The sequence below is a fragment of the Sphaerodactylus townsendi genome, linkage group LG16 (genome assembly GCF_021028975.2).
Source record: "Sphaerodactylus townsendi isolate TG3544 linkage group LG16, MPM_Stown_v2.3, whole genome shotgun sequence".
In the NCBI taxonomy this organism is placed as follows: domain Eukaryota; kingdom Metazoa; phylum Chordata; class Lepidosauria; order Squamata; family Sphaerodactylidae; genus Sphaerodactylus; species Sphaerodactylus townsendi.
Window position 1 is genome coordinate 14029964 of NC_059440.1, and position 285454 is coordinate 14315417.

The following is a 285454-nucleotide window of genomic DNA, read 5'->3' on the forward strand; positions in this document are numbered from 1 at the left end:
AATATGCTGCCACAGGAAGTGGTGATGGCCACTAACCTGGATAGCTTTAAAAGGAGCTTGGACAGATTTATGGAGGAGAAGTTGATGTATGGCTCCCAATCTTGATCCTCCTTGATCTGAGATTGCAAATGCCTTAGCAGACCAGGTGCTCGGGAGCAACAGCCGCAGAAGGCCATTGCTTTCACCTCCTGCATGTGAGCTCCCAAAGGCATCTGGTGGGCCACTGCGAGTAGCAGAGTGCTGCACTAAATGGACTCTGGTCTGATCCAGCAGGCTCTTATGTTCTTATGTTCTGTGATGGAGGAGTGGCCTCCTGGACCTGAAAGGCTTTAACCAGTTACATCCTCCACTGGTACCATAGTGTACACGGGGGTCCAATCAGGATTCCCTGGGCTGCATACGGGTGTTGAAGAATGACTGCATGCTTCTGGAAATGCTTTGGAACCTACAGCCCAAGACAGTGCTATTGCTCATGTATGCAGATTACAATGGAAAAATAAATCAGTTGAACAAAACGAGGATCTCTGTAAAACTGGGCACGAGCGTCTGCTGCAAAGGTCAGCACTCGATGCGATCCCGCACCCCCCTACTCTATATTTTATATTCATCTGAACTTCTCGTTTCCCTATGCTTCCTGTTGAAAACAACTCTCGTCTGCTTCTCTGTTGAGCATCATGGAAAACAGAAGAGGTGACAGAAGGGGAAAATGAAACTTTCCTCTATTAACAGCGTGAAGCCAGACTCTTTCCAGCTTCAACCAACCAACCAACCAACACATCCCAGACAAAGAAAATCTCTTTCCAATAATCTCACCAACTGTCACACCTTTTCTGGCATATAGGTTATTTTTCTGGAGCAGTTCTGTGTGGCTGTCTAATATTAGTAGTCTGTCCCACTGCATGAACCATAAGGTCTTATTGCTTGTACAGTGGGACAGATAATTGCTGTTGTGGGGCAGCTAGAGCGTAGCAGACAAGGACCATAAAGCTCTTACTCAGTTCGCAGCATGACTGTTGTGCCAGAGGCCATTTTCTTGCCCGAGGCAAAGGTTCCTTCTAATTGATTTGGGTGGTTAAAGAAAGCTCAGCCAGGCAAAGTACTGGGGTAACACAAATATATTTTGGTGATCTGTGCATATGCTAATTACCTAGCAATTAGTTCTCTGGCCCCTTCTGCACATGCAGAATAATGCACTTTCAATCCTCTTTCAAAATTGTTTGCAATTTTGCTATTCCGCACAGCTGCAAAGTGCATTGAAAGTGGATTATAAGTGCATTATTCTGCATGGGTGAAGCATTTGCTTCGCAGTAGAGTTTCCCCATGGTTTTTTTTTGTTTACACAGGTTACTCTCCTGTGAAGTGTCCTTAGCTGATCCGATCCTTCATTTTGCCTACCCACTCAGCTTCTTTTGTTTGTTTCCACACAACCTCCATTTGGGGAGGCTGCCTGCTGCCTTTTGTGGTGGCGGTCGTTGCCATCTTTGATCTAGCGTTACTTTGCTAGACCAGCTTGTCGACTTCACTTGGTCACTGGAGTACCATCATTCACGGTTCCAGTGATAGATCTTCAGTGTTAAAAAAAGAAGAAGAAAAGTCCTCCTGATCCGCCTGAAATGGTCGCCCAAAGAGTGGGAGAGTGGGTAGGGGAAGGTTGGGAAGAGTGAGAAAACTAAATTAATGGTGTTCTCCTTCACTTTCCATGTGAAGGGAGAGGGGAAAATGCACTTGGAAACCACGGGGATTCTCTGATCTGACAGCGGGTCAAATGCCAAAAGGGGAAAATGTGTCCCAGACTTGAAGGCAATGCTTGCTCAAAGCAAAGGAGATCACAGTTGCATTAGGTACTGGATTTGTTTTGAACAAACTATGACTAGCCCAAGGTCATACAGCAGGAATGTAGGAGTGGGGAAACAAATCTGCTTCAGCAGTGGCGTAGGAGGTTAAGAGCTCGTGTATCTAATCTGGAGGAACTGGGTTTGATTCCCAGCTCTGCCGCCTGAGCTGTGGAGGCTTATCTGGGGAATTCAGATTAGCCTGTACACTCCCACACACGCCAGCTGGGTGACCTTGGGCTAGTCACAGTTCTTTGGAACTCTCTCAGCCCCACCTACCTCACAGGGTGTTTGTTGTGAGGGGGGAAAGGCAAGGAGATTGTAAGCCCCTTTGAGTCTCCTGCAGGAGAGAAAGGGGGGATATAAATCCAAACTCTTCTTCTTCCTCACCGTATAAGAGTCCACCACTCAAGTGGAGGAGTGGGGAATCAAACCAGGTTCTCCAGATTAGAGTTCACCTGTTCTTAACCACTATACCATGCTGGCTCTCAAGAAATACTTCAAGGGGTGGGAGAGGGAGTGGCCAAGGGACCTTGAGTTGGAGGTGGGGGGAACATAACTGCCTCTCCCCACATGTGCGCATCTACTAACCATGGTCTTCCGGTTTCCAGCTTCTAGTTGTTCCCCTGTTTAAGGTAACCTGTTTGGCATTAACACATTCATTTTCTATGCTCTCGCTCTTTGCCCTTCCTCCACTCTTTTATTTAGCAATGCCTTGGAACAGGATTCTGGTACCGCTATCCTGGCAAAACCAGCTCTCTGCTACCACAGAGTTGCCATCTAGGTCAGCGATGCTCCCGTTTCATCTGAGGGGTCTGTTTGAGCTCCTTGGGAACAAAAGGAACTGTAAAATAATTGAAAACTTTGCCTGTTCCGGCTCATCTACGAGCCGATCCCTCCGGGAGCGTACTTAATTGGCTTCTCCGCAGGGCCTAATTCAGTGGAGACCCCCTCCAAGAGCTTCTTAATCAGGTCTCAATAAATGAGTGTTTCATAAAGCAGCGGATTGCCACATGACTTGCCCTGTTACAGATACAGAACGCCACGGACCACAAAGACACGGGTGTGTTCATTATTCTGTTTCCCGTTCACCCTTTTCATGACCCTCCTGGGTTTCTCCTTGGCAGGAGAGAAAGCAGTGATATTTTGCAAATGACAAGGGGGCAAATACTCTTTTGACTCTACCTCTGTAGCCCAGAGGCACTGCCAAGTGTGCACGCCCAAATCTTTGTTTAGAAGAAGCAGGAAGAGTTTGGATGTATACCCCACCACAAGGCAGCTTACAAACTCCCTTCCTTTCCTCTCCCCACAGCAGAGATCTTGCGAGGTAGGTGGGGTCGGGAGAGCTCTGAAAGAAATGTGACTAGCCCAAGGTCACCCAGCAGAAATGTAGGAGTGGGGAAACAAATCCAGTTCATCAGATAAGAGTCTGCTGCTCGTGTGGAAGAGTGAGGAATCAAATCTGGTTCTCAAGGTTAGAGTCCACCAGCTCTTCGCCACTACCCCACACTGACTCTTGTGAGGGGGAAGCTCAAATCCCATGACATTAGATCTATTCATCTAGTACAGGGGTAGGGAACCTGCGGCTCTCCAGATGTTCAGGAACTACAATTCCCATCAGCCCCTACCAGCATGGCCAATTGGCCATGCTGGTAGAAACTGATAAAAAGCCAGATTCCTGAGCATCTGGAGAAGCATGGAGATTCTGATCTAGCTTAGCTGATGGGGTGGTGTCCTCTTCTAATCAACCAAAGCCAGGCTTTGCTAGTCTACAGTTCTGTGATAGCCCATCAGCTCAACAACATGTAAGGAAGGATTGCAGGAAACCGTTTGTGCATTTTGTCCCTTTTGAAACGGGTTTGTTACTTTTTGCTGTTAATCAAGCAATCGCTCCTCTGTTCTTTGCAGGTGTTCTGGTTTTCAGTTTGATGTCTCGTTTCTGTCTTGACAGCTGTCTGTCACCTTTTAATCCCATCCTTCTTCCAAATGGCTCCAGGTAGCATATGCAGTTCTCTCCCCCACCCACACTTCCATTTTTCCTCACAATAACCCTGTGAGGCAGGTCAGGCACGAGGAGGGGGCTCAAAGTCACCCAGTGAATTTCATGAAAGAGTAGAGATTCAAACCCAGGACCCAGTTTAATATGCTAGTCACTAAACCCCATTGTCCCATAGTTAATTCATATAAGATCCTTAAAATGGCTTGTTCCCAACATAGAAAGTCATAAGCAATAGAATTTAGATCGGCAGTGGATATGGCAACACATTACAAAAATATTAACCTGAAAGAAATGTTTTTCTGTCATTGGAATCTAACTCCTTTCTGGTCTGAAGCTCATATGTTAGCGAATGCTGAATGTCGGCTTTGTTAAATATCAAACGTTGTTCTGATTCATGGATTTTGGCGATGCTGAATGAGAATACCTTGATAGAGATGGATTCTGAGCATTGTGTAAGCAAATTTCCTTGGATCCCACAATTGTGTTACGGGGCTACCTAAGAATTGTTAGTTTACCAGATGATGGTCAGGGCGATAACTTGTCTAGCAACAACAGTAAAAATGAGAATATGTGCTACATGGGGCTAGAGTTCTCCTGCACCCCCTCTGATGGACCAAAATGGGGAAGGTGTTCCAAAGAGGTGTTACTACTACTGAAAAAGAGGTGTTACTTCTACTGCCTACTCACTGCCCAACTCAGTTCTAGTGGGAAGGGTACAGAGAGCAGGTCTTGAAAAACAGATTTTTAACGGGTGTATTAATTGTAGGCTCTGCAAGGGGGTCTTTATATGCAACATATCTCATCTTTTAAAAAACGTGATACAGTCATGCATTGCTCCTGTGCTTTTTAATATCTCGCTGAGATGTTTCTAAAAGAACAGACGGGCAAACCTGGTTCATTTGCAGGTGATGAAAACATTTTGCCCTTCTGCCTTTTGGCACCTCCTACTGTTTGGAAGACAGGCAAATATGGCAGGGTTTCCTTTTGACCGACTGATCTCTTGTCAGCTTACCAAAGGGAGGAATTTACCTGGCTGGAATAAAATTGGCCAGGGTTCTCTGGGATAAGGGGAAGCTGTCAAGGACACTGCCAAGAGAACAGCTTAGCACAAAAATGGGAACAGGACAATTCAGACGCAGTTTGTCTTTAATTAAAAAGAGCTCATTTTTTTAAAAAAGTGTCCAGCTACAGAGATGACTGCGGACTGCAGATAGCCTCGCAAAACTCTCTGCAAGCAACAGCAGCAAAACAAAATTGCAATCAGTAAATTAGCAAAAAGAAGAGGAGGAGAAGGATTTATACCCCACCTTTATGTATACCAATAAAGGCTCATTCATTCATTCATTCATTCATTCATTCATTCATTCATTCATTCATTCATTCATTCATTCATTCATTCATTCATTCATTCATTCATTCATTCATTTCCCACCTTTGCCTCCCGTAAGGAGACTCAAAGTGGCTTACAAGTTTCTTTCCCTTCTTCTCCCCACAACAGACACCTTGTGAGGTAGGTGGGGCTGAGAGAGCTTCGAGAGAACTGCGACTAGCCCAAGGTCACCCAGCAGGAATGTAGGAGTGCAGAAACACATCTGGTTCACCAGATAAGCCTCTGCCACTCAGGTGGAGGAGTGGGGGATCAAACCCAGTTCTCCAGGTTGGAATCCACCTGCTCTTAACCACTACGCCATGCTGGATTAGAAAGATTCATGGAGGACAGAGGTCCTTCAGTAGCTACAAGTTGTTATAAGAAAAGACAGCAGAAGAGGCTGACCCCTGAATGCCAGTGCTAGGAGGCAACATCAGAGGAAGGCCTTGGCCTCTCTGCCCTGTTGTTGGCCTTCCAGGGCAACTAGCTGACCACTACATGAAACAGAATGCTGGGCTGTATGACCAACTGGTCTGATCCTGGGGAGCACTTCTTATGTTCTTATGGTTATGTTCTTAAAGCAATAAGAGAAAATGCTTAGAGAAAACAAGGAAGGATGCGATAGAGGTTTATGAAATTAATAACAGTACGAATGAATGGCACTAGCAGTTCCTTTGGTCCACTTTCTGTTTCCTGGATTGGCGTTCCAAGGTTTCCAGTCGTGATCTTTTCCTGCTGGGCTTCCTGAGATTTGTTTTTAAAACCACAGAAGCGAAGGACTGAATGCAGAACCGTTTCTCGCAAACTCCACCACGGACTTGCTGTCCCCTCAGAAGACACTGCCTGCGTCAAAGGGACTTAGCTGAAAAAAATGTCTCTTTCAGTGGCTTGGTAACTACTTGTATGTGCAAATATCTTTCCTTGCTTTGACAGTCTTCCAGCCTGGGTTTCTGTAGTCACCAGATTCAGTGGCAACTTCCTCTGCCAGTTTTACAGACACAGATGGCAGCTCGCTGTATGATTCAGAGCACGTCTTAAATGCCACGTGGACGAGGCTGGGTTGATCTCCAGACATTTTCTTCCAGTTGGCAGGGGGAGCAGGGGTTCACTTACTTCTCAGGAGGTTTGTCCAGGTGTAGTTCATATGAGTGATAATTTTTGTTTTCTATACCTGCAAATGAAGTCCACCAGGTTAGAAAAAGACTACGCAAAAAGGGGGCTAATTGAGGCTGTTTTTAAAAGTAACTATTTGCCTGGGATGCTTTAGAATTTTAGAACATATCAGGGGTTTGCTACACAATTTACTGTCCAGAGTCCTTCCCTGGCTCTGTCCTTGGTCCTATCAAGCAGGTTGACATGGAGGAGTTTGGATTTACACCCCACCTTTCTCTCCTGTAAGGAGACTCAAGGAGGCCTACAAGCTCCTTTCCCTTCCTCTCCCAACAACAGACACCTTGTGAGGTAGGTGGGGCTGAGAGAATTCCAAAGAACTGTGACTATCTGAAGGTCACCCAGCAGGAATGTAGGAGTGTGGAAACACATCTGATTCCCCAGATAAGCCTCTGCCACTCAGGTGGAGGAGTGGGGAATCAAACCCGGTTCTCCAGATTAGAATCCACCTGCTCTTAACACTATCTCTTTTAAGGGTATGTCATGTGTCATCTCATTCAGCTTTGCCCACCTGCACCTTTGTTGCCAACAAACTGGTCTGCTTCACAAGACTTGCAGAAGCTCTTATGTCCTTTCCCATACTGACCAATAAAATCTTTCCTGTACTCTGTATCTTGTTTTGTCAATGCCCAAATGCCTGAATGAGCAGCCCTCGTCGTCTCATAGGCTAGCTGTTGCATCTGCATTCTGGGAATTACTAGCTGCTTTCTTTTCTCCCAGAGCGCAGTACACTGACACCTTGTGAGGTAGGTGGGGCTGAGAGAGTTCCAAGAGAACTGTGACTAACCCAAGGTCAACCAGCAGGAACGTAGGAGTGTGGAAACACATCTGATGCACCAGATAAGCCTCTGTCACATAGGTGGAGGAGTGGGGAATCAAACCCGGTTCTCCAGATTAGAATCCACCTGCTCTTAACCACTACACCAGTTTGTGGGACAGAGCTGCTTTTTCCGCGAGGAGAACAGAAGCAGAAATGGGAGTAACCTTGAATCGGCGCTGCAGCTTCCCTCCGATCGTCTTCGATGTGTAGGGCTGTCAGGAGGAAGAAACCTCCGCCCAAGATACTGACAAAGGCACACAAGATAAAGCTGTACTGAAGGCTTCGGAAGGACCATAGGACAGACGGATGAGCCCGGCTCTTCTGGAATGCCTCAGAGATCTGGAGATTAAAACAATTCATAGCTCTGACAAGGCTATCAGCCTTGGGTTGAACCAAAGCAAAGACAGGAGCTCAGCTGGCATCTTTGAGATACTGATACGTTGTTGGAAAGCCGAAACCTCCAAAGTAACTTTACCAGACATGTAGGTTAATCACCATTAATACGTTTACTAATAACTGGGCTACATTTCCCAGACCACGGAACTCCAACCACATGGCTGTCCTAGTCACGTGACAGGAAGAGGAGGAGTCATTGACATCAAGGTCAATTCTGTAGGCAGCAAACCAAGACAGGAAGTACAAAGTGGGCACCAGGAGGAATGCCTGTAGTATGAGGCAAGCCAAATCCTTTCCATGGCAGAGTGACCTTATCTCACCGACCTGCTACTCCTAATCTCTAGAGGGTCTCACAGCCCACCAGGTGAGGCTCTGGGATCTAGCTGAGAGGGCCATTGGGCTGAAGACGACTGATGTAAATGGACCTTGATTTGATTCAGCAAAGCCATCCGTGTATTAAACTGTATTGTTTACAAAACAGCCGTTGGAACAGCTGATAAAACCCAAACCGTTATTTAGCCATTCACTGTGCAAGTCCTTATATTCTGGTTACATTGAAACTGCGTTGCACAGCTGCCACCTGATCTTGCCAAGACAAGATCCCTCAGAGTCACAATAACAACTCACAATTACAACTCACAATTCCAATGAGATACGGGCTTCCAGCGTCACCCAGCAAATGGCTGACACAAAGTTGCAGAGACACCGCTGTTGACTGGCGTTCGGGTTTCACCACATACTGTAAAAGTATAAGAAAAAACAATTTGAGGCTTGTTAGGGTAAACATGCCCCACCACCATTGGAGCAGAACAAACATGGAAGTTGAGGGATTGATAGCACCTGTTGTGGTTTAAGAAGAAGACTTTGTTTTTATACCCCGCTTTTCTTTACCTTTAAGGAGTCTCAAAGCAGCTTACAATTGCCTTGCCTTTCTCACCTCACAACAGAAGCCTTGTGAGATAGATGGGGCTGAGAGAGTTTTGAGAGAATTGTGACTAGTCCAAGGTCACCCAGTATGTGGAGCAGTGCGAATCATATCAGTTTCTCCAGATTAGAGTCCACTGCTCTTTGGCTACACAGGGGCCCAGGGGGACATACGGGACCAACTGTCCCCAGGCTGTGGCCATTTAGTCATGTGGGGGGGCGGAAAATCACCCCCATACCCTTCTCCTCCCCCCAGGTCCGTACACAAAATGTTGTTTAGTCATGGGGGGGGGCACCCATACGGGGTGTGTGTGGGAAACTCAGCTTTTGCACTGGACTATATTTCCCTAAATATGCCTCTGCTGCTACACCATGCTAGATCTCACTAGACTTGAGCCCAGAGCAGACCCTTAGACAGACCTTTGAGATGAGGACCTCTGAACCAAGGGGAGCCTCTGAATGAGGACCTCTGAATCCAAGGACAGCCTTAATCCTAGGTCTCCTCCATGCTCCCAGAACTAAAGGCTAGGGAGAGGTTGAATCAGAGTTTCTAAAGCTGCCTGTGTTAAAAGGAGCCCTTTCTACCCCTGAGTACTCTCGCCTCACTGTACAGCGGTTCCTGTCCGTGTGCATGCAAAGGGAGACAGCCTTATGGCAGAGGAAGAATCTTAATTCAGGTTGCCCCAGTCCTACTCCAGTATGTCATTTTGGCCGATTCGTGATTGATCTAGTGTTTTTCTCTGGCAGAATTGGGATTCTAACTCAATTCTCCCAAATGAGTTTGACACTCTGATCACTACTCCATGCTAGGTTTCATGGTTAACAATCCGTGGATGATTGACAAACCTGAGCAATTTGAGGTCAGTTTTTAATTTTAATAACCCACCTCATCGAAACACGAACTGTCCAGTTCAGGGCCAAGCTTTGACTCTTCCATGTTAAACTAAAAATATTCACCCCTCCTTCCTTCTTCCTCGATATAACCTTAGTTCCTCTCGCCAAAGGGACAGAGCAGAGATACTTCCTCTCATCTCAGAAAAACACAAATCCAAGAATAGATGGCTTGTGTTAGCAGCAGCATGGCCGTAAAAACAACAGAACTTACCAAGAGTATGTCAGTCACAACGGCCCAGTTTAAAGATAAAAGGAATTCTCCAAGGCCAATAAAAATCTGAAATGTTAAAAGAGAGAGAGAGCCGGTTATTGTGTTGGGAGTCATCAGGTGGAGGCACCGGAGAAAGGAAATAAATAGAGGGCAGCTGGTGTTCTCCTTTGACATTTTTCTGAGGTGTTTCAGCCACTTTGGATGCTGCCTGCTGGCTTATTAATGCAATTGTCAACTTGTGTTATAAAATACAGATTTGACTACAGATTGGCGGAGTTCATGTAGGCACACATGAATGAGGACTCCAGGTGACTGTAGCAGCTGGTGGCTCCAACAGCCATTTCAAGCATCTGGCTTCTTTTTGATCTCCAAGCAACAGAAAGGACCAAAATGTCACAGTCTGATTCTTGTTCCTCTGTGTCAATTTATACATTATGAAATTTCAACGGGGAGAATTCAACAAGGATAAGTGCCGTGTTCTACATATGGGTAACAAAAAATGAAGAATATGCTTACTGGATGGGGGATACACGACAGAGTAGAAGTGTGTGAACAAGATCTTGGGGTACGTGTGGACAGTAATTTAAATATCAGCAGCCAGTGTGATGCTGCAACAAAAAAGGCTAATGCAATCTTAGGGTGTTTCAATAGAGGCATAACATCCAAATTGCAACCCATGAGTGGGTTAAATAGTGGCCTCCTCGGTCTATCTATTTCAAGTTGGGATAATGGCATGGCAGGGAGAGTTCAAATTCCTTCGCCTTGTGTGCTGCAGTTATGATCAGATGTGAGGAGAACAAACAGAAATTGAGAACCCCACTTTTACACAGGGCACGGGATGAGTACCCAGGACCCATGGGACCTATATATTCTATAAAGTGTAAATCTGCATGAGCAAGAAGTCATCAGAGGATCAGAAGGGAAAATAATAGAGGGAGAGTGATTGATTTACATAATTTAGAAGCCCACCTTCCTCACAGATAATGGCAACCCAAGGCAGGCAACACAAACAAAATCAGTTAAAAAAAACCCTACACAATTCTTTAAGGACAGAATTAAAACACACAGCAGAAAAAAATTAAAAAAGAAACCTTGGCTAAGATATCGCCTTTCAAAATACCTACAGAACAATCATCTGAAGGAGGCAAAGAGTTCTATTTTACGAGCCCTCCTAAATAGTAATAGAGATGTAAATCTAATTTCATCTGGGAAACTATTTCATAACATGCAAGCCACCTCAAAAAAAAAGCCTATGAAAGGGAAGAAGAAGAGGAGTAGGAGGAGTTTGGATTTATATCCCACCTTTCTCATCCATAAGGAGCCACAACCAGGAAGGGAATCACCTTCCCTTCCTCGCCCTACAGTAGACACCCTGTGAGGTAGGTGGGGCTGAGAGAGTTCTGTGTCTGGCTTCATGTGTAAGAGTGGGAAAACAAACCTGGTTCACCAGATAAAAATCTGCCCCTCATGTGGAGGAGTGTGGACTTGAACCCGGTTCTGCAGACTCTTAACTGCTACATCACACTGGCCCCATGTAGTGGAATATCCCCCCACAGGTTCAGAACAACCAGAAGGCTACGACCGATCCCTGATCATAGATTTTCTATAGGCCAAGAGACCAAGAAAGCAGGGACTGTCTCCAGTAAATGGGGATTGTTGGAAGTATCAAGAAGGATAAAGTTTCAGATGTCTCTTCTGACCCGCCTTTTACTGTTTAAGCTTCACAAATATGCAGGTAGGCAAGTTCCAGTTGGTATTAGTATCACAGGTACATGGCACCAGCCGCTGGGATGAGACAGGGAAATTTGAGATGTGAAGGAGAAAAACCGCAAATATATTCCTCTTCCCCTCAGGCCTCAGTCAGAGCAAAACACTGCTTCTTTCCTGATACACATGTCTGTACTTGCAACTGAAACGGCTATTATCGAAGCCAAATAACATGCTCGGCAAATACTTCTGAAGTTGTTATATCCAGAGTGCACGGCTACATAAAATTCATTGCCTTTTTCTCTCCTTTAAATGAAATCCTCCACCACAACCACCCTGTTGGAGTTATATAGACTCCACAAGTCCCTTCCTCTGCAATACAAGCTTCCAGGGAGTCCACGGGACCAACAACTCAGGTGTGGGGTAGGCAGCAGCTGCCATCAATGGATTGCCAAACCTACTTACCCACCTATCTATCAATTTAAGGTATTTCTGGCATTACGTGTGGGTGCATCCAACCATGCAGAGTATAAGTGCGCACTCCCCCACGAGCTTCCCTATATGCTTGGTGGCCATTTTGTCTGAACAGGGCACTGTGTATAGTTTTTGCTTCGGTACATGATACTCGGAACCAGACTTTCAAGTAGCAGCATGGACCAAAACTGAAATTTCGTGCCGCTCAGACGAAATTGCGACCATTCATGTTGCAAGGATGTGGGTTGCATGAGGTCCCAGTATACACGGTTCGATACCCCCCAAGGGAATGTCTGAGGAAAATCTTCTATCTAGTGCATTTTTGTCCCATACTTTGGGCACCGTTCTCCCTGGCCTGTGGGAACTGCCCAAGAGGTGCCAACTGAAGGGATCCATCCCCCCGTCTCCGTCCCTGAGGCAACCGCCTCTGTTTTGAGAAGCCAGCATTTCGGAATGACTGTTTTGCCAGTAAGGCCTTAATTACTATAATTAACTCTGCCTGAAGACGGTCGCGGTTAATTCTGGTCACCAGAACATGCCAGCCTAATCGCAGCTGTGAAGGGAGGATAGCTGAGGGGCGGTGTGGCGTCTGATCACCACACCGCTTTCCTCCCAGCAAACCTGTGAGCTACGTTAGCTGGAGAGAGAGAAAGGTCGATCGTGAGTTTGGTCTCCAGAGGGAGCTTTTGAACCTCAGTGCTCTAACCATTACACCACACTCTTGTCCTCCGGCCACCACAGCAACACAAAAGGGGGGAAGCCGGAATGGACCATGAAGGAAAAAAACAAGGCTGATTCTAGCTGCTAAAGATTGGTGCGGCTGGATCAGAGTTGCGTGGAGCCACCTTGGTGATCCTTGTGAGGGAAGAAAGGCGGGCCGCAAATTTTGTAGATAATAAATAACTAATATCTCACAGAGGGACAGAAACTGGTGTGTGGAATGCCGCCATACTGTAAATCTCGCCATTCGTTATGAAGCCTCAGAGACGACTAAGCTGGCAGTATAGCAGACACCCCACCAAGGGTTAGTGGCGGCGGGGCGTGGGGGTGGGTGGGTGGACTTTGCTGAACACAAAATATCTCTGTGTCACTTACATACGTAGCCACAATGCTGTCCTGGGCCAGCATAATCGCCAGATACAGGCACGGGGCCGAGGCGAGCAGCCCCACAGCACAGATGATGGGGTCGGCTTGCTCATTAATCCTCTTGTATCTTCTAGCGGCTTCAGCACCGGTAACAACCCCCAAAATGCCTACCGCAACAGTCATGCCTCCAAAGATCATGCTGGAGGGGGGAGGAAATACAGTATTTTATTTTAAAAGAAAAAAAATAGGAACGGGGAGGGGGGGGAAGTAGGATTGGCAGCACTGTGACAGAATCTGTATCCTGTTTAAACCAGGAAGTGTCCAAGCAGAGGCGTAGCGAGGGGGGAAAGCGCCTAGTGCACTGGTGCGTCCTCTGCCCCTGCCACATTCCTGCCACGCCATGCTACGCCCACGCCACACCCACACAGGGGCATGTGCCTACTGCGTCACCCCCTGTCCCCTTGGAGCTACACCTCTGCGTACAAGCTGCTGGCTGGATACAGGTGGGCAGAAATTTGTCCAGAGCATCCCCCTCCCACCCTAATTTCTTCTTCTCCAAAGGTATGTTTCACCTGTTGTTGGCGTTGCATTTTTGCTCTGTTGACAAAGAGACATTGCTTTGGAGAGTCTCAGCTCTGCAGAGGAACGTGGGGATCCAGAAGCTCAGAGCTCCGGTGACAAAAGTCAGGACAGTCACACCCAGCGAGGACCATACAAAACTCCAGCTGCCAGAAAAATGAAGGTATTATCACTATTGAATAATATACTTACTTCTGGCTCCCAGTCAACGTGCATGGTATTATATAGAGTCACAATGCATTCAAAGCTTCCTTAGACACAGTCAGACCCTTGGTTCATCATGGTCAATATTGTCTCAGACTGGTATGCAGGTTTACTCAGATGTAAATTCCCCTGGGATAGCCACACATACCCTGTTTCCCCTAATATAAGACATCCCCCCAAAATAAGACATAGTAGAGGTTTTGCTGAAAAGTGCGAAATATAAGGCATCCCCCGAAAGTAAGACATAGCAAAGTTTTTGTTTGGAAGCATGCCCGACAAACAGAACACAGGAAAAATAAGACATCCCCTGAAAATAAGACATAGCACATCTTTGGGAGCAAAAATTAATATAAGACACTGTCTTATATTCAGGGAAACACTGTATATTGTGGCAAAACAAAACACAATTTTAGAGGCTCCTTAAAACCTGTAAGCTATCACTGGACTTCAGCTTCACTTTAATGTAATTTCAATGAAGTTTCAATGAAGTTTACTCCCAAGGAAGTCTGCATGGAATAGCAACCTTCTTTGGCACTTTGCAGTTCCTTTGCAAGATCTCCCCACCCCCTGCCCTAAAATTAGCAACTTCAGGTTTAAAGAAGGCCTACAGATATATAGATTGACTCAAACAAGGAAGCCACGACCTTCAGTTTGCAAGACCTGAGCCTGGTTGTTAACGATAGGATATTTTGGAGGTCATTAATTCACTGGGGCAGCATAAGTCAAAAGCAGCTTGACTGCCTTTAACGCAGAGAGAGACGAGTTTTGTAGGTCAACAATGCCCTCTAGTGAACTTTCCTGATCAGCGGAAATCTTAATAGTCATATTCTAGTCTAGGCCCCTTCTGCACAAACCTTTTAAAATATTTTAAGGCAGGAAATAAAACATTTCCTCCATGGAGTTCCACATCTCCCCCGCCCCCCTTTTGGTTCACAAAGCATTTTATTTCCAGCCTCAAAACGTTTTCAGTTGAAAACGATTCTTTGATGGCAAGGTTTTCAAAATGGTTTCACTTGCTGTACGATTTATTTACAGCGCTTCCTGTGCCTAAACGTTCTCATCGGTGCCATTTTATCATGTTGCTGAGTTCACCCTTTGCCTGTTTATTTTCATTATTTTTATTTTATTTGGGGGGCTTTTGCGAAGTTGCGAAGCTGTGAAGTATTGATTCACCAATCCCTACTCAGCTGTCAAGCTCATTCCCCTTCAACCTAACCTAACTTACAGGGCTGTTGTGAGAGTAAAACAAAGGAAGAAAGAAACATATATGCTGCTTGACACTCCTTGGAGGAAGGGAAATATAAAAACTGGATAGCAAGACCTTCTTGCTGATTGACACATTTGACTGAAGAGCTATGGCATGACATCAGTGGCAGGCGTTCCTTACTTTCTGCAAAGGGATGAGACATCTTTGCACCAAGTTGAATTCTCTCTCTGTTCGCTCGCCTTTTCCACATGCTTCTGAGCGGCCCGGCGGGCAGGTACGGGAACCAACAGGACCAGGAGAGCTAGGCCAACCGCTCCCATGCAAGGTGTAACCTACAAAGAGAGGAACAATGGCTGGAATAATAGCCAAGGGGGCAGTTTGGGGCTTTATCCAAGAAATGACTTCCATACTGTCCAGCCTACCTTTTAAGCCCTGCTCGTGGTGCCTCTGCATTTAGAAGGGAGGTGGTGGCAGGTAGAGACCGGGCATTTTCAGTGGGGGCATCTCACCTTGGAAATGCCCTCCCTACTGAGGCTCACCTGGCACCTGCCATGCTGACTGGTGTTGGGGCAGGTAGGTTTGGGAGGGGTCAGGCGGGGCATGGGCCAATGGGTGTGCAGGACGCATGGGACTTGGGTGGGTATGCGTCCTGCACAGTGACTGGCTAGGGGTTTCATTGACGGATGTTCAAACCCTTAGCCAATTATATAAGATAAGATGAGAAGAGAAGAGAAGAGGAGAGGAGAGGAGAGGAGAGAGGAGGAGAGAAGAGAGAGGAGAGAAGAGAAGAGAAGAGAAGAGAAGAGAAGAGAAGAGAAGAGAAGAGAAGAGAAGAGAAGAGAAGAGAAGAGAAGAGAAGAGAAGAGAAGAGAAGAGAAGAGAAGATAGATGATACATTCAAGAGGAATGGCCATGTTAGGTCTGTTGCAGCCGAAATGACAATAAGGCCAGTATCACCTTAAGAGACTGAGAACCTTCGCACATGCAGAATAATGCACTTTCAATCCACTTTCACAACTGTTTGAAAGTGGATTTTGCTGTTCTGCACAGTAAAAACCAGCTGCAAAGTGCATTGAAAGTGGATTGAAAATGCATTATTCTGCATGTGTAAAAATGCCCTAACAGATGTACTGTGGCAGAAATGTATGCCACAACAAATCTGTGAGTCTTTAGAGTGCCACCAGAGTCCCTGGTGTTTTCTACACTGGGACAAACTTTTACGGTCTCCAGGTTGCTTCTGCAGCTGCCAGTACACCACAGTGGCAACTAGGATTTCACAAGGTGGGTTTCCCTACAATTTCCCTTAGCCGTGCCTATCCTTTCGCCCCTTCTAGGGCTGTTTCACTTTAAAATTGGCAGTTAAATATTATATCATTATAACGCTTAAACAAATATGTGTATCAAGTTCTCTGAATTCCAAGCTTTCATTTTAAAAAAAGAGTATCCAGCCCTTTTTGTTGCAGAGATATAAGGGGAAATGTCTGTCTCCACAAGGAAAGGGATTGGAGGCTGACAAGAAAAGAAAGGTAGGAATTCAGAAAACCAGACAGAAAAAATGTTTTTAAGGCTATTCAACTGCTGAATAACACTTTTAAGGCTATTCAACTGCTGAATAACACCACCCCGGAACAAAACTGATAGTGAGGAGAAGGGATGAAATACTTGACAAGGGACAGAGGTAGGAAAAATGGCAGAAACTATTCTGCGCCCATGCCAGCCATCCAGGCTTTGCTGCTATCTTCCCCAACATTTCAAAGTGAAGAAGTTTTGGGAAAGCAAAGAAAAATCAGGGGAAACATGGGAAATGCACAAACGCATCACAACGCTGTGAGGAAACAGGAAGAAAACACCCTGTGAGGAAACAGGAAGAAAACACCTCGGTAGACATTGAATCTGGGGCAACTAATTCATGTGGAAAAAGTGTCCGTTAACAACAAGGGGAAAGGGGCCAGATCCATCGCAAAGAAGACTCACTCGGAAGCCCCATCTCCAGATGCCGGTGGCTTGCTCCATTGTAGAAGACAGGATGTAGCCAAGGCCGCTGCAACACAGAAAGATATCAGGGTTTTATCTCCATCTGCTGCAGTTCAATCTGCTAACTGGTAAGAGCCACGAAAAAGCCAGGTTGCAATCCATAATATTTAGACGATTAAGCAAATGGATGGGCTACATTTTTATCCTTGTCCAGAGAAGAAGGGGAAGAAGAAGAGTTTTGGATTTATATTCCCCCCTTTCTCTGTTGTAAGGAGACTCAAAGGGGCTCACAATTTCCTTTCCTTCTCCCCCCCCAACAAACACCCTGTGAGGTGGGTGGGGCTAAAAGAGCTCCGAAGAACTGTGAATAGCCCAAGGTCACCCAGCTGGCATGTGTTGGAGTGCACAAGCGAATCTGGATAACGTAAGCCGTAGCTCTGGGCTGCTACGCCCAGGTGGGAGCCAACTAACATGGCGTCCACCCCAGGATTGTCTCTGGAATACCTCCACTGTGCCAACAGGGCTGGCAGTGGCATGGGAGCGCTGGGGCAGTTTCCAGCGCCACATTCAGGCATTCCAGAGGGCCACTGTAACAGTATGGCAGCATCGTTGCCTCTCCACCAAGGTAAGCATCCCAGGTAGGCAAATCCACCAGTGCTGCCCTGTGTTGCTCCTCCAACCTGTTTCATCCGGATTGGCAGGGGCTCTCCACCTACTCCCTGAGCCTTTTCCCTGGAGATCCCAAGGACCGAACCGGGAACCCTCTACAGACAAAACAGATGCTCCGATAGGCAGATGTACCTTCCAACTGGTATGAAAATGTAGAAGATGGATAGCACGCATGTCCTGCGGTCTTTCTCAAACAAATCAGCAATGATGGAAGGAGCTATGGTGGAATAGGTGGCGGTGCCAACACCCACCAGTCCACGCGAAATGAAGAACAACCAGTCCATCTGGAAGAGCAAAAATGATGCACAAGAGCTCAGATAGTGCATATTGAACAATACCCTCCAAACTGGGCAAAGAGTTTGTTTGTTTTACAGCTCCGGCCTTTACTGAGTAATACTATGCAGAGTTACTCCAGTTCAGTGCACTGAATTCAGTGGACTTAGACTGGAGTAACTGCAGAGCATTGCACTTTTAGTCACTTAATAGTTCTGATCTAGCAGTTAAGAAAGCTTTTATCAACTCATCAGATTTGCTGTAAGTAGATGCTTGGTGGATTTTGGGGAGAGAGCTCAGCAGGAACATCATGCTATACCCGTGGTGGCGAACCTTTGGCACTCCAGATGTTGTGGACTACAATTCCCATCAGCCCCTGCCAGCATGGCCAGTTGGCCATGCTGGAAGGGGCTGATGGGAATTGTAGTCCACAACATCTGGAGTGCCAAAGGTTTGCCACTACAGTGCTATACAAACTACCCTCCAAAGCTGCCTTTCCCCTCAAAGAAACTGGTCTCTATGGTCTGGAGATCAGCTGTAATTCCAGGAGACATCTAGGCCATTCCTGGAGGTTGGCAACCTTAGATGTCCTGGATACACCAGCCACGCCCACCAAAAAACCAACCCTTACCGACGCAGTGATGAAGGAGCTACCAAGAGTCACGCCTGACCAAAGTGTTATTCCAGCGCTCAGGATGATTTTCCTGTTGTATCGGTCTCCGAGGTATCCAAACAGCGGCGCCGAGAACAAGAAACAGAGGATGAAAGCTGTAACGGGAACAAAGTTGGTAGGGAAAAAGATGTCATCTCGTGATGTCACTGGGGCAGCCATTTTGTGTGCAGAGAGAATCCCTCTGGAATATGTTGAATTTAAATGACAGAACAGGCTGAAACAGGTTTGCTACATGCAAGTGAAAAGCAGGAGAACAGAGTGGCCGAGATGCCTTCTCTCAGCGTGCTTTGATTCCAGGCTGAGGTCTAAGGGGGAAGGATTACACCAGGGGCGTATCTCGGGTGGGGCAGCCAGGGCAAGTGCCCCGGCTGCCACCTGAAGGGGGGCACTCTTGGCCACCTGCCCCCCTCCCCGCCAAGAATTCTGTTCTGGCCCACATGGGTTCAGCTTTAAACTGCAGGTTCTCCTTCCAACGTCCACTATCGGAGGCGGAGGCCTAATTTTAAAGCTGGATTTGGCAAGGCAAGGCCACAGTTCCATGCTGAACTTGGCATGGCCGGGTCCAGCATTGAACTGCACTTGCTGCCTCCAAAGTCATGTAAGGTTCAACACTGGAGCTGGCCAGGCCGCAGGTGGTGGGAAAAGGACTTTCAGTTCTTGCCCTAGGTGCTGGTTTCCATAGATGTGCCCCCTGGATTAAGCATACACAAACACACAACTTGCTAGCCCCCTAATCAGTATTGTGGTTCCTTGCCTTTAAAGACCAAACTGAGGCCCCTTCCGCACATGCAGAATAATCCACTTTCAATCCACTTTCACAACTGTTTGAAAGTGGATTTTGCTATTCCTCACAGTAAAATCCAGTTTCAAAGTGGATTGAAAGTGCATTATTCTGCATGTGTGGAAGGGGCCATGCAGCATCTGAAGAGATGGGCTCTAGTCCATGAAAGCTATACTGGATTCATAATTTATTAGACTTTAGGGCAGGGGTCTTCAAACTATGGCCCTCCAGATGTTCATGGACTACAATTCCCATCAGCCCTGCCACTTGGCCATGCTGGCAGGGGCTGATGGGAACTGTAGTCCATGAACTTCTGGAGGGCCATAGTTTGAAGACCCCTGCTTTAGGGTATCCCTTGACTCCTGTTTTTTATTGTTGTTGCTGCGTAACCTTTAAGTTCATAGGAGCAGCAGTGGCGTAGGAGGTTAAGAGCTCCTGTATCGAATCTGGAGGAACTGGGTTTGATTCCCAGCTCTGCCGCCTGAGCTGTGGAGGCTTATCTGGGGAATTCGGATTAGCCTGTACACTCCCACACACACCAGCTGGGTGACCTTGGGCTAGTCACAGCTTCTCGGAGCTCTCTCAGCCCCACCTACCTCACGGGGTGTTTGTTGGGAGGGGGGAAGGGAAGGAGATTGTAAGCCCCTTTGAGTCTCCTGCAGGAGAGAAAGGGGGGATATAAATCCAAACTCCTCTTCTTCTTTTTCTCCTTCTTTATTCTGACCCCCAACACAGTACAATAGATTCTTGCAGAACAGACACAGCCAAGTCTCTAGCAGCTAGAAAGTTAGGTGAGCATCGGAGAAGCAGTTGGCACAGTAAATAGTTCGCTGGTTGGTTGTGTTACTTAATGGGACTGTGTTATTTAATTAAGGACTGCCTTACTAATCTGGGAAGATGGGCTGCAAATATTTAAAGAGGAGATGAAACCAGGAATGTGCAATATGAACTTATTGGTTAAAACTGAGAGGATAGTGAAGGAAAAATGCAGGCTAAACACAAAGGAACATCCTTTTACCTGTATGCAACAGGCCAGCTTTACTGTCCCCAAAGCAAAAGTATTTCTGTATCTTCTCAAGCACTCCTGTAACGAAGAAAGAGTTACCATAGCCATGAAGTGCAGGAAGAGCAAGATTGTTCATTTCGTATTTTTTTTCGCCCACCCTTTTCCCCAGGGACTCAGGGCAGCATGTACAGTTTTGTGCATCAAATAAAAAATACAGTTCCCATTTCTCATCACGATTCGTTAATGTGGCCATTGTAGCATATTCTCTAGCTTTGTCTTCCCAGAGTTCTGTGTTAAGGTCTCTGTCAGTTTTCCAACAAGATGCAATTGTTACTCTTGCAGCTATTAATAAGTGAGGGGTTAAATGTATTTATCCCTCCCGAAGTCCTGGAGCCCAGTTCGAATGCACCATCTCTTTTGCTTTAACCCATACACGCGCCATTTCTCCCGATCTGGTTCATGGGACTTGTCCTGGTTACAATCTGGTCTCCATTTTACCACTTGGGGAGACTTCAGAGTCACTCTTTTGAAAAAAAAAATTGGCACAAAAAACTAACAGAAAAAAATACAGAACAATACAGATAGAAAAGACAGCAGCGTCATAGTATTTCTTCAAGAATACTTTCTACAACCTATATAATGTGAAAAGGCCTTGATAACTATTTGATCGTGATAAGAAGCAAAAAAGAAGGAAATGATTGGGGTTAGTGAGCCTAGCTAGGTCGTGTGTGGGAGAAAATATTTTTAGGCTTCAGTCAAAAGGAAGCTGTTGTGGTCAGTTGAATAACCCCTCTTCACAAACCAGCAGAGGACATATTATTGAAGCATACATTCATGCAGTAGGCCAAGTGTCCCCAACCCGTGTTGTGCCTACAAGTACCTTTGCAATTCTGACATGGTATGGTGGGTGGGGCCACAAAATGGCTGCCGAAAGAGGCGGAGTCAGCCGCAAAATGATTGCCACAGCTGGGTGACCTTAGGCTAGTCACAGCTTCTCGGAGCTCTCTCAGCCCCACCTACCTCACAGGGTGTTTGTTGTAAGAGGGGAAGGGCAAGGAGATTGTAAGCCCCTTTGAGTCTGCAGGAGAGAAAGGGGCGATATAAATCCAAACTCTTCTTCCTCTTCTTAACTTCAGTCACACAGGACAGATCCTTGTGTTGTGGTGAAAGCTGCTGCAAAAAATCTTTTTAAAAAAAAATCTGAACAGCCAGCCACATCTCCGACAGTCAGTCAGAAGTCCTGCTTTGCTCAAAGCATACCTGGTCTTGCCTACTTCCGGCGGGTGCCAGAAAAGATGTTGTTAGGTCTCAAACCTTGAAGCAATAGGCGGACTCTGGCATCCTACCCTGACAGGACAACGGAAACAATCCCATTTCCCATGAAACTAAAATGTCAGGGGAAAGCCTAGTTATCTACTCAGCATGTGAAGCCATAAAGCAAAGATCAAGGAAAGAATGTTTTAGGACAGCAGTGATAACATATAGCAGACTGGTTACATATATCTTATAGCAATCTGGTTATGTATATCTTGTAGCAATTGCACTGAGCTAGCAATGCAATCACCCTGACAGGTGTCAGTATGTGATATGGTGCCCCTGAGCGTCATGTTGGGAACACCTTCAGTATTTAGTCTTCACCAGTAATCGAGAAATGAGGCGTGAGGCCACACTAACAAGATTCTCTCTTTTTCCAGTTGCAAAATGTTGGCAAGCATAGGTGTGTAATGTGTCATAATTCCTCCCCTTGGCCCAGCTCGCTGCTAGCCAAGAAGCAGAGGTCTTGCTCAGTAACTTGCTTCATTTTGACAGCTCAGGTTGTGCAAAGCTACTTTGGCCACTCAGCTTGTAATGCAGCTGGGACGTTGCGGTCTTGTTTTGCTTTTACTCTTGCGTGCTCAGCTCTTGCAAAACGTTATCTTCTGTTGCCAAGAAACGTGTTGAGGAAACTTCTCTGATGATCTCAGTGTGGTGTAGTGGTTAAGAGCCGGTGGATTCTAATCTGGAGAACCAGGTTTGATCCTGCACTCCTCCACCTGCGTGGCAGAGGCTTATCTGGTGAACCAGGTGGGTTTCCACACTCCTATATTCCTGCTGGGTGACCTTGGCCCAGTCACAGTTCTCTCAGAACTCTCTCAGCCCCACCTACCTTACAAGTGCCTGTTGTGGGGAGAGGAAGGGAAAGGAGCTTGTAAACCACCTTGAGTCTCCTTCCTGGAGAGAAAGGGGGGGATATAAATCCAAACTCTTCTTCTTCTTCTATGTCATTTGGTTAAAACGGAACACAGTTAAAGGGGGGGGGGGGAGCAGCTAGGAAAAGATAAGGTGTCCCTCTTATCGATAGAATTGTCAAATTTGTTCTTTTTGGAAACACATGTAAGGATTGGAGGTTTGGATTTTTAAAAGACTCGTCCTGTAGATGTGGTTAAGGGGCCAAGCCATGGAGCTCCAGGGTAAAACCAGAAAGAAATTCTAGGTCTAGTATTATTTATTCTGAGGCAGAACAGCTCCAGGGTCTCGAGCAGTGAAAAAATCTAGACCTTCTGCCTAAGATTCTCATGGAACTGGAGATATGAGGAACTGATCTATCTCGAGTCTTTGTGGAAAAAAGCTGCTATAAACAAGCTTATGTATTTACTTATTTCAGTTGTACCCAGCAGTGACGTAGTTGGTTAAGAGCAGGTGCATTCTAATCTGGAGGAACCAGGTTTGATTCCCTGCTCTGCTGTCTGAGCTGTGGAGGCTTATCTAGGGATTTCAGATTAGCCTGTGCACTCTGACACACGTCAGCTGGGTGACCTTGGGCTAGTCACAGCTTTTCGGAGCTCTCTCAGCCCCACCTACCTCACAGGGTGTTTGTTGTGAGGGGGGAAGGGCAAGGAGATTGTAAACCCCTTTGAGTCTCCTGCAGGAGAGAAAGGGGGGATATAAATCCAAACTCTTCTTCTTTCTCTCTTGTGGGGACCCAAAGAGGCTAACATCCTTCTTATCCTCTCAACAACAGGGTAGTCTGAGGATATGTGATGAACTCAAAGTCAGCTAGTGAACTTTCACATCAGAGTGAGGATTTGAACCTGGGTCTCCTAGATCCTAAATCCAACACTCTGAACGCTACACAACAGGGGTGTAACGAGGCAGCCCTGGGCAAACTGTAGCCCTGGGCAGACCCTGAGTTTGATGCCCCCCCCACCCCCATGGGCGGCCACTCCACCACGACCAAATTTTTTTTGCACCAGGACATTGGTGTCTGCAGGGGGTGCAGTTTTAGACATATCAGCACCAAATCTTCAGCATATCATCAGGAGACTGTCCTTATGCTACCCCACAAGTTTGGTGAGGTTTGGTTCAAGGAGTCCAAAGTTATGGACTCCCAAAGGGGGTGCCCCTATCCCCCATTGTTTTCAATGGGAGCTAATAGGAGATGGGGGCTACAGTTTTGAGGGTCCATAACTTTGCCCCCCCCGAACCAAACTGCACCAAATCTGGGGGGTATCATCAGGGCAGTCTCCTGATGAGACCCTGAAAGTTTTGAGACTGTGCCTTCAGAAATGTGCCCCCCCCAGCCTGCAACCCCCATTGACAGCAATACAGAAAACTCAATGCAGAACAAAGATTCTTGGGCAAATTTCTAGGATGTTCCTGAAGGGGGCACATTTTTGGATGTATCAGCACCAAAATTTCAGGGTATCATCTGGAAACTATCCTAATGATACCCCCCAGGTTTGGTGCAGTTTGGTTCAGGGGGGCCAAAGTTATGGACCCTCAAAACTGTAGCCCCCATCTCCTATTAGCTCCCTTTGGAAACAATGGGGGCTAGGAGCACCCCCTTTGGGAGTCCATAACTTTGGACTCCCTGAACCAAACTTCACCAAACTTGGGGGGTAGCATAAGGACAGTCTCCTGATGATACGCTGAAAATATGGTGCCGCTAGCCTAAAAACTGCGCCCCCTGCAGGCAAACAATGGAAAACCACTAAAATACCCAAAAACGACCCCAGCATTTTGATGCCCCCCACAAGGTGATGCCCTGGGCAGCTGCCCACCTTGCCCAATGGGCATTACGCCAGTGCTACACAACACTAAGCCTAGAACTTCCTGATCATAAAGATCTTTTGAACACCTTCCGAATACAGCACCGTTCCAATGAATACAATGACTTTCCAAATACAACACTCTTCTAACGAATACAAAGACTTTCCAAATACAAAGCTCTTCTAATGAATACAAAAACTTTCCGAATACAAAGCTAATGAATACAAAGACTTTCCGAATACAAAGCTCTTCTAATGAATACAAAGACTTTCCGAATACAAAGCTCTTCTAATGAATACAAAGACTTTCCGAATACAAAGCTCTTCTAATGAATACAAAGACTTTCTGAATACAAAGCTCTTCTAACGAATACAAAGACTTTCCAAATACAAAGCTAATGAATACAAAGACTTTCTGAATACAAAGCTCTTCTAATGAATGCAAAGACCTCCCGAATACAATGCTCTTCTAATGAAGACAAGACTTTCCAAATGCAAAGCTTTTCTAATGAATACAAAGACATTCCAAAAACAAAGGTGCTATTCCACTCCACTATATGCTCAGCCCCCCTGCCGTAAAAAGCCTTTCCTGGCCCACAGACACCAAATGCTGAAGGACCCATATTGTCTCAAAAAGGCATCGTCAGTCACCTTACCTGGCACAACAAACCAGTCCATGTAGTTCACCAGGTTAATATAGCATAGGACAGCCACTGCTATGTAAGACCTTTTGTGGGAAATCCTCCCCTGCCCCGCTGACTCTTCCTCTGGTTCGATGGTGCCATAAATCTTCGAGGGCAGGCCCGCAGCAGACTCCTCATTCATGCCACCAGCCCTTTGCGCTCACAGAGACAGAGGCAGGGCACGGGAGGCTTAGGAACTTGCCTGCTTGCAGTGAGCAATGCCTTAACTGTGACACCCAGTGTTATGAGGAACCTCACTCTGCTCAGTCATTTCCTGCAAAGAGCCACTTGCACACCAGCTGATAAACCTTCAAACTGGGGGCTTATCACTCTAGTAAAATCGGATCTCTGATAGCAAGGGCAAATCTGCAAGGGCCAAGCACAGCCTTGAGGCAGAGGAAAAGATGTGCAGAGCCCTTTTTAGACAGGCCCTTGTCTGATAGCAGATGGGCTGCTGGGTTTATTTTCTCACCCCTAAAACACCCCCATTTGGAATTCCAATTGAGTACTGTCAGAGGCGTAGCTCCAAGGGGACAGTTGGGTGCGCAATACACCGGGTGCGCACCCTTGTGTGGTGAGGGCATTCCGGGGGTGTTCCGGGGGCATGGCAGGGGCGTTCCAGGGCAGGATGGGGGCATTCCGGGGCGGGGCAGAGGACGCACCAGTGCCCCGGGCGCTTTTCCCCCTTGCTACATCTCTGAATACTGTCAGTCATCGCCCTGACCTGGATGGCCCAGGCTGGCCCAGTCTTGACAGATTTCGGAAACTAAGCAGAGTCAGCCCTGGTTAGTGCTTGGATGGTGACCCCCCCCCCCCCCCCAAGGAAGTTGAAGGTTGCTATGCAAAGGCAGGCAATAGTAAACCACCTCTATACATCTGTTGCCTAGAAAACTCTACCGGGTCGCTGCAAATCAGCTATAGTTTGGTGGGCCTTTGCATGACCCTCTTCGGAGCAGCAGCAAGGAAGGTGGAAAGGTTTCATTCTGTACGGTCGCCTTTCCCACTACCAACTACTTGAGATCTTTTAACTGGAGATGGCACAGTTTGAACCAAAGACTATCTGCATACAACTCTCTGGCATGTGTTAGAGTGCACAAGCTAATCTAGTTCACCAGATAAGCCTCCACAGCTCATGTGGCCGAGTGGGGAATCAAACCCAGTTCTCCAGATTAGAGTGCACCTGCTCTTAACCACTACACCATGCTCGTGTTTGTTTTCAACCAGGAAACTCTCTGGATGATATTAGCTAAGCCGTTATCTTGAAGTCTGGCTGATGAGAGCGGAAGATACTGTAACGTCCCTGGTGTGAGAAAACTGATTCTTCATGCAGTCTGTTGCAACGTGACCCTGCCTACCGGTATTTTTCTTCCTTGGCTTTTGCAGACTGTCTTTGCACATGTGAGATCGTTGGTCCGAGGTCTCGTGTGAGGTTGCCTGGTCCACGCCAGACAAAAGTGATATCACATCTTTTTATCAGAAGCAACCAAAACATCACAAAACACTGCTCAAGATTTTGAGTTCTGCAGAACAATGTCACTCAGGGTGGATTGGTTGATAATTCTCTCTGGTAGTGTCAGTGTGATAGAGAAAGGTGACCAGTGTGTTGACTCTCTGATAAGTCCTCCTCTGCCACTGAGGCAGGAAACAGCATAAAGTCCTTCACTTCCAACAGGATTGTCTTTCTTTTTTTACAAAGGCAGGGAAGAGGGTTATAGAGGTTAACATAGTGGACTAATATCTTGGGGACCCAGTTTCAAATCCCAATTCAGCCCCATGCTCTCATCCTAATATGTATCAAAGGGGTGTTGTGATGATCATATAGCCAAAGGGAGAACAATGGAAACTGCTATGACTTCTTCTGAAGAATGGCAGGATTAAATAAGAGGTTTGGAGCCATGATGGAACTGAGCAGTGCTTTGCTTTACTCCTTACTCCTTGTTGGGGATCAGATTTTAGTAATTTCAGGTACCAGGTAGAAAACAAATATCTGGTTTATGCAGATTTTGATGTGCTTTATCTTTGGTTCTTTGGGTTGCTGGTGTCCTGGGTGCACTGTTGGCTATTTAATTGATGGAGTGTGGTGTAGTGGTTAAGAGCAGTGGAGTCTAATCTGGAGAACTGGATTTGATTCCCTACTCCTCCCCATGAGCGGTGGACTCTTACCTGGTGAACAGGATTTGTTTCCCCGCTCTTAGATTCCTGCTGGGGGACCTTGGACTAGCCACAATTTTCTCAGAACTCTCAGAGCCCCACCTCCCTCACAAGGGGAAGGAAAAGGATGGTGTTATAAGGAAGAGAAAAGAGTTTGTAAGCCCCTTTGAGTCTCCTTACAGGATAGAAAGCAGGAGTATAAACCATCTCTTCTTCTTCTGATGAATTCCTAGGGCTGACCACCATACAGACTAAAATATCTACATGACAGGACTAACCACAGCTATGATTCTGCCCTATTTGTGGAAAAAGATTACATTTGTAAAAATGTAGGGGATAGAACCTAAAATATAGATACACATCCTTTAAAAAACTCTCAGAATTCAGGCAGCATATTGGGTTGCTATAGCAACTCAAAATGGCACCTGGAGGTTGAGGAAGGGAAGGAAAGGGGGAGCTGAGATGGAACTAGAGCTTGGAAGGGTGAAGATTGAAGGCAGTGGGGAATGGGATTTCCTCTACCTTGCATGTTCTGCTGCCCCCCCCCCCCTTGTTACTGTTGTTATGAGGCACATTCCTAGAGCACCAGGGGACCAGACTGCTCAGAAGTCTCCAGCCAACCTAGGGTCCCTTCTGCACATGCAGAATAATGCCCTTTCAATCCACTTTCACAATTATTTGCAAGTGGATTTTGCTATTCCGCACGGTAAAATCCAGCTGCAAAATGCATTGAAAGCGGATTGAAAGGGCATTATTCTGCATGTGCGGAAGGGGCCTAGGTGAGGTCAAAAGCCCCAGACTGGCACACTGCCCGCTCAAAGTGGGAAAGGCGCACTTCAGGAAGCATGGCTATGTAGCAAGCTTCCTGAAACGAAACACCAGGCGCTAAAAGCACTTTTTACAGGTCTACTTCCTCAGTGCCAGTAACAGGAAGTGGCCAAGAAATACCTCAAGGGAACAGCATTATTTAACATGGGGGAGGTTGGTGGTGGTTAACACTGCTGTCCTTAGATCTGCTCATTGTTGACAAACAACTTTTGCTGTTCTAGTTGAGTCTAGGGAGCAGCAGTGGCTTAGTAGTTAAGAGCAGGTGCACTCTAATCTGGAGAACCGGGTTTGATTCCCCGCTCTGCCACTTAAGCTGTGGAAGCTTATCTGGGGAACTAGATTAGCCTGTGCACTCCAACACACACCAGCTGGGTGATCTTGGGCGAGTCACAGCTCTTTGGAGCTCTCTCAGCCCCACCTACCTCACAGGGTGTTTATTGTGAGGGGGGAGAAAAAGGTGATTGTAAGCCTCTTTGAGTCTCCTTACATGAGAGAAAGGAGGGGGGCATAAATCCAAACTCTTATTCTTCTAAACCAGGGGTCTGCAACCTGTGGCTCTCCAGATGTTCATGGACTACAAATCCCATCAGCCCCTGCCAGCCGCAGGTTGCAGACCCCTGTTCTAAACCCTGCCCTCACCAGGCTCCAGACCCAATATGATTAGGAATTCCCCAACCTGGAATCCACAGTCCTATTGTGGCATAAATAAATTGCCTTTGGCAAACTTCAGCCTGCTTTGTTGAAGTGTTGCTGTAAGTCTTGCCAGTTTCAAAATGGCTGGGGTTATTTTTTTTGTAGTTGTTGATTAGATTTGTATCCCATAAGGTCCTGAGACTGAGAGGCCTACGGTAATAGTATTGTGAGTTGACCATTTCATCAATGTGAATGGGTTTAGGGTAAGCAGACAAAAATAACCTTTCTGTAACGACTGTGGTTGTTTCCTTTATGGGAACTCCCCATCTTCCTTTCCAACACTGAGACTTGCCTCTCTTGTCTCTGGGGAACCACAAGGAAGACTGACTGTCTGGTGTACAAATGGAAGAACAGCCTCAGATATGGGCAAATATTAGGAATTAAAACTATCATACCACTGGCACAAAGCCCAAATAACCCAACACCACGGCCAGTTAATTCCAGCCCTGAAAAAGCCTTCAACAATACTGTGGGGCCAGGATCGCGTTTCTGGTCCTACTGGCCTGTTCCCACAATACATATTAAAATAGTCCATCTCCTTTGAGTCAATAATGCAACAGACCACCAGAGGTCACCCCGAAATTAAAAAACACAATAAGAACTCGCGCCAGGCTTGGAATGAACATGTGTGTTTTTCAAAAACATTTTGGATAGTATTATTGTGTTTTATTTTTGGGGGTTTCATGGTATTAAAACAGACTGCATTAGGAATAAAAATAATACAAAGCCATCTCTGATAAACTCAGCATGACCATCACACCTTACAAACTCGCTGGCTGATTACAGGATGAAATCACAACCGTCCCTCCTTTCTCGCAGGTGTTGACTGAAAAGGTGGCAGTTATGTATTCAGCAATCTAATCATCACTGTGAACATTCATAAAGTGGCTGAGATTAATTGATCTTCTAATCTCTCTTTTGTTTCTCTTACCCTTTTTTTTATTGCTGACTACCACTTTGGAAGGCAGACGCAATGATATTATACCCCACGGAAGTCCTTCTTCTCCCAAACCCTGCCCTCATGCTGCACACCGAAAATTGCCAAATATTTCCCAACTTGGCGCGGGCAACTCTTCAGCTGCCGCAGGACTCATACCTGTGGGGGAAGGGGCTGACTGCACACAGTCCTGCCTCCCAACACTGGGTGGAAAGAAGAAAAGGCCAGGAAGGTATCAATCCAAACTCCCCTCCTCTTCATCTTTTGAGAGCCAGTGTGGTGTAGTGGTTAAGAGCAGGTGGATTCTAATCTGGAGAACCGGGTTTGATTCCCCACTCCTCCACCTGAGTGGCAGAGGCTTATCTGGTGAACCAAATGTGTTTCCGCACTCCTACATTCCTGCTGGGTGACCTCGGGCTAGTCACAGTTCTTCGGAACTCTCTCAGCCCCACCTGCCTCACAAGGTGCCTGTTGTGGGGAGAGGAAGGGAAATGAGCTTGTAAGCCACCTTGAGTCTCATTACTGGAGAGAAAGGTGGGGTATAAATCAGTGGCGGGATTCAAATAATTTAACAACCAGTCCTGGTGGTGGGATTCAAATAATTTTAACAACTGGTGGTTTACAAGCACAATTTTAACAACCGGTTCTGCCAAAGTGGTGCAAACCTGCTGAATCCCACCACTGGTATAAATCCAAACTCCTCTTCCCCTTCTTCTTTTGTCTGCATGGCAGCCCTGATATTCCTTGTTGGTTTCCCATCCAAATATTAACAGAGTTGACCCTGCTTAGCTTCCATTATCTGGCTTCTCTGAGGCATCCAGGTCAGGAATCTTGCAAGTTATAGAAGTAAAAAATATGTGGGAAAATGTGATAAAATACATAGAAAAATATGTAAAGGTAAAAATAAAGATAAATATAGATTTACTATTTATAGGTATAGTGGATTATACTATAATAGAACAAAGAAAAAGAAAACTTTTCAAATTCATGATTAGAGCGGTCCATGCAGTAATAGCATTGGGGTGGAAGGACAAAAAAATCTGGACAATGCAGAAATGGTTGGAATATGTATGGGAGCAAATACAATTAGAAATTTTCGACACAATGTCAAGAAATCAAATATGGCAAGAAAAACAAAAGGATATGAAGGAGATTTGGATGGAATTCAAAGACTGGCTAAACGAAATTGGAATTACAGAAGAAAAATGGACAAGAAGATTGAAAAGAATGGACCTGCTGCTGCGCATCTAAAGAAGAGAAGAAGAAGGAGGGAGGGGGGAGAAAGGGGGAAAAATGATATGGAGGATGTATATAAAGTATACAATATAAATCTGTAATAATTCCGAAATATCAATAAAAATATTTAAAAAAAAAAAAGGAATCTTGCAAGTTACTTCCACAAAATCGTCAATAGCTGCATTCTATCTCCAAAACATTTCTCTCCAATGACTACCCATGCAAGCGGGGCATTCCTGAACCCTGGGCCAATACCTTGCCTTATCAATGGTCCATCAGTGCTCATTCAATAAACCTCTTTGGCTGATTAGCTGAACCCGATATATGGTTTATCTCTTGGCCTGAAGCTTCCACAGAGTCATTGCCTAATATGATAATGGATCCTTGTAACCTTGGAAAGGATTTCTAGGTAGCTGTTGCAATGTAAATAAGGAGCTTCTGGCCTGCCCTGTCATCACTTTACTCTTGTTTACTCTTTCCACCCGGGCAGTAAAATTTGTATCTGGGTCACGCAGAAGATATGCCCCAAGCCAAACACGGACTGAGCTAAGTTTCAGGGTTTTAAACCTCACAAGCTCTGGAGGAGGAGGAGTGAAAATTCAGGGTGACGAGCAAGCTGCCTTTTAATGAACCATTTAATGAACTTTTAATGAACCTGGCCTTCTCCACATTCTGAAGAATAAACCATCCATTTTCCATGGACGTCCCCCAATACCTTTTCTCACTCCATGCTTTGATGTCCATCCATTCTCTAGGCAGGGATGGATCTTTGTGACTTGAGATCTTTTCACGGGCAATGCCAGGGGCTGATTTCAGGATGATCTTCCGCATACAGCTGAGGTAAAGCTCTTCTGACCATTTAATTTGATAACTTTACCACGCTTGCCTCCCCCAGTGTGGACCCGAAGTGGCTGCGAATATGGTTCTCCCCCTTCCATTTTATCCTCTGTAAACCCCTGCCCTGTGTTTTAGGTTATGCTAGAAGTGACTGTCACAAGGTCATCCTATTAGCCTCTAGGTCAGTAGGGCGAGGGAGGGCTAGGGAGGATGAGGGTGGTGGGTCTTCCAGACCCTAGCCCTACTGCTACCCCATTCTGGCTCTTCTCCCTGGCCCCTTCAGCATATGCAGAATAATGCACTTTCAATCCATTTTCACAATTGTGTGAAATTGGATTTTGCGATTCCGCACGGTGAAATCCAGCTGCAAAGTGCATTGAAAGTGGACTGAAAGTGCATTGTTCTGCATGTGCGGAAGGGGCCCCCATAATGGTGGTGGAAGGGGTCACAGGCAACAATTTAGACATAATAAATCTATTATTAAATCATGAGAGAATCTGTGCTCAGTAGCTTTAAAAAGTGAACAAGTGATTCCAGGTTCCGTTCCCTGGATCAACAGGTGTTCCCAACTGTGTCTCTAGTTTGTTTTACAACTCTCCGAAGGTGCTGCCAAGAACACACACTTCCAAAGATAGCATCAAGGGCCAAGCTGCAGACGATGGCAGCTGTACTGAAACCCAGATCTGGGGAAGGTTTTCTGCTCCAGCCTCTGCTATCAGATGCCAGGGGCCAAAATACAGCCAGCCTCCTTCTCTGCCTGCACAAGAGGCCTCTACTACTTCCACACAGGGGCATCCTTTGGATCACTGACCGTGGGTCCCTGTCAGAGGCGTTCCTCCCATTGGGCAAAGTGGGCAGTTGCCCAGGACACCCCCTTGTGGGGGGCGCAAGAACTGCAGGTTCGTTGGTGGGATTTTTTTGTATTTTCAGTGTTTTTCCGTTTTTGGCCTGAAGAAGGTGCAGGTTTTAGGCTAGCAGCACCAAAATTTCAGGGATTTTTCGGGAGACTCTCCTGATAATATCACACAGGTTTGGTGAAGTTTGGTTTAGGGAGTCCAAAGTTATGGACTCCCAAAGGGAGTGCCCCCATTGTTTCCAATGGGAGCTAATAGGAGATGGGGGCTACAAACTCAGGTTTTGCCCAGGGCTCCAGTTTGCCTAGGTACGCCACTGGTCCCTGTAGTGATGTTGCTAGGGCTTCTTGATCCATCTCTGATTCCAGGTGGGAACAGATGGGCCTAGCATCTGTGTACAAATTCATTTTTTCCTCCTGCCCTTCCTCTCTGGAACACTGAGTCATACGTGTGGTTCTTCCTCCCCCTTTTCCACACGAACGTGTACGGGAGGTTGTACTAAGCGCAGGTGACTGGCAAAAGATAACCCAGCAAATGTTTTGGTTGAGAGGGTTTTGCTTATCCCAAATCCAAGTGGGTGAGCCCTCTACCAAACTATGAACCTTGGCATGTCCCACACCATACTAGAGCCAGTGTACTGTAGAAGTTAGAGCATCAGAATAAGAGCTGGAAGAATAGTTGCCTACACTTCCATGGAAGCTTTCTGGGTGACCTTAGACCAGAGGCGTAGCAGGGGGGGAAAGTGCCCGGTGCACTGGTGCGTCCTCTGCCCCCGCCACGCCCTGGAACATCCCACCACACCCCCACAGGTGCGCACGCCCGGTGTGTCACACACCTCTACCCTATCCCCTTGAAGCTATGCCTCTGCCTTAGGCTGGCTGGTTATTTTCTGTTATCCTATCCTTCCTCACAAGTGTTGGTATTGTAAGGATGAAGTGGAGGGGTGTGTGAGTGTGTGAATGATTTTGTAAGTGTTTCTGCCTCCCCGTTGGGAATAAGGAGAAGAAGAAGAGTTTGGATTTTCTCTCCTGTAAGGAGACTCAAGATGGCTTACAAGCTCCTTTCCCTTCCTCTCCCCACAACAGACACCTTGTGAGGTAGGTGGGGCTGACAGAGTTCTGAAGAACGGTGACTAGCTAGCCCAAGGTCACTCAGCAGAAATGTAAGAGTGCGAAAACATATCTGGTTCACCAGATAAGCCTCTGCCACTCAGGTGGAGGAGTGGGGAATCAAACCCGGTTCTCCAGATTAGAATCCACCTGCTCTTAACCACTACACCACGCTGGCTCTCCCTGAGAACCAGGGTCTAAATATATAAATAAATAAAGCCTGGTGCTTAACTTCTTGTTTGTTCACCAGCCTGGGATTCAGAGTCAGACTCCAAACTCCTGATTGAAAGACTCCCAGGGGGACTCTAAAGGAGGCCTCATGTGAATCTTCAGAGAGCTGTTTCTGACAAACTTGTGTGATCGCAGGTTTGAGACTTGCTTCCAGCTCCCTGCTGCCACCACCACCGCCACCCAAACAGGCCCCCACAGCTGCTCTTCAAGATGTAGGTGGCAGCATGACCAAACCACGGAGCTCATTTCAGAGTGGAAAGAGAAAGAACTGACTTGTCACTGGGAAGCTGGTGCCTTTGACTCCATCTGCCGAGAGACGATCCCAAATGTTTCACAAGATGGGAAGCATGCAAAAGAGCAATAATGTGACTGTTTATTTGACTCCCCCCCCCCCCACACCCCACCTTAAATCCTACTCCTTCTCCAAGCGGCTTGCTATATCATTCCCCTCCAACAACCCTGTGAGATCATTTCACCAGAAAGAGGGTTTGACTAGTCCTTGGTCATCCATAAGTTTTGTGGCTGAGCGAAGATTTGAACTCAGTTCTTCCAGACCAGGGGCCTGCAACCTGCGGCTCTCCAGATGTTCATGGACTACGATTCCCATCAGCCCCTGCCATCATGGCCAAATGGCTGGGCTGATGGGAACTGTAGTCCATGAACATCTGGAGAGCCGCAGGTTGACCCAGGAGGCGTCAGAACCTTAAAGAGATCTGGGCATGGATCAATGAACACCCAGTATAATAAAGGCCATTGGCATAACTGAAACTAGACAACATTACTGATAACTGGTATAACTGGCCCACAGCCCCTCCTCTGCCGTTCAGCAAGACCTTCTAAAAACCTGTGAGCGTTTCAGCTCTTCCTTCTTGCCATGAAGTGGGCTGGGAACAGGTGGTAATGTAGGAACCCCTGGGTTGATTTTTTCTTTTTCTATGCTTCAGGTACGCAGTAACTTTCTCACCTGACGGTCCGGCACCCGGCTTTGAAGAGTCTGTACAGCTTGAGAATGCTGTTAGTGATTTATTTCACCCTGCTGGGATCTCGAGGGTGGGGGTTAGAGGAATGTCTAGAGAAGGGATATTAACCCAAAACTGCGGTGAGACGGCCCCTTCCTCACATGCAAAATAATGTACTTTCAATCCACTTTAATCCACTTTGCAGCTGGATTTTATACCAATGTGCCCGAGAATAAGCAAAAGTCCACTTTCAAACAATTGTGAGCTGATGGATTGAAAGTGCGTGTCTACGTAATGTCTTGAGGGAAAAGGGGCTCAGTTTCAGCAAAAGCTGGCTTGTGTCTGTTTGCAGTGTTCCTGTTCAACAAACTGATTTCTGCTCCAAAAAGTCTGGTTATTGCAGGGAGGTCAACAGGTCCTGACTCAGTCACCCTTTCTGCTGGAGCAAAGGGGGTGGCTTTGCTTTGACTCAAAGGGAGAAACTCTGTGAGCCCCATATGTTGTGCTCTAAATGCGTATGATGTTGTGTGGAAGCTCCTTCCAAAGACCAGGGCATTTACCTGCCCCCACAGGGCAAAATCTCCACGTGAAAGTGGCCATATTTGAGAATATAGCAACGAAGGAGACATGGAGGAGCAGACCCAAGGGCCATCAAATCCACTCAACATGGCGGACTCTGAGCTGGAGAACTGAATTCGAATCCACTCCTCCACCTGAGGGGTGGACTCTAAACTGGTGATCTGGGCTTGTTTTCCTGCTGTTCCACATGACACTGCCGGTTGACAGTAGGGCTAGTCACAATTCCCTCAGAACATTCTCAGCTCCACCTACTTCGCAAGGTGTCTGTTGCGGGGAGAGGAAGGAAAAGGAGTTTGTAAGCTGTTTTGAGACTCTGTGTGGTTGAGAAAAGCGGGGTATAAATCCAAATGCTGCTTCTCATTTTGTTCATGTCGTGGTCAACCAGCTGCCTTCAGGGCAAGTAAGAACGACCGCAGCAGCATCTTTCTGCCTGTGTTCTCCAGCAACTCATATAAAGAGGCATGCTTCCTTTGCGAATGGAGGAAACAGACATCCATCATGACTAGCAGCTACTGATAGCTTGTCCTCCACAAATCTGCCCACTCCCCTTTCAACACCTTCCACGTTAGTGGTCGTTGCCAGATCCTGTTGCTGAGTGGCACAAGCCCAGCATGCTCCATTCATGCGGCACATTGGCCAGCCTGATTAGTCCCATTGTTGGGCCATGCAAAGCACCACTGAGCGCACTCTACGTGACCCTGCACTGGCATATTTTTCAGAGAAGAGAGGCGGGCGGCTTTCCTCATGGGATGCTTGCCCACTGGGACTGCTTTTCTCACTGAGAACCCCCCCGAAAAAAAAGTTTTGAGGGATCTCCGCTAAAAACTAAAGACCCAGAGGAACATTTTCCAGTAAGTACAGTAACAAACACGCGTCCAACCTGGCAGCCTCCAAAGACAACATGTTCCTTGAATTCCTTACAGGCCTCTGGGAATGTTTTGCATGAGATCTGGTGCTCTGTGACACAATTTATGGCACGTATCTGAATAAAGGGGAGGGGGGGAGATTTCAACTGAGCGGCAAACACCCAACCTCCCTGAATTGCCAATGCTTGAAGAAATAATTTGAAGGCAAACAAGACGGGATGTGCATTGGAAAGATCTGCTTGCGATTAGAAGCGTCTTTCTCCCGGTCTTCCTACAGAGAGATCTCTCCAGCAGAGATTACTGGAAACAAAACAGCTCTTTGGCTGCCGTTCAGAATAGCTGCAAATGAACTCATGCCTCTGCCTTCCAGATGATTCAGTGTTCTGCGTCTCCCCTTGGTAACACAGCAAGGTGCAGGAAAGGACAGCACCTTCCAGAGAAGGAAAGTCTGATGAGACTGGGTCTTTTTCCCATTTAGAAAAAGAATAACTCAAGTGGGAAGGGAGTCAAGATTTATAAAGTGATGCTTGGGGTACAGAATGTGCATTCATTTGCATTGCATTAGGCATTTATTTATATCCTACAACACACACACACACACCCATATTGGGACTCAAAGTGGCTTAGGACATCCTGCTCTCTTTGTCTGTTCCCTTACAACAGAGGTCTTCAAACTATGGCCCTCCAGATGTTCAGGAACTACAATTCCCATCAGCCTCTGCCAGCATGGCCAAGTAGCAGGGCTGATGGGGTGCTCAGTTCCCTGAGCATCTGGAGAACCCTGAACTGAACCACTACGAACTACAACTACAACAACAACCCTGTAACTTGCAACGAATTGACCAGGATAGAAATGGAGTTTCAAAATCACCCAGTGATCTTCTGTAGAAGTAGAGATTTGAACTGGAGTCTTTCAGAATCCTAGTCTGACATTCAGTCCACCATGCCATGCCTGCAAAGGTGGGGAAAGGGTTACCTGTTCTATCCTACTAGAACTCGGGAACACTTAAAGGAATTAATGAGCAGACTGAGAACCGAAACCAGAAATTAACTTCTGGAACTCACAGGTGGGCGCTTGCTTAAGTGGCTTGAAAAATGAACACTGACCGATTCGTGGATGATACGACGACTTGTCATGATGGTTAAATAGAACCTCCATTTTCAGAGGCAGTGTATATCGGTCGGTAGGGGGTTATAGGCCTTGATACTTCTGGGCTTCCTGAAAGCATTTGGCTGGCCGCTGCCACTGCCAGAAACAGATTTCTGGTCTAGGCAAGCCTTTGTGTTCCAATTCAGAAGAATTTGTATGTTTGTATATTTTAGCAAATGTTTTTTAGAACGATAACAATAAAGGATACTTTGCATATGTTTGCATAACTGGTTCTCTTCCCAGGTTCACACAAAGACAAGGAAATTGCAACTTTTAAAGCAGTGCTTAGCAAGCTCTGGAAATGGGGCTTCCCCCATCCAGGTTCGGGGCTACTGTGAACTCTAATCTTTTCTTCCACCCATCTGGCCTGTGTGGCAACAGCCGGGGCCTGTGACGACTTCTCTGCTGTGACTGCCACTCTCTGGAGGTGAGTAACGTAAACATGCTGCTGAGCTTTGCGTCGGATACTTGCTTGAGCTTCTAAACATTTCCACCTTTACGATATCGTTGCTTCATTGCATTTGGATTTCATGTCCTGGGCATTCAAACAATGTCATCTCCTTCATGGCTTTGCGTTTTCATCCTGCCTTTCTTCCAAAGGTGTGACAGCAGAGGTGGTATCCAGCAGGTTCTCACCAGTTCCCGAGAGTGGGTTACTAATTCTTTGTGTGTGCCGAGAGGGGGTTACTAATTGGGTCCGCTTTTCCGTCTCCACGCCCTCGCCTCCCTGAGAGGCATCCTGCCTTTGAACGTGAAGGTTCCATAAAGCAATTGCGACTAATAATGTAACTCCCTGAACTGGGTTAATCCCTTCCAGGTACTGCAATTCATTGATTCTCAGCCTTTCGTACCTTTTATCTCACCAGTCTCTATCAAAGAACCTGTGTGTTTCACTATTGCTGTGTTCAGATTTGTGAGTTGGGGCATTTTCTATAATGTGATGATGGTTTAGAAATGACCTGGTGCAAAAAAAATTGGGGGGGGGGGGTCGTGGTGGGGTGGCTGCCCATGGGGGGGCCATCCAACTCAGGTTTTGCCCAGGGCTCAGGTTTGCCTAGGTACGCCTCTGCCCCCTTTGCTGAGGGGGGGCTGGCGAGGGAACCTGGTACTAAAATTTTTGGATCCCACCACTGTGTGACAGTGTAACCTCAGCTTGTGGGTTCTGTGGGGCAGTACTTGGAAGGAGTTGCAAAGAGCCAAATTTAAACAAAACAGTTTTACTTCTCTTTACAAATAACATTAAACATCAACATTTAACATTACAGTTCAAGGTCCTGTTCAGGTTGCATTTTCAAGTCCTTGTATTTACAGTCTACTGATACTGCCAAGTCCAATTCTTCTTTGCAAGTGGGTTGGCTCCTGAAGACTCCAAGGGCTTGATGAACAGGATGCAACATGATGAAGGTTTCCAGGAGAACTCTCACCCATTACAACCACAAAAAAGAAACCCTGAAACAATAAACTCCAACATTTACAACATAGCAAAAATAAACTACCTTCCCAGTAGTTCCCAACAATATTGCAGTTTACCTTAACAAGGTGTTAAGGACTTATACAACCAAGGTCCGAGTCTGGTAGCCTTGTCTTCTCCAAAGAGCTCTGCAGCCTTTCTGCTGCTCTGAGTCTCCACCCCCTTACTGGTTCAACCCATTCTGGGCATGGGGGTTACAACAGCAAAGTGCATGGCTCCCACGCCTCCGTTTTATCCTCGCAACAGGCTGCACCGAAGGACAGTATGCACCTTATTTTTAATAATATTTTTATTAAATGTTTATCATTGTATTTTATTTTATTGATTTTCTCAAATACAGTTCTAAAACAGAAAAGAAAATATACAAAGAGAAAAAAAAGAGAGTACAGTTACCCATGAAGAAAGTATGGTTACCCACAAACACATTGGATCTTAGAATTACAGCACTAGTATCGTTCAGAAAGAACCTTACATGGCTTTAATATTCATTACCTTCTAACCTTTAGTGCCAAAACAATAAGTGTCTAGTAAGAAGAAGAAGAAGAAGAGAAGAAGAGTTTGGATTTATATCCCCCATTTCTCTCCTGTAGGAGACTCAAAGGGGCTCACAATCTCCTTGCCTTTCCCCCCTCACAACAAACACCCTGCGAGGTGGAATTCAATTGGGTGGGGCTGAGAGGAGCTCCAGTGAGGAAGCGATTGTTGACTTCTTAAAGGTCACCCAGCTGGCGTGTGTGGGAGTGCACAGGCTAATCTGAATTCCCCAGATAAGCCTCCACAGCTCAGGCGGCAGAGCGGGGAATCAAACCCGGTTCCTCCAGATTAGATACACGAGCTCTTAACCTCCTACGCCACTGCAGTTATTTATATCTTAATAAATAACAAATTAATATTCTTACTATTGTTGTTATTCTTACATGCTCTCCAGCCAACAGAGTGCATTTCCTGTGGAGAAAATGACTCTTTTACTGAGAGACAGCGTGGTGTAGTGGTTAAGAGCAGGTGGATTCTAATCTGGAGAACCGGGTTTGATTCCCCACTCCTCCACCTGAGTGGCGGAGGCTTATCTGGTGAACCAGATGTGTTTCCGCACTCCAACATTCCTGCCGGGTCACAGTTTGTTCAGAACTCTCTCAGCCCCACCTACCTCACAAAGTGTCTGTTGTGGGGAGAGGAAGGGAAAGGAGCTTGTAGGCCACCTTGAGTCTCCTTACAGGAAAGAAAGGTGGGGTATAAATCCAAACTCCTCTTCCTCCTCCTCCTTCTATTGGTAATGGCATCTTGAAAGGCTGCATATGAATTTTGAAAGGAATAAATAAGGGATTGGGTCTTTGGCAACTTCCTGGGGCATCTGTCTGTGGGATGTCTGGCTCCACTCCTCCTGGCCCCAACCTTTCATGCTCTCCCTGCCTGCTCGGTTCAGATCAGAGCCCGGCTTGCCCCGTAGGCATTTCCCGCTGTCTCTGAATCCTTAAATGAAGACAGCGACTAATTTAAATGAGACAGTCTTTAAATGCTAGACAGTCTGCTCGAGAATCACCTTTGAATGAGGTATATTAACATTTCTAAGAGAATGACATAATGTCTTTTTAAAAAGGCAGCACATAAATTCTTCAAGAAGCCAAGTCTTCTACCTTTGGGATAAGCTAACTGCTCCTGTAATGTTAATTGTTTGCCTTGGAAGTTTTCTTTCTCTTGAAAAGTTCACAGAGATGCTATGAAGGAGAATTATTGGCGAACCAGGAAGCAATGCGGCTTTCTCATGTTGTCATCCTAAACACGCTTATCAGGGAAAATCCCTAATACTCACAATTTGCACTCTATGGAGACTGTATGCCTTTATTTTAATTTTATTCATACCCTGAGGAGTAGTAGTAGTAGTAGTAGTAGTGGTAGTGGTGGTGGTGGTAGTAGTGGTGGTGGAGGAGGAGGAGGAGGATTAGGAGGAGGAGGAGGAGGAGGAGGAGGAGGAGGAGAAGGAGAAGGAGAAGGAGAAGAAGAAGAAGAAGAAGAGTTGGATTTATATCCCCCTTTCTCTCCTATAGGAGACTCAAAGGGGCTTACAAACTCCTTTCCCTTCTCCCCTCACAACAAACACCCTGTAAGGTAGGTGGCCCTGAGAGAGCTCAGAAGAACTGTGAAGGTCACACAGCAGGAATGTCAAAGTGTGGAAACACATCTGGTTCACCAGATAAGCCTCCACAGCTCAGGTGGCAGAGTGGGGAATCAAACCCAGTTCCTCCAGATTAGAGTACACCTGCTCTTAACCACTGCGCCACTACAGATTTGAAAGTAGATCTCCCCCATCCTTAGTCTCAGTATAGCATTCTAACCACTTCACCAAACTGGCTCGGCAATTTTCCTTCACACTTATTTTAAAAGCTGGAGTTTGATCTGTTTACTCAAGCTCCATATGTTTACAGTGCTGTCTCGGGCCAGGGTAGCCCAATATCACCAGACCTCAGAAACTAAGCAGTGCCAGCCCTGGCTAGTACTTGGAGCAGAGACCCCCAAGGAAGTCCAGGGTTGTTCCGCAAAGGCAAGCGGTGGTGAACCATCTCTGTCTCTCGCCTTGAAAACCCCATAAAGGGTTGCCATAAATCAGCAGCAACATTTAAGTTTGGGATTAGGACCATAGCCTGTGAGAAGAAAGTGTTTAAGCCTTCCCCCGCCCATAGTATTTTACCAACCTGAACACCAGGGATCTGGGAGTCTTAGTAGACCACAAACTGAACATGAGTCAGCAGTGTGATATGGCAGCCAAGAAAGCCGATGCAATTCTGGGATGCATCAATAAGAGCATAGTGTCTCTAGGTCAACGGAAGTAATTGTACCACTCTACTCTGCATTGGTCTGACCTCACCTAGAGTACTGTGTTCAGTTCTGGGCACCGCAATTTAAGAAGGATATTGACAAGCTGGAATGTGTCCGGAGGAGGGCAACCAAAAAGGTAAAAGGTTTGGAATCCATGCCCTACAAAGAGAGACTTAGGGAGCTGGGGACGTTTAGTCTGGAGAAGTGCAGATTAAGGGGGGACATGATAGCTATGTCGAAGATGATGCCATGTCGAAGAGGGAGCAAGCTTGTTTTCCGCCGCCTCAGAGACTAGGACACGGAGTAATGGATTCAAGGTGCAGGAAAAGAGATTCCACCTAAACATTAGGAAGAACTTTCTGACTGTCAGGGCTGATCGACAGTGGAATTCACTGCCTCAGAGAGTGGTGGAGTCTCCTTCTTGGGAGGTTTTTAAAGAGAGGCTGGATGGCCATCTGTCAGCACCGCTTTCATTGTATGTTCCTGCATGGCAGGGGGTTGGACTTGATGGCCCTTGGGGTCTCTTCCAACTCTATGATTCTGGGAGGCACTCAGGGGAAAAACAGTGCGTAAGTTGCTCCAGTGGGTAAATTGCAGGTCACCGAAACCTCCGAAGGACTCCAGGCCCCTTCTCACACACTGCAGTCCCCCTTGAAACCAAACCTTCTCTGCATTCCCCTCTCCCTCCACTCCCCCAGCATGTGTGCTCGGAAATTGAGTCCCCAGCACAGAGCTCTGGGCACGTGGCTGAGCCAAGGTCCTCAGAGTGGCCACAACGTGTCTGCCGAGTGGCTTTTGACTCATGCGAATCGTCCCTCAGCCTTGCCCAAGAAGGGAAGCTAGTCCGTCAGGGGGACTTGATCAAAGCCCACTGGGGGCTGAACATGACTTTCATGTACAAAAACTTGCGCTCCGCAGCCGTCAATCATTGGCAACCTTTGCAAGCTGACTTGTGAGCCAAAGGAGGGTACTCAGCTGAAATAAGCTCCCTCTGAAAAGGATGCTGCTCTAATCGTGATCGGAGGCTTCCACAAAGGGGCCTCTGAGGAGACGGGGAAGCCAAGTCACTGAACTTATTGCTTGGAGAAGTCCAGCCGGGCAAGCCACCAAATACTACCAAGTTTGGATTTACACCCCACCTTTCTCTCCTGTAAGGAGACTCAAGGTGGCTTACAAGCTCCTTTCCCTTCCTCTCCCCACAACAGTCACTTTGTGAGGTAGGTGGGGCTGAAAGAGTTCCGAAGAACTGTGACTAGCCCAAGGTCTGCCAGCAGGAATGTAGGAGTGTGGAAACACATCTGGTTCACCAGATAAGCCTCTGCCACTCAGGTGTGGGGAATCAAACCAGGTTCTCCAAATTAGAATCCACCTGCGCTTAACCACTACACCACACACTCTCTCTTTTTCTCTGCAATGGGCTTCTGAAAGCACATAAACTATGGAGGGTGGAGAGATGACAGGCTATGTAACCTTGTACTGCCAGAGAAAATAGCCCAGCCAAGTTAAGGTGTCATATCAGATGGATGTTCAGCATCACACGTGACAATTTTCCGCAATGGATGGATGCACTTCTGTTTCCCACTTGCTCTGATAGTCCAAGTGCTCTTTGCAGCCCTGCGGTTCTTCTAATCTGATTTCCCACCCACACTTGGTGGGAGGGGTTGTGACCCAGATACGTTTCTACAGGTTGTGAAATGGTCAGAACTGGGAAAGACAAGTAGGGTCAACATGTCCTAACTAGCTTGCAATTCTTGCCGCTAGATACTAATTCTTCAGCTAACTCTTAGCTGGTTGCAAGTGCTGTCAAGGCGCAGTCAACGTATGCAGCCCCCTAGGACAGGGGTCAGCAACCTTTAGCACCCAAAGAGCCATTTGACCCCGCCTCCCCAAGCCCCGCCCCCGCCCCGGCCTCCCCAAGCCCTGCCTTCAGCCAAGCGGGTGGGATAGACAGCGGTGGCAATGCCAACGGTGGCAAGTTGTACTTGAGACACGGCGAGCGCACCTCCTTCTTCATCCCCTCCTTCCTTCCTCCCTCTGGCATCCTTTCCTCTCCTTCCCAGGCGCCAGATGAGGGGAGGAGGGGAAGGGACGCCAGAGGGAGGGAGGGAGGGAGGAAGGGAGGGAGGGAGGGAGGAAGGAGGCGTGCTCGCCACGTCCCAAGTGCAACTTGCCGTCGTTGGTGTCGCCCACTCTTGAGAGCATGAGTCACCGAGGACAAAAAGAGCACATCTTGGCTCGAACCCATAGGAGTTGCTGGCCCCTGCCCTAGGATGTTCAAGGCAAGAGGCAAACAGAGGAGATTTGCCGTTGCCAACCACTGTGTAACAGCCCTGGACTCCCTTGGTGGTCTCCTACACAATTGCTAACCAGGGCCAACCCTGCTAAATCTCCAAGGTTTGGCAAGATCAGACTAGTCTGGGCCATCCGGGTAATGGGTCAGGACAGTTCTTAGCCATCAAGTAGCTAATTCTCACAGTATGTTTGGTTCACATTTCAGCCAAGCGCCAAAACCAGTTTCAACACCAGAGTTCAGTCCTTCCAGAACTGAATATGTGCTGAATGCTTTTTTGTCCCATTTGGGATGAAGGGGTAGTTCTTCTGGATGACAGGGCAAATCTTCGGCTGAGTAAACATGTTAACATCTGAGGGAGAGGTGGCTTATGAGTCACCCGCTTCCCAAAGAACTTGTTAACATATGATAGAACAATCGTGCACAATTGCTGGGCAGAGCAAGTGATTTTTGATGTACTGTCGCAGTCATATGGACAGGTTTGCAATGTCTGAACTGAAACACTGATCTCATGGTCAAATGAACGGCTCGCCGTGCATGGAACTGTTTCAAACAGCTGCCAAAGAGCAACGGTAACGTGTACAACATTCCTTGCGCTGTACTTAACAACAGACAAGATGAAGGTCAAGGAACCCAACTAATTGCAGTCTAGAACCTGGAAGCCTGAACTGGGTGATACAGTTTTCATTTCAAGACTGTTTTAGCAGTTAGCAAAGTTACACACAGAGGCGCATCTGGGAAAAATGTAGCCTGGGGAAAAATCTGTGTGTGCCCCCCCCCCCCCATATGGGCGGCCGCCATCCCCCACCACGACCAAACAACTTTTTTTGCACCAGGTCTTGAAGACAGTGTATTGGGGGGAGGGAGAGAAGGAGGGGGGAAGGTGATTTTCCACACACACACACACACACGTGCGAGTAAATGGCTGCATCCCAGGGACATTTGACCCCATATGTCCCCCTGGGTGGTACACCTCTGGGCAGTGATGGGATCCAAAAATTTTAGTAACAGGTTCCCATGGTGGTGGGATTCAAACTGTGGCATAGCGCCAATGGGGCTGGGTGGGGCACGACGGGGGCGTGGCCAACATTCCGGGGGTGGGGCATTCCTGGGCGGGGCTGTGGCAAGGACGCAGCCGCTGTGCCGGTTCTTGGGCGGGAAACGAATGCACGCAGGCGCAGGCTTCCACGCATGCCGGTGCACCTCCTGCTAGACTGCTTCAAGTTCTGCACGCTACTGCTGAGAGGAGGGGCGTAACTAAGGCAAAAATCAGTGGCAAAATCACCAACTAGTAACCCTCTCTCGGCACACACAAATAATTAGTAACCTACTCTCGGGAACCTGTGAGAACCTGCTGGATCCCACCTCTGCCCCTGGGGTCAAGGAACCCAACAAACTTCAGTCTAAAAATCTGGAAGCCTGAAGTGAGTGATACAGTTTTCATGTCAAGACTATTTTAGCAGTTGGTAAAGTTACACAGTCAATCCAGGATTGGTCAAGTGAGCATCTGATGGTGTGGCTCACTTTCTGTTCACCAGTTGCTAGCGGGCAATTGATTTTTTTTTTTCATCAGGTTGTCAGCAGCTCAGTCCTGTTTGGTGGATTGTTTTCTGTGTATTTAAACAGTAACGCAGTTGGCAGGGTTTCACACACATGCGCAACGCTCCCTGACGGGAGTCCTAGTTTCCTCCCCACAGATGCACACTGCTCTGAAGTCAATAAAGGGTGTTAATAAAGAGTGAGCAAACAAGGCTGTGGATTATTTATAAGTAAACCCTGTATTTGTAAAAAAAAAAAGAAGTCTTACCATTTGGTGTTCATCTAAGTTTGTGTTATCAGTATTATCATATGTATCACCGTTTTCCCTTTCCATGTCGTTCAGTTTCCTGACCCAATCATCCATGACTGTCGAGGACAATTGATTTCACCCACTGCCCAGTTGGTGGAAAATGCTGTCAAGTCACAGCTGACTTCCGCACATGCACTTTCAATCAGTGGTGGGATCCAAAAATTTTAGTAACAGGTTCCCATGGTGGTGGGATTCAAACAGTGGCGTAGTGCCAATGGGGCTGGGCGGGGGTGTGGCCGGGCATTCCGGGGGCGGGGCATTAATAATTTCTCTGTTACTGTAAAAAACTCTTACTGTAAAAAAAAGTTTCTAATTTCCAGCTGGAATCTTTCTGTCCATAATTTAAACTTATTATAGCAAGTCCTATCGTCTACTGCCAACAGAAACAACTACTTCTCCTCTGATTGCCTGTCAAATACTTAATACTTTCAAATACTTAATTTTGTTTCTAGAAATCAAAAGAAGGATACTTTCCTTAAACAAGGAACTTTACCATATTTCTAAAACATGTTTTTTAAACAGCCCAACAGGGAGAATTATCCCGTTTTCTACCTTTGCTAACCAGCCACATAGGAAACAACAGGACTTTATGATTTTTGGACCTAATGGAATTTCTAACGGAAAAGCAGACCCAATTGGTAACCCCCTCTCGGCACACACAAATAATTAGTAACCCACTCTCGGGAACTGGTGAGAACCTGCTGGATCCCACCTCTGCTTTCAATCCACTTTTCAATGCACTTGGCAGCTGGATTCTACTATGCGGAATGGCAAGATCCACTTGTGAAAGTGGATAGAAAGCGCATTATTCTGCATGTGCGGAAGGGGCCTCAGGGTGACCCCGTACAGTTTTTAAGGCAAGAGAAGTTTGGAGATGGTTTGCTATTGCCTGCCTCTGCATGCACTGAAAGAGTTCTTAGAGAACGGCAGTTGGATGGTCTGATGTCAGGGCCAGAGCGAGGGGGAACTGCGTCCGGGACACGTGTGCGCCCTGCCACACCCCCACTTTCCCCAGAACGCCCCCACCATGCACTCACCCGGTGCATTGCACATACCCCTGTCCCTTGGTGCTACTCCACTGTCTAATGTTATCCCTTTTCAGAAGCTAAGTGGGGTTGGTCCTGGTTAGTACTTGGAGGAGAGACCATTGCAGAGAAAGGAAATGGTAAACCACCTCTGATAGTGCATTATTCTGCACCCCTTGCCTTGAAAACGCTGCCGGGCTGCCATAAGTTGCCGGTGACTTGGCAACGCTTTACACACTGCTCCAATGTAAAAGGGGCCACTAGACAAAAGAAAACGAACCTCCACCATCTCAGCTCCTGCACAGCTGCAAACTTAGTTGGATGACGGCAAGATGAGGAGATCCAAGGTTTGATTCACAGATGATCCTTCTTCTCAGAAACTGTATGTTTCCTGGAGAAACAGCATCCTTACTGTGTTTTCCAGAAAGTGACGTAGGTATAAAAATTTTACGGGGTGGGTTCAGTGACTGAGCTGACTTTCCAGCTGTTCCATGCATTTTTCAAGCAGCCGGACATGTAATGGGAGGGGTTTGAACCCGTAACCCCCCCCCCATTACCTATGTCCCTGAGACCTACCCTGAAAATAAGCCCTAGCGTGATTTTTCAGTATTTTTGGAGGATGCTTGAAATATAAGCCCCACTCCAAAAATAAGCCCTAGGTACAGATTCCCCAGCACAGCCCCCACCCATCCCAGAACACCCCCACCCACCTGCGGAATGCCTCTGCCAAGCCCCGGAACACCGCCGGAATGCCCCCTCCCACCCCCGGAACCCCCCCACCCCTGGAACGCCTCCGCCATGCCCTGGAACACCCTCGGAACACCCCGGAACACCCCCGCCCCTGGGGTGCCAAAAGGCCTACCCCGAAAATAAGCCCTAATGCATCTTTTGCAGTAAAAGTTAATATAAGACCCTGTTTTATTTTCAGGGAAACACGGTACTTATACACAGCTTGGTATCCGGAGAGGCAGTGCTGTGAAGAGAAAGAAGCAGGAGGATGTGGAAGTCCATGAGCACCCGGAAGCAGGGAATTAGTGGCTTGCTAGCCACAGCTGATCAACAGATGTACAGGGCTGGAGCAAACATCAGTTTGAGGTTAGATATATATATATATCAGAGGGCCATGCAGAGAGCCAACGAGGTCCTCCAGGAACCTGCGATTCGGAGAAAGAGAAAAGAGGCCTGTCCCCCCCCCGGCCTTGTACGGTAGCTGAAAGGTTGAAGGTCCCGATTCTCATCTGACAGTACCTGACACTACCCTTGGATGTTCTCCAGGTCAGATAAGGATGATGATCTAATGATACTGCACAGTATGTGTTGGATACTGGAGTACTGCATGTAACCTTCAGCACCCAGGGCTGGACTCAGGCCTTCTATTAATAGAGCAGTTAGAAGTGTGTGTTCACAGTTGGACTGATAGTTCGTAAAACAAATGTATGCGCCCTAAGGGAATTAAGTGCTGATGCCGGACTGCCTGAAGAGTTCAGGCTGCTCTCTGCTTGCGCATGTCATCATTTTACAATTGCTCCTTGCTTTTTTTTTTTCAGTGCACGCAAAAAAGAGTACTGCTCTGCGTCCTAGGAATAAAACATTCGCTCTGCAGAAGTGGACTCAGATCCAAGGTCGAGCCGTAGACCCACGAGGTCGTTTTGTGCTTCTACGTGGTTCAGTAGTTAAGAGCAGGTGGATTCCAACCTGGAGAACTGGGTTTGATTCCCCACTCCCCCACCTGAGTGGTGGAGGCTTCTCTGGCGAACCAGATGGGTTTCCGCACTCCTACATTCCTGCTGGGTGACCTTGGGCTGGTCACAGTTCTTCGGAACTCTCTCAGCCCCACCTTCCTCATAAGCAGTGGTGGGATTCAGCAGGTTCGCACCACTTAGGCAGAACCGGTTGCTAAAATGGTGCTTGTAAACAAACAGTTGTTAAATTATTTGATTCCCACCACTGGAACCGGTTGTTAAATTATTTGAATCCCAGCACTGCTCATAAGGTGTCTGTTGTGGGGAGAGGAAGGGAAAGGAGCTTGTAGGCCACCCTGAGTCTCCTTACAGGACAGAAAGGCGGGGCATAAATCCAAACTCTTCTTCTGTCTGAAAAACTGGCATAGCCATGCAGCATATGCGCAGAGACAGAATGAGTCTATCGAGTACAACTGAAACTATGATAGTATGCCTTGGTGGGACTTGTAACAAACTTGTTAGAATGTAAATCTGGAAGATCTGGGTTCAGATGTGTACTCTGCCACGAAACTTGCTGGATGACCCCGGTTCAGTCGCTATGAGCCTAATCTACTTTGCAGAGTTGTTGCGAGGAGGAGAAGGGTGAACAGTATGTGTGGTGCTAAGCAACTTGCCTTGGCTGGGTAATGTCCAGGCCAGGTTACTGTCATGTTGTTCTGTATAGACCAGCTGTACAAAAACAAACAAACAAACAAAATACTTTTGGAAATTTCAGCTGGTTTAAAATAGTAGCAGCTATTCCACCACTTTAAGTATATCGTGCTGGCGATTAAAGATTTGCTCTGGTTTTCACTGGCATCTGGATGCAATTCAAAGTGGCTAGTTTGACCCCCCAAATAATTAACAAGTAGTTGAAAGACAGCTTTCTCATGTGTAAACCAGCTTTCTCGTGTATAAACCAGCCCATTTAATGAACTCAGCTGTAGGGGCTGTGCTCTAAGTGTCCCAGCCTTCTGAAGCTAGACAGATGTTGCCATAGGGACATAGGGACATTTATTTATTAATTTGTCAAAAGTATTTATACCCCACCTTCCTATTGTCCATATTCAAGGCAGCTCACAGAATACAATAAAATCCAGCTATAACCAATAACAAAACAATACAACAAAACAAATACAATAAAATAAAATACAACAAAATCCCACAAGGACAACAATCAAAACCACAAGAAAATTCACAGAAAAACCCTCTAAATCACCACTTGCTAAGATCTCACTTGTGAAATCTAGATGTTAAAGGCTCTCTGAAATAAAAATGTCTTCACCTAAGGACAGAAGGATAGCACGGTTAAGCGCCATCTATGAAACAGCCTTCCCAAAGATGGAATTTCCTTTTTATTGATGAGGTCGAAGATGACACATTCCTAGTACAGTTGATGAACACCTCTGCATCTGGATTGTGGTTCGCCTTAACTTACCACGATTCGCTGCTGTTTTTTGTGAGCTTGTGTTTTGTTGTGCTTGTGTTTTGATATATCAGTGACACTGTACAGTGGTAGGATTCAAATAATTTAACAACCGGTTCTGGTGGTGAGATTCAAATAATTTAACAACTGCTTGTTTACAAGCACCATTTTAGCAACCGGTTCTGAAGTGGTGTGAACCTGCTGAATCCCACCACTGAGTGACAGGTTTTTGTTGTTGTGCTTCTGTTCTGATCTTTCAGCGACAGGGATTTTTTTTGCTGTTGTTGTGTTTGTGTTATTTGTGCTTGTGTTTTACCAGTGACGGGTTTTAATGAAGCTATCAGTTTATCAACTTTACATTCCCCCCCAGTAAGCATCAGAGGCAACCATGCCCGCTTTGTGAAAGGAAAAGAAGGGAGGGGGCTTGACTGGCAAGGGAAAAGTACAAATAGCAGTCTAGTAGAGTCACCCTCCTTCAGGTCACAGAGAGCAGTCCCCATAGAGGAAATGGTAACTTACGAGGGCAAACCCTATGGAATGACATCCTTGACAAACTCCATCCTCCAGGCTCTGGCACCAAATCTCCCGGAATTTCCCAAGCTGGCTCTGACACCATTAATTTGGGACAATAGAAAACCAGAAGGGGAAAACTTTCTCAAACTATGCACAGGATAGTTGGGATTGCTATGAGCTCACTGGAACGTTGTCGGAGCTAATGTGCTCAAGATTGGGCTGCACAAGGGTCGAACTTGCCTTGCACCCGTTATTATTATGTGCAACTTCTGGCTGAGTTAGCCAAATTTGGCTTCCCTTCAAATCCTGAGCTGATGGATGTTCCATATTGTGTTACTCACTTGCCCCTCTCGCCCCCTCTTTTATTGAACACTCCACAGTTACATCTCTCAGCCAACCTCCTCTCCTCTGCCCCCACTTCATCTGCTCCCTACCATTGTTTAGCTCAAGGGGGGCGGGACGGGGAATGAAAAGCATGCTCACAGGCCTGTTAGCATGTATGCAAGCGGCAGGACTTCTGGGACCTCTGTTGGGCTCGACTTTGAAGGCGACCAGGCACATTCTTTGCAAGGGCTGCAAAAGAGCCTTTGCCCACTCATTTCTGTCCAGGTCAGCATCTTTGGGTAACTGCCAAGATCAGTAGGCGGTCCCCCTAAAGAAAATGGCTCACCTGGAGAGGGTCAATAGGAGGTCAGTAGGAGAACATGTGGTGGCAGATATCAGTCCTTGGTATTGGCTGGACAGTATACCTGCTGACTACTCTTTTCCTGTTGGCCACAGGGCTTGGAAGAGAGGTCCAACACCTGCTTCTGGAGAAGCCAATATCATGTCATTTCTCTCTCTGGGGGTCTGGGAACCTCACCATCTAGAGATTTCTGCTTTCTACTATGATTCACTAGGGTTGCCAACTCTGGATTGGGAAATTCCTGGAGATTTGGGGGTGAAATTGGGGATAGAAGGGTTGGGGAAGAAAAGGGGTCTTAGTGGCCATAGAACCCACTCTACATAGCAGCCATTTTTCTTTAGGAGGACCGATCTCTTTCATCTGGAGGTCAGTTGAAATTATTGGAGATTACCATGTCCCACCTGAAGGTTGGCAACCCTATATTGACCCATCTGGAGATGGTAGGAGAACATGTGGTGGCAGGTGGCAGATGTTGCTCCTTGGCATTGGCTAGACAGTATACCTGCTGACTACTCTTTTCCTGTTGGCATGGGGCTTCCGAGAGAGGTCCACTGGTAGGGTTGCCCATCTGCCAACACCTGCTTCTGAAGAAGCCAACACCACATCATTTGTCTCTCCGGGGGTCTGGGAGCCCCACCAGCTATACCTGCTGGCTACTCTTTTCCTGTGGGCCCCAGGGCTTGGGAGAGGGGTTCACTGATAGGATCACCCATCTCCATGTAGGACCTGGCGGTCTCCTGGAATTCCAACTGATCTCCAGACTAGAGATCAGATCCCTTGGAGAAAATGGCTGCTTTTGAGAACAGACTCTATGACATTATACCCCACTGAAATCCATGACCTCCCCAAATCTTGTCCTCCACAAGATCCACCCCCAAATCTCCAGGAAGTTCCAATCCTGGAGCAGGCAATCTTATCTGCTGGAAAATCTTGCCGACCACTCCCTCCTTCCCAAAACCCCTGCAGTTGTCTCTGCTGCTGTTAAAGGCACAGCAGCAAGTCAAGCTCATTTCCTTCTGGTGTGTTGCCAGCCCAGGTTCTCAGTGAAGAGGATCCCCAGCCCCAGGCAACCTCAGAGGACCAAGAGTTGCTAAGAGAAGACAAACAAACAATCCATTTTCTAATGAGTATATTCCATTAGTTTAACTATATGTATGGGTAGAAGAGCCATAACTCTGAAGGGGAGGAAAATAGCTTTTCAGTTTTTGGTATTTTGATGGTGTGCACATTTCACAGCAGACATCATCAACAGAAGCATTCCCTCCTGGGTGGGAGAGAAAGAGGCATGCTTCTTCTAGCTGGGATTGTGGGTAAAGTTCTCGAGTTAAAGATAGTAGAAATCAATCTCTCTCTCTCTCTCTCTCTCTCTCTTTGCCATAAAGTCATGTTGACTTATGGAGACCCTGTAGGGTTTTCAAGGCAGCAGACGTTCTGAGGTGGTTTGCCATTGCCTACCTCCACATCATAACCCTGGCACTCCTTGGAGACCTCCTTTCCAAATACTAGCCAGGGCTGACCCTGTTCAGTTTCTGAGATCAAACAAGATAGTCTGAGGCTATTCAGTCAACCTATCTTTTATCAGTGGAAAAGATCTTGAATTTGTCTTAATGAGCTGAATTTTCACTGTGTTGTAGGTTCTTTTCAACACTGGATCAAAATGCTATTTCCCCAGAATCATAGGTGCCATCTTACTTCCTATTTGGGCTCCTATGCCTGAAAAGATATGTGCTGTGTTCAAATTCAACAGGTGTAATTTTCTTGGCAAGGCAGGTGTAGTAGTGAGGAAGTTTGTGGAATTTCTACCAGAGGAGGCAGCATGTTAACGGAGTATTAGTTCAGTGCTTCATCCCAATTGAACAGCGGGTTGTTAATGGCCCTTTCCCCACTTACTTTAAGCCCCGCGCTACTCTCCGCAAGTAGCGCGGGGTCCCACTGCACTCCCCACGTCAGGGGCGGCAACAGCGTAGCCGCCCCGACGCTGCCGCTCTTGCGCCCCCTCAGCACGCGGCATCCTTGGCGCTGGCGAAAATGGCGCCTTTGGATGACCCCGCGTAGAGCACGGGGTCGTGGGGACGCCCGGATGCGCGCCAGGGATGCCGCACGCTCAGAGCAGCGCGCAGCGACGGCGGCAGCAGGGAAAGTGGGGAAAGGCCCAATGTCATTTAAAATGAGAGTGTTTTTGCTGTTGTTTTCATTTGTACTAAGTATTTTTAAGAAGTTTTGTTAAACTACTTTATAAACACAATAGAGAAACTAAGCAAATTATTGGTGTTTAATGCTATTTTTTATATATAGAAATATAATTTTTAAACCACAATTCACTAACACATGAATATGACACTGTTGAAAATACTTGTACATATAATACTGGGGTGCAAATGGAATCATGCAGGTCACTTTTACAGAAGGACAAGGTACATTGTTTATAGCACTGTTTACTTGTATGCATTATCTTGACCTTACAGCATTGTTTTCTTATTTCTGTAAGTCAGGTTTCACTGTTCTTGTATGTTATGTTGCTTCTGTTGTGTTATTTTTCAAACTGTATAGTCCAGCCTTATTTTTTCTACTGTTCTTTGTCATGTTAAAATTTTGGAATATCCCTTGAGTCTTAGCAAGAAATAGTTAATAAAGTTAATCGATACATTCAAGATTTTTAAAAAAAACTTTGCAGAACTATGACACCAAAATACAATTGTAAAAAGTGAGGCTGGAAAATATATTTTTTTGAAAAATTCAGACACGCTTTCTGTGTAATCGCCTCCAGTTCAGAGAGAGAAAGGCAGACTATAAAAGAAGTAAATGAGTAGTGCTTAACTAATACAGTTTTGGGTTGATGTCCTCTCTGTTTAGTTCTTATCTAGCTCATAGTATTTTTTTCTAATTCTATTCTGTTAAATATATTCTGAAAATCAATAAAAATATTTTTAAAAGGAAGTAAATGAATAGAATAAATAAAATGAATACAAAAGCATGCAAACACAATTAAAAAAGGGAATTGGAAAGAAAACACATATTATTTTTGCAGAAGGGACCAGAACTTTCCCTCCTCCTCCCCTTCCCCTGAACTTTGAGTGTTAAAAAGTCACTCAGAACTCGCATCTGCCCTTCCCAACATGGCGGCGGCTTTATTTATTTATTTGCCAAAGGCCTCTGAGCCTCGCAGCGCGCTTCCCTCCCTCCCTCCGTACCGCCCGACCTTCCCAACATGGCGGGCCACCGATCGCGCCGCCGATAGGCCAGGAAGACGGAAAAGGAGTGGGAGGGGGGGAAGGCGAGAAGCGGACCACGACGCGTGCGTCCTTAGTGCGCCTGCGCGCCGCGGCGCCTGAGTGCAGTGAAATTCCGTGAGGGGGGAGAAGCGAGAGAAGGGGGGGAAAAAGGGGGGAAAAGCGGAGGGAGAGGAAGAGCGAGGGGGGCGCGCGGCTCGAGCGGTCTCCCTTGCCCCCCCCCTCGTGAGGAGCGGCCGCTTTAAAAAATAAAATACAATAAACTCTTCCTCAGGAGCCCCCCTCCCCCCTCCCCTTGCCCCTCTGAGGGACTCTGAGGTGCTGCTGTGGCGGCGGCCCCCGGCGGGCGTGAGGTGGGAGAGGGACGACGACGACGGCGACGACCCTTCGCCGGCTGGCTGGCTTCTGCCTCGAGCCCGGTGGTTAGCAGGAGGAACGCCGCCGCCGCCCCAGACTCCCTCCCCGGGCCCCGGCGGGGAGAATGACGGAGCTCCAGTCCGCGCTGCTACTGCGGAGACAGCTGGCAGGTACCGAGGCCGGCCCCCCTCCCCCCCGCCTGTGTGGGCCTCGTTCGGGGGGGAGGGGGGCTCTGAAGGGGAGGGGGCGCTGGACGGTGGGGGAAGTAGAAGGTGTGGGGGAGGGGCACGGAAGGGGGTCTTCTTGAGATCACCAGGAAGGGACTGGGGGGGGGGGGAGCTGATGGCTAAAAAGGAGGGCAGAAACAGACGTTGAGGGGGGCTTAAAAGGTATGGGGGGCTTCTATTGGTGGGCAGGAAGGAAATGGTGGGGGGACGGCGTGGAGAGTGGGGGGAAGATGGGGAAAGGGACCCTCTCTCAATGGTGGGCTCTGGGGGTGGGGAAAGGACGAGTGAGTGGTGGTGTATAAAGTGGTTTCAAAAGGGGGCAGGTTGGAGGTGTGGAGGGGATCTGGGGGGGAGGAAGAAGAAGGGCTGAGGTGGCACCTGGCCTGGCGTCAGGTGAGTCCTTCTGGAAAGGGGTGCTGTAGGGAGGAAGTAGCACTGCAAGGAGGAGTATGGTGGGATCAAGGAAGATGTCCTCCACTTTGGTCCCCCATGGAGAGAATGTGGGGGGGGCGGGGCGGGAGAAGAACTTTTCTCAGCTGGCGTAATCTTGGATGAATGTGTCTGTGTGGCAGGGGGTTTACTAGTAGGTGGGGATTCCCTGAAGTGGAAGAGGTGTGCCATGTGTTTGGCTGAGGTTTGGAGCAGGGTGGGGGATGTGCCTGCCTGTGTGTGGGGTGCTGGGCAGTAGTGGGGAATGAAGTATGGTTGGGAGAAGGGAAATGATCGAGAGGTCCTGTTTGAGAAAAGTAAGAACTGAGAGAAATGGTGGAAATTAGTCAAAAGAGAGCTGTGTGAAGGCACAGAGTCAGAAGCTGGAGGTAAGGGGGAAAGGGTTGCTAAACCAGACCTCAGTTCACCTGGTTGAGGTGACATGTTACATGGCCTTAGGTAAGTCCTTCTCCAAAAGGGTGCCTTGGGAGGGAAATACTTCTGCAAAGAGGTATATGGTGGGATTAAGGAAGATTTCCTTCACTCCAGTACCTCATGGAGAGAATGAGGGTAGGGGTGGGAAGACAACTTTTTCAGCTGGAGCAATGCTGGGATGAACACGTGTGTGTGTGTGTGTGGGGGGGGTAATAGTAGTAGGTGGGGTTTTCCTGGGGGCTGAAGGGCTTGTATTGGGGAATGGTGTGCACTGTGTTTGCTGAGGTTTGGACTTAGAGCAGGGTGGGGTATGTGCCTGCCTGTGTGAGGGGTGCTGGGCAGTTGTTGAAAACGAAGTATGGTTGGGAGAAGGGAAATGATTGAGTGGGCCTGTTTGAGAAAAGTAGGAGCTGAGAAAAATGGTGCGAGTGGAGGAAGTGGTCAAAAGAGAACTGTGTGAATGCACAGAGTCAAAAGCAGGGGGAGAAAGCTGGAGGTAGAGGGGAAGGGGTTGCTAAACACAGGCCTCAGGATCACTTGACATGGAGGTGGCGAGAGGTTCTTTATAAACAGGCCGTAGTAGGTGCTAATTGAGAGAGCCTGCTAAGTGCTGTGCCGGCAGGTGAGGCAGTGGGTCTGAGTGTGCTGTGGGGTGTTGAGTTCGGCAGAGGCTTTCAGAGGAATTAGTTAGCTGGAGGATCAATAAGTGGGCAGGAGCGAAAAAGGGTTGGAATGGTGAAGGGGTCAGTGAGCATTGGCAGGACATATAGCGGAGCATGGGATTTGGGTGTCAACCAATTCATAGTGCAGCAAGTGAGCAGGAACAAAAATAAGCAAGGTGCTTGGGGAAGACTGTCACTGGTGCATCAAGGGGGAGGGTTGGAGCATAAGAACCGCCCTACTGGATGAGAAATTATTTCTGCTCATACCTGGGTGGAGTGAAGAGAGACTCCAAAGGGATAGACACACTGAATGTGAATACAGTAAGCAAGCTTCTGAGGACGGCGGAATCTGAAGCCAGAGGGGTTGCTTAAACATGAGGAGGAAGTGCAAGATGTAAAATGAGTATAGAAATAACTCTATTTGGTGTCAAAAGCTGAGAGAGAATTTTGAAGGTTCGTATGGTTGTGGGTGGAAAACCAAGGTGCCTGTGAGACAGAGGTTGTTGACTGATTGGGGAATGGTAGTTAAAGAGAAGTAAACTAAGTCTGAGGAAGCAATTGCTGTTGGAATGCTCAGAATGTTTTGAGTGAGACTTGGGAATAAGCGAAGTCTTCAGCTGGTTTGAACCAATTAAAGCTTGAATGTGCTGGAGGGGGGCGGGGGCTGCAAAAGTAGCTGAGGCTAGTTCAGGTCTCTTGCGCAAGTGATGAAGGAACTGAACACCTGGCAAATGGATGAATGGTTGTTTTTGCAGATGTGCAAAATGAGCGTTGGGCAAGAGGATACAGTAGAGAAGCTACATAGGGTGAAGGGGGAGGTTAATACGTTTAAGGTGGGGCAGAAAGATAAGCAGTCATGATTGGAGAGAGGAACTGGCCCATAGGGGAACTATGCACTGGTTGTAGAGGTCAAGGATAGGTGAGTCTGTGAAGAGGGGTTAACTGGATGTGATGGGGTTAAGAAGTGAATTGGGGTCATACCTGAAGAACAGAAAGATGAACTGATAGTGTCTGAGGTTTCAGTAGTGGGAAACTGACATTTCCTAAGCTAGCAGGAATCTTGCCTAGAGAGAAGGGGGCTGGTGGTTCTTTTTAACCATCTGTGTTTAGGGAAGGCTTTGAGCTGCCACCCTGATGTTCTCCACCCCTTTTACCCAGTCTGTAGAATGAGCTTGTACATTTGCTGCTTTGTTCAAAGAACAGTTGACATCTGTGGATGAGTATATTGGGGTGGGGATGCAGGGGGATTAATTAGTATTGTTTCAAATCCATAACAGGGAGCTACCATGAGGTTTTTCAAAAACAATTTCCTATTAGGACTTGTACTAGGACTGTTCCTTTCTAAACCCATTCACTGTTTGATGACAGGTGTTTCTTATGGCAGCCATTCTTTCCTTAAATTTCTTTTTTTTTCAAGGTAATAGGGACATAAGTAACAAGGGTTCTCTCCGAAGAAGGCCAACTAGAACTCACGGCTGGAGATGGAATTGATAGAGGATCTGGCTTAGGACATTGTTGGGAAGTCTAGCTGCTTCCTGTACTTCTCCCCTCCCCTTTTCTTTGTCTGTAGCCTGGCCAGTATTGCTTGGCTAACCCTCTTTAGCTTTTGATATAGGGAGACAGAACTGAGCTTGGCCTCTCCTAGGTATAGCTCTAGGCTCATGTAGAGTATTCCTGAATGGTCATATTTAAAGAGGAATGAGCCAAACAGTGACTGTTTGTAAAAACAGCATGTGTCATTACTTCACTTTCTCGTCCTCCTCCCAGCTGGACCCAGCTTCTATGATTCCCGCTGTCAGAATGAAATAGTCTCCAGATCAGCCAGCCATATGACTTACCTTGCATAAAAATGATTGCTTCATATTACCGTAAGCAAACATATGGGGCTGGGTGTAATGTGGCTTTGGGCTGCAGTGCTCTAACTGAAAAGAGCGTTAAAAATAGTGCATGAAGTAGAGTGGGAAAGACAAGACTGCTTCGATATTACAAAATGGGTTGGAAGAACTGGAGTTCCGAGTATAAATTCTAAAGTATTGCCCTACCACGGGCTGCTTTAAATGAATGGTGAGTAAGATGTGTTGTTTTTAGCTGTCTGTGTACCTTGGTGTCAGTAACATGGCCGTGCAGTAATTAAATGCTACTTCGTTCTCAGTAAAATGTACGGTGACAACTGCAAAATGCTTTGCGTAGTAGTGTGAAAGTTAGGGCTTGTTTCGCGGTATGCTGTGTAGGATACCTTGTCATTGCACATGACATCAGAGTGCCACACTCCACGCAGGAAAGTGAGAACAAGATGCTAGTGAGAAGCCCTCCTAATGCAAATGCTGAGTTCCATCACCACGTATTTCCCAAGTGTAACAGTCTTTGGTAACCCTGAAGAAGGACGAAACACAAGGTTCTTTATTTTGAGAGGGGAAGAAAGACTGGCTGAAAAATACAGAGAAATCAGTCTAGGTCAGTAAATCCGCTGTACAAGCCTAAAAGTTTTGGGCAGATGGAAACTAGCAGTTGGTAGGTCTGAAGGTCTGCAAAGCTCCTGCTGCCAGTTTTACCATCTTGTGATGTTTCATTTAAGAAGTGTTCAGTGTCTAAACTCTGAATGGTTGTTTGCCTGCTATAATGATCTTTAACATCTACACCATGGTGCAGCTCTGGTCTTGTCTTAAAATGAACATTTACATGTGGCTTGTGGTGTCCGAATGTAGATAGGCTTGTGACATTGATTGCAAAGAATACAGTGTGGGGGTGACACTGTTGTATGTGGTTGGGCATCCAGTTTGTCCCTGTAGTGCTTGATTCAACAAGCAACATGGGCACAAAAGCCTTTTTCTGCAGGCCAATCTCATGCTGTTCTCTCAACCATTAGTAAGGCTAAACTTCACAAGAATACTACAAATGCTGAATTTTTTTACATGCAGGTGTTGGTGATGGTGTGTGAGTCAGAGGTCCCTTGAGAGTCATGTGTGCGGTAACACTTTTACATTTGCTTGCGGGTGTCACTGTGGGGGCTGGTAGCATTTTAGTAGTTGCAGACCAGGTGAGTGGTAGGGGCATGTCTGTATCTGCTTGAAGCAGGGGTTATGTTAAGGTTGTGCTTCACAGACATCTTGGCAAACAAAGACTTCCTCTTGATAACAGAATTCCACCCCCTCCCCAAATAAAAGAGACTGCTCAGGAAACCCAGACTTCCCAAGCTCCGTTTCCTATGGCTGGCTGGCTGCTCCAAGAGGGAACTCCCTTGCACAGCTGATGTTCCCACCCCCCTCCTGTTAATTGGCATGGGTGTCCCAAGTTTCAGCTGTTCTAATCTTTAAACAGTCAGAATGCTAGCAAGTTGTATTACTAGTACTGCTGTCACACTTGCATGTCAGCGGTTTTTTTAGGCACCTACATCCACAGTAGCAGCCCTATTAGTTTGGTGTAGCAAAACTTACGTGTTTTGCAGGACCTTGAGCTAACATACTTGTTACAGTAGTTAATACCACAGTAAACCCCTCTCTCTTTTGTGATACACGGTATGCTCTCCCATTTCAGATGCCTTAGGAGGTGGATATCAAAAATGGAGGTAGGCTCAAATAGGCATTTGAAGGTGTTTATCACTGCAGTCTATTGGTTAGCAATACTTGAACATTGCTTGAGCACAGGTGACTTAATTACAACCTCCTGGTGCACAGCACCAGCTAAGGGGAACAGGAAGCCTGGAATTAAAATGTTCAGTACATTTATATTCTGCTTTTCCATAATTGATAGTGCCCTGTGGTGCAGAGTGTTAAGCTGCTGTACTACAGTCAAAAGCTCTGCTTGTGCCTTGAGCTCAAACCCAGTCAAAATCATTCAAATAGCTGGTTCAAGGTTGACTCAGCCTTTCATCTCTCTGAGGTTGGTAAAATAAGTATCCAGCTTGCTGGGGGTAAAGTGTAGATAACTAGGGGAAGGAAATGGCAAACAGTCTGTCTAGTAAATGTTGTGATGTGCTGTCAACCCATGGATCAGTAATGACCCAATGCTTTCACAGGTGACTACTTTTACCTTTCTATAAGACAGTAAAAACAGGATGCACAGGGACTGACCAAACCTGCTTAGCTTCAGCAAGGTTTCCATTTGCCTTCCAACCATACGTTGAACCTAGGCCACTCTGTAGGTTGGTTATCTTTTATGGCTGGTGAGCTTCGTGAGATGACAGAATGTGGTGTTAGAAACGCTTCCTTATTCTAGTTAATTTATAGCATTAGGTAAATGAGTGGTAGTTTCACAAACTGGAAACAAGTGACTGTATTTATGCCCCATTCATCAGTAGAAAAACAAATGGGGTTTCAGAGGGGAAGCATCTGGAATATTGTACTTGTTGGAAGCAGCTACGGAACGGGAAGAAACTATGCCCCGCCCCAGAATACCCCCTCCATGGCCTGGCCACGCCTCCGCTGTGGCTCCGCCCGGGGCATTGTGCTCCCCTGCCCTGTGGGCGCTATGCCACTGGTTGGAAGTATTTTTGAGGAAGAAGTGTCTCTTGGACGATCTAGTAATGTGCTCTTAAGACTACTGCGTAAAAAGAGCAGTTGAAGTCTTGTCTTGAGATCTTTTTGGTATAAAAGTTTCTAGAGCTGTTGGGCAAGAGCAAGACATTTACTCTCAGTGGGAAGACTTTAGTAACTTCTAAGTAATCAGTTAGGAGAAGTCACTTGGATTCTAAAAAAAATAACTGTTGTAACTTTTCCCTTGTGTAGGCATGCAAGGGCTTCTACGAATATGCCTGGAGCTAGTTGTAGAACTCCCTGTAGAGCGCTCTCTCACAGAGAATGCATGTATAGTTTTTTTCTTTTTTTTTAAAGGCAGGCCCATTTCCATGTATTTGGTGTTTTTCTCTCTCTTCCCCCTCCCCCTAAACTGCTTGGTGGCTATAGCAAATTGGAAAAGACAACTTGCAGATGCTGTTGAATAGAACATCAAATATGGGAAGATACACAAAGAATTAATGTAACAGCGTTCATGAAAAATCTGGGTGTACTTTCTGGAATTCGTTCTCATGTAATAAGCTGCTTCCTGTGCTGCTTAGTCAAACAGAACAATACCTTTTTCTGGCAAAGGATAGCCTACAATACCTTGTATAGCCAAGCACAGAGAAGTTGGTACTCCTGACTGTGCTGGTACTCTGGAGTTTCCATGACAGGCTGGCTTGCCTCCTGTTACCAATGTTCTTTTTCAGTAAGCTCGAAATGAAGTTTAAGTTTTTGAGTTTGCTTGTGAATCTGGTGCTAGCAGTGCACGTATGTTAATGGAGATAAAAGAATCTATGAGAAATTACTGTTGAATGTGACTTTAGAATTGTGTGGGTGAAGCAGACTTTTGTTTAAAATGACAGCATCTAAAAGCAAGTGGGACACAAAGGCAATACAGGGTTGATGGTTGTGTTCGACTTCATTTTCCAGGCACAAGTATTTAGCTTTTGTATCACAAGGAAGAAGAATTTTACTAACATTACATTGCTGGTGTTGTGCAAGTATCTCCTTCTTTAGAGCACTTTTAAAGTTGAGGATAAACGAATGGGCATCTATGTAGATGAGGAAGTACTGGAAACGGAACTTGTGCTAGGAATCCTGCTTATCACATTCATATTGCTCAGGACTGGGGATTAGAGCACTTGTATGGTTGATGCAGCCCTGAGAGGAAGGGAAGAACTGTAACTTTTTAGCACAAAGCTTAAATAAAGTTTTGATGTGAAGTGTGAATGCTCAGTGTAATGGACTTATTGGGACACCTTGAGAGCTGAGTCAAGTGATTGTCTGAGGTACTGCTTTATTGGAATCATCAAAGATCATGTGCATTAGTGTAGGGTGACATGTTTGATCCTGGGGTTAAATAATCTTTTGTTGGTTTTAAAACAGGCTTAGCAAGACAAGTAGCATTCTGAAACAGCCTGACTTTGAGCATCATGGATCCTATGAAATTATTAATGGCAATTGGGGTCATAGACTGGCTGACCTTTTTAACTCCATAAACGTGATCCCAGAAAAGTAATGAGAGTATGTACTTTCTGCCTGGGGATCAGAATATCATTTATAAGGGTGTACCCTATAACCTGAGGTTAATACCAGAAATTCTCAAATTATGCTAAAGGAAAGTTTCTATAGAATGTCTTATCTGTGTGTACTACCTAGCCACAATCTTGACTGAAATCTAGAACTGGCCATTTCACCTATCAAGTATATATTTAAGGTATGAAATTGCTCAGTGGGAACACAAGACCAAAATAGTTAGTTGCAGTGAATATATAAACAATTTACAGTGCATCCACAATATAAATATATTTGTTTTTATAACATTTCTATTTCTATACGGCCCATCCCCTTTCGGGCTCCCTCCTGTGCGTAATGTTTTCATTTTTATCCTGTAATCCCAGAAATAGTTAATATTTTAAAAGAAATCTTTTGAGTAGCAGCGTTTGGAAATTAATCAAGACAAGTTTAAATGCATTTATAAGGTAGGTAGTGCTTGGTAAGCACTGTAGGGAGAAGAAAGAGGGACCATGACTCTTGCAGAGTTCAAGAGTAAAGAGCTCTGACTGTTGGGTGCAGTCAAATGGTCAGTATGACTTAGGCAAGGGCATTCTTGGCTTTCTGAAATAGTTGATCATTTGTTGCCACCCCAACCCTGGTGAGTTACTTTTATAGAGACCTGGTTTTGTACACCCATTCATGGTAGCTGTCTCATCCATTCCATTTATAGTTATTTTTTTAAAAAACTTAATTTTTATCCACTTAAAAACCTACACATACACAAAAGTAGAAAATTGTCAAAAAAAATCAAACCATGGAGCAAATAAAATAACAATAAAATGGATCTTAATGTTCAATTAAATATAAACATGATACACCTCTAAGAGAACCTTGCATCTTATTTCACTTAACGTTCTACTATTCAAATATATCAAATAAACAATTATTACTGCAACTTCTAACATGTTAATAACATATGAACATATTCATTTATTTCCTCTCAATCTAATTTTGATCCCCACTGGTGGTATTATTTTTTTAAAGTAATTGATTCAATAACATATAAATACAATTTCCACTTCTCATCAAACTCATTTTTAACTGTTTGTTTACAAGATTTGTTTAGCTATTGTAGCATACTCTCTTACATTTTCCTCCCAGATTTCTGTGTTTGGACATGTTTTGGCTTTCCAACAGTTACTCTGGCTGCTGTTAGCAATTACAAACATAGTTCTTTAAATTCTTAGGAAGAATACCTAATAACATAGCAGCAAATGTAAAATTGATCTTCAATTTCTTTTTTGTATTTTTTCATGTACATGTAAGTTCTGCTTTCTAAAAACACGGGCAGTCATTTGAAGACCCTTGAACTCCTCTATGGCCCCTCCTGTTTTAATTATTCTGAATTTTGCCTGATTTGGGAGGCGGGGAGCCACCTAATTCTTTGCCAGTAGGACACAGATTTGTTCTATTATCTTAAACAATTTCTTGACCTTCCCTGAGGTGACTTCTGTTGGAAGTCCTAATATTTGTGTCCCTGAACCAGATTTGTGTCCTTGGACCAGATTTGACAATGTAGTGAGCATAGCAAAGTGAAATGTTTCCCTAAATGTTCAAGTTGCAGTAGTCCAAATGAAAAACTAATATTTCCTCCAAGACAACAATTAAAGCATTGGTAACTGAGTTTGCTACTGGAACAAGCGTCTTCATTTTTGTAGTAGAGTCAGGCAATATGATAAAAGTGCAGTGTACTTTGTACAAGGGAAGTAAAACTCTTAGGTAGCGCTATATAGTGTTAATCCTAGTTGCAGTTAAGACACACAGCAGAAGAATTTGCAGGAACTATCATATTTAGTGAACATTTCTGTAGGTGCCTCAGACCTCCCTAAAAGCTAAAGCTGTGAACAGATGCTTTAAGATCTTAAAGCATAGTAAATCACTTCAGTGATCAGAGCGGCTTACTGTTGAAGCTGTTTGGCTTTTATAAATCTCCATGTACGCCACTCTGTGTGGGATCCTGCCTCTGATATCAAACTTAATATGAGACTTTTGACATTTACTTTTCAAAGAACTGATGTGTAATGAGATATATGTATGCTTCAGATTACAAACGCACGGCTATCGTTTGTGATACCTTGCTGTCGTACCACTTTTCTTGCCTTCGACCTCACATTCTGAAAACACCCGAATATTAAATGTTCTATTAATGGTAGCTCGATGTGCAGAATTTGAGTGCACAATGTAAATCACCATGCAGTCATACTTCAGGGAATTTTGAAAACCTAGAGAAAGGTATGGGTAAAGTTCATTTTTGCAGAAAAGCAAATCTGAAATTAAGCATTAGCTAAGTAAAATATTATGGCTCTGAAGGAAGGTTTGTTACTTTCACTTGCCCTATGGGGAATGTTATGCACATTTCCAGGTATCGTCTACTTTAATATTGCCAGCTTCACATGGAGGCTTATACCTATTTAAGTATTACAAAAAAATCAGAAGTCTGCTATAATCCTTTCAGTGTTTTTGTGAATTGAAATTTCAAACGTGTTTGAATATTCTAAATACTTTCAGACTTTATATCGTTGTGGGAGTGGGCTTTGTTTATAGGGCTTATGATGAGCAGTGTTCTTGAGAAATATGTCTTGAATACTCAGCAACTGTGATTGTATAAGGGACACTAGAGAAGAGACTGGTGTGAGTAGAATCCTTCTACTTGTCTGACAAAATTGAATTTGACTAGGTCTTATATTTTAGCCTTTCTTTTGCACATTGTTTAAATATTGGGGATCAGTACTTAGAAACTGTAGAGAGCAGAGGAGTGCCTTTACCCACTTTCATCCCAAACAGAACCCTTCCTGTGAAAACTTGCATGTTGCTCCAAGGTATGCATATGCCCACAACGTTGGTGCTTGCTTGATCTATCCTGCTCTAATTCTGTAATCTGTCATGATTCTTGGTGAGGAATGAGAACCATAAATGAAGTATGACGGTTTAGAGTATTGGACAAACTACTGTATATACTGGCGTATAAGACTACTTTTGAACCCTGGGAAATCATCTGTAAAGTGTGGGGTCGTCTTATACGCCGGGTACTCTTATATGGCGAGTATATCCCAAACTCTATATTTTAACTGGAAAAGTGGGGGGGGGGGGGCGTCTTATACGCCCAGTCGTCTTATACGCCAGTATATACGGGTATGAGGAGTTTAAGGTGTTAAATTTCAAAGTCTTGCTTGCTTGGGCTGTTCAGTCTTACAATAATTGTGGAGTGGGGTTGAGACAGAGGTGCTTGTATACTTCTGAATTCAGTTTAAGAAGAGCAGGCAGCCTGGTTAATCAGTACTACCCTTTGAGGGTAACTGTGCCTGTGCTACATAAGAGGCAATGACAGTCATCCTGCATAACCTTTTTCCTCAGCAGCAGGCTGAGTGTACTGGCACCACACTGTTTATTGTACAGTCGAAAGTAAAAAAATAAAAATGAAAGGGCATTAAGGACAGGGCCTTAATCCAGGAGGGTTCAATATTATCCCATCTGAAAAGTTTGTTACTTTCTTCTGAGTTGGTCTCATTCAGGACTTCTTCAAACTTAAATGTAAAGGAGCAGTATAAGTTTCTGTATGCTAAAAATTATGTTTCAATCACTAGACAAACTGATTGCTTTCTTATTAAAATAGTCCATAAACCCTACAGCTTGCTAGACTGTTCTAGTCTTTTCACCCAGGACAAAGACTAGGTAAACTCCATTAGAAATGCCTTTGTTTGCTGTCAGGTCATGTCCAACTTAGGGTGAGTCCATAGGGTTTCCAAGGTTAGAGGCGTTTGGAGGTGGTTTGCCACTGGCATCCTCTGCACAGCGACCCTTACATTCCTTGGTAGTTTTCCATCCAAGTACTGAGGAGGGCTGACACAGCTTCTGAGATTGATATGATTGGGCTAGCCTCAGCTATTCAGGTCAGGGCACAAATGCTAATCAAGAGCCTCAAAAAATTTACAAAGGCACTTGACTACTGCCGTTGGCTAAAGAAAATCCACAAAGTTAAAAAGGACTGGTTCACAGGACTGCCTTAGTAGCCCTTGACAGGGAACTTCTTGCTTCTGTGTGTTTTCCTCATTTGAATTTACTGATTAAAATGCTGCAGGGTAACAATTGTAGCTCTTGATCCAGTCTGGACATAACTGGATTAGCAGGATTCAGTGACTAGCTTGTGCCTGTTCTGATAGTGACTGTCAGTGCCCACTTAGGCACTGCTGTAGTTTGAAAATACAGCCCCACTCAATTGCTTCATTCTCATTTAGTAAGGGATATTGATTTTTTTAAAACATGAGTACTGAAACAGCAGAAACATGCCCAATGGTATATAGCTTGTGGAAAAGACAAGCAAGGTGGCCTCTGTTGAGCCAAGTTAAAATAGAGAAATTCCAAGTATGTGTGACAAGAGTAAGCAGAGACAGGGCGAACCTGAACTCAGGCATGGAGGCTGGCCTACCACTAGAATCACTGGTGGTTAGTCTATCGTAACAAAACAGGAAAGAGAAGCAAAGTTTAACGAGTGAATGGTCTTATTTACTCAAGTGGCTTTTCCTGTTTAGGAAATCCCTTTTTGTCACAGAAATATGTACATTTGTGTTGAACTGGAGAGAAGAGGTCAGACCTTAGCTTGTTATTTATTATTATTATTTATTTAATTTAATATTCTGCCCTCCCTGGCTTTAGCTGGGCTCAAGGCGGCTGACATACTTGTTCAATAATTGCTTAAAGATACTTAACACAAAGAACAGTTAAAAACATAATTAAAAAACCCTGATGACGATTTAAATCTAAATCATTTGCCTGTGAAAACCCCAACTACCCAATTTCAAAGCTCTTATTTGGGAATAGGGGGAGTGTAAACATGGGGGCCAACTGATTTGACATAATTTTATCTTGGCTTCAATTGTATGCCCTACGGAATAGCTCAGTTTTGCAAGTTCTGCGGAATTTTGCAATATCCCACAGAGCTCTAACATCCATGGGCAGTGCATTCCACCATGTAGGAGCCAGGGTAGTCAATGCTGTATATCTTTGGGACCAGGGATCACTAGAAGACTGCTATTGAAGGACCAGGGGGTCCTCCGTGGCCAGGATGGGGAGATGCGGTCCTACTGGCATGATGGTCCCAGATTGCTCAAGGCCTTAAAGGTTAGTACCAAAACCTTGAAAATGATCTGTAATTTTTAATTGGCAATCAGTGCAGGTGGTAGAGAACAGGTCTTATGTGTTCTCTGACCGGCATACCAGTGAGTACCCTTGCTGCTGCATTCTGGATCAACTACAGTTTCCAGAGCAACCTCAAGGGCAGGCCAGGGTAGAGCAAGTTACAGTAATCTAGCCTGGAAGATTACTTAGCACTGTCGTGTATCCTGCCAACAGAACTGCTTTGCTATTTATGTTCCTTGCCTTCTACCTAGTTTAATGCCTGTCTGCCTGAAGTATGATCAGGTTTGGATTCCTGACAACTTCTTGCTTCTCCTTTGAGAGCAGAGCAAGGGCATACATACAATGGAGATGGTTGTGCCTGACCAATGTGCGAACACCCTGGCCCAACCTAAGGAAGAGGGCAGTAAAGCCGAGCATCAGGTTTTACCCTGTGGGTTTTCTGACCATGAATGTTTGGAGAATTGCATCAAAGATGACCTCCTAAAGTCTTTTGAGACTCTTACTGGGAAGGAACAGCAAGCTATTTTGGAGAGACTGGACTTTGTGAAATGTAAACTACAAAGGTCCAAAGAGATGGAGATTTCCAATGAGACCACTGTTTTGAAACCTGCAGCTTTCTCTTCACAGGATAATTTAGCAAATTGTAAGGAGCTAGGAATCTGTAAATCAAGTGCCAATAGTTTAAACAAACAAAAAATCAATATAAAACAAACAAATCGTTGCATTTTCCGAGACTCAGGGGGACTTAGAAAGCATAGTCCCACAAGATTGACAACTAAAACTGCTATCTTATATTTTTACATTTCATATGCTAGTTACAGTATGGTTTGTGTGTGTTCAAAATATACAAGCTGTTGCCAGTGCTGAAAGGATTACTGGTGAAAACTACTTTTAAAGTGTCAACTTACCGCAATGATTTAGAGTGGTCTTCTGTCATACTACTACTTAATGGCTTTTATACATGGCTAAAATCTTGCAAAATTGCCTCTAACATACTTTCAGTATTACTGAAGGGCATAACTCTGCAGAAATAACCGCTATCTGTAGAATGATGGCTTAATTGAGCGTATGGAAACTGTGTGTGTGTGGGGGGGCACTTTGGTTTGTACAGATCACATTAGTTCCTAGCGGTGGTGGCTGGCCATGTGAGTCGAACTATTCTTCATGCATTTGCTGCGTGGATCCCAGAAGTCCTGAGAAGGAGCAGTTGGTTCCCTAAATCTGAAATCTGGTTTGGGAACTGCTGTGTTAATTGTTTCTGTCCTGCTTTGGTTTTTTTTTTTTACTATTTTTTAACATTGTAGTTTTTATACAGCAAGCTTGGAGGACTTTGTTTAAAGCATAATACAAATGTAGAAATAAATCTTTCTCGCATTCTGTGTATCTAACCAGTAAACACGATATGCTGTTAAATCTAGCAGAAAAAGCCACAGAATGAAAACTCTGCTTTTCGGCATGTTAGTTCTGTTGAAATACACAGCATTGATTCTGTCTCTTTTCACTAGATCTACATGATGTGTGTGTGTGTATAAGTTGTTCATTAAGAACATGTGTACAACTGTCTAATGGTTTCAAAAGCTGTAGTTGCTCCCACATATTTTTATTTGTTTTACCTTTGTTCCCCCCAGATGGCGGGACTCAAAACATGTTACAGAATAAAACTAGAAACCACAATTTTCAAACAGTACATTCAAGAAGCACCTCTTCTATTAGCCTATGTCAGTGATGGCGAACCTATGGCATGGGTGCCAGAGGTGGCACTCAGAGCCCTCTCTGTGGGCACGCATGCACAGAGTTCATCATGGGAGGGGGCAAAAATCACCCCGCACACACACATCTAGGCTGACCTGGGCTGCTGGGCACGACCCTGTTCTGTTAAACCCCACTGATTTTCATGGGAAGAACTAAAGCACAATCCTTTACCTGGGAGTCAGCTCGGTTGCTGACAATGGGACATGCTTCTAAACCCTCCTAGGGTCGTGATTCACCCATTCGAAGCATTGCACGATTGCTTCAAAGCAAAGCTGCCAACTACCACCAAGCTTAATCCCGAGTAATGCGCGCCTTGGAGCCAACCTTTTTTTCTAAACTAAAACCTCAGTATTCAGGTTAAATTGCCATGTTGGCACTTTGCGATAAATAAGTGGGTTTTGGGTTGCAGTTTGGGCACTCGGTCTCGAAAAGGTTTGCCATCACTGGCCTATGTCAACAGGCAGGGACAATCAAAAGCTCTCTTGTAAAATTCTGCTTTATCTCTCTGCCCCACACAATCCTATTAAGTGTATAGAGCACCTCTTAAACCACACGGGGATTATTATTCTACAGGCCCCAAAAAGGTTGATGCAGTCCTGTGGTATTCACAGGCTCCTGCTTCATACAGGTTTTCCTCTGTGCAGTTGCAAGCCAGAGGGAAGAGTGTGTGTAGCCGTGACACAATTGTATAGTAGAAGTTCAGCAGTGCTACTAAATGTACAAGTTGGCCCTTGAAGAAATCCATGGGGCTGTTTCTGTTTCTCACTGCTTGCAAGTTCTTTTTAAGGTCTTGTCTGACAAAACAGTTTTCCCTGCGACTGTAGTCTCAGAAAATATAATTGATGATAAAAGCATGGAAAGAACATTGCTCTCTTTTGGATCCTGGTAGGAGGCAATCTTGCAACATTTTGGATAACAATAAATTTAATGCCATATTCACGCTTTAGTATTGTGATTCAACACCTTGAAAGCAAGGTTGCTTTTCATTATGTTATTGTCAGAGGGTTTCTGCTGGTAATTCTCATAACAGTTTCTATAAATCAGTTTCAGAAAGAGATCTAGTTATGCTAAAAATACAGAACAGCTGCACCTTCTAAATTTCTTTTCTGTCCATACCTTCCTTTTATTCCAGATGTTGATCTGTGGGTGGATGAGAATTATATTCCTCAACTTCCCCACCATAATTTGGTTAAGGGGAACGAGGTATTTGATTCCAGCAGTCTTAAGAAAATAGTCTGAGTTCTCCTAGCTTATAAAAGGGTGGTGGATAATTTAGCCCTTTTACAAAATACCTAGGTCCTTTCCCAGTTCATTTGCCATCTAAACTGCAGAGTAGTAGATACAAAACCAAGAGTACTAGAAAGAAATGATTCAAAAGTTGTATCTGCTGGAAAGACGTGTTATCCATTGATTACACAGGCTATACAGCAAAGCCCAATAAAACTGTTGTCTTTCTATTGTTCAGAGTTCTTTGGCAGAAGTATTCCAATGAAATGGCTGTCTGCAACTGCCAAAGCAAGTTGAGAAGTTGAGTTTCGCTGCTGCTTCAGCCATAGGGCACTTCCTGCTTAGTCATTTTTAAATGGTGCTGCTTTGACTTGAATTGGTAGAGGACTGTTTCCCAGTAAAGTGCTGTTGCTCAATATACCTTTTTACCTAGAGCAGTAGCCAGTGCACCATTTGCTAAAGCATCTATTTTGGGAGCTAGTGCCATGGTAGGAACTATGCGCACTGCTAACTTACCCCGTAAACTGGGAGTAAGATCTGTCTACGTACACAGCCAACACTCTTTACTTGGTTTTTAATTCTTGGCAGTGCCATCATGGTATAGCAAATGGAAACACTGTTAGAGTAGAATGAGTCACTTTTCCTTTTCAGACTGTAACCTTCTTACAAGAGGTAATGCAGAAACAAGGTCTTGAACCATGTTTTCCTTTCATTCTTCATTGCTGCTTGTAATAGGTAGCCTGATCAGTCCCAAACTTTGACTCCTCCTTGAGTGAGGGAAGGGACAACGTTAAAATGGGCAACATCAAATAGTTCTGAAAATGCAAAATTCCCTGGACTTTGATGTAGGAAACCCAAAGGAGAGAACTGAGAACTGTCTAAAGATATGAATGCTGTTGAATCTGTTCTCTGCTATATGGTGCACAACATTGGCTGAAAAATAAAAAAGGAGCATAAGTGGCAAAATGCTTTATGTAGGCTAAAATATGTCATCTGTTTGACCTTACTGGAAAGGCAGAAAGCTCCTCTCCTGTGTCTTGGACCATGTCCATGGGCATCAGTTACAAGTCAGCTAAATTTTGCAAGCCTAGAACATAGCTATGGCATCTGATTGGGCCAATGCCTTATTTTACTTTTGTCCTTTTCCCACAACTGTAAGTTCTTCCCCACAAAATCTTGACTCAGGCTTCCCACGCAACACACTTGTAAACTTTTATTTTTTGGGAAAACAATCAGCTGTTCCTATTGCAAGTGAATTTGGACTGGCTGCTAAGTGGGTAGTAAGCTAAATGTATCCCTGAAGCTGGAATGAGTGTGTTCCTGTAGGTTTTATTCTGCGAAGCTTGTGAGAGAAGCCCTGTACATTTCAGAGGAACATTACACTGTAATTCTATCTTGTTTATGTGATCTTTGGTGGGAGTTTTGGAATAGCTGAAATCTGTTACTGTAAATTACAAGCTACACAATACTTTTCATGTCTGTTCAAAAGTTAGTCCTGCTTGCTTCAGTGATGTATTCCCTAGTAAGTACATTTAGGATTGCAGACATACTTGAGCATGACAGCTCCCATCTTGACAAATGTATAGTTTACATTGGTAATAAGTGAACTTCACTCCTGACATAGTGTTCTGTTGTATCCTGTTTATTATTCGTACGGCAGGGGAGAGCAGATACCTTGTAGGTAAGGTTCATTTTTGTTGAAAATACAGGACTTTAATTAACAATTTTCTTTTGTGGATCATTTTGCTGTGCAACTGGAAGCTGTACTTAAAGCAGTTGCTTAAAAATATGTCAGAATTAAGAAGTTACATTGGAAGAAGTGTGATTTTATCTTTTGAAATTGGTAACTCTGTATAGGATTGCAATCAGGAGTAGTAGTAGGTGTCCCCCAACAGATATGACATTAAGCTGTCATCCCCAGATCTGAAGTGTATTTTTAGCCAATATCTAAAAGCCAAAAGCCATGCTTTGGTCTCTAGTCTTTGAAGACCAAGTGCATTGTAAATTGCCAATTTACCCAGAAATTGCCGATTTACCCAGAAAGAAAGATGTCCTCTGATTCTCAGAGAAAGACCTTTCACAGGTAGGTATCAACAGTCATTTTCTACATGTTACAGTGTTTAACACCTTTTCAAAGCCAGTCTGCACCCTAAAGCCGTGGTGGCGAATCTTTGGCACTGCAGATGTTATGGACTACAATTCCCATCAGCCACTGCTAGCATGGCCAATTGACCATGCTGGCAGGGGCTGATGGGAATTGTAGTCCATAACATCTGGAGTGCCAAAGGTTCGCCACCACTGCCCTAAAGGAATTTAGCAGAGGAAAATGTGATGGTTAATTTTAGTAGGCTTTGCGCATAGAACCAGTTCTGCATCCTTGACGACACAAGCTTTCATTATTCTGTTGCTCTTAGAAAGTGACTTGTAGGAACAATTTTGTTTTCTTGGAACTAATCAGCAATATGCAGAGGCGCTTTGTAGCTTAATGGTTCAGTTTTATCAATAGGAGGAAATATGTAGTTGTGTGTTGGATGGGGAAGAGTGAAAGAATGACCAGGGATGGATGAGTAACTTGACGTGCATTAAATGACATCCCTCTGATCTGGGCATTTGGTGTGTGGCCTTTCTGATCATCAGTTAACAAAGCAAACTAGGAACCTTAAAAGTGGAAAAGCAATTTAGTGCTCACCTAAAGTGCACAAGCTCTGAAAGTTCTCTGCAGGTGCATTATGAAGCAAAAAAGCATGAGCAAATGTACCAGTCTGTAATAATATTCATCTGTGTTTTAAACAGAGCTCAACAAAAACCCCGTGGAAGGCTTTTCAGCGGGCTTAATAGACGATAATGATCTCTATCGATGGGAAGTCCTTATTATTGGTCCTCCGGATACACTATAGTAAGTATTGGTAATGGACATAAAAATTATACTGCTTAAGCATTTGAGATCTTTCTAACTAGCTTGGCCTCTTCAGGTTTCTCTGGACTATTGATTTTACTAAGAATGTGCATTAGTTCATTTTGTTTACTGAATTTTGGTGTAACTTCTTCTATTGGTCAAGCCAACTGTCCTCGGTTGTAGCAGTTTCTGTATGCTGCTTTCTTCTGTCCAAAGGTTGATAGACACTATGTGTTGTCAGGGATACATGTGTACCCTAGATACATGTCAATATAAATGTGGCCTGTTTTCCATTCAGAGTCAAAATTCACAGTATAAGGTCACAGTTCTCCGACCCCACAGCACTCCTATGCAAAAGGAGCTGCTTGAATGATGGTAAGATCTTTGATAAAGTGGCAAGGTGCTTGAAAGAAATACAGGCATCCACATAGAATAAAAATCAGTAACAGTTCATTGATGAAATAATACACACACACAACCCTGGACTGGAGAACTGGTGCAATGGAACAGTCTAAATGTTAATCGCCATTATAACACACAATATTAGAAGCCCACATCAAGAGCCAGTTCCTCCAACCATTCATACAAGTTGCCCTACAAGAAAAGAGTGAGATTGATGGCCCAATCCAGATTGGGGGACGGGAGGTGGGCAGTGGGCGGTGGCAGCAAAGGGTGGCTTTAACATTGATACAGATTAAAATACTTTTTTATAGTTCCTTTGAAAGCTAACTTTGTTTTCACAGTGTCATGCTAACTAATTTTGTTTTTGCAACTAGTTACTGGTATCGCATTTTCGAATTAAGTTATCTTTGTTTTAATAAACAAAGCAGGTGAGCAGGTCAAATGGCCAGCCCTCCATGGAAGTGTATGTTGTTCTACTTGACAAGTATGGATTCAGGCATTTGTCTTAGTGCTACAATCACTTAACACCTCTGACAAGATGTTGAGTTAGGCACGCAGCCAGTAAGCTAGTGATAGCACCTAATGGAGATTATGACATCACGCAGGTGGCTCCATAGCTCTTGATTGGCAACAAATATTTGCTAGTGTGAAGAGCTGCGCCATAAAAACCTGATAATGCTTTCTTGTCCAGAATTACGTAGTCTTCGGCTGTATCTTTAACTCATTAGTGTCGTGAAGGGGAGAAGGTAGAAAACAAAATGCTCTGTCGTCTGTTACCCCATATGTGACAGTTCAAAGTTACTTTGGTGCAGATGTGCAGTTAGTACAAATCACTGAGCAAAACATGGACTTGGAGGGCACAAACGTCGACTTTAATTTAAATCAGTGGAACTGATTTGAGATTAGAACATAGCTGGCATGGAACTGCGTGATTTTGCCTCTTTCAAAATTTCCATTGATCTGGGAAACTAGATTAACTGTGCAATCATCAACAGTATTACTCCAGACTTCTCATAGAAATCTGTGCGTTTAGACTGGAATAACTTTGTCTAGGATTGCACTGTAAGTGTAAATGCCAAACATTTGTATTGGCCATTGTGGTTTTCTAGATTTTAGTCCCAAGGGAGTCATTAACAATATAGAAAGTCCGAATGGTAGTCCTGAGACATATTCTGGATTTTAGACACTAATTCAGTTTTCCCTTCCACATCGCTGGAGCTAGGGGCATAGTACCCCATTCCCACTGGTTGCAGTGTGAAAATACTCTTTAAACTTTTTGACCCTTCCTTCATACCAAAGAATAAGTCTGATTTTTTCTTTTCTTTTAACTTTTAAGAAGTAATTGTTCTTAATTGTTCTTAATTGTTCATAAATACCACACTATTACAGTATTAAAAGATAAAATATGTTGATATTATACAATACTATAGTTACATTGTATGCATAAACTATTTCTTGTCTGCTAACCTTTGCGTATCATCTGTAGCTTTCACAAAATCCCCCCCCCCCAAATTCCCATTTCATTTCTTATGCCAACCCATGATATATCAAAACCACAATGGGGAAAGTTACAATGTGGAAGGGATACCGCATATACTCGTGTATAAGCCGCCCCGTGTATAAGCCAAGGCACCTAATTTTACTACCCAAACCTGGGAAAACTTATTGACTCAGGTATAAGCTGAGGATGGGAAGCCGGGAGGCAGAGGGAGCTCCTTATTTGGGCAGTGACATCAGGGGGAGTCAAACAGGGTGCCTCAGGGTTCCCCCTTCACCCTCCGAGGAGGGCAGCAACAAGCGGCTTGTGCAGCCGCAGGGAGGTCCTTCCGGCCACGCCCCCAGCCTCGGCAGAGGCCTGAAGAGCCGGCTGGTAAGCGGTGACTCGTGTATAAACCGAGGGGGCATTTTTCAGTTTTAAAACAGGGCTGAAAAACTTATACGCGAGTATATACGGTAACTGTACTGAAGTACCAGAATAGGCACATATCTGGAAAATACATCTTAAATGGATAAACTGTATGCTTATTTATTTACTTATAATCCATCCTACTGGAAGTTGGGGACCCTAAGCAGTTTACATTCTTCTCATCTCCTCAATTTTATCCTCACACTGTGAGATAAGTTAGGCTGTGTGTGACTGGCACAAGGTCACCCAGCAAGCTTCCTTCAACAGAGTGGACCAGAGGCGTAGCTCCAAGGGGTGCACCAGGTGCGTGCCCCTGTGGGAGCGTGGCAGGGGTGTTCTGGGGCGGGGGCAGAGGACGCTCCGGTGCACCCCTTGCTATGCCTCTGGAATGGACATTTATTTCTGGTGTTCCCAGATGCTAGTCCAAGACATCATGCTGGTGGTCAGCAGCTTTTAGACATGTGTTAAGTAGGATGTGATGACTTCACTTGAATTCAAAGCACTGATGTTCTGGCATGGTGAAATTAAAGCATTGAAGTTTCCTAGGGCCAGTCACTGATTTTTTTTTTAATTCATGCAGTGAAGGTGGTGTCTTCAAGGCTCATCTTACTTTCCCAAAAGACTATCCACTCAGGCCGCCAAAAATGAAGTTTATTACAGAAATATGGCATCCAAATGGTAAGCTGCTATTCTAACATTGCGTGTAGAATATATTTTGTCTTACATCTGGAATGAATTGGAAGCAAGCTGAGATTCAGAGTCTGGGATAACGGGGTGGAGGGATGAGACAGGGAAATTATTAGTAAGGTATGTCAGTTCTGCAGGGCTGCTTTCTCCTTTGTAAACCTGCTTATGCACTAAAAACATCCGACGCTGTTTCTTAGAATGCCTTCACCTTTGGAAGCCTGGTAAATGGTTGCAGGGAAAACATTTGTAGCAAAGAGAGTAAGTGATTCTTGCCTCCTCCACAAACTTACTACCGTGTTTCCCCAAAAATAAGCCCTATCATGATTTTTCAGGATTTTTGGAGGAGGCTTATAATATAAGCCCTACTCCAAAAATAAGCCCTACCAATAGTTATAGATCAGGATGGTGTGATCCAGCAGGGTGCTCCCTGCCAATGAGGATGCAGCTTGCATCACACATGACGGGAAGCAATGGGGCTGCCGAGAATCTGCCTTAATGAATTGTGAAGGTACCGTATTTCCCTGAAAATTATCCCTACCCCGAAAATAAGCCCAAATGCATATTTTGGTGCAAAAATTAATATAAGACCCTGTCTTATTTTTGGGGAAACACGGTAGGTAGCCTTAAGCAAACCACACTTCTTCATTGCAGTCTCCCGTTTTCAAGATGGGGCGACAGTGACATACCTGACGTCCTTGTTTGTAAGGGTTACATGTTGATATAATGTGAAGTTCTTTTAATAAACTGAGCTATGCAGTTGTAGTTCTGGTTTTAATTACAAACCCTCAACTACCGAAACATCTTCAACAGGCCCTTGTACCACCATCTTCTAGGTGTTAAATGAAGGTGCAAAATTATTCTGCTTTTAGTGAACCCTAGCTTTAGAACTTTTTGAGTTTTTAATGTCAAGTGGCATGTGCTGCCGTTGGGGGGGGGGGGGTTCTTAATAAACTAGACACTTGGTTCAAAAACATGGTTAAATCCTGTAAGCTTCAATGCGAGCCTTCTGTAGAACGGTGGGCCAGAGTGACTGAAATAAGAAAAGTACTCTGACCAAGAACAGTCTTTCATTGCTAGTATCTGCATTTAGCAGCAAACACTTTACTAACAGTGAAGGCAACTCTTATCTATGTCGATGATGGCTGAATAGATTCTGCTTCTGGTGATCAGTTGTAGCATAACTAAGTCAGCATTGTTTCAGTCATAAAGCTGAAAAGGTGAATTGTAAGCACACACACCCTGTTTGGATATCTTGAGGGATCTTGGGCAGGCAACTTTTAGCCTCTGCTCCCCAGTCTGTGACATGGAAACATTTGCGACTTGAATCACAGGCTTGTCTAATGCTTGAAGAATTGCCATGCAACATTTTCTTTTGCTGTGGAATTTTTGTGGTGAAGACAACCTGCAGTGATTCATCTATAATAGCCATGCTAATTAGCAAGCAGTTTAGTATGTAGGTATACCCTATACTCTTTTCCATAAAAAGATGACAATAAATTTGAATATAAAGCTGCCATTTCCTGGGCCTGTGGAGTTCCTAGTGCCTTTGTAGCATTCTATTATAAAGAAGGTCCAGGAAATGCCAGCTTAACATACAAATTTACTGTCATCTCTTTGTGGAAAAGAGTATAGTAATGAAGGAAGGTAGATTTTGCAGATAACTGAGGTTAAAGGCCTCCACCAGTCACACAAATAAATGTGCTACATTTTTGAGCTACATTGCTGCTATTAATAAATGTTTTTGTTTTGATAGTTGACAAAAATGGCGATGTCTGTATTTCCATTCTTCACGAGCCTGGTGAAGACAAATATGGCTATGAGAAACCCGAAGAACGCTGGCTTCCCATCCATACAGTGGAAACCATCATGATTAGTGTAATTTCTATGCTGGCAGATCCCAACGGCGACTCTCCTGCAAATGTTGACGCAGCGGTATGACTATGGTGGCTTGTAAATGCATCTCTTCCCAGTAGTGCAGTTGGAGTAGATCCAGTTCCTTGGCAAGCATTTTCCTCCGTCGTAAATCTTGTGGTAACAAATGAGATGGGAGTTGAACAAAGGTAGCTTGGTAATGCTGTTGTTTAGGCAGAATGTATATTCTCCACTTTCCGTACTGAAGTGTCTCTGGATGGATTTACGCCTGTTAAGTGGTGGTTTTCAGAAGCATCGGTGTTAGTATAAATGAAATCCCCAACAGTGGTCGGCAGACATGGAGCAAAAATTTACTGGTTGATGGTAATTTGTACCCAATCTTTCCTTTTTACCCTGTCTGCTGAGAATCTTGTGAGTTGCTTCTTGGTGGGTAGTGCAGTATGGGGAAGCGTGAAGCTTCTATGTGAAGAACTAACCATACCTATTAGATTTTTATCCTGAAGATTTTAGCGGGGCCTTCAGAAGTTCTTCAGTATGCTGACAGTTTAGGCATTAGAACACCTCTGTATCTAAGAAATGTCATAGGTGGACAGGTAGAATAAGACCAAATAGAATAAAGTATAGGCATAAACATCTTAACTCATTAGAGCCCCTGTTATGCCAAACTCAATGAGCCAAAAAGGCATCAGAAGGACTGTTGTCTAGGCAAGTGCCTACTGAAATGGTTCTTTAATTAAAGAGAAGCTGCAGATTACAATAGATGGGATTTTGGCAGATATAACGATGATGAGTGTCCAGGAAACAGGTGGTTCTCCAGTTCTTTTTTTTTTCTGTACTGCAGATGTTTCAGAATGTGCCAGTCTTTTATAGAACTCCATATTCAGGAGAAGAAACCTTTTGGATCTTAAAGTAACACACAGAGATAGTGGCTGGTGAATTCCCAGTAATCATACAAGGCTGACCCAAGGCCTTTGAATGATTTGTGTACCTCTTTGTCCTGATACATTGTGCAAGTGAAATAATTGGGCACATCAGTTTGTTCAGTGTGAAGAATCTAGCTTTTCTTGGCATAGAACGTTGATACTTTCTCCTCACAGAATAGACAAAAGTCCTGATCCTGGGCAGCAAAGTATCTGTACTAAGGACCTGTTGAAAGTTCGTTTTGTTAAAGCAAAGCAGAGCAAGAAATTGAAATGGCATTTGCAGTGAAGCTGCCCAGGAAGCCGATATGTCAACTGTGTTTAGCCACAAGGAAGCTCCAAATGACTAATGTGGATCATTCTTAATCGAGAAGAATAGGAGAGTAACTGTAGAACAGGCTCAAAGATTTCAGGAGGTTTGGGGAAATACGTTAATGAAACTGCTTGTTTTGTTCGTTGTTTGTGACATCTGGATTTAAATTTACAGAAAGAGTGGAGGGAAGATAGAAATGGAGAATTCAAGAGGAAAGTCGCCCGCTGTGTAAGAAAAAGCCAAGAGACAGCTTTTGAGTGACATTTAATTCAGCAGCTAGTAGCTTCACTTTTTTCAGGGTAAGTAATAAAAATACAATTTCCATTTGAGTTGGAGGAGCATAGAGGTTAGCGTTACTAAATATCATCATCATTGCATCTGATAGTAAATTGCCCGGCTTCCCTAGCGATCACCAAACCAGACCACTCACAGTTCACTTGGTCACTCTTTAAGTATGTAGAAAACATCTCTTCATAAATAAGGCTTGCTCTTTGGGTCCTGTACACTGAATGCATTGAGGTAACAATCCCCACAAAATATATTTCCTCTGTTCATTGCTTCTCAGTTTCTCTGAGCAGACACTAACCTTTCCCTCCATTCTGCTGAAGAAAGGAGTTTGCATCTGGATAACCATTATTTGAATTTTAGAACAGGTTTCTGTGGCCCTTGGGTACTTGCTGATCCTGTGAAGTTTTTTCCTAGAATTTTTCGTTGTTGTCAACTAACTGTAAAAGCAAACCTCAACATAAGACATTTTTCATACGTTGTATGGGAAAATTGTCTCCTGGTTGTCCCTAGGCCTCTGTGTAATCTGTATGCGTGAGCTTACTACTTGGCTGAGAATTCCCTTATGAGACTGAGAACTAATACTGTTTGTTGGGTGGGTATACAAGACTGTTACCTAGCATGCATGTGAAATTGCCTAGTGAGGCACTCTCCTGTATGGAGCAACCTGCCAGTGAGAAACCTAGCAAACCCTCCAGATAAAAGGAGATATTAACTGAGTAGGGCACTGCAAATAGTAACCCTGCCCTCCTGTACTTAAAGGAGCCACGTGGCGGAGTGGTTAAGTTCTTGCACTGCCACTCACATGGTCAGGAGTTCGAGTCCCCTGTGGGTCAGATATTCTGGCAGCTGGCTCGTGGTCAACTCAGCCATCCATCCATTCCTTGGTCAGTAAATGAGTACCTAGTACATAGCTAGGGGGTAAAGAATAGCCGGGGAAATCAATGGCAAACTACCCCACAAAAGTGGCTTGCCTATGAAATCACTGCTTGCAGTGGTACCCCAGGGTCGAACACAACTGAAGGGGAAATGTTACCTTTTAACTGTACTTAGCATGTGGTGTAATGGCTGAATTTGGCTTTATGGAATTCTCATTGCTGGCAAACTCCTTTTTGCTGCTGATTGATGGCTGAAGTTGTGGAACTACCACCTTGGCATCCTGTTGTGCTCCATTTGCTGTTGATAGATTGGGATGCTTAAGTATAGTTTCTGTTGAGCATAGGAGATGAAATTAATGCAACTTCCATTGGAGTTTGACAGCTATGGCTATGGTGTGCATACCTCTCAGCGAGCTGTAACCCTGTGTTGACTCTGTCTCTGTTCCCCTTTGCTATAAACACTAAGTACCGGTAGATAAAGATATTAAATTGGACAGATATCTTCAGCAGAAAGTATGGAAACCCAAACCGCATAGATCCTTGTGTAAGTTCACTGTCCGATATTGGAAGGTAATTATGGTAGCATATTTTGCAGTGTGCTGCATGCTTTTAAAAGTGGTTGAAACAAATCTCTTGCTCCATCTAGCTGAAAATAATTCAGAGTATCTTGAAAGCATTCTGACCAGGTCAGTGCTGTCACTTAGCATTTGAACATAGACCTTTTCAAAACACATGTTGCTGGTGAAAAGGAGCTTCTGTATTAAAAATGACAATTTTCTTGCCTTGGGAAATGGCAATTAAATGTTTTATGGAGGTTATATGAACCATAACAACACTGGGTATTATGCTACAGTTCTAGCTGTGTTGTCACTTCCCCAGCTGTCCTTTTGAGGACTACCCTGCAGTTAACTTTGAAATGCAATGCTAGCAACTCAATCCACATTGGGTGGGCAGGTGGGCAGGGACGGTGCACGAAGCCTGAAAAGAAAAGAAACAGCCCAGCTGCCAGATTTTCCCCATAGGGGACAATACACATATCTCCAGTATCAACTCCGTTAGTGCACAGGGGCTGGGTGGGTAGTGGAAGCCGACTAATGTTGGTTCCATCCCCTGGCCCGCCCTGCTACGCTGTTGCAGCTTCCTATGCCAGCAGGCCTAGGGATGGATGGAAATTTTAAAGTCAAGCACCATGGAATCCGTCTGGGTAAGTCATCTCTCTGCCAGCACATTTGCCGCTTGTGCAGGTGGGGTGGGCATTCATGCCGATGCAGAGATGGGTCTCCCTCCCCCCCCCTCCCCAAGATGCTGCCTCCTGAAAACACCTCAGTTGTTTTTTGTGGATTCTCATTTTGGCCTCTCTTGGACGTAGATGGTCATTACAGAGAGATGTCTTTTAGAATGTTCAGCCGCATAAAGATGCCACAATCCTGTTTAGTCAAACTGGCTGATGGGTCTCTGTATCTTGTCTTGCAGGTCTCCAATTGAGGAACGTGGCACTGTTTTTCCTGCACTCTACCCACCTATTGCTGGACTTCTGTTTATACCAAGTTGGCAGACACTGGCTGGAACTGGGCTGCAATAAAACACGCCAGTTATCAATGCTGACAGAGCCTAACAAGTGCCAACCAAGATTTGCGCATTTTGAAAAACTAATGGAACTGCTTTAACCTTCAGGAAGAATTGTAAAGATGTGTACATAGCACAACGTGATCCGGATAATATATATACTGTTCATGTACATCCACAAATACACATTGTACCAAATAATGCTGTCTTGTAGTTAGGATAAGTAAAGAATCGTGTAAATTCTAAAGATTTTAGCAGGTTTTCTCCCCCCTTCATGGTTTTCCTTATCAGTCCTAAAACAATTTCTCGTGAAGCATGTTGGACTAAACAAATTAGGATTAAAAAAAAATTCCGTTTTAACTTTTTTTCTCTGAGCCATTAATGCTTCATTAAAATCTTTCACTTTAATAAAGTTTAATACCTTTGTAATCCTCTCCCTTCCCCTCAACTTTTTTCAGAGGTCCTTAACACAACCGTGAGATCTACTCCTTGATTCTAACAATGACTCGAGCACTGTCATCACCAAGAGGTGCATTTCTTCTTCTGACGTTGTAGCCCTGTTGTGCACATCTCTTGGACGGGGACGTAGCACTGAAACTGACAGCTGTGGAGCTCTCTCTCGAGCTCGATATATTTCCCAAAGGGCTGAGCAGTTTTAGCTTTGGAAATGGTTAGCCTGATATAGGATGAGCTACTTTACTTTTGATTTCTTGCCTGGTTTGGTTGGATAAATAAAAGCATGCAGATCTCTAGGCTTTCAAGTGAGTTTTGGTATTAAATGCTGTTTCTCTCACCCACATGCTGCCCTTTCCCTTCTTATTCCTTTACCCCCCCTCCCCCTCTGTATTTCTTTGCCTTCTGATCTTCTGCAGGTTTTCCTCACAATGTATAAAGATAAATTGCGATGTATATTTTCATGTAACTTGATTTTGGAATTCTGTCACCTTCTGTAGTGAGTTCTTCCAAAATACAATTTTTTCCAATAGCTCGGTGTCAAGTTGGCTGACTGCAGTATTAGGAATTCCAGAACACACTTTTTGGGGGGCAGATCCGAAAAAGGTTGCACAGTGGCTATTCTGGACAGCATATACCTGTTAATGGGAAGTAATCAACAGCTGATTCCTTAAGTGCTACAGCTGTGCTACAACTTTACTTTAGGATCAGAGGAGTTCTAGAAATCTAATGTGTAGCGTTAGAAATACCCTCAAGAGTTGTGTTAAAGATTAAACATTTATGTAGAGGGGAGGAGAGAAATTCATTCAATGTTGGTGCAGTTGATAAGTCAAAGTGTTAAGTAGCTGATGAGGTAAGCCTTTGTATGAGGCCAGTCTAATCTTTGGTTTTAGAGTCTGGTTATGAAGGAAGGTCAGAATTGCCTTCCTCCTTGACCATTATGCTCTGTTACCAAGGATCTAATGTGGGGGCCTTTTCTGATAGGGAAACCTAAACAAATTGCTTTCTGTTTTGGACTAGTAAAGGAAGACTGGTTGAGTATCTATGTTTTCATTAGAGGTGATACTCTTCACTGGAGGGTTCTTTTAAGCTTGATTATACACCAACTTGAATTAAAAAAGAAGGGGGGGTACTTTTAAGCTTGATTATACACCAACTTGAATTAAAAAAGAAGCGGGGGGGGGGGGGGGGGAGAAACAAAGCTTTCCAAGTCTGCAGACTGGTTGTACAGCGCTTCTATATAGAGGTATTCCTTCGGGTTCTTCAGCAAGTGGTTCCTGCTGTTTACACTATTCAGTAGCCACCGTTTAAAAGCAGTGGCTGGAGGCAGATTGCTTGCTGTTAAGTTAGAATCCACAAAGGAGTTGCTGCAGCCTCCCTCTGGCATAATCTGGAGGCAGGTGGCGCTTAGGCTAAGTTACCTGTCACAAAAATTAAAAGGTGTGTCAAGTCTTTAATGGTGCTACATTAGGCACTTGTTTCTGTACCAGCTCTTGACAAGCTGTAAGAATTGCCCTCCTTTTAAAGCATGATGGTTTCTAACTCCATGTAAATCCTCCTAGCAGGAGGAGATATGTATTAATACAGTGTAAGGATAGGGTTGAATGGGCCTTCTGTCTGGCACAGTTAATTGCACAGGGTCTGAATGGATAGATCCAAACCAAATCTCTTGTACTGTACTCTTCTAAAGCAGCCTTCAAGGGCAACACGCTATGGACAGTTGGCCAGACTCGCCTGCTTTCGAGGTTGTGGCTTCAAACAAAAGGAAGTTGGGATGGGGGTGGGTGGGGACATATGTTAAGCTTCTGAAGGGAAAATAGCGAACTAATTATGACTGCCAGGGGACCCACCATTGTACAAGCCAATTAGAAGAAACAGCAATTAAAACCTGAAATAGATGAAGTAGCAGATTCTTGCCTGTCTGTCCTGGCTACATGTGGCAGCGCAGTTACTCAAAAGATGCTGTAAGAAACACTCCTTCATTCAGAACCCGTCCTTCTCCTTCTCAGCAGACAGATGTATTTGCTGCTGACGAGCTGCTAATGCTCAGACACAATAGCTGGATTTAGACAATTGCTCCAAATGAGAACCAAATTTACTTGGCTTCGGCTTCGGCTTGGGGTGTGGGGGAAGGAGACTTCTTGCCAGCCAGCTGGCTAGCGTGTGGAATCTTCTGCTTACGTAAAATAAGGGGGATTGTCCCGCAGCCTGGCAATGTTGTGCCATATATTTCCATAATTATGAAGGGGGAGAAAATCCCAGCGTTTCTGGGGCAGCCATTGTGATCCAAAAGGCTGCCAGCTGGATGTGGAATTAATAAGGGCTCCTGGCTTGCTGGGACACAAAGCGTTTGCTCATTTGGCCCTCGGATGAAGAAAAGGCGTGTGGATGGCAGTAGTTTGAGGAAGCGTTTCTGTTTATCTCCTGCCTTTGGGCTGGGCAGAAAACATTATCTGATTGTGGCAAACGTTTGCCCATAAACTGCACGCCCAGCTAGGTTGTCTTTTGCGTTACACACATCCAGCCTTTTGCTTTGAGATACTCATTGTTCTTATTTTGCCGCCTTTGTTTCTCAAAGCCTTTTGCTTTAAACGAGCTACAAGTCAGGATTGGCTGAGGCAACCTCACCTTTTGATACTGAAGCCAGCTTGCTTTTTTCCCCGACAGCAAATATGGTGTCTCCTTGCCTACTTCTGGCATTGAAGCATCACAAGATCTGAACGTATCTATTGACTCTCACTCTGGTGTCTGAATGCGTTGCATGCAAATGCCCGCAGACCTTTAAAGGGTTTCTACCATTGTTATAACCATTATCACTGAAGGTGACAGTCTAATCTTTTCAAAAAGATTCTAGTTTTGTAGAGATCTGTTATTTTTTCCCTGCAGTGACTTGGGACAGTAGTCTGGACATCTTTCCTAGTTTGTCATGCTTTGAATGTGACTCTTGGAATATTAACCAAGTTGTTGTAAATAGGGATCTTTGCCAAACTGGGAGGTTAAGGTCCTTATGCTAAATGGCAGGAAAGGGTTAATTTTTTTGGTGAGTGTAGTGACTAGAGTATTGGGCAAGGAAACCATAGTTAAAACTTGAAGCTTGCTGATTGCCATCTCTCTGTCTGACCTATCTCACAGGGCTGTTGTGAGGAGAAGAGAACAGTGGAAGCTTATTCAGTGGGCATAAGTGAAGTAAATAAGACCTTGATCAAATCTGGGTTTGCTTGGAAAAGTCAAATTGAAGCCAGGCCTTGCAGTTTGAGATATTTGTCATGACAGATGCTCAGCAAGGGCCTGGTTGGTCTCTCATGAGTCAGAGCCAGGCAATGCTTTGATTCTTTTGTGCCTGAGAAGTGGAAGGACCTTCGTTCGTGTCCCCTATGTGACCTGCAACATTTATTCCAGCGTGAGTTTACCTGAGTCAAAATCCACTTGTTCAGATGCCACAAAGAGGAAGCCATATTCCATATTTTTATATGGAGCATATGGGCTTGGAGTGACTCCCACTAGAAATCTTTCTGATGTGATTCTTTGTGCAAGAGGCTGGAGTGGGTTTAGCTGTTGTACATAATGGGTGGCAAGAGAGAATTGAGGTTGTAGGCTCTTTCTAATGCAGATAAAGTGGAGTTAAGTAGGATAAACAATAAGGCATCAAGGAAACTCACTCTGAAGTATAAATAAAGTGGCATTGGTAAAAGAGTTACATATTGTATTACAATATATTCTGTTTATTTCGCCTTAACAGACTTAACAGCGCTATCCCTCTGGTATTGTAACATCCTTACTGGATGTCGCTAGGAGACAGTGTGCCTTAATGCCTAAAGCCAGCTATGGCTGAGGTGTGATATTAAATCCCTGATTCATATGAAGATCCTAGCATGATAATAGATCAGTTCTTAAATTAGACCTGAAAAGACAGCTTTGTGTTGGAGTTGGTTGGAGTGGGGTACATGTATTTCTTCTGCATGAAATGGAGAAGGGGTAAGCAGGTTGCTTGCTGGGGCAGATTTGTTGGGAAGTCAGAGCTGTCCTTCGAAACAACCTATTTCATCAGCTTCGACAGAGAAGATGGATGATGCACACACACTATTATTTTTAATCTAGCGTAATTCTTATTTTGCCTATTCTCCATGGGACCTTCCTCACAACCACCCTGTGAAGTAGGTAAGGTTGAGAGAGTGGCTGGTCCAAAGATTAGCTGTCTGGTGCAATAGAGATCTGAGTCTCTTCAGTCCTACTCTGACACAATAACCATTATTTCACAGATGCTATTGGTATATCTTATGCATATTCCATATGCACGTACGTGGCAGTGGGGGATTAGAAGTTATAATTAAATAATTCAGATGCATTTTTAAGAGGTATCTTTTTTAAAAAAATCCAGTGCACTACACAAGGACTCTGTATGCTTGGAGGCATTCCCTTAAAAACAAATACATTATTATTCCCCTTGAGAAAATGCATTCTGTATGTATTTATTTATCTTTATTAACCTTTAATAGGCATAAATAGATCAAATCTTAAACACATAAATCCAGATGCTCCTGACCCTTAGTTCTCTTTAGACCTAAACCCATTTTCTGCCACTTGGGCGAAGACTCCCTGTAAATTCAGGGACTGCGGTTCCCTTAAGTAAGACAACTTTGATTCAGGTACAAAAACCATTCCGGACATGCTCAGAATCACCTTGCCTGGGTTGCTGCTGTAGTCTGTCTCAGAAAAAGATCTTAGTAAGTCAATGGAGGTGTAGCCATTGGTTGAAAAATTGTATGTTTCCGCATTAGAATATAGTCCCCAACGACTATAAGAATTGTGCATATGTACTGCCTTTGTCGAAACCATTACTGAACATGGCACTTTGATACAACAACCTTTATAGATCACTGAACTATCACCAATACTTGCTTGGAGGGGTTGGGGAGCGGGGCTATGTAAGCATTAGGACCCAGGGGAAGCTTTCTATAACAAAGAAGGTCTTGCATGTTGAATTATGTGGTGGAGGAATATACAACCTTACTGACATCTTTTTCTGAGACACTTTTTTCTGAGACCAATTGGCCATGCTGGCAGGGGCTGATGGGAATTGTAGTCCATGAACATCTGGAGTGCCATAGGTTCGCCACCACAGGACTATACCATTTCTTTAACCCATGGAAAGTGCCTCCTTACTGCAAATGAAATGAACTTTCCCTTCCCCTCGTGGGTTCCTCGGAGATACAAGCAAGCATTGGAGGGGGCGCGTCGTCAAAGGACGGCTCATTACACGGAGCATGCGCAGTCGCGCGCTTTAAGAAACCGTCCTTTTCTCGTCCCCCTCTTATCTCCCTCCCTTCTTGTCGTCTCCGCTAGCTCCAAATCTCGCGAGAGGTCCAAGCCGGAGGCCCGGGCCAACATGGCGGAAGGTACGGAGCGGAGAAGCGGATGAGGGGGGGCTGTGGCGGTGGCAGCGGCGGCCGTGACGGGCTTGTCGCCGTCCGGCTGCATTGCATATGCAGGGTTGGGGGTGCTTAATAGGGCCTTTCCTGCAGATATCATGGGGTGGGGGGTGCAAAGCGTATTAAAGCAATTGGAAAAGGTGGGTGGGTGTGCCTGTCCGGTTCTGGGGCTGCTGTTTTTGGTTTGGGGGCTCCCCTGAGGCGGGGCGGGTGGTCATAACGATAATCTGGGGAATCATCAGCTCTTTCCCCCCTTTGGAGAGGGGTGTCACGGCGGGGTTGGTTTTGCTTCTGCTTGCAGGAAGGCAGAAGAGCGAGTTTGGAGCTGGCTGTAAAGGTAGCAGGGTGGGCTGAGCTTTTAAGGACCTGTGCCGCTTTGCATCCAAAAATCTGTGCTTTTTGCACTGGCGTTGGCTTTGCATGCAGAATCTGTGCTCTTCGCTGGCTTTGCATGCAGAAGGGTGTTTGGGATCCCTAGTTAAAAAGGGTCTCAGGTGCAAGGGGAAGACCTGGCACCTGCTTTGCTTGCTCAAGGTATCGGCAGATAAAAGGAGCTCCTCAGGTGCTGGGCGAGATCTTTCTTTGCCTTAGAATTAGGGATGCTGCTGTCAGCTTGACGAGATAATCGTGAACTTATCCCTGTCAGCGGATCAGCTTCAAACGTTCCTCTCTGGAGCTTTCTCGTGTCTCATTTTAATACCTATGGTCCCTGTGATTTTATGATGTTACCATATTGCTTTGTGAGGTCCCTCCTTTTGATCTCTGCACAGGCGCTTTGTGAAATTTCTAAATACAAAATTCTGATAGCAGCAAGTGGGTGAAGTCTTAAGATCATAGAATCATAGAGTTAAAAGAGACCACAGGGACCATCCAGTCCAACACCCTGGCATGCAAGAAGACACAATCCAAGCACTCCCAACTGATGGCTTCCAGCCTCTGGTTAAAAACTTCCCTCTGAGGCAGCATATTCCACTGTTGAGCAGCCCTTACCCTCAGGAAGTTCTTCCTAACGTTTAGGTGGAATCTCTTTTCATGGCCTGAGAGATGGTTTTCTCTCTCTCTCACACACACACAGACACACACCCGGGCAGCAGCCTGATTCTGGAGGTTTTTTTTGGTATTAATATTTTTTATTTTTCATGGTGATAACAATATAAAAGCAGTAAAACAACCAAAAGAATAGAAACAAAGAATGAAATTTAACTTAATTACAGTTATGAATATGAAACCGGAGCCCACAGAGGTTTTATAAGTTTCAAAGCTTATGCAGTGTTTTTCTCCTCTGGAGCCATCCTGCCCCATTACATGTTTCAGCAGTTCCCAATTATCAAATGCAACCCCTCTCCATCTTTGTGGCCTTATTAAAACTTGGCAGTGTAAATTGTCAGGGGTGATGTTCTTCAAGGTGCATCTCCTCCTCCTGGGTCTTGAAGTAAAATCTTGGTGGGTTAATGGATGTGTGGTATGTCTAGTGCAGGGGTAGGGAACCTGCGGCTCGAGAGCCGCATGTGGCTTGAGAGCCGCATGTGGCTCTTCTGCCCTTGCACTGCGGCTCCACAAGCCGAGCCGCTGGCCCCATCCTTGCCCGCCCTGCAGGCGCACCAATTGCCCACGGCCGGCTTCCCCTTTCGCCCGCCCTGTTGGAGCGGGGCGGGCGCTTTCCCAGCGGCCGGCGAGGCCGAGCCGCTGGCTTCATCCTTGCTCGCCCTGCAGGCAGCAGGGTGGGGGCACCAACTGCCCGCAGCCAGCTGGGCCGCACCGCGGGCTTCCCCTCTCGCCCGCCCTGTTGGAGCGGGGCGGGCTCTTTCCCGGCGGCCGGCGAGGCCGAGCTGCTGGCCCCATCCTTGCCTGCCCTGCAGGCAGCAGGGCGGACGCATCCATGCGCTTCTCAGAATGAGCGGAGTAAAAGGTAAAAAAACCCAATATATACAGTTATCTTTATTTTAAAAGTCAAAAATTATTTGTGGCTCCAAGTGTTTCTTTTCCCATGGAAAACGGGTCCAAATGGCTCTTTGAGTGTTAAAGGTTCCCTACCCCTGGTCTAGTGTGCCTTCATGGATACAGATGCATGTGAACTGTGAAGGCATCACGCAGGCCACAACCTGCCATATCACCACTGCTGCTGCTGAGATACATTAGGAGCTTGTGGTAACGTGTTGGAGGGAACTGTTTTTCTTGCTTACCTTTATCCAAAAGAACGGTTGGCTCCATTGTGGCTTTTAAATTTGTGTGAGTTAGTAACTGCAGAGTAAATATAGAGTGTGCACAATGCAGTTTTCTGCAGGATGTAACAATAGTACTATAAGTATTTGTTGACATTTCTTTGAGATGTTGGAGAGCATGGACGTACCATGACCCCCCTGAAAAAATGTACCTTTTTTCCATCCCCCCCCCCTTTTGCATAGACAACTAGGGATAGTTTCTTTCATGTTTTGTGTTCTGAGTTACTGTGAGATATGCTGCTTTAGTTGATTCTTGTATGTTCTAGAAAGGAGAAGAAGTTGGCATTCTGCTTCTCCGTTATGACGATGATGAACCTACTGAGACTTACAGTGCAAATCAGAACAGAGTTACTCCAGTCTAAACCCATTGATGGACTTAGACTGGAGTAACTCTGTTCTGGACTGTACTGTTAGTACATACGTATTAATGACTGTCTTGTTTTGTCCCTGGTTGTAATTCCCCAGAAACTGCCTGCCATTTGCTTGTGACCCAGAGATGTCCACACAGCTTCCCCTTTCTCTAAAACCATAGGATTCGGTAAACCACCAGATTCCCCATAATTTGGGTTTCCTGGCATGAATGAATCCTTGGTTAATTTTCTCACAGCTTACTACAGAGAGTCCTGTTTACTTTGAAAACTTACCCACCCACATTTGCTGTGCTTATCTACCACCATCTGCTCACTTGGTGCACTGAAAGCACCGCCAACTCAACAGTGGCATCTCAGAAGTTAGAGGGAAAGGAAAAACGAAAAAGCCAATCCTTTTCTAATTAGCTTATTTGTTCTTTCTGTTCTCCAGTGGGACCTTCTGGAAAAGTCAAAAGGGTGATGTGCGTAAGCTTTTGCTTGTATGAAAGTCAAGGCACATCTGTGGGATTGCAACATTTTAACATGTACGGTACTATTGCACAATTTTCAGCTTTTGAATTTTTTAAAATGTGAGCTGCCTGTAAGCTCTTTAAAAAAAAGTTAAAAGCTTCTTCACAGAGGTGTCTTCTGTGATAGAATTTGAGAATTTGGTAATGGTGAAAGCACTCTCCCTTAGACTTCTGTACTGTACTGACTCCCTCAAAATCTGTAAAATTCATCATATTCACTTTCTCTGTCCTTATCTGGGAAATAGACAACAAAGTTACAGTTGCTAGACAAATTAGTTATCCCTCCTAAGAAATGAGGAAGCCTAGAAATAAAATTAGGGGGGAGGGGGGAAAGGATTTGCAATACTTTTTCTGTTTTTCAAGCTGAAGAAATAAAAAACTTGGAAAATATTTTATAAGTAATTTTTTTAAATTCTCTTTTAGAATGAGTTAAATGATTAAGGAAGAATTTTCAGTGATTTACTCTCTATGCAGGACATTTTACAATGCTAAGTGATTGCAGATCTTTGGCCCACTTCGCACGGGCCAACGAGACCGGTGCAAGGCCAATAAAAACACTGGATGCATGACTGCCCCCTTCAAAACAAGTCAGCACGATGCTTTCTCCCCCCAAACTGGTATTTTTGAAACTCGCTAAACCAGCGAGTTTTTCTAAAAACAGCATTTTGCACCCAGGTGCCCAGTGAATGGCAACAGGTGGGAGTCACCGCTTTTAGGTGCATCCTGTTTTTAAAACACTTACCTTCTCTCCCTGCGCAGCTCTGCACAGACAAAAAGACATGCCCCCGCGGCCCCTGAGGCATTGCCGTGGCCGCGGGTGTGTGTCTCCTCGTTCCTGCAGAGCTGCGCAGGGAGAGAAGGTAAGTTTTTTTTTAAAAAAAAACATACCAGGATGCCCCTCCATGTGAAGGTTCCTCTGTGGGCTGTGGCAACTCCGGGGCCGCTCGCACGGAAGTGTGTAAACAGCCCCAGGGCTGCGCGGTGTGCAGCTGCTTTCCTGGCCCATGCGGAGTGGGCCCTTGAGAAGTATAATTTAAATCCTACTTTTGATTTTTTCTGCTACTGCAGCATGCCAGAGAAACTGGAAATATCCACACACCATCGAAAAACAAGCTTAAATAGATAAAGCAATGCTGTTTCCAGTCTCTGAAGATCACAGTGATAAAACTGGAAGTTTAGCGGATTTTTCAAAAACTGATTTTGATTAGGGAGAGAAACTTGGTAGTAATATTTTGAATGGTGCTTAAATAAGTGGTTCAGGTTACTGGTTTTGTGCCTGGTTGCAACTCTTTGCCTGATCTGATAAATGCTACTGAACAGATCAGCATTATGCTAAACTTTAACTCAACGTCCTGATATATGGATTGTTCTTAATAGTATGGTCTGATAATGATGGGAGAAAGCACAGAGCTTCTGTCACCAGACTTGGAAGCTATTTCCAGGAGGTGTTGTTGTTGTGGTGGAGACATGTAGCCCACTGCTACCTCTGTTTAAGAAAAACAAGCAAACTGTGGGTAAACATTTCCGCCTCGGAAAACACTTGGTGTTTGTTCTGCCTAAGTCAGCATTATCCAGCAGAAGAAGCTGAGAGTGTGAGAATCCAACAGGAAACTGTTACAGATTATAATTATGTTACTAGCATTGACCAGCGCCCAACAGGTCCAGTAGTTCTTTCAGTATTACTTAATGTAGCAACATTTTTGTTATCACCAACTGCAGTTGCTGTTACTTTGTGTATCTACATTTTTAAGTTTTGCACAGAAATGAAAATTAAGCAATACTTTTTTTAGAATTTCAGAAATTGGAATTTAGAAATTGGAAATAAATATGCTTTTTTCCATTATTTCCCAACTTTTGGGAACTTTTTGCTGCTAACCCCTCAATATCCTGTCTTCACTAGAATCAGGATGGCTGAGCCAGTGTGTGATAATAGGCACTGTGGCCGGCAGCCTTTGATTTAGGCAAGCTTGTACTCGAAATCTCATTCACTGGAGAACACTTCTTCAAGCAACGTGTGATTGGTGTTTGGAATATGCTGCCAAAGGAGGTGGTGATGGCCACTAACCTGGATAGCTTTAAAAGGGGCTTGGACAGATTTATGGAGAAGTCGATTTATGGCTACCAATCTTGATCCTCTTTGATCTGAGATTGCAAATGCTTTAACAGTCCAGGTGCTCGGGAGCAACAGCCACAGAAGGCCATTGCTTTCACATCCTGCATGTGAGCTCCCAAAGGCACCTGGTGGGCCACTGCAAGTAGCAGAGAGCTGGACTAAATGGACTCTGGTCTGATCCAGCTGGCTTGTTCTTATGTTCTTATGCTATATGTTTTGAGCAAGTAAAATATGGTCCTTAAAAGCTTTTCCCCTCAATTCCCAAAGTTAAAATATTTCATAAGGGTGTTTTCTAATACTTCCCTAAGTTTCCCAAACAGATAAAATGCAAATAAAAATCTTCAGAAAATGCACTTCTGTGTCCATTATTTTTTTTAATTTAATTTAGTTTAATGTATAGGCCACCCTCCCCCAAAGGGCTCAGGGCGGTGAAAAACAGAATAAAATAACATATTTTAGAATACCTATGTACTGTCCCAATCTGCTGATACATTAACTAGTGGATAAAACTACCTTTCACATATTAAATATAAAGGGACAGGATAAGCAATCTTTTCCCTTTCTCCCAGGAATTTAATGCAGGGGATTTGAGCCTGACCAAAACACTGCCAGATTCTGACTTGGCAAAGGCCATAAAGGAAGCTTTCCTTTTATTAGTCCTAATTCTTCCCCCCAGCATTTTCAATGTATGCCCCCTGGTTCTAGTATTTCTTTAAGATGACTAGATAAGTTCCGTACCTTAGAAGACGTTTCACTCATGTCTGAAGAAAAAAAGGAAGAATGCCTTTCATTCAAAAAATTATCTGTTGAAGAATTGTTCCTTTGTTTCTGACCTCAGTGTGGCTAAGTGGATCGAACTGTTTTCTGAATGTTATCATTTGAACTCAGATCTCTCTCTGTGTATAAAATAGGTATTTTGCTTTGCTGCTGGCATCGTGCTTGTTTGGTGGTTGTGAAAAAGCTGTTCTAGGGTTGGGGATTGTCTGTAAGCAAGAGAAGGCCGGCTAGCCTGGGCCTGTCTGAGAGGGGGAATCATTATCCAGCATGCACTGCAGTGCACTGAACTATTGATCATTCTAGACTCTGACTATGTGACTGAAGAAATGATTAACTCAGTGTGTTATCCTAGGTTGTCAAATGAGGCTGGGGAAAAATTTAAATTTCATTTAAAAACATGATTGAATGCTGTGAACCCATATTGTCCATCACCACCAGCTCTCCCCACTCAATGATTTTATATCCTTGTCACATAACTTTTTGGTTTTTAGTGACTTCTTGGTGCTCCAGGAGTTACTCACCAGGGCAGGTGATGTTTTCTTGGTGGGCTTGGCTGGGTAGAAGACTTACTACACAATCGCGGGGTGGGGGGTGTCACGTGAAACCCCTCAGGAGGCGGCATGACCCCGGCACTGGTGCAAATTCCCCTTGCACCAGTGTAAGGGGCATTTGCACTAGCGCAGAGGCACTTATGTCAGTTTTGGGGAGCTGTGTGGTAGTGCAATTCTTGGACTCCAGAGCTCAGTACTTCTCTTGCAAAGAAGCCATACCCAGGGGTGAAGCTGACTTTTGTTGACTTCCTGTGCCCTTTTGGCCTCCCATTTGTGGTTGTAGATAGACTCATGGGAATCATAGAGTTGGAAGAGAGCCCAAGGGCCATCAAGTCCAACCCCCTGCAATACAGGAAGAGAATCATAGAATCATAGAGTTGGAAGAGAGCTCAAGGTCCATCAAGTCCAACCCCCTGCAATACAGGAAGAGAATCATAGAATCATAGAGTTGGAAGAGACCCCAAGGGCCATCAAGTCCAACCCCCTGAAATACAGGAAGAGAATCATAGAGTTGGAAGAGACCCCAAGGGCCATCAAGTCCAACCCCTTGCAACGCAAGAACACACAGTCAAAGCACTCCTGACAGATGGCCATCCAGCCTCTGTTTAAAAACCTCCAAAGAAGGAGACTCCACCACAGCCCATGATGCAGCCCATGGAGTGCATAGAGCAGTTCCATGGGGGTTCAAGTGAGTGTCCCTGTTTTGCTCACTGGCTGTGCCGCAGCAAGCCTGTTGGGAGGCGGCGTGACTGCGCCATCCCTGGCCACTGCCCAATTACCCCCCTTTTAGGATTGCACTGTAAGAGATGCTGCGCCATGTATCAGCATGTCACCTGAGGCCAGTGAAGACGTCTTGTGGGTCATCTTGTGTCTAAGAAACACCAGACCTCTTAGACTTTATCGGTCAGCCATTAGACCATCAAGAAGCTTAGCCTGTGGTTTAAAAGAGTTCTCCCCCTTTTACAGTTGTGGAGAGGAGACCCTTTTATTTCTTGGCTTGGAAATTAGAGAGCTGGGAAGTTGGTGAGATTTTGATACTATTTACTCTGCCTGTCAACCGTGAACGTTCCGTTCCTTGTGTATTTTATCTTTGGAACAGCTGCCAAGTTCTGTCAGGAAAAATGCAAAATCGTAACTCTGAATCAAATGTGCACACGTTTTCTGATATTGAGATGTTGGCTTCCGGGTTGTAGAATGTGGAGAATTTGCTGGACAACCTATGAGAAACCAAATTTCAACTGACTTAGTTCCGTGCCAGTGTGGCTCTCGAGCGAAACTTTATAAGAAGCTTTTCTATCCAAGCTTGCAATTAGCTGACGGTATTTGTGAACATCAGACCGGTCCTGTTCGCTCCGTGCTCCCCAGAGTGACATGTCCCATAGCTATTGTGCTACTCGAAGCTGCATTCCTGTGGCTGTCTTTTGATCTGTTACAATGGACTATCAAGGCTACCCCTCTGGAATTCCCAGGCATTCCCTTTTGAGCCATTTGAGTCTTCCAGGATTTTCTGTAGATGGCTTAGTAGGGGTGAGAGCAAACCCCCCCACCCCCCCAGTATGTTGGGAGCTCCTGAGTCAACACCCATTCCATTGCAATGCATAATATCCCTCCTTCAGTAGTCTTTGATCTTTCACTGTTGCTTGGATATTAAATCTGTTAAGTGTCTTGGCGTGCAGTAACACAATACGTAATGTTTTGTTCGAACGCTCTTGTTTTTGCACAGCACGCATTCTGAGCCTTCTGCCCTGTTTACAGTTGATGCAGACTTTCTCCTTCCATAATATTCGGAATCAGCTGGATTTAATCCCCCCCCAAATGCTACCAAATTTATTTATTTAAAAACACTTTCCTTGTGCCTTTATGCAGCTCCATGGGTAGAACACTTTTTAAATGAGTAGCAGTAACAACAGCCACAGGAAAAAAAAGAGTTGTTTTACCTAAATGGTTTCAAAAATAGATTGTGCAATGCTTGCGAAACTTCCCGAGGGAAGGATAGCCCTGCATTTCCTCACAAAGTTCACTGATTTTTCAGACAGTATGAAGCAGGTTACTTTCATACACCTTGAATGCTCTGGGGGTGCGTAAAACTGAAAGGAAAGTTTCCGATGGTGGTGAGGAGCCAATAAAATCCTGTGCCTTCTCATCACTGTCAAATAGTTGAGTGCAAACAAGAAACAACCAAGTTGAAAGGAGATGTCCAAAGTAAGGGAACAGGAAGTAAGGGAACAGGCGATCGCAACATGAAGAATTTGATAACAAGGGGGGCAATTTGGAAATTCCATCTCCTTCTCTTGAATCTCCCCTGCAGAGTTTTTAAAAAAGGTCTAAAGGACTTGAGAAGTCTGGTTTTCAACTCTTGCTTTCTCCAGCGTGGTGTAGTGGTTAAGAGCAGGTGGATTCTAAACTGGAGAACTGGGTTTGATTCCCCACTCCTCCACCTGAGTGGCAGAGGCTTATCTGGCGAACCAGATGGGTTTCTGCACTCCTGCATTCCTGCTGGGTGACCTTGGGCTAGTCACAGTTCATCCAGAACTCTCTCAGCCTCACCTGCCTCACAAGGTGTTTGTGGTGGGGAGAGGAAGGGAAAGGAGCTTGCAAGCCACCTTGAGTCTCCTTACAGGAGAGAAAGGTGGGTGATAAAGCCATACTCCTCTTCTCCATCTTCTTCTTTAACTGATAATTTGACTGCTTTCCACATCCTGTGTATTCTGGAGTACTTTCAGTCCTCAGCATGCAGATATGAAATAGGGAAGCGTATTCATACATTGACTTCCATATCTTTACACCGCAGATGTCAGCAGAGAAACGGCCCATTTCTTCTTTTCCAACGTAGAATTCTTAAGAGGCTTTTTCCCTTGATCTCTCCTTCAGGATTATAAGATTCCCCCCTCCTCCTACATGCAGTTATCGGACTGCTTGATATCATATATTCTGGCGCAACGGCCTGATGGCAAAGTGCAAATACTGACGTGCATTGCCTCATAAGCTTATATGATGGTGCTTCCTTTTTGTTTGCAGTTTGGGTCAGAAATAGCAGAACTTTATCATGCAAAGTTGACTTATGCCTGGTAAACCTGGTACAAGGAGCAGCAGTGGCGTAGTGGTTAAGAGCAGGCGTACAAGGAGCAGCAGTGGCGTAGGAGGTTGAGAGCTCGTGTATCTAATCTGGAGGAACCGGGTTTGATTCCCAGCTCTGCCGCCTGAGCTGTGGAGGCTTATCTGGGGAATTCAGATTAGCCTGTACACTCCCACACATGCCAGCTGGGTGACCTTGGGCTAGTCACAGCTTCTCGGAGCTCTCTCAGCCCCACCTACCTCACAGGGTGTTTGTTGTGAGGGGGGAAGGGCAAGGAGATTGTAAGCCCCTTTGAGTCTCCTGCAGGAGAGAAAGGGGGGATATAAATCCCAAACTCTTCTTCTTCTTCTCTACTCTAATCTGGAGGAACCGGATTTGATTCCCTGCTCTGCTGCCTGAGCTGCGGAGGCTTATCTGGGGAATTCAGATTAGTTTGTGCACTCCAACACATGCCAGCTGGGTGACCTTGGGCTAGTCACAGTCCAACGCTGAAGATCAGGGATAGCGTGCCGTTACGTGCTCTGCCACCATCTGTTGAGTTTGCTGAGTGAAACCAACGGACCCGTGGGTCAGTTTCAACACTTTATCTCATGTTTTTAGTCATGGATCCGGGACAGCCTCTTCAGTGCTGCCACTGGATGCAGTGTGTTGACACAAGAGCTGAGCCACCCCCTGCGAGTGACTGAAATAGTAGGCAGCTGGAGAGGCAAGTACTTCTTTCTCTCCTTTCCTGGGAGGGGAAGAACTACGAGGACTGATGTATCCCCCCAACAAAATTCTTTTCCTCTGGCTCAGCTCCATCTCCACATGGGGTACATCTCCAGAGTACGACAATGGCAAGGATTTCCCAGCCTTAGTTCATCGAATCTTTTATCTAGAGATGCCTTTGTTTGGGCCTGTGTCTTTCTGAAGATGAGGCCCGCCCTGTATTGTGTTGCTGAGCGCTGTCCCCTCCCCATAAACGTATGAAGTGGCCTTCTGCAGGAACCAAGCAATTGTCCATGTCACTCAGCATTGTCTGTGTTGACTGGCGGCGGTTCTCTGGGGACGAGGGCCCCTTCCGCACTTGCAGAATAATGCACTTTCAATCCACTTGCAACAATTTCTTGCAAGTGGGTTTTGTTATTCCGCACAGCTGCAAAGTGGATTGAAAGGGCATTGTTTTGCATGTGCAGAAGGGGCCTCTGGCAGAGAATATTCTTTCTGGGCGCTTACCACTGAAGCTCTTTCCTTGGTATCTGCTGAGGATCGAACTGGGGACTCATCTGTATTCAAAGCATGTGTTCCGCCATTTAGTTGAACCCCCCCCCCCTTCTTGTTCATATATTTTGTTTGTTTGACTTTTATCTTTGCAGAAGAAGTGGCTAAATTGGAGAAACACTTGATGCTTCTCCGCCAGGAATATGTCAAGCTGCAGAAGAAGCTCACGGAGACGGAGAGAAGGTGCACCCTCCTGGCTGCTCAGTCGAATAAAGGGAATGCCAGTGACTCCTTCATCAGTCGGCTGCTGGCCATTGTGGCTGAGCTGTATGAACAGGAGCAGTACAGGTAAGATCTAGCAGGATCCCTTCAGAGCCCTCTGTGGCGCTGTCCTCCTATCCTGATACTCCTGGGAACTTCTGTCCTCCAGTTCTATCCTTGGCCTTTAAAAGGTCTCTTCTTCTCTCAAATTACCTCCTGCTTTCTCCTTTTGTTTTTTTTACCTGTTTTTTTTAACCAGTATGATGCCACCTTAGTTCCTCCAAAACCTGCCCTTTCCACGAAGCCTTTGACGTAACCCAAGGGAGTCATACTTGGCCCCTTGTTAGAAGATGAGGAAGAAGAAGAAAAATAGCTCCTCTTGTAAGGAGACTCAAGGTGGCTTACAAGCTTCTTTCCCTTCCTCTCCCCACAACAGACCCCTGGTGAGGTAGGTGGACTAAGAGAGTTGCAAAGAACTGTGACTAGCCCCAGGTTCACCAGATAAGCCTCTGCCACTCAGGTGGGGAATCAAACCCAGTTCTTCAGATTAGAATCCACCTGTTCTTAACCGCTACACCACACTGGCTGTCAGGCCCACAAGCCAGCTGAGGCAACCCCCCACAGCTCCCGATCTAGAGTTACCATTCCAGGCACCCTTCTCCCACTCCTAATCTGGCCTGGAGAACTCTGTGGGCTTTTCAGCCAAGGCAGGCACCTCCCCGCCACCGATCTGGTGAGCGTGCTGGGGATTCGCCTGAGGCAGAAAGCCCTGCTGGGCTCGGCCTAACCAAGTCACATTTATGTCATATCTACTCCTCATAACAAAATGAATTTGACACCTCTACAAAACGAAATATGCATGAGTAGAGTGAATATTCGCTTTCTTCTTCCCTCCCCACCATTTCTCCCGTGGACCAGTTTTAGATTATAAGCTCCTTGGGGTAGGATATACCTGGTCTATGCCATGAAACCTCCTGGATTTCAGTTCTTTATAAAACAGAGGTGAAGAGAAAAGCCGCGGATGCTACAAAGTACTGCAAAATGTTTTCATAAGCTAGCAGCCCATTTCCAGTGAGGTGACCGTGTTAATCTGTTGTAGCAAAAAAAAACCACCCCGGTCTTATGTTATTTAAGACTAATAAGTCCTTTACCTTGTGTAAGCTTTTGTTCTTCTATCTAGTATACTTGGGGGGTGCGTGCGTATCTCATTGCTGAGGAGTAGATGTGTTAGTGACAGCAGGGTTGGGTTGTTCTATTTTGAGAAAGTAATGTAGCTGGATGGTAGGTTCGCATTGTATGACTTGCTCCACTAACGTGATGTGTTTACAATGCAGTCCGCGTCCTTTCAGAATGCTTCTGCAGCTTCTCTTGTGTTGGGGCTGGCAGCATTTGCGTTCATCCGTGGACGGTGTTGTGTAGAAATGGAACACTGCCCCCTTCTCCCTTCTAATCCTGTTTCTTCCTTCTGAAGGTGCAAGTACCACTCTAGCTTAGAAGCCTGCTTTATTGAAAGGGGGGGGCTGTTTGGAGTACTTGAACTATGCCAGGGCTGTCCCTGCGCACACTGTTGGATTTGATTGTGTGTGTGTTAAGTGCCGTCAAGTCACTTCCAATGTGTGGTGACCCTAGGCATCATGGTGTAGTGATTAAGAATGGTGGACTCTAATCTGGAGGACTGGGTTTGATTCCTCACTCCTCCACATGAGCGACGGACACTTCTCTAGCGAACTGGATTTGTTTCCCTGCTCCTACACATGAAGCCTGCTGGGGTGACCTAGTCACAGTTCTTACAGAACTCTCTCAGCCCCACGCCCCCTACAAGGGGTCTGTTGTGGGGAGAGGAAGGGAAGGGAGCTTGTTAAGCCATCTTGACTCTCCTTATAGGAGAGAAAAGCGGGGTGTTAATCCAAACTTCTCCTCCTCCTCTTTTTCTTCTTCTTCAATGTTCTATCATTAACAACCTTACTCAGGTCTTTCACACTGAGGGCTACGGCTTACTTTATAAATAGAGTCACTCCATCTCACATTAGGTCTTCATGGGCTCATTCTGCACATGCAGAATAATGCACTTTCAAACTGCTTTCAGTGCTCTTTGAAGCTGTGCGGAGTAGCAAAATCCACTTGAAAACAGTTGTGAAAGTGGTTTGAAAACGCATTATTTTGCGTGTGCGGAAGGGGCCATGTTTACCTGCTGCTTTCAGCTTTTCCTAGCGTTATAGTCTTTTCCAGTGATTTTTGTCTTCTCATAATGTGACCGAGGTATAATAGCCTGAGTTTAGTAATTTTAGCTTCCAGGGAGAGAGCAGGCTTATCTTGATCTAGAACCAACTTATTTGTCTTTTTGACAGTCCACGATATCTGTGGAACTCTCCTCAATGCCACGTTTCAAATGAATCGACTTCCTTCTTACCAGCTTCCTTCGTAGTTCACTGAATCTAGTTAGTCATGCTTTAGTCAGCTTTGGAATTCATTGGAAGTTACTATTTTTTCTGCATTGGTTTGGTTGTTTTGATAACTAATGTCTTAGGTTAGTCATTCTTCACACTGATATTCTGTTATTCGGTTGTTACAAAACGAAGTGCTCTGATAAGCAAGGAGGAGGGCCAAACATTTTATATACGGAGAAGAGAATCATAGATTAACTGAAGACTACACGTTCTGTTTATAGTTGTGGTAGAGTACTGGTCTTTTATTTGACATTTGATATGCGTTTTAAAACAAAATTTATAATGACATTTTCTTAGTTTGGACACTGGTGAAATTAACAAATTCTGGACCATAATAAATATTGGTTGTTGTTCTTAACACTGATTTTGAACTAGTAGGTTTTTTTTCAACGATGTTGGTTTCATAAGACAGCCTGGATATTTTTTAATGGAAAGGGTCTTTCTTGAAGAAGAAGGAGGAGGAGAAGAGTTTGGATTTATACCCCACCTTTCTCTCTGTAAGGAGACTCAAGGTGGCTGACAAGCTCCTTTCCCTTCCTCTCCCCACAGCAGACACCTGGTGAGGTAGGTGGGGCTGAGAGAGTTCTGAACAAATTATGTTTGGCACAGCAGGAATGTAGGAGTGCAGAAACACATCTGTTTCATCAGATCAGCTTCTGCCACTCAAGTGGAGGATTGTGGAATCAAACCTGGATGTTGGATAAACAAGTGGAGGAGTAGGGAATCAAACCTGGTTCTCCAGATTAGAATCCACCTGCCCTTAACCACTGCGTCATACCTGGTCAAACTCTCCATCCCTCCCCACTTCTGCCATCATTTCTGTAAGTTTGTTGAGGCTGAGACCATGTGACTGGCTTGAGGCAATCTAGCAGGCAACACAGCTGAATGGGGATTTAAACCCCATTCTCTCTAGTCAGTCTGACACCATCTATTAGGCCATACTAGCTCTACACTTGGTGGGATCGATCTGTCTTTTTTTGTTGTTGTTAAAAAGGGAAACAGGGACTTCAATTTCACTTCATTTAACTAGTCGGGGATTTAAAGCTTTGTGTATTCAAGGGCACTGTGAAATAAGGGATCAGTGATGTATTTAGCTCTTCGAGGGCTGATGGAAATATGGGCCGCTGCCAATTCTGCCTGTTCAGGCGGCACTAACTTCATTGCTGTTTGAGAGGCTCGGGTGAGAAGCAGTTGTGGCCTGGGACCCTTCCAGTGCGTTCCTGCTTGTAGCTTTGCTGTATTCCAGACAACCTGTTCTTATTGTTGAGGTCTGTATTAGAAGTTGTTACGTTCTGGTTTGGGAATTGATTTTCGGCTAAGAGATAAGGCAGAATGCAATAAATATGACTTTCTGGAAATGACAAGTATCAAGTTAGTGCAGAAAAATGCATATAGTATATCTATCTCTTGCATGCTCTTTTAATCGGGCCTTGGTTTTCTCCGCCTTCGTCAGTGTGATAGTTCAGACCTCCTCCTGGGGAGTTAGTTGGACTTTCAAACTTCTAACTTTTCTGTTTTCGCAGCTGTGGGTATAAGCTCTGTCCTCAGAGTGTTGTCACTTCATGACACCAACCACATGGTTCACAAAAGGTGATGCCGCGATTGAACATGTTAGTTTTCATGGGATCGCAAGACTTTGTAATAGCTGATAAGAGATCTCAAGATCAGTGAAAAAATGAGGTGTTTTGCATTTCTTCTGGAACGCTTTTCTTCCAAAACTGGTGGGTTGTATAATAGACATGGGGATTAGAACTCAGAAAAGCCCAATGTATAGGTTGCACTCTTGGTTTCTAAGTTCTTTCCATCACATTTTTCGAATGCTTCTGTAAGAATATAGGGTGCAGGTGCCTTTTGCTTCGTGGTTCTTGGAATTGTAAGGAGCCACGGACGGCAGAAACATAGTGGGGATCCCGATGCAGTGATATTTTACCCCACGTCCCCCATGGCAGGCTCTCCTGAATTAATTACAGTTCCATGAAGTCATTCAGCCATCTAAACTCAGGTGTACGTTGTATCTCTTCAGTGACCTGAAGATAAAGGTTGGAGACAAGTACATCAGCGCTCACAAATTTGTATTGGCAGCTCGCAGCGAGGCTTGGAGTCTGGCCAACCTGGTGTCGACTGAAGAGCTGGATCTGTCAGGTTAGTTTCTGATGGGCGCAGTGTCGTGTGCGTGTGTGTGTGTGTGTGTGTGTGTGTTTGAGTGAGACGCTTTCATTGCCTCTGGAAGTGCTGATGAAAGGCCTCTTCGGGAGAGGAGGGCGGTATCCTTCAGAAGGAGGTGCCGGGACTACAGAAAGAGCCACTTGATCCATTAATTATGAAGCTTTTGTCTCTGAAACGTGCTGGCGGCCTTTCAGAGACGGGTGTTAATGCCAGTTAAATCAGTGGCCCGTCCTCTTTTCGCTTTAATGATGTGGACGCGAAGTGTGGCGCTCTGTTCGTCTTAACCGAGCGGGAGCTTGACATAGCCCCAAGACAAAGATGCTTGTAACCGCCTGATTATTCCTTTGTTTGCTCCGTCAGAAGCTGCCCCTGCACCGCTTCCGTGTGAAGCGCGGTTGTAACTGCAGCCGTATATCTTTGGAGAGTTGGAGCGTATTTGTTTTGGAGTTTTTGTCCTTGCCTTCTTTCCCTTGTAGCCAGTCGGCTTGCAGCTTTCATAAAAACTGAGCGGTGTGAACAAAAAGCCGACTGACTTGCACGCAGTTCCCCAAATTTTACAGGAAACTTTGGGCTTTTTTAGAATCTGTGGTTTTATTGAAAAGGAGTGGCTTGGTGGAATGGAGCAACGCTAACCAGAAAGGAAAAAAGATGGATTCTGCTGGAAGGGACAGCAGCTTTATCCATCCAGTAACTGATATCCTGATTTTCCATGAAATGGTATCCCAGGGTAGGTTAAAGGACAGCGAAAACACAAGTTGCCATAATGATAGTACAGCAATGTCAGCATCCTAAAATTAAGAATTAAGACCCAGAACCAGTTTACTGATGCTAATTTAAAAACCAGACTTGAATCCCACTAAGTGCCACAGCACCTTAGCTTGCAAAAAATTCACTAAAAAGAAATATATATATATATAAGGCTTAATGTATATATATATATACATTAAGCCTTTGCAACATGAACAGAGGCAGGGGTGGCCAACCTATGGAGCTCCAGATGTTCGTGGACTACAGTTCCCATCAGCCCATTCCAGCATGGCCAATGCTGGCAGGGGCTGATGGGAATTGTAGTCCACGAGCATATGGAGTGTCATAGGTTGGCCACCCCTGGTCTAGGCAAAACTCTCTTGGGGAGAGAACTCCAGAGCTCTGCCCCTGCCACAGAGAGGGCTTCCTTATGTGGCCATTCATTGTGGTTCAGACAGGAGTACATGTTATCTGTTAGCTGGTGAAAAAAGCATATATCTTGCCATTTTATTCAGGGAAAAAACCCTCAGAGCAGGCGACAGCGATAAAAGCATCCAAGCCCAATAACCAACTGTAGCTTTGCTGCTTGCCCCCACCCACAACCAGATGGACTGTGGACCAGATTTAGTTCACACCAAAAGGACCGTCGGTGATAACCTAAACACTTGAGTTGGCATGGCTTCTGATTTTGTTTAGGCAACATGGTCCCAGACTGTTTCGATCATCAGAAGAGTCCTGCTGGATCAGTCCAGTGGTCCATCTCGTCAGCATTCTGCCTCACACAGTGGTCAACCAGTTCTTCTGGAGGCCCAACAACAGAGCATAGAGGCTGAGGCCTTCCCCTGAATATTGCCCCTTTGCACTGATATTCAAAGGTTGACTGCCTCTCAACGTGGAGGTTCCCATTAGGGCTTTAAAGGTTGTAGTGTGGGACTTCATAAAGGTGAACCTCGTTCTTTTCTGATTCTGTTCAGTTTCGGAGACATTTTAATTTTTTTAAAAAGTGTGCGTAACATTTGTCAGGTTCATCTGTTGGTGACTTGATGAAAGTGCTCAAGAAAGCTTTTAACTGGCAAACTGGAATACCTGCTAATGGGTGGGGATCAGTGGTGGGATTCAGCAGGCTCACACCACTTCTGCAGAACCAGTTGTTAAAATAGTTCTTGTAAAACACAGGTGTCAAACTTGCGGCCCTCCAGATGTTCTGGACTACAGTTCCCATCATCCCCTGCCAGCAGTTGTTAAATTATTTGAATCCCACCACTGGTGAGGATAATTGAGTTACAAGGATAGTAGCGCGATTCTGTGTATTAATTTGTAAATATTGAAGGAAATAGCATATGGGTGGACATTAAGGGGGGGCCCGTCATTTAAATATATTATAATTTTGCATATAGTTTTTACCTAGAAAGATGGAATTTTATACATCTCTTTCAGGAAGTATTCTTTCTGAAATTATGGTTTTAATCTTTGTATATACTCTCTTCCTGCTGATACAGATAAATGACTGTACAGTAGATTACTGTTTATTCGAACTGGTCGCTGAGTGTAATAAGCATATTATGACGGCGACAGCGACTAAGGATTGGTAATGATTGTTCAGCGTTCCTTAAAATTGCACGTGCGTTTGGAGTGTGCTTTCTTCCAAGTAACGTTGTTTCATTTAGTTCTGTAAAAATTTTTGAACCCGTACTTTCGAGGCGACTTGCGAGAAATAATTCCGACATGCTGTTGAGGCAGTAGAAAAAAAAAATCCCCAACGTTAATGGTAATAAATCAGTTAAAATGTTATCTATATAAATAGAATCAAAATATAAGCTGCAGGAGGCTAAACGCTGCCATTAAAAAAATTAGAAGAAGAAGAAGAAGAAGAGTTTGGATTTATATCCCCCCTTTCTCTCCTGCAGGAGACTCAAAAGGGCTTACAATCTCCTTGTCCTTCCCCCCTCACAACAAACACCCTGTGAGGTGGGTGGGGCTGAGAGAGCTCCAAGAAGCTGTGACTAGCCCAAGGTCACCCAGCTGGCATGTGTGGGAGTGTACAGACTAATCTGAATTCCCCAGATAAGCCTCCACAGCTCAGGCGGCAGAGCTGGGAATCAAACCCGGTTCCTCCAGATTAGATACATGAGCTCTTAACCTCCTACGCCACTGCTGCTCCAATTAGATGTAAGAAACAGAGTGGAGCTGAAACTGCAGGATTTTAGGAATGGCTTTCCTTATGGAAACTACAGCTGGAAAATATCGATACTGCTGGAAAAAGAGGGTGCCTGCTTGCCCTTTGTAGTGCTTAGTGCCTTAGGGTGTATATATATGTGTGTGATATATGGCTGCTCCACATGATCAGTATAGCATCCTTTGCTCTTTTGCCTGCATGACTGTTTCTAATGTTAGCACTTCAGCTTGCTTCCCGGGGTTGGACGGGAGGACAGTTCCCACTCTGCAGAAAAACTATAAATACCCCTTTTTTGAACAAACCCTGCCTGCACCAAGACTTGTGTGTGGGGGGGTGGGGGGCTTGTGTTTTCCTTGTCTTGGTGAACAGATGCATAACCATGCTGTTCCTGCAAGTGATTTTTTCCCCTAGCACATTACCAAAACAAGCATCTTGAGCCTAGGAATAAACCAGAGCCCCTGGCATGGATATGTTGATCAAAAAGGCTACAGTAAGCAGCCCATCTGAGCCTTTAAAAGCACAGGATGCTTTTATAGGACTGCATAATATTAATATATAATTGTGCAGCTAATGACACCAGCATCTTTTTGTCAAGGGAATGTCGTGCCCTTTGAAGAAGAAGAAGAATGGATTTATATTCCACCTTTCTCTCCTGGAAGGAGACTCAAGGTGGCTTACAAAGCTCCTTTCCCTTTCTCTCCCCACAGCAGACATCTTGTGAGGTAGGTGGGGCTGAGAGAGTTCTGAGAGAACTGTGACTAGCCCCAGGTCACCCAGCAGGAATGTAGGAGTGCGGAAAGCCTCTGCCACTCAGGTGGAGGAGTGGGGAATCAAACCCGTTTCTCCAGATTAGAATCCACTTGCTCTTAACCACTACACCACGTTGGAAGAATGTGTGATTTACTAACTGGTTGTGATGGATTTTCCAAACTGTGTGGCCGTGGTCACAGAGGGAAAGATACACAGATACACCTCTGAAGATGCCAGCCACAGATGCAGGCAAAACGTTGGGAACGAGATCCACCAGACCACGGCCACACAGCCCGAAAAACCCACCACAACCAGTTGAATCCGGCTGTGAAAGCCTTCAATAATACATTGTTATTTACTATGTTTATATACTTTTCTCGTGTGTCAGTTTTTGAGCAGTTTGCTGTTTAAAAAACAATCCGAGTTACTATCCATTAACTGGCAAAAAAATTAGGCCAACAAATGAACCAAGTGGTGGAGCTGTCCACCGGAGATCTGGAAGCAACAAGGTTGGCTTCCCTTTTAAAGTCTTGGGGATTATTTTAGGGAGTTGATAAGCACTCAGTCTGCCCGTGAGCTAGAAATCCATAACTTGGAGGCAAAGTGAAAGCAGGATTCAAGACTGGGTCTCTCAGAGCCTAGTTGACTCTACTCAACACTGGTTTTGTGGAAACCAGAAGATCGGGGGAGATTTTGGATGAGGCTGTTTTGTCAGGGTTTAATAGTAATAGATCTCCAGCAGAGATGGCTCATCCATTCTGATTTATTACTGTTAAGCCCTGTGGGTTTGGTTGTAATCCAAGGACTGGGCTAACATTAGATTGTATTGGGGTGCTGTGTGGTTTCCGGGCTGAAGATGCCAGCCACAGATGCAGGCGAAACGTCCGGAGATAATGCTGCTAGAACACGGCCATACAGCCCAGAAACCACACAGCACCCCAGTGATTCTGGTCACGAAAGCCTTCGACAATACATTAGATTGTATTCTTGTTTCTTTTTCTTTTAATAAATATTTCATTGATTTTCTCAATATATAATTCATAAACATGAAAAGGAAATATAGAGCGAGAAAAAGAGAAAGAAAAAAGAAAGAAATATAGCTACTCATAAGTTATATACATTCTAATACATTGGATCTTAAGCTACTAACACTGCTATCCTCGAGAGAGAACATTCTATAATTTTAAAATTCGTTACCTTCTAGCGTTTAATTCCAAAACAGCCATAAGCATCGAATAATCAGTGACTTGCATCTTAATCATTCGCAGATTAATAATCTTACTATTATTAATCTTGCATAATTGATTTATTCACAACTGAATAATCGTACTATTGTTGATCTTACACAATTGGTTCAGCCTCAGATAAAAAAATACAATTCAATTTCTCATCAAACTCTTGTTTTGATCGTCTGTTCACCAAAGTTGTTAGTTTGGCCAGCGTGCCATGTTTTCTAACTTGGTCCTCCCAGAGTTCTGTGTTCAGATCTCTTTCAGTTTTCCAACGGGATGCAACGATTCCCTTGCGCATTCTTGACACGGAGTGAAGTAGTACTCTGATTACACCTCTGAAGACAGGCCATCAGAATATGCTTTGCTTATGTATGATGGAGTTTTTGCTAATTCAACACTTGTACCCTACTCCCGTGGACTGGGAAAACACTGATGTCATGATAGAAAATGAATTATTTTAGATTTTACATGTTGGCGGCTTCTGCTTGCAAAATGCTCTACCGGCCAGTCATCTACCTGTAGCTGCTACTCTGTGTTTTGTGTTTATTTTGCATCTGGGTTGCTTCCGGCTGGTCAGACCAGACGGCTGAGTTTGACTAGTGCTGTCCCTGCTTGGTGACCCCTAAAGTAAATTGACACAAGGCTCAACAATCCCCACCCCGGTAATATATCTGATGCTTATTCCCCAGATGCTGACTCAGAGGTAACCATGGCGATGCTGCGCTGGATCTATACAGATGAGCTGGAGCTGAGAGAAGACGACGTGTTCCTGACGGAGCTGATGAAACTGGCAAATAGGTTTCAGCTGCAGCTCCTGAGGGAAAGGCAAGCCTCCGAATAAGCCATTGCGTCTGCCTCATAATTAGCCAAGCTGGGTGCAAATTGGCTCTTGGTCCTGCTGCAGATCGTTAGTTCCTGGGGCTTTGGGGGAGGTGGCTTCATATTCAGATGTCGCTGTTTTAAATCATGCAAAATGTGTCTGTAGGTCAGAGGTGGCCAACCTATGGTGCTCCAGATGTTCCTGGATGACAGTTCCCACCAATTGGCCATGCTGGCAGGGGCTGATGGGAATTGTAGTCCAAGAACATCTGGAGCAGCGTAGGTCAGCCACCCCTACTGTAGGTGATCCTGGCCTTGGCACGCGTTGTCAGTGGGCTGATGGTGGTTCGACCGTGGTCCATTCATCCCCTCAAGCGAACAATTCCACTGTGTGTCTTGTCATCATCTTGTGTTACTGTGTGTTACTGGAAGTGCAGAGCTGAGGGCTCCTTTCACCGTCATTCATTCATTCATTCATTCATTCATTCATTCATTCATTCATTCATTCATTCATTCATTCATTCATTCATTCATTCATTCATTCATTCATTCATTCATTACATTTTTAAACCGCCCTCCCCCGGAGGCTCAGGGCAGTGTACAGCATTTTCATATCACATAATACAATAAAACCAATATAAAACAGCAGATTAAAATTCCCAGCTCAACAATTGTATACAAGTATGGCGACTTCATCCTCCCAACCCCAACCACGGGAGGCCTAGATGATATGGGGTCTGATGGTCATTACGGCTGGCCAAAAGCCTGCCGGAACAGGTCCGTTTTACAGGCCCTGCGGAAACTCTGTAGGTCCCGCAGGGCCCTGGTCTCCTGAGGGAGCCTGTTCCACCAGGTAGGGGCCAGGGCTGTAAAGGCCCTGGCCCTTGTGGAGGCCAGTCCGATCTTTTTTGGGCCAGGGATTTCCAGCAGGCGCTCCTTTGAAGAGCGGAGGGTCCTAGCGGGACAATACGGGGAGATGCGGTCCCTCAGATATGCGGTCCCTTGGTGTTTTGGTGGATCCGTGTCTCCTCCCCACCCCCACCCCCATATCTGTCAAAACAGTAGGTGCCTCCAGGTTGAAATGGGACCTTAAACTCTCATGGGCTGCTTAGAAGTCATGGCTCAGGGATAAGGCATGCTTTGCATACTGGAAGTCCCAAGTTCATGTTAGGGGGAGAAGATCCTCTGCCTGTCACAGTATACAATACTGGACAAGATGCAACAGTGGTCTGATTTGTTGTAAGGCAGCTTTAGATCTGTATCTGTCCAGTGGAGTAAGTCATTGCCTTGGGCTCCACCTTGCTCCCTGCAGCAGATCTCTTGGATGTCTAGTTACTGATGTTCTTCTCCCCTGTTTTCCTTGCTAGATGTGAAAAGGGAGTCATGTCGCTGGTTAACGTCAGGAATTGCATCCGCTTTTATCAGACTGCTGAGGAGCTGGATGCCAGCACTTTAATGAACTATTGTGCTGAGATCATTGCCAGTCATTGGGTAAGTACCAAGGGATTGGAGCCAGGAGTGCTTGAAAATGATATCCTAAGATCTGGCTCTAACTCTTAACTATCATAAATGGGCCTTTGTACTCTACGTTCTAAGGCAAGATTCTCTGTAAAGGATAGTGCTGAATCAAGCATGTTCCTTCTTTGGGTTGTTGCTATTTTCTGTTGCAGTTTAAGAGCCATTTCATATGTGCTGCAAAGACTGTATTGTAGTGATGTTCAATGGCTTGGAAGCCGCCTGTGGCTCTCCTGAGCGCCGAATTCACCCTGTCCGTATTTAAGGAAAAGTGGGATCCCACACATTCTCCTGAACTGCTTATTATACCAAGAACTCCGATCCAATCTGTTATCCCAAGCCATAGACTCTATGATTGATTATACTGAATCAGATAAAGTAGTTACGCTTTTAAATTGTCAGGATTTTCATTGTTGCCTTATAGTGGCAAAGTTTTTGTCAGAAGTTTGTAAACTGAATGTATGACAAACGCAAAGTTTTTTACTGTTCACTTTTTGACTGGAACTGTATTTTTATACTATTGTGTATATGCCAATAAAGGCTTATTGAATTGAATTTAAGGAAAGTGAGCAAGGTAATGGCATGGTGGGGTTCATTGTTAGCAGTTGGCCACACCTTGAAACAGCTGCTGGAGGAATGGGTAACCTGTGAAGCTTCCCTGCAGTGTAGGACTCTGTCCAGGGATGGAAGTAAATGTGGCTCTTTTGGTTGATGGTAATTACAAACATTTCTGTCTGTGAGCTGCTGTGTACTACTACAGTGCCACTGAAGGATGCAAGTGGGGAATTCTGGTGAAGAGCAGGTGCGGTTTAATCTGAGGAACCAGGTTTCATTCCCCGCTCTGCCACTTGAGCTGTGGAGGTTTATCTGGTGAACTAGATTAGCTTGTGCACCCCAACACAAGCCAGCTAAGTGACCTTGGGCTAGTCACAGTTCTTCGGAGCTCTCTCAGCCCCACCTACCTCACAGGGTGTTTGTTGTGAGGGGGGAAGGGAAAGGAGATTGTAAGCCCCTTTAAGTTTCCTTACAGGAGAGAAGGGGGGGGGTATAAATCCAAACTCTTCTTCTTCTTAAGGTGGGATGTTATCACCTGAATAGGCACACTCTGCTTGCACTGAAAACAAGAGGTTTCTGGTGTTTGATTACTGAATTGCAGTGTCGTTCCTGAGGTTGTTCAGTGAAAACAATTTGTAGAGTGGGAGCAAATTGGCTTATTATAGATGATCAGATTGTGCAGTTTGCTCAGAGATACATTTTCAGTGATTAGGGCAATAAAATGGAATTAAAGTGATCCATGCACGCAAGAAAGGCTTGAACACAAAACTGGTAACTTGTGTTTAACAATGAAGCTCTAAATACTTGAATGTACTAAAGATGGTACTTTAGGTGAAGTCAGTGGAAAATGAATTAAGTAGTGTTGTTGGTGCGTACCCTTGGGAGATCACGTACCCCAGGTTGCGGTGGGGGTGGGGGGAGGCAGAAGGAGTAGTAGTTTGGATTTACATATTACCTTTCTCTCCTGTAAGGAGACTCAAGGTGGATTACAAACTCCTTTCCCTTCCTCTCCCCACAACAGACACCTTGGGAGGTAGATGGGGCTGAGAGAGTTCCGAGAGAAGTGTGACTAGCCCAAGGTCACCCAGCAGGAGTGTAGGAGTGCGGAAATACATCTGGTTCACCAGATAAGCCTCCGCAATTCAGATGGAGGAGTGGGGAATCAAACCCTCCCTTGCATGCCACCCCTTACTCCCTCCCCTCCCTCCCCTTCCCTAGCATGCCACCCCTTCCTTCCTTCCTTCCTTCCCTCCTTCCTTCCTTCCTTCCCTCCTTCCCTCCCCTCCCTCCCCTTCCCTTGCATGCCACCCCTCCCTCTGCCTCTGCTAGGGTGGGTGGGCCATGTCCAGATGCCAGGGGCCCTCCCCCTTCCCTTGCATGCCACCCCTTACTCCCTCCCCTCCCTCCCTCCCCTTCCCCTGCATGCCACCCCTCCCTCCCCTCTCTCTCCATCATTTCTCTAATTAGTAATAAAATGCAGACCTGGAAGAGATTAATTATTGGTTGGTGGAAGGAGCATGGGCAGGCATGATAAAATATCACATACTGCTTGGTTACATTCAGTGGTTGCAGGTTACAGCAAGCAAACGAAACAACAACATCAATAAGCTAAAGAAAACAGACACAATGACTTGGAAGTTACCTGTGGCTCTCCTGAGTGCTGAATTCACCCTGTCCGTATTTCAGGAAAGTGGGCAAGGTCATTGCATGGTGGGATTCATGGTTAGCAGTTGGCTGCACCTTGAAATAGCTGCTGGAGAAATGGATAGCCTGTGAAGCTTCCCTGCAGTGTAGGCCTCCGTCCAGGGCCTATATCAGTGGTGGCGAACCTGTGGCACGGGTGCCAGAAGAGGCACTCAGAGCCCTCTCTGTGGGCATGCATAAACAGAGTCCCCCCCCCCCCACACACACACACACATCTAGGCTGGCCTGGGCCACTGGGCTCAATTATTAGCATTAAACTTAAGACCTAGTTTTGGGGAAGCAGTGTAGGCAACCCCGTTAAGCGCTGTTAAACCCCACTGATTTTCATGCAAAGAACTCAAGCGCGATCCTTTACCTGGGAGTAAGCTCAGTTTCTGGCAATGGGGCTTGCTTCTGAGTAAACCCTCCTAGAGTCGTGATTCACCAGTTGGAAGAGTTGCTTGGTTGCTTCAAAGCAGAGCCAACGACTACCACCAAGCTTACTCCCGAGTAACGTACACCTCGGAGCCAACTGCTTTTTCTAAACTAAAACCTCAGTATTCAGGTTAAATTGCCGGGTTGGCACTTTGTTCGCCATCACTGGCCTATACTCTGAATGGCTCTGAAATAATACACCAGTGTCTTAACATACTGCTGTGGTAGTTGGGAGTGGGGCAAACCCCTTTTCAGCTCTTTTTTTCCCTTTCCCCTCTCAGGATGACTTGAGGAAAGAGGACTTCAGCAGCATGAGCGCGCAGCTCTTGTACAAGATGATCAAATCCAAAACGGAATTTCCTTTGCACAAAGCTATTAAAGTGGAGAGGGAAGATGTGGTGTTCCTGTACCTTATCGAAATGGATTCCCAGGTACAGTGTGGCCATCCAGATCTGCACAAGGGTTAGTTTTGGAAAGCTTTCTGGCATAGAGAGCAGGGGCAAAAGGTCTCGAGACGGTTTGTAGGAAAAGCTGAAGCGAAAAAGGACAATCGTCCACAATGGAACTCAGCACGTGAGCAGGATTAGCAGCAACGGTGAAAATAATTGAAAGGCGAGGCATATTTGAGGTTAAATAAGTATTCTTTTGCCCTTTTAGAAGCAGGCTGACCCCTTATATTTCATTAGCACCCGTTTTAGAGGTAAAACAAGCACTGGAATTCTAACACCTGTTGTTGGTTGTTTTATGGCATCTAACTGCAAAAGGTATCTAATTGTTAGTGTGTTAAGTGGCTTCTTAAAGACTAACAGCATGTACTTCAGTATGAACCATCAGTCAGTCTTTATTACGGTCACACACCAGCGTAAGGTAAAACAAAGTAAAACTGAACAATGAGTTATATTAAAACAGTAAATACGTATCTAAAAAAAAAGAGAGAAAACCTACTGGTAAAAGGAAATTGGGAACATGAAAAGGTATGGGAAAATACAGGATGTAAGATAAAAGCATAAATGCACAAATATTAAAAGGGAGTAAAAACTTAAAAAACTATAACAGCAGGATCTGCATAGTGGTGGCCGACCTGTGGCGCTCCAGATGTTCATGGACTACAATTCCCATCAGCCCCTGCCAGCATGGCCAATTGGCCATGCTGGCAAGGGCTGATGGGAACTGTAGTCTATGAACATCTGGAGCACCACAGGTTGGCCACCCCTGGATCATAGGGGAATAGTAAAATTGATAAATTGAAGGCTATAGCTATCAAATCATTAAGCCTGCTTTCTTGTACAGACCAACCCGCGATGTTCTTTAAGTGCTTCTACACAGAACTTGTCGACACTGTGCGTTGTCAGGATCTGTAAGCAGCAATGGGAATATAAAATTGTTCTGTGTGATCTGGGAACCTAAACAGCAGCAGAGAAATAAAACTAACATGTATATTTTTACAATACTGACAGTGGAGAATAAAAGTGCCACCGGACACCTGTTCTGTTTCATGAAACCTAACGCCAGTCCTCTCGTCCTGTTCTCGCAGCTGCCTGGGAAGCTGAACGAACTTGATCGCAACGGTGACCTGGCCTTAGACCTGGCTCTCTCCCGAAGACTGGAAAGCATTGCGGCGACACTGGTCAGTCACAAAGCAGATGTTGACATGGTGGACAAGAGAGGCTGGAGTCTGTTGCATAAAGCTATTCAGAGGGGTAAGGATGTGTTAGGCTCTTTTGCTCCAGTCAGTGGCCCCTTCCGCACATGCAGAATAATGCGCTTTCAATCCACTTTCCCAATTGTTTGCAAGTGGATTTGGCTATTCTGCATGGTAAAATCCAGCTGCAAAGTGGATTGAAAGTGGATTCTGCATGTGCGGAAGGGGCCAAAAATTGAGACTCGTGGAAGGTTCAAGAGCTTTATTGAACTGTGTCAGGACCTTAGCTGCAAGAAGCCCAAGCTGGCGCCCTGACTTTTGCAGCCTGCATATATCTCCAATTTTCCCACTTTTCACCATCCCCCAGCCCACCTGTTCCCACAATAGGGTGAATAAGAGAAGTACGGTATTTGGACCAGTATTGTTATGATTTCCAGGATTCAAGGAGGAGCGATAGTCTCACTCCTGCCCCGGGGGAGGAAGAGGGAAGCATCTGTCACCAGTTACAAGCACAACGATTGAAACAGAAAGGCCCATTAACATACATATAACAGCAAGGAGCAGCAGTGGCGTAGTGGTTAAGAGCAGGTGCATTCTAATCTGGAGGAACCGGGTGTGATTCCCCGCTCTGCCGCCTGAGCTGTGGAGGCTTATCTGGGGAATTCAGATTAGCCTGTACACTCACACACGCCAGCTGGGTGACCTTGGGCTAGTCACAGCTTTTCAGAGCTCTCTCAGCCCCACCTACCTCACAGGGTGTTTGTTGTGAGGGGGGAAGGGCAAGGAGATTGTAAGCCCCTTTGAGTCTCCTACAGGAGAGAAAGGGGGGATATAAATCCAAACTCTTCCTCCTCCTCCTTCTAAGTGCAGGTGTGACCTTGGCTCCAGCCAGTTGATGCCAAGCTGGGCAGGAGCCGGGCCTGACAGGATGCTAGGCAGAAAAATACCTGTGTCAGGGCCGTTCACTGCCCTGCCAAGTATCTGTCTGCGCACAGCTGGCCAGCATCTTAGATTCATAGCCACTGACATTAGGATTCCAGGTGGTCAGTATGTCTCTGAATTGTATGAAATTCTAGATTCCGATTAGAAAACCTGCGAGATTTGATGACCGCTTGTGTTCTAAAGCTTGATGAGAAATTTGACTGCCCTTGAATTGGGATGGTATCTATAAGTAATTCAAGGCACCGATCCAGGATTTTCATTAATTGTCATTTCTATGAACTTGTATCGCAGTCACCGCAGGTGACATTGACGCAATAATATTTACAAGATTATGGACATTGTTGGTTTAACAATTACATGGTTATGAACTTGAGAGAAGGTTGTCTTGTAATAAATTGTTGCATGAATTGAATTTAAAGTGCAGATATATGTGTTATGGAGATATAATAGTCTGATAAGTCCAATAGCCAACAATTTGGCATACTTTACAAGTAGCTAATAGGTAATATAAATTGCTTGAGCCAGCGCCTATGTGCCACGCGTGTTTTTGTATCTTATACTAAAGCTGGAGAACCATTCACAAGGTGGTAGGATCTAATCCGCAGTAGCTATCTTGTTGGCCTGATGAGGTCAGAAAGGTGGGATATAAATTTGGTAAGATGAATGAACAAAATGTGTTTGGAATTGTGTGTAGCAGATGAGCTCTCCGTTCTGACTTTACAGGAGGCTCTCTGGTTCTGGAGGCACCCACTGTTTGTTATCCTAACCGGGGTCAACTGGTTATGTCATAACCAGTGTGGCGTCACTCGTCTAAGTCAGCCTCCCCAAAGAGGCTTGATGTACATAGATACAGTTGTTAATACAAGAGAAGGGATCAGCCCGAGTATTCATGTGGTCGGCTGGGAATTGGTTGCCATGGCAGTGATGCCCAGAGAGCTTAAGAGCACAGCAGCATCTTGGGTTACATCTTTCTCTAGCAAAATGAGACTGCATCTGTCTTTAAACTTAGTGGGGCTTTTTTTATTGGCCTGCTTCTGTTATGTAACAATGCAAGACAACAACAAGAATACTTTATTCTATCTTTGGGCTAACGGCTTATAGAACATTAAACTACCTAGAACAGGGGTAGGGAACCTTTAACACTCAAAGAGCCATTTGGACCCGTTTTCCATGGGAAAAGAAAACACTTGGAGCCGCAAATAATTTTTGACATTTAAAATAAAGATAACACTGTATATATTGGGGTTTTTTTACCTTTTACTCCGCTCATTCTGGATGCATCCGCCCTGCTGCCTGCAGGGTGGGCAAGGATGGGGCCAGCGGCTCGGCCTCGCCGGACACCAGGAAAGCACCCGCCCCGCTCCAATGGGGCAGGCGAGAGGGGAAGCCCGCAGCGCGGCCCAGCCGGCTGCAGGCAGTTGGTGCACCCGCCCTGCTGCCTGCAGGGTGGGCAAGGATGGGGGCAGAGGCTCAGCTCGTGGAGCCGCAGTGCAAGGGCAGAAGAGCCGCATGCGGCTCTCGAGCCGCAGGTTCCCTACCCCTGACCTAGAAGGACGAAAATGGCTGTCCTCTTCCGAAAAGTATCAGCGTCTATATAGACATGGATTTGTTTTCCTTTTTAATTATTATTATTTAATTATCCTATCATGAATAGCCAGACAGAACAACTTCATCACCTCTCATATCTCCGTATTAGCACATAATGCTCCTTTTACCAAACTAGCCCATGTGACTGCTACACATGAGGTCAAAATGCAAAAATATAAAGCAACGGAGGCTAAAGCCAGAGCAGTAGAGAAACAACAAGAAGATCAGGCGTCTCCAACCTATGGCCCTGTAGATGTTCATGGACTACAATTCCCATCAGCTCTGCCAATGATGGCAGTTGTAACGCATGAACATCTGGAGGGCCATAGGTATGAGACCCCTGATCTACACAATCCTTTTCTGATTTTGGATGTTGTGGGACTAAAAATCCGTGGCGTGGTTGGGAGGGTGGGGGGACGCGTGTGTGAGAGCAATCGCTTTTTAGGAAATAACTGCAGGTAACAGTTTAAGAAACATTAATGGTCACCAGACTGATGGGAATACTAGACCCTGCTTTATCAAGATCATGGCATTGGAACTTTTGTTGAACGAAACTGTTTGTGTCTGTTGTATTTTACCTCGGTCATGTTTTGAATAAAGCTTGAACCATTACAGTGATGATCCCTTTGGCCAAAGTGTGACTTCTCCTCTTTCCTTGCTTTTCCTGGAAGGAGATAAGTTTGCCGCTCACTTCCTTGTTAAGAACAGCGCCCGGGTGAATGCTGCAACCCTGGGAGAACAGGAGACCCCCCTGCACCTGGTGGCTTCCTACAACCCCAAGAAGCACGCGCCGGACGTGATGGCGGAGATGGCCAAGATTGCAGAGTGCCTCTTAAAGGCAGGAGCCAATCCGAACATGCAGGATAGCCAAGGAAGGTGACTATGCGGGAGTAGCTCTGCTTGCTTGATCTCCTGGGTCTTCTGCCTACTTGGGATGCTGCTTGGCTTTCCCACTGGCATCGTTGCAATGTGGGAATCTTCAGGACTTGTTGTAAGAGTGATCTTGTTGTGGGCCAGATGTCCGATACTGAGTGTGCCTTGAAGTTGGATATGCTTCTGGAGTCACACCAAGGCCCTTTCCGCACGGGCCAATAAACCCAGGCTAACCACGGGATAAAACCCGTGTGTATGTGGGGGGGCTTCGCACGGATCCCGCTCCTGATGCGAGTCTGCTCCGTGTTTTCCTGCCCAACCCGGGCTTTTCCAGAATCGCACTATCTGTGATTCTTTAGTTGTAATGCAGATTGCAGCCGCCAGTTTTTAAAGGCCCTCTCTGCGCAGCTACGCAGCATGGGAGGTGAGTTTGTTAAAAAAAAAAAGACGCGCCTCCTTGTGAAGGCAAGATCACAGCCCGCATTGCTTCTGTGGGCTCCAGCTGCTGCCTGCACGGAGGCACGCAAACAGGACAGGAGGGAGAGCGGGTTCCTTTGTCCCACCTGCAACCCGCTCTCCCGGTGCTGTGCAGAAAGGGCTCAAGCCTAGAGGGCTGGATTGTGCTGCCTTTTACAACTGTGATACAGGTTCTTTGCATATTGATGCAAATTTCCCATATGAGTTGATGGCTGGGGAGAGAGCTCGAGAATAGGGGAGGGAAGGATTGAATTAAGGAGGAGAGGGGGTGCTGAGTTTGAAAAGCGCATAGCTGGTAGAGCTTCTTGAGCTGCTGCAGAAGGTTCTTCGCAAATCAGAATGTCAATTGTAAACTTGGTTGCCAAATCCATCGCTCACATGAGCTGATATTCAAATGGGTCTTATGGTCTTGTGCAAATCAAAACAGTTCTGGGAGAGCCAAGCAAGGAAACGGGTTAGTCTCGTGTTCTTTGGAAATAGACCTGCGGTTGCTTGAATTACGTAGGAGACCTTGCTATGGAGTCTTTGGGAGATTTTGCCCTAATGGAACCGACCTCTGTTTCCTAGGACTCCGTTGCACGCCTCCATCATCGTGAGGAACGACCAAGTGTTTAGCCAGCTGCTCCAGTGCAAACAGTAAGTCTGTACAAGCTAATCAAATAGATTTTATTGTGCTGCTGTAGCTTATAGGGTGGAGGTTCTGATATGGGACTTTGTCTGAGCATGAGGAAATGACAGTACCTGAAGGGGAAAATCTGAAGCTCCTTTATATCAAGTCATCTAATTGGTTCACCTTGTTACCCGGACAGGCTGCCATTCTCCAAAGCCCCAGGTGGGGGTCTTTTACTAGATTTGACATTTTAGCTGTAGATGAATATTCAAGATGTGTTGTTTATCGCTGTGTGATACAGTTTGCGGCAAACTAGTACCCATTTAGCACTTTGACTGAAAGCTTTCAGCTTTCAAACAGTTTTATGTGACTTTGGAAAGTTCAACATGTGGCTGTCTGGAAAGAAGCCACTCCAGTGTACCCTTATCCTCCTGAGAGCAAAATCCCATTTCAAAATTGGTAAACCCCCCCCCCCCCCCCATACCTTCCGCAGGTGGCTACTAGAGGAAAGACCTGAAGTGGTAGCCAGACTTTGCACTAACCTCCTGGGACCTATTTGTCAGATGTATTTCCTCTTTGAAAAGTAAAGTTAGTCCCCTGTACAAGCACTGAGTCATTACAGATGCACGGGGTGACGTCACATCATGCCGTTTTCTAGGCAGACTATATTTATGAGGTGTTTTGCCATTTATGGGGTGGTTTGTCATTGCCATTCCCTTAATTTACACTTTACCCCCAGCAAGCTGGGTACTCGTTTTACCAACCTCACATAGACGTAAGGATGAGTCAGCCATGAGCTGGCTACCTGAAACCAACTTCCGTCAGGATCGAACTCAGGTTATGAGCAGAGTTTTGGCTGCAGTGCTGCAGCTTTCCACTTTGCACCATGGGGCTTATTTCCCTCTTCCAGGGAACAGATCAAACACTTTCATACGATTAGACCAGTGGTTCTCAACCTTCCTAATGCCGCAACCCTTTAATATAGTTCCTCATGTTGTGGTGACCCCCAACCCTAACATCCATTTTACAGATCGAGAACACTGATGCAGAGAGTCTTAGGCGACCCCTGTGAAAGGGTCGTTCGACCCCCAAAGGGGTTGCGACCCGCAGGTTGGGAACCGCTGGATTAGACCTTTGATATCCATTTAGGATTTTCTATTAGTTGCCAGTTCTGTTTTCACTACTGCTCATTTCGGTCCTCTTACGAAATCGTGTTTCTTTGTGACGCGCCTTCTTTTTGGAGGCCAGATGAGACTGGAAGACGGGTTGCAAGTAAGTTAAATCTAATTACATTTAGAATGTTACAGGTTGGAAATAAGACATTTGCCTTTCTTCTTGTAAGGCTTGATTTGGAACTGAAGGACCACCAGGGAAGCACCGCTCTGTGGCTTGCGGTTCAGTATATCACTGTCTCTTCAGACGCGTCCGTAAACCCCTTTGAGGATGTTCCAGTGGAGAACGGCACCTCCTTCGACGAGAACAGCTTTGCAGCCAGGCTTATCCAGCGGGGCAGCAACACGGATGCTCCTGATTCAATTACAGGTAAGCGGAGGTGGTGGCAGGCTGAGATTGATGATGGCAGGAAACTGGGACTTAGCCTTTTGTGTCGGGGTCGCAAATGACTCCCCTGCAGCTCCACGTGGACTTTGAAACTCTGCGGGACATGGTGTGTTTATCTGACATCTTACTCAAGCAGCTCATGGTTTTCCCTTTTCTACCAATAGAAACAGGTATCTGTCAACAGGTTAGTCTCCCCACCCTGCTCTGCAGGCAAAGCTGTGCTGAAGATCTTGGAAGAGCCCTTTTGTGAATAGCCCAGTTTCACCCAATGAGCTTCACTGTTTAGTTGGGATTTGCACCAGAGTTCCCCTGAAGACGTTTGGGACTATATTTTAAAGCGGAAGCTTACAACTTTCTCAACCACTGCACCTCAACTGACTGAACTGACATCTTTCTGTGAAACAGAGCACAGGAAGGATTGCATTTCACAGGATGGCCCAAATTGGGTTATTCTGAATTAAACCCCGGAGGTCCATGATCCTAGACCAGGGGTCCCCAAACTTTTTAAACAGGGGGCCAGTACACTGTCCCTCAGACTGTTGGAGGGCCGGACTAAAAAAAACTATGAATTCCTATGCACAAATGATTGTAAAATGTTTGATTTCACCTTTCAGCCTTTCTGTCATGGTCTATTTTTAGAACAGTGACCAAAGTATGTCAAGTACAGGGTGGGCTCCAAATATTGTTGGGGAGGCTGTGGAATACCTTCTCCTGTTAAAAAAAAAAAGCAGAACTTTCTCAATGAAGCATTCCATCTAACCCAGGATCAGGTATCTTCCTGGGTTCTTCCTCCCTAGCAGCCAGCCAGCGAAATATCTGCTATCACCAGCCTGGCTGATGCCAATGGGAGTGAGGCGGAACAGAAAGCCTGAGAGCAACACATGCAGTAGCCAAGAGGGAAGGGCGGAGCAGGAGTTGCCACATGTAAGGTTTCCAACTCTGGGTCAGAAAATTCATGGAGATTTGGGGGTGCCATCATGTAATTGCAATCAACAGCCGTTGGGGCCGGTTCCTCCTCTCCCTCGAGCCCCCACTGCACATGAATGGAGCCATCGCCGCCATGCCTGGCGGGCCGGATAAATGCCTTCAGGGGGCCACATTTGGCCCCCGGGCCGTAGTTTGGGGACCCCTGTCCTAGACAGTCTAGCTGGCACTCTTGAGTCCTAATCAGGTTTTAAGGCTCTGATCTGAAAGGCTTAGGCTAGCCTGATCTCATGAGATCTCAGAAGCTAAGCCATGTTGTCGCTGGTTAGTATTTATATGGAAGACCACAGAGGAATCCCAGGGTGATTGTGCAGAGTGGGGCTGTGGCAAACCACTTCTGCTAGCCTTGAAAACACTATGGGGTTGTCATAAATTGATTGCAGTGTGATGGCTCTTTATGCATGAAAGGTTTTAGGATTTCTAACACAGCAGTATCACGACAACTTTAGTTTGGGACTCTTTAGTTTGGAGAGGAGACGTCTGAGGGGGGATATGATTGAAGTCTATAAAATGATGCATGGGGTAGAAAATGTTGACAGAGAGACATTTTTCTCTCTTTCTCACAATACTAGAACCAGGGGGCATTCATTGAAAATGCTGGGGGGAAGAATTAGGACTAATAAAAGGAAACATTTCTTCACACAACATGTGATTGATGTTTGGAATGTGCTGCCACAGGAGGTGGTGATGACCACTAACCTGGATAGCTTTAAAAAGGGCTTGGACAGATTTATGGAGAAGAAGTCGATCTATGGCTACCAATCTTGATTCTTCTTGATCTGAGACTGCAAATACCTTAGCAGACCAGGTACTCGGTAGCATCAGCAGTAGCAGAAGGCCTTTGCTTTCACATCCTGCATGTGAGCTCCCAAAGGCATCTGGTGGGCCACTGCAAGTAGCAGAGTGCAGGACTGAATGGACTTTGGTCTGATCCAGCAGGCTCGTTCTTATGTTCTTACATGTTAAGAACAAAGTCCTTTAAAGATTAAATCTTTTAATGTCATCATGGGTCTAAAAATTGACAGAAGTAATAACCTATGACTGAGTTCCGACTTCCCAAGAGCTTCAAAATGTAGGACTACCATCACCAGCAACTAGACCTTTTGAGATATCAAACGTGCCGATGGGCTTTTGACTTTGAAATCTAGTGTGTCTATTTCGAAGTCATGAAGAACATCATGGGCTTGAGAAGTCTTAAACTCGATTTGAAATGGCGAACTGTCACATTTGTGATGTGAGTGATTGAAAAACGGGTAAGAACAGCATTGTCTTAATAGCAGCCCTGTAGGAAAAAAGTGAAGAGACAAAGGAAAGATGAAAGTCAAGGAGAAGAGAGAAGAGTTATGAGATTAAAGACTTCTCTACTTTTCTCTGATGCGAAGAGTTAGGTCTAAGATTGCATGGAGATAGACACAGCAAGCATTTTCAAATGGCTCACAGCTTCTGAGTCTCGATCACAAAATACTGTCTTCTGATGAAACCAATGTTTCAAACAGTTCTACTTCATGGGAGGGAGAATCAAAAGAGCTTTGACTAGTTCATGTGTTTTCTAGATAATCCAGATCGCTCTTGGAATAGAATCTGCTAGAACAGGAAAAGAGCATCTTTAACTCTTCTGCCACATTGCTTATTTCAAGAGATTCCCTCTTTCCCAAAGTTTGGCTCCTCTTTCCTGAAGTTTGTTGAAGGCCTTTGCTGCTGGAATCAACTGGGTGCAGTGGGTTTTCGAGGCTGTGTGTCCATGGTCTGGTTAAAACTACTAGACCACGGACACACAGCCTGGAAAACCCAGAACAGCCAGTTGAGTCCTTTGTTCTGAAAGTAGAAAGCTAGAGGGTCACATTCCATTATTAAGCTGCGCTGTGCTCAGTGGCGTACTGCTAATGGGGACATGGGGTATCCCATGTTCCAGGGCGCATGCCGCCGAGCCATGCCTGCCGGGTCCTACTGCTGGAGTGCCAGTCCAAGCCCCGCCCCCGGGCCCCACCCTCCTCAGCCTCCGTGCTGGCTCCCTGGCTCCCGTAAGTGAATCGGGGTGTGTGTGTGTGGCAGGCACAGGGAGCTGGGGGAAGGGCATGGGAGGGTGGTCGTGCCCTTGGGTGCAGTTTAGCCTCGGTATGGCACTGGCTGTGCTAATGTGAGCTGTTCTGGGGATTGTGAACAGTGGGGCTGGGAACCTGCTGCCCCTTATGTCTTTCTTGCAACTCTTGTTAAAACCTAGCAAAATCCCTCCCCCTTGTGTTTCTTTTTTAAAATCTGAACCTTATGACTTTCAGATGCTGATAAGGAACATTCTATGCCATGACTTTGCAATGGCAAAAACAAGATGGCGACTTGAATGTTTTTTCCCCCCTGCTGCTGTAACTCTGTGCTCTCTTTTCTTGTCGTCTCTAGGAATCTGCTTGTTGCAAAGGGCAGCAGGGGCAGGAAACGAGGCTGCAGCGCTTTTCCTAGCCACTCACGGTGCCAAAGTTAACCACAGGAACAAATGGGTAAAGGAGAAAATTAAAAAAACTGCTTCAGAATACCTGTTCATAAATGGCTGTTTGTTGGTTCCCTTTTGCAACCCAATGGCTGGGGAGTGGACTGAGTAATAAAGCCAGAAATGTTTACTTCAATTTCCAAGGTGTTTTGAAAAGACGGGTGTGGTGTGGGGCAGTTTGTGTTCTACCCTGGCTGAGATGGAGAGTGGATTTTGGGTTGGCACATTTTATCCAGTTCTTCTTGACTAAAGGCTGGGAAAGTGTAGCGTGAGGTTTTGGAGTTCTTTGAGCAGTGTCTCTTGGTGCTTGTTTCTAAGAGTGGGAGAGAAAAGGTAGGAAAGGGGAGATGCAGTCCTGCTTCCTGTCCCTGTATTTGCCCTTCCTAGAGTCCCAGAAATCAGGTAATGTCTGCTTCATGTACCTAATTCTCCATAGCATTAAAGAGTTGGTGACTATAGGAAGAACAAGATGAAGAGTTTGGATTTATACCCCCCCTTTCTCTCCTGTAAGGAGACTCAAGGTGGTTTACAAGCTCCTTTCCCTTCCTCTCCCCACAACAGACACGTTGGGAGGCAGATGGGACTGAGGGAGTTCCAAAGAACTGTGACTAGCCCAAGGTCACCCGGCAGGAATGTAGGAGTGTGGAAACACATCTGGTCTACCAGATAAGCCTCCACCACTCAGGTGGAGGAGTGGGGAATCCAACCCAGTTCTCCAGATTAGAATCCACCTGCTCTTAACCACTACACCACGCTGGAAAGAACCCAAAGGCTAGTTGAAGGCGCCTAAGCGTGGCACAGTAATTAAGATCAGGAGAACCAGATTTCATTCCCCACCTCCACACGAGTGGGAGAATCCAATCTGGTGAAGCGGGTTTGTTTCCCCCCTTTTCCACATGAAGCCTGCTGGGTGACCTTGGGTTAGTCACAGTTCTCTCAGAACTCTCTCAGCCCCACCTACTTCACAAGATGCCTGTTGTGAGGAGCGGAAGGGAAGGTGTTTGTAATCTGCTTCAAGATTTCTTAAAGGTAATGAAAAAGCTGGGTATTAAAAAACCCTTTTCTTTTCCCATCTCTGTAAAAAGACATAGAGATGTAAAACTTCTGGAAATTCTGAAGCCATGGGTTGGGTTTTTTTTTTTTGGGGGGGGGGGGGGAGGGATAACCAGATTCTAGGAACAGTTGTCATTTGTTATAACACTTTCCTATCAAATCGAAATGAACTTAATGACTTCAACATCATGGAATGCATTGTTGATAACTTAGCATGTAAAACTGCGCTGTTGGGCATATTTATGGAATTTGAAAGTGGGAACGTGCGAGTTTTCGACAAGCAACACTGCAGATATACAGGCCATTGTCTTCATTCCCTGCTTGTGGACATATTGAAAACATTGGGCCACTATAAGAAAGAGGCTGTGGAATTAGTTTTGGCAGGTCGGTCTGTTCTTAGCTTTCTTATAGCGAAGCCCTAAGCAGAGTTATACCCTGCTAACCCCGTGCATGTAGAAAGATGGAACCATTGCTTGGGAATACAGTGTGAACCGTGCAGCTCGATTGTTAAATACAGATACTGCTTTCAAGTTACATTCAAGGGGTTCTCTCTCTCTTTCTCCCCCTCCCCTCCAACAATCGTGTCTTAAGTCGACCAAACTCTTCTCTTAAAGGGAGAAACACCACTTCACACAGCCTGTCGACACGGTCTGGCCAACCTCACAGCAGAGTTGTTGCAGCAAGGAGCTAACCCCAACATCCAGACAGAGAAAGCGGTGCCTGCCCAAAAAGGAGCAACTGTCCCAAGCGCATCAGACAATGTCTATTTGCAAACTCCCCTTCACATGGCAATAGCGTATAACCACCCAGATGTGGTGTCAGTCATACTGGAACAAAAAGGTAAAGGTTCTGTTGGAAGGCTTGCTATAATCAGTCCTGCCTATCTTTATTTATTTTTTAAGCATTGATTTTGTTCTTATCAGCAGAAGGTACCGTTTCTGGAAATCCCACACAAACGATAGGACGCGTTACAAGATATAGTTGTAACCCAAGTATTTATATTAGAAGCAAAGTGATAATGTTAAAAGTTGTTTGATTGTGGGTTTTTTAATAATATTTTTATTGATTTTCTCCATATAGTCAACAGACAAAAACATAAAATAGAAAAAATATAAAGTAGAAAAACAAACAAAGACAAAACAGAAAAAGATAATATAGCTACCCAAAGATTGTGTGAATATTAGCTCTAGCACTTTGGATCTCGAGATTACAAAACTGATATATCAGAGGCCCCTTCCGCACATGCAGAATAATGCGCTTTCAATCTACTTTGCAACTGGATTTTACTGTGCGAAATAGCAAAATCCACTTGCAAACCATTGTGGAAGTGCATTGAAAGTGCATCATTCTGCATGTGCGTAAGTGCCCAGAGAGAACATTACACCGTTTTAACCTTCACTACCTTCTGTCCATTGGCTCTAAAGCATCATTGCTAGACAATTTCTTGTATCTCAATCATTAACAAATTAGTCTTCTCACTAACATTTAATTTGGTTTTAGCTAATGCCCTTCACGCCACCAACAACTTGCAGATCATTCCTGACTTCAGCCTCAAGGACTCCAGAGACCAGACAGTATTGGGCCTGGCATTATGGACAGGTAAGTTTGAAGGTGTCGTGGAACGTGCCTGTACTTTGTGGAGGTTCTCAAGGAAAATAATAAAAAAATGACAGGCAAGGCTCCCCAGAGAACAATGCATGCAACTAGAGAAGAAGAGTTGGATTTATATCCCCCCTTTCCCTCCTGTAAGGAGGCTGAAAGGGGCTTACAAACTCCTTTCCCGTCCCTCCTCACAACAAACACCCTGTGAGGTAGGTGGGGCTGAGAGAGCACAGAAGAACTGTGACTAGCCCAAGGTCACCCAGCTGGCGTGTGTGGGAGTGCACAGGCTAATCTGAATTCCCCAGATAAGTCTCCACAGCTCAGGCAGCAGAGCGGGGAATCAAACCCGGTTCCTCCAGATTAGAGTACACCTGCTCTTAACCATTACAAGTTAGTTTGATGTGCCCAGGCACCTTGGGTTTCAACAGCAGTTGCCATGCTGTGTGTTAGTCAGCGTTCAAGCAGCAGACCCCAACACTGTTTGTTAAAAACATCACTAACATTTTAAAGAAAACATATATATATATGGACCCAAGCTTCCATAACAAGAACAGTTGGGGGGAAGAAGCTCTTTCCCATTACCTCCTCCCTTAATAATGCAGGAGAAGAAGAAGAAGAAGAGTTTGGATTTATATCCCCCTTTTCTCTCCTGCAGGAGACTCAAAGGGGCTTACAGTCTCCTTTCCCTTCCCACCCTCCACAATAAACACCCTGTGAGGTAGGTGGGGCTGAGCAAGCTCCGAGAAGCTGTGACTAGCCCAAGGTCACCCAGCTGGCATGTGTGGGAGTGTACAGGCTAATCTGAATTCCCCAGATAAGCCTCCACAGCTCAGGTGGCAGAGCTGGGAATCAAACCTGGTTCCTTTAGATTAGATACACGAGCTCTTAACCTCCTACGCCACTGCTGCTCCACCCACCCACCCACACACACACACACACCCCTACACCTGCTCAAGCAGGGAAGGGACAGTCATAGCCAGGTACCCCTTCTTGCTGCAGTGAGAGTGCTTTGCCTTTTCCTGAGCTGTCAGCTTTGGCTTTTGGGGGAAATGAAGGGTAGGCAGCAGACAGAAGCCGGCATCAGTCCCCCCCTCTCCTAAAGGCAATCAGGTGGCTGCTGATTGGCACCACTGTGGATAGGCATGCTGGGAAGGGGTGTTCCCTTCTGAGACCCCGACGCATGCCCATAGGACCCACCCCCTTGAGAATTCTTTCTTCCCCTCATGCTTGCTGTTTAGAGGGGTAGTGTCAGAATTTGTGGACGGTTGCAAATATTCATTGAATCGTTCTTGAATGGAAGGAGTTGTTCGTGAATGGGAAGGATGTGAGTTTTACTGAAGTTTGAGTTTTGTTTCTTTTAAAATCTGGCTTTGTCTGACCTAATAATTTGCCTCCTCTCCCCTCCAGGCATGCATATCATAGCGGCTCAGCTCCTTGGATCTGGGGCCTCCATCAACGACACCATGTCGGACGGGCAGACTCTGTTGCATATGGCGATCCAGAGGCAGGACAGCAAGAGTGCCCTCTTTCTGCTGGAGCATCAAGCCGATATAAATGTCAGGTACAATGCGGGAGGGTACGGTGCACGCCAAGACTGCAGAAAGAAGGGCTCCTCAGCAAGGGTACCAAGTGGTCATTTTGCTAGTGACAGTATGACGGTATGATGACATGCTGTCAAGCCCCAGATCTGCAACCAATATCAGACTGCATTTTAAAATCAGAAGCCTTTATTGACAAACATCAGTGTGGTTAAAGAAACCAGTTCTAAAGAACTGTCTTTGGGTACAACCTTTTATCCCCAAAGTCTTCTCCCCCCTTCTAATTTCTCACCCCATATCAAAGGCAGCATGAAACAGGACAGGAATGTTACAACCTCCTGGTTCTCAAGGCTGGTGTGAAGAGATAGCACTAAATGCCGGCACCTGGGATCCCCTAGTTTGCTACAAGTTACAAAGCAATAGAAGCGGGAAACCGAAAGTAAATCAAAGGTCCATTAACATGACAGAGCCCCTTTTGATGTCCGGAAAGCTCTTCCTGACTGGTTCCATGTACAGCAACGTGCGCTTTTTGCAGGACGCAGGATGGAGAGACGGCCCTTCAGCTGGCCATCAAAAACCAGCTTCCGCTTGTGGTTGACGCCATCTGCACCAGGGGAGCCGACATGTCCGTGCCAGATGAGAAGGGCAACCCTCCGCTCTGGCTCGCGCTAGAGAACGACCTGGAAGATATCGCCTCGACTCTCGTAAGTCCGGATGACTGATCTTGTGGTGTTCTTTCATTTTTAAAAGAATAGATGCGTCACTGCTGCTTGGTCGCGATGAACCATTCACCTTTTTAGCAGAGCCCTAGTGAGGGAGAACTGTGCCCGGGGCACTCGTGCGCCCTGCGCCCCCACCCCACCATGCCCCTGTGCTTCATCCCTCCCCTGTCCCCTTGGTGCTACACCACTGCTTTTTAGTGTGTGCTCCTTTTTAGTAAGGATTACGTCACCAGCTACTTCCACCTCTCTTTATCGAAACCTTCAAGGTAAATGAGAACTATGACAAATTCCACCTCATCAGTAGTTTGGACCTGGCAGCCATAAGTGCAGGTTTCTGACGGATGCCCGTCTTCCCCTTTTCCCCTGTCCTTCCAGTTCTGCCGTCGGTTCTGACCACAGGGAAGTTGATTTCCAAAGTTGTGGGACCCACAGTTTTCAGTAGCTACTGTAGGAGGTTGACTGGCCCCCTTCTCTTTGCCCTTCTCAGTGGAATCTCTCTAACAAGGGGCCTGTTAGTCTATAGAAGTCCTATGTCGCTGGGAATCTGCATTCCTGTAGTCAGAGAGGACTTCTGAGGGAGGGGCAGGGGTAAGATCTGGCTGATCCTGATATCTGCGTGACCACCTCTCTTCATGTTGCCCTCGGAGACCCCTCTGTTCTGCAGAGGGGAATTTGTTGGTGGTCCCGGCCCCCAGGACTGTTTGTCGGACTTCGACACGGGCCAGGGCTTTTACGGTCCTGGCCCCAGCCTGGTGGAACGCTCTGCCTGGTGAAATCCGGGCCCTGCGGAGTCTGTTTCGGTTCCGCAGGGCCTGCAAAACAGAGGTGTTCCACTGGACCTTTTCTATCGAGCCAGCCGGACATCCCCCTCCCCCCCCCCCTTTAAAATTACCTCTGGTCCTCGACTGGCTACAATGTATGCACCTGCTTCTGTTATGCTCCCATGTTGGATTTTTATACCATCTGTCGTATTTGTTTTAAATTGAGATCTTATGGCGTTTTAATGTTTCTATTTATTGTGTACGTTTTTATTATAAGCTGCCTTGAGTCACTAGAGATAAGGTGGGATATAAATACAATAAATAAACAATAAATAAATAAAACAAAGATCCCTTTACCCTGCCCAAATGCTCACTAGCTATTGATGAGCACAACTTTTTTTTCCTGACTCTTTCTGCATCTCTGCCTGCAGGTAAGACACGGCTGTGATGCAACTTGCTGGGGTCCGGGGCCAGGTGGCTGTTTACAGACCCTCCTTCACAGAGCCATCGACGAGAACAACGAGCAGATCTCCTGCTTCCTTATCCGCAGGTGAGACTCGTGCCTGTTTGAAGAGTCCGAGTGTTTGTGCTGTCGGTTGAAGCTCTACATCCGAGGGCCAATGCTGGGCTTTGGCCGTGACTTCTCTTTGCTTCCTGTTAACCAATTAGTTGGCGAGCTCCTTGTCTGCATAATTGTCCTGGGAAGACTGGTACCATCTTCCTTGTGGTAAACAAAACTCCCAAGTGGGTCTCCCCAGATATTTCAAAATATGAACACACATATTTTTTAAAAATCAAAAAATTCATGCAACAGAAAAATAAAAGAGAAGACAGCCAAAACACACATCTAATTACATACAAAGAAGGATAACATTGGAGGGGGGGGCGGGGCGGGGAACACAGCGCCTGGGAGACATTCTGTTCTTTGATTGGGTCTGCCAATATTCTTGCCATGTCAACAACACATAATCAGGACGTCAATAATGTTTCTCTGGCCTCTGAATTTTCAGGTGGTTCGTACATTTGCTCCTGGAGATTTTCTGCAGAAGACAGAATTTTCACAGTCTAAACCTTGTTAACACCCTATGTGGATTCTCTGGGAGCTAACCAACGTACCCCTGTGATTTTTTGCTCGAGTGCAGCTGCAGTCTGGGGCCTTGGTTGACATTCTGCTTTCTCCCTAGTGGCTGCGATGTCAACAGCCCAAGGCAGCCGGGTGCCGACGGAGAAGGGGACGAGGAGGCCCATGACGGACAGTCGCCTTTGCACCTTGCTGCTTGTTGGGGCCTCGAAGAAGTGGTGCAGTGCCTTCTAGAGTTTGGTGCCAATGTGAATGCACAGGTACAATAGGGGGGAATGTTCTCTGGGTGTTCATCTCCTGGCAGGCCCCTTGGTATCTTTCTCTATGCTTGGAACAGGCTCTCTCCCCCCGGTGTCTCTCACCCCTCTGCCTGCCAGCACAGTGTAACGGTTAAGAGCAGGTGGACTCTAATCTGGAGAACCAGGTTTGATTTCCCACTCCTCCACATAAGCACCAGACTCTTATTTAGTGAACTGGATTTGTTTCCCTGCATCTACTTCTACGCATGAAGCCTGCTGGGTGACCTTGGGCCAGTCATAGTTCTCTCTGAACTCTTTCAGCCCCACTTATCTCACAAGGTGTCTTTTATAAGGAGAGGAAGGGAAAGGAGCTTGTAAGCTGGCTTGCGATTCCTTACAGGAGAGAAAGGCAGGGAATAAATCCAAACTCTTTTTCTTCCTACTTGCTTTCAGATGCTGGGCTGAAGCCTTTCTTTTTACCCAGGCATTTAGTTCAAGGGTGTTATCTTTTCCATTCCATTCTTCAGTTTCCTCCACCCCAAGGATCAGTACATCTGCTTTACTTTAGACTGTTCCATGTGTATTTATGCTTGTGCCCCGTCTTGTTTTGGGGGGTTTCTCTAATTGGTGTGTTTTTTAACAGCTTGGTTTTGTTGCCTCAGTTGTGAGTTGCCTCAAGCAGGTCTCTGGAGAGGCGACATGCAATTTTTGCAGAGCAATTTGTGCGTGTCAGAATCCACGCAAGGAATTTGTGCCAGAGGGGGACCTTGAATTTTGGCCTTCACCACTAAGTTTATGAATCCCGTTTGAACAAGGAAGGATGGCCAATTATCTAGTGAACATGGATAATCCCAAACAGAGAATGGCACTTGCACTAGCAAGGCTTAATATAATGCCCTCAGCTTTACTACTGGCAGGTATAAAAAAAATGGATAGAGCCGAGAGAATTTGTCCCTGCAATCAGGGACAAGTGAAAACTGTAACTCGTATTTTCTGTCATTGTCCCAGTTTTGTTAAAGTTCGAGGAAAAATATGCCACAGTTATTCCATGGTTTCGGGAGGATTCAGCTGATATATTGGCAATCCCGTTTTTTATTGAATAAGTGTGATCTTATGTTTTGTGAAGTGATTGCAGTTTTTTTTAACAGAGTTGATGGAGCTAATGAAATAGCAGCATTGTATTTATGGTCACTGTGTTAATTGTAACCTCTTTTCTCTTGTTTTTGTATTATATTACCGTTTCCCTGAAAATAAGGCCTGCCCCGAAAATAAGCCCTAGCGTGATTTTTCAGGATTTTGGGGGGAATGCTTGAAATATAAGCCCTGCTCCAAAAATAAGCCCTAGTTACAGATTCCCCGGCACAGCTGATCTAGTCACATGGGGGGTGCAAAATCATCGGGAAAAAATAAGACATCCCCTGAAAATAAGCCCTAACGCATCTTTTGGAGCAAAATTTAATATAAGACCCTGTCTTATTTTCGGGGAAACACGGTATATATTTTTATAGATTTCATCTGTTAGTTTTTAGTGTGCCAATAAAGGCTAAGAAACCAAACAGAATTTTGGCCTTGTGGCTAATTGCATCACCTCCATTATCCTGTAGTAGCCCCACCTGGGGTGACCGGATCGTCTGTGGCAGCGTCTCCACATGGTTGAGTTTATGCTGTATTGGTGGCCTCAATGACTCAGATTCTTCTTTATAGGATGCAGAAGGAAGAACACCCATCCACGTTGCCATCATCAATCAGCATGCGGTCATTATCCAGCTGCTAATATCTCACCCCGACATCCATCTCAGCCTACGCGACCGGCAAGGCATGACCCCTTTTGCGTGTGCAATGACTTACAAGAACAACAAGGCGGCAGAGGCGATCCTGAAGCGGGAGCCCGGAGCTGCTGAGCAGGTACGTGTGTAAAGTGTTGTCGAGTCGCAGCTGGTTTGTGGTGACCCTGCATAGGTGTCAAAATCGCAGCCCTCCAGATGTTATGGACTACAGTTCCCATCATCCCCTGCCAGCATGGCCAATTGCTCATGCTGGCAGAGGATGATGGGAACTGTAGTTCATAACATCTGGAGGGCCGCGAGTTTGACACCTGTGCCCCGTTTTCAAGGCAAGAGTCGTTCAGAAATGGTTTGCCGTTGCCTGCCTCTGCGTGAGCTGACAGAGCTCTAAGAGAACTGTGACTGGCCCAAGCAGGCTTCATGTGGAGGAGTGGGGAACTGAACCTGCCCCTCCAGACTGGAGTCTCCCGCTCTTAACTAGTACCCCACACTGGCTCTATGGTGAGACGCAAACACCCCCAAGGGCTTTAGATGTTGCCTCTTAGTGTGATGGAGTTGGATGACCCGGACTGAGAAGAGGGACCAATGGGAGGGAAGTCTTAAACAGGTGGAGAGCAGTGAATCTGTGCTTGGAGGTGTTGGTTATGACTTTTGAATGTCAGCGGTTGGAATTTGTAAGTTCCTTTTTGAAGAATAAAGCTATTTTTTTAAAAAAAATACAATTTATTTTGTCAAATTATGGACTCTTGACTGCCTTGAGCGTCTGGTTTTGGGTACATGAGCAGAACAAAAAAGGGAAGCAATGTAAATTGATGTTTGCAGCAAAGATTGCATCCTGGGGTGCTACATGCTGACACCTTTGCATTGGAGCCAGGATGGTGTAGTGGTTAAGAGCAGGTGGATTCTAATCTGGAGAACCAGGTTTGATTCCCCACTCCTCCGCCTGAGTGGCGGAGGCTTATCTGGTGAACCAAGTGTGTTTCTGCGCTCCTACATTCCTGCTGGATGACCTTGGGCTAGTCACAGTTCTTCGGAACTCTCTCAGCCCCACCGACCTCACAAGGTGTCTGGTGTGAGGAGAGGAAGGGAAAGGAGCTTGTCAGCCACCTTGAGTCTCCTTATAGGAGAGAAAGGTGGGGTATAAATACAAACTCTTCTTCATTATGGAGATGGCTGTCCTTCCGGCTTTTGTGCATGTGTTTAGCTAATCACACACATCACAGAAATTCTTGCTTTGGAGCTTAGGCGACACAGTCCTCCAAAAAGGTGCCCTGCTGTCTGTTTGCTGCTTGCAAAGTACTCATCTGGAACTTGCATTAAGAAGAAGAAGAGTTGGATTCATATCCCCCCTTTCTCTCCTATAGGGGACTCAAAGGGGCTTACAAACTCCTTTCCCTTCCCCCCTCACAACAAACACCCTGTGAGGTAGGTGGGGCTATAAGAGCTCTGAAGAACTGTGACTAGCCCAAGGTCACCCAGCTGGCATGTGTTGGGAACGTGCAGGCTAATCTGAATTCCCCAGATAAGCCTCCACATCTCAGGCGGCAGAACGGGGAATCAAACCCAGTTCCTCCAGATGAGAGTACACCTGCTCTTAACCACTACGCCACTGTGTAGATGTTGGGGTTTGGCCTGGTGCTTGGAAACCTGCTGCACAAGGATATCTTTGCTCATTTTCTGGTCACCGCTTCAGATGGACAACAAAGGCCGGAACTTCCTCCACGTGGCTGTTCAGAATTCTGACATTGAGAGCGTGCTGTTCCTGATCAGCGTCCAAGCGAATGTGAACTCCCGGGTCCAGGATGCCTCCAAGCTCACCCCGTTGCATCTTGCTGTACAAGCTGGCTCGGAAATCATTGTGCGCAATCTGGTACGTGCCGGGGAGCAGCTTTAATTTTATACCACTCGTAGCTGGAGAAGGGGGCATGGGTGAATGGCTTCTGCCAGGGTTCATCTTCCTTTATTGGGTAACTGCAGCAGCAGCTTCTAATAACTCATCAGACAGAGGTTCAATAAAAGTACGATTCAGGGAAAAAACAGTTGGGGTAAAGGGTTAGGGATTGTAAGCTATATCACTGTGCATAGTTTGTATGGATAAGTTGGTTCCTTCTCTGTAATCTTTGCATTGTTTAATGCGTCACGTTAGTATACCTTGCATTATCTCTGTCTTGGATCTCTGATTCCAGATTTCTACCAGTCAAACCCTATTGGATATCCCACTTTGACTGGATTGGCTTATTCTGTCTAATATTATTTATTTATTTATTTGTGAAATTTATAGGCCGCCTCATCCCCGAAGGGCTCGAGGCAGCTCACAACACGGCTGTTCTCCAGTCATCAAATAGCTTTGAGTCCCTAATAACTTTGAGTCCCAGCTAGAAAGTGAGACCCTTCGGGGAAGAGGCGGCCTAGAAATCTAAAATATAAATAAATATAAAATAAAATAAATGAAATTAATAATTTCATAGTTTGGTTCTGGTGGGTTTTCTGGGCTGTGTGGCCGTGGTCTGGTGGATCTTATTCCTAACGTTTCACCTGCATCTGCGGCTGGCATCTTCAGAGGTGTATCACAGAGGGAAGTCTGTTACACACACCTCTGAAGATGCCAGCCACAGATGCAGGCGAAATGCTAGGAACAAGATCCATCAGACCTTGGCCACACAGCCCGGAAAACCCACCAGAACCAGTTGAATCCGGCCGTGAAAGCCTTCGACAATACATTTCATAGTTTATTTATTTATTTATTTATTATCCTGCCAATCCCCCAAAGGTCTCGAAGCGGCTTACAAAATAATAAAAACATAATATAATATTGTCAAAGGCTTTCACGGCCGGAATCACTGGAGTGTTGTGGAGTTTTCGGGCTGCGTGGCCGCGTACCAGTAGCATCTTCTCCTGACGTTTTGCCTGCATCTGTGGCTGGCATCTTTGAAGTTGATAACTGAGCCCTTCGGGGGAGGGCGGTACACAAATTGAATAACACAATACAATATAAATCCAACTCTTTTTCTTCTTCTTTCTGCTGGCAGCTGCTTGCAGGGGCCAAGGTTAATGAACTGAACAAGCACCGTCAGACAGCCCTCCATCTCGCTGCCCAGCAGGATCTGCCCATGATTTGCTCTGTTCTTCTGGAGAATGGAGTGGACTTCTCAGCTGTGGATGAAAATGGGAACAACGGTAACTGCCTCCGTGCGAACTGGTCCTTCTCTCCCCTGATACTGGCTGGCTGGGCTGGGGAAGTCCTGTTCTTCTAAATCAGTTTTGCAACTAAGAAATGCCTTGAGCAGGTGTGTGTGTATGTGGAGCAGCAGTGGCGTAGGAGGTTAAGAGCTCATGTATCTAATCTGGAGGAACTGGGTTTGATTCCCTGCTCTGCCACCTGAGCTGTGGAGGCTTATCTGGGGAATTCAGATTAGCCTGTACACTCCCACACATGCCAGCTGGGTGACCTTGGGCTAGTCACAGCTCTTCGGAGCTCTCTCAGCCCCACCTACCTCACAGGGTGTTTGTTGTGAGGGAGGAAGGGCAAGGAGATTGTAAGCCCCTTTGAGTCTCCTGCAGGAGAGAAAGGGGGGATATAAATCCAAACTCCTCCTCCTCCTCCTCCTCCTCCTCTTCTTCTTCTTCCTCTTCTTCTTCTTCTTCTTCTTCTTCTTCTTCTTCTTCTTCTTCTTCTTCTTCTTCTTCTTCTTCTTCTTCTTCTTCTTCTTCTTCTTCTTCTTCTTCTTCTTCTTCTTCTTCTGTGTGTGTGTGTGTGTGTGCCTGTTCATATACAAAGGTGCAACAGAAACATGTATACAAACTACAAAGACTACACACAGGCAGCTGTTAATGTGCATCCTATTATTATAATGCACACACCTTTCTTAGGAATTTAAGTCCTATATGCATCACAGTCCACGAGAATTTCTAAGTATATGACATTGTTCCAAATCAGGATCAAAGTCCATGAATATCTCAATGTGTAACAATGTTCCAGCCCAAAACTGTATTCATGATAATATGGGTTTTTCATGCCTTCATCAGTGGCACTGGACGTTCCTTTTTTCAGCTTGTTGGGAGTGACGCAAAGAGATAGTTTTTCTGATATTACATCTGTCATGTCTCCTTACCAACAGCTTAATCAAGTGTGTGTGTGTTCTAAACAGTACAAGATGACCAGTCTCCTCGCGCCCAAGGGAGCTTGTTTTGTGAAACTTGAGATAAAAGAGGGAGGCAGAGGTGGGGATAAAAGTGGGAGAGAATCTGCATTAGTTTCCGTTTCAGATATTTTGGTTCACATCCAGTGGGGGAGGGGGCCCAAAGGGATGGTGCCGGCGGCTTCATTGAAAAGGGGCGCTTTGAGGAGGTATTTGAAGGAAGAGAGGAGCAGCATGTGGGTGCTTCAGGAGAGAGTTTCAGGTGTAATGGGAAGCATGGGAAGAGCACAGACCCGTGCGTGGGCACAGGAGACCTTGGGATGGTTGGCCTGGAGAAGATCGCGAGGTCACTGGCTGGAGTGGTGAGAGCAGAAAGCAAAGACGAGAAGAGCAGAGCCCTGAAAGGCTTCAGAGATGAGGGGGGACAATTTGTGTTGAGTCTGAGAGAAGACAAGAGAGGCACATGGCATAGTCAGGACCACGAGAAGGGTATGTGCTGGGTAGAGGTGAGGGGGCTGAGGTGTGATGGTGGAGAAGAGATCATAGCCAAGGTGACAGGTGACTCAAGTGGGAATTGGGGGCTCTCTGAGGAGGGCGTAAAGACAAAGAGCTATATTTGTGCAGTGTTGTAAAAGGAGAAGAGTTGTGGCAAACCACATACGGGGAGCAGAAGATTAGGATATGTGCCTGATCTTCAGAATTGGGAGGTGGGGGTGGACTGTATCATAAGAGGGGAAGAATATTTATTTGTTTGTTTTTGAGATTTATTAATCGCCCCTCCCATGTCTGGCTTGGGGCAATGTACAACAGAATTGCTTAATATAAAAACTGTTTCAACAAACGACCTATAATTTAAAAGACGAAAACGGTACTCAATAAGATAAAACCATATAATACATAAAATCATCAATTAATAGAACTGCACTAAAACCTATAAAACCGAAGGAGAAGTGAAAAACCCGTCAATGGGCTAAGATGGCACATAGCCCCAGGTCAGTGATGGCGAACCTTTTTGAGACCGAGTGCCCAAATTGCAACCCAAATCTCACCTATCTATCACAAAGTGCCAACACAGCAATTTAACCTGAAAACTGAGCTTTTAGTTTAGAAAAAAACTGGTTGGCTCCCTCTTCCTCTGCCCCACCTACTCGAGTCTCCAACAAGTCCCATACAGACTGCTCTGTTCCTCTCTAGCATCTCTGCCTCCTCTGCATCCCCCCCTCGGGCAGCAGCCACCCAGAGCACAGGCACCAGGCCTGCCAGCCGAGTCTTCCCTGCTCACCGTGGTGCGTGCATGTCGTGCTCAGTGGCCCAGGCCAGCCTAGGTGTGTGTGTGTGTGGGGGGGGGGGGGATGATTTTCCGCCCACCACATGACGAACTCTGTGTGCGCGTGCCCACAGAGAGGGCTCCGCGTGCCACCTCTGGCACCCATGCCATAGGTCCGCCATCACTGCCCCAGGTGGTCGAAAATCAGCCTGTATGGAATGCCTGGCAGAACAGCTGTTTTGTGGCCCTGCGGAGCTCCATGAAGTCCCGCAAAGCCCTGATCTGGAATTGAGGACAGACTGGACGTTATTTAAAAACCGAAGCTTATAAAAGGATTTGTCTTCAAAAATTTCACAGCCCAGGCTCATGACTGTGTACTTGAGCTTCCGGTTTTTGAATGGTGGCTCTCTCTTTTGTATCTTTAAATGCAGCCCTCCATCTGGCAGTGATGCAGGGGCGTCTGAACAACATCCGTGTCCTCCTCACAGAATGCACTGTGGACGCAGAAGCCTTTAATGTCAGGTAAACGTCACTATATTCTTAACTTTGCAGAGCACGCGACTGGGAATGGTTTGCACTGCATTTCGAAAGCCGCCCTTTGCTTCGAAGCGGTCTCTTTGAAAGGGGGTGCATTGTGTAAAAGGTAGACCTGAAACAGAGGTACAGTGCAGCTCTCTGTAATGTGCTCCATGTCTTTGTTGCCAGAGGTCAGTCCCCAATGCACATCCTGGGGCAATATGGGAAAGACAACGCGGCGGCCATCTTTGACCTCTTTTTGGAGTGTATGCCGGAGTACCCTCTTGACAAGCCGGATGCTGAAGGGAACACAGGTAACATGCTGCTTTTGCAAACACTTTCTCTCTGATGTGGAACCGGGCAGGAGTCTGTTACTCCAGTCTATAATTGAGACTCGTGGAAGATTCAGGAGCTTTATTGAACTGTGACAGGATCCTTGCTGCAAGAGAGCCAGAGCTGACGCTCAGGCTTTTGGAGCGAGAATATATCTTCACACAATACTCCTGTGACTGCTCCCCCCCCCTGTTCCCGTGGTTAGTTGCATGAGAAAGGAACATTGTTAAAAACAGCGTTGTTATGTGTTCTGCCCAAGGACTGTGATAGAGCTCGATCTCTCCTGTAGATGGGGGAGGAACGAGGTCTGCCTATTTCACTAGTAAGCACAGCAATAGAAAATAGGATGGCCCTCAGGCCACAGATAACAGCAACTGCAGGTGTGAACTCACCTCTGCCCGCTGAGGCCAGGCCTGACAAACTGCTGTAGAATTTTTTGTAGTTCCTTGAGGGAAAACGGCTCCCATCTGAAACGGTATCAGAAAGGGTCCACAGAGACTTTCCCTGCTCTCCCTTTCAGTACTTCTCTTGGCCTACATGAAGGGAAATGCCAACTTGTGCCGGGCCATTGTGAGAGCTGGAGCGCGCCTGGGAGTCAACAACAACCAGGGAATCAACATCTTCAACTATCAAGTGGCCACGAAACAGCTTCTCTTCAGGCTCTTAGGTAAGGGGAGGCGGTCTGAGGCACACACAGGCCCTTCCGCTCATGCAGAACAATGTACTTTCAATCCACTTTCACAATTGCTTGCAAGTGGATTTTGCTATTCCGCACAGTAAAATCCAGTTGCAAAGTGCAGTGAAAGTGTATTATTCTGCATGTGCGGAAGGGGCCTGAGGCTGACATCCTGTTGAAGCAGTTCTTGGATGGGGAACTCTTGGATCAGCACCTTGGGGTCCATGATAGAGAAGAGATTGGAGGGGCGGGAAAGAGGTAACCAAGAAAGAAGGGCATCTCCTTTGAGGCCCAGCGCCTGCCATGGAGAAACCGCTATCAATGGGAGATATGTGTGGGTGGAAGGAATGCCACAGGTGGGGCTCACAGAACATGGTGGCAGGTAGAGCTCTCCCCAACGCAGGTCAGCAGCTGCCTCAGCAGCTTGATAGGGTGCTGGGTTGTGATAGGCAGATTAAAGAAGACACTTTTGGTGTGGGCTGGTGTAGCACACGGGTCAGAATATTTGGCGGCATTCAGGGAGATCTGGGTTCAAGTCCTCTCTGCCACGAAACCCACTGGGTGATGGCCTTTCAGCCTTGCCTATTTTGTGAAGGGTTGTGAAGTTAAAAGGGAAGAAATGGAGGGGAGGGTGGCAGTGTATGCTGCCTCGTGGTGCTGGTGGCAGCTGGGCCAGTGCAAAAGGCCTTTCTTTGCTCTTGTGTGCTACCCCCCCCCCCCCACTTCCACACACACCCACACACAAAGGAATGTTAGGCTGTTCTTATGGCAGCCAAGAAAGCCAATGCAATTCTGGGATGCATCAATAGGAGCATAGTGTCTAGATCGAGGGAAGTAATTGTACCATTCTACTCTGCCTTGGTCAGACGTCACCTAGAGTATTGTGTTCCGTTCTGGGCAGCACAATTCAAGAAGGATATTGACAAGCAGGAATGTGTCCAGAGGAGGGCAACCAAAATGGTAAAAGATCTGGAATCCATGCCCTACGAAGAGAGGCTTAGGGAGCTGGGGATATTTAGTCTGGAGAAGTGAAGGTTAAGAGGGGGGCATGATAGCTATGTTTAAATATTTGAAGGGATGGCATGTCGAAGAGGGAGCAAGCTTGTTTTCTGCTGCCTCAGAGACTAGGACAGGGAGTAATGGATTCAAGGTGCAGGAAAAGAGATTCCACCTAAACATTAGGAAGAACTTTCTGACTGTCAGGGCTGTTCGACAGCGGAATTCACTGCCTCAGAGGTTGGTGGAGTCTCTTTGGAGGTTTTTAAAGAGAGGCTGGATGGCCATCTGTCAGGAGTGCTTTGATTGTGTGTTCCTGCATGGCAGGGGGTTGGACTTGATGGCCCTTGGGGTCTCTTCCATGATTCTTCAAGGGAGAAAAGAGAACTGGTCTGCCCTCTCCCTGGTTTCTAAATGCTTGTATTTCATTGCCTTTACTTAATATAAAACTCTGTTGGAGTTTGGTAGGGCGGGGCCTCTTAGGTATGAGGAATATTCTCAATATTTAATCCAGCTTGGACAAGAAAGCAAAGGTGGAAACATTTCCCACTGAAATCAGCATCGAGACAGACAACTGTAGTCGCTAAAGCAAACCAGAAAAACAAACTAATTAATATTTTGCAATGAAAAAAATACGTGTTGCTTAAAAGGTTTGTAGATTGGGAAGCGGTAGGGCAGGACTGCTCTGAGATGTAAATATCTGGAAAAAAATGGAAAAGAGCGGGGGAGGTTTTTTTCCTTTTTTTTCACAAGCTGCGTTTTCAATTTTTCTGATGGAAAATTTGGGGGAAGCCCTGAATCTCCAGTGAAATGGTGTCTGGTTAAAAGTGCATAAAACTTGTCAATTCTCCTTCTCTGATGGCAGAAATTAAAGACACATGTAATATGATTCAGTAGGGTACATCAGTTGCAACTGTTTCTCAAGGTTGGCTATACTTACGATTTTTCTTATAGAAACAAAGGTTGTTACAACTTTAAATTCCACAAGTATGCCAAACAGTTAAACTTTCTATAGTGTTATAAACTATGTCTTCTGTTTTGGTTTAATCGGTTAAAAGAAGGCTTGATAGGAAAGTAAATATTGCATATTCGGTTTTTATTTCCCCTCCAAAAAAAGGTCTTTTTTTTTCACGGCTTCCAAGTTTCTAGAAAGTCTACTTCTCTAGGCCTGTGTGAACTTGAATTGCTGCAGGCAAACTCTGGCCATTATTTGGTCATGTTGCTTTCTTGGGTCTGGAAAGTTGCCATACACAGCTGACATGCATTGGTTGGTCATGAGCGATGGAGATCTGACCAAGCGTTCCTCATTGCTCTGCTTTTCCAGATATGCTGTCCAAGGAACCTCCCTGGTGCGATGGCTCAAATTGCTATGAGTGCACGGCCAAGTTCGGGGTCACGACAAGGAAGCATCATTGGTAATTAACCCAAATTCCTCTTGCCTTGAAAACCCTGCAGGGTCACCATAAGCCAGATGAGGCTGGATGGCACTTGACACACACACACAAACTGTGTGCAGTCAACTCAATCTTGAAAACTGGCTGGGAGGTTTTATGACCTCGTTTGGGAGAGGTGTAAAGAGATGCTGAGCTTTTGGGAGGTGGAAAGGATGCATGCAAATGCTCTTCCAGAAGGTGGCAGCTATAATTAAAATTCCCAGTGCAGTTGACGTACTACTGACAGCCCTGAAGCTTAACAGCAGGATAGTTGGGTTGTTGGGGGACCAGGATGCACAGGATGCAACGAGACAATCAGGCCAAGGGGCCAACTTGGTAAGGGGCAGACCAAAGGCTTGCATAGAAAGACATGAGGTCCCACAAAGCCCATTGGCGTGTGCTTGATGCGGAGGCCAGCCTAGATGCCTTCAGAGTTGCAAGGAGCAGATGAGAACTGAGAAGAAGAAGAGTTTGGATTTATACCCCACTTTTCTCTCCTGTAAGGAGATTCAAGATGGCTGACAAGCTCCTTTCCCCTCCTCTCCCCACAACAGACACCTTGTGAGGTAGGTGGGGCTAACCCAAGGTCACCTAGCAGGAATGTAGGAGTGCAGGAACACATCTGATTCACCAGATTAGAGTCCGCCACTCAAATGGAGGAGTGGGGAATGAAACCGGACTTCCAGATTAGCATCCACCTGCTCTTAACCCCACTACACCAGTGGTTCTCAACCTTCCTAATGCCGCAACCCTTTAATACAGTTCCTCATGTAGAGGTGACCCCCAACCCTAACATTTATCCATTTTACAGATGGAGAACACTGATGCAGAGATTCTTAGGCGACCCCTGTGAAAGGGTCATTCGACCCCCAAAGGGGCCCCGACCCACAGCTTGAGAACCACTGCACTACATTCTGGCTCTCGAAGTTTCTGCCTTCCCCATCCATTATGCCATTCTCCATATTGGAAGGTTTCATCCTTCAAAACACTCACAGACACGTGATATAGGATATTTGACATACAAACTCTGGACCGTGCCTAGCTATATTTCTGATGCTATCCAAACAGCCGCAGAAGGCCATTGCTTTCACCTCCTGCATGTGAGCTCCCAAAGGCACCTGGTGGGCCACTGCGAGTAGCAGAGAGCTGGACTAGATGGACTCTGGTCTGATCCAGGCTTGTTCTTATGTTCTTAAACTTGGAAGGCAAAGAAAAGGGGACCTTGGATATCTGACAACTCTGAGATCCTTGTTGTTCTTGCAATTAAGCCCTTTATTATATCCAAAGGTCTCTTTTCCTTCTTCCCTGTACTTCCGTCATCACAAACTACTGCTGAAACGCCGCTCAGTTTCCAAAGAAGGAGCAGCAGTGGCGTAGGAGGTTAAGAGCTCGTGTATCCCCCAAGTTTCCGTGGATGCCAGAAGCAATGGGAGATTTCTCAGTTGGTTAACTCTTTCTTTTCTTGCAGCCGACACTGTGGGCGGTTGCTGTGCCACAAGTGCTCGACCAAGGAGATCCCCATCATCAAGTTCGACCTGAACAAGCCGGTCCGCGTCTGCAACATCTGCTTTGACGTCTTGACGCTGGGTGGAGTCTCCTAGTGTGGCCTGCAGGAGGGGGGTGTGTGTGTGAGGCTTCCAGGCACTCCCCCTCCCACCCGCCTCGCAGCCGCTCAGTGGCCGGTCGCCTATAACGGAGACAGAGAAGCTTATACTTGTCTTCCTTGTTACAATAGACTTCGATCGGCTTAAGGGACCACGTAAACACTATATTGCAGTATACATTAGTCTTTTGTACGATTGACGAACGTCAGCTGTGGGTGATGGCTAGAAGCAAACTGGGACTGTTGAAAAAGCGAGAAAATGAACACAAATTGGGTCAGGCCCTCAGCTCATCGTAGCACGGGGCCTTGAAAGTAAAACTTCTGATTAACTGATCATGTAACACAATAGGCCTTATTTAGCAGGCCTTGATGCAGTTACGGGGCTGCCCTAAAGTCCTGTGACGGATCTTTTTTTTTTTTTTAAGAGATCGCTAGCTCTTATCTCTGGGTAACTCTGTGCGATTTGCCCCTTTTTTTGTTACCTTCTCTGAGAGAATGATTTTATTCTTGTCCAGCTGTGTCTAGTGGGCGGCTCTACTGTGCACAAAGAACCATCCTTTCAAAAAAACCCAGGGTTTTGTTTAACACGTTGCGGGGGTTTTTTGTGTGGCATTGCGACACAAGCCGCTCGTAGGTGTGTCCTCCCTTATTAGCAGAACTGGAATTCCAGCTCCAGCCTCTTAACGTTCTCCCCCGCCCCCGTCCCATTCTGCGCTCTCAGTTCCAAGGGCAGAAGAGGCGAGGCGGTCCTTCTCAAATTCAGTCGCTGCTCCCCACAGGAAGAAAAGCTGCTGGCCCCGCCCCTCTTCATAGCGACGCTTAGTTCGCTCAGCAAAAACAGTCATATGTTTACAGTGACGCAGGAAGTTCTGCTGGTTGGGGTTAGAATGGAATGCTTGATGCAGAGGAGCTCCTATGGAGTGTCTGGGATGATGCAGGGTGAAGGCAGTTTGGGGTGCCCAACAGAGGGGGCGGTCTCGAGGACTCCGGTCACAGGGGAAGTCACGTCACATTTTGCTCCCGGGAGGCTAGGGGGCCAGTAAGGATACTTTCTGCAGTCAAGACTTACAGGGTGTAAGCTGTTGGCAAGTTGCCCTGTTCAGGAGGCCTGTGTCGAATCTTGACTCCTGCACAGAAATGCACATTTCCTCCACTACCATACCACCCCCTTGCCCCAGTTATCTTGGGTTAGCTCTGCTTCTGGGAAACGTCAGAATTGGGACCCCCGTGAACGGAGATGCTGAAGTAGTGACTGTTAAAACTGCGAAACCACCATATTCGTAAGCAGAAAGCTTGTTTGCCTTTTCTTCTTTTTTTAAAAAAAGGAACAAAACCAGGAAGAAGTACGTAGCTCAGCCTTTTTGTGGTTTCACCAATGAATCACTTGCGATTTGTGTTTATCTTACCTTTGGTAACCACTACTTTTTCAGTGTGTGAATGTGTGTATGTGTGGAAGGGAAGGTAAAGTATCATTCATAACTTCGGATCCCATTAACCCCACCCCCATTAACCCCTCCCAATACTAACTTGTCCTGTAATGTTATCAACTACCTATATATATGTAAAAAGAGCTGATACCAGAGTGCTACTTTTCTATCTTTCTTTGATTTATAGGATATAACTGCTTTGTATGTCATGTGAAAACTTGGGAGGCGTGTGCAGTAAAAAAAAAATAAGGGTGATTTTTTTTAAGGGAGAGCTCTTAAAAGTTCATGCTAAAATGGTACATTTCAAGTGGGACCTCCGTTTGTTGATCGGCCTACCAGACTCCATGGGAAGAAAAACTGGAACTCCGTCCTCTTCGGCTGTGTGAAAGTAATGAATTGCGAAGGGCTGTGCTCATTCCCCTCCTAAGGGGTGGGGGGCAGGTTTGGGGATGGTTAATTTAGCTTGTTAGTTTGCTCCTTGACTCTAAAAGTGGGGTTGGGCAAATGTTTTGCCCGAAGGGCAGCAGCAGGGTTTTCATCTGCCTTTGAAGGAACCAGCAGCTAACTTAGGAGCCCTCTGAAGAAGGTGGAGGCTCTCAAAAGATTTAAGTTTATTCAGGCGCACTGGCTCTCTAATTGATGCCACCGTCTAGCAGGCCTATGCGCCCAACAAACTAGGCTGGGTGAAAAGTTTATGTGGGCCAGAATGTTCCCCGGACTGTAACTGCTCCACCCTTCCTCTGAAAGGATTAAAACGGCAGCACTTAACTCGCATTGGTAGAATCTGTCTCCCTCTCCCACTTCATCTCCAGAGATTTTTGTAATGCCTTTTTCTGACTATTTGACCCGTGGGAGGGGGAGCCCAAACCCTGAGACGTGGCGATAGTCTCTTTATGGACTGTCCAAGGTTAGTGGTCCAAACATGCACCCTTGGTGTGGATTCCGTCTCGGGAATGTGTCACGAGTCAGAACTTTGGAGCTGGGACAAGATGAGATTGTTTCAGGACTGGCCTTGTGCAAGTTTGACAACGGGACTAATCCAGTAAACAACTGCAGCTGTCTTCCGATTGGTGGGAGACGAACAGCTGACTTCCAGAATGGCACCAGTGACTCACAGGGCCCAGGGGAAGGAGAAGACGGAACGTTCTTTATGCGATCCAGTCCTCAAGCTGTACATTTGGGATGTGTGTATGATTCTAGGTGGGCTTTGTCACGTTGCACAAAACTAATCACTGTAAAGCACTTTTAATAAAACATTTAACTCTAAATCTGTCCCGCCTTGGCTGTACTTCCGTGTTTCAGTTGCCAAGCAGGTTACTTTATTCTTCTTCTGATAGGGGGACTGGAATGACTCATTTGCTTGAATGTCTCCTATGTTAGCAGCTGTGAGAGGTGGGAGAAATATTTGATAGTTGAAACGTCGTTTGGCAGCCATTGTGCACAAGATGAGTACTGATGGCTTTTTAGGGGGACTAGAAACCCCCAGATTCTTGCCTTCCTGTTTGCACTAAAAAAATCTGCTAGTCTCGCTTGCATGAAATTAAAACTAATTTTGGTAGATGCCTGACATTCTTCCCGTGTTTGAAAAAGCAATGTGGGATTTTCAGCACCTTTTGAGGAAGTTCCCTTGGTAACCATTTAATGCTTACTTGAGAACTAGCTACTTCTCAGGGCCTTAAAACTGGATCTTGACTAATCTGGAAAATGTTTATGACTCATGAATGGAGAACACTGGGAGGGGGTGGGGGTTAAAAAACTTTTAAGGTCAGCAGGGCATTTCCAGACGAGACAATTGTGGACTACGAATAACTCTGGGAGCCCCTGGTTTACAATCTGGAGCTGCCAAGTTTTGTTCTACGATTCCCTGTCAAAGGCATTGTGTGATTGATTGGGACTGCCAGCTGTTCAGAGCTGCAGTGCAGCTGTATGGGGTGAAGAGTAAAGGAAGAGGTGCCTGCCTTGAACATAGGTTTGCCTGCTTATGAGTTGCAGTTTTCTAGTCAAATGGCCAGCGTGGTCTAGTGGTTAACAGCAGGTGCACTCTAATCTGGAGAACCAGGTTTGATTTCCCGCTATGCTGAGGATTATCTGGTGAACCAGATTAGCTTGTGCGCTCCCAAGATAAGCCTGTGGAGGCTTATCTGGTGAACCAGATGTGTTTTCGCACTTCTACATTCCTGCTGGGTGACCTTGGGCCAGTCACAGTTCTTCAGAGCTCTCTCAGCCATATCCACCTCATAGGGTGTTTGTTGTGGGGAAGGAGGGAAGGGAAAAGAGATTGTAAGCCCCCTTGAGTCTCCTTACAGGAGAGAAAGGGGGGATTTAAATCCAAACACTGCTACTACTTCTTTGGAGTTACAATCTTTGGCATCTTAGTTTTGGACAACACATGCTTGGGTTAGTCATGAGTCTGGTCTGTGGCACCAAGTTTGGTTTCATTTACTAGCTATAAGGAAGATGAACGATTGAAGAGATAATTTCCTAGGTTAATCACTGTTAGATTATGTGGAAAAGGGGCTTGCTTTTGTCTTGCCTATCAGTTAACCCATGCGGGAAAAAGCGTTCATGTTTATCTTGACGTTATCTCAATCATCTGGCTCAAACAAAGATTCAGACCTAGGGTTGAGACGTGAGGTCTCTGGAACTATGCTATGAATCAGTTTGCTTGTGCTTCACATAGTAAGAAAGACACATTGATGAAAAATACTAAGTACTAACCTACTTTGCAAAAAGATGGTGAATGCCTTAACACTGTCTCATGAAACTGATAGCTGGTGCAGCTTTTCCACGTGTCACTGAAATGCATCTCCTGTGATGCATTCAAAGAATCTTCCGCGGGTCCAGGAGATTTGCAGAGAACAGCTGAAGTCAGCCTGAATGGGCTACATTGCTTCAGACTTCAGGGATGGAACTCACAAAGGAGAATGCTCTTCCATACAATTGTGCTCCCTACACTTAAGAAAACTAGACACTGAGAAGGTCTATGGCAGGGGTGTCCAATTGGCCATGCTGGCAGGGACTGATGAGAATAGTAGTCCATGAACATCGGGGGCGCCAGAGTTGGACACCACTGATCTACGGTTTAGTCTCCTACTTGGTAAAGCTGATTCATGTCTTCGGATTTGCCCTATATATGTAAGAGCATTCAGTCACCTGAGTTTTGATGTGTAGGTATAACCTAGATCTAGGGCTTACCATCTCAGTGGCACTATGAAAACTAGGCCCTCAAATTGGAATGGATCTCTGTATTTCACTGTCCTGTCCAGAAGGGAATATTATGTGTTTCACTATGGGAAAAAAAATAACATGGTTCCCAAGATTCTGTCTGGCTGTGAAACAGGTACAGTGTTAAGAAAAATAATTTTTTTAAAAAAAGAATCTTTCCCCCTCAAGCCCTTGTAAAGCAATGTATTTTCCCAACACTTACATGGCTGTGTCTAAAATTTATGTAGTAAACAAGCATTATTGAATTGGATGGCATTTGGGAGTTATGAATGGAGAAATGTGCTTTTTTATGTGTTATTTTCAAAATTGTGATATTGTCAAAAATGGAGAGCCATTGTATATGGCTGGCCGCTGTGCAATCTCAGAATTGCATTTTAGGGAGATGGAGATAGTGTTTCACTGCAACAAGATGCAAAGCAATTGTTCTGAGGGTAGTAACTGCTTTATACAGAACACTTGGTAGTATCCCTGCCTCTTAGCTATTGGACAAGGACGTGCCCTTAAATGCAATCTGTATTGACTCACGACGATACAGTTTCGAAAGGTTTACCATCAATCCAAAAGAACACACGGCTTCTCTGCTTTAATCCAATATTGTGGGGAGTAAAACTTCAGTTCACGTGGGCTGCCTGCATTCACACAGGCTCGGAAAGCGTATCCCAGCAGAGGAGGAGTGAGTCGGCCAGCCAGCTCATATCTGTGCACAAATCTCAGCTTCACCCAAGTTGCTTCTGACATTTGAATGTGGTTTTAGTCTTTCAGAGCACACCAGTTGGCTGACGGGTGGCAGCCGTCATATTCTTGCAGCCTGGGGTGGTCAAGGTCGCCTCTGTTGCTGGGCGGGTGGAAAGAGAATTGCTCAGAAGGGGGCCCTTCTGTTCTCACACACACGCAGTGGCTGCCCCGTGAGCCTGGCTCATACATCTTTCGGGGGACGCCTGCCCAATCTCTGTTGACTCCTCCGCTACAAAGACAAGTAGGAAATTACTGCAGCTTAGGAAGAAGAAGAAGAGTTTGGATCCTCCCCCCTTCTCTCCCATAAGGAGACTCAAGGGGGCTTACAATCTCCTTTTCCTCCCCCCCCCCCCAATACATGGCTACAAGTTCAGCAAATGGGTGTGTGTGTAGGTCTGCAGAAAAATCATTTGGTTTGGAAGGGAACTCTCAAATTAAGGAGTGGGGATAAACCATAGAGTTTGTGGGTGAACTTTGATGTCATTTCAAAGAAATCTGATGTCATGTCTGGGTATAACTGGAAATGATGTCACATTGATGGCCATTTTTTTTTCTCCTGTTGCTCAGAGCAGCAATGGGAAAACACCAGCTGGGGGTGGAGGATCCTCCCATGCCCGCTGTGGGATGGCAAGCCTAGCTGAGAACCCAAAATGGCACCTGCCACTGAGGTAGTGTGCCAGCTACTAGCACTACATGTGTGGTGTAGGAGGCACAGGCAGCAGACATATAAAATGGACAAGCTAGGCAGGAGAAGATACTAGTATTTCCTTTCTACCATAGATACTCACAGGTCCCCACTGGTTAATAACAACATAGAATGGATATAAAGGTGGTGAAGTACTGCAGCCCCAAGCCTCCCTGCCATCTTCTCCCTCTTCTATTGTCCCTACTTCTGAATGCAACACTTACCTCTGCTTGGAACACCAGACTTTGCTTCCAGAAGCCGAGTGCCATTCAGCGTTACAAGGTGGGAAGCGTTGCTTTTTCTCTTTCTCTTGTGCCTGCAGTCTCTGCCCTTCGTCAATCAGTGCTTGGGCTTGCTGTAGAAGAGACGTGGGGCTCCCGTTTACATCGTAAAATCTCCCTGCAACTTTGCCTTTCCACGAGCAGGAGAAAAACAAAAGTTATTCTTCATCCTCTACCTGCCCATCACCCTCACCTTAGGGAGTTACCTTTCCCAGGTTTGTGTTATATATAGTAATCAGACCTTGCAATATTAGAAGAAAAGGAGGAGTTTGGATTTATAGCCCTCCTTTCTCTCCTGTAAGGAGACTCAAAGGGACTTATAATCCCCTTTCCGTCCCCACAAACACCCTGTGAGGTGGGTGGGGCTGAGAGAGCTCCGAAGAACTGTGACTGGCCCAAGGTCACCCAGCAGGAATTTAGGAGTTGGGAAACACATCTGGTTCACCAGATAAGCCTCTGCCACTCAGGTGGAGGAGTGGGGAATCAAACCCGGTTCTCCAGATTAGAATCCACCTGCTCTTAACCACTACACCACGCTGGCACTCATGAGAGAAAGACTAATGAGAAATAAACAAAGAAAAGGGAGAGGAGGTGGGGATTCTGTTTCCAAGAACTCAATAGCTCACTCATGCTGCGGATTCTAAATTATTTCAGAACTGGTGGGTCTGAATCCAGACCCCTGAAGTCCATCAGTCAAATGTTAAGGTCCGCAGTATCTGGGGAGGCGTCAGCTAAGAAAAACTTGGTCAGTAGTTGACGAAATAGCCCGTATCAGCAATGTGTTGTCTGGGAGTGCTCGTAGGCTCAACCACAGTGAAACATGGTTCCACCAGAAGTCCTGGATTTTAAATGAAATTTGACCAGCTCATGCTGACATGAGGGCATACATAATAACATACCGGTAGCAATTCAGTAAATTGTAGGCACATGCTGATAATTGCTAGCTAGCTGCCCCACTGAAGGATGCAAAATACTTGAACAATAGTTCCTTTTCAGTTGTGAACAACCCATGTTAGAAGAAGAGTTCGGATTTATACCTACCTTTCTCTCCTATAAGGAGACTCAAGGTGGCTTACAAGCTCTTTTCCTTTCCGCTCCCCACAACAGACACCCTTGTGAGGCTGAGAGAGTCCCGAAGAACTGTGACTAGCTCAAGGTCACCCAGCAGGAATGCAGGAGTGCAGAAACACATTCTGGTTCACCAGATAAGCCTCTGCTACTCAGGTGGAGGAGTGGGGAATCAAACCCTGTTCTCCAGATTAGAATCCACCTGCTCTTAACCACTACACCATGCTGGCTCTTAGATGCTACCGGTGGCCTGTCTTGATCAGCTTCTGAGTTCTGATGAGCTTGGGGGAGCCTGGGCTATTTGGACGGTAAACTTTGCCTACAGCAAATATTTGTAGCTTGGGAGTTGTCAGAGGCATGAGCTGAATAGGAAAAGCTTAAGGGTTTTTAGTGAACCAGTGACTCATACCCGTGGCTCTTTTGGACACCAGCCCAAGATGCCCTGCCTACTTCTCCCTGTTGTAATATTCTGCTTCTTTCCTTTGTTTCCTAAAACTGGAGTGAATGTAAATTTATTTAAATTGTGTTTTTATAAGCTGCTTTGGGTCCCCTATGAGTGAGCTCACTGGGATATACATATATGTGTGTATACATATATGTATATATGTATGTGTGTGTATATGTATATGTATGTATTCTTCGGTGCCATCTCTAGTCACATACCAATAAACACATAATTCTTTCTGTAGAATGACAGCCAGTTCTGGATGGCCAGCATTTCTGACGGTGACAATCCCTCAATATCATCCACCAAACCCGCTTCAGTGAAGTCGCCTTTTGCGAAAGCCCGAGAGGCATCTTTCCCTAGAGAAATAAGGGGAATTAACACGTCAGTTGCTGACCAGTATTTTGAGTGCTTTCTATTTTGGCTAGAAAGCATGTTCAGTTGTGTTTTTTCCAATTAGCCAGATCATTGGTCCATTTCGGTCAGTTTTGATTGGCGGCAACAATAAGACCCAAGCAGAGAAGATGTCTTGCTCAAGAACTTTTAGCTGGAGAGGCCAGTGGTTGAAGCTGGAACTTGCTGCGAGCAAACCAGCTGCTTTTTCATTAAATTGCTGCTCCTATACAAAAACTGATTGTATTTTTCTCTGCCCTGGCTGGGCCGTCTGTTTTAGAATGCTCCACTTTTAGTTCTTTTCATTGAAAAGGTATAGCTATTGGCATTTCAGCCTGTAAACAGAAAGGCCCAAAAGTCCAAGAGATCTGCTATATGCACAAAGGGCTGTTACCTTTTAGAGCTTTACCCAAGAAATGGATCATTATCTGGCCTGACCCAGAAAGAAAGGCAAGCAGGACTTCACACCCTATTAGCATCCCAATACTGAAAGGAGCACATACTACTGAAAGGAGCAAAGACTGTCCGGGGAGGATACATAGAAAGACCTAGAGGTTTGCATGCCTCCCAACGACTGACTGCTGAACAAAGTGAAATGAACAAGAAGGGATCATCCCCTCAATCCTATCTGCATGCTCAGCAAGCAGCATGCACACGCACTACTCCTTCCCAAACGCTGCTGAATTAAAAGAGGCTGTTTTTGCAAAGAGGAATACCGGAGAAGAAGCTGTAGGCTCCCCCTGGTCCATAGTGCTGATGCCCGCGCTGCACATCGAAGACCTGTCCCAGCAAAGCCAAGTAAAGGCCCGGGCTTCCTTCGCCACCCGTGTAGCGGCTCAACTCGGCGGCGGTCACCACCCACTCATCACGTGTCTGCCTCAGCCAGGAGCGGGGATCGAACCCGCGGCTCAGGATCCAGGCGGCCACGAAGCCCAGAGCCAAGGCAGCCAGCGCTCCTCGCAGCATCAGACGCGGATTGGCCGAGAGGCCAGGGGGAAAGACCGGGGCTGCCAGGGCTCAATATGTCGGCAGGATGGCAGTTAAGGGCACTACGTAACACAACTTGAAACGCCATTGGCTCGCGTTGTCAGGACGGCTGACCGCTAATTTGCCGACTGTCGCAAACTCATTCGTTGTTGCTTTACGGTAGCGTTGCTAAAAGAACGCCCGTGATGATTGTGTCACGAAAGAAATGACAAAAAAAATTCAAGGTGCACGTGCGTTTCGGTCTATAACTGGAGTTTGTTCTAATGCAAATAATACCAGCGTTATCATCATGGTTCTTGAAACGAATGTCTGTGCGGAGAAACAGATCCGTCGCGAACGAAAGTGTCGTAAAGCCTCTCAGCGAAAGTTGGAGGCCTCTACTCCTTGTGTCACTTTCCGGCAACCTTGAGATAAATTTGGCGCTTTACGGCAGAATTACAAAACCATCCCTTCCAAAGCATAGAGCGGGAAACATTTATTGTCTTCGCCATTCCCGTTTTTCCTCTCTAAACCCTGACTTGGTTCGTCGCTTTCCGACAGCACCCCCATCCTCATTATGTGCTGCTTTCCGGCAGCGTCGCAAAACCCCCGAGCTTGAGCCAAGTTCAGAATTGTCACTTTACGGTGGCAGCGCAAAAAAGCCCCTTGCAACGGTACGGTGATAGGCTGTGTGACTTTACGGCCGAGTCGCAATTCCACTTTCCTATCCGCTTGTCCCTGTCGCTTTGCGACGCCGGGCCGGTCGTCGCTTTGCGGCCGTGCGGAATCCGGAGGGAGCGGCCCTTCCTGGAGCGCTGACAGGCGGCTGCCCGCTCGGAGAGAGAAGCGAGGCGAGGGCGGCCCTCCATGGGGACCGTGGGCAGCCACAGCGAGGGCGAGGAGGAGGAAGAGGAGGAGGAAGGGCGCGGTGCCGCCGCTCCCTCCTCCCGCCCCAGCGCCGCGCCCGTCAGTGAGGCCGCCATGGACCCGGCCTCGAGCCCCGCCGCTCAGCCTCCCCCCGCCGCCGCCGCTCCGCCGCCCTCCTCTTCCTTCCCGCCGGCCGCCGTCTTGCTGGGCCAGGCGCGGCTGCGGGAGGAGGCGGCCGCGCGGCTGCGGGAGGCGCCGTCGGCCGAGCCGCTGCTGTCCCGCCACCACGGCGCCCTGGTGCGCTGGCTGGAGGAGCGCCTGGGCCGCGGCGAGCAGGTCGTCAGCCTCGAGCAGCTGTGCGAAGCCCTCGAGAGCCGCGCCGGGCCCACCCAGGGCGCAGCCCCCGCCGCCGCCGGAGGAACCGGAGCTGCCGGGACCGGGAGCGCCACCGACGAGCGGACGAGGAACGAAGAGGTCGGTGCGGGAGGAGAGGCGGGACGGGGCGTGGGGAGGAAAGGAGCCGCTCTCAAATGGCCGCCCGCGGCGCTAAACACACCCTGGAAGCCTGTCGTGGGTGCCACATGTGTGGTGGTTCAGAGCAGGTGGACTCTGATCTGGTGAACCCGGGTTGATTCCCCGCTACTCCATATGGGTGGCGGACTCTTATCTGGTGAACCAGATGTGTTTCCGCACTCCTACATTCCTGCTGGGTGATCTTGGGCCAGTCACAGTTCTCTCAGGACTCTCTCAGCCCCTCCTACCTCGCAAGGTGTCTGTCGTGGGGAGAGGAAGGGAAAACAGTTTGTAAGCTGGTTTGAGTCTCCTTATTGGAGAGGAAGGAAGATATAAAATCAAACTCTTCCAAATCCAAACTCCTGCAATCCAGCATGGCTCTAATTTGGTGGACCGGGTTTGATTCCCCACTCCTCCACATGTGTGACATACTCTTATCTGGTGAACCGGATTTGTTTCCCCACTCCTGCTCATGAAGTCCGCTGGGTGACCTTGGGCTAGGCACAGTTCTCTCAGAACTCACTCAGCCTCACCTACCTCTCCAGGTGTCTGTTGCGGGGAGAGGAAGGGAAAGGAGCTTGTAGGCCACTTTGAGGCTTCTTACAGGAGAAAAAGGCAGAGTATAAATGCAAACTCTTTTCCTCTTCTCCTTCAAAGGCCTGCTACAGAGCAAACAAATCTCACTGTGACATGCCTCTGAAGATGCCAGCCATAGATGCAGGCAAAACGTTAGGAGCAAAAACCACCAGGCCATGGCCAGACAGCCAGGGAAACTCACAGTAGCCAGTGGATTCTGGTTGTGAAACCTTTGACAGTACATTGGTCCTTCAACCAATTGGTCCTTCCATAGGACAGGGGCCAACTTCTCTCAACATAAGCTTCCCTGAGATAGAGATTACTTCATGAAAGGCTAGTGTGGTGGTTAGAGGCTTGAACTAGGGATGCCAGGCTCCAGGTGGGACCCAGAGAGCCCTTGGAGTTACAGCTCATTTCCAGACTACAAAGATCAGAGAGAAAGAGATACTTGGGAGGGTGGATTCTTTGGCATCATATCCCAATGGGGTCCCCAACTCCACCCCCAAATTTCCAGGAGCTTCCCAACCTGGATCTGGCAACCCTACTACCACCCCACCAGTTGCAGAGGGGACCTGGCAGCCTTGAGTAGGACCCACTCTGGCATGGGTGAATTTGGGCCAGCCACTCAACTTAACACATCTTACAAAACTCGCTTCTTTCTCCTCTATTATTTGGGTCTGTGGGGAGTGGTGGAAAGAATCCATGGACATGTTTTGTGTCTGCAGAGCATCCCAGGACAGGACGGGGTGAACTGCTCAGTCGAGGAAGTCCTTTGAAGTTTATAGAAGCCTGGGGAGTTTTTCAGGTCTTTTAAGGCTTCTTAGTGTCTGCACTTTAGAGAGCCAGTATTGTGTAGCGGTCGGTATGTCAGACTACGATCTGGGAGACCCAGGTTTGACTGTCCCTTCTGTTGGGGCATTCTGTTTGCCGGGCCATTCATTTTGAAAGTAATGTACCTTCATTGTTGTGAAAAATAAAACGGAGGAGGGTAGAACAGGGCTGTCAGCCACTTTGATTCCCATTGGAGAGGGAAATGAAGTTATATCTAAATAGCTGTGGATATTGCATCTTGAGCTTTTTCAAGGAAGGGCTGTGAAGTAGTAGTAGATCAGTGTTGTCATAGATAGGAGACTATTTTCTCTGCTGTTCAGCGCTTCCAGGGCAGGCAAATTTGGAAAAGCATCACTTGAATAAGGGAGGTAGTTTACAATAGAATGATTGCTCTGCAAACATGGAAGGAAGGGAGGAGAAAGTCAAGCTGCAAGTGCTTTTAGTGTGAAGTGTCTCCCTGTTTGGGACAGAAAGTGTAAAAGTGGCACTTTACAATGGAATAGGTATTCTAGCAAATGTAAGGTTTGTGTCTGTATTGTAAACGTGGAGAACAACTGAGTAAAAACACCTTCAGAAGTGAAGTTAAGCATACCAGCAATTACAAGAGAGGGTGTGGAAGGTTGTACCTTTGTGTGTCATCCAGCACTGGTAAATGGTTCAAGGAGAAACATTGCTTCTGGACAAAGGTTCTGGGCCCACACCCTGTTATTCAGCAGGGAGGTTGCTAAAGAGTTACTGCGCTCAGTTCCTAGGACAGCAACTCTTTTCTTTGGGAACACTGCTTTGCTCACACATAAGTAGATCCTGCATCCTTTTCTGACGATCCAACCAGGTTACAATTTTGTTTTGGTTCTCCTTGAAATACTTGCCAGTAAAGGACAGTATGAGAATAATGCCTCCGTCTTCATACAAATGGGGTAGAAGAAACTTTCACATCACCCGAAGCCCAGCCAGATATGTGTGCGTTTTAAATTATTGTGAGCCCCATCCAAAGAAAGGGGGACAGTTCTGCTGTGGGAGCAACATGCCAGCAGACTCACCCTCCCCAGGGCACTTACCCCCAGTGAAAGAGCAGTGCGCCACCCTCCCCCAGCATCGGGACGTGACGCCGACCCCGGCACCAGCAGGAGCAGTCTGGGAGACGTAGTTGGGGGAAGGCCCAACTTTAGTTGGCTCCTTCCTGGCTGTTCACCACCTGGTGGTATTTGGTTCAGACTTAACCCACTGAGCTGTTCATTTGAAGTAGAAAGTACTTCTAACCTGCTAGAAATTTCATTTCCGTAACATTTACCCAATATACAAGTACTTATTTAGTGCTTGTGAGATTACCTTCTTGAATGGAGAGGCTTATACGTGAATCAAGGGAGCCTGTTTACTTGAGACTTCATATGAGCCATCACGGAGGACTGGAAGCAGGGCCTTTTCACAAGTGGCTTCCATGTTGTGGAATCCTTTCCCTTGAGAAGCTCGTTTGTGCATGGCGCGACTTGTTATCAGAAACAGCTCAGGTTATTTCAGGTCTGGTTCAAATGGTTTCCCAGAATTAGCATTGGGCATGTGGGAATATTTCTGTCCCTATTTCGTTCACTGCACGTAGCAGGTACTCCCAAACTGAAAGTACCACTGGTTTTGAAGCGTGTTCTTTTCCTTTTAAGTCTGGATGTTGAAATTATAAGGGAGAACCTTTCTGCATGTGATGGGACGTGGGGAAGTTGCTCTTCTCTTCATTCTCCATATGTAAGGTTATAAAGGGTTTCAATTTCACCAGTAGTAGTAGTAATAGTAGTACTAAGATTTCATTGTATATTGCCATAAACAATAGCAATAGAAAAAATAGGTATAAAAACACCCTTTACAATATACAGTCAGATTATAAATAAGCAAAATAGATATGTAGTCCTCTAGGTTACATGTTTTATATACATTTGTTTTTAGATATTTAGGAGAATGGTCTTATGTCATCGTTAATGTACTTGCTTTGCGTGCAAAAGATCTATAGTTCGGTTTCCAACTCTAATATCTCTGGTATTGGGAAAGACCTTTCTCTGCCATGGTCGAAACCTCATTGATTTTCAGCTTAATGTTTCTCGTGCATTTTCAAGCACTTCTCAGCAACAGCGCATTCAGGAAACCCAGATTATTTTTTAAACAAACGTTTAAACCAAGCTGCTGTTTCCAGGATATTCTTTTCTTCCTGGAAGCTCATATGTGGTTATCGTGGGATTATTGAAAGGTTCCTCTGTCCTGGCAATACTGCAAGCCCCGTTATCTCCTAACCTTTCATTTGTTCTGTATATGCAATCTGTATGATTGCCGTATGTTGTAGTTGTATTCTTATACTACTTAACAAGTTGCAGTGTGTCATTCTGGGGCTTTGTGTGTGTGTGCGCAGATGGTGCATCCAGTAGACCATTAATGAGTGAAAAGAAATATTTTTGGTTTTCAACTGTTTTCTGAAGATATCCTTACTAGTTTGTTTTGACTGTAGGCCCTTTGGAGGGACAGCAATATACATGAATGAAAACTGGTTGTAATCTGACACAGATCAGGAGAAAATAAGGTTGCATCAGTGGGCAGGAAGGGAAAAGGAGAGCAGGGTGTCAGGCAGAGAGTTTATTTGAATCAGGTGTTCAAGGTGGGAGCTGAGAAATCTGTACTGAAGATCCCCCGACAAAGCAAACTGTGAAACGTGTAAGGATCCAGAGGAGCTATATAAACTCTCTAACATGGGAATACGAGGGTTGTAAACATGAACGTCTGCTGCATGTTTCAGGGGAAACACAAAGCTCTTTGTTTTTACCAGCAGCAGTGACATAGTGGTTAAGAGCAGGTGTACTCTAATCTGGAGGGAATGGATTTGATTCTCCGCTCTTCTGCCTGAGCTGTGGAGGCTTATCTGGGGAATTCAGATTAGCCTGTGCACTCCAACACACACCAGCTGGGTGACCTTGGGCTAGTCACAGTTCTTCTCTCAGCCCCACCTACCTCACAGGGTGTTTGTTGTGAGTGGGGAAGGGAAAGGAGATTGTAAGCCCCTTTGAGTCTTCTGCAGGAGAGGAAGGGGGGATATAAATCCAATTCTTCTTTTTCAAATAAAACATATCTCTTTCCTGTTGTTTAGATATACTGTGGCCAAAGCCTAGATGTATGTGTGTGCCCCCCTCCCCGCCCCCCAATATCAAGGCATAAGTTGCAACTTTTAAACTTGGTTCTTGAACCATTGTTGCATTGAATCTGAGCATTCCACCTTTCTTTCTGTACTGGCTCAGAGCGTCTGCTGACAAAAGCCTGTTGAAATGGAATCTTGATTATCTCCTTGTATCAAAGGTTGGGAGCAGACAGTTGGTAGTCACGCAACCCGGCCAAACTGTTTAGCTAAGTTACCTCTCAAATATCACAGGTCAAACAAATATCTCCAAGCCCTTGTTTGTTGTGGGTGGGGCTGCCATCGAATCTGAGAACGCAGAAAGAGCACTTGTTGAGCAAGTTGGCATAGAGGAGAATTGTGGTGGTTGTTGCTTGTGACTCCCTGCTCTGGGCTATTGTCTGGATGGCATCAATTACTGAAATCAAATGATCTCCTTCTGAAGTTAAAGAATGGCTGCTGGGGGGATCCTCTGGAGCAGCAGTGGTGTAGTGGTTAAGAGCAGGTGTACTCTAATCTGGAGGAACCGGGTTTGATTCCCCGCTCTGCCGCCTGAGCTGTGGAAGCTTATCTGGGGAATTCAGATTAGCCTGTGCACTCCAACACATGCCAGCTGGGTGACCTTGGGCTAGTCACAGTTCTTTTGAGCTCTCTCAGCCCCACCTACCTCACAGGGTGTTTGTTATGGGAGGGAGAAGGGCAAGGAGTTTGTAAGCCCCTTTGAGTCTCCTTACAGGAGAGAAAGGGGGGATATATATACAACTCTTCTTCTGTTTCTCCCACCGCAGTTCATTTACTGGGCTCCGCTGATATAAGTCCCAAGTCACATTTTTGTGTTCAGTTTTGGCATGCTAGAGGTCTCATTTTGCTTGGGACGATGATGAGGCACGATTGCAGCTTGTTTGCGCTTCCTGCAAACAGAGTCAATGATAGTTCTCGCCTTTGTAGAATGAAGCCAGAAGGAAGGTATGCCATTCAAAAATAATTAGTCCACTCAGGGCAGTTCTTATTACATCAAAATAGGATGTTTTTATAGATTTTTGCGGGAGCGTCTGATGTAGAGCACCCATTCGGAAGAGGGGAGGAGGCGGGGAATGGGATAGCTTGGCTTTAGAGAGTGGAGGATGAATGGCTCTCCTCTACACAATGTAAATATGACCTCTGACTGTCTGTTCTAGACAAACAATGACACTTGGAATTCAGTGATTTACACTCTTTTGCTCTTAACAGAGGTTGGTTATTTAACGATAATTCTCTGCAGTGTCAGCTGGGAAAGATGGTGCAGCTCCCAACTACTTAGTGCAGTGGTGGCGAACCTATGGCACGGGTGCCAGAGGTGGCACTCAGAGCCCTCTCTGTGGGCACGCGCAAACAGAATTGCCCCCCTCCCCCACACATCTAGGTTGGCCTGGGCCGCTGGGATGGATTATTAGCATTAAATCTAAGACCTAGTTTTGGGGAAGCAGTGTAGGTAACCCTGTTAATCACTGTTAAACCCCACTGATTTTCATGCGAAGAACTAAAGCATGATCCTTTACCTGGGAGTAAGCTCAGTTGCTGTCAATGGGTCTTGCTACTGAGTAAACCCTAGGGTCGTGATTCATCTATTGGAAGAGTTGCACGGTTGCTTCAAAGCAAAACCACCGACTACTACCAAGCTTACTCCCGAGTAACGTGCGCCTTGGAGCCAACCATTTTTTCTAAACTAAAACCTCAGTATTCAGGTTAAATTGCCCTGTTGGCACTTTGCAATAAATAAGTGGGTTTTGGGTTGCAGTTTGGGCAAGTAGTGAGTCTGTGTTGTGGCTTTACCAGGCTGGGCACCTGAACACGTCACTAGAAAGACACTCGCTTTCTTTGGTTGGGAGTTATTATTTTTGCTCCAGTTTAGGCTGAACTAGTTTTAGATTAGAAGTGATGCATTGGTGAGAGGGAACATGGTTTGGCAACTTTTCTGCTCAACAGTGCAGAACTAAGCAAGGTTGGTTCGCAAGTAAATCTCCTCAAAAGGTAATAAACTCCGAAAACTCATTGCCAGCAAGGGTTGGTCTGGCCAAATCCTCACACTCGTACCAGTTTGACCAAGTTGCCAACTGACCAAGCTGTTTTAGGTGGGTGTGTGGGTGAATTGGCTATCTTAATTTATGTAAAATATTTATGAGTTGCCTCTCCAAATGTGTTCAGGGTAGTTTCCTATAAAACTTCATAATCAATGTATGCAATAAAACGACACAGAAAGGCTACCAATATAAAGCAAATAGTGTAATCAGCTTAAAAGCACAAAAATTGTTATGAAGTAGCAGCGCTTAAAAGTTAGCTACGTCAGCATAGCAGCAGTAAGGCAACCTCTCAAAAACTGGAAGGAAATGGAAGGATCACCTCCTTCCATATATTTCCTGCTGTCACCTGAAGTCCTATTCGGAGACCCTGCCTCACCTGTCACCTTTGACTGTGATTAGGTAGGTCGGTACAAGAAGCAAGGTTTTCTCAGTGGGATCACTCCCTTCTCTGTGTGAAACGCCCTCTCGGTAGCTGTTTGCCTGGCTTAGATTGTGTTCAGTTTCTGTTGCCTGGTGAAAAAGTATTTGTTTTCTCAGGTCTTTTGTTTGGTTTGTTGCTGGATGGTTTGTTAGTTGACTGGTTTGCTCTGTGTTTTTGCTTTGTGGTTTACTGGTAGATTTCCCCCCCCCTCCCTTTGTGATGCTCTGCAGCTTTATAAAGTTTTCATATTTGGCCTGATATTGGTTGGTTTTATTAGTGTCATTTCAATTCTTGAAATGTTTTGTTTTTTGACTTACTGATTTTTTTTAGTTGTTGGGAGGGGTTTTAATTTGTAGGATACTAAATACTGTAAGCTGCTCTTAAGGCTAGAGATTGGGGAGAAGTTTCTCTAATAAGAAGGCGGTTGTATTATCATATAAAACAGGAGAGAAATGAACCCCAAATTAGTAATCCACACAAAGAGTAATCTTAAGCAAGTCTTTTCAGAAGCGAGCCCTATTTTATTTGATGTGGCTGTCAAGAAATATTCTTAGGATTACAGTGAGAAGCTCAGATAAACTGAAACTTTTTGATGAAAATCTCATCTCGCAGAGGATTGGGGGAAAGGGTGTTCAACGGAGAAAGCCCTGTCCTTCATGGCAACTTGCCTCACTTCTGAAAATGCAGAGGATATGGAAAACAGCTACAAATAGTAATCTTAATTGGATCTGGTGGGTTTTCCAGGCCGTGTGGCCGTGGTCTGGTGGACCTTATTCCTAATGTTTCGCCTGCATCTGTGGCTGGCATCAGTGTGTAACACAGTGTGAACACAGTGTGTAACAGACTTCCCTCTGTGATACACCTCTGAAGATGCCAGCCACAGATGCAGGCGAAATGTTAGGAACAAGATCCACCAGACCATGGCCACACAACCCGGAAAACCCACTATAACCAGTTGAATCCGGTGGTGAAAGCCTTCGACAATACAGTAATCTTAATGCCCAGACTGATTTTATAAGTGGGGAGCACAATAACAGCCCAATCTGGGGTGGGGAGCAGGGACAAAGCAGCTCCTGGAGCCTGCATGGGGTTGCACCAGCATTTCCCCCCTTCCCGTTGGCATAAGTGGCATCTACTCTGGTGAGAAGGGCAGACAGTGTGGGGGCTGGGGGCTGCACACCTTGCCGGTACCCAGAAAAGCTTCCTTCTTGGCAGTACCTGACCTGGCAGTACCTGACCTGGCAGTACCTGCCTCCTGCAGAGCCACACCAGCCCAAAAATGGATACCAGTGTGTCTGGGGCTGGCTTGGGACATTCCTGGAGGTGGAACTGACTTCATTTGGCTTCCACCAGGCTTTTAGCCCAGAAATGCCACCAGCATCGCCCTCAGACTGATGCCACTGTAATGTGGGGTAAGTCTGTTGTCCAGGTAGCAGCAGGGGTTTGTTTCCCCCCCACTGCTTGCTGCGCCACCCAGAGCTCCATTGGGGGTGGCACAGTACCACCTCCACCACGCTGCCCTCAGCCTTTGAACGCCCCCCTCCGGTTTGGATCGGACTGTAAGAGTCGTGTATCCCGTTTACCTGCCTGACAGCTGATCCTCTCTTCTTCCCCCAGGCCTTGGCTCAGTTTGATACCGAGGGAGATGGCACGGTGGACGTGGAGAATATGCTGGAGATTCTCAAGACCTCCAGTGGAGCCAATCTGCAAGGAGAGCTCAGTCACGTCATCAGGCAGCTGCAGGCTTGTTCACTTGTTCCAGGTAAGAGAGAGAAAAGGTGGGAAAAGAGTTGTCATCCTTGCGCTTGGACACTTTTGAGGAGGACTTTGGACACAGAGAGCTACAGAACTAACATGACATGTAAATGCTTCATGGAAGATGCCCCAGTTCAGTGTTGCAACTCCTGCTGTAGGAAAGCTTCCAAGTTAAGTCCCCGAGCATCTCCAGTTAAAAGATATCTGGCAGATAGGCTGGGAAAGATCTCATCCTGAGACCCGTGGGATTTGCTACTGGTCAGGACTTTTCCACATTATGAGAGAACAAGAGTCACTGGAAACGACAGTAAAGCTAGGAAAAGCTGAAGGAAGCAGGAGAAGGAAGACCAAACGTGAGACGGATTGACTGAGTCAAGGAAGCCGTGGCCCTCAGTTTGCATGAAGCTGAGCCAGGCTGTTCATAGGACACTCTGGCAGTCATGAATTCACAGGGTTGCCATAAATTGGAAGCTACTTTAGGGCATTTCTCTCTCTCTCTCTCTCACACACACACACATGACTTTTCTGTACTGGATTAGCCGCACAGTCGGGTTAGTGATGGGGTGTCAAAATATTTCCTTTGGCATACCTATGTGTTTGCATTGTTCCACTGTCCTCTCTGACCAAGAATGTTTTTTGGGCAAGAGAGTAAACCATTCCCGAACTGGGAAATATTCAGGACTGGGTGGCATCCATCCAGAGTTGGAAAACCGTCGAGAAGTCCCTGTGAAAAGCCTAAACCTAAGGCTACGTGAAAAGCCTAAGAGGACTATGTTAGCTGGAGAGCTTTCTGCAGCCAAGGTCCTGACACAGTTCAGTAAAGCTCTTGAATCTTTCCTGAGTCTTGATTATTGACTGGAGTAACAGACCCTTACAGTATTTGATGTATTTTATGGCCTATCGTTCTACTTAAGTACTTCCGACTGAGAATGATATTGGAACAAAATATTGGAACAAAATCATTTCTCTTGTGCCTGCATTGCAAAAGCCTCTCTTTGATCCTTACTGCAAAACAGTCCACCGTGCAACCAATTTGCTGGTGTGGGGTGGGTTTTACGGGCTGTGTGGCCGTGGTCTGGTGGATCTTGTTCCTAATGTTTCGCCTGCATCCATGGCTGGCATCTTCAGAAAAGTATCACAGAGGGAAGTCTGTTACACACTGTGTCCAGTGCGTAACAGACTTCCCTCTGTGACACAGTGTGTAACAGACTTCCCTCTGTGATACACCTCCGAAGATGCCAGCCACAGATGCAGGCGAAACATTAGGAACAAGATCCACCAGACCATGGCCCCACAGCCCGGAAATCTCACAACAGCCTTAGACAATTTGCTGGTGTATTTTTGCTATGTGAGGAACCTCACCCTGATGTTCCAGGCAGCAGGCAAATCCTTGATCAGGGAAATCACCTACACAATCCTATTTCCTGGGTCTTCGGGAAGTTGTGCCGTTATCTTCCAGCCAAGAGGCATTTCCAGTTGCTGTAAAGTTTATTTCACGGGTGGATGTTTTATTTGCTCAGACCTTTTCAGAGTTGCATGATGATGACTCACAAAGTGTTCGTCTTTTGTAGTACTTAGGTCGATTTGTTTGAGTACGCCCAAACTAAATAACTTTGGTTATAAAAGACCTCAGTATTTACTAAAATTCTGTGGAAGATGTGTGTCAGGAAGATCCCTGGTACCCATTTTAAAGGACTGTTTTCACATCCCGTGGGAGAGGCTTGGAATTATGGTCAAAGAAAGCACGTGCTGTATTCAGTGCCTGTTCGGCTTGCTGTTCGTATAATCATTCCCCTTCATGTTGTATTAGCAGTTGCTTATTTGACACATTGCAGGGTTTGGGAATTTTTGACAGTGAGCAAACCATCAAGAAATATGGTTCAAGGCAGTCAGGGAGGAACAGATAAGGCACGCAGGCTGGAGAAGATCCAACTTGTAGGACCTTTCGGAAGATACTGCATGCTTATTCTCACACATATTTTCCAGAACTGAGGCTTAGGAACGTCCTTCTTTTGTTAAAAAAAGGCAGGGGTTCTAGAAATGGAAACTTGTGGAATCGCGTAGCACAAAAGCTCTGCTCATTTTGAACTTTTTTCCTCGAGCTTACACCACCAAGTCAATTATTCAAGAGCTGATGTGGTATAGTAATAAAAAGCCTAAAATTTGTGCTAGCTTCTTGGTTTATTGCACAGGGCAGTATACATGGTCTCTGTTTTATCTTGGCCGCTTCATTTTAACTTTGCAACAATTTTTTTAGGTAGGCGACGTTCAGGTTCGCAGCAGTTGATCCAAGATCATTATGTCTGCTTTATGACTAGATGGGGATCAGAACCCAGGGCTCTCCAGTTGTAAATGTGATCCATCAGCTATTATACCGTATTGTTTTTGCTCTTTGGAAGCACTGACATCGTTTCCATTTTGAATTTGTTAGCTGACTTAATTCCAGTCAGTTGTCAGAAAAGGTGGTAAATACCTGTTGCTTTATTCACTGGATTATAGGGATGGGTTTTTTCTGCCAACAGTTGAACACACCAGCCTAAGAGTGTCTTTCTGTGTCTTTCTGTGTGTCTCAAGGTTTTATAGACATATTTTCTGAATCAAAGGAGCGCTGTCGTCTTCATGCTTCCATGATTCTGAGATTCCTTCACCGGAACCGTATTGCCAACTCAGTCATCCCGTATCCGATCTTGGACTACTTCAACAATATTTGCAGTATGCGCTCTTCTGTCCTGAAGGATTCCTTAGACCGGCTCTTCTTGAAAGAGAAAGGTATTGAAACTTGTTGGTCTCCTGAGAAAGAGGTTTTTATTGTCAGTTTGAGAAACTCCACCACCTGAGTGTCTCGATCCTCGCCTGGGGTATGACACACTTGCCTGCTCTCTTATATTATATTGTTTGGATTTTTATGCCATCTTGAAATTATTATTAGGAGGAGGAGGAGGATTTATATCCCCCCTTTCTTTCCTATAAGAGACTCAGAGGGGCTTACAAACTCCTTTCCCTTCCCCCCCCCACAACAGACACCCTGTGAGGTGGGTGGGGCTGAGAGAGCTTGAAAGAGCTGTGACTCGCCCAAGGTCACCCAGCTGGCGTATGTTGGAGTGCACAGGCTAATCTAGTTCCCCAGATAAGCCTCCACAGCTCAGGCGGCAGAGTGGGGAATCAAACCCGGTTCCTTTAGATTAGAGTACACCTGCTCTTAACCACTACACCACTGCTGCTCCTGTATTTATATCCTGTAATTTTATAATTCTGTAATTTTTTTTAATTTATATTGAAATGTAAAGCCACCTCGAGTCCTTTGGGAGATTGGCGGGGTATAAATGTAAAAAATAAAATAAATGTCTAATTTCCATGCATTCACTCTGCTGTCTTCCCCAGTAGCCCCAAAGCCAAGTTGATTTAGGAGCTTGATCATAGAAAACCCCTTTTTACCTGTGGGGTAAGACACAGAGCAAGAAGAAATTTAAAACTGCTAGGAGCACCCATGACCATCCTGTTGTTGTCCCTTTCTTTTCCTTTTACAGAATGCCCCAATGACTTAAATGGAAACCAGGAGTTAGACAAGCTTAAATCTGTCTCAAAGTGCTACACTCACATAGAAACCTCTTCCAACTCAGCTGATATTGACAAAATGACCAATGGGGAAACCTCCTCCTTCTGGCAATCCGACGGGAGCGCTCGTTCGCACTGGATACGGTAAGCAAGAGACTCTTTGCTGGAATCTTGTGATCTAGGATTTCCTGAATGAAATTGTTCTTTTCTAGCAGTGCTGTGATGGGAGGTGGAAGGCAGCTTGTGTTCACTTGAGGTCTGTGTACTGAACGTAGAAGAAGAAGAGTTTGGATTTATATCCATCCCCCCTTTCTCTCCTGTAAGGAGACTCAAAGGGGATAACAATCTCCTTTCCCTCCCCCCACAACAAACACCCTGCAGGGTGGGTGTGGCTGAGAGAGCTCCAAAGAGCTGTGACGAGCCCAAGGTCACCCAGTTGACGTGTGTTGGAGTGCACAAGCTAATCTAGTTCCCCAGATAAGCCTCCAGAGCTCAAGTGGCAGAGCTGGGAATCAAACCTGATGCTCCAGATTAGAGTGCACCTGCTCTTAACCACTACGCCACTTCTACTCTCTAGGGTTGAAATGAAGCCAGTGTAAACGATGAGAGCCAGTGTGGTGTAGTGGTTAAGAGCAGTGGACTCTAATCTGGAGAACCGGGTTCAATTCACCACTTCTTCACCTAAAGCCTGCTGGGTAACCTGGGGTTAGTCATGGTTCTGTCAGAACTCTCTCAGGCCCATGTGGAGGCAGGCAATGGCAAACCACCTTTGAACTTCTCTTGTCTTGAAAACCCAATGGGGTCGCCATAAATCAGCTGTGAATTGACCTCTCTCTCTCTCTCATGCACGCACTCACGCACACACAGACATACACACACACCACATTCAACCTGAGTAGGATCTGGCTAATAGAGATGGGACAGGGAAATGAGAAGGGCAAAAAAACTTTCATTGGATTGTTTTTAATGGGATGCAATAGACCTCAGAGGCTTCATATTCCCAAAGAAACCTGCCTGTAAGTTTGAATGATGTATGGAGGCCTTGGTCTCTCCCCCCCCCTCCCCCACTCAGAGACTCCTCAGGTGGTTATATCAGATGGAGGCATTTTAGTGGTGTGTTTGAGGCTATGAAATTTCCTTCCTATGGAGACTTATCTGATCCTGTCCCTACTTGCTTTTTATTCATCAGGCTAAGCCCAGTCTGTTGTGGGGGGCTGATCTGCATTAACTGTTGGGGCTTGACCTTTTTGGAATGGTTTGGTTATGATATGGCATTTATGCCTGGTTAGAAAACATTAAGTCTTCTCACCTACTATGGGAATCTTTTGTGGGTAAAACCGCTGAACCGAAATGTTGTAAATCTGATCTTTTGCCCTCCAAGATTTTGTGAGAGATGCATGGTGCTGAAAATGTATTAATCCCTTCTAGATGCTTACATTCACAAGGGCAGCATATTTTTTCATTCACTACTTTTGCCTTTTAAAAAAAAACTTGTTTGTTGTTGGCAGATGTACCACATAGGGGTGGGCGGCATTTTGTGCCAGCTCTTCTCTGCTTGCCAGACGTTGGATCAGAATTCAGCTGCAGCAGCAAAAATCAGTAAAACTGCTGAGCTGTAGGATTGGCTAGGAGATGCAGCAGTGATGACGCCTGCAGAAGAATATCTCTGATCCCCCCCCCCCCCAAGTAATTTAATGGAGGGGGTTTCACTGAGTGGAGTATTCTTCTTACTTCCTCTGAAATCACAGCCATGTCAATCTGAGCTCCTTTCTGCACGGGCCATGAAACATGCATGCAAACTGGAATACATGACCTGGTTCAGCCCTGGGGCCATTCGCATGGAGGTGCATTGGCTGTTATTGTGTAGCAATGCAGCCAGCCACAGATAACCCCATAGCTACACAGACATCACTGGACGTCTGTGCTCTCTTGCGTGGCCACACAGGAGAGAGGTGGGGAGGGCAAAACAAATAAGGTGTGGCCGAAAAAAGCACCTCCCACGTGGGGCCGTTTGCTCAGCGCTGGCTCCAACCTGGCATTTTAAAAAAGAATCGCTGATAATATGATTGTCATTTACACCTGGCTGGGACAGAAAAACAGAAGCAGACCCGATGCAGGGGTGGGAACCGTGTGAAGTTCCTGCCCACAACAGGTTATATCCAGTGGTGGGATTCAAATAGTTTAACAACTGGTTGTGTACAAGCATCATTTTAACAACTGGTTCTGCCGAAGTGGTGCGAACCGGCTGAATCCCACCACTGGTTATATCCCATTGATAAACCGTGTTTATTGACCCATGCGGAAAGGGCCTGAGTTAATCTGTCCCTTCCTGTGACAGAAGCACACACCTGGAGCTCCAACCACATCCAGGCGTCCGTCTTGCCAGTTTTGCCCAGGCTGGAGCTTTCTCATTGGTGCTTCTTTTTTTAAAATGAAGGTTTTAGCCGTGGTGCTTGTATTTTTCTTTTCCTTGGTATAAAGCAGGAAAGGTTCAGCCAGTCAGTCTTTATTATGGTCACAGACCAGCCTAAACCAGCATAGGGTAAATAAAGGGATAAAATATATTAAATCTCAATCTCTCTCTCTCTCTCTCTCTCTCTCTCTCTCTCTCTGTGAGTGAGTGAGTGAGTGAGTGAGTGAGTGAGTGAGTGAGTGAGTGAGTGAGTGAGTGAGTGAGTGAGTGAGTGAGTGAGTGTTAAAAAAGAATCTACTGGCAAAAGGAAATTGGGAACACAAAAAGTTATGGGAACATAAGGGGGATGGGATAAGAGCGTAAATATTAAATGGAAATAAAACATAAAGAAACAATAAAATTGGCAGATAAAAGTCCATCACTATCAGGTCACAGTAAGACAACCTTAGTATTTATTAAGCCAAGCAGGGGAGGTTGCATCTGCTCAAGCTGCTCCTCTTCCTCCAATAATGGAAGCAGACCTACGTGAGATGCAGAAAACAGCATCCCTCGCTGACTTGGTTGCTGCCATGAATGAAGCACAAAGGCCAAGTTGGGTACTGAAGGAAGAAACAGGAAAATGGGGTTCATCTAGCATTGAAAGAAATGCTTGGCTCAGAAAGAAAGAAATGCTCAGATCCCAGAGAGAAGCAGTCAAAGGGCGTCGACAAAAGGGGCAAGCTCTCTGAAATTTACATGGCCCTGCCCCGGCAGTGAACAGAAGCCTGCACTCTTTCAGGGTTACTCTCCATTGGATGAGAAGACAAGTTCACAGTAAGTCCAATACCCCTTCCGCCATTTTGCCTCATAGTGGCATTTTTCCCTCTTGCCTTGCAGTTTAAAGATGAAGCCGGATGTCATTCTGAGGCACCTCTCCATTGCAGTCGCCGCGAACGACCAGAGTTACATGCCGCAGCAAGTCACAGTAGCAGTTGGAAGGACTGCCAGCAATCTGCAGGAGGTCCGCGATGTTCACATTCCAAGCAATGTCACCGGATACGTGACATTGTTGGAAAACGCTAACATTTGTCAGATGTGTGAGTCAATAACACTGCAATTGGTGTTTCTGGTTTCTTCAAGTAAAAATGTGTCAGAGTGGAGAATACAGGACCTGGCGCTCAGATGAAGTGCAGTTGTGTCCCAGGCAACGCGTTCCATTTGTAAAACATAGAAATCAGAACCACTTTTAAATGTCTCTTGCTTCGAAAACCTTGTGGGGTTGCCGTAAATCAGCTGTGTCTTGATGTCAAAAAAGGAACAGAGATATTAAAATTTACCTTTAGCAACTTTTCTGGAGAAGCCGCGTAGACATTTTCTAAATAAATTCAAATTCTAGAAATTATGGAGCCGTTGTTTGGGGGGAGGGGAGTCTTGCATTGAGTTTTTAAGGGAAAAAAACAAGCATTTGAGGAAGATTGAATTATACACGATACTTAATTCCTGGTCACACTTGAACTCATTCCTTTAACAACATAAAATACCTAATTGTTGAAGGAGGATAAGTGAAAAACCCACTTGGAAGTGGAGGAAGTTGGGCAGCCCCCCCCCCCTTCCCCTACGGCAAGAATTTTATGCCTCTAGTGAGAAGATAATGTTTTAACAGTGTGAATGAATGGTACAAGGGAGCTGGGCACCTTTCAGAGGTGGATTGCCTTTCTTTTGAAACAAATGTGCAGTGGTGGCCCAATTTCCACAAGGCAGAACAAGAACTCTGCCTGAAATGTTGGAACTGGGGTGCTGTTGAGGCTGAGAAAGCGAGGGCCAGATCTGTCCTATTGGGCAGGTTCTGACTGGATGTCGGGATGGTTCTGACTTCATTCCGGCCACTTTGCAATGACCGGAGCTGCTCAGGAGGTGAAGCGAGGTCGGAAGAAATTACTGCTGTTTGATGCTCTTTGACAGATGTGCAGATAAACATCAAGCGTTGCCTTAGCGATGGATGCGATACCAGAATTCATGGGCTCAGAGCTATCGGCTACCAGAGAGTGAAAAAGGGCGGAGTCTCGGTCTGTGACGCTTCAGCCATCTGGTACTGGTCGCTCTTGACCTCCTTGGTGACAGCGTCCATGGAAACAAATCCAGCCATTGTCCAGACCATCTTGCAAAATACCCAGTGAGTCCTGTTCCCCTGTGCTGTATCCTTCTGCTGTGGCGCTTCATTCTTATGTCAAGAATTCTGTGCTTGTGAGCAGCCAGGCAGTTTACCTTGGATACCTGCTTAGCTTGAGCAGCAGTTTGGGATAGTGGGTAAAGTGGTCTGGCTCAGATCCCTGCTTATCTGTGAACTTCCTGAGTTGCAGATAGTTCAGGGAGGGGGAGAAGTAAAGGCTTCTGATTTGGCAGCAAGTGGCTGAGGGGCGGGAGGATACCCACGGAGAGGCCAGACATTTCTCAGATGTCTTCAGAGCCTCAGGGGTCTTGTGGGAGGCCTGGGACAGCATAGTTGCCCTTTCCCTATTTAAAGAGGACCCAAAAGCAGCCTGAGGAGGAAGTGGCTGGCCCTGTTCTGCAAGCCAAGGGAGCAAAGATCATGGAGAGGAGGAAGAACAAGTTTGCTGCAAACATCTCTTCTCCTTTTTCAGAGGTCGTGGGGGGTTCCTCCAGGTGGGCATGGCTCATGGTGGAAGGCAGGAACCACACTGTGGAAGAAAAATCCTCCCTTAGGCAGCAGTTCCTGTCTCTCTCCCCCCCATTCATAGTATAATCTTCAGAATTGTTAATTTTTCTGGAGCTGTCCTACAGCGTGTTTATACTCTAGCATGGAGTGTCCAACTCTCACCCTCCTGATGTTCGTGGACTACAGTTCCCACCAGCCCCTACCTTTTGGAGCAGGAGGGGCTGATGGGAATTGTAGTCCATGCACATCTGGAAGGCCAGCATCCTGCAAGACAGTGGTTTTTAGTTCTTTTCATTATCACCTTGTTTCAGGCACAGTGTTGTTTACGCTGTCGCAGTAGTTCTGTTGCACAACTGAATCTTCCTTTCTGATGGGATGATCTTCCCCCTTTCTCTAGGAAAGCCCTGCAGCATATGCCGCCGTTGTCTCTGTCGCCGGGTTCCACTGACGTCTCGAGGTTTTTGTCTCCTAACGTTTTGGAAGAAGTAGACAGTTTTCTCCTGAGAATTACCAGGTACGGTCATAACGAAAACCAGCAAGCAAGGAGAGGATGGGCACTGAAAGAGGTTTAACAAAACCTGACGCTTTTGAGTTTCATCCAACAGCAAAGGGGGCCATGATGAATATTTATAGTATAATTAGTTGTGTGGAAAGAGGACACAGAAGGATTTTTGTCCCTGTTTCATAGTTTCAGAACCAGTCTAAACATAATGGAAGCCACAGTTCCATCCCGTGACAGCTGACACCATTTTAGAAGTGGTTGTAGTTTTGGTTTTTTTTAAGTGCTGTGAGATCCTGATCTAGATCGGGCACGCTGTGCAGTGGCTCCATGACCATTTAAATCCCTCACCCTTTGCATTTTCAGGAACTGAAGTTTCTGTCAGGAGCTATCAAGTCTTGATGGGCAAAATCTATTTGATGTTTGTGCAGCCTTGAAAAAGGCTGACTCCGCTCCATGTGCATTGATAAGCTGATAAGAACCTGTTACCTGATTGGTGTATATTTGTATAGAGTTGGACAGAGTGTTGTCTGCTGTGTGTACTTGTGACACTCCGTGGCTGGCGAAGCGCTTTGTCAGAGAGAACCGCAAAATAAAAAAGCCCTTCTTCTGGAAGAGACATCTGTTGTTGTGTGCTTTCTTGGTTTGCTGACACAACCAATCGCTTTGCTCCTGAGAGGCATTTCTGCTTCTGACCTGATAGGTTTGGCACTTGAAAAAGCACTGAGGGTGGGGGGAAGACAAGTTCCTGGAGCTTCTGCACGACTGATCCAGATTGAGGCTTGGAAATGTTGCCAATCTTTAAGATGCTGCTGGACATGGAAGTTGCCGTCTTTGGTGTCCCCCCCCCCCCCCCCATGTAGTTCTTTTAGCCTCTGCCTGTCAATGCATATGAACATCTGAAACAGCAGGCCCCTTTGGCACATGCAGAATAATGCACTTTCAATCCACTTTCAGTGCACTTTGCAGCTGGATTTTACTGTGCGGAATCGCAAAATCCACTTTTGAACAATCGTGAAAGTGGTTGGGGTGGGTTTCCAGGCTGTGTGGCCGTGGTCTGGCGGATCTTGTTCCTGACGTTTCGCCTGCATCTGTGGCTGGCATCTTCAGAGGTGTATCAGAGAGGGAAGTCTGTTACACACTGTGTCCAGTGAGAAGGGAATGTTTTAATGGGGTATAACTTGTCATGTCCCCAGGTGGGGAACCAATCAGTAAGTATTTGGATGGAACTTGCTATGCAAAGGGGTGGTTGATATTACAGTATTGCAGGTGGGGTTTTTCAGTCCAGGGAGCAATTCACAATTGTGAAAGTGAATTGGAAGTGCATTATTCTGGAAGTGCATGTGCCGAAGGGGCTTCCCCAGGCTGAACCAGATAACAGATTTCCTTGGCTCATTACTGATTGGCTGGCAGCCAGTGCGTAAAATCTTAAGAAACAGCCTTCTCTAATGCAACCTGATATCCTTTGTCCTTGGCCTATTTGCATGCAAAATATGTAGCCTGTTTCCCGGTATTTGAAATATCTCAAAATATATGCAGATTTGGAAAGTCTGGAAGCGGGCCTAAGAATACAAATAACATGAAAATGGCAACGTTACGAAGGAAATCGTGTGTGAATTGACAGATCTCTCCTTCTCTCTGACCTTTCCTAGCTGTTGTGCTTCTCCCGAGATAGAACTCACGTTGTTGGCGTTCGCTCTCGCCAGAGGGAGCATCGCCAAAGTGCTGAGCTCGCTTTGCATGATTTCGGACCACCTGGAAACACCGTACAGAGCGGCTTCCCTCATAACTTCCATGGCCACCGTCCGTCAAAACTTGCTGTATAAATACGGTAGGTGTGGGCCTGGTGTGCCCTGATGGTTCTGAAAGCAAGCATGTGAGCACGTGCGCATGCATAATGTGCTTGATATCCTTTGCATAGCTGAGCACCATGTACGGTTCATCGGTGGTGTGTTAAGCAAGATGGTTGAGCAAAAATGTCGTAGGCTTGCATGGCCTTTCAGAATTATGCTACTAGCAGCTCACTTGAGTTGAGGAGCAGTTTGCCCTTGTGATAGCAGGTGAGTCACCAGAATAGTTTCTGGAGATGCTGTTTCTTCTTCCGAGGGGCACTGTGCCACGGAGTAATAAGCTGCAATACCGCAGTCAAAGCTCTGCTCACAACTTGATTTTGATCCCAATGGAAGTTGTTTTAAGGTAGCCAGCTCAACATGCTAACCACTGCTCCATACTGTTGTAGTTGTGCAGAGGGACGCAGCATACCCGCTTCCTTTATGGAGCTTGGTTGGCAGCAAGAAACCTTGGCAGAAGGTGTCATCATTCCACTCATTCACAGTTTTGAGCAGATACAGGACTCAATGAAACTCTAGATTTTTTTTTTGTTCAGAGGTTTGCAGCTTGGTGCTCGGTATGGGTGCTAAATACGAATCTTTAAAAAGAAAAATCAAATATTTAAGATGAGGTATATTGAAGGGGTAAGCAGGATGTTGAAGCAGCAGGGAGCAGCAGTGGCGTAGGAGGTTAAGAGCTCGTGTATCTAATCTGGAGGAACCAGGTTTGATTCCCAGCTCTGCCATCTGAGCTGTGGAGGCTTATCTGGGGAATTCAGATTAGCCTGTGCACTCCCACAAACGCCAGCTGGGTGACCTTGGGCTAGTCACAGCTTCTCAGAGCTCTCTCAGCCCCACCTACCTCACAGGGTGTTTGTTGTGAGGGGGGAAGGGCAAGGAGATTGTAAGCCCCTTTGAGTCTCCTGCAGGAGAGAAAGGGGGGATAGAAATCCAAACTCCTCTTCTTCTCTTCTTGAAATAACCAGTTAGTGATTGGAAAGATTTATATGGGACTGAAATACTTCTTAGAAATGTTTTGCAGAATGGGAAATGATAGTAGCCGTAGTCACCAGTGATCCAAATGTGAATCACATGCAGATTTATTTCTGCACACTAAAACAACCACATAGGGTCCTCCTGGGTATGTCTGTTACTTATTGTGAAACAAATATTGGGCCATTTCCTAATATTGGACTCTGAGAAACAGTATCAACATAGTAGTTCTCAGTAATGTTGAGCTGTGTATTTTCAGTTATGCAATTGGACTTCCTTATACGGGGCTCTTGGCTCATCTCTTGTTCTCAATCTTGGTTTGGCTCTTTTAAAAAGTCACTCAATCCAGTTTGCAGATCGAGTTTGGAACCAGTAATTTTTCTAGCCCTATACTGAAAGAAACTTGTAAGCCTATTTTTTTACATTCTTTCTTTCACCAAGAAACTAGATCTTAGTTGCAACATACATACCCCACATTTATTAGCCTAGCCTCCAGGTGTAAGGTATAACTTATAGCTGTAACCTGAAAAACAACAAAAGAGATAATGTAAACAAATAAATAACCAGGAACCAGGAATAAAAACCATGATCAGAAATTAAACGCTTGCTCAACAAGTGGAAATCTGTTGGGGATCTCTGGCCCAAGAGAAATCTGGTTTGTGCCAACCAGGGCCAGGGCCTTTTCAGCCCTGGCCCCCGCCTGGTGGAACGCACAGTCTGGAGAGACCAGAGCCCTGAGGGATTTAATGCAGTTGCACAGGGCCCGTGAGACAGCTGTCCCACTACACATATGGTTAAGTCTCCAGCTTTTATTGTGGGCCCCCTGAGTCCTGTGAGAGATTGGCAGGATATAATGAATACATACATACATACATACATACATACATACATACATACATACATACATACATACATACATACATACATACATACATACATACATACATACATACATACATACATACATACATACAAACATACAAACATACAAAAAACAAAGCCCTGGCCCCTCTCTCACTCTTCTTTTCCCTCCCACTTTGTAAGTCACCTTGAGTCTCCTTACAGGAGAGAAAGGTGGGATATAAATCCAATTCCTCCCTCCTCCTCCTCCTTCTCCTCCTTCTGCCCTTGTCATCCTTCCATTCCTCCTTCTTCCCTCCCCTTCTCTTCTTCTCTGGTTTTTCTTAAAACAATCTTCTTCTTTCCTTTCCTTCCCTTATTAGAGGACCCTTTGCTGGGATCCAATGATCTGGAGGCAGTGGGAGAGACCTGGGCATTATTGTCTGATGGCTATGATAGTTACTTGTTGATTCAGACAGTCTTTTACAGACTGAGTTTTAAAGCATTTTATTGTCATCTGTGCTGTTTTAACTGAGGTTGTTTTAACTTGAGGTTTTAACCTGAGACTGTAAACCACCCAGTAGGAAGGAAGAGGTAGAACAGCTACGGTACAAAATGTCTTCATGATCCTTTTGGGCTGGAGAATCTGTAGCGTTGCTGGATAGCTTCTGCTTGCTCTTGAGAAGCCCGTTTTGTCCTCCAGGAACGCCCCTGCGGCTGACTTTGCAAGCCTGCGATGTGAAAGGAAAGGAAGACAAATCAGGACCTGAAAATCTCCTGGTGGAGCCTTGGACGGGGGATGGTAAGCGCCCGCTTGACTTCTAGAGGCAAGTCATCATCGCTGTGCCAAATCTGCACGCCACGGAACCAGTCCCGGGCAACACCCCCTGGGTTGGTCCAGCTCCAAATTTGTCACATTGAAAATGCTCACCCGGGATAATCCCATCGAAGTTTAATAGCCTTGTGTTCTGTTTGCAGGCTTCCTTACGGAGACTGGGAAGACTCGGGCCAGCGTGATCCTTTCCACAGGGACTGAATCGGCTTTCCAGGTCACCCAAATTAGAATCAAGGTAGGGACTATGTGCTCATCAAACAGCTGTTTGAAAAGTGCGGTTTGCTTCCTTGCGACAGTCGTGATTTCAAGGCATTCCTTGAATGATATGGTTTGGCTGTGCAGGAGTAGGGAATCTGATTATACAGAAACCAAGGGTTTTTTTAATTCATGCAGTGCTTGCCCTGCGGCTCTCTTCTTCACAGTGGGATTTTCCTGTGGTGTTCTGTCCTCACCAGATTACCCTGCTGCAAACTGTCCCTAACTGAGCTGAACCAATCTGCCGTTTTGCTCACCCGATGCTTCCTTGTTCTCCCCATGTAACCTCCGTTTGAAAAGGCAGCTAGCTGCTGTTTGTGCTTTCTGTAGTCTGGTGAATTCAATTGTTGTTGATTTCAGGGTCCATTGCTCCAGCTACAGACCGTCAGTGTGAAAAACTGAAAGAAAAACGTATTGTCGAAGGCTTTCACAGCCGGAATCACTGGGGTGCTGTGTGGTTTCCGGGCTGTATGGCCATGTTCTAGCAGCAATCTCTCCTGACGTTTCGCCTTCATCTGTGGCTGGCATCTTTAGAGGCGAAACGTCAGGAGAGAATGCTACTAGAACACGGCCGTACAGCCCGGAAACCACACAGCACCCCACTCAAAGAAAAACATTTTCAATCCCTGAGTAGGATTTGGGAGCCAGGCATTGGTAGGGGGCGGGGTTGGGGAAGTGGAGTCTTTTCTGCTCTCCTTCCCCCAATTTAGAGTATGCTTCGAAGGAGCAGGCTGTTGGGTTCTTCTCACTGTGCCCTGGTAGGCTGCGAGAGCTCGGGAGTTCCACTCTCCTCCTCAGAAAACAGAAAAACGATCCTTAATCTTAGGCATCCTGCACTCTGAGACGAATGTCGAAGGAGGCAAGGAGGAACTCTGCTAGTCAGTGCAAGGGCACTGGCAGCCGTTTAAAACGCTCCATGCGACAAGGGGCAGGGGCGCTCCTTTCCCAACTCAGGCAGCAGAGGTTAGATTTAGAATTGGAAATTAGAACTAGGTTGTAAAATTAAACAGAAGCAGGACAGGCGATTGGCTCAACTGCTCTCCCTTGAGGCAGGAAGTGCACTGGAGGAGAAGTGGGAGGTTCCCAGCAGTTCAGTGAAGTCTTAATTAAGATTCCTGCCTCCCTAATTGGTTGCTGGTGAACTACCCAGATGTCCTTTTCCGCTCAAAGGAAAATTACCCTTCATGGGTAAGTCCAATGATCGCTCTCCTTCCCCCAATGGCTCTTCTTACTTTTTTTACTTTGCCGTTTGCAAACACCAGATTCTCAATTTTGCTCTTCCTGCTTGTGCCTGGTTATAGCTTTGCTCCCTTCCTAGGTCCGGAGAGGAGCGATCGGAGCCCGGTGCGGATTGGTCTTTGCTTATAACTGCTCTTCAGAAAAATTCCACGCAGAGGAACATTTTAAAAGATTCGAGGCCTACGACAAATGGAAGCTAGAGGATTTCCGGCAGTTTTTAAAAACCAGGTAAAAAAGAAACGTGCGTTGTGGAATGCTTCGAAGCGACGGCTGGGGCTTTTTGGCACATTGCCCAGACTGTTGCAAGGAAAGGTGAACTTGAGTATGATATCTTGGGAAAGCGTTCTAGGGTCTTCTGGTTCTTTCCCTGGGCATGTTTCCATCTTGGCGAACAGCTGAGTAGAAGTTTTTTGCTGGCATCTGCTAGTGTTGTTGAGGAAAGATGCTCAGATGCAGAAACCTTCCAGGTGTTCCAGGTCGAGGTAGGAAGGTGCTGGGGAAAAATCTGGACCATGAGCGGTGGCCTTTTTTCATACTCCTCCGAACCAAGGAGCTTTTCGAGATGCTCACGATTGACACAGAACTAAAAGCTGGGTCAGGCAAGCTCTCTTAAGAGGATTGCAAAACAAGGTCTTGAGCCCTGAGTCATCTTGTGATTCCTCCAAACCCCCCCCCAACCCCCCCGCCCCGCCTTTAGTTTTTTTAAAGCATATCATCCAGCCTGGTGACAATTTGGGCAGAACTCAAAAGCTGACCCTAATCATTGAATTGAATCATATGGCACAAATATTGTCTCACCCATACACTCATTGGCGTGCGTGCGTGCGTGCGTGCGTGCGTGCGCGTTTATTGACATCGAACACATTAACATGTTTAAAATAGATATTTCCAAAGTAACAAGTAGCCACGGATGTAATTTATACAGCTTATTATAAATTAGATAGTTCTCATTTTTCCTCAAGGCGTAATCAATCTTCTCAAAAAAAGATATGGCTTTCTTCTGTGTGTCGATGTTTAATATGTTATTCATATATTTTTTTTATTATCGAATAGTATTATTATTATTATTATTATTATTATTATTATTATTATTATTATTATTATTATTATTATTATTATTATTATTATTATTATTATTATTATTAATTAAACTTGCTATACCGCCCTATCCCCGGAGGGCTCAGGGCGGTGAACAACATCAGGTCATACAAAAAACATAAAAATCTTAAAACAGGTACATTCTACAATAGGGCCCGCGAGACCCATATACCACCCTCTTCCAAAAAATGAGGAGGGGTCCCAATGATGTTAGGGGACCCTACTAGGAGGGGCATTATCGGCGGCTGGACTCTCCAAAGGCCCGGTGGAATAATTCGGTTTTACAGGCCCTGCGGAACTCTCCAAGGTCCCGCAGGGCCCGAATAGCTGGTGGTAATGTGTTCCACCAGGCCGGTGCCAGGGCTGTGAAGGCCCTGGCCCGTGTGGAGGCCAGCCGCGTCATCAAGGGGCCAGGGATCTCCAGTAGATTCGCCTCTGCTGATCGCAGAGGACGAGCCGGGACATATGGGGTAATGCGGTCCCGAAGGTACGAGGGTTGAACTCTTCCAATAGTATTATTGTATATACTTATTGTATATATTGTTTATTGCTTATATTCGAGGGTAACAATCAGTTACAAAGGGGGGGAAAGATATAGAATTTCATTATATGTACATGATTTTATGTCATTTACAAAATACAATAAAAACATATTTTTTTAAAAAAAGCTGACCCTAATAGGAGATCATGTGACTTTGGTGTTTAGATGTTGTGCATTGCACCACATCAGCTACCTGCAACCTCAATTTAGAGCTTCACCCAGTTTCTTTCAAAGCAGTTCGCAGAAGTTTGTTCACCTACCTCTGAATCTTTCATTCGAAGGTTTTGTTGCACACCTTGCTTAGCTGATACTTCGAAAGTTCAGATCTCTCTACACTGCCCTGTTCCCAGTCAGTGCCTTCCCATTCCCTCTGACCCTCATTCACAGAGAGGGTCTGTGACCACATTGGTGCGCCACGAGGACTGGAAGCACTTGTGATACGAAGAGACTTGGGGGTTGAAAGGTCACCCACCTCTGATAGGTAGTCCTCCCATAGCCAGATACTGTAGGTTAACTGCAGTTGGGTTGTGTCACTGCCGAGCAAGCGGAAGCCCTGTTGATCTCCCTTTGTACCCACAGGAGTGGCACTTCTTGTGACGAGCCAGGAGAGGAGGACCCCGTTGGCTGGTTCGAAATGGAAGAGGAATGGGACGAAGTAGAAATCAAAATGCAGCAGTGCAGAATTTCCAAAGTAAAACTTCCATTCTATTCATTCAGATTCAAAGACTGTAAAACTTTTACTGTGCTGTTTAGAGCAGTGGTTTTCAGCCGTGGTTTTTGTACCCCCCACCCCACCCCCCGGTGTGATGTAGGGCTTTCATTAGAATGGGTCAATAAGCAGCAGTTGCAGAGTGGGTGCAGTTTCTCGGATTCATCTTGTTCCCCTTTGGGGGTGGGGGAGCTGGGACACATTATAGTTGCCATCAGGAGCTTGAGATTTTTCTTGAGCTCTGCCTCCCTAGGAGCTATCCTGAGGCCCCATAAAATAATGACCGTGAAAAGGACAGGTTGTTAATGTGGTGACCTGCCTTGGTTTTGAAGCTTGCTTTTGTGCATATTTATCTCAGTAATCCTTACAACAGTCCTGTATGGTTGGCCTGTAATTTTATACCCATATTGTAGAAGCGTCATGCTACTTTCTTCCAGTGATGTCACGGGATGGGACCTCATCTAGCACACGTAGTGCCTGGCTGGCCCATCTCACTGTTTGAGCCACCTCTAGAGTTTGTGTTACACCTTCTCGGTTGGTTTCTTGACTCTGGCAGATTTCAGGCTAAGTGAGCTGCGCACAACTTCATGGTTCACGCCTTCTTTTTAAAACTAACGTTGGATGCCCTGTCTCTTTTAGTATCTGATGGTGAAGTTCCTGTGCACAAGGCAAGACAAAGCCGAGAGGCTCGGAGTGCAAGGCCTGAGCCTCTTTGGGTACCTTCGGCCGGCGATGGCAGAGCCCAGCAGAAGCATGATTTGTATGCAGTGCGGCAGAACAGATGGGGATACTGTTTGTGGAACGACTCTTCTCCTGAAGATCCTGTGTTTCATCCAGCAGCTTGCACAGGATTTGGTATGTTTTAGGAGCAACAGTGGTTAAGAGCAGGTCCACTCTAATCTGGAGAACTGGGTTTGATTCCCTGCTCTGCCACTTGAGCTGTGGAGGCTTATCTGGGGAACTAGGTTAGCTTGTGCACTCCAACAAATGCCAGCTGGGTGACCTTGAGCTAGTCACAGCTTTTCAGAGCTCTCTCAGCCCCACCCACCTCACAGGGTGTTTGTTGTGAGGGGGGAAGGGCAAGGAGATTGTAAGCCCCTTTGAGTCTCCTACAGGAGAGAAAGGGGGAATATAAATCCAAACTCTTCTTCTTCTCTTTCTGCATCTTCTCTCTGAATTCTACGCTGCTGTTTTTAAGCACATGATTCATTGACCATGTGCTTTGATGCAGTAAATAATGTAATTGTTTGCGTAAATAATGTAGTTGCTAGTAAAGGATAGTGTAGCTTTAGTAGCACAGTGGAGTAATGATTAACAGCAGGTAGACTCTTGTATGGAAAACTGGGTTTTATCCCCCACTCCTCCACATGGGCTCTTATCTGGTGAACCGGATTTGTTTCCTCACTTCTGCATCCCTTGCTGGGTGACCTTGGACTAGTCACAGTTCTCTCAGAACACTCTCAGCCCCACCTACATCACACAGTGTCTATTGTGGGGAGAGGAAGGAGTTTGTTAGTTGCCTTGAGACTCCTTACAAGAGAGAAAGGCGGTGTATAAATCCAAGCTCCTCTTCCTCTGGTAGTAAATAATAAAGGAGATGCTGGGGAAAAAAGCTGGGTAAAATTATGTCGTCGCCCAGGAGAGCTCATTGCAAGCCTGAGACCAGATTTCGCAACTGAAATGTAAATGGAAAATGACTGGTGCTGGAGCAAGTTTTCAGTTTACACTGAACTCTTCATTTTTAAGGCATAAAAGAATTAAGAGAAGCTGTCATATGGCACCCATACGACAAATGTATTGCCTCTGAACCTTCTTTTCCTCATGTGGCCGAACCTTCTTTTCCTCATGTGGGCTGACCTCACTCCAATTTAAATTAGTCCTTTAAGATTCCACTTGAGTCTGCAAAAGCTGATGTGATAAAAATGGTATCTAGTTTGTGCACTGATATATGCCAGATTTCTTGAATAATTTTGTTGAAATCCAGCAACTGAGATAATCTAGCGATTAACCCCCCTGCCTTCCCTCCTCTTTCATGGTATTTTTGATTTTTTTTTTTAGGTGAAAATGTTTATGTGAATTCTAGTGACTCCACGTTTTTTTTTCTAGGTTCAGAAGAAAGAGAGTGGCCTAAGGTACAGATCATACCTGGACTTTGGAGGCCTGGATTTAAAGCTGTTTTGGAATTTCTACAGCAGACTTCACCAAAAGTAGGTTTCCTTCTGTTAAAGCAAACTAGTTCTAAAGTGCCTGCTCCTTTTTGCTACTCTTTGGCCCCACAATGTTCTATTTGGAGCCCTGTTCTATTTGGAGCCCTGTTCTAACTTAAATGAAGGCAGTAGTAAACCTTGGGTTAAAAAAGCATCTTTTGTACGAATAGGAAAGAGTTGGGAATTTCGAATGGGGTATGCCTCACACCCTGCTTTCTGACCAGATTGGTTCTCAAAGCACCTTACAAAAGACAAAACACAGTTCAAATAATGACAATTGGATCAATTTGCAGAGCAGTTTCTTGACTATTTGAATAATGGATTTTCTCTTTTGGAGAAAAAGGGAAACCACGTTCTTCCTGGTTTTGACTTTTCACAAATGGGCAACAGTTAACTAATGGATGGGACCCTCACCCTTTTCCCACCCACACCCAAGTGTTCAGTTCGATTTCACCTTCTGACCTAGGTGTGTTGTCCTTTCTGCACCCCTCCCCCCCCCCAGGAGATGTAGAGAAGGGGCTTGTTTGGTCAGACTAAGCTATGGAGCATGTGTCACACTGGGGACCAGTGTTCAGAAGAGTCATAAGTCTCTCCCAAGCCACTTTCACTGCTCTAACCACTACACCACAGTGGCACTGTTAGTATTCCAGAATTCTTACTTCCATATCTTCGGTTTGTTTTAACCTACTCTGAACCTTCATGACAGCTTAGAACAGACACCACAATTATTTTGCTGGTATCTGAAGATGCCAGCCACAGATGCAGGCGAAACGTCAGGAGAAAATACTACTGAAGCATGGCCATATAACCCAGAAAACCCACAACACCCTAGGAATTCTGGCTGTGAAAGTCTTCGACAATATTTTGCTTTTGTTTCCTCCTCTCCCCCCCCCCCCAAAAAAAGTCTATCTGTTAATGGGCATTTAATGGCATTCTTGCATTGGTAGAAATAGAACTTGGTTATAGTAATGTTGTGGCTTTTGCCTTCTAGCCCACGTGAAGAGTGCATTGAGGCCCAAACCATGATCCTGCAGCTTCTGCAGAGCTGCTTCTCGGTGCTCACTGCAGATGATAAAGCCCCGGCGTCTCAGGAAACTGCACAGAGCAAAAAGTCTGACAACACAGAAGCGGCTGAGGCGCTCTACAAGCATCTCTGTGAAGGTGATCTGCTTTTGAAACCCTCTGCGACCAACACAGCGTCTTTCACGCTTTCTGACTTCAGGGAATTCTTTCCACATTTGGCTCGGTGCCGCAAAACTCCCTGGATGTGACAGAGGATTATGGGACTTGTTTTCGGGAAGTGGATTTTGCTGTAATTCAAGTTTCTGTCCTGATGTAGTATTCAAATGAGGGCAGTGGTTTCTTCGGTCTGCAAAAGCTTAGAAATAAGGAGTAAGAACATAAGAACATAAGAACAAGCCAGCTGGATCAGACCAGAGTCCATCTAGTCCAGCTCTCTGCTACTCGCAGTGGCCCACCAGGTGCCTTTGGGAGCTCCCATGCAGGATGTGAAAGCAATGGCCTTCTGCAGCTGTTGCTCCTGATCACCTGGTCTGTTAAAGTAGAATTCTGATTGTCCTGTACCTCAGTCGAAAGAGTTCCTTTATTTTTCTGAGTGAAACAAACATCCAGTGTCGCTTATTTCAGTATGGATTTTCATCAGCTGATATTGAAATAAATGTTGTTGTTCTTTAAAGTGCCACTGGATTTTTGTCTTATTTTGCTAGGGCAGACTAACAAGCTAACCCTTTGCATTTATCTTTCGGAGCAGTCGTAGACAGGAGAGATGGCGAATCCACGTCACTAAAGACTCTGAAGCAGGAAGTCAACAACACATTGCTCAACGGCGCAGCCATCTTTTTCCCCGAGAGGCATACGCGACGGGAGCAGCTCTTTGCAATGATGGTAAAACTGTCTGCTTTCATTTGTTTGGTCAGTATTAAGTCTTGCCTTTGCTCCCGCTCAATCCATTAAAAGCCTGAAAGAGATGCTAAAGAGAAAAGCATCATTGTAACAGCGCCAAGGGGAGGCAGCATGGTGTAGTGGTTGAGGTGTCAGATTAGGATCTGGGAAACCCAGGTTCGAAACCCCCCCCCCCCCCCTTGCCATGGAAGCCTGCTGGATGATCTTGGACAAGTCACACACACTCAGCCTCCAGTATAAAACACATACAACGAGTTCAAATCAAAATGATGCTATTTGTATGTCTGTGTTGTATAAAAAACTTAGAAATGTAGGGCATGAAGGAAGGAATTGTTCAGGGACTGTTAGTTGAAGCAAAAAGAAAGACTTCACCCTCTACCAAAAGACATTGGTAGAAGGGAATAGACATGTAAATGTTATGGCTGTTGCAATCTTTCAACCTCAAGTTTATTTTTTGTATATTAAGTGCCTCTGTATTGTTTTTAATGTGTTTTTTCCCCTCTTTTCCCCCCAGAAAAACATTACAGAGCAGGAACACAAGCCGTCTGCCCATCTTGCTTTCAAATCCCTCTGCACACATTTCAGGTAAACTTCTTAACTGTGTCAAAAGCATGGGTAGACAAAGAGCACATTTCTCTCCCCTCCTTCCTAAACCGGAGGTTTTTCAGTTCCCCGCCATCAGCTTCAGCTGGATGGAACAATGAAGATGATCTCACGTCCATTAACCAGCTGACAGCCTTGGAGTAAAATACACCCATCTCCAGTCAGCAACATCTGCTTTTTGAATGCTTGTAAACTCACAAGCGAGAAAAAAGGATTTTTATGTTAGGCCTTCTAGCCCCCCCTGCCCAAAGTTCTGGCTTTATAGAGCCTCTCATAGGTTCCTTGTGGTGTAAAACCCTTTTTCTGCCTTTCTGTTTTTTTAATGAGAAAAAATGATATACTTAAGTGTACGAACTGGAAATGACTTGCATGCAAACTTGTTTTAATCGAATACTTGCAAAGTGTTCATTCTTTGGCAGCAATCAGGATCCTGGAGGGCTTTTGCTCTTACCAGAGAAAGGAACTTCTGCAGACTTGGATGTTAGTCAAGTCCTGAGAGTGATGGAGACTCTTTTGCTGGTGGCGTCAAGAGAGGTAGGAACGCTTTATTTTATTTGTGGTCTCTCTCACTGAGATTCAAGACCAGTGACACGGTGTAAGAAGAGGTGGGATCCAGCAGGTTCTCACAGGTTCCCGAGAGTAGGTTACTAATTATTTGTGTGTGCCGAGAGGGGGTTACTAACTGGTGATTTTGCCACATGATTTTTGCCTTAGTTACGCCCCTCCTCTCAGCAGTAGTGCGCAGAACTTGAAGCAGTCTAGCAGGAGGTGCACTGGTGTGCGTGACAGCCTGCGCCTGCGTACATTCGTTTCCCGCCCAAGGACCAGCGCAGCAGCTGAGTCCTTGCCACAGCCTCACCCAGGAATGCCCCGCCCCCGGAATGCCCGACCATGCCCCCGTCGTGCCCCGCCCAGCCCCATTGGCACTACGCCACAGTTTGAATCCCACCACCATGGGAACCTGTTACTAAAATTTTTGGATCCCACCACTGGGTGTAAGTCAGTGCAGTCAATAGGATGAAACTTACTGACAGCTGGTGTGGTATAGTGGTTAAGAGTGTCAGAGTAGCATCTGGGAGACCCAGGTTCAAATCCCCTCTGCCATGGAAAACCAAGCCAAGTGGCGAAGTGCTTGCACTGCCACTCACACGGTCAGGAGTACGAGCCCTCTGTGGGCCAGATATCCTGGCAGCCGGCTCATGGCCAACTCAGCCATCCATCCATTTCTTAGTTGGTAAATGAGTACCTAGCTCATAGCTAGGGGGTAAAGAATAGCCGGGGAAAGCAATGGCAAACTACCCCACAAAAAGAGGCTTGCCTATAAAATCACTGCTGGTGGTGGTACCCCAGGGTTGGACACGACTGAAGGGGAAGCTTTACCTTTTACCTGCCATGGAAACTCTCTGGGTGACCTTGAGCCAGTGACACTCTCTCAACTTAACCTACCTCACACGGTTGTTGTGAGAATAAAATGGAAGAGAGGAGAATGATTTGAACAGTCTGGCCCCCCATGACAGAGGAAGGTGAGGTATCAATTAATTAAATAAATAAAATCTAACAAGCAATGTGATTGTAAGACTCTGTTACTCCAGTCAATGATGTAGACTCAAGAAGGGTTCAAGAGCTTTATTGAACTGTGTCAGGATCCTTGCTGCAGAAAGCCGGAGTTGAAGGGCCTGGCTTTTGCAGCTACATTTATCTCCAGTTTTTCCTGCTTCTTCGGATTCCCCCCTCCCACCCCCTTTTCCCACAATAGAGCGAATGACAAGAGTGAGGTGAAGTCAGTATTGTTATGAGTCCCAAGTTTCAAGGCTCAATCCGGCCCCAGGGGGTGGCAGGAGTGAGGCAGGCCTATTTCACTAATTGCAAAGCACAGCAGTTGAAACAGAAAGGCCCGTTAACGCACACAGATAACAGCAAGTGCAGGTGTGATCTTGGTGCCACCCAGCCAATGCCAGGCGAGGCGGGAGCGCAGCCTGACCGCAACAAGGCTAGGTTTAGAAAAATCTGAAACAAATCACTGTATTTGAAGGAAGCCTCCAACACGCCTCTCTCTTTTTCTAACGACTTCTCAAACTTTTAATTTTTCAGTGTGAAATGTTGATGTTGGGTGTGGCCCAGCAAGACAGCAGCTCCGTGCTCTCGTCCTTATTCTGGTCTGTACAAGGCAGCCTCCTTTCCTGGTGCTACTTGCAACTGAAGGGCAGTGACTCGACACCAAAGAACCTCGGCAGAGAAGTCCTTACAAAATGTAGGTATCCAGGCCCATGAAGCAACTAGTGTAAGAATTTGATACAACCCCTTTTCATATCAGCACCTTCCCTTTGCAGAACTGTGTGATGGTAGTTTGTCAACCAGCCAGCAAGAGCCAGCGTGGTATAATGGTTAAGGCAGGTGCATTCTAATCTGAAGTACTGGGTTTGATTCCCCGCTCTGTCACTTGAGCTGTGGCGGCTTATCTGGTGAACCAGATTAGTTTGTTCACTCCAATACATTCCTGCTGGATGACCTTGGGCGAGTCACAGTTCTTCAGAGCTCTCTCAGCTCCACCTACCTCACAGGGTGTTTGTTGTAGGGAGGGAAAAGGAGATTGTAAGCCCCTTTGAGTCTTCTTACATGAGAGAAAGGGGGAATATAAATCCAGACTCCTCCCCCTCTTCTCCTTCTCCTTCTTCTTCAAAATCTACTGATAGTTGCGAAGCAATAAGGAAAAAAATAACCAGTGTATTGTACATTGTACTTATACTTTTTGACCTTTTCTGCCTAGATGTGCAACTGTTCCTGTCAAACATCAGGAAAATTTTAGAATCTCTCCTGGCTCAGCATAGTGGAAAGATCATAGTGGAAAAACTAAGCAACTCTGTCTTTGCCATGGTTACCCGCCAGCTGGTGAGTGAGCTGACCAGACTATTGTGACACCCTGTTGCTTGGTATGAAAAACCGTAATCTTCATGGGTTTTCATGTGTATGTTCTCCAGATGACCGTCTTGCAGGACTTCTGCACTTTAGACATTCCCCACTGCGCCCTTCTTCAGGATGTCATCACCTTGACAAAGCCACTGAATGACCTGTCGTTGGAGCCTGGAGAGAATCCAGATAAGGTAGCCTGCAGAAAGGGTGCTGATAGATGTTTCTAATACACGTGTTTTATCTTTCAAGGGCTGGTCTGTAGAATTTTTCTTTAGTCCAACATTCTCCTTGTTGGACATCACTAAGAACGTAAGAAAGAGCCTGTTGGATCCGACCAGAGTCCATCTAGTCCAGCACTCTGCTACTCGCAGTGGCCCACCAGATGCCTTTGGGAGCTCACATGCAGGATGTGAAAGCAATGGCCTGCTGCTGCTGCTGCTGCTGCTGCTGCTGCTGCTGCTGCTGCTGCTGCTCCCGAGCACCTGGTCTGCTAAGGCATTTGCAATCTCAGATCAAGGAGGATCAAGTTTGGTAGCCATAGATCGACTTCTCCTCAATCAATCTGTCCAAGCCCCTTTTTAAACTATACTATATCCAATAGTGTAATAGCTCCTCACCACCACCACCCATGTTAATCACAAAAGCAGCAAGAAAATCAAGCTTAGGGATAGGTAAAGGATGCCTGCGTAATCGGGTGGTCAGGGAAATCTACAGGGTTGCAGAAAAATACAACTTTGTAAATGAGCCAAGAGGGGAAACGGAAATGAAAAAGTGACCCGGTGGGAATATGCTTCACAACTGTTGAGCAAACCAAGAGGGGAAATGGGGGAGGAGGGGAAATTAACCCCACCCCCCACCCCCCTAGAGTGTATAAAGTCTTGGAGGACAGGATTTCATTTTTCAATACCCCACTCACTTAATCCTGTGTCCATTGGTAGAGCGGTGACATGTGACCTCCGACAGACACGACTCCTGTGTTTGGAGGAATCTCCAGCTACCGGTATTTTGAAAAAGGAAAACATTCCAATCTAATGAGAATCTTTCATCTTAGAAACGTGGCATTCAGAGCAGGGAGTTGTAAATAGAACCTAAAGTGGAGTGTGGGGTGAAGATACTTTATAGAATTCAATAAAAAATAATCTGACCCTCATTATCCTGAAAATCCCTTTTTTAAAGGTACCAAACCATATGAAAACTGTACATTTGGGGTATCATGTCCGCTTTTGGCAAGTAGTGCAAAAAAAGAACAGAGAGAGAGAGGAAGACCCAGTGCATGGCATAACCTCTGGATTAGAAGTTTGGTCTAACTTTTATGTGTTTAGAATTCACATGGGGACACAGTTCAATTATTCAGAATTATTTCCAATTTGTGTTTTGGCAAGTGGTTCCCATTCTGGCTCTACCTTGATTTTTTTTTTTAATTTACACCAGGTGGACATGGAAAGCTGGCAGCAAGAGCAGCCCGTGGTGCTTCGAACGTGGGCTATGGAGTCGCCCCATAACTATGATAACAACTGCCATGATGTCACAGTCTTCCTTTGTCCGGGGGCGACTTACTTCGAAGTGGAATTTGATGAACGATGTGAAACGGAGAGGAGGTAACGGGTGGTGATTGGCCTGGGAGCGATTTTGTGTCTAACTTCTCTTTGGCCTACCAGCCCCACTGGTTTCAAAAAGTAGTTCAGCAGAGCTTGGAAGGCTAAATTAAAGGGGTCCTAAAGTCATTGTTTGCCTAAGCTGCCAAACTATACACTTGCATCTAAAGCCTATGTCAAGAATTCTTCTGGAAACCAGCATTGTTAGAGACCCAGGCTGAAAATCAAGGAAGAATATCCTCTAAGAGGAGCCTTTTCCATGGGTGGTGTTCTAGTGTAGTTCTCTACCCCTGTGGCTGATCCAGCTGCTGGATATGAATCCATCAGTTTGGGGGGTTGGCACTGCTGAGATCTGTATTGCAAGTGGTGTAGAGGTTAAGAATGGTGGACTCTAGCCTGGAGAACTGGGTTTTGAACCCCCACTTTTCCACATGAGTGGCCAGCTGTAATCTGATGAACTGGATTTGTTCCCCCACTCCTTCACATGAAGCTTGCTGGGTGACCTTGGGCTAGTCACAGTTCTTGCAGAACTCTCTCAACCCCACCTGTCTCACAAGGTGTCTGCTGCGGAAGGAGGAATGGGAGGAGTTTATAAGCTGCTTTGAGACTCCTTGTGGTTGAGAAAAGCAGGATATAAGAAGACGACGACTTTATTTACAGTCAGTTACCAAATATCAGCAGGATATAAATCCAAACTGCTTCTCTTCCTCTTCCTGCTGTACTTGCCAAATCTTCTAAAAGCATCACTGCCAAACCTCCTTGGTATGGTGACTCGCAAGATCAGATTTATTTGATATAGTGACCCATCCCGGATCGCCTGCAAAGCCTGTATACCATTAGATAGAGAGGCAGAAAGCGAAAAGGAAATGAAATGGTGAAACTAGCCAAAGTTTATAAGGCCCTGTGAGTTCTGCGATATAGGAGGCAAATAAGCATTGACGGCATATCTACTTCATAGTGGCTTTGTCTCTGTGCTTGTGCACACACCACATTCTGCAGGAAGTGTAGCCCTGTGTGTAAGTTACAGTGAATGCACATACAATTGGTATAGAAGAAGAAGAAGTTTGAATTTATATCCCCCCTTTCTCTCCTGCAGGAGACTCAAAGGGGCTTGCAATCTCCTTGCCCTTCCCCCCTCACAACAAACACCCTGTGAGGTAGGTGGGGCTGAGAGAGCTCCGAGAAGCTGTGACTAGCCCAAGGTCACCCAGCTGGCGTGTGTGGGAGTGCACAGGCTAATCTGAATTCCCCAGAGAAGCCTCCACAGCTCAGGCGGCAGAGCTGGGAATCAAACCCGGTTCCTCCAGATTAGATACACGAGCTCTTAACCTCCTATGCCACTGCTGCTCTCAGTGTAGATAGGATATATTCCAATCCACTGATATACAGTGTAGATAGGATATATTCCAATCCACTGATGAAAGGAAGCCCTCACATTAAGTTCAGTGTTTCATTTTCACCTTTTTTGCTGCCTTGACCCCTGTGAATCCAGCTTCCTCAGTATGATGATGGTGGGGGTGGGGGTGGTGGGGTGGGGGTGGGGGTGGGGGTGGAGGAGGAGGAGGAGGAGACGACGACGATGAAGACGAGTTAGATTTATGTCCCCCTTTCTCTCCTACAGGAGACTCAAAGGGGCTTACAAACTCCTTTCCCTTCCCCACTCACAACAGACACCCTGTGAGGTAGGTGGGGCTGAGAGAGCTCAAAAGAACTGTGACTAGCCCAAGGTCACCCAGCTGGCATGTACTGAAATGTACAGGCTAATCTGAATTCCTCAGATTAGCCTGCACAGCTCAGACAGCAGAGTGGGGAATCCAACCCGGTTCCTTTAGATTTGAGTACACCGGCTCTTAACCACTATGCCACTGCTGCTCCTCAGTCTGGAGGTAGACAGTCAGTTATGGTTGTGTACATTTTTGCAGGTATGACTACCTGGAGTTCACTGATGCAAGAGGAGCAAAAACCCGCTATGATACCAAAGTTGGCACAGACAAGTGGCCCAAGGTGAGTGACTTAAATAAGGACTGAGCAAGCAAGATCTCTCCCGCCCGAAAGGGGAGGGGCAGCATGGAAATCTAATACATTAAATTGTGACATATAAACTGATCCCAAGGTGCACTGAGTTAATGCCTTGACTTACCAGTGCAGTTGAAAGTTCTTTCTAACTGCAGATCTTCTTACTGTGTTTCTTTTTGGTTTGGAGAAGTAGGCAAGACATTGCCACCCATTGAGAACGTCCTAAGAAGAACCCATTAGACCAGGCTAATTAGTCCAACCTCTTGTTTTCTGTAGTGGCCAACCAGGTGCCTCTGGCAAGCCTGCAGGCAAAAACCATTCCCCAAGGAATGATACTCCACTGTCAACTTCTAAAGCCTTACATAACCTCATAATCATGAGAAGCACTTTGAAGGAATTCCAGCCTTCATTAAACTATTTCCTTGGGGAGTGAGCTGCTGTTACTTGAAGGCTGAGAAGCAGCCTTGAAAGATAATTTTTCTCTCTTTCTCACAATACTAGAACCAGGAGGCATACATTGAAAATTCTGGGGGGAAGAATTAGGAGAAATAAAAGGAAACACTTCTTCACACAAGGTGTGATTGGTGTTTGGAATATGCTGCCACAGGAAGTGGTGATGGCTGCTAACCTGGATAACCACAGATTTATGGAGGAGAAGTCAATCTGTGGCTACCAATCTTGATCCTCCTTGATCTGAGATTGCAAATGCCTTAGCAAACCAGGTGCTCGGCAGCAGCAGCAGCAGAAGGCCTTTGCTTTCGCATCCTGCATGGGAGCTCCCAAAGGCATCTGGTGGGCCACTGCGAGTAGCAGAGTGCTGGACTAGATGGACTCTGGTCTGATCCAGCAGGCTCTTTCTTATTTTCTTGAAAGCTCTTCAAGTTTCTAGCCCTAGTCAGTTGTTCAGTTGACTTTTGTAATGCTTGACAGTGGCTTGTTTATGGAATCCTTTTTTTATCACACGCAGTTGCCAGGTAGTTTTTTCCCTTTTTTGTTTTTGGGCTGAACTCCGTGAAACAGTTTCCGGTGGGTCACTGTATCGATCAACAATAGACAAGGAAGATTCCAATCCTGTAGCACCTTAAAGACCAAGAAGATTTCCAGGTTGTATAAGCTTTTGTGCATTAAAGCTCCCAAAGTGAACGTTGACTCTTGAGAGCTTATGCTCTGAAAATCTTCTCGATCTGTAAGGATCTACAAGACTCAAACCTTGATTTTCTGTGAAACACAGAGCTCTAATCTCCCTAAATTTTAAACCTGGGAGTGATTTAGCTGGGGCAATGCTCTACAAAACGGTTGAAAAGTGCACCACAGGGCAGTGTCGGGGGTGCGTGTGGGATCTTAGCCCTGGTGTTATGTTCCTAATGTGCCTTCCTGTCATGCTACCCTTGGCAAAAATGTGACTGTTTTGTTGCTCTGTAGAAAGTGACCTTTAAGGCTGGCCCACGGCTGCAGTTTCTCTTTCACTCTGACAGTAGTAACAATGAGTGGGGCTACAAGTTCTCCGTCACAGCGTACGGCCTGCCGGACATCGCGGTCTCCTGGGGCCTGGATCTGCAGCTTCTAGTAGCCAGGCTTATGGGGGGCTTGGCTTCTCAGAGCATGGTGCTGAAATCTGTTCAGGGTGAGTCGAGCAGGATGCTCATTGTTTTGTTTCCCTTGTTAAGACTGTGCTTCTAAAAGGGGTGCGTGGGTGTCAAATGTATATCTCTTTTCTTTATAACATGCTAAGATCTTCGGAGGGAAACAGCTAAACAAGCGTCTTGTGCTTGGCTCTAGTAGTGTCACTACAAACCTGATGCTTTTCATTGTCGGGAATTGCTACAGGGGTGGCCAACCGATGGCGCGCGAGGCATTCATGGACTACAGTTCCCATCAGCCCCTGCCATCATGGGCAATTGGCCATGCTGGCAGGGGCTGTTGGGAATTGTAGTCCATGAATGCCTGGAGCACTATCGGTTGGCCACCCCTGGTGTTAGTTCATTGTGTGTTTTTGTTCTCTGAAGTTAAATTATTCTATTTCAGTGGGGCTTCAGTCGGGCAGGTTGTTCAGGTCCCCCCCCCCCCCCCCCCCCCAGTTGCTGCAGGCAGGGCTATTCTGATTTTGCAGGATCTCCTAGGTGACTTTTATGAACAACTTTAAAATCTTAAGTTCCTAATTCCCCTTATTCTGTGTTGGCTCCTTTGTAGCCTGCCCAGGCTTGTTTACGAAGGCTGTTAATGTCAATTCATCTCTCTACAGATCTGTGTCCCTATTAAATTATTAAAAGTCCCATATTTTAAGGATGCATACTGATTTTATTTACTTCATTTATACCCCACTTTTCTCAAAGAGACTTTCAGCATTTACCCCCTCTGTTTTATCCTCACAACAACTTTATTAGTGTTGTTGTTGCTATTTCTATGTAAAAACCGTTCTCCCCTTACAATGGGCTTTGTTGCACTGGTTAGATTGAGAATGTGTCCTTGGCCCTAGGTCACCCTGCAAAATTCCATGGCAGAATGAAGATTTCAACCTGGATCTCCTTCCAGCTCCTAGTATGACATGGGGTACATAGAGCTGAGCCTGCTCAGCTGGTGTCTTCCTAGTAGTGCATTATGAAAAATCTACAGGGACCTGCATATGCTTTAGCTTTCTTTATTTTTTGTTTCCACTGGTGTGTATTTTAAGATGATAAAGGGAAAGCCTCTACTGAGGACTGAGGTTGAGCGGGGGAGGGGGGTTCTCTCCTGGTGGTCCCTTCCCGAGGTGCAAGGGGGAAGGGTGCATGTGGGAGGGCTTTCTTCGTGGCCTGCCCCAGACGGCGGAACAGCCTCCCTGTCAAAATTCACAAGGCGCCAACCCTCTGGCTTTTGATGTCTGACAAAGACCTTCCCATTTTCCCAAGCCTTTGATCCTCGAGTTGCCCCCTCTGGCAGCTGCGGATCTGGGGTGGGGGAGTATGTGGGTGGGTATGCCTTGGTTTCATGATAGTTCTTTAAAATAATATGTGTGTGTTTATATATAGTTTATTTATATATGTATCTTTTACTGGTTTTTAGTGAAGTTTTATAGTAGTTCTGGTTTTGTCAGCCACTCTGGGACTTTCCATGTAGGGTGGGGTATAAATCTCAATAAATTATATAAATACTGATTAGGAACTTAAGATATATATATTTAAAACCCTTCTGCATATTTTCCCCCCTCTAGGTAAAGAGACAGAACGCTCACCTGCAAAAGTGACAGCTGTTCTGAATTCTCCTCTATGGAAACCAGTCTTCAGGCAGCAGATGTGTCCTGAACAGACCCCAGGAACAAGTGTGCCCGGCCAAACAAACCAAGGCAGCACAGAGGTACTTAAAGCAGGGGCATACCACCTAGGGGGGCATATGGGGTCAAATGTCCCTGGGCTGAAGCCATTTAGTCACGTGGGGTTTTTTCAGAAAATTGCCCCCCACACCCCTCCTCCTTCCACCCGGGTCCATACACTGACTTCAAGACCTGATTCAAAAAAAGTTGTTTGGTTGTAGTGCGGGAGGCCGTTCATACTGGGGGTGGGGGAGAAAACTCAGATTGTGCACCAGGCTACATTTCCCCTAGATATACCTCTGACTTAAAGTCAATACCTCCCACCCCCATTCTAGTTGCACCAGTGCAGGGACTCCTTCAAAGTCTACAAGCCTCCTGAGCAGGCATTAGTCATCCTAATGCCAGCCTCTGGCAGTACCCTACACAGATAGGCATGAGACAGCCACACTGCTTCAGTTGATCAAGGCCTGGAGGGTTTCAGCTGGACTTCCAGTCACTGAGTAGGGTTCTTGGAGACATGAGAAGCGCCAGCAAACCTGAGTTTACTTAGGCTTGCACCATTGACCAGTCAAACCTCCACACAAGCAGAAAGGTAGGGAATTAAATGCAGTAAATGTAGTAAAAGCAAGCGTAATAGTATGGAAATAAGTTATCTGCTACTTGTTTGTGGGCTGCACACCCAACTTGACTCTCCCGCTCTGTTCTGGTGTTCTTTCCAGGGTCTCAACTCTCACGTCAGCGACGGTCATAAATTTCTCCTTGACTTCGCAAAATCAGACCCCACCCAGGAGTTCAGTGGGCCAAATTCTGAGCTTTTCAAAGGACTCATACAGGCATGTAAAAAACAGGCCCCCAAGAGTGATATAGTTGCTGGTTCTACTGTTGATCAAGCTGTCAACTCCACATTTGCTGCTTTGGTGTATCTCTCTTCAGATTTGTTTGGGAAGCTGCAAAGATATGGTAACTCCTGCATTAGTGCATATTTATTCGTAAAGAAGGCTACTGGTCTTATTGATATAATTGAGCTGTCGAAAAACAAGCTTGCATGTTCCTTCCGAATAACAGTTGCCCTTTGACACACATCCTGTGTCACTTTGACATTGTGGGGAAACCGGAGTTCCTAGTTCAGTTAATTCAGCTGAATACAAACCCTGTTAGGTGACCGCTTCCAGGCTTTGGGTGCTTCCCAGAAGCTACTTTGGGAGGCAGTGGATATGAACTCCAGCTTTACATCTGACATCTGAAGGCAACACAGAAACAGACCGCAACACAGTCATGTCCCAGCGTCTTTCTTGATAAACCTGCCATCTTCTACTTTTTAAAAAGCCATTGGAGTCAGTGGCCAGTATCCGCTCTGCTTGCAGTGCATCCATAACTATGTATGGCATGAAGCTACATTAATTTAAACACTATAAAATGCAAACATGCATTTAATGTATTGTCGAAGGCTTTCACCGGAATCACTAGGGTGTTGTGGGTTTTCCGGGTTACATGGCCATGTTCCAGTAGCAATCTTTCCTGATGTTTCACCTGCATCTGTGGCTGGCATCTTCAGAGGCTCTGATGGTAGTAAAGCAATTGGAGTATATATACCAGTGGAATGTCCAGAGTGGGAGAAAGAACCATTTGCATTGGTTAACAAGTGTAAAGGGCACAATTAGCAAGTGTGATTTGCACATGTTGAGTGGAATCCACCCATTTTAGCATATGTAAATAACAATGAAGTTGCATAATCAATTAGTGAGGGCATCTGCAATTAAGAGGGTGGGATATCCAGGCAACTACTATGCAGATGCCCTCACTAATAATAAATATAAATATACTATTGTCGAAATATAAATATACTATTCCGGCTTTCACGGCTGGAATCACTGGGTGTTGTATGTGGTTTTTGGGCTGTATGGCCGTGTTCCAGTAGCATTCTCTCCTGACGTTTCGCCTGCATCTGTGGCTGGCATCTTCAGAGGATCCTCTGAACCGTAGGAATTTCCATACAACCCGGGAAACCCACGACACCCTAATCCATTTAATGTTTATAACCTATACTGCAAATTGTCTTTACTTCATTTATACCCCAGTTTTCCTCACCAGTGGGAAACCGGGGGGATTGCTTACAATAGTTCCCCGCTCTCCATTTTATCCTCACAATAAACCTGTGAAGCAAATTAGGCTGACTGTGTGGGGCTGCCCCAAGGTCACCCCTGAGGCTTCCATAGCAGAGCGGGATTCAAACCTGACTCTCTCGGATCTCAGTCTGACACTCTAGCCAAGAGGTCTTCAAACTATGGCCCTCCAGATGTTCAGGAACTACAATTCCCATCAGCCTCTGCCAGCATGGCCAAGTAGCAGGGCTGATGGGAATTGTAGTTCCTGAACATCTGGAGGGCCATAGTTTGAAGACCCCTGCTCTAGCCACTCCACCCAGCTGGCTTTCAATGTTGTGGATACTTAGAAGGTCTTGAAACAGCCCCAGGTTTGCATGACTTGACTTCCCTTATTCAACAGATAAGGGCAAATCCTGTTCCGGATGAAAGTTTTTCAAACAGGAATGCCCATTGGATTCTTTCATTCACTTCCTGATTGGCCCAAAGAACAAAGGGAGATTTGTGGGCTGAAAGGCCTGTGAGGAGAACAGGAATGAATGGCGGGTTTTAAAAAAACCCAGATGGTTATGTAAGGAGCCAATTTCTATGTACTTAGAATGGACACGGGGAGGTTCACCATAATCCAAGCAGTAGCCGATTTTAGCAAGAGTCTGAGACGTCTTCAGTTTAGTGCCTGAGAATTAAGGACTCAAAGATTATATCACTTTTAGGAGTGACTCTGTTTCTTTAAAAATACATTTGGGTTGTTTGGATGTAGCTTCCACCATTCATGCAACACACGGGATCATTGCTACTTCTGTATGCCTGAGACCTAAAACAAGAACTTTAAAAAAAATATATTGCTTACCATTTGTTAATAATGTCTGCATTGGGAATGATGAAAGATTTCAGTGTTACCTTTGAGGCCCTTTCCACACGGGCCTATTAAACCTGGATAAACCCAATAAAAAACCTGGGATGGGGGAAACTTCACACAGATCTGGATCGTAATATGGATCCCTTCCACATTTCCCCCATAGCTTTTTGACAATCGCGTTATGTGCGATTCTTTTGTTTTAACATGGCTGACAGCTGCTGCCACGCGAACAGCCGTGGCTGCGAGCTGCGTTAAAACAGAGAATCGCACATAACGCGATTCTCGAAAACTGGCTCCCATCTCCAGAGCCATGCAGGGGGAAAAGCTGTGCTTTGCAGGCAGGCAGTGGAAAAAAGGGAGTCGGTGGAGGATGGGGGGAACGCACCTTTGTATGAAGGCGCACACCCTGGACAACACGCTGTCTGTCCATGGGACAGTCAGCTGTGCGAAGGGGCCGGGACGAGGGTGGGCTCATATGACCCGCCTTTCCCCCACTTTTATTGGCCTGTGTGGAAAAGCCTGAGAAAGGCACAAGTTATGGATCTGGTCCTAGATTCTGCCCTGAAACAGTACCGTCAGACTCCTCAGTAGTGGAGCTTCTGTTTTGCATGCAGAAGGCCCCAAGTTCAATTCCCAGCATCTCCATTTAAGTGGACCAAGCAGCAGACTCCACCTGAAACCTTGGAGAGCAGCTGCCAGTCCAAGTAGACAATACTGACCTTGATGAACCAATGGTTTGACTCAGTATGAGGCAGCTTCCTGCGCATGTGTCCGCCTTCAGGAAGTAGAGGCAGAGGTCTATCCGGAGCCTCTGCTGCTGGTTCCTTCAACCCTCAAATGTTGGCTGAGGAATCGGATCAGCTGGCTTAAAAAGGTTTTGTTTTCCTCTCTTTCTTCCTCTTCCTTTCTGCCCTCACAGTCACCAGCGGAGGCAAAGCGCTTTTGAGCGATGAGTTTGCACAAGTATATTCCCTGGCCGATGGGATCAGAATATGGATGGTATGCTTTTCATTACATACTTAAGTATTTGTTCAAGGTGTAACGTTGGCAGCCTCATATGATAAAGTCGATAAACTCGAACTATGACCTCGGTAGCCCAGGCCAGCCTGATCTCATCAGATCTTAGAAACCAAGTAGGGTTGGCCCCGGTTAGTATTTGGATAAGAGACCACCAAGAAGTCCAGGGTTGCTGTGCGTAAGCAGGCAGTGGCAAACCATATTTCAACACGAGATCATTGGTGCTTTGGGGAGGGCGGCCTATAAATTGAACTAAACAATAAATAAATACATCTCTGGTCTTGAAAACCCTATAAGGTCGCCATAAATCAGCTACAGGTCGCCGGCAATTATAATGTTTTGTAGGAATTGTAGCATCTGCTTAAAAAGGCGCACAAATAGCATTTTAAAACAGCATGAAATTTTGTAAGGGAAGAACAGATAATAACAGATAATAAACACACTAAATACAGAAGCGTGTAGTAACGTTTTGAAAGCCGTTTTTTCCCTACCAGTAAGTGCTTTGTCAGACTAATAAGAAACATGCTACAGATCCTGACCAAACAGTGTTTTCAGCTGGTGCCTGAAAGATAGCAAACTAGGCTCCAATTAAAGTTCTGTGGGGTGGGAATTCCACAGTCAAGCCACCACCACTGAGAAGACCCTGTCCTTTGTAGCTAGAGATGAAGCAAAAATTCCTCGCGGATCAGGGAAGTGACAGGGAAGAGAAACCGGCTGGGGATGCGAGCGAGGTGAACCCAGAGACTCTTGGTAAGTGTCCTTGCCCACTCTCACGCTCTACCCTTTTCTTCTGTTTCTATCTCCCTCCCACAGTGTTCAACTTTATAGAAGACTTCATGGGGGCCGAGGTGGGGTGGGGGGTGGGGGTTCATTGGGCCCATAGTGGTATGAGATCATTTGTGGAGTGGTGAGAGATCTCTGGGGAAGTATCTTAATCAGAATGTCCTACAAGGCTGCTGAACTTTCTCCAAACTGAACTTCCTGTTCTACAACATGGTGGCAGGCTCCAGAGAGCCCTGCAAAATTGAGAGCTATTGGCTGTATTAAGACATTACTGATAGGGGTTTTCCAAGGCTGATGTGAACATGACTTTTTGCTATGGCCTCCTTCCTTCCTTCCTTCCTTCCTTCCTTCCTTCCTTCCTTCCTTCCTTCCTTCCTTCCTTCCTTCCTTCCTTCCTTCCTTCCTTCCTTCCTTCCTTCCTTCCTTCCTTCCTTCCTTCCTTCCTTCCTTCCTTCCTTCCTTCCCCTTCCTTCCTTCCTTCCTTCCTTCCTTCCTTCCTTCCTTCTTCCTTCCTTCCTTCCTTCCTTCCTTCCTTCCTTCCTTCCTTCCTTCCTTCCTTCCTTCCTTCCTTCCTTCCTTCCTTCCTTCCTTCCTTCCTTCCTTCCTTTGCTTCCCGCTTCCTTCCTTCCTTCCTTCCTTCGCCCCCGCTTCCTTCCTTCCTTCCTTCCTTCCTTCCTTCCTTCCTTCCTTCCTTCCTTCCTTCCTTCCTTCCTTCCTCCTTCCCTTCCTGCCTTCCTTCCTTCCTTCTTGCCTTCCTTCCTTCCTTCCTTCCTTCCTTCCTTCCTTCCTTCCTTCCTTCCTTCCTTCCTTCCTTCCTTCCTTCCTTCCTTCCTTCCTTCCTCCTTCCTTCCTTCCTTCCTTCCCTCTTCCTTCCTTCCTTCCTTCCTTCCCTCTTCCTTCCTCTTCCTTCTTCCTTCCTTCCTTCCTTCCTTCCTTCCTCTTCCTTCCTCTTCCTTCCTCTTCCTTCCTCTTCCTTCCTTCCTTCCTTCCTCTTCCTTCCTCTTCCTTCCTCTTCCTTCCTCTTCCTTCCTCTTCCTTCCTTCCTTCCTCTTCCTTCCTTCCTTCTTTCCTTCCTTCCCCCTTCCCTCCTTCCTTCCCCCTCCTTCCTTCCTTTCTTCCTTCCTTCCTTCCTTCCTTCCTTCCTTCCTTCCTTCCTTCCTTCCTTCCTTCCTTCCTTCCTTCCTTCCTTCCTTCCTTCCTTCCTTCCTTCCTTGACCATAATTAGAAGTTCCTGGGCTTAAATAGCCTTGAATCAAACTGCAGTTTGTCATGATGGTTTAAAAGCAGGTTCCTGGGCAAACTCAAATCACCCCTCCCCCCACAGAGACTGGGGTTCTAACTCCAGGTTTATACATCCTTGCTTCGAACGCTGGTTCGTGGGGAGGAACATTTGGACAGGTTGGCTCAATTCAGACATTGCACCAAACCACGGCTAAGAACATTTAACCATGGCTTGGCAATTTCAGACATCTGGTCAATCCCGGTTTATTTCCCTTCACAGTGGCTTGGGGTAATCGGCTAGCAATCCAGAATCAGAAGCTTGTGCCGGTTTTGGTTTGGTGTCACATTTGAATGAGTAAGCTGTAGTTACAGGTGTGGCTACAGCTTTGGTGCTCTCGCCCTATAGCAGGGGCGTCCAACTCTAGTGCCCCAGATGTTCATGGACTACAATTCCCATCAACCCCTGCCACCATGGCCATTGGCCATGCTGGCAGGGACTGATGGGAATCATAGTCCATGAACATCTGGGATACCAGAGTTGGACACCCCTGCCCTATAGAAAGAAGAGGAAAAAGAACACAGACAGGGAGCTCTAAACGAACATACTCATCTGTGTTTGAAATGCCAACATGTTGTGGGTTCCAAACCATTGTAAATGCAAGCTGGTTCTCAGTGGGATGTTTGTCCTAGCCTTTGAGTTTGAGCAGCTCTCACGGTTTTCTGTTGATCTTGCATTGTAGCACAACAGTGCATCCAGAAGAGCCTTTTACTGCTGGGGTTTTTACCTACAAGGACCAAGGCAGAAAGCCATGAATCTAATAGCATAGAGGACTTTGGGCAGTGTCACAAAGACAAACGCCAAAGGACAAGTTCTGTCATTGAAGCGGATTTTCAGGCCGCAGACGTGGCACCTGCCTGCGGACCGACCAATTCTGCTTCCCCCGAGGGCAGTCGGACAGTAGATTTGCAAAAGCAAGTTCCAGACTCGCCACAGGCAGAGAAGACTTCATCCTCACCAAGCAAACTTGACGGCAGTTCCTCAGAACAAGAAGATGCCCCGTCCCCTCCCTCCACGCCCACACGCAAGCCTCAGTTTAACCGCGGAAGGCTACGGCTTCTCTCTTTCCGTTCGATGGAGGAGCCCAAATCCATGCCCAGCATCAAGGAGAAATACCCTATCCTGAAGCATGTCTTAGATTTCATTAAGGACCAGTCTCTGTGTCACGAAAGGTGAGCCAGGTGGTAGGTTTTTGTGTCTATGGTAGTTGAGGCTTGGAACGAGGGTGTACTTCTCAGTTTAAAAACAAATATACATCCAAATTCAACTGACTTTCAGAAGAAAGCAGCGTTGGAGGAGGGTGGCCAGGAGCTGTTGGCTGGAATTGCTTTGGAAAATGGGGAAAAGGAGGAATAGGCATGAGAGGTTTATTGGCGTAACCAAGACCTAGCAGGCTATGAAAGCCAGCATGGTGTAGTGGTTAAGAGCTGGTGCACTCTAATCTGGAGAACCAGGTTTGATTCCCTGCTCTGCAACTTGAGCTGTGAAGGCTTATCTGGTGAACCAGGTTAGCTTGTGCCCTCCCAACACATGCCAGCTGAATGACCTTGGGATAGTCACACTTCTTCGGAGCTCTCTCAGCCCCACCCACCTCACAGGGTGTTTGTTGTGGGGAGGGGGAAGGGAAAGGAGATTGTAAGCCCCTTTGAGTCTCCTTACAGGAGAGAAAGGGGGAAAATAAATCCAACTCTTCTTTTCTGTCTGGATTGGTGGAAGTTAATAGGGGCACCAGACTAGACGGTCCATGTTTTGGTCTGAATGTTGAGGGTGGTGGTTGCCAGCTTAGAAAGTGGGACTGAATACTGGCAGTGGGTGGCATCGGGCCGATCTCGTGTGTTACTCAGGCAGTACGTTGCAAAGGTTTTAATTTGTCCAATTTGGTATTTAATTTGGTATTTAAGCACAGAGGTTCATCTTGCTATCCTAGCGCTGTTTTTATTGTATCTTATCTAATGTTTTCTTACTGGAGTGTTTTTTCCCCATTTTTGTTGTGAGCAGCTGTAGTGTTCTGTTGTAACATAAGGAGGGGGTACGGCCTCTTCCGCACATGCAGAGCAATGCACTTTCAGTCCACTTCCACAATTCTTTGCAAGTAGATTTTGCTATTCCACACAGCTGCAAAGTGGATTGAAAGTGCATTATTCTGCATGTGCAGAAGGGGCCTATGATAATTTTAAAGAACCGTCTTGGGCAGAACAGAACTGTGATCAGCAGCTTGCCCCTCCCCTGTTGCAATACTGTTGCTGCCTTCTGTTCTTCTGGGTAAACATTTGCCCACGTGCTGCTCCGTCATCACCTGTGTGTGTTTTAATCGTAGTGTGCTGGAGGTCCTTGCTTTAAGGAAAGCTCAAGCCAAACGTATCTTGGAAGTCCTGAGGACAATCCACCAGTGCCTAAACTCTCTCGGCCAACCTCACTGTTTCCTCCCGCCCTGCATCCTTTTTCTGTTGGAATTCCTGGCTTGCCAAAAAGACTTCACAAAGTAAGATGTGTGGGAAATCCTGCTTGTTATGCATGGGCTCATCGAGTTCTAATTTGTGGGTCATGTCAGCAGTCTGGCTATATTTCAGATGTACCACTAGAAGGCATTTTTAAAAAGACTGTTCAGTTTATGCATTTATTTCCAGGTTTTTGAATGTGATCCAACCAAAGCACAAGCATTTTCAAATCCTTCTAAATTAGTGGTTCCTATTGACTCGTGCCCTTATTGATACCTGTTCAGTTGGTGGAGCTGCTGTGGTCGCATAGAATGTTCATGAATTGACTGATTTATTTTTTGGTCATGAGCTGCAGTTCTAAACCAGTATCGAATCCTGGTTCTTAGACAAGAAACCTGCTTCTTAGACAAGAAACAGTGTTAGTTAAAGAAACCAAACTCAAATGTGGCGACCAAGGCAGTCTTTAATTTCAGCTCCATTCATTCGAAAACGGTGCGTATGCATGAGGCAGAGACCGAAACCTGGATCGGTGTCAACACAAAGGGATTCTTAAAGCTAGAATTCTCCCGCGTTCTGAAGTAATGCCATTTGCTCTGTTGCACACAATTGTGAACCAGACCTTAGAAAAGGTTGGTGCAAAAAGTGACTTGAGTAAGACTAACATAGTGTAGGAGTATGGTACACAAACGCACTTTCAATCCACTTTCACAATTGTTTGCAAGTGGATTTTGCTATTTCGCGCAGTAAAATCCCGCTGCAAAGTGGATTGAAAGTGCACTATTCTGCATGTGTGGAAGGGGCCTTAAAGCCACAATGGCATCTCCAAAGACAATGGTAGCTTTTTAAAAAATTGCAGCGAGACACCTTTCATAATGCTGAGATTATAGCCACAGATGAGCATTGTGTCCCTTTAATTTCCCAGCTACTTTGAACACCTGGAAGGCTGTGGTGCTGAGCTACATCAAGAAATACGGGAGTCTTACTACCAGCTGCTTCTCTTCTTGGTCAATGCTGTAAAAGGATTTAGCAGCCTCAACGACAAGTACGTACAATCGCTCGCTTCTAAGCATGCCTGACTTTTTTAGTAGACTTTTTGGCCTTCCACATTCTATTGCTGATTTCCTGTTTAGCCGGACGTTTTCTGCTCTCATCTGCCTTCCATAAGGCAGTTTATATTGATAAAGTATGCAAGTGTTTTCTGAAACAGAAATTAAAAAAAAACACCTTCATGGCATTTCTTAAACTATTTCTTTTGTGTGCAGCATGAACTTTCATTATGTGAGCCTTCATTTGGCAGACTATATACTTTAGAAGGGGGAAAAAAGTAATTGTGGGGTCCAAAGACAATGTCGTACTAGAGGTACAGTCTGGCAATTCTAAGCAAAACTCTGAATGGACTGTTGCAGGTTTTCTGGTCTGTCTGTCTGATCTGGTAAATAGATGCGTGCGAAATGTTCCACACAAAAACTACCAGACCGCAGCCACACAGCCCAGTAAAACCACAACAGCCAGTTGATTCTAGCTGTAAAAGTCTTTGACAAAACCCAGAATTATTCAAGACAAGAGGACTGCATCAATAGTATTTATTAAGCTGAGCTTAGAAATATAAGGCAGTGCTTGTGCATTACGTTCCCTTTTGACCACACTGCTTGCAGTTTCTTCCATCATATGTAATGTGCCAACATTTCACATGCTGAGTGAAGGGGTGTGCGGAAACTGGCGCCATGATCAATCTTATGGAGCCACAATACACCATTCGTTGGGTGCAGAGAAATTTGATCCTTCTTTACTCCTTTCCAGCCGTTAGAGGCTCTGGCAGAGCCGCCAAGTTGGCTTCATTGTGGATTAATTTATCAAAGCATAGCCCCCTTCCGCACACGCAGAATACTGCACTTTCATTTCACAATTGTTTGCAAGTGGATTTTGCTATTCCAAACTGCTGCAAAGTGCATTGAAAGTGGATTGAAAGTGCATGATTCTGCATGTGCGGAAGGGACCGTAGTCTTGCTAATTAAATCAGTTCTCCCTTCCTGTAGCTGATCACCACCTTAGGACTCCTGCTATTTTTGATCAAGTTCTTCTGCTTTCTCCTTCCCAATTTCTTTAGATCACTGCTCCCTGCCTTGTCCTGTATGCAAGCATCCCTCCTGCACCTCCTGGATATGGGTTGGAAGCCCCGCGACCTCTCCTTCTTTGTTGAAATACAGCTGCCACAGCTCCTCATGACCATGTCACAGGAAAACATAAGTACTCACGACAGCGTCGTTTGGTAAGTTGGGAGTGCCCGTAGTGGTAGAACAGAGAAGAATTGTGCCTGAAGCCATCGCTGGTGTTAGAGCGACCGTGGCCCACAGTCATCTTGAGGTGTCTGGCTTAAAGAGCGCAAGTCTTGGCCACCTTGGATTCTTACTGACTGGCTGTAGATGTTTCAAGGTCACTTTCTTGCTTAAGTAATCTGAGAAAAGGTACTGTGTCTGAACTTGTAGAATACTCAACTGTGGCAATGGAAGATGATTTACTGGGGTGTTGTGGGGTTTCCAGGCTACATAGCTGTGTTCCAGTAGCATTTTCTCTTGACGTCTTTCCTGCATCTGTGGCGGGCATCTTCAGAGTCACAGATGCAGGCGAAACGTCAGGAGAGCATGCCACTGGAACAAACTCCACAACACCCCAGCGATTCCGGCCACGAAAGCCTTCAACAATACGAAGATGGTTTATTTTAGATCATTTGCACCCTGCTTTTCCAGAATCTCCTCAAGCCGATTTCTGAACTTGGAATATCCGTTCTCATTTAGTTTTTATCAAGTGGGTAGCTACATTAGTCTGTAGTGTACATGTGCGTGTAAAGTGCCGTCAGCTCGACATATGGCAACCCCAGCAAGGAGTTTCAAGATAAATGATTAAGCAGAGGTGGGGTTGCCATTCCTTGTCCCTGCAGTGTCTTCCTTGGTGTGTTTACCCTTCCAAGTATTGACCCTGCTTAGCTTCTCAGATTCGATGAGATCGGGCTCTCCCATGTTGCTTTCTCTCCCACTAGTTTGTAGGAGCAGAACAAAATTTAGACTTCAAATTTTCCAAGGTATAAGCTTTCACCTACCTTACAGGGTGTTTGTTGTGAGAGAGGAAGGGAAAGGAGTTTGTAAGCCACTTTGAGTCTCCTACAGGAGATAAAGGGGGGATATAAATCCAACTCCTCCTCCTCCTCCTCCTCTTCTTCTTCTTCTTCTTCATCCTCCTCCTCCTCCTCCTGATGAAGTGAACTTTGACTTACAAAAATTCTTTGGGTCTCTGTTCCTGGATTTGAATTTTGTTTGACTTTGTATGTTTCCAATGCCAGGAATTCATGGGAAGAGTCTCTGGGGGTTAGCAATAGCATTCTAGAAGTTTATGAAGGAATTGCTGATATCCCCACCCCACCCCCCACCCCCCAATAATTTCTTTGATGTCTTCTGGAAAAATGGTCCTCCAGCCACCTAAAAGGGGCAGTTTGGTGCTTTTGACCTTTCTTGATCCGTGACGACTTTTCTGTTTTTATTTTCTTGCCAGGTCATTGGACCGCTGTCATTCTTACAGACACCTTTAATTTTTCTGTCTGTTCTTAGTCAGTGGAGCGAAGAAGACGAAATTGCAGACTACAGACAGAACTCAGAGTGGATGGATGAGTGCCAAGATGGAATCTTTGAGGCCTGGTGTGACAAGATCAGCCAAGCGGATCCAGAGAAGCAGAGAAAGGTAAGAGAAGGCGTCCTCCTGTATCGTGTTAGGATGCTTACGAGATGACGAGACAGATCTTTGGACTGTTGGTCTTCCGGCAGCGGGATCTCACCCTAAGTTGAGGTGGGTCACACTGATCAGTTTTGTTATACAAATGGAGAGGGGGATCAAAGCAGAGAGAGAATATTGCAGATAACTCCTTTTGTGTTTTGTAGCGGGGAGACGGGTGAATTTTGGGTGGTTGAATTGATGCTTCAAAGCTTAACATCCTCGTGCTGCATTCCATACTTGGTCTCACTAAAAGAAAAAAACACAATTGTAGCTTCGTTTGCCACATGCTGGAGCATCTTTGTTTTAGAATGCTCTGTTTGAGTACCAGTGCCTACCTTGTTCTGTTAAGTAGGCTCAAGGACCCAAAATGGAGCATTCTGAAACAAAGACGGTCCAGCGTGTGGCAAATGAAGTTACAATTTTGTTTTTTTCTTTTAGTGAGACCGAGTATATATTCCTCGTATGCTCAGTGCTTCAAAGATTGCACCCCCCCCCATAAAAGAACAAACAGAGAATTGCTGCAAATAAATAGGTGAGGGGGAACCGAGTGAGCACAGGAAATGGCTCCAAGGAGGAAGTTCAGGGAACCAGAGAAGCATGAGAAACGTAGTCAGTTGATCGCACAGCAACTGAAGACGTTTTCAAAACATTTCAGCCAGAGAATCGTTTTAAAAGGGGATTCATTGAAAACTGGGAATAAAACATTTTGGGGTAAGAACAATGCAGAACTTCATGGAGAAATGTTTTATTTCTTGCCTCAAAATGTTTTCAATGAATTGTGTGGGAAAGCCATGAGTCTGACACCTTAACCACTGCACCTTGCGGGCTCTAATCTGCACGTATACGTTAATGAGGTTTCTTCAATAAATGATCCCAGGAGTATCAGCTGCTGTGTTTGAATTAGACCTTGGAAGCTCAGTCTTCCTTAGCAAGAAGGAGTCTTGTGTTAGTTTATGAAGCAGTCTTCTACTAAGTAGATTCATCTAGCTAAGAGCCAGCATGGTGTAGTGGTTAAGAGCAAGGGGATTCTCATCTGGAGAACCGGGTTTGATTCCCCACTCCTCCACCTGAGTGCCAGAGGCTTGTCTGGTGAACCAGATGTGTTTCCGCACTCCTACTTTCCTGCTGGATGACGTTGGGCTAGTCACAGTTCTTCGGAACTCTCTCAGCCCAACCTGCCTCACAAGGTGTCTGTAGTGGGGAGAGGAAGAGAAAGGAGCTTGTAAGCCACCTTGAATCTCCTTACAGGAGAGAAAGGTGGGGTATAAATCCAAACTCTCACTGCCCATTTCCCTTCTTCTAAGCCATTCATCTGGCCTCTGTGTGAGCAGGCTGTGGCTGGCATTTCTGCAGAGAGTGGTCTCCGCTGTCCAAGCAAGACTTGGGAGTGATGCATCTCCTTTAACCAGCTATCTGGATTATGGAACTGGAAATGTCAGAAACTGAGCCCGGGCCTTCTGTATCCAGAGGATGGGGGCTCTGCCTTTCAGCCTGTGCCTTTCCTACGCCCAGCTGGGTTGGATCCATCTGATACAACTTGCCACAATAACTCCGATTCTCTTTAAGGTGCCACAAGAATGTGTTGTTTCTACTGCAGCAGGCTATGGCTACCCTCCAGAAAATACAAGCCCTGACATGGGGTTCATATCAGGATCTCTGTGGGTGTTAATGAAGAGTGCTGTTGGGTAGGCACGCTCAGGAAAAAAAGCAAACTCTGAGATGTATTCATCCCATCTGTTCTCTCAGTGACGTCGTCCAAGTGCTTTTTTTTAAGCTTGAGCTTCCCCTGCCTACCATTTCCTGATGAGTTGGGAAGAGGGCCCAGGTCCTGTTCTGTTACCTAGAGGCTGTGTAGCCCAGCTGGGCTACACAGCCTCTAGGTAGCAGAAGAGGAGCTGGGCCATCTTAATTAGTCCCACGTTAGATGAGTTATCTAAGCTTGGGAGAGCCACGATCGTATCATTTCAACGAACAGGTGTTTGTACACATAGCCAAGGAAAACTGTGCCTGTCCTTGGAAGATGCCAGCCACAGATGCGGGCGAAACGTCAGGAGACAATGCTACTGGAACCCGGCCATACAACCCGGGAAACCCACAACACCCTTGTGTCTGTCTCGTTCCAGATGCATATGTTCATTGCCCGCTACTGTGATCTCTTGCGGGTGGACATATCATGTGACGGGTGTGATGAGATCGCCCCCTGGCACCGTTACCACTGCTTGCAGTGCAACGATATGGATCTTTGTAAGACGTGCTTCTTGGGTAAGCAGGCTGCTCGAGAAGGCATCGCTTTCTTAAGGATGCTTCTGAGTTTCTTTTTTTTTTAAAGTGAGACTTAAGATGAAGGTTTTATCGTGTGGAATGACAGCTTTTTGGCTTTAATGGACGCTGTCATCCATTCTCAGTTGGAAGGAGGTCAAGGAAATTGCGGAATATAAAAATGCTTGGCTAGTGAGGGAGGAGACTCGTGAGCAAAAGGGATAAGAATTTCCTGGGGCTTCTGTCCTTGGACTTGGAGGCTTCCCTAGCAGAGAGGAGCCACTCCAAGTTTTCCTCTAGAGCCAGCGTGGCGTAGTGGTTAAGAGCAGGTGCACTCTAATCTGGGGAACTGGGTCTGATTCCCTACTTTGCCACTTGAGCTGTGGGGGCTTATCTGGTGAATCAGTTTAGCTTGTGCACTCCAACACATGCCAGCTGGGTGACTTGGGGCTAGTCATAGTTCTTCAGAGCTCTCTCAGCCCCACCCACTTCTTAGGGCAGTGGTGGCGAACCTTTGGCACTCCAGATGTTATGGACTACAATTCCCATCAGCCCCTGCCAGCATAGCCAATTGGACATGCTGGCAGGGGCTGATATGAAACCAACAATCCACTCTTATCTGGAGATAGGGTCCTCCCTATCTAGGAATGTTTGTTGTGGGGGACGGGGGAAGGGAAAGGAGATTGTAAGCCCCTTTGAGTCTCCTTACAGGAGAGAAAGGGGGGATATATATCCAAACTCCTCCTCTTCTTCTTCTTTCTTCTTTTATTCCCTGCCTCCTGAATGTTTCAAAATGAGAAAAGAAGAGGTGCTAAGAGCACTAAGGGGATAGGAGCTGATTTGGGTACTGAGCTAAGTTATTAGCATTTTTTCCTCAGGCTACGCTAATGTCACCTTTATGTTCAGAGGCACTGTACCCAGGAATAACATATTTTGGGACTGGTGAATAAACAGTGCCTGTTTTATTTTGTTTATAAGCTTCCTAGAGGCATTTCCTTGTGTGTGGCTGAAGAGTGGGTTTGGTCTACTCCACCATGCAAAGTAGTTAAAGAATGCACATTTTCTCCAGCTCGCTCGGTGAGGGCACCAAACCTGGTGTTCCGAGACTGAAGTTACATCCCAGCCTCTGTCGGCATATTGGCCATGCTGGTAGAAAACGATGGAATGTATCGAGCTTACGGGATAGAATCCCCGTCTGGACGCAGCTGGGGTTTCCTTGTGGTTCTCAGTCATGTGAAGAATTTTAGATATGCCGCCTCAAGGCTCAGACGCCTCTGGCCTGCTTTGCAATAGAGAAATCAGAGCGTACAGTTGCAGTGGGACAATGGTGCAGAGGTGAGGTTTTCACGCCCATGCTGCTGGCACTTAAAGTGAATCTTTGCCTCCCTCGTACAGGTGGAGTGAAGCCAGAAGGTCACGAGGACAATCACGAAATGGTTAACATGGAATATGCCTGCAATCACTGCCAAGGGATCATTGTGGGCCAGCGCATGAACTGTAATGTGTGTGAAGACTTTGACCTCTGCTTCGGGTGTTACTCTGCCAAGAAGTACTCTGATAGGTACAGATGTGCCCTTATGTTCTAGGAAAAGTTTGAATTGCAGAGACAGAAAGGCTCTAACATCTGTTTTTCTTTCAGCAAAGGCGTAGCTCCAAGGGGCGGGGGCGGGGCGTGACGCACCAGGTGCGCCCCCATGTGGGGACGCGGCGAGGGTGTTCCAAGGCGAGGCAGGGGCATTCCGGGGTGGGACGGGGGTGGAGGACGCACCGGTGCACCGGGCGCTTTTCTCCCTTTCTACGCCTCTGACTTTCAGGCAAGAATTATGATATTACTGTAAAGGTAGCTAGGTTCACCTGGACAGTTTTCAAAATTAGAAGTAAATCACTTTAAGGAACAACATATATTTGAACATGAGTAATTTTATAGTACCCCCAAAGGCTGGCTGTTTTAGGTAGTTTTAGCATTTTAAAATTATATATGTTCTTCAAATCAACTTTTTTTTTATTTTTCTATGGATGTGTTGGGCGAATTCCGACTGGGTGTAACAGAACGTCTATTGCTGGTCAATGACCGTAATAAAACGTGTTGTTCTTGTTGACTTTCAAAGATGCAGTCGGAACCTCCTTATTAATACTACCACATAGTAAGGGGTGGGTGGGGAGACAGTTCAAAGCAGGGAGTTGTCTTAGTAACCGTTTATTGTAACCCGAGCCCAGCTCCAACAACCAAGAATAGTTTCGGTGTCTCTAAATCTTGCACACGCATGCCCCTTTGTAGCGATAGGTGTTCTGTGAAGTACCTGCTAGCCCATCTAATCTGAAGCCCATCTGCATTTTCCAGCCACCTTCCCACCCACAGCATTGTGGTGTATCCAATGGTGACCGTTCGACTCAGCGACCGGCACAGGCTTATCCAGCCGTACCTCCACAACTACTCCTGGCTTCTGTTTGCCGCTTTGACCCTCTACAGTGCCGACTTGGCGAGCAGCGAAGAAGTGGATGGCGAGGCTCTTGACCACACAGTCATCTCCCACGCCCGAGTCCTGCAGCAGGAATGCATTCATCTGATTGGGGATTGTCTGATGAAAGCCCAGCAGGGAAAAGGTGAATGGGGACGCGGTGGTTTCCTGAGCCCAGGCAGAACATAACTCGTCCTGACACAGTCTCTGCACACACATCAAGTCATCTTTTCCCCTTTCATAGCAACTTGCTTGTTGGGTGGATCAAGATGGATCGCCCTCTTACAGCACTTTTGAGTCCTTACATGTAGCTGGTTTAAATGGGACATGCTGGCTTCTCTGGAATGCAGAAAGGATCTCATAAACACCTAATGGGAGAGCAAGGATCTGCTTACTGTTAGAAGCCTTCCTATGTTTCTTATAACGGTGGGGATTGAGTCCCCTGCACCCAGTTGTCTTCAGCCCTTGGGTTGGCACCTTAAATGGATCACAGAGTTGACCTTATTGGGCCATGAGCCCATATGGAGCTGTCTCTTGTTTGCTGCTGCCTTATGGAATTATCTGCTGTTAGTGCTCTTATGTAGAGATCAAGGATGCCACACCTTCTGACTTCTTGGCATGGATGGCAAGGCCAATCGGCAGTAGAAAGGATTCCTCTTTAGCTCATGCAGTTCAGGGGAGTCTGACTCCTCCTCTTCCTGTCACATGACTGGGATGTTCCTTATTGATGGGGTTGAAGCTCAGTGTGTTCTGTGCTGGTCACCTGTGGCTAAATATGGGCCCTGAGTTTGGTAAACTAGAAGTCCTCTGTTTTGGCAGAGAACTGCAGAGGCTAAGCCGAAAACTATAAAATCTGTACCATAATAAACATATTCATTACATAGTGTACACACTGAAGTTAGTTATGAGCAGGAGAAAATCAGACTACACTTTAAAAAAAATCAGTGGTAATTGTTCTATATATCCCAAACACTGTTGATTCAATTATGTAAGTGACCAGCAAAGCACTGTACTCATTTTGGCTTATTAAAGGTGTAGCCTGATATTCAGTCATTGCGTTTTTAACTAACTTAATTGTGACACCAGGGGCGTCCAACCTTGGCCCTCCAGATGTTCATGGACTACAAGTCCCATCAGCCCCTGCTGTATGATAAAGATGCGCTTTTTGATAAAGATTTTACAGTTCTTCTCAACTTTTTTGGTTCTCTGTATTGTCTTGGACGAGTTCTTCCTTCCCTCTTTTTGGTGTTTGCACCTTGTTGCTTTTCCTCGAGGAATATGATGACTCTTTACTGGCACTTTCTATGACAAGCACAATATTCCTGTCCAGAAAACTCCCAGATCGTTCCTGTATTTTTCAGACTTGTTCCCTTCCTCCACATCGGAGCACAACATCCCTGATGCTGTGGTTGAAACTGTCATTTCTGGATATAGAAGCATTGATAGACTTGCAACCCCAAATTGCACAGACCTGGGTTGTGTGGGTTGCTTGCACTTGAAGAGGCTCTTTCTGCCTGCGACACACGCAAACTGATGGTTTGGTGTGTTAAAACTTTTCTCCTGACTATCTTTCTTTCCCCCTTATCTAGGCATAAAAGCTCTAGATCTGCTGTGCATGTTCCCAGAAGGCGAATCTTTGTCTGAAAATGTGATGCCATCTAACGATCATTCCACAGACAGTAGCATGCAAAGCCACGCTAGCAAAGAAGTCAAGGATGGCAAGAAGACTGCAAGAGCACCTCTCACCTGTTTCAATGTAAATATTCTTCATTTTTTAAAGTATCCTTTCAATCCCTTTATTGGGTCCTTGCTTTTTAAATTATAAAAAGGCCACGAGGTAGGCGGGAGAGACTTCACGCACCCTACACAGGCCTGCCTTGACCGAAAACACAATGATGCACTTGCTGCAATGTAGTCTGTAATTTATTCCTAGGGGGATGGAAATGCTAACGAAATTCAGGCCTCTGTAGATCCCAAACGAGAAGGCAAACCGAAAACGAAGAGAGCGCCTTCCAGTGGCCTTCCGCCAAAGAAACAGGAGGGTTTGCCAGACAAGGAAGTGCTTGCGAAGAACCCAGACTTGGCTGCAAAAGAAAGCACATCTCCAGAGCAACCGGGTAAAGATCTTTTCCTCTTTCTTTCCATAAGAATTAAAAATTGGGGGTGGCAGGGGGAGACAGCAGCTTCTGACTCAACTTTTTCACCACCGTACCGCACGAGGGGAATGAGTTTGACTTTCACCGGGGACAGCTTGGAACAAGTGTTCCAATTTTAGCAGAAATGCTTACACAGACAAGCAATATTATTGTCAGCCATCGTTCTGTGTTTGATGCGGGGGAAACTTTGTTACAGATGCCCAAGTTCTGCCTCCTCCTAAACCAGCCGATGAAAAGGTGATCCTGAGCCAAGAACAGGCCTTCGCTGAATGTTCCCAGAAGAGGATTCTTGGCTTGCTGGCAGCCATGTTGCCTCCCTTGAAATCCGTAAGAGATCAGCCATAAACTGGGGAATGTGTGGGAGGGAAATACTGCCTGTGGAGAAAGTAGAGATGCAAAGGAAGCCTCCTGCTAGCATTTCTGGCAATCCGTAGCCAGCTTGTTTCCCTGGCGTATGAGAAGACTAAGCCTAAAAGAAGAAGAGGAGGTTTGGATTTATATCCCCCCTTTCTGTCCTGTAAGGAGACTCAAAGGGGCTTACAGCATTTTGCGGTTGGCCCCTGCCCCCGTGGTAGCCATTTTTGGGGGTGGTGCCCGCTACCTTTTCAGCTTCCCAACCAGATTGGGGACACCTGGCCTTCTTAAAGGGAGAAGGAAAGGAGTTTGTAAGCCCCTTTGAGTCTCCTACAGGAGAGAAAGGGGGGATATAAATCCAACTCTTTTTCTTCTTCTGAAAAGCAAAGATAAATAATTTGTGCATAAGAGAAATCAAGAACCCTCCCCCTCAATAGTGTCCCTGCCTGGCTAAAACCACGTTTAGTTGACTCGGTGACGACAATCCCTTTTCTTAAAAACATGGACTGAGTTTGCTCTTCACTAGATAATGTCTGAACAGGCTCCAGTTTTTGACCCAGGTAGAATCATAGAATCATAGAGTTGGAAGAGACCTCAAGTCCAACCCCCTGCAATTCAGGAACACATAATCAGAGCACTCCTGACAGATGGCCATCCAGTCTTTGTTTAAAAACATCCAAAGAAGGAGACTCCACCACTCTCCGAGGTAGTGAATTCCACTGTCAAACACTCCTGACAGTCAGAAAGTTCTTCCCAATGTTTAGGTGGAATCTCTTTTCCTGCACCTTGAATCCATTACTCCATGTCCTAGTCTCTGGAGCAGCAGAAAACAAACTTGCTCCCTCTTCAAGATGGCATCCCTTCAAATATCTAAACATGGCTATCATGTCACCTCTTAACCTTCTCTTCACCAAACTAAACATACCCAGCTCCCTAAGTCTCTCCTCGTAGGGGATGGATTCCAAATCTTTTACCATTTTGGTTGCCCTCCTCTGGACCTGTTCCAAGGGTTTGGTTGAAGGTTACCTGGTTGAACCATCTTGCTGCAAAGTTAAGCAAGTTGATGTCTGGTCTCTGTCTCAGGAGGTGCCTAGAAAACTCCTGAAACCCTCCCTGAAACATACCATCTCCTTGAGTTCCATGACGAAAGAAGGGGGGGGGGGGCGTATTTTGATGTCTGCCTCTTCCATTATTTTAATTAGCTCTCTACCACTGAGGCTGGCATTCAAACATATTGAGAGGAAAATGTTTGGATCGAACAGGCCAGAAGCAGAAGAAAATGGCATCGCTAGCTTCACTGCTGACCTCCTCACCTCACCCCATTTTTCTCCACAGGGGTCTGCCGCATCCCTAATTAACCTGGACCGGATCCTTCCCCTCATGTTCCAAGTTGTGATCTCCAACGCTGGCCACTTGAACGAAACCTACCACTTGACCTTGGGGCTCCTGGGGCAGTTGGTTCGGAGGCTGACTCCTGCCGAAGTGGACGCCGCTGTCACCAAGGTCCTTTCTGCCAAGCATAGCCTTGTAGCTGCCGGAGATGGCTCCACCGTGCCCGAAGGCTGGAAGGCGACCCATCTCCTCTTCAGCTTGGGAGCCGTCTGCTTAGACAGGTGCCCCCTCAACTAGGGATTTCAAGCTCTTACCTTTAGGCAGCCCTTTTTCATGTTCGCAGGTCTGGCATAGATTCGCAGCACAGAGGATTATGGGTTGGATGTGAGTTCCCGCACGTTTGGCACTAGCCAGGCCTGCTGGCCCTCAGGCCCTGTGAACTCCTCCGGCACCAAGTGTGGTGATTACCAATATATTCGATTTATTCAGAACAAGTATATGCTGCCTCTATGAAGCCTGCCAGATGATTTTGAAAGGCATTAGGCAAATTCATAAAGAAATGGGTCTGTTAACAAGATAGGTAAATGGATTTTCCCGTTTGGAGGCTATGTACTCCTGAATACCAGGAGGAGAAGAGGCGGGTAGCAGTGCCTCTTTCTCTTATTTGTAACTCCCACAGCTTGTGAAGTCTCCATGGCTTGAGCCGACCCACGTTTGAGGAAAGACCTGCACGTTAACTGTGTTTTGCTTGGCCTTAAGAGATTCCACATTTGATCAAGGAAAGGATCAGGCAATTCCAGTGAATGTGACAGTATTTTACCTTGTTTTGCTTTTTTGCATCTACCTCTAGGACTGACTGGCCTATAAGTCTAAAACAGGGGTCTGCAACCTGAGGCTCTCCAGATGTTCATGGACTACAGATCCCATCAGCTCGCTGAGAGGGGCAGATGGGAATTGTAGTCCATGAACATCTGGAGAGCCTCAGGTTGCAGACCCCTGGTCTAAAGCAAATACCCAGGAGTTGGCATTCTTTCTAAACACTGTGGCTGCTCCATAGCAAATGCAGTTTCCTCCATCAGTGCAGGAGGGTAGATCAAACTGGTAACTCCACTTGCTCAGTCCATGGGCCGAGGCCATGTGAACGAAACAGAGGTTCTCTTTTCCCTTAGCTTCCAGACTTGCCTGCTCTGACAGCTGGTTCACGGTTCTTGTTCTGTTAGCGAGCTGTGCTTTTGCTCTTCTTTTTCCCAGATGTCTTTTGCTCTTCTTTTTCCCAGATTAGCGCATTTTAGTAGCAGGGAAGCTACAGCAATTTTGTCATACCTGGAACCATTTTAGGCACCTGGCAGGCAATTTCAATCTGAGGGGGCTGGAAGAGATGAAGGTGCAGAAAGGTGAGGGTCCCAGTAGCCAGGGTGACCATAGAGCCACTTTTGAGATGGGAACTGAAATGGAAACGTTTTCCTTAAAAGCTCTCTTTTCCTAAATCTTTGTGGCAAGCCATTTCAAAAGGGGTGCTTCAAGTGGGGAAATAGCTCTATCTATTTCATTTTTGTGGAACACTGTCAGTTTAGGGACAAAGCTGGTAGAACTCAGTTGCACATACCATTAATCCTAATTCTCATTTTCCAGCCGCATAGGCTTAGACTGGGCGTGCACCATGGCAGACATCCTTCGAGCACTAAACTCTTCCGCCCAGTGGCATGGGGTCATTGCGACTTTCACAGACCACTGCATCAAACAGCTGCCCTTCCAGTTGAAGCACACCAACATCTTCACCTTGCTGGTACTCGTTGGGTTTCCAGAGGTAAGCTTATTAGGCAGACAGACAGAAAACCTTCATTGGCACATAAAACACATTGAGCAACCGTGATCAAACCGTAAACAAAACTGAGAACAAGCCATAACAACAAGTTACAGAAAGGAAAAAATAAATGACTGTTTATCTCCCAGTCTTATCTTGATGCAACTTTATGACATCTTGGGAAAAAAATTGTTTTTTTCTTAGTTATTTCAAGAGTGGAATTGTTCAAGAGACTGAGCAACTAAGAATCGGAAAGTCTTGTCCTGTTTGCTAAAACAGGGCTTAGATACTTTGAATTTCCGAATAGAATGGACAATAAAATAGGGCATGTTGGATAGTTTCAATGAGCCCGCCTTACAGGGACAGTGCCTATCTGAATATGCTGCATTTTGATATCTTCTGTAGAAAATTTCAGATGGCATAACATTGAATCTGGCCAAAGAGAAAGCTCTATATTGGTTCAGATTTTGGAGATGGTAAAAATATGTCGCGGGATGGCCTGCTTTAAGTGATATTCCCAATCTCAGAGGATAATCAAGGTTATTAGGCCAAGCAATTGTTGGAGAATTTGGGGGGGTTGGAGTCATACAATAGCACATTGGTGAGACAAATAACATGTGAAGACTTTTTGTTGTTGTTTCCATGGCAGGTTTTGTGCATGGGCACTCGTTCGGTGTACTTGGATAATGCAAATGAAGCCCACAACGTGATCATCCTTAAGCACTTCACAGAGAAGAACAGGGCGGTGGTGGTGGACGTCAAAACCCGGAAGAGGAAATCAGGTTCTCTTTATGTTCTTGTCCTTAATCCAGCTCCCTAAGGCCTCTGCCAAACTAGCAGTCTTGTTAAATCAAAAGTCAGAAGTTATCTCAAGCTTATGACTCCAGAGTCATTCCTGCTGAAATGCCAGCATTCTCACGCACTGACAAGAAAGGCTTTGGATCAATCCTACATCACTATTGCTGGAATCCAAATAGCCGGTGTGTGGGGGCTTTCAACTTTGTTAGTCTCTTGCACCCACATCTTTCTTTTTTTTTTAAAATATTTTTATTGATATTTCGGAATTATTACAGATTTATATTGTATACTTTATATACATCCTCCATATCATTTTTCCCCCTTTCTCCCCCCTCCCTCCTTCTTCTTCTCTTCTTTAGATGCGCAGCAGCAGGTCCATTCTTTTCAATCTTCTTGTCCATTTTTCTTCTGTAATTCCAATTTCGTTTAGCCAGTCTTTGAATTCCATCCAAATCTCCTTCATATCCTTTTGTTTTTCTTGCCATATTTGATTTCTTGACATTTATTGGCCGAGAAAATTTCTGATAGCTTTGCTCCCATTTCTTCCAACCATTTCTACGCATTGAAATCCAAAGGTTTTTGTCCTTCCACCCCAATGCTATTGCTGCATGGACCGCTCTAATCATGAATTTAAAGAAGAAGTTTTCTTTTTCTTTGTTGTTCTATACTGTCTCAAATCCACTATACCTATAAATGAAGCTTAAATCTATATTTATCTTGTTTTACCTTTACATATTTTTTCTATGTATTTTATCACATTTTTCCACATATTTTTTACTTCTATACATTCTAGCCTTTCATCTGGAGTTATATAATTACATTTTTTTCTCCACAATGCCAACATTTTGGGACTGAATTATATCATATATGCCAACTGTTTCGATGTTCCTACTTACCATTTTAATATTAATTTCTCTAGTTTTCTGCATATTTGCTTATCTATTTTTATTTTATTCATATTATCTATAATCCTTTTAATGGGTCTATGTCTTTCACTCCATCTTGTTGCCATTTCATTATGATTCTTATCATGAATTCTTGATCTTCTATCATGTTTTTGTATATAACTCCTAATATTTGTCCTTTCTTTTTCCTCATATATTTTTATACAACTTTTCATTATACACTCTTCCTCCCTCCTGGAGGCTTTTATCTTTTCCCAGATTCCTCTTAATAAAGTAACCAGTTTTCTTTACCTCCTTTCTCTATAAAATTTGGAAGTGAACTAATTCTCCTCTTTCATTGTACAGTTGTGTATACCTTGTATATTCCTTGTCTGTGTAGAGGATCTTATTGTTTGTGCTCCTTCCTATTCAACCATGCTTTCGAGGTGGTGCCGCTGCCAGTAGCCCTGGCATCCATTTTCCCCTTCCATTTCTCCCAGATTTCCATTAACACCTTTCTAGGGGCCTTTTTTAATTTTTTGTCTTTCTATTTTTTGAACGAAGAATATATTCCAAAGCTACCCGTGTTCAAGTTTATTTCATTTTCGAGACTTCATCCATCTGTCTCTTTTATCTATTTGGAATTCCCATCAAACTTTTTATTTGAAATGCCACAAATATTGTATTCCATATAATTTGGGGCCCCAGCCCATTAGTTTTTTAGACATATAGACTAACATTCATCACTCTTGGTTTCTTTTGATTAAATGCCCATAGTTTAATTTTTTTCTTATCCCATTCTTCAAAATTGTTTCTTAATCTCCAACGGCAAAGTCTGAGGAAATAGATGATAGAAGAGTTTTGGCATTATACGCATTTTTAATGCTACTATTCTCTTAGGAAACCATTGATTACCACCTTGCCACTCCTTTAATTGCTTCATTATTTTTTTCCATATTGCTTACGTAATTATATTTAAACATCTTTTCCTTCTTATTTGTTAATGGTATACCTAAATATTTAATCTTCTTCCTTCATTTCTTTTCCTGAAGTAGTTTTATATTTATTCCCAGGATTTTCAGATTTCTCCATATTAACCATGGAAACCAGAATGCTTTTTTGAAAGTCTTCTAATATTATTTTTAATTCTTTTAAAAGTTTCTACAGGGTTAGTTGTTATTAGTAATGTCATCTGCAAAATAAGTTTAATCTTATTTCTTCTTTGTGGGATTTTTATAGCCTTTGATCCTACCATTATTTCCTAATTCTATCCGCTAGGTATTCCATTGCTACTACAAATAACTGTGATGGAAGCGGACATCCTTGTTTTCACCCCTCTTTCCTATCCTATTAATTTCTTCCAGGTATCCATTATTTATCATAATCTTTGCTTTATTGTTTTTATATAATTCTTTTAATATCATTATTAATCCCTTTCCAAATCCCGTCTGTTCCATTATTTGGAATAAATATGCGTGGCTAACTGTGTCAAATGCTTTATAGACATCTAATTTTATCATGGCATATTTTTTATCCTTACCATGTTCTATCACCCACATCTTTCTGAATGCAGTTTTGTCCATACCAGATGGCAAATCCCGCTTGAAAAACAGGGAGGTTTCAAAAAGAAGCTTGTGGCAAGGGAGTCTGTTTTCCGGGATAAAAAGACCGAAAGAGTCAAGCAACCCCTAGGTGTATTTAAAATCAACATTTGGCTCTCAGCCAGGGTGTTTAAACTGAGGAAGTGTGTATAAGAAAAACCTATCCTGCTATTTAAAAAACAAATCACCCTTAGATGAGAAAGAGAGCAGTGCTGGTATTTCTTGGGTTTTGCCCTTTACTTTCAACTTCTGACTTCTCTTACTGTAAATCAGATGTTCATATTGGTATAATTGCCCATGAAAAGATCCTCAGATAGTTATACACATCTGGGCACGTTCTGTGGCAGATTTTTCGTGTATCTAAAAGAGGATGTGCAAACTTTTAGGAGAGCATTATTCCTCAGAGCCAACAGAATAGCAGCACAGTGACGTGAGTTTGGTTACATATTCTGCTATCTGTAGGAAATAATCGTCCTGTTATAATAAAATCTGCTGTAAGCAGTTTTGTCAAGGTCAGTATTGTCTGTTCATGTTGGCAGTGGCTCTCCAGGGTCTCAGGAAGAGGTCTTTCACATTACCTTCTACCTGGTCCTTTTAATTGGAGATGCTGGGAGTTGTACCTGGGACCTTCTGCATGCAAAGTTCTTCCATTGAGCCACAGGAGACTGCTCCTTTTGAGCGGACAGTTGGGATGCGACGTTAGAATGAAGTGAGAGTATATTCAAGCGTGGTGTAGTGGTTGAGAGCTGGTGCACTCCAACCTGGAGAACCGGGTTTGATTTCGGTGCTCTGCCACTTAAGCTGTGGAGGCTTCTGTGGGGAGCCAGATTAGCTTGTGCACTCCATCACATACCAGCTGGGTGACCTTGGGCTAGTCACAGTTATTTGGAGCTCTCTCAGCCCCACCTCACAGGGTTTTAGTTGTGTGTGGGGAGGGTGGGAGGGAAAGGAGATTGTAAGCCCCCTTGAGTCTCCTTACAGGAGAGAAAGGGGGATGTAAATCCAAACTCTTCTTATTTTTCACTGCTCAGTCGCCACAAAGCAATAAAACTGTGCTCCAGATGTAGACAGATGCTTGCTCGCTCATTGCAGTTTTTTTGTGGCAGAAGTAGTTCGTTTGTTTCTGTTTTGATGAGGGCACAAACAACAAAAATAATGAAATCCCTGATCTGAATAGCACAGACTTCCTCAATTTTGTCAGGTCTCAGGATTAGCCCTGGTTAGTACTTGGATGGGTATCCTTTGTGGGGGGCCCAGGTTGCCAAGCAGAGATAGACAATGGCTAGCCGCCTCTGTGGTTGCCGTAAGTTGCCTGTGACTGGATGAAGAAAAAAACATTTAAGCATTACTTGATGTTATGTTTAAGGCAGCCTCGAGTGAGCAAAACTTAACGTGGTTGAGATACCGGTAGAGAGCAATATGTTCCCCTTCTTTATTCCCTCCCCTTTTTGTTTCTAGTGAAAGACTACCAGCTAGTTCAGAAGTGTGACCCAGACGATGGCGAATCACAGAGCCAGCTGCGCCGGTACCTCCAGCATTTCGTATTCATAACCAGCCATCTTCTCCAGACAAGTATTGAGAGCCGCTTTGCTGAGGCAGTGGAAGCATCCTGGGTCTTATCTCTTGCTCTGAAGGGACTTTACAGAACGCTTAAGGTACAGTTCAGAAGCCCTGTCTCTCCATCACGGGTTGCGGGTGGCCGCACGAGGCAAGACCTCTCTCTTTAATTGCATCTTTCCCCTGCCCTTCCTGCAAGAACCTCTGGGTGATGTGATGAGATATACCCTTCCGTCATCTTAGCCTCACAAGAGGTTGGTTGCCTTCATGGCTGAATGGAACTTTGAACCCAAGACTCCCCAGTCAAAGTCCAGTGCTCTAGCTTTTCCATCATATTGGTCTTCAGTAGTGGCAGCATGGTTTGAAAACCACCCTTTGGAGCTTTCTTGCCTTCCTATTTTAACAAAGCAGTTCCTTCCCTTTCTTTGGCAGACTCACGCCTTTGAAGAAATCCGCACCGCCTTCCTTCAGACAGGCTTACTTAAGCTTCTGGTGAAGAAGTGCAGCAAAGGAACGGGCTTCAGCAAGACCTGGCTTCTCCGAGACTTAGAGGTGATGTGCTCTTTCATTTAAATTGGGCTGAGCAGCTTAAATTAATTAGATATTAAAACATGGAAATTTGGGGGGCACCTTGAAAACTACAGAGTAGGGGTATTCAGACTTTGTTATAGTGAGCTTGGAAAAGGTCTAGTGAAGAGCAGTGTGACAGTGAACTGCACGATCACTCGGCTGGCTTCCTGCACCATAAGCAAGGCTGAAAAAGAGCTCAACCTTAGATTTGTAAGTTCTTTGGAGCAGAGGCCTAGTCTTGTCCTTTAAAAAGCGCTGTTCACATAAATAATGCTGTATAAATAGTTGTGCATGCATCCTGTGAAGGACTTTGTTATTTTTGAGAGCCAGCATGGTATCGTGGTGAAGAGTGGCGAACTCTAACCTGGTGAACTGGATTTGTTTCCCCACTTCTACACATGAAGCTTGCTGGGTGACCTTGGACTAGTCACAGTTTGTTCAGAACTCTCTCAGCCACACCTACCTCACAAGATGTCTGTTGTGGGGAGAGGAAAGGAAGGCGTTTGTAGAGAGGCCTTGAGAGAAAGGTGGGCTATAAATCCAGCCTCTTTTTCTACTTGCCCATTCCTTTGTAAAGAATTATGCACCTTCTGCTCAACCTTTGAACTTTCTAGTCTTTGAAACGGGGATGATGATAATGTAAAGACAAAGTGATTGACCTATTTTTTTAAAAAACCTGAATCTTAACTAAATTTTTGTTTAAGAATTTGTTTTAAAGGGGGAAAGTTGCTGGGTGACTGTGGGCCTATTGTAGCCTAATCTACCTCACAGGGCTGTTGTGAAGATGAAATGAAAGCAGGGAGAATGTTATATGCCACTTTGGGACCCCATTGGAGGAAAAAGTAGAAGTAAACAAGGCTATTTAACTGACTGTTTTTAAAAATTGTGATTTGCCTTTGGGATTTTCTTTTTAGGTGGAAGAGTGACGTACATCTGTTTGGAAATAAAATATAACAAACATATAGTCAGAGCATAGTACATTAATTCACAGGCTGGGACCTAAGTTTTTCCTGTACCCTTCTAAAATTGAATGCTGCCTGTAACATTCTCTTTCAGATCTTATCAATCATGCTTTACTCATCCAAAAAGGAAATAAGCTCCCTTGCTGAGCAGAAGGACCCAAGGCTGGAGGAGAGGGACGAGGATCAAGCAGTGGATCAGTCTGTCGTCACTCCCACCGATGCAGACCAGAACCGGCTGGACCCTCTGGAGGGTTTGGATGAAGCCACCAAAATCTGTTTCTTGGTACTTTGTGGTGCATGGTGGTTGGGGGTGAGAGAGGCATCTAAGAATGTTCACGGCTGTAGTTGGACCAATGGACAGAGAAGAACAGTTTATGCCAGATTGCACAGTATCACACATAAGAGAGCTGAGCTCTGTCCTTCGATACCAAGAATGTGTGCCCAGATTTCTTGCAGGGTGGAGCCCCGAGAACATGGTGGGAATGGGTGCAGACTGGGATGTCTTATTCATAGGCAAAGTCTCCCTGTTCTCATGGCTGGATAAGTTACTAGCAGACACTGAGGTCCTTGACAGTCTGGCTGGAAGGGGGAATTGGTGAAAATTATACCTCCCCTTCCGTTGGCAGAAAATTCAGACTGGATCCAGCCAAGGATGAATCTGAGCAGCTTTAAGATCTGGACCTGCTCTTCTGTTTACTGTATTTTCCCCTGCAGTGTTTTTTTATTTCTGGTTTTATTACCAGATTTCTTAAATACTGAAAGCTGCCTTAAGAATTATGCACCAAGAGGTGGCAGACAGTTCCCTTAAATACAGAGCAAAGAAGAAAAGATGTGTGCTTCTTTGTTCTGATCGTAGTCAAACTTTGTTTTAGATGACTCACGATGCTCTTGACGCGCCCCTGCATATCCTTCGGGCCATGTATGAGCTGCAGATGAAGAGGACAGATTCTTTCTTTCTTGAGGTTCAGAAGAGGTAAGGGGATTAAGAGAACAGCCTTTCCAGTTGCAGACGAGGGTTGCCTTTGATGCCATTTGCATCTTCCCAGATTAGATCTGGAAAGGCACCAAACAGAAACCGATTTTGCGACCCTAACCAGTCTGTGATTTCTACAAACGAAAAAAAAAAGTACAACTTAACGTGGCATATATCTGGGAAGAGGAAGGGGGCAGGGAAAGAATAGCTTTGAACACGCAATTGGTGGATGTTTTTTGGGTTTTTTTGCTTGCTTCAGATTTGATGGGGATGTCGTCACCACTGATGAGAGGATTCGAACTCTGGCTCAGAAGTGGCAGCCCAGTAAGCGCTTGCGCTCAGAGGAACAGAGCTCCAAAGCTGTAGATACTGACATGATCATCTTGCCCTGCCTGGTGAGTGTCCTGTCCTGGAACAAAATGGAAGAAAAGCAGGGATCTCTTGCCCCCGCCCCCTCCCCCCAATTGCCTTATTTTACAGCGCTTCTATTTTTCTGTCCCTCACTTGGGGGATTGAGCAATCAAGGCCTATTTGGTTTGCTTGGCTTTCTTTGTGTGTGTGTGTGTGTGTGTGTGAATAAAGTGCTGTCAAGTCACAGCTGACTTCACAGCGACCCAGTAGGGTTTTCAAGGCAAGCAACTAAAAAAGGTGGGCACACTTCTCTCTGTAATATGCCCCTGAAGACGCCAGCCACAGATGCAGACGAAACGTAAGGAACAAGATCTACCAGACCACGGCCACACAGCCCGGAAAGCCCACCACAACCAGTTGAGTCAGGCCATGAAAGCCTTCGACAATACATATCTGAATGGAATCCCATGTTCTATATCAGTGGTGGCGAACCTTTGGCACTCCAGATGTTATGGACTACAATTCCCATCAGCCCCTGCCATCATGGCCATGCTGGCAGGAGCTGATGGGAATTGTGGTCCATAACATCTGGAGTGCCAAAGGTTTGCCACCACGGTTCTATATGAAGGTGCCTGCCAAATGTCTATAAGCATTTTGGGTGTATTGCTTGCAAAACACTGTACAGCAGGTAGAAATTCTGCATCTGCAGCCTGTCTTGGCTCTTAGCCCATGACGTGTGAGTGTACCAGTTGAATTTTTGCCCTTTACTAGCCAGCTTCTCTTTTCCAAATATTTCACGTTTCAATCCCGATTCAGACTAGTTTGCCAGAGACTGTGCTAGACTAGAGCAATCAGAAAGAAATGGCAAAACAAACAACTGAGCGTTCGGTCAAAAGAGACTGTTTAAACCTGGGCTCTGAATGTCCAGGTTCTAAATCCCACCAGCCTGCTCCTCTCTTGCAGTCAAAGCCAGCCCCCAGTGACAAAGCCAACGAAGAATCCAACCCCATCACTCAAAAGCTCATCACCAACACGGAAAGCGACTTGCAGCTCAGCTACGCCAAGCAGCGCCGCACCAAAAGTTCCGTCCTGCTGCAGAAAGAGCTGGATTCCAGGAGCAAGAAAGTCGTGCGAGGCTACCTCCACCGGGTCAACGAGGCGACCGCTGTCCTCTACGCCAGGCACGTCCTTGCCTTGCTGTTGGCCGAGTGGCCCGACGACGTGGCGATCAGCGAGGAGATGCTGGAGCTCAGCGGCCCCGCTCACATGACTTACATCCTGGACATGCTGATGCAGCTGGAGGAGAAACAGCTGTGGGAAAAGGTAGCCATTTCGTGCGCCGGCAGGACTGTGGTTACGAGTCAGCACAGGGAAGGCTTTCGGAACGGGTGGGAGAATCTGGGTTGAGTCTCGCCAGTGAGGCAAGTGAGATGAAAACTGGGGGCCAGCAAGGTTTGAGGAGCATTGCAAGCGTTTCTGTCACACTGGAGTGTTATTCGGTCCCGTTCTGCACGGGCCAATTAAAATGGGTTGAGGCCCGTTTTAAAAGCGCTTTTTTTGGGTAGTTCTCTCAGAACTCGCCCCCCAAATGTCGCTGACCCTTTTTAGAGGCCAGAACCCGGGCTTAATGAAAATCACTAATTCTGCAACTTTCCCCCTTAAACCTGGCTTGCAAATGCTTCGTGCTTGCCTATGTGAACTATGGCAAGCAGGAGCATTCAATCCCCACCCCCTTCCCTCCACCATTATGGAGGATTCCACAGGCAGCCACCATTAGAGGAGATGCTCTAATAGGTGGCTGCCGTGCCATGCAGGTATGTGGGTGGGGGGGATTCCTCTGTGTGTATGGTGTGGTGTGGTGTGGTGTGGTGTGGTGTGGTGTGTGTGTGTGTGTGTGTGTGTGTGTGTGTGTGTGAAAAACCAGTACTCTTAAGATAAACTGCATCCAAACATAGAGGATCCATTCTTCCCTTTTGATGGAGCCTTTCTCCTCTAGGGATTGGTCAGATTCTGCTACAAAACACGAAAGCCATGTGAAGGACCCCACATTGCCCTGTGGCAACAAGTTCCTTAAGTTAATTACCCGTTGCTTAGAAACCACTTCCTCTTCCTGTCTTGAACTCGCATCTGGTCAGGATGGGGAGGGCGGGGCATCCCAGTCAAGGGACTTGCCTTGCAAGCAGCTCCTGCAGTGCAAATGGCTCCAGCTGGCTCCTGCTGTCGTGCAAATGATGGCAGGGCAGCAGAAACAGGTTTCATGAACCTGTTGCTGCCTGTGCGGAAGAGGCCTTAGTGAGGATTTGAAGAGGAGGAAAAAGACATTCAAGTTATCTAAGAGCCACCTGGTCTCTTCCAACTCCTCATCCCAAGCTGAAAGGGAGCCTGTTAGAAAGGACATGTGATCAGATTTATTTATTTTTTATTTATTGTTTGGACTTTTATACCGCCCCATCCCCAAGGGATGACAGATGACTTGTTCCAATAAACTTCCAGGGCATTTGTCCTGTTTTGTCTCAGTTTGAGTGAAGTTGGAGCCGAGAGCGGAATTGTAGCTCTGTACAGACATTGTGACTTGTGCTCATTGTTTGTGTTTAGGTGTAATGAGAACCCCCCCCCCCCCCGCTTTCTTCTTCAGATTCTCCTGAAAGTGCTGCGTGGCTGCCACAGAAGCATGCTTGCAACGATGGCGCTCACGGCCTGCCAGTTTATGGAGGAGCCTGGGATGGCTGTCCAAATGCGTGAATCCAAGCATCCCTACAACAATAATACAAATTTTGAGGTATCGGGTCTAGTGGCTCTTCTGACACTAGGAATGTGTGAACCCAGTCCCCCTTTGAGTTCCCTTATGAGTCAGTTTGTATATCCTGATTGGAAGGAAGGGAGACCAGAGCAGTAATTCGTGAAGAGATGCAGTGGACAGCCTCCTCTGAGAAGCTGGGTAATTCTACTGCAGTTTTGCTTTGGAGGTGGATATATCTAGACCAGAAGGGAGGTGTCTTACCAGAGAAATAGAAGGTCTGTCTTTCAGGCTGGCATCCATGCTAGGCTAGGGTCTGAGAGCAGTAGCCTACCCTACTACTTTGAGGATCAAATGGAGGAAAGGGAACAGATTCAAGCTTCTTTCAGTCCCCATCGGGTAGAATTATGGGATATAAATGAAGTTAATAAATAAGTGCCACCAACTTGGAACTGTCCCTGGTCCTGATATTTGTGGCTTGGTCAATTCAAATGTTCTTTTCCAGCTGCCCACCACATAAGCATGGAATTGGGCTTCCTTTGCTGCGACTAAGATGAGCCCAGTATATGCTTAGTCCTCAATAGTTACTCAGCTGGGTTCTAGCCCAGAAGTTACATTGAGCTCTGACTCTCCAGCAGGCTGCAGTTCAACCATCCGGTTCGTTCATTAGTTGCTCCCCAGTCCAGTCCCCTTAACGTCTTCTCTGCCTTTGGAGTTGGTGAGTTGGTGCCATGTGCTTGGAGTTGCTGATGTTGGCCTGGGCTCTCTTCCACAGGATAAGGTTCATATCCCTGGTGCTATCTACCTCTCCATCAAATTTGACCCCCAGTGCAACACTGAAGAGGGATGCGACGAACTGCTCATCTCCAGCAGCAGCGACTTGCAGCATGACCGGCACAGCTTCAGTGGCCCCCCACATAAGTGGACCGACTTTGAGCTTCCAGGTGAAACTCCTTTTGGACCCCTTTCCTGTGCTGTGTGTCAGCGTCGCTTGATTCCTTTGGGTTGTGTCTCGGAGCCAGCATAGTGTAGTGGTTAAGAGAAAGTGCACTGTAATCTGGAGAACTGGGTTTGATTCCCCGCTCTGCCAGTGGAGCTGTGGAGGCTTATCTGGGAAACCCGATTAGCTTGTGCACTCCAACACATGCCAGCTGGCATGTGAATTCACCAGATAAGCCTCTACAGCTCAACTGGCAGAGCGAGGAATCTGTGATTGGCTCCTTTGCACTCCCGTTTTTGGAAATGTTGCATGTGACCGTTCTGTAACTGTCCTGCCGTTTTTGGTTTAGCCTGGTGTTCCAGCTTGTGTGAATCTTTCCTTTTTTGCTTGTCAGGAGATACGCTGTACTATCGATTTACATCTGACATGAGCAACACAGAGTGGGGCTACAAGCTTACAGTGACGGCAGGTCATCTGGGGAGGTTCCAGGCAGGTGAGCGCTGTTTAGGGTGGTGCCCTGAAGCATCTGCTAGTGATGTTCTTTTGAAACCAGGATGTCTTGGCATCAGATCTGTCCTCTACATGGATGTACTGGGGGTGGATAACAAGAGTTAACATGATACGTGGTCAAGCAGAGACTTTTGTGTGTGGTCATTGCCTAGGAGGGATCTTGAAATATGATTTGGGAGGGGGGTTGAACACCCATCTGTTTGCCCGGATAAAATGTCTTCAGTATTTTGTAACTCAGCGGTTCCCAACCTGGGGGCTGTGGAGGGGCCACAAAGTTATTGCAAGGGGTCTGCAAATCCATACACACACTCATCAGCTATCGGTTTTAACAATATGCATTTTGTTCCATTAATGAATACTGTCGTACGCCGGTTCTCGTACTTTTGTCACTTTATGAGAAGGCAAGGCTCACTAGAAAAAACCCCCAATAATGCTAGGAAAGATTAAAGGTCGTAGGAAAAGAGGAGTATCCAACATGAGATGGATTGATTCAATCAAGGAAGCCATGACCCTCAGTTTGCAAGTTCTGAGCAAGGCTGATAATGATAGGGCGTTTTGGAGGATATTGATTCATAGGATCACCATGAGGCAAAAGCTCATGATAGCACTTAACACATACATACAATAGTACAACTGCTATCATTGTGGGGGGGGGGGGGGCGCTTCCAAAATGTTTTCTATTGAAATAGGTGTCCGTCTAGTCAAACAGGTTGGGAACTGCTGTTGTAACTCATAAGTTTCTAGGTGGGTGAAGAATTGAGATTCTTTACTCCCCTTCATCTTCTTGGTGAAGGCAAGTACCTTTTTGGTACTGGCACCAGGCAGGGCCTTTTTGGTACTGGCACCAGCTCTCCCTCATCTTCATTTCTGAGGTTTAAGCACTTCGTTTCCACATTCTTTGGGGTGTTCTGATTTTTGGGGGAAAGAATTCTCAGCCTTGACTTGGCTGTCATTGATGATCTACCGCCAGCTGGTTTGGTTATACTCTGGCACATATGTCAACGCTGCATTGTTTTCTGCATCACTTGTAGCAAAAAGGCTGCTTTTAGAAAAGTTGGGAAGAAAGCCTTTTAAGAAATAGTCAGACTGTTTTCCAGAGAAGCAAAAAGATGCCCTAAAAAGCACCCCATGGTTGTATTTTGAATCCCAGGGTTTGAGATCTTGAAACAGATGCTGTCAGAGGAAAGGGTGATCCCTCATATTCCACTGGCCAAAGTTTGGGAGTGGCAGGTGGGCGTGGCCTGCCGACAAACCGGCCACCAGAGATTGAAAGCCATCCATTTGCTCCTGAAGATAGTGCAGTGCTGCAGCCAAAGGTATGGGTACTAATTCTCCATTTCATTGCTGATATTGCCTGCCCTCATATCTGCACAAACGAAAACCACTAAAATCCCCGGTTTTATGGTTTTGAGGGTTACAATTTTAACTTTTTTTTAACAAAAACCTTTTAAACGTAATACAGAAATGATAAAGCAAAGAATAATTGCTGCAAGATTTTTTTTTTAAAGATGCCAATTAAAATCATCTTGAGTTTGCTCTAATAACTCCTGGAACCTAGTTCCTCCATAGATACTTCCTGCCGGCCTAAGTACTTGTTTGCCACAGAACCAGAAAACTCCCCTGTCTTTTGGCTCATTTAGATCCACTGACTTGGCAGGACGAGCTGTACAAACTAGAGGACAGGATTTGATTCCCCACTCTTACTTGAGCTGTGGATGCTTATCTGGTGAACCAGATTAGCTTGTGCACTCCAACACATGCTAGCTAGGTGATCTTGGGCTAGTCACAGTTCTTTGGAGCTCCCTCAGCCCCACCTATCTCACAGGGTGTTTGTTTCGGGGGTGGGGGGGAGGGAAAGGAGATTGTAAGCCCCTTTGAGTCTCCTTACAGGAGAGAAAGGGGGATCTAAATCCAAACTCTTCTTATTCTTATTCTTGTTCCTTTTAGGGACTGTGACCTCACGTTACTGAAGCCGCTATGGCAGCTTTTCACGCAAATGGAGAACAGCTTGCGAGCAGACCTGACCAAGCTGGGAATCCTCCTCCCGCTTCACCGGGCACTGACCGAACTTTTCTTCGTTACTGAGAACAGAGTCAGTGTAAGTTCCCCTTGTCTCTCTGGGTACTGAGAATGGCTTGCAAAATAATACATTTCAACTATTTGTCTGTTCCTCTTGCTCTGTCTCTTCCTTTTGCAAAGGGTTTCCTAGGTAAGGGTTGCAGATTAAGATAATGGCAGCAAAATTCCCTGATATGGCAATCGCAGCGGAATGCTAGTTTTGCTTTCATGAGGTTCGCTGGTTTTTTAACATTCTTTTCCTGACCAGCCGAAGCATTAATGGCGCTGCAGTCCCCAGATCAGCCGTGCAGGAAAAATTTCCTTTTGAAATGCAATAAAAAGTAGCAGAAGTGGAAGTTACAGACTTTGTGGCTTTTTATATATTTGTTTTATATTGTATTTTAAATCATGGTTTTATTGCTTATTATTACTGTCCACTGCCCTGAGCCCTTCAGGGGAGGGAGGTCTTAAAGTTTTTATGAATGAATGAATGAATGAATGAATGAATGAATGAATGAATGAATGAATGAATGAATGAATAAATGTATGTATGTATGTATGTATGTATGTATGTATGTATGTATGTATGTATGTATGTATGTATGTATGTATGTATGTATGTATGTATGTTAGTTAGTGGAAGGATATATCTACCTGTCCCATGAATTCATAAGGTTACCATGTAACCCAGTAGTGTAAATACTTGTATTTTTCCCTCCACACATGCAGGAACTTGGATCTCTGCAAGAATACTTGCTTGCCTTAAATACGGAAGACCATCTTCACCACTGTACAGCACAGGTAAAAGTTCCTCGCGTGTTTGATCACATCCCTCTTCTTTGGCATGACTGTTAGTCTGCAGAGAGATTCAGGACACTTTGCTCCTGGGAGGATGAGTGTCAGTTTTCTTCAGCCAGTAAATGTCATGTGGCTTTATGTTGACTGATAACTTTTTGCCTCTTTGTGTCCCCCAGAATTTGTTCCCATGCTTCTTGTTTAGAGCCATTGTTAGACACTTGGATGTACCGGGCAGGCTTCCATTTATACCCCCACAGCCCTAGGGGGAGATTATATCCCACTAAAAGTATAGATTAAGAATTTCTCTGGGCTGGCTTTGTAAGAAGTGGTCATTGATCTGGAGTGACCTGTAAGCAACTGAAAGATGGCTGCTCTTCACTAAAATGGATGTGAGTCTCTCCTCCTGAGCTATTGATTTTAACTAATGTTAACTTTATTTTAACTCTCTGCCTCAGTCTGTGGCAGAAAACTTTCACTTCAAGGACAAAAGCCTTTTTATACTTTTTAAAATACTATCTGCTAAACTCTCACCTTGAACGGACACCACTTTTATGCAGTTAGCAGCAGACAAGCCTGATAAGCTCTCCTTCCTGCCAAGTCGTTCGGTCCGTTAACACCTTAAGCTAAAATGCCAAATGAAAACAAGACAAAAGCAACTAAGAGGAAAAAGAAAACAGATTCATTGAACACTTCAGATCAACCTAAACGGAAACAAAGTAAATTAACCTTATTAACAGTCCTGCACGCCGAGGAGCCCCGCCATACAGAAACCTGCGCTCAGAACAGCGTCTCTCCTTTAGAAGAACTTGCTGAAACTGAGGAACAAGCCACAAAATGGAATTGTTCTAAGTCTGAATGAGCCCTAGATGATAAGGGTTGTCTCCCCTCCTTCGAAGAAAATCTCTTAACTAAAATGTGTTTCAAGCTGGCTGGCCAATCGTAGCTTACTGCTTGGACCTTACAACTTTTATTAGTTAAAATGGACTCTTTAATAGAACAGTTTGAGAAATTTTCTGATTCACTATTATTAGCTGTTTTGGACAAAAAGAAGATATTAAAGTTAGACGCATCAAATGATCTCATAACTACAGAATATAATCCCAGATGTTCACAGAGGACTGTATAGATTAATAATACATTTAGGGGCCTTTGATGGTCTCTTTCAGGCCGCTTCCGAGGTAAATACCCCTAAAAATTTCCATTCATCATAATGAGGAGCTAACTATGGCCATAGTTGACTCCATTCAGTTAAAAAAAATTAGACCCCCTCATTTTGCCCCCTATTTTTCTCACGATTCCTGGTTTGACCAGGAATGTTACTCCTTGAAAGTGCGTCTCCGCCATCTATATCGACAATTTATTGATAATCCAACACAGGTAACCTGTGAAATGTATTTTCTTGGCCAGAAGCATTTTCAGTTGATAATAACTGCAAAAAAACACCACAGCTACCACAAAAACTGGAACACATTAATTCACATTAGTTCAAGCCACAAAAGCCAGAGACCCCAAAGTCTGGTCTTTGATGTCTCCCAATCTAACTTCAACACTATCAATTCTGTTATTAGCGCTGATGTATGGTGGAATCATTTTCATAACATCATCTTCGACGCTACACTTTCTCAACCTTCAAAGATCCAGCAATGCTTGAGCTGCCAGAGTAGCCACTAGTGACACCAGATGAGATAAACGATCTAATGAACCATCTGAAGACGGAAGCCCCCTAGCCCTGATGGGTTGCTCCCGGAAATCCTTGTGAACTATCAAGATCACTGGTCACATGTTCTTGCTAACCTGTTCACTATGATTGACCAAAATGGTGTCATGCCCAAAGACTGGACTTCTGCTATAATAGTTTCTATTTTCAAGGAGGACAACCTTCAGATTCCGTCCAGTTATAGGCCTGTCAGCCTCTTATTGATCGTTGGCAAATTGTATGCCCTATATCTTCTAAAAAAACATTGTAGTTTGGGCATCCCCTTTTCTTGAGCCCACTCAAATTGGTTTTGCCAAGAGACATCCCACCTTTGACCACTGTTTGGTTCTTAACCATCTCTCTGAGAAATGCAACATTCACCGTAGGGGCATATGCTGTATTCCTCGATTTGAGGAATGGTTTTGACTTGGTACCCAGAGACTTTCTCTGGCAGAAGCTGTCATCTAGGGAAATGGACCCTTGCCTCCTTACATTAATTAGAAGGCTTTAATACCAGCTGTAGAGTTCCTTACTTATTTAATTTGTTCATCAGCAACTTACCTCCACTTCTCCTAGACATAGATGGACACCAGCCTTTTCTGAACGCTCAGAAGATCTCAGTATTATTATATGCTGATGATGCAGTTTTGCTCTCTCAGACCCGTGTTGGTATGAATCCCCTTTTGCGGACCTTTTCCAATTATTGTCTATGAAATGCCTTGGAGATCAACTACGCAAAGTCCAAGATAATGGTATCTGCCAAATCATGGAAACCTGAGCAATGGGAAATAAATGGGAATATAATCAAGCAAGTACCCATTTATAGATACTTAGGCCAGATACTGAAATGGCCAGTGCAAATTGAGCAAATTAATTTATTGACCAAATGAAATACTGCTGCGATCAAGTGCTTCTACTTCACTAAAGGAGGTCAGTTTATACCCTCTGCAATTAAAATATTTACTACTAAATTACTTCCCAAGCTGCTTTTTGGCACTCCAATATGGTTTAGTGGCCCTTTTAAGGACCTAGAAACAATTGAATCTAGGTTTTTTTGAACTCTTCTTGGCCTACCAAATTGTGTAGCATGCCATTCCCTATGCCTTGAACTGGGCTTAAACCTCATAATATCTCGTATCTGGATACTGACTTTGCAATTCTAGATACATCTTCATTTTAGAGTGAAGCCTGGTAGTCTGGCGTGGCATGGCTTCACTGACTCCTATCACTCTAATTGGGATTCTAAAATACTTAACCAAGTTAAGACGCTAGGTTTCTCTTTGGACTTTTTTACAAATCAAGGCGAGGCTCAAATCCTCCAAATAATAAAACAAAGAATATTGGATACTGAAAAACAAATTTTGTCACCTCACACTAATAGAACATGCTCACCATTGATCTATGGGATTCCAAGGTCACCCTGTGGATCTTTACCAGACTTTTTTTTCAACCTCACATCCCCAGTTTTAAGATGTGTCTTTATGCAGGCTCGTTTCAACATTCTCCCCACAGCAACAACTCCAGGAAGATATCTCCACATCCCTTTGCATGAAAGGTTCTGCTCCTGCCCCTCGACTTTGAGTGAAACGACGGAACGTGTTCTACTGCACTGTGCCCACCATATTGATTTACATAAACAATTTATTGAGCCGCGCATCAATTTAAGCCCTGCTCTCTCCGACAGGGCCAAGATTCAGATACTTTTAAATGATTGCTGTTCCGAACGGACTGAAGACGTAGCGAAGTTCCTAGTTCTGGCTTTGTTAAAACACTAGTTACTTTGACTTCTTATTTTGGTTATCCTTGTTTTAAAACTCTGATGTATGCCTAATAAAGCTGATTGATTGATTAGTTTTGATACTCCCATTTCTCAGAAACTCCTTTGTCCATAAAAGAACTGTGCCACCTCGCAAGCATGTCATACACCTCCAATTTCCTCCTTTTTTCTCTCCAGCAGCATTCAGTACCTAGACAGCAAAGTCTCTGACTTTGCCCACTGCTCCCAATAATCCTCTGGAGCAAGCTGGTGGCCTAACTTTTCCAATCCATTCACCTTCAAACACACCTAACCGTTGCAATCTGAAAATAAAATGTCCTCCCACTATAGGATCATTTGGAACACCCTAAGCCCACAATTGTGTAACTGCCTTTGGTTAGCAAGGCTACGAATTCTCATGCAGGTGTTGTGCATTTTTCCTTTTAAGACATAAATTGATAAATTGAGGGTGTGTGTGTGTTCATCCATAGTTCTTGCCCCGAACTGCTTTTTGTCCTCATCTGCTTGAGTTTTCTCCCTCGTTTCTGCCCTCAGGTCATCCAAGGGAGCTTATTAGGTATATAATGTGCTGGCATGAACAAGCGTGGTTAAGAGCAGGTGGATTCTAATCTGGAGAACCGGGTTTCATTCCCCACTCCTCCACCTGAGTGGCAGAGGCTTATTTGGTGAACCAGATGTGTTTCCGCACTCCTACATTCCTGCTGGGTGACTGTGGACTTGTCACGGTTCTTCGGAGGTCTCTCAGCCCCACCTACCTCACAAGGTGTCTGTTGTGGGGAGAGGAAGGGAAAGGAGCTCATAAGCCACCTTGAGTCTCCTTACAGGAGAGAAAGGTGGAGTATAAATCCAAACTCTTCTTCTTCTCTATTCTGAATTATTTGCTGTCAAAGCAAATGGTTACAAAAGAGATATCTTCCCTGCTGCTGCAGGGTGCCACTTAACTGTTGCATTCGGTCTCCAGAGAAGACAGGGAAAAGGGGGAAGGAAGGCAAGGAGGAAGTCATTCTGTGCCCTGTGGGGTTTTGAGTAGTCCCATCTGCCCTCCCCATAGCATCGGGTCAGCCTTGCCTTGTTGGACCAGCACTGTGCAGGGATGAGAGTTTGCTATTTTGACATTGCGCTTGGCCTTGGCCTCTCTGACACTCAACTCTTTTGCTCTCTCTCTCTCTCCCTCCCTCCCTCCCTCCCCTTTTCTCTCCCTCTCTTTTTCCAAACAGGCCCTGAAAAACATTGCTGCTATTAGCCTTGCCATTAACTATCCCAACAAATCGACGAGTCTTTGGAATGTTTAATGAACGGCCTCGTGGCTTTGGGATAGGCTAGTTTCTGTCTGCAGGAACCTTGGCACAAGCGCCGGAGCTTGTTTCAGTCTCGGGAGAGCGAACGAGAGACAGAGAGAGGGTCCTTCTGCTTCAGTGTATGTGCACAACGCAGCCACCCCCCAGTGTAGATTCTGTCAAAGCAGCAGCGCACCTCCGAGGAAACGGGGCACACTCTCTCCAGAGCATCTCGTGTGTCACCTACAGCTATGTATGCACTTCTATTGTAGCATGTCTGTTGGAACAGTATTTACTTCCTTTAACATTTCAAAACAAACAGAGCGAAACGGAAGAGTATAGCTTCTCCCTCCCTAAAGGAGAGGAACCCAGCCCGCCCGCCCGCCCCCCCCCCCTTCTGGTCATCACCCCCGGCCCTGCTGGATTGCCTCCTACCGGAAAAACTGGACAGTTGATTGGAACTGAGCAACTGGAAGCGCCATTCTTAACCTGAGCGTCCTGCCATGACACCTGCTTTGCTCAGGGCTCAAGAAAGGACAGAGCAGGATTTGGGAAGAGGGCAGGGGGTGCACAGCATGGTTGCGTTACTTCCTGTCCCTTGAGAAAAGTTGGCATCGTCCCAGCCAGGGAATCAACTTGCAGCAGCCTTCTCCAGTAAAGTAAAACAACCCAAATTAAAAAATAGATACATAAATCTTGGAACTAAAGTGTGTGGGGTGGGGCAAGGAGGGGTAACAGACGACTGTTGTTAGGGGGGGAAGAAGTCAAGGATGCTTCCCCCCAAGGTTGCATCAAGGAAAGAGTTGTTGGTTGTTGAGGCCGATGTCCCAGCTCCAGAACGGCTAGCGACTCCCCTAACTTTCTTCATGTAGCAATAACGGTGTGGCTCTTGCTCAGGAAGGAGTCTATGCAAAGGCCTCTTGTGTTGACGTGAATCGGCTCCAACCTCTCATCGGAGGCAGAGGCTGGCATTTTGCTCTCTTCCCAGAGGCAAACAGCGAGAAGGGCCCAGTGCTCAGCCCCCAAGTTGGATGTTGCTGTCTTTCTCACACCCCAGGTTGGCAGAGCTTTAATGCTTTTTGGAATTTGAATTCCAGGGAAAAAATGTGCCCGGGTGGATCGAGGCTGAAAGGCACCCGCAACGAGTGCAGTCAGATGGGGATGGATTTGCTTGGGAGGAGGGTTTTCTTCAGGAGGGTCAGCTACTTTTAACACCGGGTGCACAGGAAATGCCTGCTTTGGGGAACAGGAGAGGTTATCAGAGCCATCGTTAGGAAAACACAATTGTAGGAAGAATAGGTTCCACGGTTAGGCTGTTAGGAGCATGGCTGCAGTAGCACTTATAAATATCCAGTGTCTTATAATAGACACTGACTTGGTAATGCAGAATATGGTGATTGGAAACATGGCCTTCTGACGAAGGAGAGAGAGAGAGAAGCAGGTAGTAAGTTTGCATTAAGGTGCGTCTCAGGTTGTTGTGCATTTCCCATCCTGTTGGCCGGGTTTTCGTTCAAAGCGTACGTAATTGTGGGAGGCGTTCCCCGTTCCCCGAGAGCAGGACAATCTTGTCTTCCTTAACCTATCAGGCAGGGTGTGGAGAAGATTCAGATGAAGCAAAACCAACTGTTCCTCCTCTGTGCACGTGGTGTCAAGAAGGGCTCAAAGATGATCGTTGGAATTGTGGAGTTGTCTTTGAGAAACACGGAGGGTTCCTCAAGTAAACAATTGACCGAAGGGTAGCTGGGCTTTTCAAAGATGTGGCTGCAATCTCCATTCCTTCCTTCTGCCTCCCCCCCTTTCCTAATTCTTCAGGGTCACTGCTTATACAAATGCCCCTAATCCTTTCATGACCTCATCTATTCTGTTTGACTCATAATCATATGCATAATAACCTCTCTCAAAATAATCACACAGACTGCTTATCCTGGACTTGGCAGGTCTGTTATTTTAAAGCCAGTAAAGATTAGAACCGCCCTCCCGTCCCCCAGTGTGGAATTTGGTGGTCCATAGTAGACAGTGAAGTCTTTTTTTATCATCTCTGCCCATATGGAGCATCTTCAGAGCTTTGCCTTTTAGCTAGAAATTGAAGCGAAAAGGGGCAGGACACACTTTGAATTAGATATTTCTCACAAACTTCTTCTGAATTCCTTAGCAGATTCATTTAAATGCAAAAAACAACAATGGAGATTTGAACTTTATACACATTCGGGGGTGGGTAAGAAATGTGCCTATAATGACTGTGTGTGTTGAAGTCTTATTATGATGTATTAAGAAACCACCGTCAATCACCCTGATACAACTTTCAATAGAAACACTTTTTTTTTTAAAGGTGGTTTTTAATTTTCTTACGGGTTTTTTTTTTTTTTTGGACTTCACAGACTTTTTGTTGTGTGAGTGTGTGTTTAACATCATTAAAAACCAATCCCTTCAATTGATTACCGTTTGGTTTAACGTGTATTAAAGAAAACAATAGGCTATAGATGCGGTGGATATATGCAGATGAAGAATTATATTGTAAAATTCTATTAAAAATGAAAAGTACGAGGAGGTGGGTCTGATTCTTCAGTGTGTCTGCTGTGAGGGGGGGAACACAGTTATGGCTGGTTAAATTTGGAGATCAATGGAATAAGACCTTCCTTTAGCAGCAGTGGCGTAGTGGTTAAGAGCAGGTGTACTCTAATCTGGAGGAACTGGGTTTGATTCCCTGCTCTGCCGCCTGAGCTGTGGAGACTTATCTGGGGAATTCAGATTAGCCTGTATACTCCAACACATGCCAGCTGGGTGACCTTGGGCTAGTCACAGTTCTTCTGAGCTCTCTCAGTCCCACCTACCTCCCAGGGTGTTTGTTGTGAGGGGGGAAGGGAAAGAAATTTGTAAGGCCCTTTGAGTCTCCTATATGAGAGAAAGGGGGGATATAAATTCAACTCTTCTTCTTTATACTGAGCTGAACCAGTGGTCCACCTAACTTGATATCCATTACCAGTGGCTCATCAAAGTCTTGGGTAGAGGAGAGCCTTCCTTCTTAAGAGAACCAGCATGGTATAGTGGTTGAAAGCAGGTGGATTCTAATCTGAAGAACCGGGTTTGATTCCTCACTCCTCCACCTGGCAGGGGCTTATCTGGTGAACCAGATGTGTTTTCGCACTCCTACATACCTGCTGGGTGACCTTGGGCTAGTCACAGTTCTTCGGGACTCTCTCAGCCCCACCTACCTCACAAGATGTCTGTTGTGGGGAGAGGAAGGCAAAGGAGCTTGTAAGCCACCTTGAGTCTCCTTGCAGGAGAGAAAGGTGGGGTATAAATCCAAACTCTTCTTCATAAGCGGAGGAGGATTGGCCTGCTTGTCTTAATATTGTAATTAGTTTCCTGTGTTATTGATATAAAGCATTTTCGAAATTCATCTTTCTCCCAGATAACTGGGGCCCAAAGCAGGTAACAGCATGAAAATCAGTACATCATGGCATAATTCTAAGAGTAGAAATTAAAACAACCAGCAGAAACGCTTGAAAGGGCAGCAGAGAATGCTGCCTTTCAAGATACCCACAAAGCAATCCTCTTAAGGAGCGGAAGTCTTTTGCAAGTCTTTTGAAACTGCCAAACCAAGGGCTTTGAATCCTCTGGAGGGCAGTTCCAGAACATTGGAGCAGCCACAGAGAAAACCTGCCTGCAAGCAGCAGCCAGCCATATCCTGCACCGAGCAATGCTGCCAGAGTCCCATCTGGAAGAGTCCCATCATGAAGAGGTGGAAAGGTAAGCACTGGCATCTTGAACTGGACTCAGAAATCATTGGGCAGCTGGATTTCACAATAGGTCTGATGTGATCTATGTGAACATAAGGAGAGCCCTGCTGGATCAGTCCAGTAGTCCGTCAACTCTAGTCCAACATCTTGTCTCATACAGGGGCCAACTAGTTCCTCTGGCGATCCAGGAATAGGTCTGCCCTTGATAGTGCCTGCTAGGCCTGGCATTCTCAGAGGTCAACTATGGAGGTTTCCTTTGGTCACCATGTCTTGTAGCCATTGATAGACCGATCCCTTCGCGAATTGGTTGCCCTCTTCTGCACTTTTTTGTAGGTCTGCAAGATGTTTTAGGAGATAACAGTGACCAGAACTGTATGCCGAGTTCCAAATGAGGCTACCACATAAAATCTATACAGGAACATTTTATGAAGGGCACTATAGATCAATACAGAGGGGAAGCATTAAGGTTGCAAGAATAATGTAATGAGTCTTCACTTGCAGAGGGCGTGGGCCTGGGGGTTTGTAAGGCAGACCCACAGGGGGATCCTGCTGACTTCTCACTATTGCAGCTATGTACATTTTTAATACATTCATTCTCCTTGCCTTCTTTAACAGCCATTTTTAAAAGTTACAAATCATAGCCCAGGCTAGGAGTGTATCCCTTGGTTACAGCATGGGCACTGGCCAGTTGATGCTGTCCATGGCGACTTTTTGCTGAAAAGTTGCTGCTTGCACCTGCCCACACACACTAAATTTTGAAAACAAAAAGGTGGATTTATGTTTGGTCATGTTTCCCAGTTGCCTCCACAAATGTCTTTATTCTGGTGGATTTGCCTGGCAGCAGAGCAAAGGAACTTATTTTTTTGACCCCCAGAATGTCAAATGGTCCCCAGTTTCTTGGATGCATCTTCTATGCTCATCAGTGTCTCAGACCATTCTCATGGGAAAGATGTAATTAAGAACACCTTGTTGTGGTGGGTTTTCCGGGCTGTGTGGCCGTGGTCTGGTGGATCTTGTTTCGCCTGCATCTGTGGCTGGCATCTTCAGAGGTGTATCACAGAGGGAAGTCTGTTACACACTGTGTCCAGACTTCTCTTATAACAGACTTCCCTCTGAAGATGCCAACTACAGATGCAGGCGAAACGTTAGGAACAAGATCTACCAGACCACGGCCACACAGCCCGGAAAACCCACCACAACCAGTTGAATCCGTCCGTGAAAGCCTTCGACAATACATTAAGAACACCTTGTCTTTCTGCCCAAGGGTGTGTGTTCCCATGCACCTGTTCCAGGAAATCCAGCAAGCATGCCTTAAGGGCTCTGCAATAATTTCCTCACCCACAGATCTGCTGTCTGTGTGAAGCTCTGGGAGCTCCCGCTGAAGCAGCTGTGAACCTCTTCCGTAGGCAGGTTCTGTATTTGTGTGTGTGTGGGGGGGGGGGGGGAAGCGAGATTGTTTATCTATGTACATCAGGCTTATGTATCCAATAATACCCCAACTGCTGCCCTGGATCTCTCACAGCAGAACAGACTGTATAAACGGATACTCGCTCGCCAAAAATAAGAGAGGGGAAGCACGAAGAACACCTGGGCCACACAATTCGTTCCAGGGCCAATCCCAACTGTTCAAACCTGTTTTGGCATATCATATCACCCTCCCAAAGTAATGGTCCACCCTGACAGATTGCTAGATCCCTCCAGGGATCTGGGAAACATCCTTCCAGGAGCTTTATATTTATACCTATGACTAAAAGGGGCACCGTAGCCAAAATATAGAAGACTTACCACGGTGGACACCTGTGACAGAGACAGAGATTAAGAATATTATCGCCCAACTAAAACTGGGGAAAGCACCCGTAAAAGGATCCCTTCAAAGGCCATTAATTTTTTTGGTGGACTTTTGGGACCCTATCACCACCTCTTTACCTGCACTGATACCTGTGGACATATCCCCAGTGGTTATAGGTGCACCTCCCCACATATAGTAATGGCAGATCTTCCAGGTGGTGGCCAGAGATCTGGGGTCTGGGATTACAACTGATCTCCAGGCAATGGAAACTAGTTCACCTGGGGTAAACAGCAGCAGTGGCGTAGTGGCTAAGAGCAGGTGCACTCTGATCTGGAGGAACCGGGTTTGATTCTCCGCTCTGCCGCTTGAGTTGTGGAGACTTATCTGGGGAATTCAGATTAGCCTGTGCACTCCAACACATGCCAGCTGGGTGACTTTAGGCTAGTCACAGCTTTTCGGAGCTCTCTCAGCCCTACCCATCTCACAGGGTGTTTGTTGTGAGTGGGGAAGGGCAAGGAGATTGTAAGCCCCTTTGAGTCTCCTATAGGAGAGAAAGGGGAGATATAAATCCAACTCTTCTTCCTCTTCTTCTTCTTCTTCTTCTTCCTCCTCCTCCTCCTCCTCCTCCTCCTCCTCCTCCTCCTCCTCTTCTTCTTCTTCTTCTTCTTCTTCTTCTTCTTCTTCTTCTTCTTCGGAAGGTGGACTCCCATTGAAGTCCTGCCCCTTTCCCAAACCCCGCCCTCCTCAGGCTCCTCCCCCAACATCTCCAGGTATTCCCCAACCCGGAACTAGCAACCCTGCCATGTCAGTTAGTAGCAGCAAAACAAATCAGAATACCAGTGGCTTTTTCTGTCCCAGTACGAAGCACACAAGGGAAAGATTAAACCCCTCCAACACAGTTCTCTTCCGTTCCTAATCTCATTTCCCGTACCTTATGCCTGTTGGTACTCTCTTTTTCTTCTACTGTCGACGTGTGTGGTCAGCGTGCTGGATACTCAGCATTGTTTCGGGGACGACCTATCCAAAAATGCCAAGCAAGACTACAGGCAGCTGTCATTTCATCCGGCACGGCCTCTTTTGCTTCTCGCCACGAAAATCGTTTTGGCTGTGAACAGTGCGTGGTGACTCACGCGTGGAACTTCTGCTGCTCCTTGGCAGGCTTTAAACAAAACCCATCAGCAGCGCGGATACTTCTGGTTCACTTTTGTACTGCTGGAATCTCTGGGCAGAACTGCCCATCATCTTGGCAAATGTTTGTTCCAAACCTATAGCGGGGATGTGAATGGGGGTGGGAGACAGAAGGCCCTTGAAGGTGAAAATCAGAGGCGAACACTTGCCAGTTCTCTCCTGGTATTGCCTAGCGTGCACATTTCCTTGGCATCTTCCCCTGAGCTAAATTTATCTCTGGTTTCAGAACCCAACTGGAGAGATCATGATTAAAAATAGGCAGGGGGATCGATTTTGGAGAGCCAGGGTGGTGTAGTGGTTAAGAGCAGGTGGACTCTAATCTGGAGAACCAGGTATGAATCCCCACTCCTCCACCAGATTTTTATCTGGTGAACCACATGTTTCCTCACTCCTGCACAGTGGTGGGATTCAAATAATTTAACAACTGGTTCGATACAAGCACCATTTTAACAACCGGTTCTGCTGAAGTGGTGCAAACCGGCTGAATCCCACCACTGCTCCTGCATCCCTGCTGGGTGACCTTGGGCATCATAGTTCTCCCCGAACTCTCTCAGCCCCACCTACCTTACAAGGTGTCTGTTGTGGGGGAAGGAAGGGAAAAGAAGTTTGAAAACCACCTTGAGACTCCTTACAGGAGAGAAAGGCAGGGTAGAAATCCAAGATTCTCTTCTTCTTCATACTGGCATTCTTCCCAGCAGGTTCCCCTAGATCATAGGTGTCAAACTCGCGGGGATGATGCTGGCAGGGGATGATGGGAACTGTAGTCCATAACATCTGGAGGGCCGCAAGTTTGACACCTGTGCCCTAGATCAAAATTTGCCTTAGGAAGAAAATATGGCATTTCAATACAATACAAAACAAACCTGGTTCACCATATTAGAGTCCACCACTCTCAACCACTACACCATATTGTCTGCCTGTGATCAGCTGCTAGCATGTTGGCATCTGTTTAGGTCACAGGTGTCAAACTCGTGGCCCTCCAGATGTTCATGAACTACAATTCCCATCAGCCCTTGCCAGTAGAGACAATGCTCATGTAGGGAGGGACTGGTTGGAATTGTAGTTCGTGAACATCTGGAGGGCCGCGAGTTTGACACCCCTGGTTTAGGTGTATATGCCGTGGTACAGTACTCAAATGTCTGATTAAAAGACTGGGGACAAAATGGTTTAAAATTAAATAATACTTGTAGTGACTGTAACTTGACAGCAGGTGGTAGTATTGTGCTGTTTGGATAGCTACAGCATTAGTATAAAAAGGAAGGCCTTCCAGTTGAAAATTGTCCATCCTTCATTTGATTCTGTTGCGCCTGGGAAAAGAGATAAGGGTGGACCCCCTTTCTTAAAAATCTGCATCCACAAATTAAAGCTCGTCGCATCGAAAGACTCTTCTGGAAATGGACTTTCTGGAAAAGACCCGGCCGGTGCAAGTCTTTCAGTTCCTTAGCTTTGAATTCAGATTCTCCCAAAAAATATCAAAAACTTCACTGCCCTGAACAGTTAAATGAAATCAGAATTGAGGAGTTTGGATTTATACCCTGCCTTTCTCTCCTTTAAGGAGTCTCAAAGCAGCTCACAGACTCCTTCCCTTCCTCTCCACGCAAAGAGACACCTGGTGCGGGAGGTGGGGCTGAGAGAACTATGACTAACCCAAGGTCACCCAGTAGGCTGCGTGTGGGCATGTAAGGAATCAAAATCCAGTCCTCCAGATCCGAATCCTCTGCTCTTAACCACACCCTACAACATGCTGGTTCTCCACCACACTGCTACCGTGTTTCCCCGAATATAAGACAGTGTCTTATATTAATTTTTGCTCCCAAAGATGTGCTATGTCTTATTTTCAGGGGACGTCTTATTTTTCCTGTGTTCTGTTCGTCGGGCATGCTTCCAAACAAAAACTTTGCTATGTCTTACTTTCGGGGGATGCCTTATATTTCGCACTTCAGCAAAACCTCTACTATGTCTTATTTTTCGGGGATGTCTTATATTAGGGGAAACAGGGTATCAGTAATGTTGGGAGCTACCTGGACCTCTTGCTTTACACGGGACTGCCCTTCAAGGAGGGCTTTTAAAACGAGCTTTGTCAAGCGCATTTCCTATTCCAAAGGATTTGTTCTCTGAGAAAGCGGCACGCATTCAACAGTCCTCTCTCAGACTTGTTTTGAGACAGCGGACATCAAACAATGTTGCATTGTTTGGTGTAGTCCCAGAGCATAAAGCGTGAACACCACTTGGGTCTGCCCAGTTCCTGTGGAAACGCCTGGTTCTGACTGATTTACGCGTTGTTTAGGTGCTCCTTGAATTTGTTTTGTTAGTGGAAAGAATGTTCCCAAAGTGGGAACCTTCAGATGGGCCACAATATCCTGTAGGAATTTAGTTTTGCATCATTTTCCACCCCTTGTTTCCAAACAGTTTGCCAAGATGCCCCAATGAACTCTAATGATAAATGCCAAGGGGGTGCAAGTTATACGTCAAATCTATTTGATTTTTGCCTGTTCCTTTCTCCAAAGACATTGCAGTCCCACCCAAACCCATTCTCTCCATACTGTTCTTGCATTACTTTTCATCAGAGAGCCAGTGTTACTTTTCATCAGAGAGCCACGGTGGTATAGTGGTTAAGAGCAGGTGGATTCTAATCTAGAGAACTGGGTTTGATTCCCCACTCCTCCACCTGAGTGGCAGAGGCTTATCTGGTGAACCAGATGGATTTCCGCACTCCTACATTCCCGCTGGGTGACCTTGGGCTAGTCAGTTCTCTCTGAACTCTCTCAGCCCCACCTACCTCACAAGGTGTCTGTTGTGGGGAGAGGAAGGGAAAGGAGCTTGTAAGCCACCTTGAGTCTCTTTACATGAGAGAAAGGTGGGATTTAAATCCAAACTCTTCTTCTTCTAAATACCACCTCTTTGTTCGCCCAGTATATCCAACAACAACAACAACAACAAAAACAAGATCTAGTTCAGGTATTTTTGAAGGTTTCATCTCCCTCCCCCCACTTTCAAATGCTAATGATAACAAAAGGTAGTCTGGTTTTGAATAGCAAAACTGAATGGAGATGAAACAGTTAAGCCCTCCCCCCCTTTGCCTTCATGTCTCCCCTAAGGCAAATTGAGGCTGATAAATATGAAACATGCCAATTATGAATGGGCTGAGATGTGTGATCTTTATTTCATTGATGTGAACCCCACAGAAAATAAAGGGATCTTTATCACTGAGGACTTGCATATGAAGGGAAACATTAAGTTGAAGACGAGGAAGACTTCCCAGGCAAACAAGCATCAGATATGAGTTCTCCATCAAGCTGACTGTACAAAATGAAAACTGGCAGCTCTCTCTTCTATTGTGAAGGGCCTTGCGGAATGAAAGCGCTGCTATAAAATGACCTTACTAGGGCCAACGTGGGCTTTTTTCAAAGAAGACTTGGGCACAGATTGTCCCTGGGAAATACTGGGAGGCCCTCACTGAGGCTGTTCTGCTCTTGGATGGATGGAAAGCTACTAGTATTTCTACAGTGCAGTGAATATGTAGAAGTGACCACGGTTCATGGTCAACTGAGGCTGGAACCTGGAACGGCCTAGTTTGTATAGTAGTTTGTGAAACTTTGTTAAATGTTGTGCATGGCCCATGGTTGGTTGCCATGGTAACTGAAGAGTGCCTCCATGTACGAGGCAGCAAACATCTGGATGCTGGTATTAGAAGACAACATCAGTAGAAGGATGTTCTGGTGGCCCTCCAAGATTGCTGGCCGACCACTGTTTGAAACAGGATGCTGGACTGTGTGGACCACAGCTCAGATCCAGCAAGGTTCTTACGCTCTTCAAGGTCACTTGATTGTGACTGTATGCATTCACAGACACAATGTGGTACAAAACCCAGGAGTACGAATGATCTTGATCGGTTATTATTAATACGGTCAATTGCCATGCCTGCAACAGGGATTTGTTTCTTGGCAGCATCCAACCAGCTGCTGAGGGAAAGATGCTGGATTTGATGGACCTTTCCGTTGGCCCCAGAAGGGTCATTCCAGCGTCCGTCCACCAGGTGCGCCCTTGAGCTCCCTCGCTTATTTCTTAAGTTCCTTCGTTTGTCTCTCCCATTGTTAACTTGTCCTCAACTCCGGCTTAGCAAATATTCCATGTTCTCAGCAGCACATTGCCCTAATGTGAGAAGATGGTTGTCAAGGCAACTATTTCATTAAAGGAAATGGCAGGGTTTTAAGGCCGTCAAATTTCTCCAAGCGAGGGGGCTCGGGGGCTGTCACGAACAGCTCTTGCTACTGCCCTACGGAGGGTTGCCAGTTTCTTCTGGCATTCTTAAGCCAGAACCCCTCTGACATCCACCTTCACATTCCTGTTTTCTCATGCCCAGCACCCAAAGCGCCTCTCGTTCCACAAGAAACTCATGAACTTTTTTTTAAAAAAAAATGAAAAAGCAAGCGTGAAAAACATTGATGGGAAACAGAGGAATGCAACAAGGTATTTTGAATTTCTGCAACATTGCTTGAGAACTCCTTCCCAGAGGTGGAGCGCTCATGGGGACATGAGGGGTCATATGTCCCCGGATGCACACCAGCTGATCACGTGGGGGGCGGAGAATCGCCCCCTATACCCCTCCCCTCAGCCCTGCCCCTCCAGGCTTCTTCTTCGGCCGACAGGGGCTCCAGCCAGGTAAGTGGGGGGAGGGGGCGGTGGTGGCAGTGGGGAGGGGCAGAGCAGGTTTTGCCCTGGGTGCTATTCCCCCCCCACACACACACACACGCATGCCTCTGCTCCTTCCCAAGGGGCCGTTTTCTCTAGAAATTGAACTCTTTTGCCTGGAGATTAGTTGTCATCCCAAGAGATCTCCAGCTCCCACCTGAAAGTTGTTTATCTGCTAGGAAAAAATGGGGGTTGGTACAGATACCAGTACCAAAAAACTGTACCAAATTTGTGGTGGTGGTGTTTTTAGTACCACCTGGAAACTGGCAAACTGACACTTTCTGTAACTGGTGGCCGGTACCACTGCCTGAGGGTGGGCGGCCCAAACATTTCCTGAGATCTGTCCATGTGCAGATTGTTAATCATCCGGGGGGGGGGGTGTTATGCCACCTGGCTGTGTAATGCGCGTATGATGTAGCTGCAGAAGCCAGGAGGAAGCCCCTGCGACTTAGGGGAGTGAGGCTCAGCATCTGAGATGCAGTCTTCTCCCACCCTTAGGCCTGGTCTTTTTCACTCAACTGGTTGTGTGACGCGGATGGCCCGGGCTCTGTCTGGGAGCCTGGCCTTTGCAAATATGTACGCTGCAGCTGGTACAGCCGATATCGTATTTGACTCGCTTGCAAATCTGCTGCTCTGCAGCTGCCGGGGAGTGGGCGTTTGTACTTCCGCAGGGCCGCCCTGGACCGGAGAGATAAGTACCCAGAGGAAGACGGCAGTTGAAGCAAATGCTTTTCGTCTTCAGGGTCTCCACAAAAGCCTTATCAGATGTGGACTTTCCCTGGCAGAGGGAATAATGAGCTGTCCAATAGACTGTGCGGTTGTGCCAGGGCCCAGAGGCAGAACAGAAGAAAAATACTTTCTTTTAAAAAGCTGTCATTTTTTTCCAGATGGCTGAAATTCAAGGGGAGTGCCAATGGTGACAGCCAGTGTTTGGTTAGAGTTTTGAACTAGAATGGGGAATACTTGTGTTCAAATCCCCATTTACTGGGTGACTTTAGGCTTCCTATGCCCTCCCTTAGCCTACCTCGCAACATGGCTGTGAAATAAGGGAGGAAAGAACCATGTAGACCATCCTGAGCTTCTTGGAGGAAGGATGGGACAAAAATCTCACCGATAGTAACAGTGCAAGGAGCAGTTAAGCAAGAATGGAGAGGAGAACCTCCAAGCGTATGCACAGACCCCGTTTCTTCATTTCAAGGATAAGTCATAAGGCACAGGTGTCATTGATGCTGGCAGGGGATAATGGGAACTGTAGTCCATAACATCTGGAGGGCTGTGAGTTTGACACCTATGTCATAAGGGATTCTTCTTCTTTAATGATGTCAATAATAAATGCCCTAAACATTGGAGCATACTAGTAAGTCATAAGGGATATGTGAAGTAGATCACAGACTCATCTACACGATGCAGGGATGCCGAGGTGTCCATTATCCCATGCAGATTTGCCCCACTTCACTTGATACAAAGGTGCCACCCACTCCTGGCAGATGCCAATTTGAAGGCTACTAGGAAAGAACAGGGACTGATTCAGAGACACAACAGGCAGCCTCCTCTGTGAGGGCCAGTGATTCTGTCTGTTTCCACAGCAGGTGCAATTTCTCTACTGAGTTGTGCTTGATGCCAAATTCAGCAGTAGCCGTCCGAGCAGTGACTGCTTATGAGGTGTTGAAGCCGAAAACTGGAAACTGAAATCAAAATTGTAATTCTATTCTCAATTGCATTTGTTGCTTGCCCAAATCTTAATTCTCTGTCTGCTTTAAATTGCATCTGTTGCCAGTCTTATTTTAACTCTGATCTGAAATTAGCTTTTGCTCGATTTTAATGTAAATGGATTTTAATTAGATTAGATTGGATTTTAATTATTATAACTGTCTTAATTGTTTATTTAAACAGATTTTATGTGTTGTTTATTGCAGTAAGCCGCTCTGAGCCCGTGCGGAGAGGTGTACAAATTGAACTAAATAAATAAATAAAACAGCTGCTCATGCAGGGACACTGCAGGCAGCCTCCTTGGTTAGCTAGATACTTTGAGTCTTTCAGTATTTGCATTTTTTTTCCTGCCTGCTGTATAGGTTGGGAATTAGAGACTTAGCGACTTCTGATTAAATGAGTATCAGGACCAAAATGTTCTAATGATCCCTTTGGCTGCCTCGCCCCTTCATCCATTTAGGAGTTCCAAAATGTATACTGAGTCACTTGCAAGCAGGTGTCCAGAAGAGACTGGGTCCAGCATCCACCAAAGTGGTAATGATGCTCTTGGCACTCAGGTTTACAGGAGGACTCAGAAGGGACAAGCTGTAACTGCTTGGCCAACCGGCAGCAGCCCAGCTGGCTGGCATCGTCTGCAGCCTGGCAGTGAAGCCTGGCTGGGTCCCTACTTGGGGTCACACAGCGCAGACTGACATAGTCCTTTGGACAAGGGAGAAGGCTGTGGGTGGGGGAAATTCAGGGGAAAACCTGATTGAGTTTGCCATTCTCAGGGAGGGGCTGTTAACCCTTTCCATTGCTGGTGTCTCCTGGATCAAAATCTTTCTCAAGACCTGCTTTTAACCACAATAGGGGAAAAGTACTAATTATTTGAGCCCTGAGGCTAGCCTGATCCCATCAGATCTCAGAAGCGAAGCCTGGCCAGCCCTGATTAGCACAGGTTCGATTCTCCACTCCCCTACACAAGCGGAGGACTCATATCTGGCAAACTGGATTTGTTTCCCCGCTCCTGCACATGAAGCTGCTGGGTGATCACAGGCCAGTCAGAGTCCTTTCTGAGCGCTCTCAGCCCCACGTGCCTCACAAAGTGTCTGTTGTGGGGAGAGGAAGGGAAGGAGTTTGCATGCTGCTTTGAGACTCCTGACAGTTGAGAAAAGCGTGGTATAAATCCAAATTCTTCTTCTCTTCCTTCTTGGATGGAAGACCACTGAGGAAGTCCAGCTTTACTACATGAGGCAGGCAACGGCAAACTGCCCCTGTTGGTCTTTTGCCTTGAAAACCCCATGGTTGGGGGCCAAAAGTGGGGTGCAACTGGCTAGCACTTTCCACCACCAATTTTGGGGAGTTCACAAATATAGCCCTACCTATGTCAAAGACAGTTGGACAGGCAAGGCGTTTTCCTACAACATCTGGAGGAGGATTTCAGTGGCTTCCTGTTCCATCTTGCCCCCAGTCTTCTTTCTGAGCCAGAGTGGTGTAGAGGTTAAGAGCAGGTGGATTCTAATCTGGAGAACCAGGTTTGATTCCCCACACCTCCACCCGAGTGGCAGAGGCTTATCAGGTGTGTTTCTGCACTCCTACATTTCTGCTGGGTGACCTTGGGCTAGTCACAGTTCTTCAGAACCATCTCAGCCCCACCTACCTCACAAGGTGTCTGTTGTGGGGAAAGGAGCTTGTAAGTCACCTTGAGTCTACTTTCAGGAAAGAAAGGTGGGGTATAAATCCAAACTACTCCTCCTCCTCCTCTTCTTCTTGACTGAATGGCAGTGACCCTGTTTTGGGGGATGAATGTTTAGATATATCCTTCCTTTCCTCTGTGGAATACAAGGCAGGGCAAGTGGAGCTTCCCCCTCCCGAGGAGACCCAGTTCTGCTAGCAGCTAGCTTAACTGCAGCACAGGAGCCTGCATCAAGTGGACCCCCAGGAGGATATCAAACTGCTTTACGCTGAATCCGGCCCTTTATCATCAAGGTCAGTACTGTCTACACAGACTGACAGTGACTCAGGCTGAGACATCACATCCTACCTGGTCCTTTTAAATAGAGATGCTGGAGGATGATCACAGGACTTGCTTCATGAAAAACAGATGTGGTCACTGAGTCACAGCCCATCCCCAAAGGTACCTTCAGATCCAATTAATTCAGTTTGTGCTGCAGTTTCTTGCTTCTGGGCCTTCAGCCCTTGCCCCCTGAGAAAGAATGACACATTTAGAAATGCACACTAAAAAGGCAATGGTAAAAAGGTACAGGTGGTCCCTCCCCTGCACAAACACTATGTCATTACAGACCCATGGGGTAGTAGTAGTATGGTATAGTGGTTAAGAAAGGTGCACTCTAATCTGGAGAACTGGGTTTGATTCCCCGCTTTGCCACTTGAGCTGTGGAGACTTATCTGGTGAGCCAGATTAGCTTGTGCACTCCAACACATGCCCCCTGGGTGATCTTGGGCTAGTCACAGTTCTTCAGAGCTCTTTCAGCCCCACCCTCTCATAGAGTGTTTGTTGTGTTTGGGGGGGGGGTGAAAAAGGAAAGGAGATTGTAAGCCTCTTTGAGTCTCCTTACAGGAGTGAAAAGGGGGGATATAAATCCAAACTCCTCCTCCTCCTCCTCCTCCTCCTCCTCCTCCTTCTTCTTCTTCTTCTTCTTCTTCTATTAAAACAGCCAAAGGCCAGCAAATAAATAAAATATATAAAATGTGAATTACATTAATATCACATCATAAAATGTATATACAAAAACTCAAATAATAACAATTTGTTTAGGAAGAAATGCTAAAGTTTAACACAGCTAATCAAACACTGAATATGATTTTTAACCTTACTACATATCAAGGAGTTGCTCTTTTTATGTACTAGATAGCAACATTTCTCTACCTGATACGATAACTTAGGGTCTCTATCCTGTAAAAAAAATTTCAGTTTCAGGATACCCATGTCTATCCGCTCTATACCAGTAATATGTTCTAACACTGGGGAAATCCAGGAGCATCTTTGTATAGTTCACAATATAGGAAAACTCTATGGAAGACTACTTCCATAGAGTTACATAGGCCCATTCTGCACATGCAGAATAATGCACTTTCAATCCACTTTCAATGCACTTTGCAGCTGTGCAGAAAAGCAACGCCACTTGCAAACAATTGGGAAAGTGGATTGAAAGTGGATTATTCTGCACATGCAGAAAGGGCCATAGACAGGTTCTCAGTTCATGTGGAATACCTTGAAATCTGCCCGTTAAAGCGGCCAAAGGGAAGGCATCAAAGCAGGCCCTAGAGAATGCCCAATGGCATTTCGAAGACAAGATGTTAGAAAGACAGGGCGCTGCTGCACAGCCACCCATGATTTCAGAGGTTCATAGAAAAGAGGTAATACGGCATCATCTAATTGTACGTCAATATCGTAAAGACATTGACAAATAAGGGTCGTTGCCTTATCGGTATTCAGTTCAAGAAGATGCAGAGGATCAAGTCCAACCTGTCTGAGTTTTGAGATCATTCTGGTTGGGTATCATGTTGCAGCCGAAAGTTGAGGGAGCAGGCCTAAAGAATGGCTATGAATTTTAAGCCAGTATTTGATGGCTACCTTCCAGCAAAGCAATTCCACCTCAGACCCATGGGGTGACGTCATATCACAACGTTTATTAGGCAGACTATGTGAATGGAGTGGTTTGCCATTGCTTTGCGCAGTCGTCTGTGCTTTACCCCCGGCGCTCGTTTATAGCAAGTAAAATGTAACGAGGCATCCTTAAAAGATAAAAACAAGAGACAACGTTGGGACTTTGGTTTACTGAGATCCTGTAGAAACAGGGGATGGTTGGCATATGGGACCTTATAGCTAAATGCCGTCTTTTCTCACCAGATGACGAGATGGTATGGATGTTTTGGGGCTGGCTGTCCTTTGACAATCGTGAGGTTGCTGGGAGTTCAGGTGGAAGTCATACCTCAGCAGGTTCCACCCACCCCAATGATTTATCATAATTTGTCAGCTGTTGCTTCAGAGGAAATGCTCAAAACAGAAGGTTTTAATCCGCTGTGCACAGCAAACCATGTGCTAGCTATCCTGAAATATCAGCGGACTGTATGCCGCCCACACGCTTCTCTGGCTTCCGAATCCTCATCAGAGAAGCTCCTTCCCCCTTGTCTCTGTTTTTCTTCCCTGCACGTGTGCCTTCCTTATTTTTCTCTGTAGTGCTGTAGTGGCTGTGAGTGGCAGGCTCTAATCTGGTGAACCGGGTTTGATTCCCTGTTCCACCACATGAAGCCTGCTGGATGGCATTGGGCCAGCCACAGTTCTCCGAGAACTCTCCCAGCCTCAACTACCTCTCAAGGTGTCTGCTGTGGGGAGAGGAAGGAAGGAGTTTGTAAGCCGCTTTGAGACTTCTTAAAGGTAGAGAAAAGCAGGGTATAAAACCAGTTCTCCTTTTTACAGGTCAGCGTGGTTCAGGCTGAACGGGATAGGTGAGGAAAGGGCTGGCAAAAGGTCTGTGCAGGTAACTGACACTGTCTGGCAAACAGGAGATAGCTCAAGAATATCTGCTTTTCCAAACGCCTTCCTTCTGTATCCCCTTGCATAATTCCCCATTGAGCATATCTGCAGCCCATTAGGAACTTGGTCAGGGAGGGTGCTTTGCTGGTGCGTGTTGTCATACTATTGTTTTCCAAGATTGGAGCTCCCGCCACAGGATATCAAGAAGCAAAATATCTGAGCGGGAAATCAAATTTTCTTGTGCTTATGCACGTAAGCATGGGTGCATGAAGGCGTCCATGCTGTGCGCAGGCAACTCTTTCCCATTCTGCATTTTCCTGCTCTTTCCCATTATATTGTTGACTGTTGATCGTCTCAAGGCAGGCTTGTATGTGTCTTGCGTAGCCTGAACCCAGAGAACAAACTCCAGCCTCTTGCTTTTCCAATCTGTACAGAGGAGGGCATCGCAAAGTCAATGAATATAGCCAGCAAAGCAGAATGCTTTGGCAACGTGAAAGCGTGTGTTTGCAGAGTGGGAATTGTGGTGTTGCAAATCTGGCACTGTTCCTGTTGGTGAGATGTGAGAAAGTGCGTGCTTGTGAGGTGCGTAGCAAACAGGGGCTTCCTGTTAAAAGTAATGGTTCTCTCACTGTAGGATGCGCTCAGGGTTTCCTGTAATTTTTGACCTTTTTCTTAGATCTGCAAAGAAGTCTTCGTTTCATAAACAAAATCATCTGGTCCTGATTTTCATTTCAGCATCCATCAGTCTTCCTTCTAGTATTCTCACAAGAAGAGCTAGGAAGGCACACCGCCTAGAAACTGGAATGGGAATAATTTTTGGCAAAAACCAGCCAAGTTAAGAAAAATTCAATTAAACCATGTCTTTATTTGCTGTTTAATTTGTTCAATTGCTATCCCCCTCTGTCAGGAAGACTCTGAACAGCTTACTGGCTATTTACAGATTTATTTATTTTTTTTGCAATTAAAGGAATGGAATTTTCCGAAACATTGCACGAATGCTTCCAAATCAGACGTTGCCTTATGGCAGAGATACTTTCCAAAAATACAAACAGATCTGATTTCTTAGTTACTATTAAATTGACACGAGCCCGCTGAAATCTAGTTGTTACATGAATCATTAAGGATGACACAAAACAAGGGAAAGCATGCCTGTAACACAACTTCTTTCTACAGGACACTTCCATAGGTTGAGAGGGAAAGAATATCCCGTACATGGTTTTGAACGTATCTTCAGTTTCGAAAGGAGAATGAGAAACTGCCACAATCTTCAAGTACTGCATATGAGTCCCCCCAACTGTGAAGATCAAAGCATAGTTTCTTTAGTGGTTTTTTTGGAAGATCCTTATGGAAATTTGATCTTCAATTTTTTTTTTGCATTTTCGCATGTACTTCCACCCAGTGCTTCTAAGCTTTTTTACAAGCCCTTATGAAAAAACAATCCAACTTCTTAAAGACCATTTACATTTTTACTCATCTTCAGGACACCTTTCAGTAGCATATACCATCTACAACCGCCCCCCCCCCCCATTTTAAGCCCTGCAGAGTTTTTTTGGCAGGCGGCTCCCAGAGTCTGTTCCAAAGTAATCTTTTTGCCTCCCTGGCTGTGCATTGGTATTAACTTTTAAAAAAAACAAAACACCACCCTGATGTCATTTGCAGGACTGGAACGGAAGGTGGGAATAAAAAAACGGAGAGGATTGTTGCTGACTCTCTTGTTTGGAAGCAACTTGGAAATTTAAGAGTTTACTCAAGTTGTGGAAACGCTGTGTGCAAACAAAAACGGCTGATCTAATCTGAGCCACTGTAAACCCAGTTCAGAACAAACAGCGTGAATCAGCGCAGAAGTATATATAATTTTTTTTTGTTAAATTCATGTCTATCCCACCATTATCAAAGCAGCTCACACTGTTCTCTGTTTTATCCTCACAGCACCCCTGTTAGGTGGGCTAGGCTGAGAGTGAGCATTTGTGCACGTTGGGTCTCTTCGGGTCCAGCAGACATTACCTTTGGGCCAGATTCTCAATTTTGCATGTTTTCCCTTCTCTTCAGATTTCACCGCACTGCAGGTCAGAGAAGCCCCGTAGTTTCCAGGAGCGGGAAAAGTACAATGTTCTCCCTGCCTGCGCTTGGAAAGTGTGTGCTTTGCCCCATTTGACATCTCCTCCCCATGCAGGAGCAAGTTCTCCAGCATTTCCAGGGGATTGGTGGAACCTCTTCTTTTTAACTTTAAGGCTTTTGACCTACCACCTCTGCAACAGATAATTGAAATGATGTGTTTTTAAGAAATGAAAGAAAAGAGGCTGCGAACAACTTCCTGACCTAGAACAAGAGGTATGGGGAAATGGCAGCGAGACTCAGTAGAAGCAGTGGGGCACCTCCTTGCATGTAAACAAGGAAACATGAGGAGACCCAGCAGCAAAGTAGAGAACCAAGCAGCAGACGTTGAGAGCACAAAGGGTCAGTGTGTGATGGGACTGCAGTGGCATAGCCCCACAGGTGGGGGGCGCGATGCCCTGGGCAGAGCAGCAGCAGAGGCATGGCCAGGCCATTGAGGGGGCATGGCATGGGTGTGGGGGCGTTCTGGGGCGATGTGGGGGTGGACGATGCTGCAGCAGGGTGTGCGGACCCCAGGCGCAGTTTCCCCTCGCTCCACCTCTGCGGGACTGAAGTTGCTCAGTGAACTTCCAGGGCAGAATGGGATTTGAACCTGAGTATCCCTGATCCTGTCACATCCTATCGTACAACTCTTTAAAATGTTATCCTGAAAAACTATAGGAAAACCTTCTCAATTCAGGCCCAAAGTATAAGTGGGCAGATGTCTGTCTGAAGATCTTCACTGCATCATTGTAATATATTTTAATTTTTTAAAGGGTCATGTGTTCAGGTTCATGCCAGCCATCAAAAAAACTTTGCCCTTGTTAGAACATGGGAAGGATTGGGGAGATGACAGATCTATTCTTACTGAGAAGCCTGACGGGCTGCCGAGAAAGCACAGAGGGAACTTTTTATCCCTCTCTCATAATACTTGGGTCACCATGCACAGTTAAGGGACAGCGAAGTCAGGACAGACAAAAGGAACCATGCAACAAATAATTAACTTGTGGAACTTGCTGCCCTGCAGTTGAGTGGCAGTCGCCAGCTCTGAGGGCTTTAAAAGAGTACTAGCCAAATTCATAAAAGAGGAGAGACCACAATATCTAAGTGAAACCTAGAATCATAGAAACATTTCCACACTGACACTTTAAAATGTTTTGGGGCAGGAAATAAAACGTTTCTTCCCAAAAGAATAAAACGTTCTGCATTATTCCCCCCCCCCCCCACAAATGTTTTATTTGCAGCTTCAAAACATTTTAAGTGCATCCCCTATTCTAGCGATTCTTTTGGTTGAAATGTTTTTTAAAAGGCTTTGTTGGTCTGCTTTTGGGAGATCGCTCCTTGCCTGCAGAAGCCCAAACCAGACTGCCCTTTATCCAAACTGGATTAAGTCTTTCAGGATGGTCCAATGTGGAATGGATATGAATGCGTCATTCTAATGAAAATTCCCAGGGATGCCAGATGCCAGATATTCTCGGTGGTATTCTTGCCCTAGTAAGGTTTTAGCGCTTATGTCATACTCCCAAAGTAGCCAGTTTGTCCAGGTTGAGGTGATCTCTGTCTTCTGGAAACCAGCTGTAATTCTGGGAGAGTTCCAAACTCCACTTGGATGTAGGGTTGTCTACTTCCAGGTGTGGCCAGGAGAGAACAACAACAACCACCAACAACAACAAACAACAACAGTTTGGATTTACACCCCCCTTCTCTTCTATGAGGAGACTCAAGGCCAGGGGTAGGGAACCTGCCCTCTCCAGATGTTCAGGAACTACAATTCCCATCAGCCCCTACCAGCATGGCCAATTGGCCATGCTGACAGAGGCTGATGGGAATTGTAGTTCCTGAACATCTGGAGAGCCGCAGGTTCCCTACCCCTGCTCAAGGCGGCTTACAAGCCCTTCCCTTCCTCTCCCCACAACAGGCACCTGGTGAGGTAGGTGGGGCTGAGAGAGTTCTGAGGGAACTGTGACTAGCCCAAGGTCACCCAGCGGGCTTCATGTGTAGAGAAACAAAATGTGGTTCACCAGAGAAAAGAGTCCGCCTCTTGTGTGGAGGGATGGGGAATCGAACCCACTTCTACAGATTGGAATCCACCTGCTCTTAACCACTACACCACGCTGACCTGTTAAATGCCACCCAGGAATATGTTACCATTTGAGAAAATGGAGCAGCAGCGAAACTGTGCCCATATCTCTCCAGCCAGCCTCTCAGACTGAACCACCCTCTTGAATTTGCCTCGCCCAGCAAGCGCTTATTTTTCGATGCCCCCAAAGGCCACTGCTGCTTGTAGCACCACCAAAATGGCTCTCTTTGCAAAGGCCCGGGAAGCCTAGCAACAGCGACATGGGTTTCTAACTTTGCTTCACTTTTCAAGATTAGCAACCAGGATGACACACTCCGCAAAAACGAGCGTGCAAATTTGTTACTGAGGCCATCTGAGCCACCCACTCGCTGCGTTAAAATTACATTTAGTCTGTTAACTGTTTCCGTCAGGTTTTCTTTGCTGCCTTGCCAGATGCTGGCCCCTGGAATCCACAGGTGAGCCGGACTGAGGCTGGCCGGTTGCCTCTCTAGGAAGACCTGTTCTACCCTCAGTCTTGGCATTCAGCCCAAGTCAGGACAGATGGCCAAATCTCTGTGTGTTTTTTGACAGAGCCAAATATTGGTGGATGCGATGCGCTCCCCACCACTTTGTTCCATGCTGATTACAGAATATTCCAACTCGTGAGAGAGTTTGTCCCTACTGTCTGAAAACGCCTGAAACTCTTGTACACGAGGGTGGAGCAAGGGGGAACTGTGCCCAGGGCACGTGTGCACCCTGTGCCCCTACCATGCTCTGTCAGCCCAATCCCGCCCCAGAATGCCCCCATCATGCCCCTGCAGGGGCATGCGCCTGGTGCGTCATGCACACACCTATCCCCGTGGTGCTACGCCACTGCTTTTACATATCCTTTTTATCTGTCCCCAATATTCAACATTAAGACGCGCCATTCCTGCCCTTGAGTGTGGCTCTCAGCCAAAGAACATTTATAATTTAAAGATGATACAACTGCTGGACTGTGGCCGTCGTGAGGACACTGAAAGCATCGTAACCTTTTTATTGGAAGTGCTTAAGATCTGTGACTCGTCACCTTAGTGACACCAATTTTTACTTTGTGTCTGTTCTGTATTCAGCAGAAGGTCTTATAATCATTTTATATTTATTCTACTTAATGCCTAATAAAGGTTTGATTGTTGTTGCCTCTCTAGACGGCCATGCCTGGCTCCATCACGACGTGCCCCAGAAACACAGGCAACTTCCCCTTGTTCTGTGGAAGAGACAGAGGGACAACGATCGCGCCTGCCTCTTTTGTTCATTTGCTTTTTGAGGTTTGGCCACATAGCTTACTGGATGGTCTTGGCCTGAGTGGTCTACTTTGTAGGATTGTTGTGAGGCTGGAGCTTAAAACTCTGCCTGGAAGTTGGCAACCCTTTGGACTAGAAATGTTCACATTTAAAATGTTCCATGGATCACCTTGGCTCCTTCCTGTTAAGCCATCTGCAAACTTACACTGAATCGAAGAGGGGAAGGCCGTTCCCGATGTCAGAGGCCTCTTCGATATTCCGGCACATTCTTTCCATCCCTTCCTCCATTCCTTTTAGCACAGGGCAAGCCTGCCTCTTCCCCCATCCTGTCTTCCCCCAATCTGGAAAAGGAAGAAGGTTTATTTTGGTTAGCTCTGTTTATTTTGAGGGAAGCCTGTTTTAATTGACAGCAGGCAATCTGTTTTGGGAAGCCTGGGCGCTCTGTCTGGGATCCTGTCCTTCTGTCCTTCAGCGGCTGTTTCATAGGCTTAGAGCTGGAATGGGAGGGTATCCACCTCTGCTTCAGTGCCAAGGCTGAGTCACAATGGGTTGTAAAAAAAAATTATCCCCACTCTTCCTTGAAGCAATTTGTCATCCTTTCAACGACATGTTTTCCCAGACCTGTTGGAGGACTTCTTGCGGCCAGCGTTTCTTTCCCTGCATCCTAACCGCAGCTCCTAAGAGATGCCGTCGGACATCACAACCCCCTAATTCACTACTGGAAGGCATGTGGGTTGATACGAAGGTGAAGGAAAGGACACCAGCCCACCCCCCACCCCCCAACAAGGTCTTGAATCGGGCCAGCTATCTTCTGGTGCGAAATCCTGTCTCCTGTGTGACATCTTGTCTTGTGGTGTGAAATCTTGTCTGCTCGTGGCTTCTCTTTTGGGTACTGTTCAAGCTATAAGGCCAGGGGCCTCTCAGACCCCTTCCACCCAGGCAGAATAATGCACTTTCAATCCACTTTCACAATTGTTTGCAAGTGGATTTTGCTATTCCGCACAGCTGCAAAGTGTACTGAAAGTGGATTGAAATGTACAGAAGGGGCCTCAGAGATGCCCCCCATTGCAGCCGCCTAGGTATGAGAAAAGGGAAGGATGAAGCCGAGGCAGCTGGGAATGAAAACAGAGACAGTGTGGTGTAGTGGTTAAGAATGTTGAATTTGTATCTTGGAAATCCAGGTTTAATCCCTACTTGTGTCATGGATGTTCACTGGGTGACCTTGGGCCAGACACTCTGAGCCTAACCTACCTCACAGGGCTGCTGTGAAGGTAAAATGGAGGAGAGGGACATGATATAAGCTGCTTTGGTCCCCGTTGGGGAGAAAGGTGGGGTATAATAACTGTCAATTCAAATAAATACATTAGGCATCAGGCAAGCTATTTACAAATTGCAGCTGAACTTCAGCGGAATTTGGGCTCCATTCCTAAAGAGCCCCGGGGGACACTGAGTGCATTGACCTGACCGTTATGAGCCCCTCAAATTATCTTTATAAAAAAGACAGTGTGATGCAATAGCTCGGAAGCTGGATTTTGATCAAGGAAGCATGGTTTCAAATCCCACCCACCCCAAAAAGCAGGAAGCAGCCAGACTTATCAGCTGGCCTAACTCCAGCTGAGGACCAAAATGACAGCAATGAAGATCACAAATTTCAGTCCATCAATAAAAGGTATATCTTAAGCAGCTGCAATTTAGAGGGGAAAGGGGAGGGGAGGTGCCTTTCAGCCCCCAGCTTGGTTTGTCTAATCGAAATCACCCTCTCCAAGCTTTTCTTTCCATTTCAACCTCCCCTCCACAAAAAAAATATGCATTTTTTCTTTTTTGAAAGATTGCATCTCCCCACAAACACTCCGAGAACAACATCAGGCATCAGCAAAGGGGCGGAAGAGTTAAATCCCTTCTTCTGCTGCCTTCCATTCCGAATTAGGGCTACACACATGTACAAGTTTACCTTTTACAGATGGGCAGAGAGCCATGATCAGCGTACCGTATGTTTTGCCTTGAGAATTTCTCCCCTCTCGCAGTCACAGAGGATGATTTGTGCTGCATTTTAATTACTGCTTCGTTTGCCCAGCCTTTTCCTTAAGGTTCGACAGCTCAGAATTCCAAACATTAAAAATATCCCAGGCAGTAAATGCTCATTTATCCTCTTATCCAAGACAATTGTCATTTCCATTAGACTTTGATTCTTGCACTGACATGCTCCCACATAAGCTTTTGTTATTTTCCTATTAAGTATCAGTTTCCCTATATCTAACATGGGTTTAGTTCCTTGTATAGTCTTCTAAGGGAGGGAATTTTAATTGGACCCTGTCCCTTTAAGAAATCTCACTAGAGGCAGTCTTCCTGTTATCACCCAGTAATCCCCCTGTTTAACTCAGTCAGTCAGTCTAAGGTGCGAAGGGTAGTTGGAAGGCTTCAATATCTGTTACATCTAAGGTGTATAGAGATAGCATAAAGTTAAGGTGTACAGAAAGTAGAATCCAGTTAAAGGACACTCAAGGACCCAAGAGAAGCACAAAGTGGACTTTCTTGGAAGAAGCCAAAGAAAGAACAAAAGTTTACAGCTTCAAACTGTTCCAGTCAAGCAAGTACCTTATCTTAGTCAGACCCTGAGAGGAGTTAGGGTCTCAAATCTTCTAAGCAATAAACCTTGTTTTTGAACTGTTACACCTTGCTTGTGTGTCTCCCACTCTGTTCCACCCAAGAACAGGGCACCTTTAGATTGTTTTACTTGGGGGACAGAATATGCACGCTACCTTGGAGATCCAATTTCACGTTGCAAAGCAGGATAAAAAATATTACCAAACTCTACATTTGTGAATGAAACGATGATAAAACAGCAAGTCTTATAATGGATAAATGTCAGTTTCTTCTAAGCGCCTAGAGTGTGGTTTTGGCTTTGCAAGTCTTTCTCTGTTGCAAGGAATCGTGCCTTAGAAGAACCACTCCCTCTCTTCATTAGAGGTCTGCTTTTATTTTCAGCTGGTGCTCGGATAAATCTCTGTCTGCCCACAGAGCCAATCAATTATCTCCCTGTATGAATAAATATGTCTTTTTCAGAAAAACCATACTCTATCTTGATTTATTATCTGGACTCTTTCTCCTGAAAAAAATGTCTTTGCCTCTTTTCCTGCCTTCCCTGGCCTTCTCTTTGCTTTGATAATCACCCCACTTGCTGCTGCACCCATGGTGGGAGAGAGATTAAAGAGAAGCTCTTCTGCCATCTGGTAGGGTTATGAGGTCGGTCCACCAATTCCCTCTTCTCTGCTCTTTGGATGTTTCTTGACAATGTCTTTCACGAAAGACCAAACATCAGGCAAATGCTGGCTGGCCTTTTTTGATGGCAACTGAGCACGCTCAAGATTTAATTGCTCTTTTTCAACGGTATTGCTGCTCCCTTTTTCAAACTGGCTACGTCGCTGCCCTCTTCAGTCAGTGGACTCCTTAGTACAAACCCTTTCGCAATGCCCTCATGAGTCCCAACAGGCTAAAATGGACCATGCCATGTGTTAGTAAACAGACCAGGTTTTCTCGAGCAACTTTAGAGCAAAAGGTTCAGTTCCTCTTAGAGGACTTAGACCCGCAACATACTTATTTGGTTGCTCATTTTTTAGAGTTTGTAGAGGAGCGTCGGAGGGAGGTGTTTTTAGATACGAGTCTTATCTGTATCTTATGGTTTTATTGCTCAAGACCTCGGTCTAAAAACAGACCTCAGGCAATTCTCTTCCCCTCAGACTGCGCCACGGGATAAAATGGAGGAGGATAAAGCTGAGCTTCTCAGAGGAAGAGTGGGAGAGAAGTGTTGATAAGTTGAAAAAGCAAGGTACCATCTATCTTCATGGCCTTTAGGAAAACACGCAAAACGGAATTGTTCAGAGGGACAGGAAATCCATTGCAGAAGGGTGGTTTAAATATGTGTGCTAGATATTGGGAGTTTCCTCTCCTGGAACTTCAGGGCTGTGTGCACTTTGGCCCTATATTCCTCAAGAGATCATTGCTCCTTTAAAATATTTAGTTAATTTTTTAAAATTATTATTCCATTGGAGACCCGGAGCCACTTACAACATGCTTTTCCTTTCCTCCATTTGTACCCAGTTAGCAACACCTCTTCTGAGATTTATGACTACCAATCTTGATCCTCTTTGATCTGAGATTGCAGATGCCTTAACAGTCCAGGTGCTCGGGAGCAACAGCTGCAGAAGGCCATTGCTTTCACATCCTGCATGTGAGCTCCCAAAGGCACCTGGTGGGCCACTTCAAGTAGCAGAGAACTGGACTAGATGGACTGGTCTGATACAGCTGGCTTGTTCTTATGTTCTTCTGTGTGGCAGATAAGGCTGACAGAGTGATTTGGCCAAGGTCACCCAGTGAACTATCATGATAGAGTGGGGCTTTGAACCTGGATCTTCCTGCTCCTAGTCTGATTCTCTAACCATTGGTGGATTACCTGGTTTGCGCTGCTATCAGTCCCTAGAACACAGATGTCTTCTTTGCTCCTGGGGTTCTGTAAATGGCTGATCCTGCTTCAAGGTCTGAGTTTGCTGATGCCCATAAAGCCCCGCCTCATTCTACAGCACCTCCACCACACACCCCAGTTCTGTTTTCAGCCTCTCTGCTGAGTCAGCCAACCAAGAGGCCAAGTTTTTCATGGATCCGTTTACAGATTCTCCAGCTGGCCATTAATTCCATCCAAAATGTCCTTGCTTTTTAATTAGAAAGGCTTGAATTGGCTTCTGGTGAGTCACGCTTTGGACAGAAGAAGAGTCAGTTTTCTTAAGGGGCTGCTTTTTAAAAGGTATTCGGCAAGGATAAGTGTCAGAAAAGGGGGGCTTTAAGATGTTTTAAGGTATTGAGAGACTCTGGTAGGTTACACTGCCAAATGGTTTTGTGACAAAGACTAAGATGTCTCTCTGTTCTCTTTGTTGTGTTCACCTTTCCAATTTTCCAAGCTTCAGTATAAATACCAGGGGAATGAATTGCTAGAGGGACATAACTAGGGGCACTTTCGCACAGGCAGAATAATGCACTTTCAATGTACTTTGCAGTTGTGCAGAATAGCAAAATCCACTTGCAAACAATTGTGAAAGTGGATTGAAAGTGCATTATTCTGCATGTGTGAATGTGCCCTATTGTTTGAAGCTGGAAAAATGGTTACAGGCCAAAGCATTCCTCTTTAGATGGCAGTCAGGGAACTTTTCCTCTGGATGCATTTGGAAAGAAAAGAAATAAAAAAGAAAAATAGAAAAAGAAAAGAAAGGGAAGGGAAGGGAAGAAATAACGTGAACAAAGAATTCAATAATGCAAACAAAGATGCCCTCTGTTCACATTCAACCTAAACAACTCCTGAAAACAAATATTTTGACTTCCCAATTACTTGGCTCACCACAATTGATTCTCTAATGTGCACAAATCACACCGTTGTGCCTGTACATGTGTGTACATATATAATCCCATCTCTTTTCCAAGGAACTCTGGGCAGTGTACAGCAGTCCTGCAAGGTAGATCAGATTAAGAGAGGGTCTGTTATAATGTCACACTTCTCCCTAGCAAACTGACTTCATAATCACACTCCAGGGATGTCTGGCTGGACTCTCCTGCACCCCCGTCCCCATCTGCTTTGTCATATTTCCCAATTCAGAGCTGGCAACCCTACAAATTGCTGACCTAAATTGCCACACGATTGTTTAAGGTAAGCAACAATCTTGTATGGATCAAAACCAACATAAAGCACTATTTCAAAGCCTGTATGGGGAGTGGAGGGGGCTCAATCTTAACAGCACGGGAGAGGGAAACTGGTTTGATAAAGGAAATGGGTGATGGTCATCGTACCGCTGGGAGGCCCAAAATTATGATTGTCTGGGTTTCTCCTTGCAAGGTTCAAACTCAGCCCTGTGATTTCACATGCTTATTGCTGTGGTATGCTGCTATCTTTCTCCTGTTTCCATGACAAACTATATTAATGAATGAAGGGGTGGTGGTGGAGGGAACTCTGGTGGAGGGAAGATAGTTTCTGTTCACAAGAAGCACATTTTAATGAACTCTCTGGATGACTGTGCTTTAAAGGATGAACTCCAGGGCCCAACTAGATAAGTACCAGTGTTCATCATGAACTGCAGGTGCTCAATGAGAATATCACACACCCCCATTCACCACCTCCCACCCTTCATAAAGGCAAAGTATGTGATTAGCAGATAGCGATGCAAACTGGAAAACAAACCTGAGAAATCCTTTTTCGTGACGTGCTGCTTTCTGTCCTCAGTGTTGTCATGACAAATTCCAAGTTGGAGCCGTGTTAAACCTGTTGCAGAAAAAACAAAGAAGTCCACCTTAAAGTGGAATAGCTTTACCCTCTCTCTCGCTCTCTGGACCTAATAGGGTTCCCAGTGTTTAAACCAGCCCTTCTAGCTATCCCTTTAATACCAGTTTGATCTCCAACCATCCCTGGGTGACATTATTTCACTCCATTCTTTGAAAATGGTTCATTTCTACATGTTAAATCTCTATTAAAGGAGTGGGACATTCACTGGCGTAATGCCCATTGGGCAAGGTGGGCAGCTGCCCAGGGCATCACCTTGTGGGGGGCATCAAAATGCTGGGTTCGTTTTGGGGTATTTTAGTGGTTTTCCATTTTTGGCCTGCAGGGGGCGCAGTTTTTAGGCTAGCGGCACCAAAGTTTTAGCGTATCATCAGAAGACTGTCCTTATGCTACCCCCCAAGTTTGGTGAGGTTTGGTTCAGGGAGTCCAAAGTTATGGACTCCCAAAGGGGGTGCCCCTATCCCCCATTGTTTCCAATGGGAGCTAATAGGAGATGGGGGCTACAGTTTTGAGGGTCCATAACTATGGCCCTCCTGAACCAAACTGCACCAAACTTGGGGGGCATCGTTAGGGCAGTCTCCTGATGAGACCCTGAAAGCTTTGAGACTGTGCCTTCAGAAATGTGCCCCCCACAGCCTGCAACCCCTATAAAACAATGCAGAAAACTCAATGCAGAACAAAGATTCTTGGGCAAATTTCTAGGATGTTCCTGCAGGGGGTGCATTTTTGGATGTATCGGCACCAAAATTTCAGGGTATTGGCGCTGATATGTCTAAAAATGCACCCCTTGCAGGCACGAATGTCCTGGTGCAAAAAAAATTTGGTCGTGGTGGAGTGGCCGCCCATGGGCAGCATCCAACTCAGGTTTTGCCCAGGGCTACAGTTTGCCCAGGGCTGCCTCGTTACGCCCCTGGGGACATTCCTCCAGCCAAGTTGGCAATCTCAGAATTAAACCCATTGGGTCTGGTTCTAAGAATTCACCTGATGTCATCAGATATCAGAAGCTAAGCTGAGTTGGACTTGATTAGAATTTGGATGGGTGACCCCCAAGGGCTACTAGGATCTTGAGGTGGAGGCAAGCAGTGGCAAACCACCTCTGAACATCTCTTGCCTTAAAAACCCTACCATAAAGCAGCTGTGACTTGTCAAGAACACACCCATTCATCCTCAACCAATAGCAGCAGTGACATAGTGGTTAAGAGCAGGTGTACTCTAATCTGGAGGAACCGGGTTTGATTCCCCGCTCTGCTGCCTGAGCTGTGGAGGCTTATCTGGGGAATTCAGATTAGCCTGTGCACTCCAACACATGCCAGCTGGGTGACCTTAGGCTAGTCACAGTTCTTCCGAGCTCTCTCAGCTTTACCTACCTCACAGGGTGTTTGTTGTGAGGGGGGGGAAGGGAAAGGAGTTTGTAAGCCCCTTTGAGTCTCCTGCAGGAGAGAAAGGGGGGATATAAATCCAACTCTTCTTCTTTTTCAATAAATGTTGTGGCTTCGGTTCGCCATGATGTTTCAGGGCACAGTCCACGTGAAAAACGATACATCTGTTATCCTAAATAGCCTGTCTCCATTTTGGTTGGGGGAAATTAGCTGGAGACAGAGAGTGAGAGGGGGTAACTGGGATCGCTAACCTACGTACACCAGGATAGTCCTGGGTGAAAATTCTCAGATGAGTAGGTGATATGGTTTTGTTAAAAGAATAACAATAGTAAAACGAGAAATATGTTCTAAGCAATGAACACGGAATTCTGGGAGAGTTCAGCGAACATTCTAAAAGTGACAGTTGGAGGCTGCAGCTCTCTGACTCTGCTGAGGGAAAACTAAAGCTATGCAAAAGCCTCTGACTGAAAGTTTAATACTGTAAATTGCACTTGTTATGGGTAACCAAATTGTAACCAAAATGTTATTGGTAACCAAATTGTAACCAAATTGTAACCAGAATGTAGCTTGTGTGCCATTTTAAATAAGAACAGTTATCTTGGTAAAGACCAGTCTTTTTACCTCAGATATCATAAATAAAAGAACTTTACTTATACTGAGAGAACAGACAGACAGACAGACAGACAGGGAGAGAGAGAGAGAGAGAGAGAGAGAGAGAGAGAGAGAGATTTATATTTTTTCTCTCAGTATAAGTAAAGTTCTTTTATTTATGATTTCTGAGGTAAAAAGGCTGGTCTTTACCAAGATAACCATTCTTATTTAAAGAGGCACACAAGCTACATTCTGTTCGTTATTCTGCATACAGGATTTTATTATATATATTTTATTATATATACCTGTTGACCTACACACGCACGCACGCACGCACGCACGCACGCACGCACGCACGCACACCCCATACAAAAGCTGATTAGGAAAAAAGAGACGCAGTTGTTGATTGTTTCTCTGGACATCCCTTCAAGACCAGTAGCTCTCTCCCAGGGATAGCTACTGGCCTTGAAGGTGATAGCTACTGGTCCTGAAGGGATCTCTAGAGAAAGCAGCATTGAAGAAGAAGAAAACGACCAGCATTTCCAGGAGCAAAGGGAAGAGCTCACACACAAGTGGGGGTGCATGTATGGATCCAGAATTCGCATACACTCCATGAATGGCCAGAGGACCAATATTTATATCCCAGAATAGGTTGGGAGGCAGTACGAGGGAAGCTGGCAGGAAAGCCAGAGGCAAAGAATTGATTGCTTTTCCAGGGTTCCAACAAAACGATTGGAGAGGCCAGATGAGTCATCCGGACCCAAGACGATGCTTAAACTATTCTCTTGAATTCTGATTGCCTGCTGGGATGGGTGCAGATAAGGTAAGTAATGCTCTACTTGGAATGCTGATTAAATCACTTTAGGGTGACACAGCGGGGATTAGCTGGCCCCATTGTCCAGGTGTAGTGGTTAAGAGCAGGTGGATTCTAATCTGGAGTACCAGGTTTGATTCTCCACTCCTCCACCTGAGTGACAGAGGCTTATTTGGAGAACAAGATGGTTTCCACACTCCTACGTTCCTGCTGGGTGACCTTGGGCTAGTCACAGTTCTCTCTGAACCCTCTCTGCCTCATCTACCTCACAAGATGTTTGTTGTGGGGAGAGGAGGGGAAAGGAGCTTGTAAGCCGCCTTGAATCTCCTCACAAGAGAGAAAGGTGGGTTTTAAATCCATACTCTTCTTCATCATCTTAGGGGTAGGGGGAAAGTCCAGCAGTCAGCCTCCTTTCTGCACAAACTTGACATAAGATTTCAAAACCCTCTGAGAGGCATCTTTTTCTTGGGGAGCAGTGTCTTCCTCTGGTGCCAGTTTTTGGTACTTATGCCTTCATGGCACCCTTTAGAAGGAGGAAGGATTCACCTTCTTATACTGCATGCAGCAACACTCCCTCCCCAATTCAAATGCAGCATTTGAGGTGATCTTAGCAGGGTTGGGGCTGCACACAGTAATGCCCACCTTTTGTGAGTTTTGTCAGCTGCTTACTGGTGTGTTGGTAAGCAAGGCGTGTTGGTAAGCGATTATTCCTGCCTTCCTCCTTTGCCTGCCAAATGATTTTGTGTGGCCTTCAAAGCAGCTCTTCTCTCTCTAATTCCAGCTTGTTTCTAAGCCCAAGTGCTTTCAACTCAGGGCCTCTAAAAAACAAGCCCCCACTTCTGATACTCGCCCCCAATTCACACTGCTGAAAGCATTTCCATGAGAAGTGTAAAGTGCTCTTCAAACATCTCCCTTGCTGCTGGTGTGAAATGAACATGTCAGTATTCATGACAGGGAACAGAGGAGCTGGTGATTCAAACTAACTGGCTGGTTCCCTAACATTTGCTAAGGCACTGAAGAAGATGGAACAGCATGAGTGTAAGGACCAATTCATGGCAGCAAACCCCATTGAGTAGGATTCTGCCTCATTGATCTACTTGTCCTCTGCAAGATGGTTGGTTAAGGAATTCCGTAAGTCAAAATGTCCAGCCTTGAGTCAGGACTAGTTTCTCAGTTTTCACTGCAACCATGAAGACGAGAAGCTTAATGCGTTTTAAAATGAATCCTAATGTTTCCAAATTTCTAAGGTTGCCATTCTTCAGGCAGGGGGTGAAGATCTCCTAGAATTAATCTGATCTCACAGCGCCTGGAGAACATGGCTTTAGAAGGTAGACTTTAAGACATTATGCCTCCCAGAGGGTCCTGCCCTTCCCCCACCCCCACCCCCAGTCATCAACCACAGATCTGGCAACCAGGGGCGAAGCTACAAGGGGGAAAGGGGGGGGTGCGTTGCACCAGGCACGCGCCTGGGGAGCGTATGCAAAAATTCAAGTTTGTGGTTTTTTTAGTGTTTTTCAGTTTTTGGCCTGCAGGCGGTGCAGTTTCTAGGCTAGCAGCATCAAAATTTCAGGGTATCTTAAGGAGACTCTCCTGATGATACCACCCAGGTTTGGTGAGGTTTAGTTCAGGGGATCCAAAGTTATGGACTCCCAAAAGGGGTGCCCCCATTTCCCATTGTTTCCAATGGGAGCTAATAGGAGATGGGGGCTACAACTTTGAGGGTCCAAAACTTTGGACCCCCTGAACCAAACTTCACCAAACCTAGGTGGTATCATCAGGAGAGTCTCCGAAAAAATACTCTGAATTTTTGGTGCTCCTAGTCTAAAAACTGCGCCACCTACAGCCCAAAAACTAAAAAAAATACTAAAAAATAAAAAACACAAATGAACATGGGGGTCCCCCGCAAAACTCAGATTTTGCACCGGTCTCCATTTTCCCTAGCTACACCTCTGCTGGAAACCCTAAACAGGTCTCTGGGAATTGCTTCCTTCACCAGCTTTTGAAACCTTCTTCTTGTCTGATACTTTTCTGTGAACAGTGTGTATCCGTTGTTGTCAAGCTTTTTATTTTGTTTCTGCAGCATTGGTTTATGTGAGTGAAACCCAGAGCTGTGTTTCTTTTCGACAACTTTTTCACAGATACCTTTTCCAATTTTCATCCAAGCTGGGTGCAAACAAAAGGGACCATATTCATGTTATTAAATTAGGAGCTAATGTGGCAGAGCCATTAAGAAAATGGTCTGGAAAGTGGCCCATTTCGGCCCTGGGTAACTTATCCGATCTCAGCCTATCTCATCTGGTTTACCAGGCGAGGGAGTTAATAATTCTAGCTTGCTCTTTCCGTAATTGTTACAAGTATTATTGTGACAATGTATGAGCTTTGAAAACACTAGATGAATGCCATACTTTGTTATTGTTATTTCATCATCATTAAAATGTGTTAATTTGGGGGGAGGCGTCAAATCACATCTGACTTAAGGGGCCCCCATAGGGTTCTCAAGGCAAGAGACGTTCAGAAGTGACTTGACCTTGACTGCCTCCAATCCCTTCCGCACATGCAGAATAATGCACTATTATTATTATTATTATTATTATTATTATTATTATTATTATTATTATTATTATTATTATTATTATTATTTACATTTATTAGACCACCCTACCCCCAAAGGGCTCAGGGCAGTTTACAAAACAATCAACATTTGAGTACAACAAATAGTTTCAATTAAAACAATAAATAAATTAAACTTTAAAACACTAGCAGCAGTGATCTTCCACAATTAAAATAAGTAGATGTTGTCCGGCATTAACCTCCCGGGAGTGGACAGGCCGATATTCAATCAGCAGATGACAAAGCTGTAAGGAGCAACAAAGAAGGGCGGACTCCAATGACCTGCAGCAGCCTCACCTCAAAGGCCCGGTTGGAACAGCTTCCCTAGGTTTTACAGGCCCTGCAAGGAACTCCCTGAGGTCCCTAAGCAGGGGCCTTTGGAATTCTTACTTTCAATCCACTTTCAATGCACTTTGAAGCTGGAATACTGTGCAGAATAGCAAAATCCACTTTCAAACAATTGTGAAAGTGGATTGAATGTGCATTGTTCTGCATGTGTGGAAGGGGTCTCCACTTTGCAATCCTGGTCTTCCTTGGAGGTCTCCGTTCCAAATACTTGCCAGGGTCGAGGCTGAGAACATGTGACTGGGCCAAAGTCACACAGCTAGTTCCCATGGCAAAGTGGGGTTTTTTAACCTGACTTTCCCTCTTCCTGCCTAGCCAAAATGGGGCCCATACTGCCCTATATCTTGATGTGGCAACAACCCCAAGGTAGCCTTGTAGCTTGCCCCACCCAGCCATTTCCTAAGCTTCCCCATCTATGCAGAAACTGACAAGGTCTGGAGGAAAGTCTTTCATGGCCAGAATCACTGGGATGTTGTGTGGTTTCCAGGCTGTATAGCTATGCTCTAGTCGCATTTTCTCCTGACGTTTCGCCTGCATCTGTGGCTGGCATCTCCAGAGGAGAAATACTACTAGAACACGGCCATACAGCCCGGAAATCACATACAACACCCCAAAGTCTTGTATGTTTCACTAGATAGCAAAGAAAGCTGGTGACAGTGAAGGAAACTGGAGCTAGTGAAATGGATGAGATTTGCCTCTATTGAGTCAGTTTCAGCAGAGAAGAGAAGGGGAAGGGGAAGCCAATCAGAAAACAACCGGGCTCTCCCAATTTCCATATAAGGAGTTTCATATGGAAAAGAAGCCATTCCCAGAAGAGTGCCTGGAGTGGGAAATTGTGGGTGGTTGACTAAAAATACATTCTGGATAGAGTGCATCTTTTCATAGGTAAGAGGGAAAAAACCTCAGGAATTACAGAGTAAATCCACTTTCTTCCATGACCATAATTTTTTTTTTATTGGTAAGTGCAATTATGTTTTTCAAGCTAGAGCAGGTGGGAGAGACTAAAAAATGCTTGAAGAACACACATCAAGTTCTCTGGGCACAGCCCAATAGTCAGTGGTGGGATTCAACCGGTTCGCACCACTTCAGCAGAACCAGTTGTTAAAATGGTGCTTGTAAACAACCAATTCGTAAATTATTTGAATCCCATCACTGGAACCGGCTATTAAATTATTTGAATCCTACCACTGCCAATAGTTATGCTGCTATGATAGTAACCATCATGGCGGATCCATGTGGCATAGTGGTTAGAATGTCAGAGCAGGAGTTGGGAGACTCCAGTTGGGAATCTCCACTCTACCATGGAAGCTTTAATGTATGTTATTGTATGCATTTTATTGAGAACCAGCGTGGTGTAATGGTTAAGAGCAGGCGGATTCTAATCTGGAGAACCGAGTTTGATTCTCCACACCTCCTCCTGAGTGGCAGAGGCTTATCTGGTGAACCAGATGTGTTTCCTCACAGAGAGTTCTCTCTGACCACTCCCAACCCCACCTCCCTCACAGGGTGTCTGTCCTCCTCCTCCTCCTCCTCCTCCTCCTCGGGTATTCATGGAGTGAGGGTGTGGGGGGAGACACTACAGGCCTGAAGGCTTTTGAAATCTGGGCAATGTAATTTCCCTTGCATGCAAATAAATTACTGGGTGATGCTAGCAGTACAAACTAATCCAGTGACATTAGCACACCTAATTTGTTTAACTTTCAGCAGGTTCTTGGCCTTTGCTCCCAGTGTGAACCATGAGCAACCAGGAAAATATCAACAGAAAATTTGCCTTTCTTTCCCGAGAACTGATAGTGGCTAAGAGACAGAGCTACCAATCAGGAATCCCCTGCTTTGAATCTTCCTCTGCTGAAAACTCATTAGATGGCTGCATTAGCAGGTTAGTCTCATGGCAGATAAATCTCCTTCCATTAGTAAAATGCCCTCTATCAAGTTTTTCAGCCTCAGATCTGTAGCATTTGGGATAATATTGGCGGCTTACCTTGCAGGGGTGTCGTGCCAGTTACTTTGAAATGTGGTGTTGGAGGGGTGTTTTATAGATACCATGGAACACCAACAAGGCATATCAGTGGGTTCTAGATCGAATCAAGCATGAACTCTCCCTAAAAGCTAAAGTGACTAAGTTAAGGCCAGTGTACATTACGAGAAGACAAGAGTTGCTGGGAAAAACAACCATGCTAGGAAGAATTGAAGGCAGCAGGTAAAAAGGAAGACCCAATATGAGTAGCCTTCAGTTTGCAAGGCTGTTAACAAGAGGCTGTTTTGCAGGTCATCGTTCATAGGGTCACCATAAGTTGGAAGCTTATGTCATTTCACAGACACACACACACTCACGGCGTGGGGCAGGGGATGAGTTTGCTGGAAACCAAACATCCTTTTTAGAAGGAAAAGAATACATTCAACCCCTGCATTCCAGTTCTGCAACCTGGTGAACGAAAGGGACGCTTGTCAATGTTTGTAGATTCTCTGGTATTTACTTTATTTGTAGATTCTCTGATATTTACTTTGCAAATCAGCTCTGATCCATCGCTGCTACCTGCCACCTGTCACTTTTTCTAGTAGACCGTCTGACCTAGATGGTTTGGGTTAGACTGATCTTGTCAGATCAGGAATGGTCTTGGTTAGTATTTGAATGGGAGATCAAGGAAATCCAGGGCTGCTGCACAGAGGCAGGCAAAGGCAAACCACATCTGAATGTTTCTTGCCTTGAAAATCCTACCGGATTGTCATAAATGGACTGTGACTTGATGGTGCTTTTCACCAACCCAGGAGATAATCTATTTCTGTTGATATGTTGTCAGTAGAATTTCACTGTGCCGTAGCCTGCCTTGGTTTAAAAACCACTTTTCGTGTTTGCTTTAATTTGTGGAATGTACTGCCTTTTACAAGGTAAAATGTGTAAATCCTTCCCTTACATGTGATTTTTTCCCCCTGAAAGACAAACCCTTCATACATCTTTGCTGGAACAGGGAACAGGATGTTAGGAGGAACTGAATCCTGGATTTTTGATTGTATTTTCTGTACCTGCCAGAATGTCTGTTTCTCTTGGTTTAAGATGGTACAGACCACCTTAAACCTGACTGGGGGGAAAACAAGAATGTTTCTGAAAGCCTTAAAATTTAAGATTGTGAAAGAGGAAGCGGGGGCAGATAATGATTGACAGAAGAGGAGGGACCAGAAGAGTACTTCCCCAAGCGACAGAAACAAAGAGTAAAAACATGAAAATAAACAACCACCTAAGAGCGATCCCTACACAATAGGTCACTAGCAAGGTTACCAAAGTCACTAGCAGATTTCCTGTCCCTTTAAATAGAGGTTTCAGGGGATGGAAATTGGGCAGCTAAGACTTTTCATAGCTGGGAGATGAATATCATCACCCATAAGTAACATCGCAAAATATACCTCTACTAAAGGGTCAGGATATTTTCTCCAGGTCAGTTGGCAACCCCAGAAATCATGGTGTAAGGCATGCAACAATCCGTCCAACTTTAAATTAGTTTCGAAAGGCGTTGTTGGTAGTTAACTATTGATATTGATAGCTGCTCTCTATGATAATTTTTTGTTTATTTTTTAAATTGCCTTTGAAGGCAATGAAGCCAAGAGGAAGGGGGTTATTGGGGGGAGGGGGGTAGAGAAGCCCCAAATAAAACTTAACTGCAGTCGGCTTCCCATCTCCCACACAGCCTATTGAAAGCACCAGATCGCAGAAAAGAGTGAACAGGTGCAACGGTGGACAGGTGCACGACCCGCAGAAAACTTCCACGGGCAACTGTTGGCAGTGGGGAGCTGCGGAGACAACACAGGTGCAGTTTCAGGATTGCCTGAAGAAGGGAACCAGGTCAAGGTGTGCAGCGCAGGTGGCGAAATTCAACAGGTGCAGATGCTGCCTGGCGTGAAAAGGTGAGGTTTTGTAGCCCCCCCCCCCTCCTCCTCCTCCTCCTCCTCCTCCAAAATGTGCAGCTTCAGGATTGCCCGAAGAAGGCGAACCAGGTCAAGGTGTTCAGCGCAGGTGGGGAAGTTCAACTGGTGCGGAGTCTGACTGGCGTGACCCGGTGAGAGATGTTTTAGGCCCCCACCATCTCTCCCAAACGTGAATAATATATTTTTTTAAACCACCCAGCCCTCTTTGCTCTGGCAAGCAAGAATAAAACACAGATGCAAATAAAAGAACCTCCCTGGGCCAATGAGAGAAAGGGAGGAAGCCCTCAAGGGCGCGTCGGAGCCAATCAGGAGGCAGCAGGCAGCTTGTGAATGGGGAAAGGCCGGCTGGCGGAGGCGGAGTTTGGGGACAGAGCGAGGAGATCAATCCCCTTTTTCTGATCCTCTGTGGTTTGGGCGGGGTGAAATCGCCTAGATCGCGGGTGGGTGGGGGATCCTGGTGGGCGTGGCCAGTAGGAAACGGGCGTGGCCGAGAGGAAGTGGGCGTGACCCCGTCTCCTCCCACCACCTCCCGTTTCGTAGCAGCCGAAGTCGCGCCGGGAGCAGAAAGTAACTTGGCCGGGCATGGCCGGGAGGGAGCTGGGCGGGCGCCGTCTTTGCAGCCGGGCAGCCGGCTTGTGAGTCCCCGTCGCCGCCAGGAGGAAGGGAGCTTGGCGGCTCGAAGCTCCCCGCCAGCGGACGGAAAGAGCCCGGTCGCCCCTTCGGAAGGACGGGCGCACGGTCGGGGGTCCCCAGCGCGCCCCTCCAGTAACCCCTTCGGCGCGGGGCGGCTGTTTTGGTTCTCCTCCCCCCTCGATCTCGCCCCCCCACCCCCAGCCGACCGTGCTCACCCCCGGCGGGCAGCATGGAGGGCGCGCACAGCCTGACCGCCGACGAGGTGCTGCGGCGCTTCGAGGTGCGGGAGAGCTGCGGGCTCAGCTCGGAGCAGGTGCGGCGACAGCGGGAGAAGTACGGTCTCAATGGTGAGTCCGGGGGCGGTGGGTGGGCTGGAGATCCAGGCTCGGGTGGGAAAGGGTCGTGGCTCCAGGCTTAGACTCGCGGAAACGGTGACTGGCTGATCTTCCCAACTTCCCGGTGGGGCCTGGAAGGCACCTGGGATTACAGCAGATCTCCAGAGTAGGATGATTCTTTCTGAAGGAAATGACAGTTTAACAGGAGGGGCGGGGGGGGGGGCGCTTTAGGGGCGTCGCGTCCCCGTCTCAAAACCCCCCTCCACCGCTCTCCAATTCTCATTTCATGAGATGGAGTTGCCAACCCTGCGGCTGTCCAGTGGAAAATGCAACTAGTAAGTGCAGACAGTTTGTGGGTCCAAAGATATACTCTGCCTCTCTCCATGGAGGCTCTGTTCTTGACTGCTATGGCATGTAAGGGGGGGGGGGGCAGGGCATACATGGAGATAGGCCAGCGATGGCGAACCTTTTCAAGACCGAGTTCCCAAATTACGACCCAAAACCCACTTATTTATCGCAAAGTGCCAACATGGCAATTTAACCTGAATACTGAGGTTTAAGTTTAGAAAAAACGGTTGGCTCTGAGGCATGCATTACTCAGGAGTAAGCTTGGTGGTAGTTGGTGGCTTTGCTTTGAAGCAACCGTGCAACTCTTCCAACCGGTGAATCACAACCCTAGGAGGGTTTACTCAGAAGCAAGCCCCATTGCCAGCAAGCCGAAGCACACTCCCAGAGTAAAAAAGTCACACTTTAAGTTCTTCGCACTTGAAAATCGAGTGGAGTTTAACAGGCACTTAACAGGGGTTACCTACACTGCTTTCCACCCCAAACTACAGGTGCTTAGGTTCAATGCTAATAGTGAGGCCAGTGGCCCAGGCAGCCCTAGATGTGTGTGCAGGGGCACTCTGTTTGTGCGTGCCCACAGAGAGGGCTCTGCCACTTCTGGCACCTGTGCCATAGGTTTGCCACCACTGAGATAGGCTTTCAGTAAAGTAGGAGGACCCAGAACTGCCTTTCTGGATCGGACCAAAAGTCCGACTGGCCACCTTCCCAAATAGCTTTGCAAATAGCTTTGCAAAGGCAAATCAATTTGCATAGCTCATAACTATCAGTTGCTATACCCTGTGGCTTGTCTCCAGCATTGGAGTGTCAGGTAGACTCTCTGTGAACAAGGAGGCTCAGTTTAACTGTCATGACCTTATCTGGTTAGATCTCTATCTGCCATGAATTTGTTTGGTCCAAGCCTATTCTGTTCTACTCTTCGCTGAATGTTGCCTTTCCCCTGGAGCCGCCTATTTTAATTCCTGTTGGGCTGTAAGAAGGAGAGGCCTTCTGGATGAGGCCTCAGGTCCAGTATCTATCCCAGCTCATCCAATTTCCAGCAGAGGCCTCTGGGAGCTTTTAAACTCAGCACAAAGGCAACCGCCTTCCCTTGTCATTTGTTCCTAGTGTTTGATACTGAAGGGTAGGCTGCATCTATATATGCAGGTACTCTTTCCTACTCTCCTCACTCAGAAGAACCATCCTGGAAACATCTTGTTTCCCTCAGTGACCAAACCAGGTGCCCCACTGGGGAAGCCCAGGAAGGCAGTCCCCACCCCTGCATAGTTTTTCCTCTGGCTCCTCTGATTCCAAGGTACATTGCCTCTGACTCTGGAGGTTTCATTATTGGGGTGAATAGCAGTTGAACTTCTTCAAACTTGGGACTTGATGGCCCTTGGGGTCTCTTCCAACTTTATTATTCTATGAAATTTGGTTCCGTTTTTTTGGAGCTGGTAGTCCGCATTGCACTTTATGGCTCTCAGGTCTATGCAGTGTGTAAAATAGCAACTGTCCTGTATATTGGTTAAAGTTGGGAAGTGCTGGCTGGAGGTTTACATGGGCTGGGTGGGTGGTGTCGAAGAGGAGAATGGCTGTTCAAGCCAAGCTGCTACCCAAAGGTGAAAGTGGAAAATGCCATCAAATTGCAACAAACCTATGCCAACTCTGTATGGTTTTCAAGGCAAGAGGCATTAGGAGGTGGTTTGCCATTGCTCACCTCTTCTTAACAACCGAGGAATTCCTTGCTTTCTGTCCAAGTACTTACCAGGGCTGACCCTGGTTAGCTTCTGAAATCTGTGATGGGTAATCAACTTGCTTCTTTGCAGTCAGTTCAATCTCTGATGTTTCAGTGCAAAGCTGTCCTCCCAAAGGGCTGCCGAGACCTTAGAGAGGAGCTATTGCATTGTGCAGACCATACTTTGTAAATGGTGTGACTCGGGGAGAAGGCAGCTTTATGGAATGGAGGTTGGGGTTCAAGGAAGCATTTGGGGTTCAAGGGAACATTTGTACCATGCTCAAGTCAGCAGAGAGTTCAGTGAGGGAGGACTGCAGAGACCCTTCTCCGGTGTCCTGTCACCTGTGCCCTCTCCATCCACAGAGCTGTCCAGCATAGGCTGAGTAGTGGTTAAGAGCAGGTGCACTCTAACCTGGAGAATTGGGTTTGATTCCCAGCTCTGCCACTTGAGGTGTGGAGGCTTATTTGGTGAACCAGATTAGCTTGTGCACTCCAACACATTGCCAGCCGGGTGACCTTGGGCTAGTCACAGTTCTTCAGAGCTCTCTCAGCCCCACCCACCTCACAAGGTGTTTGTTGTGAGGGGGAAAGGGAAAGGAGATTGTAAGGCCCTTTGAGATTCCTTACAGGAGTGAAAGGGGGGATATAAATCCAAACTCCTCCTCCTCTCCATTATTATTGTTGTTGTTGTTGTTGCCAGCAGTTGTCCAGGATCCCAGACAGAAAGTGCATGCTACTTCTGGTTTATTTAAGTGGAGAGGCCAGGATTTAAACCTGGACTCTCTGGCATACAAAGGAAGTGCTCATCCACCGAGTCAAAGGTATCCATCAGTGGTTCTTCAGTACCCCAAGCGGAGACCATGAGATCCTTCACACAGATAAGATCCTCTGCAGGCAACGTGTGTGTTTGATGACTTGGCTGTGGTTTCTCACCCTCTGCCCAGGGAACCTGCTGCAATCAATACAACCCATTTCCCATCATGCCCTCTGCTCCCAGATACCTCTTGTCCTGGCCATTCCAATCTACCAAATTATCCCTGCCTTGTTTCGCAGAGCCTCTCTTTATGAAACCTTTCTTTATGAAGCAGTTACTCAGATCCTCAACTGCTCTATGCTCCCTGAAAGTATATAATTGCCTTTATAAAAGGAATCTATCAGTGCTATATAGAAATAAATACGTAACCTAGAAGCCTTGATAAACCTCAGAGCAGAAGGCCATTTCTATAAAGGCAATAAGGCTGCAGTGATAATGGAATGAACAGGGTTGTATTATCTCACTCTTACAATGTCGTTTTCTACTTTTGCCATTCCAGGCGTTGCATTTCTTATGAAGTATCCTGTAGGATATTTCTCTCCCTCCTCTGCCCCAAATTCTAATTTTTGTGATCCTAGTCCTGTTGCGTTGTCTGCTGGAGGTCTTGTGCCATTTGACTGCATTGTCTTACCTGGCATAATTCACCTTGTTTCTCAGTGAGAAAAGCAGGCTAGAAATGAAGTTAGGAAAGGAAGGGTGGCCAGGAGCCAGCAAGCTGCAGCACTGTTCTTTTTCCAGCTAGTACCCTTTCTCCAACAAGCTCAGAGTGGCAGACTTTGGCCTCCCTGCCCCTACTGTCACTAGACTGAGAGTGTGCAAGTGGCCCAAGGCCATTCAATGATCTTCATGAACCTGGCTCTCCTGTATGGTGCCTGAATCACTGGCCCACCAGGCTCTCCCAAGTTTAGAAGGAGTAGGAGTAGGAGTTTGGATTTATATCCCCCCTTTCTCCCCTGTAAGGAGACCCAAAGGGCCTTACAATCTCCTTTCCCTTCCCCCTTCCCCCCACAACAAACACCCTGCGAGGTGGGTGGGGTTGAGAGAGCTCTGAAGAACTGTGACTAGCCCAAGATCACCCAGCTGGCATGTGTTGGAATGCACAAGCTAATCTGGTTCACTAAATAAGCCTCCACAGCTCAAGTGGCAGAGCGGAGAATCCAACCCAATTCTCCAGATTAGAGTGCACCTGCACTTAACCACTACACCATGCTGGCTCTCTGACTCTGATGAGCTAGGTGGACCAGTGATACAGCTCTGCACAAGGCAGCTTCATATTTCAGCTGGATGACAGCACTTACCTGTTGTGTGTTCTTTAACAGGGAACCATTTTGGTGGCTTACACTATCCTTGTGCCCTGACCTGGATGACCCAGACTTCATCAGATCTCAGAAACTAAGCTGGGTCAACCATGGTTAGGTTTTGGTTGGGAGACATGTCCCCGCCCCTTTCCCAAATAGATACAAGCAAGCAAAGGGTTGGCAGCTGCAACAGCTGTGTTTTATAATGTATGAGAGATCGCTTGCTCTATTGGTTATGGAGCTGATTCACAGCAGGTTTCTAAATGATTCTCTTTGAGCATCTGACCAAGGAGAGAGGTGTTCTAGTGACTGGGAAGGGCAGAGGATCTTCTGTGAACTCTGAGGCCTCTTCTGCACAAGCAGAATAATGCACATTCAATCCAATTTCACAATTGTTTGAAAGTGGATTTTGCTTTTCTGCACAGTAAAATTCAGCTGCAAAGTGCGTGGAAAGTGGATTGAAAGTGCATGATTCTGCATGTGCAGAAGGGGCCTGAGAAGTACCTGGGGGTTTTGGGCCATCAGTATGGCTTAGAGTAGGGGTCTTCAACCTATGTCCCTCCAGATGTTCATGGACTATGATTCCCATCAGCTATGTCAATTGGCCATACTGGTAGGATCTGATGGGAATCATAGTCCATGAACAGCAGGTTGGAGATCCCTGGCTTAGCAGGTTCGGTTGGGTGCGCAAGTTAGATTTTGCGTTTTATGTGGACTGGTAACTTTTGTGAATTTCCTTGTTGCTGAGTTTAGTGGTTCTGATATTATAATGCAAAGTTTGGGTGGTGGCGAAAAGCCTTTTAAGACCTCTGTGGGTTGCTATTGATGCTTGCCTACAATAAAGCTCATGATACCGTGGATACAAAAATGGAGTCCGGTGTCAGACCATCTGCTCTGACTGGCAGTGACTTTCCCAGGTTGAATGAGGCTCATGTCTTCTGCAATGCCTATGGCCCAAAATCCTTTAAATGGAGATTGAATCTGGGACCTTTATTGTAATATATAATGCACACGGTAAACAAAAAAGGAATAGATGCCTCTTCCACGTGAGTTCTTTACAATGTATCTTGCCACCAAATGCTTCTTTTTCCCCTTTTAATTTGGCATGTTCTTTCCTCAGTTTGGTTCTTACGGTGTTTTATGGCTGTAATCCCATGTCAATTTCCTGCCACAAAAGCAACTTCCCTTGACAATTTCACTGACTCCTAACTGCAGATGCAGTGTATGGTCACTCATTCAGGATGAAATTGACTCAACTGATGCAACTGACCTGGCCAGCGTGGTGTAGTGGTAAAGGTGAGGTGGATTCTAATCTGGAGAATCAGGTTTGATTCCCCACACCTCCACCTGAGTGGCAGAGGCTTATCTGGTGAACCAGATGTGTTTCCACACTCCTACATCCCTGCTGGGTGACCTTGGGCTAGTCACAGTCATCTCAGAACTCACTCAGCCCCACCTACCTCACAAGGTGTTTGTTGGGGGGAGAGGAAGGGAAAGGAGCTTGTAAGCCCAAATAATAAATCCAAACTATTATTCTTCTGTGCCCTTATGTTACATCGCTAATGCAATAGAGATCATTTTAAAAAATTAATCCTTTCAAAAATGGAGGTCAAGGGAAAGGAGAAAATGGCTGAAAGAAAGGGTTGTTCTTCTGCATCATGAATGACATCCCGCCACCATTAGGAATAATACATTTTCAGCAGTAGTATATGGAATAAATGCAACCGAAGGAGAAAAGGAGAAAAATGACCAGGGGAATGGAGGTAGAAGAAGAGTTTGGATTTATATCCCCCCTTTCTCTCCTGCAGGAGACTCAAAGGGGCTGACAATCTCCTTGCCCTTCCCCCCTCACAACAAACACACTGTGAAGTAGGTGGGGCTGAGAGAGCTCCGAGAAGCTGTGACTAGCCCAAGGTCACCCAGCTGGCGTGTGTTGGAGTGCACAGGCTAATCTGAATTCCCCAGATAAGCCTCCACAGCTCAGGCGGCAGAGCTGGGAATCAAACCCGGTTCCTCCAGATTAGATACATGAGCTCTTAACCTCCTACGCCACTGCTGCTCCCATGATTTCACAGAAATGATTTCACAGAAAACTTTTCCAAGGCACAAGGTTTGACCACTGGGAAAATCTGTGGTAAGCTGTGCATGCAGAAAAGACCATGAATAAATGACATTATCTAGTGAGTCCATTTTTATCCCTCCCTTCTTCTGTGGCACTCAGGGTGGTATCTGTGCTTCTCCTTTTCCTGCCTTGTCCTCACAACAACCCTGTGAGGAGGTTAGGCTGAAGGAAGGGGGCTTGCCTAAAACCACACAGTGACCTTCAAAGCAGCCTGAAGATTCGAACCTGGGCCTCCCAGGTGTTTCTTCAACACACTAGTTGCTATAGCATGCTTAAGCTGCTTTTTATAAAGTTGTATTTCTGGTCCCCTGACCTGGATAGCCCAGGCTAGCTTGATCTCCTTGGGTCTTAGAAGCTAAGTAGGGTCGGCCCTGATTATTCTCTGTTCCACTAAAAGATGATAGTTTAGTCAGTTGAGGTGCAGCGACTGAGAAAATTATATGCTTCCGCATTAGAATATAGTCCCGAACAAATATGAGAATTATCATTCATTTTTATGTGCTGCCTTTGTCAAAACCATTATTTTGTGCATTATTGAACATGGTATTTTGATACGAGAGCCTTTATGCCAAAATGTGTTTTTACTTTCAAACGGCTGGGGGGAGCAGGAGGAAGGCTAGTATGCACTAGGAACCTGTAAGAACGATTCTATATACAGAGGTAGGTAAGCGTAACATTGTTCTGTGGCAGCCAGAAAAGCACTATCCTGAAACTATCATCTTTTTGTGGAACAGAATGGATGGGAGACCACCAAAAACACCAGCGTTGTGGTGCAGAGGCAGGCAATGGCAAACTATCCCTGAATGTCTCTTGCCCTGAAAGCCCTGCAGGATCACTGTAAGTCAGCTGTGACTTAACAGTACTTTCCACCAGGTTGTTGACCTG

At 45.8% G+C, this 285454-nt stretch overlaps 6 protein-coding genes across 11 annotated transcripts in view; 4 read left to right on the top strand and 2 right to left on the bottom strand.

Annotated features, from left to right (window-relative positions):
- Window positions 1-6241: 6241 nt before the first annotated feature.
- Window positions 6242-25101, bottom strand: LOC125445517 (protein spinster homolog 3-like). The gene is made up of 12 exons (XM_048518599.1): window positions 24933-25101; window positions 20261-20326; window positions 18420-18556; window positions 17648-17799; window positions 16847-16913; window positions 15053-15204; window positions 13455-13607; window positions 12892-13081; window positions 9616-9681; window positions 8227-8325; window positions 7355-7529; window positions 6242-6371 (listed from the first exon to the last, which is right to left on the bottom strand). The coding sequence occupies exons 1-12, from the start codon at window positions 25099-25101 to the stop codon at window positions 6310-6312; spliced, it is 1488 nt and encodes a 495-aa protein (XP_048374556.1). The 3' UTR covers window positions 6242-6309.
- Window positions 25102-54483: 29382 nt separating this feature from the next.
- UBE2G1 (ubiquitin conjugating enzyme E2 G1) lies at window positions 54484-83401 on the top strand. 2 transcript variants are annotated; one of them, XM_048519103.1, is made up of 6 exons: window positions 54484-54940; window positions 73485-73587; window positions 76476-76573; window positions 78336-78514; window positions 79862-79986; window positions 82324-83401. In XM_048519103.1, the coding sequence occupies exons 1-5, from the start codon at window positions 54895-54897 to the stop codon at window positions 79946-79948; spliced, it is 513 nt and encodes a 170-aa protein (XP_048375060.1). In that variant the 5' UTR covers window positions 54484-54894; the 3' UTR covers window positions 79949-79986; window positions 82324-83401. The 2 variants fall into 2 exon arrangements, with proteins under 2 accessions (XP_048375060.1, XP_048375061.1); XM_048519104.1 differs by lacking the exon at window positions 54484-54940 and adding an exon at window positions 58566-58587.
- Window positions 83402-88161: 4760 nt separating this feature from the next.
- ANKFY1 (ankyrin repeat and FYVE domain containing 1) lies at window positions 88162-147498 on the top strand. 2 transcript variants are annotated; one of them, XM_048519062.1, is made up of 25 exons: window positions 88162-88265; window positions 99273-99465; window positions 103849-103967; window positions 109586-109721; window positions 111083-111206; window positions 114185-114334; window positions 115438-115603; window positions 118746-118950; window positions 119992-120060; window positions 121377-121576; window positions 124973-125070; window positions 126728-126953; window positions 127614-127712; window positions 129123-129276; window positions 129789-129957; window positions 131168-131286; window positions 131921-132077; window positions 133761-133961; window positions 135534-135710; window positions 136870-137017; window positions 139678-139768; window positions 139952-140076; window positions 140616-140762; window positions 143092-143182; window positions 144669-147498. In XM_048519062.1, the coding sequence occupies exons 1-25, from the start codon at window positions 88256-88258 to the stop codon at window positions 144799-144801; spliced, it is 3507 nt and encodes a 1168-aa protein (XP_048375019.1). In that variant the 5' UTR covers window positions 88162-88255; the 3' UTR covers window positions 144802-147498. The 2 variants fall into 2 exon arrangements, 1 of the variants encoding a protein (XP_048375019.1); XR_007246326.1 differs by lacking the exons at window positions 143092-143182; window positions 144669-147498 and having other exon boundaries at window positions 139954-140076; window positions 140616-140752.
- A 2383-nt stretch (window positions 147499-149881) lies between these two features.
- On the bottom strand, window positions 149882-154251 carry LOC125445600 (neuferricin). 2 transcript variants are annotated; one of them, XM_048518733.1, is made up of 4 exons: window positions 153779-154225; window positions 152888-153028; window positions 151100-151286; window positions 149882-150419 (listed from the first exon to the last, which is right to left on the bottom strand). In XM_048518733.1, exons 1-4 carry the CDS (start codon window positions 154026-154028, stop codon window positions 150206-150208), a joined length of 792 nt encoding a protein of 263 aa, XP_048374690.1. In that variant the 5' UTR covers window positions 154029-154225; the 3' UTR covers window positions 149882-150205. The 2 variants fall into 2 exon arrangements, with proteins under 2 accessions (XP_048374690.1, XP_048374691.1); XM_048518734.1 differs by lacking the exon at window positions 152888-153028 and having other exon boundaries at window positions 153779-154251.
- Window positions 154252-154502: 251 nt separating this feature from the next.
- On the top strand, window positions 154503-240844 carry ZZEF1 (zinc finger ZZ-type and EF-hand domain containing 1). Of its 3 annotated transcripts, none has more exons than XM_048518730.1 (55): window positions 154503-155369; window positions 164059-164203; window positions 166771-166965; window positions 167724-167895; window positions 171041-171240; window positions 172106-172316; window positions 173218-173334; window positions 174972-175150; window positions 177685-177783; window positions 177960-178051; window positions 179390-179538; window positions 181529-181640; window positions 182298-182513; window positions 183765-183865; window positions 184857-185026; window positions 185637-185770; window positions 186303-186373; window positions 186811-186925; window positions 188483-188642; window positions 189159-189280; window positions 189370-189492; window positions 190733-190899; window positions 192819-192900; window positions 194335-194536; window positions 196103-196245; window positions 196921-197161; window positions 200082-200161; window positions 200836-200929; window positions 202924-203413; window positions 204559-204723; window positions 205602-205721; window positions 206787-206948; window positions 208282-208411; window positions 210568-210706; window positions 212099-212264; window positions 213045-213307; window positions 214752-214918; window positions 215096-215279; window positions 215515-215645; window positions 217008-217285; window positions 218637-218811; window positions 219458-219590; window positions 223550-223746; window positions 224081-224200; window positions 225275-225463; window positions 226053-226153; window positions 226413-226548; window positions 227450-227827; window positions 229140-229283; window positions 230017-230185; window positions 230576-230674; window positions 231842-232007; window positions 232639-232789; window positions 233479-233550; window positions 238238-240844. In XM_048518730.1, exons 1-55 carry the CDS (start codon window positions 154896-154898, stop codon window positions 238310-238312), a joined length of 9066 nt encoding a protein of 3021 aa, XP_048374687.1. In that variant the 5' UTR covers window positions 154503-154895; the 3' UTR covers window positions 238313-240844. The 3 variants fall into 3 exon arrangements, with proteins under 3 accessions (XP_048374687.1, XP_048374689.1, XP_048374688.1); XM_048518732.1 differs by having other exon boundaries at window positions 227468-227827; XM_048518731.1 differs by lacking the exon at window positions 238238-240844 and adding an exon at window positions 236756-237111.
- A 37029-nt stretch (window positions 240845-277873) lies between these two features.
- The window catches only part of ATP2A3 (ATPase sarcoplasmic/endoplasmic reticulum Ca2+ transporting 3), a 99505-nt gene continuing 91924 nt past the window's right edge, over window positions 277874-285454 (top strand). Inside the window, exon 1 of the mRNA XM_048518939.1 lies at window positions 277874-278291. Within this exon, the coding sequence (XP_048374896.1) occupies window positions 278174-278291 (118 nt within the window). The 5' untranslated portion in view covers window positions 277874-278173. The remainder of the gene's footprint in view (window positions 278292-285454) is intronic.

Coding starts and splice junctions, on each gene's coding strand:
- LOC125445517 (XM_048518599.1), bottom strand. CDS start 25,101: ATGAATGAGGAGTCTGCTGCGGGCCTGCCCTCGAAGATTTATGGCACC. Junction 20,327..24,932: donor GGACTGGTTTGTTGTGCCAG/GTAAGGTGACTG, acceptor TCTTCGTTACAG/GAGTGCTTGAGAAGATACAG. Junction 9,682..12,891: donor ACAGCATTGTGGCTACGTAT/GTAAGTGACACA, acceptor TTAACATTTCAG/ATTTTTATTGGCCTTGGAGA.
- UBE2G1 (XM_048519103.1), top strand. CDS start 54,895: ATGACGGAGCTCCAGTCCGCGCTGCTACTGCGGAGACAGCTGGCAG. Junction 54,941..73,484: donor ACTGCGGAGACAGCTGGCAG/GTACCGAGGCCG, acceptor TGTTTTAAACAG/AGCTCAACAAAAACCCCGTG. Junction 76,574..78,335: donor AGAAATATGGCATCCAAATG/GTAAGCTGCTAT, acceptor TTGTTTTGATAG/TTGACAAAAATGGCGATGTC.
- ANKFY1 (XM_048519062.1), top strand. Junction 139,769..139,951: donor GCAGAAGCCTTTAATGTCAG/GTAAACGTCACT, acceptor CTTTGTTGCCAG/AGGTCAGTCCCCAATGCACA. Junction 140,763..143,091: donor GCTTCTCTTCAGGCTCTTAG/GTAAGGGGAGGC, acceptor CTGCTTTTCCAG/ATATGCTGTCCAAGGAACCT.
- LOC125445600 (XM_048518733.1), bottom strand. CDS start 154,028: ATGCTGCGAGGAGCGCTGGCTGCCTTGGCTCTGGGCTTCGTGGCCGCC. Junction 153,029..153,778: donor AGCCTACAGCTTCTTCTCCG/GTATTCCTCTTT, acceptor TTATTTCTCTAG/GGAAAGATGCCTCTCGGGCT. Junction 150,420..151,099: donor GTCTGGTGTTCCAAGCAGAG/GTAAGTGTTGCA, acceptor TTGTCTTTGTAG/CGGAGGAGTCAACAGAGATT.
- ZZEF1 (XM_048518730.1), top strand. CDS start 154,896: ATGGGGACCGTGGGCAGCCACAGCGAGGGCGAGGAGGAGGAAGAGGAG. Junction 189,493..190,732: donor CTGGAGAGAATCCAGATAAG/GTAGCCTGCAGA, acceptor AATTTACACCAG/GTGGACATGGAAAGCTGGCA. Junction 218,812..219,457: donor TACTCGTTGGGTTTCCAGAG/GTAAGCTTATTA, acceptor TTTCCATGGCAG/GTTTTGTGCATGGGCACTCG.